The sequence below is a fragment of the Microcebus murinus genome, chromosome 3 (genome assembly GCF_040939455.1).
Source record: "Microcebus murinus isolate Inina chromosome 3, M.murinus_Inina_mat1.0, whole genome shotgun sequence".
NCBI lineage: Eukaryota > Metazoa > Chordata > Mammalia > Primates > Cheirogaleidae > Microcebus > Microcebus murinus.
The window spans coordinates 76,657,378-76,939,527 of NC_134106.1; the positions used below are offsets into that span (position 1 = coordinate 76,657,378).

The 282,150-nt window shown below is 48.5% G+C and overlaps 9 protein-coding genes and 1 long non-coding RNA gene across 20 annotated transcripts; 5 read left to right on the plus strand and 5 right to left on the minus strand.

Moving 5' to 3' along the window:
* The first annotated feature begins 8,579 nt into the window (after nt 1-8,579).
* Nucleotides 8,580-48,774, plus strand: CNNM4 (cyclin and CBS domain divalent metal cation transport mediator 4). 2 transcript variants are annotated; one of them, XM_012786946.3, is made up of 8 exons: nt 8,601-10,076; nt 37,426-37,569; nt 37,910-38,044; nt 39,332-39,501; nt 39,802-39,898; nt 41,255-41,317; nt 45,344-45,525; nt 46,168-48,774. In XM_012786946.3, exons 1-8 carry the CDS (start codon nt 8,675-8,677, stop codon nt 46,363-46,365), a joined length of 2,391 nt encoding a protein of 796 aa, XP_012642400.1. In that variant the 5' UTR covers nt 8,601-8,674; the 3' UTR covers nt 46,366-48,774. The 2 variants fall into 2 exon arrangements, with proteins under 2 accessions (XP_012642401.1, XP_012642400.1); XM_012786947.2 differs by lacking the exon at nt 41,255-41,317 and having other exon boundaries at nt 8,580-10,076.
* A 3,414-nt stretch (nt 48,775-52,188) lies between these two features.
* CNNM3 (cyclin and CBS domain divalent metal cation transport mediator 3) lies at nt 52,189-70,110 on the plus strand. 3 transcript variants are annotated; one of them, XR_001159855.3, is made up of 9 exons: nt 52,189-53,457; nt 60,795-60,938; nt 61,884-62,033; nt 62,402-62,571; nt 62,764-62,860; nt 63,149-63,282; nt 63,958-64,096; nt 67,209-67,308; nt 67,815-70,110. XR_001159855.3 is itself a non-coding variant. In XM_012786949.3 (8 exons), the coding sequence occupies exons 1-8, from the start codon at nt 52,221-52,223 to the stop codon at nt 67,256-67,258; spliced, it is 2,121 nt and encodes a 706-aa protein (XP_012642403.1). In that variant the 5' UTR covers nt 52,189-52,220; the 3' UTR covers nt 67,259-70,110. The 3 variants fall into 3 exon arrangements, 2 of the variants coding, with proteins under 2 accessions (XP_012642403.1, XP_012642402.1); XM_012786949.3 differs by having other exon boundaries at nt 67,209-70,110; XM_012786948.3 differs by lacking the exon at nt 67,209-67,308.
* Nucleotides 70,111-71,817: 1,707 nt separating this feature from the next.
* ANKRD23 (ankyrin repeat domain 23) lies at nt 71,818-79,449 on the minus strand. The gene is made up of 9 exons (XM_012786950.3): nt 77,488-79,449; nt 75,870-76,016; nt 75,603-75,731; nt 74,712-74,837; nt 74,363-74,461; nt 74,177-74,275; nt 73,921-74,019; nt 73,661-73,759; nt 71,818-73,571 (listed from the first exon to the last, which is right to left on the minus strand). Exons 1-9 carry the CDS (start codon nt 77,512-77,514, stop codon nt 73,476-73,478), a joined length of 921 nt encoding a protein of 306 aa, XP_012642404.1. The 5' UTR covers nt 77,515-79,449; the 3' UTR covers nt 71,818-73,475.
* A 554-nt stretch (nt 79,450-80,003) lies between these two features.
* ANKRD39 (ankyrin repeat domain 39) lies at nt 80,004-89,609 on the minus strand. The gene is made up of 4 exons (XM_012786951.2): nt 89,420-89,609; nt 84,280-84,383; nt 83,672-83,875; nt 80,004-80,410 (listed from the first exon to the last, which is right to left on the minus strand). Exons 1-4 carry the CDS (start codon nt 89,517-89,519, stop codon nt 80,267-80,269), a joined length of 552 nt encoding a protein of 183 aa, XP_012642405.2. The 5' UTR covers nt 89,520-89,609; the 3' UTR covers nt 80,004-80,266.
* A 1,372-nt stretch (nt 89,610-90,981) lies between these two features.
* SEMA4C (semaphorin 4C) lies at nt 90,982-100,744 on the minus strand. 2 transcript variants are annotated; one of them, XM_012786942.3, is made up of 15 exons: nt 100,444-100,744; nt 98,325-98,467; nt 96,711-96,859; nt 96,306-96,368; nt 96,102-96,200; nt 95,884-95,980; nt 95,673-95,789; nt 95,421-95,572; nt 95,162-95,337; nt 94,685-94,829; nt 94,371-94,593; nt 94,139-94,251; nt 92,951-93,108; nt 92,791-92,861; nt 90,982-92,691 (listed from the first exon to the last, which is right to left on the minus strand). In XM_012786942.3, the coding sequence occupies exons 2-15, from the start codon at nt 98,431-98,433 to the stop codon at nt 91,862-91,864; spliced, it is 2,502 nt and encodes an 833-aa protein (XP_012642396.1). In that variant the 5' UTR covers nt 98,434-98,467; nt 100,444-100,744; the 3' UTR covers nt 90,982-91,861. The 2 variants fall into 2 exon arrangements, with proteins under 2 accessions (XP_012642396.1, XP_012642392.1); XM_012786938.3 differs by having other exon boundaries at nt 98,325-98,470; nt 100,444-100,743.
* A 4,712-nt stretch (nt 100,745-105,456) lies between these two features.
* On the minus strand, nt 105,457-211,151 carry FAM178B (family with sequence similarity 178 member B). 6 transcript variants are annotated; one of them, XM_076001003.1, is made up of 18 exons: nt 210,857-211,151; nt 209,608-209,714; nt 197,591-197,678; nt 196,967-197,379; nt 195,905-195,969; nt 192,756-192,863; nt 187,213-187,365; nt 180,858-180,963; nt 177,333-177,417; nt 148,257-148,371; nt 142,849-142,942; nt 142,305-142,481; nt 142,015-142,112; nt 129,326-129,413; nt 121,821-121,946; nt 107,981-108,058; nt 107,489-107,641; nt 105,457-105,863 (listed from the first exon to the last, which is right to left on the minus strand). In XM_076001003.1, exons 2-18 carry the CDS (start codon nt 209,644-209,646, stop codon nt 105,831-105,833), a joined length of 2,019 nt encoding a protein of 672 aa, XP_075857118.1. In that variant the 5' UTR covers nt 209,647-209,714; nt 210,857-211,151; the 3' UTR covers nt 105,457-105,830. The 6 variants fall into 6 exon arrangements, with proteins under 6 accessions (XP_075857118.1, XP_020141852.1, XP_075857119.1 ...); XM_020286263.2 differs by lacking the exon at nt 209,608-209,714 and having other exon boundaries at nt 197,591-197,660; XM_076001004.1 differs by lacking the exon at nt 107,489-107,641.
* Nucleotides 211,152-211,204: 53 nt separating this feature from the next.
* LOC105883660 (uncharacterized) lies at nt 211,205-220,400 on the plus strand. The gene is made up of 5 exons (XR_012918503.1): nt 211,205-211,546; nt 212,014-212,146; nt 214,374-214,481; nt 218,003-218,130; nt 218,872-220,400. It is a non-coding gene; the product is annotated as an uncharacterized LOC105883660 (long non-coding RNA).
* Nucleotides 220,401-223,009: 2,609 nt separating this feature from the next.
* COX5B (cytochrome c oxidase subunit 5B) lies at nt 223,010-224,796 on the plus strand. Its single transcript, XM_012786958.3, has 4 exons — nt 223,010-223,175; nt 223,734-223,807; nt 223,970-224,069; nt 224,599-224,796. The coding sequence occupies exons 1-4, from the start codon at nt 223,073-223,075 to the stop codon at nt 224,709-224,711; spliced, it is 390 nt and encodes a 129-aa protein (XP_012642412.1). The 5' UTR covers nt 223,010-223,072; the 3' UTR covers nt 224,712-224,796.
* Nucleotides 224,797-231,854: 7,058 nt separating this feature from the next.
* On the minus strand, nt 231,855-240,050 carry ACTR1B (actin related protein 1B). The gene is made up of 11 exons (XM_012786956.3): nt 239,891-240,050; nt 237,837-237,901; nt 236,493-236,568; nt 235,286-235,411; nt 234,821-234,945; nt 234,366-234,582; nt 234,147-234,239; nt 233,866-234,040; nt 233,342-233,403; nt 233,081-233,121; nt 231,855-232,886 (listed from the first exon to the last, which is right to left on the minus strand). The coding sequence occupies exons 1-11, from the start codon at nt 239,936-239,938 to the stop codon at nt 232,784-232,786; spliced, it is 1,131 nt and encodes a 376-aa protein (XP_012642410.1). The 5' UTR covers nt 239,939-240,050; the 3' UTR covers nt 231,855-232,783.
* Nucleotides 240,051-247,184: 7,134 nt separating this feature from the next.
* C3H2orf92 (chromosome 3 C2orf92 homolog) lies at nt 247,185-277,944 on the plus strand. Of its 2 annotated transcripts, none has more exons than XM_076000486.1 (10): nt 247,185-247,321; nt 249,861-249,923; nt 253,691-253,792; nt 255,233-255,316; nt 263,699-263,803; nt 264,703-264,780; nt 273,178-273,255; nt 274,612-274,722; nt 276,135-276,285; nt 277,513-277,944. In XM_076000486.1, exons 1-10 carry the CDS (start codon nt 247,267-247,269, stop codon nt 277,646-277,648), a joined length of 963 nt encoding a protein of 320 aa, XP_075856601.1. In that variant the 5' UTR covers nt 247,185-247,266; the 3' UTR covers nt 277,649-277,944. The 2 variants fall into 2 exon arrangements, with proteins under 2 accessions (XP_075856601.1, XP_075856603.1); XM_076000488.1 differs by having other exon boundaries at nt 264,703-264,774.
* Nucleotides 277,945-282,150: the final 4,206 nt, after the last annotated feature.

A 282,150-nucleotide genomic window follows, 5' to 3' on the forward strand; every position in this document is an offset into this window, starting at 1 on the left:
ATATTGCTTTCCACAGAGGTTGAACTAGTTTGCAGTCCCACCAGCAGTGTAGGAGTGTTCCTCTCTCTCCGCAACCACGCCAGCATTTATTGTTTGGAGATTTTTTGATAAAGGCCATTCTCACTGGGGTTAAGTGATATCTCATTGTGGTTTTGATTTGCATTTCCCTGATGATTAGAGATGTTGAGCATTTCTTCATATGTTTGTTGGCCATTCTTCTGTCTTCTTTAGAAAAGTTTCTGTTCAAGTCCTTTGCCCACTTTTTAATGGGGTTATTTGATTCTGTCTCAAAAAAAAATTAGATTTCTCCCTATTCAGGAAGAGATGGCAGTTTTTAATGGATCTGCATGAGCTTTCAATACTAAAAGTCATACTAAAGCTATGAAATCTAATCTTTTTATTTTACTTTTTAAAATAATTCTTTCTTTTTACTTTTTTTTCCCCCAGCAGTTATTGAATAGGGAGAAATCTAATTTTTTTTGGAGACAGAGTCTTGCTCTGTTGTCCAGGCTACAGTGCCATGGCATCAGTCTAGCTCGCAGCAACCTCAAACCCCTGGGGCTCAAGGGATCCTCCTGCCTCAGCCTCCCAAGTAGCTGGGACTACAGTCATGCACCACCATGCCCGGCTAATTTTTTCTATTTTTAGTAGAGACAGCGTCTCACTCTTGCTCAGGCTGGTCTTGAACTCCTGACCTCAAACGGTCTTGCTCTTGCTCAGGCCAGTCTTGAACTCCAGACCTCAAGTGATCCTATCACCTTGGCCTCCCAGAGTGCTAGAGATTATAAGCATGAGCCACTGCACCCTGGCCATAAAGCTATGGAATCTATCCAAGACCTCAAGAAGAGAGGGGAAAGAGAAATTTGGCAGAAATTGGTTAAAATCCTTGAATGGAAAAGAAATAAGACCATGTCATGTTAAGGCGCCACTGAGTTGAGATTCTTCAATAAACTGGTTGCAATTCTGTTCCTTTAACCCGAGTCCTTAGAGGGGCAGCGCAGTGCAGGGGTTACAAAGGTTTAGAGTCAAGACAGGTTTGAATAGTATCGAAATCCATTTCTGTGTGATCCTGAAAAGGTTTCTTAACCTTTCCAAATCTTCATGTGGAAAATGAGACTACTAGTGGTACCCTTACTCTGCCCCTTACAGGGCTGTTGTGAAGCTGAACAGAAGTACAGCATTCAGCAGAGAGAGGGGACATAGCAGCAGACAGCTTGAGGTTTCTATAATCTCCATTTAGGGACCTTCCCCTTATATAAAAGCCCAGGTTAGACCTCTAATTGATGCTTCTTGGTCCCTTGCCCACCCTAGGTCGATTGCTGTGATCAGAGGTACTCTGATGGTCAGTGCCTGGTCAGTTGCCCATCCCCACCAGAACCCTTGGAAATGGAGCAGGGACAGGTCCCCAGAAAAAGGGGAGGTACCATTCCTTGTAAGAAAGAGGACAGGAAGCTGGACAGATCAAAACAACAGATGCCCCTACATCTGATTTTTTTTCTGATTTTGCCTTTACCTTAAAAAAATCAGTTGCAATTCTTTCCTTTGTCGCCCAGGAAGAATTATACATCCAAGAATTTAAATTGAGATAGAACCTGTTTATCTGATCTAGTCCTCTTATGTTAAAGATAAAGGCCCTGGGGCCCAGCAAGATGAGCTGGTCACTAGAGGTCTATAGGTATTTGGTGCCTTGGCAGTTGTTTAGGACAAGCCTGAGGAAATGTGGACCCTTGAGAATGGAGACCTCAAAGGCTATGTTGATATCTTGGTGGGTTGGGGCACAATGAAATTGAGGAGTCAGGAATGGAATGCCTCAGGTGATTTATGGCCACGTGTGGATTGTGCCATGTACTGTGGGTGTGGGTGCCACTCACACAGAGAGCATGCTAACTCCCACCAGTCCTTGCAGGCTGCCTCCAGGGGCATTCCACTGGGATGCTCACAGGTGACACATAAGACCGGTATTTTTCAAATAGTGGATCAGTCAAGAAATCATTTTAGTAGGATCAAGACTAGATTTTTAAAAAGTATCTATCTAACTATTTATTATTTTGAGGCACAGTCTCACTCTACTGCCCAGGCTGGAGTACAGTGACACAATCATAGCTCACTGTAGCCTTGAGCTCCTGAGCTCAGGTGATCTTCCTGCCTTAGCCTCCTGAGTAGCTGGGACTACAGGTGCCCTCCACCACACCTGGCTAATTTAGAAAATTTTTTGCAGAGATGAGGTTTCACTGTGTTCCCCAGGCTGATCTGGAACTCTTAGCCTCAACTGATCCTCCTGCCTTGGCCTCCCAAAGTGCTGAGATTATAGGTGTGAGCCACCATGCCCAGCCCAGATTTTTTTTTTAAATTTTATTTTTATTTTGAGACAGAGTCTTGCTCTGTGGCCCAGTAGAGTGCAGTGGTGTCAGCTTAGCTCACAGCAACCTCAAACTCCTGGGCTCAAGGGATCTTCCTGCTTAAGCCTCCCAAGTAGTTAGGACTACAGGTGTGCTGATCACTAGGCCCAGCTAATTTTTTATATTTTTAGTTGCCTAGCCAAATTTCTTTCTATTTTTTAGTAGAGACGGCATCTCACTCTTGCTCAGGCAGGTCTCAAACTCCTGAGCTCAAGCAATCCTCCCGCCTCGGCCTCCCAGAGTGCTAGGATTACAAGTATGAGCCACCATGCCTGGCTTTTTTTAAAAAAATGAATAGAATAGGATAGAAATGATATCAAGGGGTAAATATAGGCTGGGCATGGTGGCTCACACCTGTAATCCTAGCACTCTGGGAGGCCGAGGCGGGCGGATTGCTCCAGGTCAGAAGTTCGAAACCAGCCTGAGCAAGAGTGAGACCCCCTGTCTCTACTATAAATAGAAAGAAATTACTTGGCCAACTAATACATATAGAAAAAATTAGCTGGGCATGGTGGCTCATGCTTGTAGTCCCAGCTACTCAGGAGGCTGAGGCAGAAGGATTGCTTGAGCCCAGGAGTTTGAGGTTGCTGTGAGCTAGACTGACGCCCCAGCACTCACTCTAGCCTGGGCAACAAAGTGAGACTCTGTCTCAAAAAAAGGGGGGAGGGGGGTAAATACGGTCTCTGGAAAGAGAATTATAATTTTACATATGAAGCTTTCCCCTCATATCCTACCCCTGCCTCCCGCCACCACAGTATTATTCCTATCCCTTTTTAAGGAAAATCTGATTCATTCCATAAATGCATATGGAATACTGAGCACTCCAGATACAGAGATGACTATAACACAGTTTTTGCCCACTCAACTCTCAACCCAGTGGGAAATGGCATCTGGCCCAGAGTAGGGAAGAGAAGATAATGAAGAAGGCAGACGGTGGTGAAATACTTCACAGAAAAACAATCCCTGGACTCTAGGATGAGAGGGGAGGAGAGCTTATTTTTCTACTTTATACACTCTGTGTTATTTGAATTTGTTGCAATGAACATGTATAACTTTTGCAATTTTAGAAGCCCAGTAAAAATATAAAAATATCTGGGAGGCCGAGGCGGGCGGATTGCTCAAGGTCAGGAGTTCAAAACCAGCCTGAGCAAAAGCGAGACCCTGTCTCTACTAAAAATAGAAAGAAATTAATTGGCCAACTAAAAATATATAGAAAAAATTAGCCGGGCATGGTGGCGCATGCCTGTAGTCCCAGCTACTTGGGAGGCTGAGGCAGCAGGATTACTCGAGCCCAGGAGTTTGAGGTTGCTGTGAGCTAGGCTGACGCCAGGGCACTCACTCTAGCCTGGACAACAAAGCGAGACTCTGTCTCAAAAAAAAAAAAAAAAAAAATATATATATATATATATAAATGCACAAATGAATAAATGAATGAAATGTAATGTGAAAGGAACTAACATTAATGGAACAGTGCTCTATAAATCTGGCTCATGCAGTCCTTTCAATATGGTGAGGAGGGTCTCTAAAATGGAGAAACCAAAGCCCTAAGAAATGAAGCACCTTGCCCCAGTTCAACATCTAGCAAGGGACAGAGCCTGTGACATTTCTGCTATAGCCTTTTTCCATTTGCCAACTCAGAAAAAGGGTCAGACAATGTGACAACAACTTCAAGCACTTTGTTCTTAAGCCTTTGTAAATACTTAGTGTTTGTTATCTTGCTCTTTCTTGTTTTGTTCTAGTGATTAATAGTTAATCTCTTAAAATAAAAAAGGGTCTATAGAGGGTGTTTTTGTTTTCAGAGGCAGAAGGAAAAGCTTGCTTGGGTAGCCAGTCTTGGAGACAGAAGGCAGCATGAAAGAGTAACTTCTTACTGGGACTCTGGTTTGGGCAGGGGCTTCCCTGGCAGGCCTTGCCTTGAGGACCTGCCAGATCTCCAATGCTGAGTGAGAGGCTGCCTCTTTCCCTGACTTGTGCGGCCTGGCTTGATTCCTTTGTATTGTGAAAGCCTCTACCAGGCTCACTTCCCTGGCCTTCACCTCCACCCCAGCCTCCTTTCTTCCCTCTCCACGGAGGCCCAAGGGTCCAGATGTGGTCTTGGGTAGTCCTAGGTGTCTCCCTTCTTCCTCCAGCATCCTCTACTAATGTTCTCTCTCTGGAGGAAAGGGAAGGGAAAGAACAGGAAGACTGGCTGCAACTGGATGGAGAGACACATTGGTGCTAAGGAAATCTGCAAAATGTCCTCTAAAAATCCTGGCAGCAGCATTTCTGTCATCATCGTGGTTACCGAGCATGTTTATTTATTTATTTTTTATTTTTTATTTTTTTTTGAGACAGAGTCTCACTTTGTTGCCTAGGCTAGAGTGAGTGCCGTGGCGTCAGCCTAGCTCACAGCAACCTCAAACTCCTGGGCTCAAGCGATCCTTCTGCCTCAGCCTCCCAAGTGGCTGGGACTACAGGCATGCGCCACCATGCCCAGCTAATTTTTTCTATATATATTATTTGGCCAATTAATTTCTTTCTATTTATAGTAGAGACGGGGTCTCGCTCTTGCTCAGGCTGGTTTTGAACTCCTGACCTCGAGCAATCCGCCCACCTCGGCCTCCCAGAGAGCTAGGATTACAGGCGTGAGCCACCGCGCCCGGCCCCGAGCATGTTTATTGAGCTCTTCCCATGGTCCAGAAACTTATGAAGTACTTACCAGGCATCTTCTCTCTCAGCACTCAAGAATGTCCCAGAGTCCCAGGTCACACGTGCAATCAGTGTGCTGAACCCCCATGGTGGGGCATCCTGCCTCCCATAGTCTTGCCCCCAAAGGAGAACAATTTGTCCTTTGGCCAGGGGAGGCTTGAAATCCACATACTCAGTTAATAAAAAGCCCTCCTTTGTCTTTGTTGCTCTGGCATTCGACCTTCTGCCAGAGGTTCATCCTTTCAGTGGCCTGGATCCACTGCCCGGATACTCTTACCCCCTCCACTGGCTCAATGAAGGGTCTGTCTCAGGTAGAAATCATGATATCCTCTCATCCGTGTCCTCACATCCCTACGTGCTGGGATGACCTGAGTTGGGATTTGAGCCAAGGCACCACCCCAGCTAACTCTATGCTCACTCTGTCCCTCTGTAGAGGGGTGACTTCCCCTTCCTTCCTAAGACAATGGCATGGATGTATCCTGCAAATGTTCAAGTTTATGGACAGCTGATGAACAGGCCACTGCATGTATTGATGATGGTCTGTGGCTAACCCTGAAAAGTTGTCTCACTGCCCCAACCAGGCTCTCCAACCCTAGGGCCCAGGGTGCACCTGAGGTACTCTGCCCAGTGTGAGGCTAGGGCAGGCCTCAGGCTCTGAGCACCACAGCAGAAGTGCAGCTTCTCTGCTAGCAGCTCCCCATCTTGGAGACCCAGAGAGTGAAGAGGGCTAAGAAACCTGGGAGAATTAGATCCTGGGTTACTAACTCAGGATCCTTGTTCATCATCAGATCCCCAGTGTCAGCATGATGCCAGGTACAAGCGAACGGGCAATAAGCCTTTAAGCCTGTTTCCCTGCACAGGACCAGAAAGGAGTGGGCTCAATTACGGAAGGTGTGCATGTGCTGCCATAGGGCCTACACCTGGAAAAAACTGGTCAGGTCCAAGGACCTCATGAATGGAGTGCTGTTACATGCTCAGGGGTCACAGGGCAGGACCCTGAGAAACATGTTCACCTGCCTCCCAAAGGAGAGAGGCTTCTTGCTAGCAGGGTTGTTTTCTACCATTCTCACAGCATCGTCAACGGGGGAGCCACAGGCTTCCTGACCTTGCATGTTAGTGGAACCCTATCTCCATGTTGTCCCCACAATTCTGCAGGAGGGGTATTTCAACTTGGCAGATGTAGAAAGGGTAGCTGTCCTAAGCAGGGATGAGGCTGGCAGCAACTAAACCTGGACAGGTTTAGTCTGGGCCCCACGTGCCTCCTCGGACATCTCTTGAGTTATATTTTATTTATATTTTGCAGAGCAAGTCCCGTCATCCCAGCTAGATCACAGGCTCTGAGAGGGCAGAGACGAATTTCATTTCTTTACTTCCTCAAATCTGCTCTATTCACCTAATCATGCATGTGAATGCAGTCACGGATGGGTATGATTAACTGAACTTTAACCAAGAATATTTTTTTTTCCTAGCAGACCCTCACCATTGCTCCCACTTTTAACCCAAGTATCTCAAAGACTTATTTTTCCTTCCCTTTGTTGGCTTCTGCCATGAGACTTAATGCCTATGTACAGAGCTTCTGAGTGCAGACAGCATGAGAAGGGCAAAATAAAAATAGCCAATCAGTCGATAATAGAATGGGAAAGTTTCTAAGTGGTGGGGGAGGGCACTGGTGCTAAAGCTAGCTGGAAGAGTTGAGGAGGGCTGTGCAGAAGCCTTCCTGAGCTGTGCTTGTTTTGAGGCAGTGCAGGTGGCTCTTCCAGGTTGGTGGAAACAGTCGAAGGTTTCTACCTTTGTTCTGTCTTATCCAGTGCCCATCCTGGGACTCCTGTTCCCTGCAAAAGTGGCTTGCTGGACACTCACTATGAAGCAAGGCACTTACTTGCAAGGGACTTCTTCAGGCTGGTTTGCAGAACCCTTGGTCCCTGCTAACAGGGGCTTTCTTGAATCAGGCCTCTCCACCCCAACTCCTCCTCCCACAACACTGTATGACTGTTCCTTTCTGTTCAGGCTCTTTCCGGTTGGTACTGATTGTTGCTTTTATTAGCAGACAGTACACCAAAATAAAAATAAACACAGCATTGGTGCAGGAAGAGAGAGTAAAGTGGATTCTGTGTCTCCAGAGCTGGGAAAAATCTTGCTCCAAGACCCAGGGGTCAAACCCGTACCTGGTCCTCTCAGCACACCTCTGCAATTATTGTAAGAATGTTTGTCTGTCTGTCTCCTTCCCCCTCACAAGACGAGCAGCTGCGGTCTAACCCATATACCCTGAGTGCTTGGTGCCCAATTCATAGTTGTTGATTGACACCGGGGTGGTCCAGGAAGCAGTCATTTCAGGGCTAGGCCTGCTGCCACACCTGCCAGCTCCTTTCCACAAGCTGCTGCCCCAGCTGGCCAGTCACCACAATTTGGGGTTAGGGGTTTGGTCCTGGAAGGGCAGGTAGCAACAACGACTACTACTACATAGCCAAAGAATATTCACAAAGAGTTGTCCTGTCATGTTCAATGTCTAGGCCAACAGTTCCCACAAGCTTAGTGCAGTGGTGCTGTATAATCACTCTTACCCCCATTTACAGTTGAATAAACAGACTGAGAGATGACAATCTGGAGGGACCAGGATTTGTGCCTCAGCTCAATTTCTGCGACTGTAAAATGGAAATAATATACTCCCTACCTCTTAGGGTTGTTGGGAGGATTAAATAAATATTATTTATGTGATTACTTGTTTACCACCTGTTTTCTGTTCTAGACTGTAAACTCTAATGGGCAACAACTTTGGCTCATTCACTGCTATATTGTCAGAGCCTAGCACAAGAGCCTGGCACATATTAATAGTAAGTGCTCAATAAATATTGTGCCTAAATGGAAGTGACAGGGGATAAGCCTAGGCCAAAGCCTGGCCCTTCTGTATCCTTAGTTCCCCAGACTTGCCTTCCACAACAGGCAGCCACTGGCTGATGGAAGCATCGCTGGGCTGGGGCTGGGGGAACTTACTTCTGGCCTTGGGACAGGGTCACCAAAAACCCTAGGAGTGAGGAGGCCAGAAAAGTCTCCAAGAGGCAATGCCAGCCTCTTTTTCTCTCAGGTTCCCTTTTTCTTTTTCAAAATCAGGAAAAGCATTTTTCTCGCTGTGCCTGCAAAGAGGGCTCCAAGCTGAGCTGCAGACTGCTGGGGACAGGAAATGAGCCGAGCGTGTGAGACCCTGCAAGCCACGGAACAGGAACGGCGCGGCGAAGAGAGCAGGTTCCGGAGAAGATAGCCGGCCCCCGCGGGCACCCGGGAAACGCGGTGAAGGGCTCGGAGGTGGAGGGCTGGGCGGACACCCTGCGGCAGCCTCCGCGCTCGACGCCGCTCCACCTTAAGTGCCCGGACTCCCTTAAGGGTGGGCGCTCGAGCCGCGGCCCCGGGGCGGGGCTTCCCATGCAAATGAGGGGCGTGGGTCGGCGGGGCGGGGCGGGCGGGGCGCTGACCTGACGTCAGGCCCGCGGCCCAGGCAGTTGGCTCGGCGGCGGCGGAGCGGCCAGAGCTGCGGTGCCGAGCCGGGCCGCGCGGCAGGGCGCGGGGAGCGGCGGCGGCAGAGCCACAGCAACATGGCGCCTGTGGGCGGGGGCGGGCGCCCGGGCGGCGGGCCGGCCCGAGGGCGCCTCCTCCTGGCGGCGCTGGTGCTGCTGGTGCTGCTGTGGGCGCAGGGGGCCCGGGGCCAGGGCAGCCCCCAGCCGAGCGCGATCGTCGGCATGAGGCTGGCGAGCTGCAACAAGTCGTGTGGGACGAACCCGGATGGCATCATTTTCGTGTCCGAGGGCAGCACCGTGAACCTGAGGCTGTACGGCCAGAGCCTGGGCGACATCTCTAGCAACCTGATCTCCTTCACGGAGGTGGACGACGCGGAGACCGCCCACAAGTCCACCAACTGCCTGGAGCTCACCAAAGACCTGGTCATCCAGCAGCTGGTCAACGTGAGCCGCGGGAACACGTCCGGCGTGCTGGTGGTGCTCACCAAGTTCCTCCGGAGGAGCGAGAACATGAAGCTGTATGCATTGTGCACCCGGGCCCGGGCCAATGAGCCCTGGCTGAAGTGGACAGACAAGGACTCGCTGCTCGTCATGGTGGAAGAGGCTGGGAGGTTCCTGCCCCTCTGGCTGCACATCCTCATCATTATGGTGCTGCTAGTGCTGTCGGGCATATTCTCTGGCCTCAACCTGGGGCTTATGGCCTTGGACCCCATGGAACTGCGCATTGTTGCCAACTGTGGCACAGTGAAGGAAAGAAGGTATGCCCGCAAGATTGAGCCTATCCGGCGCAAGGGCAACTACTTGCTCTGCTCGCTGCTTCTGGGGAACGTGCTGGTCAACACCTCTCTCACCATCCTTCTGGACAACCTCATTGGCTCTGGCCTCATGGCGGTGGCCTCCTCCACCATTGGCATTGTCATCTTTGGGGAGATCGTACCTCAGGCCCTGTGCTCCCGACACGGGCTGGCTGTAGGTGCCAACACAATCGTTCTCACGAAATTCTTTATGCTACTCACCTTTCCCCTCAGTTATCCCATCAGCAAGCTCCTGGACTTTTGTCTGGGCCAGGAGATTCGCACTGTTTACAATCGGGAGAAGCTGATGGAGATGTTGAAGGTGACGGAGCCCTATAATGACCTCTTGAAAGAGGAGCTAAATATGATCCAGGGTGCGCTGGAACTACGGACCAAAACTGTGGAGGATATCATGACCCAGCTCCAAGACTGCTTCATGCTCCGGAGCGATGCCATCCTGGACTTCAACACAATGTCGGAGATAATGGAAAGCGGCTATACCCGCATCCCAGTGTTTGAAGATGAGCAATCCAATATTGTAGATATTCTCTATGTCAAAGACTTGGCCTTTGTGGACCCCGATGACTGCACCCCCCTCAAGACCATCACCCGCTTCTATAACCACCCAGTGCACTTTGTCTTCCATGACACCAAGTTGGATGCCATGTTGGAGGAGTTCAAGAAGGGTAAGGTCTGATGCAACTCCCCGGTTAAATTTCTTTGTGACACCTCTTATTCTCTGGTGTATTTTGTGTCTGCTGAGCTTAGTGTTCTGTTTGGTGACTCTTTGTGTTCCTTTGCCCATCACTTCCCATGCTCCTGAGATGAACTATATTCGGGGCAGTAGAAACAGTTTTTCAGCGTCTGCTGTCTGCCAGGTAGTGTGTTTTGTATTGCTGCTGAATCGAAGCTGAATAAGACATACTCGTTTATTTGGAGTGCTAGAGCAAGGCCTCTGGGAGCTATTGAAGCAGCGCAGAGTAGCAAATGCCTGAAAAGAAGCAAACTACAGGACGATGGAGGTTTAGAGTATGGGGTGGATGGGGAAGGGGCTGGGGAAGCTGTCACAGGGAAGGGAGCATTTGAGGGGAGCCTTAAAAGATAGAGAGGCTTGGTGCTTAAGGCAGGGGGAACCTCATAAGCAGAGAACTTGAGTAGGGAAGCAAAGGATGTGCTTGTGACCCAGCAGGTGGTCCTGTTTAGGTAGCTGGCACATTGGTTCTGCTAGTCAGTGGTCAGTGGGAGAGAGACTGGAGTAGTTTGGGGGCCCATGATGGACAATAAGTTTGCTCCAAGCTTGAAGCTGTGAAAGGTTTTTGAGCAGGGAAGTGACGTCATTGGATCTCCTAGCCCACAGAAACAGAACTGGGAGGTCTACATTTGGCTCTCCACTCAGAACAGTGCCAAGTAACACTTTCAGCTATTCAGCAGAAGCAAGCAGATTAAGTTTTGGTTTTTGTTCTGTCTTTCCCAGGCGCCAAAATATAAGCTTCCCTCCTGTGGTCCCTGGGAAGATTCCACTGGTCTTGCATTGCCTTGTGTTTTTTTCTCACCTGGGTTCTTGGCCAGTTCTCAGGTAGAGAGGCATTGGGAGCATTTACTCACCAGCCTCAAAGCTCAGGGCACAAACTCCTTTCCTTACTTCCCACAAAACTTTCCTTCTAGCTCTTCCACTCAGAAGCCCTCAGAGTGGCAGTAAACAAGCCAATTATGGAGTGGAACCCTCCTAGGCCAAAGGAAGTGAGGAGGCATAAAGGAATGGGGGGATCTCATCCTAAACCTGGGGACTTGGCTTTTCAAACACCCTCCCAGCTTCGTTTCTGAGGGGTAGAGCTCCTGCTGGCTGAGGCTGCTAGGAGCGACTTCAGGACCCTAGCTGGGAGGAGAGTGGAGTGCATCCTTGGAGTGGGAGAGGGAAGAGCTGGCCTTGCCAGGTTTGGTCTGAAAAGATGTGCGGTCAGGGTCAGGGTCAGGGTCAGGGTGGCTGGTTGGTACCCTCCCTGGTAAGTTTGACAGACTGAATCTCAGCATTGGAGTTGAGGCTGAGTATGACTTAAGGAATATAAGCCAGAGTGGGAGAGAGCCTCAGGGAAGCAGCCTCGCTGCAGAGACTAGACAGACATAGACACCTGGTAGCAGAGACTGTGGGGACTTGGGGATGTAGACCCAGGAACCTATTTCTCCCAGGTACCTGAGCTGGGGACAGAAGAGCAGTGAGGATCTGTGCCCCACCCTCACCCAAAGCCTCGGGCCTGAAGACTTCTCCCAGGGTGTGTGGTCAGGAACCCCATTAGGACTCTCCAGGGCACTTCCTCCTTGCCACTTCTATAGTCTTTAGGAATATTACTTGTGACACACCCAACAGCATGGTCCCATCAGTTCAGTTGGGATCTGGATCCAACCAGTATGGATTGAGCTAGCCAGGCTTCCCATCCCTGATCCGCGCAGGCCTGAGCTTTCTTGGGTAGGAGGCTTCTGGGCCATCTTGGGCTCAGTTTTGTTAAGAAATGCCCTTTTATTAAGCCAGTAAAACAGAGCGAGCATATCTTAGGCCAGAGCTCTCCTGACCTGAATTCTTTAGAGTCACGGTTGAGTCCACTGCACAGAGTCTGGTAGCCTGCGGCCAAGCTCTGGAGGGGGTGCTGGTGATCCTGTGGAAAAGCAGGCACGGTCTTCCTAGTGAAGCAGACTGCCCTGGACATGTGGATGTGATGTGACAGTCGCCCCTAACAAACAGGCCCTGGGGCTTTACACCATCACTTCCCCCAGTTCCCAAAGGTCTCCGAGAGCTGGTTGTAACTCATTGCACTCCGAGTTCCTCCTAGTGTGGCCTCTTCCAGATCTTTCCATCTGGCATCTGTGTTTTTAGTCAGAGGCTACCTGGGACATGGCAGACACCTAGTGTACATCTGCAACTTAAAAGAATTTTTCTACTAGTCTGGTGTTTGGAAGGCTTTTTTGACTAGGAAAGACAAATGAGCAAGGTTAGCACAGCCAGTGTTGTCAGCAGCACCGAAGCCAGGACTGGGGCAGCTGTCTGTCTGGCCCAGCATCTCTCTCTGAGGGTGTTTCTTGGACCCTCCTCCAGCCCAAGTTGTATGAAGGCCCTGAGCCTAGCTCTGCCAGAGTCCTTTGGCCCTGGTGTAATCCTCTTTTAGGGCCCTTTTATTTCCTGCAGCATTACAAGCTTCTTGAGGGTAAGGGGCTGTGCCTCTTGCATGTTTCTACCACTCGGTGTCTGGCAAAGAGGTGGGTCTTCAGTAGGTGTTTGTTGAACAACGAGTGAATGAACAGATGAGTGGATGACTATCTGGCAGGCCCCACTGGCGGTGTTTTTACTGTTCTTAAGCATACCAGGGTGCTCCCACCCTGGGGCCTTTGCCCTGGCTGTTCCCTTGCGCTGGAATGTTCTTCCCTAGAAGTTGGCACGGCTTACTCTCTTCCCTCATGTCAGTGAGGCGTTCCTGCCACCCTCTTTATTGTTTTTTTTTTTTTTTTTGAGACAGAGACTTGCTTTGTTGCCCAGGCTAGAGTGAGTGCTGTGGCGTCAGCCTAGCTCACAGCAACCTCAAACTCCTGGGCTCAAGCAATCCTCCTGCCTCACCCTCCCAAGTAGCTGGGACTACAGGCATGTGCCACCATGCCCGGATAATTTTTTGTATATATTTTTAGTTGGCCAATTAATTTCTTTCCATTTATAGTAGAGACGGGGTCTCGCTCTTGCTCAGGCTGGTTTCGAACTACTGAACTCGAGCAATCCGCCTGCCTCGGCTTCCCAGAGTGCTAGGATTACAGGCGTGAGCTACCGCGCCAGGCCTGCCACCCTCTTTAAATCTGCACCTCCATCCCACTGCATCTTCCTGATCTCCTCTACCCTGTGCTAATTTTCCTTTTTTTGTAGCTTGCATCACTCCAGCATGGGTGTAATTTGCTGATTACTCTGTTGATACAACAGTCTGTCTCTGCCACGGGAATATAAGTCCAAAGGGCAGGACTCTGTTGTGTTCACTGATGTACCTGTAGTCCCTAGAATGGCTCTCAGCAGGCACGTATTGAGGCCTCAGTGACATGTCATTGAGTGAATATGTGAGTGAACGAATACCTTTCAGGTTTGGGAATGAATGAATTCTGAGGCACTGGGGAGGGATAAAGAAAAATGAGTGTTGTACCATCATCTGGGCTTGGATTCCAGCTGTGCAGGATGGACAGAAGCTCCTGTGTTGACATGTGTATTGATGGTTTGGTGAGGGACCAAAGAGCAGAGTTTGGGGCCTCAGGTGTGATGCATGGTTCTCTACCCATTCCCCGTGTCTCAGTTTCCCTGCCAGTAAGCGGTTTTGGCCACCAGGAGTTTACACAGCTTCCTCATTAGGTGAGTCATGAATGTGGTCCTACATACTTGGAGACAGGCTTGGGGAGTCAGTGTAGGTGTGGGGGGCTGAGCCTCCCTAAAGGCAAGCCTCCCAGCTGCTTCTGCTTCCCAACTTGAGGTAGTTAGCATTAGATATTTTATTTTTTTATTATTTATTTATTTACTTTGAAACAGAGTCTTACTCTGTTGCCCGGGATAGAGTGCTGTGGTGTCAGCCTAGCTCACAGCAACCTCAAAATCCTGGGCTCAAGTGATCCTACTGCCTCAGCCTCCTGAGTAGCTGGGACTACAGGCATGCACCACCATGCCCGGCTCATTTTTCTATATATTTTTAGTTGTCCAATTAATTTCTTTCTATTTTTAGTAGAGATGGGGGTCTCACTCTTGCTCAGGCTGGTCTTGAACTCCTGACCTTGAGTGATCCTCCCGCCTCAGCCTCCCAGGGTGCTAGGATTATAGGCATGAGCCACCACGTCCAGCCTATTTTTTTATTTTTTTGAGAGGCAGGGTCTCACTCTGTCACCCAGGCTGGCATGCAGTGATCTCACCATAGCTCACTATAACCTTGAACTCCTGGTCTCAAGTGATCCTCCTGCCTCAGCCTCCCCAGTAGCTAGAACTACAGATGCCACCATCATGCCTGGCCAATTTTTTTTTTTTTCCTTTTTTGAGACAGAGTCTGGCTCTGTCAGCCTGGGTAGAGTGCAGTAGCATCATTGTAGCCCACTGCAACCTCAAATTCCTGAGCTCAAGCAATCCTCTTGCCTCAGCCTCCTGAGTAGCTGGGGCTACAGGTATGTGCCATGACATCTAGCTAATTTTTCTATTTTTAGTAGAGATGATCTCAAACTCTGAGCTCTGAGCTCAAGCAGTCCTCCCACCTCAGCCTCCCAGAGTACTAAGGATTATAGGCATGAGCCACCGTGCCCAGCCTGATTTTTTTATTTTTATTTTTTATTTTTTGTAGAGACCAAATCTTGATATGTTGCCCATGGCTGGTTTTGAACTCTAGGCCTCTGTGATCCTTCCCCCTTGGCCTTACAGGCCACCACACCCAGCCTCAGCATAGATATTTATAGAGCCCTGGCACTATGTACAAGGCCTGTAGGCTGGGTACTGCAGGACCTCAGGAGTAAGATCATTTAGTTGGTGAGACAAGCCCTTAGGCCTCTGAGGCTCTGGCTGTTTGAACCTTGGCCCTTCCTCTTAAACCTCGCCTAGAGCTGTTTGCTGAACTGGGTGTTATTGTGGGTGGCTTTGTCTATAGCTTGGAATCTTACAACAAAGGTGCCTGGAGCTAGGCCTTGCCCAGTTTGCATTTTGCCTTCACCACTGACCCTCTCCCAGTCCCTGAAGCAAAGTAATGAATTCTCCATGTGGAGGTTGAGCTCAAGCCCCACACTGAAACCCATCTTCCAGCGGCTGACTGTGCCCCTCCCTTTGGGACTCCTGCCCTTCCCAGGCACTTAGCTCATCTTTAGCCATCTTATCTTTCCCCACCCACCTTAAAACCACAGACACAGCTCTGCAAACCTGAGTGTAAACTCCACCCTGCTTGGTTACTCACCTATGGGTGACCTTGGACCTGTTAACTGCTCTTCTCAGCAAGTTAGTGGGGTATAAATTAGAGGGGTTTTTAAGAAAGCTAGAAATATTTTCATTAAAAACCCCTCCCATATTTCTATCATGTGCTATGTCAGATTTTCCCACCTACTTAATTTTATTCCTGGAACAACTTAAAGTCAAGAAAAAACATTGCATGATTTTTGCATTCACTTTTGGTTCCTGTCATCTGACACACCTTAAGTAATGTATCCTCCCTGCCCACCCCCTTCCGTCTGCCTATTCACTCATTCATTCAACAAACATTTAACTTTTTGAAGCCTGTGTGTCAGACACTGTGCTGGCTGTTGGGAATCAGAGATGAATAAAACAGCCCTATTCATAGCACTCATCGTCTTACCAGGGAGACAGACATGTAAACAAAGCTTGGCTGTGCATAGCTCACAGATAGGGTGCACTGGGGCCGAGTTAGGGCAGTCAGATGCTTCTGAAGTCAGAATAACAGGACTCAGTAATCGTTACAGAGATGTGAGAGTCAGGGCCAGGAAGTAGTTGTGACTGTCTAAGGTTTTTAGCTTGGGATTCTGGTTGATGATGGTGTCATTTAATTGCAATAGGGAGAGGAGGATGAAGAGGCAGGTTGGTGAGGGTGAAGGAAGGGGTGTGGTAATAGTGATATTACTTGTATCGGGCTCCTCTCACACTTGAACATGCACTCGGCTGCCTGGACTTTTTGTTAAAGTGCAGATTTCAAGTCAGTGGGTCTGGGACATGGGCTGCATTTCTGACAGGTTCTCAGATACTGCCTGAGATGCTGCACACTTGTGTGCAGTAACTTCTAGGCAGGCGTGCAGGTGAAAAGGCCCATGAGGGGCTCAGGAGTGAGACCAGCTGAGAGCACGCAGAATGTGAAAGAGTGTGTCAAGGACAGCCTGCCCAAAAGTGGCTCCTTGAAGGAGGCAAAAAAGGACCAAGGGGCAGACATGGTGTTTGGGAGCCTCCTCAGCAGGTCAGGCAAGGTGAGGGCCGAGCACAGACTGTGGGATGGCACGTTAGCTGCAAGGTACCCAGCTAGGGCAGCCTCAGATGGGTGGAGAGCCAAGGCCACTATCCACCTGGTCTCCACCAGCTCCACTTGGAAACAGTCTCAAGTCGGTGATTTGATCTGGAGAAGCTGCCCGGGGCTCAAGTGATCCTTGTATCTGAGAGTGACAGGAGCTGCCTGCTTGAGGTTGATACTCTGGGCATAGGGCAAGGGCAGCTGACAAAGCCAGCCAGTCTCCTTCTCACTTTCTGTCTTGTGCGTGCGATGCTATGGGCAGGGAGTATGGACATGTGCAGGGGCTGGTGCGTGCCAGCCAGTGGGCAGCTGCACCTCCTTCCTGGCTGGTCCCATGCAGCCCCACGGGATGGCTCCCACAGAGGAGCCAGAGCTGAGAGGAGCTTCATGCGTCTTCCATTACAGTTCTCGTCCTTTAGCCCTTGTTCATGCACTGGAAGGCACTGCCTTGCATCTAGGCCCTAGAAGAGCTTCTCAGCTCCTACTGATGCTTACTTATCAAGTCTTATATTTTGTTAAGAAACCCAGCTCCATTGTTTTCCTGTACATCTCTGGTCAGGATGGGAAGTACCGAACAGATGTTTAACCTGGAAAATAAATGAGTGCACAGGAACACAGAATCACAGAACTGCCCTATGGGAGTGGTGGATTGGAGGAGGGGGCCTTTGGGAAGGGGAGGGTTGTCTTGCCAGTAAAAGTCTGAGAAGATGTTCCAAATGAGATGACATTTCAGCTGAATCATCTAGGGTCGATAGACATGGCATTTTCCACTTTGATACCTCTTGCTCTGGGGGAACTTGGGCAAGAATTGTAGGATGAGAAATGAGCTGATGAGTCCTTTGCACCAGCTTTGGTGCCTCTTGTGACTGTTGTTCAGCCGTTTCTGGAGGGACTTCGAGGTGCAGATGACATGTGCCTCCTCTGCACCCCTCCCCCACATTCGTGCTGTCATCCGCTAAGCCTGGTTAATGGAATAGCAAGGGCATCTTTGAGGGGAAGAAAGCCTGGCCTCTCTGAAGGAGTCAAGCGTCGTGTACATTTATCTGTGGGCCTCTGTCTGCTTGAGGGCAGGGGCAGTGAACGCCCCGTGTGCTGGTTCCTGAAAGGCCGAACAGCCAGGGAGGGTGTGTGTCGCAGGGGCATGTGGGCCAGGCTTCTGTCGCTGTCTTGGTGACTGATTTTAGCAGAGCCTCTTGGTTCCTTCTGCCCAGCCTGTGGGGAGGGATGGGCTGCCTTGCTTGCCCTAGGGCTGGCTCCCAGTAAGCCTTCCTGTGGTTTTAGGGATTCTTTGACCCCCTCAGTAGGGCTTACCCTGAGGTGTGAGTGAGGGTTACAGAATTCCTCAGAGGTGTCCAAGGTGGCCCTCTTCTGAGAGAGTGGGGAGTGGCCTTCTGGCGCCCTGGCTGTCATTTCTTCCAACCCTTGTCTGAGCCCTTTTGTCTGCTGGGGGTGGGTGGTGCATAGCTAGCTTCAGGACCCGCCCCACTGTGCTCTGCTTCCTGCCTACCCCCTTCCTCAGTTACCCCTCTCTTCACACCGAGCATGCCAAGACACCTGTTTAAAGAGGCTTTGAGACTGCATCAAGGACTCCGGGCTTATTTTGTAGACTGTTGTCTGGGGTCCTTCTGTTCTTGTTCAATTTATAAGGTGATTGTCTTCTTTATTGTTGTTTATTATTTTTCCTCAGCCATGAAAGAGATATATCTCATTGGTCTGAACTTTAGAAAACACAAAAATCTAAACATGAGCCTGTGACCAAAACCACTATGAATATTTTGACATATGGTGATAATTTTTTTAGGAATTTACTTTCATTGTTTTAATTTTAAAAATCTTATGACAAACAAGATCAAAATCATATTCTTTTTCTAGCCACACTCTTTTCCCATGAGCTGCCCATATGTACTTTCACATTGAAATCATGGTCTACATACAATTTTGTGTCATGCTTTTTGGAACACAGTTTAGATTGGTTCTTGAGATTTCTCCTCTGATGAGAAATGAAATCCTTTTTTATCCCTGGCATCCTTGGGAGGAGCCTCTCAGAGGATTTGCACCAGGACAGAGCCATGGGGCTCTGCAGGAAGGTGAGCCCAGAGGCTGGCTGTGTAGTCACCAGCCTATTTTGCTGGGGGTTAAACCTGGTGTCACAGGAGCATTCCCCAGCGGTTATGGTTACACTCTGAGTTGCTTCCATGCTGCAGGGCTGATTTGCTGTGACCTGGGCAGGGTTCTCGCAAGACTGGTTTCCCGGGCTCTCTGGAACACCTGGACTCTGGCCAGCAGGCGGCTGGGAGCCTCAGTGGAAGGAGGGTCCCTACCCCCACTCCAGGCGGGCTGAGTCCTCCCCCTAGTACTCACACACGTCCACACCTGCACACTCCCACTCCCACAGGCACAGGCAGGTGCACACACAGACACACATCCCTACCTGTACACTCACACTCCCCACGTATGCGCAGGCAGGCTCTCTCTTTCTCGTACAAACACACAGCATGCACACAAAGAGGCAGGCTCACTCCCACACACCTACACCCCCATAGGCACAGGCAGGCTCACGTCTGTCCATCCATAGCTGTACACTCACACACCACTCGTATGCACAGGCAGGCTCTCTGTCACACAGACACACACACACACAGAGGCAGGCTCACTTCTCCCCCCATGCTCACATATGTCCACACTCACACTCACACCCTCCACAGGCATAGGCAGGCTCACAGACTCACGCCCACACACACACACACACACACACACACACACACACACACACACACGCACATGCACGCATCCATACCTGCACACTCACAACCCCCCTATGTGCACAGGCAGGCTCACCCACTCACACCCCACACAGACACACAGGCTTACTCCTGCACACAGCCATCAGGAAACTTTTCTAAGATTTAAAAGCAAGTTTAAAAAATGAGTAAATGCTTGTACAGTGCAGTTTTTTTCACGAAACACTCAAGATAGCGACTGACTCGGGCTCAGAAAAATTTCTCTTGAGCTGCTAGTGATTTGGTCATCCACTTGGATGACTGTGTCCCCCTCAGAGGTTGTGCTGAGAACTGACTCAGGTAAGGCATGTAAAGCACTTAGCTCGGTGCCCGGCACCGTGTAACCATGTGATAAATATTAGCGATTTTAAAAATTGTTATTATCCAAAAGGTGCCCTGCTTGGTACTGCCATCAACCCATGGGCATAGTGGTTCTCATATACCGGCTCAGTTGGCAGGTGGCCCCACTGTCCAAGGTGGTGCCTTTTTTTGAATTATAAACACATTGAGCTCACAAGAGCTCACTGTGTAATTATATGCTATTTTAGATGCCATCTTACCTGGCCCCTAGTGCGTATAGTAAGGGTGACAAAAGCCAGAGCTTAAGGGAAAAAACATGTATAGAAGAGACACTGAGGGAATTCTCATTTACTTCCTTTTATTCTCTCTGCAAATTGGGAAAAGTTAAGCCTGCTGTCCTGAGAGCCAGCACGTCTGTGTCCAGCTGCAGGAGCATCGTTGGAGGGTGGCTGCTCTGGGAGGTGGGAGGGGGAAGACCATGGCCTCGTTGACCAGTCACACATCTACTTGAGTTTTTCATTTCGGGACTCACCAGTCCTCTGCTCCCTCCTGGTGTCTCAGTTAGGGAGGGCAGAGGCCATGGCGGCAGAGATAAGAGAAGGATCCAAGGGAACAGAAACTCACCCTGAGGCCCAATCTCCCTGAAAATACCCCAGTGTAGAGAATGCTTTTCTTTCTTTCTTTTTTTTTTTTGAGACAGAGTCTCACTCTTTTGTCCTGGCTACTAGAGTGCTGTGGCATCAGCCTAAATCACAGCAAAGTCAAACTCCTAGGCTCAAGGGATCCTTCTGCCTCAGCCTTGTGAGTAGCTGGGACTACAGGCATGTGCCACCATGCCTGGCCAATTTTTTCCTATTTTTGGTAGAGATGGGGTCTTGCTCTTGCTCAGGCTGGTCTTGAATTCCTGAGCTCAAATGATCCGCCCACCTCAGTCTCCCAGAGTGCTAGGATTACAGGCGTGAGCCACGAAAATGCTTTTCTTAAAGGTGTTCAAGGCAAGAAGTATGAGGTCCTCCCCACTGAGGAGAAGGGGCTTCACTCTAGCAGCGAGGGAAAGCAGAGAGCATAAAGAAGGAAGAGCCTGCACTGATGGCTAATGTTGGTGGAATGCTTATTTAATCCTCCAAGTGCTGTAGCTGGGGAACTGAGGCTCCGAGAGGCTGAGGACCTTTCCCAGTTGGGTAACAGCTAAGTGACAACTCCAGTCTGTTTGGCTCCAGAAGCTATGCTCTTAGCACTATGCTGGGTCTCCTTACAGTGAGATTGTAGCTGTGAAGAAAGAGACCAGAAAAATGGGAGATTCTAATAACTAAAGGCTGAAAAATTTAGTTAGTTCTAGATTTTTTTTTAAGTAAACTTTTCAATGGAGCATAACATAGAGCAAAGTGCATAAGTTGTGACTGTACAGCCTGATGGTTTTTCACAAAATGAACACCTCTGTGTAACTACCACTGAGCTCAAGCAATAAAACATAACCAACGCCTTAGAGGCCCCTGCCCCATGTACCCCTCCCAGTCCCTGCCTTGCTTCCTGAGTCATCATGGGTTTTTTTCTGTTTCTCAACTATTATGAGTAAACCATACAGTATATATGCTTTTGTGTCTGCCTTCTTTTGCTCAACATTAAGGTTATGAACTTCATCCATGTTGCATGTAGCTGTAGTCATTGTTTTTTGTTGCCGTATAGTATTCCATTGTATAAATACACCATAGTGGTACTGGTGGTGGGCATTTGTGTATTGTTTCCAGGTTGGGACTATCACACATAATGCTGCTAAGAACACTCTTATAGATGTCTCTTGGTGAATATATACAGGCATTTCTGCTGGGACTGTGCCTGGGAATGGGATTGCTAAGGCATAGGACAAGTGTAGGTGAGACAGTTTTCCAAAGTGTACACTCCTGTCCCCACAAACTCTGGCATTGTCAGGTGTGTATTTTTATTGATATGTAATAGCTATATGTATTTTCATGGTACATGTGAATTTGATACATTCATGTAAATAAATCAGGGTAATTAGAATATCCATTACTTTAAATATTTCTTTTCTTTATGGTAGGAACATTCTCTTCTACTTATTTATTTATTTTTTTTGAGACAGAGTCTCACTCTGTTACCTGGGTTAGAGTGCCATGGTGTCAGCCTAGCTCACAGCAGCCTCAAACTCCTGGACTCAGTTGATCCTCCTGCTTTAGCCTCCCAAGTAGCTGGGACTACAGGCATGCGCCACCAAGCCCGGCTAATTTTTTCTATATACTTTTAGTTGGTCAGTTAATTTCTTTCTATTTTTAGTAGAGACTGGGTCTTGCTCTTGCTCAGGCTAGTTTCAAACTCCTGACTTTGAGTGATCCGCCCACCTCAGCCTCCCAGAGTGCTAGGATTACAGGCGTGAGTCACCTCGCCCGGCCAATATTTTGTAAGTCTTCTATATAGAAATCTTACACGTCTTTTCTTAGATTTATTCCCAGGTGTTTGGTGATTTTATTTTGTTTAAGACAGTCTTGTTCTCTTGTCCAGACTGGAGTGCAGTGGTCCAATCAAAGCTTACTACAGCCTCAAACTTCTGGGCTCAAGGGATCCTTTCTGCCTCAGCCTACCAAAGTGCTGGGATTACAGGTGTGAGCCACCTCGTCTAGTGGTAGTTGATGATTTTAAATGAGGTCTTTAAAATGTGATTTTCAGGCCAGGCTTGCACCTGTAATCCTAGCACTCTGGGAAGCCGAGGTAGGAACATCACTTGAGCTCAGGAGTTCAAGACCAGCCCGTGCAAGAGCAAGATCTCGTCTTTACTAAAAACAGAAAAAATTAACCAGGCATAGTGGCATGTGCTTGTAGTCCCAGGAGTTTGAGGTTGCTGTGAGCTAGGCTGACACCACTGCACTCTTTTACCCAAGGCGACAGAGTAAGACTCTGTCTCAAAAAAACAAAACAAGACAAACAACAAAAAAAACCTGCCCCCCTTTATAAATAAATAAGTTAATTAAATGAAATGTGTTTTTTCCAAATGTTTGTTGCAGGTTGTTGCATTTCTGTCTCAACTGGGGTGTACTGCAATGCAGTTCTGACTCCAGCCACCCCAGGTTAACATCAGACTCCACAGGTTTAAGGGCTCTGTCCTCTGCAAGACTACTCACTTGTGCACTTCTGATCAACTGGCTGAAAATTGGGGGTTCCCTTGAGCCTCCTCAGGTTCAGTAATTCCCTAGAACAACTCACAGAACTCAGGAAACTGCTACCGTTATGATTACAGTTTTATTTTGAAGGATACACGTATGAGGAGGTCTGGTTGGCCTGGAAGAGCCTTCTGCCCTCTGCCAGTGGAATCAGGGTGTGTCACTCGAGACATTAATGTATTCATCAACCAGCAAGTGCCACTGAGCTTTGGGGTGGAATTTTTATCTGGGCTTTACACAGGCACAATTGATTAAGTCTGTAGTCCTTAGCACCACACCCACCCCCCTACACACCAGCCTTGGACTGTTAGTGGCCAGTGGTCTGTTAGGGACCTGGCTGCAGAGTTCCGCTGCTGCCTCACCCTCTCCTGTACACCCCCCATCTGTGGGAAAAAATTGTCTTCCATGAAACTGAGGAAAGGTGTGTCTGGGGTGGGGTTGGGAGGCAAACAGCAGGAAGTAAGTGGGCAAGGCCAGCAAAGCATCTATCTGTACACACACACACACCCTGCCCTGCCATCCATGGAAAACTTGTCTTCCATGAAACTGGTCCCTGGTGCCAAAAAGGTTGGGGCCACTGTGTTAAACCATTGACCACAGGATTGAACTCAGCTCCAGTCCCACTCCCTCCCTGGAAGTAGGGCTGCTCAAAGCCCAAGCCCAGTAATCATGTGCTGGTTTCCTAGTGACCAGTTCTGCAGTTAACTAGGCGCCCACCCTTGTTAGCATAACAAAGATACTCCTTTCACTCAGAAAATTCCAACTTTGAGTTCTGTGCTGGGAAATGGGGTCAAAGACCAGATATATTCTTTTTTTTTTTTTTTTTGAGACAGAGTCTCACTCTGTTCCCCTGGCTAGAGTGCCATGGCATCAGCCTAGCTCACAGCAACCTCAAACTCCTGGGTTCAAGTGATCCTCCTGCCTTAGCCTCCTGAGTAGCTGGAACTACAGGCATGTGCCACCATGCCCGGCTCATTTTTTCTATATATTTTTAGTTGTCTAATTAATTTCTTTCTATTTTTAGTAGAGACAGGGTCTCACTCTTGATCAGGTTGGCCTTGAACTCCTGAGCTCAAATGATCCACCCGCCTCTGCCTCCCAGAGTGCTAGGATTACAGGCATGAGCCACCACCACGCCAGCCCCAGATATATTCTTTATTATATTCTTTATACAAGTGTAGAGATATAGAATTAATTTCTATATATTGACTTTTCTATAAATGAACTCTAATGATTCTTGTTTTAGATTCTTTTGGATTTTGTATATACTAATTCTGTTCCCTGTGAATGATGGCAATTTTATTTACTTATTGCTAAACCTTCTACATTTCATATCTTGTTCTTGCCTTATTTTTCTGGCTAGGACATGTAGGATCATGTTGAACTGGTGATAGTATACACGTCCTCATCTCATTCTTGGTCTCAGCGGAAGGCTTTCAAAGCTGACCATTTTGTATGAATTTACTGGGTTTTTTTTTTTTTGGTAGATTTTCTTTATCAGATCAGGGAAGTTCCCTTCTTTCTCTAGTTTGCTAAATTTTTGTAATTAATAGGTATGGAATTTTGCCAGATTCTTTTTTTGGTATCTGTTGATGATTGAATGATTTATCTCCTTCATTCTGAAATATATTGGTAGATTTTTTAATGTTAATCCAACATTTATTGCATGACTGGAGTAAACCTAACTTAGTGGTATCGTCCTTTTTACACATCACATGGTTTGATTTGCAAATATCTTTATTTAGAATTTTGGCGTCTGTGTTCATGAGATGGATAGGTCTATAATTGTTTTCGTGCTGTTGAAAAAAAAACCAAGGAAGACTTCATAAGATATTGTTAGGTTTTTTTTTTTTTTATGGCAGGAAAAACAATTGTTTAATAATTAAGTCTTTTCCCCTGTAATTAATATCCCAGTTTAGGTGAGCAAGTTTGAACATATCAAGTAATAGTCCTGTCCTCTTCCTACATCTAAGGACCAGTATGAGCCTCTGACATCAACTGTTGCTGTTGTTTTTCATCCTCTTTAGATTTTGATATCAAGGTCTAGAATGATTTTAATATTTGTAAACATTTGGAAACAGTGTATGATTACTGGGGACGGGTTCACTAAGGGGAAAATGTTCTTTTTCATTTCTTTTGTGTTTGTCGGGGAGGGGGTAAGGATTACTAGATTAGTTCAATGGAAAGCTAATCTCAGACTAAATGTATCTTGATGTCAGCAAAGTGTTTAGCAGAATTTCCTATTAAATCTTTATGACTAACATGGGACTTGTGGGCTCATTAATAACAATCCGAATTTTAGATTGTTTTGCCTATGGATTGTTAGCTGGTTGCACAGAAAAGGGGTGCCTCACAAGGCATTAAGTGAGCTGTGAGTCTCTATAAGCAATCAAGCAAAGGTGAGATGAGGAAGGGGCTCCGGGTCAGGGCTGCTGGGGCAGGAGGCCAGATGGCTGTGAGCCATGCTTCTAGCACTGCAGTTCCAGGAGAAAAGGCCCGAGGGCCTCCTAAGAAGAGAGGAGGAGGTGGAAAAGGAGAGGCAGTTTGCTGGAGGCGTCCAAACTCAAAAGAAGACTGGTGGTGCTAACCTCTTAGCTGAGCACCAGCCTGCGCCTTCCTTTGGAGAGATCCCACTTCCAGAGGCCAGCTTATCAGCCAGGTCAGCGTCAGGGCAGGACAGAATTCACTCTTCTCTCCACTTCATTTTCTTCTGCTGCATAAAATAGCTCAAGTTCTGTGTTTTTCTCCTGCCTTCTGACAGCCCTTGTTCTTAAACCTGCCATTTTTGGACTCTTGATCCCTGATGTCATGCCGAGCCCTTCTAACTGTCCTGGCTGTGTCCTACAGAATGCATTAGGTCTGAACTGACTCATTGGAGAACTTCGGAAACCAAAAAAAAAAAACAAAAACCTGTCCTTTGACTCCTATCTTAAGACCATGCAGATATAGTCAAATATATTTACACAAGAATTTTCATATGGAAAAAAGGGGAAGGAGGCACAATTTAAGAGCCTAATGGGAGTTGGGATCTGTTAACAGATAAAAATCTGGCCTTTGCTTCAAAATCAGCCAGTCGAGCAATTTGGAGTATAGAGGAAACAAATTTGGCCACAGGAGCTATTAATCGTTTAAATTAGGTGAGGGTATAATTATATTATTACATCTATTTTTGTGTTTGTTTGGCATTTAACATAATAAAAGCTTAAAAAATTAGGGACTACTGGCTAAATGAAAAATCAAAGGCATGAAGACCTGTGCCCAGGGTAAGGAACCAGTCTTAGGGTTCCCGTTGTCAGTTTGTCAACAGCTTCACCCACTGGGCACTTAGGTTACAAGAAGGCCATTTGGAGCAGAAATCCCATTTCTGTATCCCAGCCTGGTCACCCCCTTGCAGTGTGACCCTGGGTGTGACTTCTCTGAGCCCAGTTTCCTCCTGTGAAGAGTGGGGCAGGCAATAGTGTGGGGGCAGCTCCCAGGCCCCCTCCTGGGAACATGCTCACCCAGACAGGTTGGTGGCTGAGGGGAGGTGGACCCTGAGGGGAACACTCCAATGTCTCTTGTGCAAAGGCGCAGCTGAGGTATGGCCATCTTTACAGGGCTAGTCTAAAGGAGCTCTCCAAACTTTTGATTGTGCCCCTATTAGAAAAAACATTTTGTTTTAGTTTGTACTTCCATTTATTCAAAAATTATATACATGTAGTATTGTACTAGTACATATATTATAAAATAAACACATTTTTTAAAGAAACAAAAATGGAAGAACCTTTATTTTTAAATATGTTGCTAACAGTTATCTCTTTCTGTTATTTCTAGCACATATTATGTACTCTCTCAAGGCACAAAATACACTTACAATGGGACTCATCTTAATGGCAGTGGCTATCAGTCTGTTTCAGATAGTTTTCTTAACAATTTGGAACTATCTTGGCCAACCCTGGCTAGATGGTTATTGTTCCCCCATGCTGTGGTTGACAAAGCCTGGCTGAGGAGGAGAGGGTTGGCTCTGGGTGTATAGCAGGCTCTCTGCTTTATTCATGTTCTCTTTTTTTTTTTCAAGATAGAGTCTCACTCTGTTGCCTGGGCTAGAGTGCTGTGGCATCAGCCTAGCTCACAGCAACTTCAAACTCCTGGGCTCAAGTGATCCTTCTGCCTCAGCCTCCCGAGTAGCTGGGACTACAGGCATGTACCACCATGCCCGGCTAATTTTTTGTATATATTTTTAGTTGTCCAATTAATTTCTTTCTATTTTTAGAAGAGACGGGGTCTTGTTCTTGCTCAGGCTGGTTTCGAACTCCTGACCTTGAGTGATCCTCCCGCCTCGGCCTCCCAGAGTGCTAGGATTACAGGCGTGAGCCACCTCGCCTGGCCTATTCATATTCTCTTCAATCTGCTGTTTCCTTGCAGGGATCATGTTAAACCACTATCTATTTTGTGAGGATTTATTTGGTGAAAAGTACTGTCCTCACCTTAATCTGTAATCTACGTGATTGAGAGCACCTCATCTGAGGTTCCCCTGAGTTTCCTGGGAGGTGAATGAGTGCATGCGAGGGACCCTTTCCATGGTGACATGCAGAGCCACTCTGGGCCCACTGCCAGTCTACCTGAACAAAAGCTAAACTTGTTTATTTTGGGTTAGAAAGTGTTACCATAGCCTGGGGTGAGCACCCCTTTGGAGACTCCATTCTAAAAGGCTCCAGGCGGCCCCAGCGCTCTGGGAGTCTGTGCAGGTTATCTGGCTGTGCTGTGCCGTGTTGCTCCGGATGGCCAGGCAAGTCTTGGGGCATGTGGCTGTCTTCTATCACTTCTTCTCTTTTTTCTGCTTTCCTCTGTTGTTTTCCTTTTGTTTCTCTCATCTTCCATCTTCATTTCCTTCCTTTTAAAAATGTAACCAGCTGACATGGTGGCTCATGCATGTAGTCCCAACAACTCGGGAGGCTGAGGCAGGAGGATGAGGCAGGAGGATCAGCTGAGCCCAGGAATTTGAGGCTGCAGGGAGCTATGTTGACACCACTGCACTTCAGCCTGGGTGACAGACTGAGACTCCATATCTAAAACAGACAAACAAAAAACCTCATAACCAGCTATAATGCAATATTTTTTATTGATGGTGTTTATGGAACAGCTTATTTGTTAAGCACCTGTTGTATATTCAGTCTCATGCTAGGCATTGAGGAATGAATCGAAAACCATTGAATGTGATTTCTGCTGGTGCAAGTGTGAAGTGGGACCCCTGCTGGGGAATGCACTTTGGAAGGTTCTATAAAATTTGCCAATACACACTCTTGGACTCAGTAACTCCAGGTTTGTAAATGTGTCGTAATCTCATGTGGGTCAAATTATGGATATACAGGGATTACACTGCAGCATTGTTTGCAGTAAAAAAAATGATTGGCAACAATTTGTATGCCCATTGGCAGGAAGGAGTAGGTTTCATCCGTCCTGGCATGTCTAACCAGTGAAGCAAATGGAGCTCTGTGCTCTGGTGACATTGCAGAGCACAGAAACCAAGAGGCAGAAAGTGCAGATTTCATTTCTTAATTAATAAGTTTAAAAAATAGTAGTATGGGCCGGGGGCGGTGGCTCACACCTGTAATCCCATCTCTCTGGGAGGCCGAGGCGGGCAGATTGCTCAAGGTCAGGAGTTCAAAACCAGCCTGAGTGAGAGTGAGACCCGTCTCTACTATAAATAGAAAGAAATTAATTGGCCAACTAAAAATATATACAAAAAATTAGCCGGGCATGGTGGCGCATGCCTGTAGTCCTAGCTACTCGGGAGGCTGAGGCACCAGGATTGCTTGAGCCCAGGAGTTTGAGGTTGCTGTGAGCTAGGCTGACGCCATGGCACTCACTCTAGCCTGGACAACAAAGCGAGACTCTGTCTCAAAAAAAAAAAAAAAAAAAATAGTAGTATGTTGTAGAAACTTTTCTTTTCCCTTAGAGACGGAGTCTCACTCTGGTGTAGGCTGAAGTGCAGTGGTGTGATCATGGCTCCTTGCAGCCTTCAATTCCTGGGCTCAAGCGATCTTCTTGCCTGGGCCTCCCAAAGTACTAGGATTATGTGAGCCACAGTGCCGGATTGAAACTTTTAGAAAAATGGAAGATGATTAAGAAATGAAGGCCGGGCGTGGTGGTTCATGCCTGTAATCCTCGCACTCTGGGAGGCTGAGGCAGGCGAATTGCTCGAGGTCAGGAGTCCGAAACCACCCTGGGCGAGACCCATCTCTACTAAAAATAGAAAGAAATTAATTGACCAACTAAAAATATATATACAAAAAATTAGCCGGGCATGGTGGTGCATGCCTGTAGTCCCAGCTACTCGGGAGGCTGAGGCAGCAGGATTGCTTGAGCCCAGGAGATTGAGGTTGCTGTGAGCTAGGCTGATGCCACGGCACTCACTCTAGCCTGGGCACAAAGTGAGACTGTCTCAAAAAAAAAAAAAAAAAAAAAAAAAACAAGAAATGAAGCCAGGCACCATGGCTCAATGCCTGTAAGCCTAGCACTCTGGGAGGCCGAGGCGGGAGGACTGCTTGAGCTCCGGAGTTTGAGACCAGCCTGAGCAAGAGCAAAACCCTGTCTCTGCTAAAAATAGAAAAATTAACTGTGCATTACAGCTTGTACTTGTAGTCCCAGTTATTTGGGAGGCTGATGCACAAGGATGGCTTGAGCCCAGGAGTTTGAGGTTGCAGTGAGCTACTATGATGCCACTGTACTCTACCAGGGGCAACAGAGTAAAGACTCTGTCTCAAAAAAAAAGAAAGAAAAAGAAAAATGAAAACCACCCTTATCCCACCATCCAAAATATGAATATTTTGGTGTATTTTCTTCTAGGAAGTCAGCAATAAACTGTATTGCTTCCCCCCGACTCAAAATGAAAATATCATTCTTATTGTTTCTGATTATGACAGTAAAAATAAAAAAAATAGTACATGTTGTGTGTAAAATGCTTTAAGCAAAAGTGAAAGAAACCAGTACTTCCTCATACTGTACTGTTTTGGAACCTTTTGCTTTACAAAACTGTGAAACACCATCTCAGGTTTTTTTTGTTTTGTGTTTTTTGAGACAAAGTCTCACTCTATTGCCCGGGCTAAAATGCCTTGGCATCAGCCTAGCTCACAGCAACCTCAAACTCCAGGGCTCAAGCGATCCTCCTGCCTCAGCCTCCCGAGTAGCTGGGACTACAGGCATGCGCCACCATGTCTGGCTAATTTTTTTTAATATATATTTTTTAGTTGTCCAGCTAATTTCTTTCTGTTTTTTTTTAGTAGAGACGGGATCTCGCTCTTGCTCATGCTGGTTTCGAACTCCTGACCTTGAGTGATCCTCCCGCCTCGGCCTCCTAGAGTGCTAGGATTACAGGCGTGAGCCACCACACCTGGCCACACCATGTCATTAAATAAATTTATGTTTCAGCATTTTTGGTGACTGCGGTATTATGTTATAAAAAACAGTGGACACACCCTTCTGGACACAGTTTGCATGCTGGCCTGGCCATTTCCTTAGTATTAAGGTCACTTCCCAGGAATGGAAGAGATGGTTAGTCTAGGGTCTTGCACGTTTTACAATTTGACGCATACTGCCAAATTCTTGTAGAAAAAATTTAAATTCCCAACAGTAATGGGTAGTTCTCCTGCTAACACTGAGATTACCAATCTCATAAATCTTGGTGAATATGATGGGTAAAACATGATAGTTTATTTTTAAAATTTGAACAGTGACATTGGACCAGTTAGCTCAATACCTTTGATTGAATACTCTTTCTTTTTTCCATTGATTCGGAATTACAGATTTATCATACACAATATTCCCAACTTGCTGGGGTTTATTTCTGAACTCTCATTGTTTTCTCCATTAGTGTGCTGTTTTAATCACTATAATCTTATATTTTACTTTATATTAAAACGAAGCATTGCCTCGGTATTAAGTTGCATATTGGTTGAACAGCTCCCTTGCTGGGCCTCCCTGAGACAGCTACAGTGTTCTTTTCCATGTAAGTCTCCCAGCTTGTCTGATAGCCTCTGGGCGGTTGGGCAGCCAGGCTCTCAGTTTCCTCTCCAAGGTGGCACAGCCTTCTGGCTCTGCCTGCCAGGGTGGCTCTAGGGGACAGTGGTCTAGGATGATCACCTGTGCCTTTGGGGCCTTCCTTTGCTGCAGGTGCTCAGGCAGAACCTAATTTGCTTTCTTGGAGCCTTGGAACCCAGGTGTCTTGGAGTGAGTGTGTATGGCCTGCCTGCTGGGCCACTGCAGCCTTCTGGTCTCTGGCCTTTGCCCAGACTGTCCCTACTGCCGGCTGCTTCTCTGGGAGGAAGGGAGCAACATAGGTGAGCCCTGATAGGATTATAGGTGAACCCTCCTGAACTTCCCTGAGGCTGGAAGGCAAGGGGCTTGCTTCACTCTGGCTGGCTCCTCTCTTACCCTGGCCCTGCCTTCTTGCTGGGATGGCCACCACTCCTCCTGCTGGTTGAGGTCAGCACTATTAATAGCCAGCTTAATCCTGCCCGAGCTCCGGTGAATGGAGGAAAGAGGAGGGGATCGCCAGGAAATCAGGGTGCCCAGCCATCTGAGGGTGCAAGATCCATGGCCCAGCACTGTGGCTTCCAGTCAGCCGGGCCTGCGCCTCTCCCATGGGAGGGCCTGAGAGCTCAGGACCACCCTGGGCACCTAGGATCTCAGGCGCTGGAACTATGGGAAAACTCATCGAGGAAGACAAAGAGGGCTCCCTCATGGGTGGCGGAAGCCCTGGCCTGATCAGGGGCCTCTGATTCTTCCCCATGAGAAAAGGCAGCTGGAGCTGGTGAGTAGGGCCCTCTCAGGGTGCCTGTGGACTTTGTAATCCAGCACCTAGTACTGTTTTCCTAATGGCCTCTGAGAGGCTGTAAAGTCTTTTTTATGGTGGGGAGGAGGACACAGCACTTTGCTCAAATTGGGCATTGTGCAGGGCAGGGGACTGCCCTTTCTGTATCCAGCAAAGGGTGTGGAACACTGCAGTGGCCTGGCAGGGCTGGGAGGGGTCAAGTGGCATGGTGAGGAGCGTGGTGAAGGGAAGAAGCACTTTGGAGGCTAGGGCAGCGAGAACTGATGGGGGCACCCAGGGCTGATGGGGGAGCTCAGGGCGGAAGGATAAAGAAGTTGGGAGGGGCTGGGGGGAACTCAACGGCACCTGGTCCTGTCACTCCTTGACCCCTGGTTTGTGACCTGTGCCAGGTGGAAGGGGGCCATGAGGGAGGCTGAGGCTGGCTGCCTGCAGTCTGCCACCTGTCTGGGGCTCTGGAGGCCTCACATACTATCCCACTGCAGAGGGGAAGGTCCCACCTGGCTCTTGCTGGACAGAGGTCAGTGAAGGGCAGAGTGGGCAAGCATGTGCCAGGGAGGCCCAGAGGACACGTTGGGGACAGCCATGGCCAGGCACTTCCTTTCCCGGGTCCCCTTTAGTCAACTTGCCCCTTTCCAGCAGTGTTTGAATTTAGGAAGGCTTGGGAACCTGAGTCCCAGAGGAAGCAATATTATAATTTTTTTTTTTCTAAGGCACAGTCTCGCTTTCTCACCCTGGGTAGAGTACAGTGGCATCATCATAGCTCATGGCAACCTCAAACTCCTGGACTCAAGCAATCCTCCTGCCTCAGCCTCCTGAGTAGCTGGGACTACAGGAGCATGCCACAACGCCCTGCTGATTTTTCCATTTTTAGTAGAGACGGGATCTTGCTCTTGCTCAGGCTGGTCTTTTTTTTCCTTATTTTTTCTTCTTTTTTTTGAAGCTTCCCGAGGTTGAGTAAATTGCCAAGACCACTCAGCTCTTTCAGTATCCTACCCAGAGGGCACAGGCCTCCAGACCAGCACTAGAAATGTCACTGAGGAACCTCGCTCAGGCTGGTCTTGAACTTCTGAGCTCAAGCAATCCTCCAGACTCAGGCTGCCTCAGGCTGCTCAGAGTGCTAGGATTATAAGTGTGAGCCACCCCATGTCGTTCTAGAATTTTTTAAAAAGTTATTTTAATGATGTGTTTGTTTCTCTCTAATTATAAATTAATACTATTGATTATGAAAACTTGGAATTTTTTTTAAGACAGGGTCTAACTCTGTCACTTAGGCTGGAATGCAGTGGTGTCATCGTAGCTCACTGTAGCCTTGAATTCCTGGTCTCAAGGAATCCTCCTGCATCAGCTTCCTGAGTAGCTGGGACTACAAGCATGCCCAGCTAATTTTTCTTTTCTTGTTTTTGAGACAGAGTCTCACTGTTGCCCGGGCTAGAGTGCCGTGGCAGCAGCCTAGCTCACAGCAACCTTAAATTCTTGGCTCAAGTGATCCTCCTGCCTCAGTCTCCTGGGTAGCTGGGACTACAGGCACATGCCATCATGCCAGGCTAATTTTTTCTATTTTCAGTTTTTGGCTAATTTCTTTCCATTTTTAGTAGAGACAGGCGTCTCTCTCTTGCTCAGGCTGGCCTCAAACTCCTGAGCTCAAGCATTCCTCCCGCCTCGGCCTCCCAGAGTGCTAGGATTACAGGCGTGAGCTACCTCGCCCAGCCAATTTTTCTATTTTTTGTATAGACAGGGTCTTGCTGTGTTGCTCAGGCTGGTCTTGAACTCCTCTGCTCAAGCGATCCTCCCGACTTGGCCTCCCAAAGTGCTGAGATTACAGGCGTGAGCCACTGTTACTGCCTGGAATTTTTATACAGAAAAATAGTATAAAAAAACCATCCTGATTTCCCCATACTGAATTTAAACTATATGAAATTGCTGGTCAAAAATAGTTGAATATCAGCAATTTCATATGGCTCAACCAAATATTAACATTTGCTGTATTTCTTCAGTCGTTTTCTTTGAATAAGGACTACTTTGAAAAATGTGGAATTTTCAGCTGTAGATGTATTATTTAAACCGTCGTGCTTCATTTTTCACCCTAGCCACCTCCAAAATCTAATTACCTAGTTGAATGGACACCAATAATAAAATGAGGTAGCTAATTAAAATAAAATTTTTATTAGGTTCTGTATAATAAGAGTCATAAATATAAACCCTAAGTTGATCTGCTTATTTTATTTTATTTATTTATTTTTTTGAGACAGAGTCTCGCTTTGTTGTCCAGGCTAGAGTGAGTGCCGTGGCATCAGCCTACCTCAAACTCCTTGGCTCAAGCAATCCTACTGCCTCAGCCTCCCAGGTAGCTGGGACTACAGGCATGTGCCACCATGCCCGGCTAATTTTTTCTATATTTATCAGTTGGCCAATTAATTTATTCTATTTATGGTAGAGATGGGGTCTTGCTCTTGCTCAGGCTGGTTTCGAACTCCTGACCTCGAGCAATCCACCCGCCTAGGCCTCCCAGAGTGCTAGGATTACAGGCGTGAGCCACTGCGCCCGGCATGATCTACTTATTTTAAATGGTAAATCAACAGTAATTTCTGAAGTATGGAAATTCTTAATTTCTAAAATCCCAAATCTTTCCTAGTCTGCATCCCTTTCCTCTTCCCCTAATTGGTTACGTTTCTTCTCCTGTGGAATGGATGTGGGGGGTAAGGATGGAGAGGAGGTCAGGTTCGCTCCCCTGTGAGCTGGTAACTGGGATGGAGCTTGCCCTGGAGGGAGATGCTGAGGGCTGGGCAAGGAGCTCTGCTTTCAGTTGTGTTAAGTTCAAGGTGTTTGAACAGAGGAGCGTGGAGGGCACAGGAGAAGGGGGGGGCTGCAAGCGTTTATTTGGATCGCCTTGACATATAGCTGTATTTAAAGCCATGAAGCAAGGACTGAGCCCTGGACCCTCCAGCATTGAAGTGGTCATGGAGGAGTGACCCTGGAGGTCAGGAACACAGGAGAGCTGTCCTGGAAGCCAAGGGGAGGAAGGTTTTCCAGGAGAAGAGAGGGAGTGACCCTTGGTCAACAGTCATCTGAGAATAGGACCCCGCCTTGGAGGTTATCAGTGACCTTGACTGGATGTTCTCTGGCCTAGTGGGGACAGGAAGATTCTGCCAAAACAAAAAGTTGTCCCTCTGGGCAGAGAAATTAGAAAAAGGCAAACACAACCCAGGGACACATGGCTGGCCCAGCAGAGGGTGACTGGCCTCTTAGCCGGGAACCTTTATATGGGACCCCACCTGGCCAGCCATCAGTAACTCCAGTTCTTGAAGCTTTAGCTCACAGAGCAGGGGTGAACACCAGTGCCCTAGGGCTGCACACCTACAAGGTGCCTGTCATGCAGGTGGCTGCCACCGGGGGGCGCCCCCCACACGTGGATCCCACAAAGGGGCTTGGAGAGGAGGCAGGGGGCAAGAGTGGCACCAAGTTCCTGCTCAGAGCATCAGCTCATTTCATCGGTAGGAGGGCTGTTACTGCCCTTTAGAGAAGCCACCAGCCTTTCCCTGTGAGGCCCAGTACACCTAAGACATTTGTAGGTTGGGATTTGGTCTGAGCCTGTGGGGCAATTAGGGGTTTCAGTGGGGAAGGATGTTTTCTGACTTCTTAGAGTTGGAGCAAGATGCTGTTCACTGAACCATGTCCCAAGGCACAGCCCCATTCCCTGTGGCAGTGAGAGACATGGGGTCCCTACTCATTCTAGAGATTTTCACCACTTTCTCTTTGTCACCCTTAATTTTGTTTTCCCCTTAATTTCTTCTTGGTTTTCAAAAAATTATAAAAGTAAAACATGACCATCAAATGGAACAGAATAGAAGGGTATAGGGAAAGGAATAATAGGGCTCCTCCCCCAACTACACGTAGCCCCAAAGGTGACCACTGATGGTGTCCACATATTTGCAGGGCACTTCAAGCCCACACAGCCCCCTTCGATTTCTGCACAGGTGGATGGCACTGTGCATTGTGTCCTGTGCCTTGCTCTTCCACTAATAGTGTATCTTGGGTTTCGTTCCATGTTTCGTCCATCCAGCTCTGCCACGTTCCCCTGGGGCAGCCATGGCCACTGTTGAGTACCTGTGCCCCATCGCTGTTGATTCAGGTTGTTTCTGGTTAGGGGCTGTTGAAAATAACGTTGCCATGAACCCCCTTGCTTTTGTGGCTTTCTGCTTTTGTGAAGGTTGCATCTCCGTAGGGTAAATTCCTAGAAGTGGAACTTCTGAGGCCAAGGTTAGAGACCCTTAACTTTGAGACATCCTGCCCAGTTAGCCTGCTGTGATGTTGTGCCCTTTGACCTAGCCACCAACCAGAGTGTGTGTGAGGGTCTGTTTGTCCCCGCTCCCCAAACACTGGGCACTACCAGCTTTTTAGAGGGTGCCAGTCTGGAAGGTGTACAGGTTGAGCACCCCAAATTCAAAAACTCCAAATCTGAAATGCTCGAAAATGGTGCTCAAAGGAAATGTTCATTGGAATATTTTAGGTTTTGAATTTTTGGATATGGGGTGTTCAACCAGTTTGTATTCTGCAAATATTCCAAAATCTAAAGTAATACAAAACCAAAAACACTTCTGGTCTCAAGCATTTCAAAGAAGGGATACTTGACCTGTAAAAGCTATCTTGCTTTAATTCCCATCCCCGTTTGGTGACATAGTTTATCTGGGTGCCCAGGTGCAGGGGAAGGACCCCAGGGTCCTGGCCCAGCTGCTGCCCTGCTGGAGGACCTTGGCAGATCTTCTGCACTTGCTGGCTCCTCTCTAGGAAGATACTAGGGAATTTTGAATCCAGTCCAGCCGTAGTTCTGTCCAGCAACCTGTAGTGAGGAATGTGTATATCACAGTGACTGGCACGTGTGTGAAAACTGTCATAAAACAGGCCTCCCTGTCATCACATGGAATGTGCTGTGATAATTTTTACTTTATTCATGAAACCTAGCATTCTCTCTGTTCTCCCTAAGAGGCCCCTAGGAGTTCTAAAGAACCCATCTTGGGCCTGGGGCCTTAAAGATGTGGAAAAGATCCTCTAGCAACAGTATTTAGGATGTGTCCTTCAGCCCTTAGCACGAGGCCCTGTGGGTTGGGTTGTGAAGGGGAAGCCATTCAGGAGACCCTGGCTTGACCTCACAGATCTCCTGGGGCTTTTCCCCTTAGGCTGCTCTAAACCCCTGTCCCACGCGTGGGGCACACAGCTCCATAAAGCCTAGAGTGGGGGCCAAGCCCCTCTTGGCTGTCCCCCTGCTGTTATTCACTGGCACTGGGGCACGAGAGCAGCGTGGGCACCCCAAAAGAGGGCCTGGGAAGCCCCACCACCCCACATAGCTTCTGTGGAGGGTCCTGCCCTATTCCTCTGCCACCAGACTTTCTCTTGCTGTGGGTTGGGGGTGGGTGCCCTCTCTAATTATAGTCTCTGCCCGGCCTGAGGCAGAGGTAGGCTAATTGTCACGTGGCTTTGGGAACAAGAGCCTTTGCTCTGGGCAGTCCAACAGCCCTTGGTACCTGCAGGGAGGCTGCCCAGGAGAGCTGTGTGAGGAAGTGTGAGCGTGGTCCCTGCCACCCTGGGGGCATGGGCAGCCCGGACCCTCTGTCCATGGAGCCTGTGGCCCACTGGCACACTCCTGTCCCCAACTAAGGGCTCACTGGGCCCTTGTTAGTGTAGGCCTTTCCCCTCCCCCAGAGTCCACGGAGCCCCTGATAAACAGCACTAGGCAGGGCCTTGCCATTTTCACCCTATTTAAATAAGTGTCCTCTGAAATGCTTTTAAAAATACTTTCAGTTTTTCTTCTCATAAAAGCAGAATCTGTTTGCAGTTGAAACTTCAGAAAATATGGAAAAGGGAAAAACCAGCGTGACCCCACCCAGTGACTCATGACCCTAGATGTGTCCTCATTTTGGTGGAGGGAGTCTTGTGACTGGCGCCGTGTTCTGGTCTGACTCATTGCATTGTCCCCACAGGGAAGTCCCACCTGGCCATCGTGCAGAAGGTGAACAATGAGGGTGACGGGGACCCCTTCTACGAGGTCCTGGGCCTGGTCACCCTGGAGGACGTCATTGAGGAGATCATCAAGTCCGAGATCCTGGACGAGTCGGACATGTTCAGTGAGTTCAGCCCTCTCCACAGGCCTCCAAATCTCTTTCCTGCTTGGACCTGAAATCTGGTGTCCCGAGGTCGAAAGGCCACAGTGCAGGGACACGGGGGCCCCAGCACCCTCGGGCCAGTGACCAGGTGCCTGGTGCTGGCCAGGGTGAGAGGGAGCGTGTTGCTGCGCCTTCGCCCTGCCACGCAGCCCCAGCCTCCTGCCTTGGTGGCAGCCCCGGCCCCTGCCTGGCCAGAGCCCGCTGCTCCTGCGTGGGACAGGGGAGCAGGGCATGCCAGTCCCAGTCTCTTCCCAAGTCCTCAGGGGACAGTGTTCTCAGTTCCATGTTCTTCCTCTGGCAGTTGACAACCGAAGTCGGAAACGGGTGTCTGAGAAGAGCAAGCGCGACTTCTCAGCCTTCAAGGATGCTGACAATGAACTCAAAGTAAAGATTTCCCCTCAGCTCCTTCTGGCCGCTCATCGCTTCCTGTCCACGGGTAAGAGCGTGCGGAGGACCTTCCTGTGTGGGTGGAAGTACAGTCGTGGAGGGAGATGGCCTGGGCCTCTGGCTACTTCCCTGGGAGATGAGGGGCCAGGCGCCTCCTCCGTCGCTGGGGCTCTCCCTGTGAGTGTGCGCTGTTCGTGGACTGCCACCGTAAGCTTCTAAGAGGCATCAGAGTTAGTTTTGAAAATAACCACTGAGGTGGGCCCCTGGGCTTGCCACGCCCCTCAGGGCTTGTGGAATAGGAAGGAAAGGGGCCCTTCCGCTGGCCATGGGCCTGCATGCAGCACGCACTGCTCACCTGCTCTGTAGAACCTGGGTCCAGCTCTGTTCTCATGCCTCCTGCCCTCCCCTCTGCCTGTGTGCACTAGTTCCTGCAGGAATTCACCTCTAGATCAGTGACATTTCTCTCTTATCACCCCTGGGCTCCCTTGTGGGCTGAGGTGACAGATTGGAAAGCACCTGCCCACTCCATCCCCTCCCCAATTCCACTTCCTTCCCACCCCTCACTTGCTAAAGGTGCCATAATTTCTTCTTTATTTTTCCTGCAGGGATATTGATGTTGGTAATAATAATAATGATAATTATAATAGCATTTATTCAGCATTTTACATGTGGTGTCCCATTTACCACCCCTCTCCCCCAACCACCCTATGAAGTATTTGTTTCCTTTGACAGGGTCTCACTCTGTCACCCAGGCTAGAGTGAGGTGGCCTGATCATAGCTCACTGCAGCCTTGAATTCCTGGGCTTAAACAGGAATTTTAATTAATTTTAATCCTTCTACCTCAGCCTCCAGAGTGGCTGGGACTATAGGCCTATGCCACCACGCCCAGCTAATTTTTAAAAATTTTTTGTAGAGATGGAGTCTTGATGTGCTGTCCAGCCTGGTCTAAAACTCCTAGGCTTAAACAATCCTCTTACCTTGGCCTCCCAAAGTGCTAGGACTATAGACATGAGCCACTGTGCCTGTTTCCCATCCTATGATGTTTTCATCCCTATGTTACAGATGAGGAGACTGAGACACAGGTTAGGAAATTTGCCCAGGGTCATGCACTGTTCCTACAGGAGCCACCGTTCAAGCCCAGGCGGGCAGACAGACTTTAACCAGACCGAAGCCACTTGTGCCCCCTTCCCAGCGAGGAGCAGACCCTGCAGGCTCAAGCAGGGAGGGAGCCATCTCAGCACAGAGTGGCTGCTGCAGTTTGGGTGGATGCACAGCAGTGACCAAGCTGGAGGGCCACCTGGCCTGGCCCTGTGTTAATCTCCTCTCTCTCCTACAGAGGTCCCCCAGTTTAGCCCCTCTCTGATATCAGAGAAAATCCTGCTGCGGCTGCTCAAGTACCCAGACGTCATTCAAGAACTCAAGTTTGACGAGCACAACAAGTACCACCCCCTCCATTACCTGTACACCCGAAATAAGACGGCCGACTACTTCATCCTCATCCTGCAGGTGGGCACCATCGATGCTGGGCCCGGGTGGGCTGTGCCCCTGCCCCTCCCGCACCACATGGCCCCCTGTGCCCTCCCTCCCTGCCGCAGCAGAGATGCTGCTGTGCGGGCTTCCCCGCCCTCGAGCCTCTGCTTGCCCTTGGACCACCCTCTCCTGAGGCCGAGCCCGCTGGTCAGGGCCCAGAGCTCCTCCTGCACCACCTTCTCGTTCCTTCCTCACTTCCTCCTCCTGCCTTGTCCTTTGCTTTCCCCTGTGGTTGTTTCTCTTGTCACTCTGTAACGCTGAACTCTGTGATTCCAGGGCAAGGTGGAGGTGGAGGCAGGGAAGGAGAACATGAAGTTTGAGACGGGTGCCTTCTCCTACTACGGGACCATGGCCCTGACCTCTGTCTCCTGCGGTGAGTCGTTGGGCTGGGTCTGCGCCGCTTTTGGGGAGCCGGGGAGGCATCGATTGAAGGCAGTCCCATGGCTAGTAACCATGTGGCTTGGGCATGGGGGGGCTGGTGAGCCCGGAGGAAGTGGCCAGGAAGAGCAGAGTGACCTGCCGCTTTGGGTGGGTCCAGGGGTCCAGGGCCTAGAGGGGAAGAGACGAGTGGGGGATTTTGAGCAAAGACCTAGGGGCAGCAGAAGGTGTGTCCTGAGGTGGGGAGGACACCAGCCTGCTGTGGTGGAGGAGGACTGTGTGGAGGAAGAGGTGTGTTGGGAGCCCCAGAAAGGGATGAAGTTTGGAAGTGGTCAATGGCCTTGGAGCAGGGGGCAGCATGACAAGAGCAGAGCAGACCAGCAGGGCAAGCCAGCCCTGGGGCCCCTCACTGACACAGGTGGAGAGGAGGAGGCAGGTGGAGTGGGCTGCAGGGCCCTGCTTGTGAGGACTGGGACAGAGAATCTGGATGCCCGAAGTGCCCGTGGTTGGGAGCCAGGCCAGGGCCTGTGTGCCAGGGTGGGCTGCATATGGTTTTGTCTTTTCAGGGGGGTCGGCCACATCTTTTGCTTAGTGGTCAGCTATAATGGCACAAAGGCCTTGAGGACAAAGGCATAACTGGGCCCCCTCCCCGGGGATGTTATGGAAGATCCAGGCAAGGGCCACTCTGGCTGCCCTGGCACTCTCTGCAGTCCTGAGTGGCTTAGGCTTCTGTGGCCAGAGATGCCGTGTGGCTTCAGTATAAGGCCCAAGTCTCACCCAGCTTAGCCCCTCCCTCCATGAGAGCCCTCCGACCTCGGAAGGGGCCCAGGTTGCTTCAGGGCGGAGAGTGAAAGTCCACTTTGGTGCTGAGGAACAGGCCATGCTGGTGGGGTGGGTGCTGCAGCTCCTAGAGAACCTCTGTGCTGTGCCTGTCACTGAGCTTTGACAAAAAGGACCCCTGGGGGGGTGGGGCAAGGCAGCCATGAATATTGAAACTCAGCTCAGCTCATCCCCTGTGTCCTCTGTCCCTCCACCAGGGTCTCCCAGGCTCCAGAGCTGGGCTCTGGCAGGATCCTGGACTCTGTCCCTCGACCTGTAGGCCCCCAGTTCCTACTTTGAGTGTCCAGAAGGGAGGAGAGATGACTGGGCGTACTTGGCCAACTGCTGCCCACGCTCGGTGGTCTGCCCTAAGCACCCTTCCCATCAGAGCCATGTCCCTTTCTCAACTGCGTCCCCATCTCTGCCTGAAAGAGCCTGGCCCCTGTCATGCCTGCCTCTCCATCCTGTACCTGTGGTCAGTGTCCTGCCTCCTGAGCACAGATGTCACTGACCTTCTCCTCTTTTGCTCCAGTGCCTTCAACCCAGGTCGGGTTTCCGCCTGGCAGGCGGAACTCCCCACTCTCCTGGCTCACAGGTAACGTGGCATGGCTGAAGAAGTTCGCACTGCCACCTGTCGCCTGAGCCTGCACATTGCAGCTGCATTAACCGCTCTCAACAGCTTCTGGGGGCACCTCACCATGTCACACGTGTGGGCCAGCCTGACTTGGACTGGCTCTGCTTGGCCCAGGGCCCAGTTTCTGAGCAGCTTTGCCCAAGTCCTGGAAGGATCTGTCAGTCTTTGAGAACACACACCCATAGGTACAGATACACACACGGCACACAGGCTGGGAGTAGAGGGTCGCTCCTAGCCCCGCCAAGTGTGCGCTGGCCAGCCTGCTGCCCTCCATAGCCTGGAGGAGATGGAGCCCCGCTGGTCAGCAGCCTCCTGCTCCAGGCAGCCCACAAACCTTGGCTGGATGACTTGTCATCTCATCAGCTTTCTCTAGAAAACTACACAGGCTTTGCTCCCCTTTCAGGCTTTCCTCCCTGCTCTTGTCTGTGTGCCTGGGGCAGGAGCAGCACGGCAGTTAGGAGTGTGCCCGGGGACAGACCGTCCATTGGAAATGCTGTCTCTATAGTTAGTTGCTTACTAAATGATAGGTCTCTGTCTCGGTTTCCTCATCTGTGAAATGGGAACAATGTGTGTATCCACCTCATAGAGTTGTAGGAGACTGAGACAATTGATATGAAGTATTTAATTAGAGCTCAATTATTATTTCTGTTTTTTCTTGATTACAACTAAAATGTAGCATTCCAATCAGAAAGTCTTTCTGAAGAGGCCAGATGCCACATTCTCTTTCTGGCCTTGGATGTGTCACACCCTGAGACCTGTCCCGGGAATCCGTGGTGTGGAAACAGTGTGGCCAGACTCATGAGGTTTGACATTCACTGGGACTCTCACAGGCGCTGAGGCCGCGGGGGGCGCAGAGGTGCTGGCTATGCCATCACAGCCCACGGCCCAGGCTGGTGAGCCTCAGGCAGGTTAGCAGCCCTTGTGCCCCGGCAGCCCTCCAACTTCTGTCAGTTGTTTCCAATTTTATATTTTGCACAGTTGGGCTTTTTCCTTCTTCTTCTTTTTTTTTTTTTTGAGTCAGAGTCTCACTCTGTTGTCCAGGCTAGAGTGCCGTGGCGTCAGCCTAGCTCAGAGCAACCTCAAACTCCTGGGCTCAAGCAATCCTTCTGCCTCAGCCTCCAGAGTAGCTGGGACTACAAGCATGCGCCACCGTGCCTGGCTAATTTTTTTCTAAATATATTTTTAGTTGGCCAATTAATTTCTTTCTATTTTTAGTAGAGATGGGGTCTCGCTCTTGCTCAGGCTGGTTTCGAACTCCTGACCTTGAGCCATCCACTCATCTTGTCCTCCCAGAGTGCTAGGATTGCAAGTGTGAGCTACTGTGCCCACCTGGCTTTTTCCTTCTTAACTGTTCCAAAGCACACTTTGCTATTTTGACCCACTGTTTAAAAATAAATAAATAAATGAAAAGGTAACTTAGAAGAAATCACTCCCTGTCCCTTCCTAGTCTCACCAGTGTGACCTCAGCCTCCCTCCCCTGTTCAGCACTTGCTCCTGTCTCATGGGTGGCCAGGAGTTCATGCACCCATGGTTGAAATCCTGATGTTTTTATTTACTAGGAGAACAGAGACGCTTTGCCCTAAACTTCCTAGGCAGGGCCATGTGGTGTTCCACAGAGCGGGTGTGCCTTCATCTGTTAATCCTCCACGTTATCCACATTCACGGGGGTCTCTATTATAAATAACACCATGCTGTAAACCTCTTCATGCAAAAAACTTTTTCTGTGTTTAAGATTATGCCCTTAGGATATTCCTTCCGAAATAGAATTGCCAGGTCAAAACCCTCTATTTATATATATATATGTATATATATATATATACATATATATATATATATATTTTTTTTTTTTTTGAGACAGAGTCTCGCTTTGTTGCCCAGGCTAGAATGAGTACCGTGGCGTCAGCCTAGCTCACAGCAACCTCAAACTCCTGGGCTCAAGCAATCCTGCTGCCTCAGCCTCCCATGTAGCTGGGACCATAAGCATGCGCCACTATGCCCGGCTAATATTTTTTCTATATATATTAGTTGACCAATTAATTTCTTTCTATTTATAGTAGAGATGGGGTCTCGCTCTTGCTCAGGCTGGTTTTGAACTCCTGACCTCGAGCAACCTGCCTGCCTCGGCCTCCCAGAGTGCTAGGATTACAGGCATGAGCCACAGTGCCCAGCCTGTTGTTTTGTTTTAATCATAAGAATAACAGCTTATTTGGGAAATTGGGAAAATAGAAAAAAAATCTTGAGAAAATTAAAAAGCACCATAATTTCATTACTCACAGAAAAAAATTTTGGTATAAGAGATCATGTCACTAATTTGTGTTGGTTTTAAATTCATTTCCTGTTCCTGGGGTGTTAGTAAAGCATTAATTAAAACTATTCCATCATTCAAATTATTATTGTGAAATACTAAGTAATACCCCTAATATTTCTTTTTTGTTCTGGAACTTAATCAGAGATGTTACCTAAGTTAGGTGCTTGTACATAATCTTCTAGTGATCCTCTGAGCATTCTCTGTTCCTGTGTAGGGGATCACAACCAGTCACAGAGCAGCCACACTGTAATTTCCTAGTTTATAAATGAAAACCAAAAGCTTTACTTAAGCACGAGATAGAGTATTACTACTCAGTTCAGCTTCACTGAGTTAAAAGCTGTGTTGGTCGCTGAGTCACTTGATTCAGTATGCCTGCTCTCTTTATTTGGTGATTGGTTAGAAGAGCTAACTTAGTAGTTAACTAAGCAAGTCAGCTTAGTCCACTTCCTGTTTGTTTAAAATAAGCCTGCATGCCTTTACAATTAACTTCTTTGTGCATTTCATGGTTTTCTAAGTGTTCTCAAAAATAAGAGTTAATGACGTGCAATAACACGTGTGGTACCTTCAAAATAAGGAGCCCATTCCTTCCTCATTTGACATTGTGAGGACCCTTTCCTGGATAGGGAGGCCTGTGCTGCCTCTAGTGGCAGGAAATGGCACGCACCACATCCACCCAGACTCTGCTTCACATAAGGAAGACTCTGCTGTGTTTCCCTGAAAATAAGACCTATCCATAAAATAAGCCCTACCCCCAAAATAAGACCTAGTGATGGGCCTGGCTATGCAGCGTATCTGCACAACCCATGCATTTCGTCTTGGAGCAGTAAAGAAGACGAGCAGCCTCTCTCATCTGCCCCATCGTGACAGCTACTATTCCAGAGGTGACCAGAAAGGTCCAGGCAGCCCCACCAACAAGGTCGGCTCCCCCTGTCAGGTCCTGGCCATCCTGTGCGTGCTGCAAGCTGAGGCTTTGAGGAGAAAATAACACATCCCCTGAAAATAAGCCCTAGGGTGTTTTCTTGATGTAAAATAAATATAAGACCCTGTCTTATTTTTGGGGAAACACAGTCCTGTGAGAGGGACCTGATGCCCCCTCCCTCTGTCAGGTGCTGGGGTGCAGACGGAAGTGGGCAGGACTGTGTTCCACACTGAGCAGGTCACCTGAAGAACACTGTTTTGACCCCATAAGAGCATTTTAAGATATGACAGGGCACCACATGTCAGGGGTTATGTATTTGTAGTGAGAGAGTACAAATTATATATTCTTCCTTTTCATAAGGCATTTTTATTGAAAAGTATGCAGTTTATATCACTTGTCAAAAGCAGATATTGAAACAAGGATAACAGCTTGTCCTGTTGTTTGACTGATTAGCTGGAGAAACGAGGAGTCTTGTAGCCATAAACTTTCTGTGTCTTTGGTTTTTATTTTTTAGTTGGTTGTTTTGTTTTGGTAGACTTTTTAATACTTGTTGCACAACACTTCTTCTAAACAAACTAACTCATTTGCTTTACAAGGTCAGATCTTCTACAGTTAGAGCATCTACTTCTGCTTCTGTTTGTCCCTAAGAGCAATATCCTGTTCCTGGGCAGGGCGCCGCATCCCTGGGCTTTCAGGGGATGAGGGCAGACAAGAGGCCGCAGGTGGGCACCAGGCCTGACAGCCTCTGCTCTCCCTGCAGACCGCTCCCCAGCCCACCCCACTCAGCTTAGTCGCTCAGCCTCTCTCAGCTACCCGGACCGCACGGACGTCTCGCCTTCGACAGCCTTGGCAGGTGGCAGCAACCAGTTCGGCAGCTCCATCCTGGGCCAGTACATCTCCGACTTCAGCGTTCGTGCACTCACGGACCTGCAGTACATCAAGGTGAGTGCGTCCCTCGCCCTCGTCTGGGCAGCGCCATCTTCCTCAGCTCTGCTCAGGAATCAGCAACTTCTTTCTTTTATCCACCAAACCCGGCATGCAGGGCCCAAACCTGAGATGCTGCTGCTTCTTGCTTTGGCTCCTGGCTCTTTTTAAGGGTTTCTGGAGAACCTGCCTGGTCCTGTCCCCTCTTCTTTTTTATTTTTATTTATTTATTTTTTGAGACAGAGTCTCGCTTATTGCCCAGGCTAGAGTGAGTGCCGTGGCGTCAGCCTAGCTCAGCAACCTCAAACTCCTGGGCTCAAGCAATCCTCCTGCCTCAGCCTCCCGAGTAGTTGGGACTACAGGCATGTGCCACCATGCTCAGCTAATTTTTTTTCTAAATATATATATTAGTTGGCCAATTGATTTCTTTCTATTTATAGTAGAGACGGGGTCTCGCTCTTGCCCAGGCTGGTTTTGAACTCCTGACCTTGAGCAATCTGCCCGCCTCGGCTTCCCAGAGTGCTAGGATTACAGGCGTGAGCCACGGCGCCTGGCCTCCCCTCTTCTTAACTGGCAGCCTCAATCCTGGCCCCATTTCCCCAGGCCTGGCATAGGGTCTGCCTGTCAACCCGTCCATGAACCCATCGCTTCCTCCTGTAGGTCACTCGGCAGCAGTACCAGAATGGGCTGCTGGCCTCACGGATGGAGAGCAGCCCTCAGTTTCCCTTGGATGGGTGCGCCGTGTGCACAGAGAACTGTGCCGAGAAGTCTGAGCTGCCTGTGGTGGACGAGACCACAACTCTTCTCAACGAGCGTAACTCCTTGCTGCACAAAGCCTCCCATGAGAGCGCCATCTGACAGGAGGGCCCGGGGTCCCCCGCCCACCCTGCGGGGGCCTCCCCAGTGGGCCCACATGAAGAGAGGAAGCCTATTAGGCCAGAAATGATGCAGATAGATAGATAGCCTGTCAGACTGAGCAGCCAGATGGCCCCCGTCTGTGGGGATCTGGCCTCCAGCAGGGACCTATGAACTGCTCTGAGGTGGTGCCTGCCCAGCCCTGGATTGCTGGTGCGGCGGGCCAGCTACCATGAGCAAAGGCTGTTTTTTACTGAGAGAATTTCTAAACTAGGCTCATTGCTCCTCTTTTTAAATATTATTTTGGGAAGGGAAGACAGGGTTAAGGAACTTTATTTAAAAAAATTTTTTTTTCCAAAAAAACTTTAAAAGGGGAAGGGTCTCTCACCCTGGGAAGCAATAGCCATAATCTGCTCCCAACCATGACCTTCCAGCTTATGGCCCTGACTCAGGGAGCTCACCCTTCCTCCTCCTCCTCCTCCTCCAGAGGTGAGATCCCACAGCCTGCAGGAGGAGGGTTGTCTCCTGGGAGGAAGACAGCTCTTCCCAGGAAGCAAAGAACCAAATGGCGTTGAGTTCAGCTGCCTGGACACATATGCCACAGCTTATCTGACATCGCTGAGGCCGAGGGCTTCTGGGTAACTATGATCAGGGACACGATAATCCCAGCTACAGAGAGGAGCACATCTGCTGTCAACCGCCCGACACAGGAATCTCCCAGAACTCTGCTAGCGGCCTCTCCTGGTGAGTCAGGACTCTGCTGATCTGCTGAGGACTCTCCCCTCAGCCTCCCTTCTGCCCCTTTGGACAACTTCCCCCTGTAACGGGGCTGACTCAAGAGTGTTAGGCAGGGTCTCAGACTTTTGTGATTGCTTATCCCTGCTCCCCAGGCCCTGCCCTCACTTTTACCAAAGGTTTCCCCCCTGTGGGAGGGCGTCTGCATTAGAGGTGACTTGTCTGGGTTTTCGCTTTTGGTTCCAGGAGTGAATCTGGTCATCAGCGTCTGCGTTGTTAGCAGTTAATACCACCCCCGCCCCACGAGGAGTCAAGGCTCAGTTGTTGACCCATGAAGCCCTTCTTTCCAGACTTTTTATTTCTAATCCTAAAACCCCAGTCCCTCTTGGGAGTTGGAGACAAGAGGACAGGTTGGAAGCCACCCAAGCAAGTTCTTTATGCCCTTTCTTCTGTGGCTGGCTGAAGCCCACCTGACCTTGTGCACCTACTTATGGAACCCTGGGAAAGGAGGGTTCCACTAAAGGCATGCAGCTGGCAGCCCCATTTCCCCACAGCTGAGTGATCCTAGCATGAAAGGTCATACCAGCCTTTGCTAAAGCTAGTGGCACTGTGCCGAGAGCTCAACCCCCATGTGAAGTCCTGCCCCAGTGCCTCTTCCCTAGGGCTGAATCAGGTCCTGCAGCACAGCTCCAGGCTTCTCATCGTGGGGGAGGCTATAGGACCCAGGTCCACATTGGCCCTTCCCTCAGGGGCAACAGGAGCTGGGGCCCAAGATCCAGGTGAGTGACAGTTGGCAGGCTTCTGCCTGAGTATCGTTTATTCACTCCTTTCCTCACCAGTGGAGTCACCTGAAGTTTTCTGCTCTCCAGGTGCCTAGAGAATCCTAACTCTTGGGACCAGGGACTGTTTTGCACCAAGGATGCCTACCCCTGGCCAGTCTGAGGTCTTCCCTAGTCACAGGACTGACTCCTAGAAGTCTAGGGAGAAGGTGGTGATGCCTGTGGGTTCTTAGCTATAAGGAAAAGAGACACCAGACCTTTGTTCCTTGTTGAGGGAAAGCCCTTAGTTTAACCCAGGAGCATCTTGCTCCCGAGTCCTCATGGGAGCAGGCAGAGCTGTGTTCCCTAGAGGCCTGAGTGCCAGGTGGAGCAAAATGCATTGGCCCAAACCAAGTGGGTGTGTGTGAAGCAAATGGGGCAGGTGCACACACTTCCACAGCTACCTCTTTGCACACACGGTTACTACCAACAGACTGTCCCTCCTTCCCCTTCCTTATCGATAATCATTTCTTACAGAGGGTCATAATTATTTCCATATATTACCGGTTCAGTGACTTCCTCCTCCTAGTGCAATTTTTCACTTCCTATTTCCATGTTTGGTTCCTGGGATGAGCCATACCCTGGAACTGGCCTACCCCATGTGTCTTCCCATGAGGGAAGGCCTTTGCAAATGGCATCCAAATGGGTAGGCAGGTCACGGCCGTCATAGCAAGTAACTCATATTTATTTTGCATAAGGTTTTAATTTGTATATTTTTGTGATTTATTTTGGCATTGTTATGAGTTTGACTCTCGGGGAGTTTTGTTGTTATGACTCTTGTGTCTTTTGTCACAAAACAATGATAATATTTGCTAAACAATATATGGAATTTATTTTTGATTGGTAATAAAAAATGAAATATGTATAAATCTTGGCGAGTCTACAACCTGCCTGTTTGAGATCTATCAGTGTTCAGTATCTGTGTAGAGATATGCGTGGCTGTGGCTGGCTATCACTTGTGACAGGGCAAGGGGCAATAAAGGATTCTGGGACTAGTTAGTGGTGAAATACCAGCAGAATTTATAAAATATATATAATCAAGGCTATTGTCACAGGAGTTAGAGAGTGGTGGCTGCTGGTAGACATACAGGGCAAATGTGCCCAAGTGCCATAAGCATAAACTGGATACCATAGGGTCTTCTGCCTGCAGGTCCTGGGCGGGGCAGTTGGGATGAGCAAATTGCCCCCACTCCCTCCCCAGGGGACTGAAGGGCACTTGATCCAAAAGCATGACTGTATTGTTTTATAGCATGCAGTTGCCTTTTTGTTCACACTTACAGGCTGGTTATGGTTGCAAAGTTGGGGTGTTCATCCCCTGAAGAGCCCAACTGAGAGTGAGCTCACTCCTGAAGAGGCAGCTGTGCAGACTCCTCCTGTGGTGTGCATAGGTGCTACAGGCTGGCTCTTGTGAGTGAGCATGCTAGGGCTCAAACCAGCCAGGCTTGACGCAGTAGACAAACTGGGAGAGTGTTTGAAGAAAGGGAGGCACATGGGTAGGCCACAAAGGTGAGAGGATATTCCAGATAAAAGGAGTTGCACATGCAAAAGTTTGTGCATAAGTGGGCAAGAGGAAATTACCTTCATCCATCTATTCCACACATTTAAGCCCCTGCTACACACCGGGTGCTACTCAGTGTGTTTGGTGAGGAAGACCCCACCAAGGGAGCCCGTTACTCAGGGCCTTTTAACTTGCTATCTCCTCTGCCTGGGACATTCCTCCCAAGTTTTTGGTGAGGCTCCCCCTCATTTCATTTAAGCCTCTATTCAAATGTCTCCATGAAGAAGCCTTCCCTGACTACCCCATCTCAAATAGCATTGCCCCAATCCCTCTGTCTCTGTATCTTGCCTTGTTTTTCTCCATTGCACTTATTAGATATTAAAATATAAACTTGTGTATTTTCAGTTGTCCCTACACTAGAATCTAAGCTCCATAAAGGTAAGGACTTTATTTTACTCCCACTCTAGTTCCAGCATTAGAACAGTACCCAGTATTTTGCAGGCACTCAGTGCAGGAAATATTTGTTGAATGAATAAAGGAATGACTCTTACAACACATTAGTACTGGATGACGGGAGTGGGGGGGACACATAGTTCCTTAACTTAGTCAAAAGGGTCAAGGAAGATCACTTGGAGGAAGTAGCATTTGAGCTAAGACTTGAGAGATGAGCAGGAGTTAGCCAATGAGGTCACACCCAATAGCTAAGGGTTTAAAACTCAAGAATAAATATTTAGATAAAACACTGAAGTGTCTTGAATGTAATGGACCTGTGAGGAAAATAGCTTGGGATGGCCACTGAGGAACCTAAAGGTCAAGTGGCAGGTGTCTCCATTGATGTTGACTGGTCAGGGCTGGGGCAAAGAATGACAGAGTCAAAGGAGAAGCTGGTGAAGTACCTGAGGCCCCTACCACTCCACGAGCAGCTTTATTTGCCCTGTACTGGATTTCTTTGTATCTTTGATTATTGACAGTTTAAATGACCATTTGTGTTTTCTAAGTTTGATCCAATTTTTCTTCCACCTGAAGGTTGTCTTCCCCAAAATTAGTGATAGGCTGTTTTCCAGAGGAGCCAAGGAAACAGTAACTTGTCAAAATGAGGGCCCTGTCTCTAAATCCATAGGGAGTTTTCCCTGTCTTTCCTCTAGAACTGTTCTTTGCTAGTTAATGACTTTTCAGGCACATGATTCATTTCAAGCATGTCATCTGTTCTTTTTTAATTTCTGAAAAATGTTTTACTGTAGCTACCTTCGAAGACCTCAATGCTAACATTTTATCTTAACTTGGAGACAGAAGTTAGAACTAAAGGAGATGAATCTATTATAATGTCCCCACATTTTTTTTCCAAAGGAGACATGACGATCCAGTGGAAAGGCTCAGTAATGTCTTTATTGCTTCTGCTGGTGGCTTACTCTGTAATCTGCAAGAGTGAGGTAAACTACTCAAAGGGCACCAGCATCATCGGGATAATAAAAACTGAAGCATGTGGAGATGCTGCTGGCCTAGTCACAGTTCTGCAATGTAGAAGGTACACTATTACCATCTTTTTAAAAGAGTTTTTCACTAAATATTTTTTCCTAAATTTTTTCACTAAAAATGTTTTTTTTCCTATGGTCATTCACCATAGGCTTACTCCTTTTTACACATTACCTTTCACACAAACATGTTTTACTTTGTGGCCATAGTGTGCATACTTTTTTAGATTGTTATTTTCATGACATAGCAAATTGTTTATATAGAATCCTTATGATTATTTTTAAATGATATAAGGTCTTATCCAAGTCTAATTACACTAGGAAATTTGAAAAAACATGCAAGGGTAGAGAAAAATACAAAAATCACTTCATCTGGACACCTATAGAGAAAACTTGTTAGTAGCTGGTCTATTTCCTAATCAAAGATCATATGTAATGGATAAAGAACATTCCGATAGTGAGGATCATCTTGAATAGTTCTTGTTGATCCTAAGCAATTCTCCTCCCAAGGATGAACTGTGAGAAGTGGAATTACCATATCCAATAGTTCCTGACGGGGCTGCCACATCTTGTGTAGCTGGGAAGGTGACCAGGTATTAGGTCACGTTGGAACCCAACATCTATGCTGAGTCTTTCTGAGCTTCACTTTTCTCCTGTAAGAGATTAATTACATGAAGTAGCTGTCCGGATCCCGTGAGGCAGTAGTTTTGTGTGTTTACCAAGCTCCTTGAGAGCAAGGACGGTCTGAAGTCCCCAGACCTATGGCAGAGGGGCCCGCGATACACATCTTCTATAAACCTTAGCTTCCCGACGCCCAGTTCTCATTTCAGCCCTCAGTCCTGTAGGTCAGGGCGTTAAAATCCTTCCTTGTTCCCGGGCCCCTTTCCTAAGAAAACCGCACATCTCCCAACTGAAGGCGCGCCGGGACCCGCGGTTCATCCGAGCAGCCTCTCCTCTCCTTAGCCCGGGACGTCCCTGAGCACTAACTCGGCCTGCGTGCGCGCGGGAGTGACCTCGGAGGAGTGGTATTCCTGGCGCCGCGCGCAGGCCGACAGCAACCGGACACTGGAGGCCGGCCCGCCGCACCGCGTCCTCCCGGCGCCCGCCACCCAGCCATTGGAGCTGCGGCGGGGCCAAGAGCCCCACGCCCCCGGCCCGCCCCGCGCCGCCGCTTGTTTACTCCCCGGCGCAGCCTACTCCGACCCTGGGACCCGCCCTCGCCAGTCGCCTATTGGCTGGGGAGACGCGAAGGCCAGCGACGATTGGCCCGGGAGAGGCGGAGGTGCGGGGCGAGCGGGGTAGGCTGCGCGAGAGGCCGAGAGGGGGCAGCAGGCGATGGCGGCGGCGGTGGCGGGACGGCTAGGCTGGTTGCTCGCTGCGCTCTGCCTGGGCAACGCCGCGGGGGAGGCAGCGCCTTGTCCACGATTGCTGGGCTTCTGTCTGGAGGAGGACGGGGCTGCAGGCGCGGGGTGGGAGCGCGGAGGGGCGGCGCGGACCGGCCCGGAGGCCACCTTCCGCCTGCGCCTCTTCGGCCGGGGCTTCGCCAACAGCTCCTGGTCCTGGGTCACCCCCGAGGGGGCAGGCTGCCCTGAGGGCTGGCCGGCCGCCGTGCCCGAGGAGGCGGCAGCCCCCACGGGCGAGTGGCGCGCGCTGCTGCGCCTGCGCGGTGAGGCTGTGTGCCCGCACTCGGCGCTGCTGGCGGTGCGCGTGGAGCCAGGCGGCGGGGCTGCCGAGGAGGCGGCGCCGCCCTGGGCGCTGGGCCTGGGGGCGGCCGGGCTGCTGGCACTGGCGGCACTGGCGCGGGGCCTGCAGCTGACCGCGCTGGCGCTGGCGCCGGCCGAGGTGCAGGTGCTGCGCGAAAGCGGCTCGGAGGCGGAGCGTGCGGCGGCGCGGCGCCTGGAGCCCGCGCGGCGCTGGGCGGGCTGCGCCCTGGGCGCGCTGCTGCTGCTGGCCAGCCTGGCGCAGGCGGCGCTGGCTGTGCTGCTGTACCGCGCGGCCGGCCAGCGCTCCGTGCCCGCCGTGCTGGGCAGCGCGGGGCTCATATTCCTGGTAGGCGAGGTGGTGCCGGCCGCCGTGAGCGGGCGCTGGGCGCTGGCGCTGGCGCCGCGCGCGCTCAGCCTCAGCCGCCTGGCCGTGCTGCTCACCCTGCCGGTGGCGCTGCCCGTGGGGCAGCTGCTGGAGCTGGCGGCGCGGCCCGGGCGTCTGCGCGAGCGCGTGCTGGAGCTGGCGCGCGGCGGCGGCGACCCCTACAACGACCTCAGCAAAGGCGTGCTGCGCTGCCGGACCGTGGAGGACGTGCTCACGCCTCTGGAAGACTGCTTTATGCTGGACGCCAGCGCGGTGCTGGACTTCGGCGTCCTGGCCAATATCATGCAGAGCGGCTACACGCGCATTCCGGTGTACGAGGAGGAGCGCTCCAACATCGTGGATATGCTCTACCTCAAGGACTTGGCCTTCGTGGACCCCGAGGACTGCACGCCGCTTAGTACCATCACCCGCTTCTACAACCACCCACTCCACTTCGTCTTCAATGACACCAAGCTGGACGCCGTCCTGGAGGAGTTCAAACGAGGTGATAACCCGGGGCATCGCGGAGGGGACACCCATGCCAGTGCCCTCCCCTGGAAAAGGGTGGAGGTTTTGGAAGCTTGGTGGATAGGATCCCGCCCCTGTGGAGGGCAGTGAGACCTCTAAGGACCCTTTTCAAGAATGTGTTGGCCTTGCAGCTTGGAATGATGTTTTGAAATATTTAAAGGCTGTCGTTCAGATGGGAATGGAATGCCCTAAAAAGCAAACACTTTTAACTTCTTTTGGTATAGTTCCCCGCCCCGTTTGGGGGGGTGTGTCCACTTAGTTCTAACCTCTCAGCTTTTTGCCTCTCCCAGGCCGTTTCTGTGTGCTTGGCGTTGTAGCAGGTCCAAACTCTTGGATGGAAACTAAAAGAACATAGAAAAGAAAGTAGTCCCCAGATATCTGGGTGCTGTTATCGGCATACACATAATATCAAATTGGCTGGACCTGTGACATTTCCAGAGCATTGTTAAGGTCCCTGACCTTATTGCAGATAAGGGAATGACTCCTAAATTCTTTCCTACAGGTATGGAGGAAACTTTCGCTTTGTTTTCATAAAAAGCAGTTTCATGGATACTGATTTAATCTCCCCCTCTTCTGTCTTCCTTTTTTTCTTTTTAACCTCTTTTCTAATCTTAAGTATGTATCCTACGTTCTCCCTTGACTCTGAATTTTAACCCTACCTTTCTCCCTGGTTTATTTGAGCAGTTCTAATGTTGAAGGTAAAAACTTTGAGACCCTCCAGGTGTGATGATGTGGGTTCCTCTGCAGTCCTTTCCATTGTACACCTTGGAGGTGTGCCCCAGAGCTTGGCCACCAGCCATGGTTCTCACACCTGAACACCTGCAAGATGGGAGTAGGGGCAGGTTTAGGTTGAAATGGTGAAGGAGGGAAAAGTAGAGAGGGAAGGCCACAGTACAGGCTGCTCCTGTTCTGGGCTGGGTGGCCTCTGATCACCTCTGGAGAACTGATCAGGTTTCAAGCAGCCTGATGCCAGGGTGCTGGATGGTTTGACCCTAAAGACTGCCTGATATGAGGAGGAGAATTGGGAAAGCCCCCTGATATTCCTGGCAGCTGGGAAGTCTCCTGGCCCAGGACCACATGGGAGGTGCTCTCTGAGCCCCAGGAGAGTCAGTGCGGGAAGCCAGGCTTTGTGATAATGACCAGTCTCTCCTGCATGGGGCGCTGCCATGTGCCAGGCTCTAGTGGGCACTCTTCATGCATCATCTCTGTTAATCCTTGCAGGAGGCCTGGGGGCCACGTTTTCTGTTATTACTGTAGGTCAGGAATGCGTGGGAGACTTGGGTGGGCAGCTCCATAGATGATCTGGTGCTCTTGGCTGTTTCTCTAGAATATGGCCATGTAGCCCTGCTCTGGGGAGGGAACCTGGGGTGGGGTTCAGACAGAGCTTCCTGGTGGTAAGTACTCCGTGTGGGCCTCCAAAGCCCCTGAGGCACTGGTGGTTCTTCTGAAGGGGTGGCTGGCAGTGTGGCCATGGAATCCGTAGGATGGATTCCATCCCACCTCTGCCTGCACCTAGGCCCTGGGAAGGCTGCTCAGCTTCTCATGGCTCAAGGTCCTCAGCTGTTAGTGATAAGAGTAGGTAAAAGGATCTGGGGGAGGAGACCTTATATAGCACTTGCACTTCGGCCAGTGCACATGCTGAGTGTCTGTCAGGAAGGTGATTATCTATTGCTCCTGGGCAGGCTTGCTGATAGGTGGTGTTTGCTAGCTCAAGAGCAAGGGGCTGAAACTGGAAGTGCAGATGCTATTTCTTCTAGGCAGGTCACCAGACTTCCTTTTAGGGGAAGAGTCTTTTTATGGGAGATCTCTTTTAGGGGACTTTTATGGTATGCCATAGTTGTCCCTTTAGCATCATAAGCATTCACGTTTTTAGGTTCCTTAAGAAAATGCTCACTCTCCTGATTGGCTTCAGTTGACTTGTGCATTCTACAGCCATGAGTAGTCACCAGGTACAGATTTGGGGCATGGAGGTGGAGGGGGGTTGCCCTGTCTGGAACTAATCTTAAGGGAGAAGCTTCAGGAGTTGGTCATGATGCTCAGGCTGAGGTCAGTGAAAGCTGTTTTTCATTTTCCAGACCCTTAGCGTCAGGATCTTCACTGCCATCTGTGGTCTTGCCCTTCAGATGTGACAGTTGAGCTTGACCCAGGGCTGTTGGCGATCCCAGTTGGGGAGAATTAAAGAGTTCCATTCACATTGATCAGGAAAGATCCTAGAGGCAGGGTGGGCCCACAGGGGCTCGTGTGCTGTGTGAGGGACTTGGACTTGATCACCAGGGCTGTGAGCAGGGAGTGGCACCATCTGGATTGTTTTTACTGATCAGTGACTGGTGTGGACACCAGGATGGGGAGACCTGTAAGTGGGATCCAGATGAGGGGTGACACAGTGGGTCTAGAGAAGAGACCTCAGGGGGCATCAGAAGGTGGGATTGGGGAAGTTTGGTGGTTTGCTGAGGGGCTGTGGAGGGAGAGGGAGGAGCTGAGGATGAGTCCAGATTTCTGGCTGCCCTTCCCTAAAGGCTGAGGGTGGAGAGCAGGTAAGTCTGTTTTGGATGTTGGAATCTGTGTCTGTCTAGTGTCCCAAGAGGCAGACTCCTAGCAGGCAGTTGATGTGAAATGTGCATGTTGCCTCAAGCCACAGGGGTGGAGCACAGAGCCTAAACCCCAGGGGAAGGGGGAAGAGGAGGAGAAATTGTCAAAAGGGAAGACCTTTGAGGGAGAAGAGCAGAGGTGCAGAATGTCCTAGAAGCTAAGGAAAGACAACATTTTCCAAGGGGAGGTGAGTGATCAGAAGAGGCCAGCAACCAAGATGCCCTTAACCTTTGCAAGAGCACATTGGTGCCATGGCTGGAGCAATTTGGGGAACGAATGAGACATGAAGACAGACCTTCTGCAAAGTGTGGCTGCAAAGCAGGAGCCAGAGAGCAGTGGCTAGCAGAGGATGTGGAACAGGGGAGGAGGCCTTCTGTTCTTTGGTGTTAAGATGGGCAAGTCGAGCAGGTTTAGGTTGAAATGATGAAGGAGGGAAAAGTAGAGAGGGAAGGCCACAGTACAGGCTGCTCCTGTTCTGGGCTGGGTGGCCTCTGATCACCTCTGGAGAACTGACCAGGTTCCAAGCAGCCTGATGCCAGAGGATTTGGGGATTGAGTGCCTTTCTGCTTTAATCAGACTGTTCTAGAAGCTGCCAGGCAACATGCTGAAAAGCCTCTTCCTAGAAACCAGTGGAGGAGATTTCTGGAACCTGAAGGTTGAATGGGGAGCCTTTAGCCCCCTTGACTTCCTTGCTCCTGTGGCAAGTACACCCCATTCTGGACTACTCCAGAATGACTGTGTCTTTCCAGGGACATCTGGAGCTTTCTCTGCTTCTCTAGTTTAGTGCAATCCTTTGGCGGGTATCTTTATTTTTATTTGTTAAAGTCCTTATCTTAACCTTCTTAGGCATTCCTGTGCCTATGAACAAAGGGCATGTTGCAGTCTTCATGCGCGTGAGGTTTTAAAAATCAATTCCCTTCCCCGTCTCTGCCAAGTGTATGTAGTGGTGGTACCTCTGAATTTCTGGAGCTGGAGTCCCTGGCATCTTGGCAGCTGCCATTCCAGGCCCTGTTCTTTTGCTGCATCTCTTTGGGAACTTTGTAACCTGGTCACCCCTTAGTTAGTGCAGACTTGAGATGAAACCAATTATTTTGTGCAGATAATCCCCAGGAAGAGTGAGTGCTTTGGAGCTGTAGTAAATAACTTGTGCAGCTGCTCCTTCATTTACAATAGGGTTGGGTCCTGATAAACCCGTTGTAAATTGAAAGTGCGTTTAATACACCTAATTTAACATCATAGCTTAGCCTAGCCTACCTTAAATGTGCGCAGAATGCTCACATTAGACCACATTTGAACAAAAGCATCTAACACAAAGCCTATTTTATAATGAAATGTTGAATATCTCATGTAATTTATTGAACGCTATACTGAAAGTGAAAAATAGTAGTTGTATGGATACTTGAAGTATAGTTTCTACTGAATGTGTATGGCTTTCACACCATCGTAAAGTCAAAAAAAATTGTAAGCTGAACTGTCTTAAGTCAGGGACTGTAAAGCCATTAACCCCTGTCTTCTCTGTCAACCCAAGTGAGACTATTCAAGGGCATTCTTCCAAGGAAAGGATTAGGCTGAATGAGCTTTTCAAAGTCTGTGCTTTAAACCAGCTGAGTTCTGGTTTACTGTCAGAAGGAAGCCAGATGATTGCCACAATTCGGAATGAGTTCCTGCACATTACCTTTCTCTTTCTGTTAGTACTCATTCACCCGTTGCTTTAGGAAAAAAGAGGGGGGGAGATTAAACTCCAACTGCATTGTTAGAATATCCTCAAAATTAGGCATTATGAAATGATTGGAGTACCCTTGAGACTGATAATGAAAGTTAAAATTCAGCTGGGTGCAGTGGTTCACACCTGTAATCCCATCATTTCAGGAGGCCAAGGTGGAAGGATTGTTTGAGGCTAGGAGTTTGAGACCAGGCTGGGCAACATCGTGAGACCCCTTCTCTACAAAAAATTTAAAAATTAGCCCTGCATTTTTTAATGCAGCTACTCAACGATTTTAAATCACACACATGGCTTGCATTCTGTTTCTTTCAGACAAGTCTAAAGATTTGTGGATGAAAAGCACTTACCAGATGCAGAGTAAATTCCTGAAGCTTCCCGAAAATTGCCCAATACTCTGAGACTTCAGTTTTTGGTTTTTTTGCAAGTCCCAGATACTCAGGAGGGTAAGGCAGGAACATTACTTGAGCCCTGGAGTTCCTGGCTACAGTGAGCTATGATAGTGCCACTGCACTCCAGCCTGTATGACAAAGTGAGACGCTGTCTCAAAAAAATAAAACAACAAAATTAAAACTCTATACAGCTTTTCCAGAACTTTCTGGTTGATGTCAGCAAGACATACCATTGCACCTGCCTGTGACTCTAGAGCTCACTCAGTAGAGTACGTGTGCACCTATGCTAGTAGTTCCATCCAGTCGGTCGGCTGGGCCTCTGTGCTGTCAGGGCTGTTTGTCCTCTCCACGGAGAAGTGAACTTTAATCCCCCCAGCTACCCTGTTGTGTGCCTGCTCCTTGCTTTGGTTGCCTCTGGACCGCTCAAGACATTGTGTCTTCACATTAAATCACATGGCCACTGTTCTGGGGAATCTTCAGGCCCTGCATTTTTCTGTTTATTATTGAATCATCCCAGTGTGTCAGGTCACGGAGAAACGTGTGTCTATTTTATGGAAGTTTGAAAGCAAAGGAGAAGTTAATCCAGTCTTGTCAGTAACCTGCTGAAGGGAGCAGCTTCCTGGAAGAAGGGGCTGAGAAGAGGCCTGTCTGCTCTGAGGCGGCCATGTAGAACCTGGGCTTTGGTTCCCATACTGCTGGCCAGAACTGTGTGTTGCACCCTTGGCCTTCCTGGTCTGGCCTTGGCCAGACAGGTTTGTATTCTGTGGCAGGGTAGCCATGGCCCTTATAGAAATGGTACCCAACGCAAACACGGAGGGGTAGAAGGCATCTGGGGCCGCCACGCTCCTGGGTCAGTGCCTCTGGCTCAGCAGCACTGAGTAGAGTTCTTGAGGGCCCCTGGCCTTTCCTCCTGTGAAGGGGGAGATGACGTAATATGGTCATTTCCACCTTTAATTTTTGTCCAAGGGTACTCGAGCATCCTGAAGGATGATGCTTTATTTAACTAAGCCCATGGTATGCAAAATATGATTCAGACAAAGATGTGAACTTGATTTTTTAATTTCTCAAAAGATTCTTTTTTGTTGTTGTTGTTGAGACAAAGTCTCACTCTGCTGTCTGGGCTAGAGTGCCATGGCGTCAGCCTAGCTCACAGCAACCTCAATCTCCTGGGCTCAAGCAATCCTCCTGCCTCAGCCTCCTGAGTAGCTGGGGCTACAGGCATGCGCCACCATGCCCGGCTAATTTTTTTTTTTTTATTTTTTTTTATGTAACCAAGATGTTTGTATCGGCTAATTTTTTTCTATATATTTTTAGTTGGCCAATTAATTTCTTTCTATTTTTAGTAGAGACTGGGTCTTGCTCTTGCACGGGCTGGTTTTGAACTCCTGACCTTGAGTGATCCTCCTGCCTCAGCCTCCCAGAGTGCGAGGATTACAGGCGTGAGACACCATGCCCGGCCCTCAAAAGATTCTTGAGGCAAATACCCCCTCACATGCAAGTTCAGGCCAACTTTTGCCCTCAGCTTCTTTCACTAGTGACAAAGAAGGGCATAGTTGAGATTCCCTATCTCAGCCTGTGGCTGTGAGCACCCGAAAAGTGCCAAGTCAGAATTGAGATGTGCTGTACGTGCAGAACACACACCGATTTCAGAGACTTGGTGCAAAAGAAAGGTGAAAGAGGTTTTTTTAGGAATATATAGATTACATATTAAAATTATATTTTGACTATATTGGGTTACTTACAATATACTATTAAACCAATTTTACCTGTTTCTCTCGAATTTTTTAATGCAGCTACTCAACGATTTAAAACCACACACATGGCTTGCATCCTGTTTATTTCAGACAAGTCTAAAGATTTATGGATGAAAAGCACTTACCAGATGCAGAGTAAATTCCTGAAGCTTCCCCGACGTTGCCCAATACTCTGAGACTTCGGTTTTTGGCTTTTTTTTTGCAAGCTTATGCTTCCTCACTAAACATACCAAATAGGAAACTAGCACGAGAAAGATGTAGGAGCAAGGTGGAAATTTCTAGAAGAACAAAGTTTTTGTTCTTCTTCCCTGCAGTTTGGCCTCCGAAGGGCCATTTATCTTCATCCCCTGGATGAGACCCCTCTAAAGGGCAGCTTCTAGAACCAGAGAGACCTCTCACAGTGTCCGGTTGGGTGGCTCTGCTCCGCTCCCCTGTTTAGACTGTCCCAGGGAGCCTGTGTTTCTCAGGGTGCTGCCCTGTTAGCTCGTGCCTGCAGTCTGGTTGCTGCATGAACATTAGTGCTCTCAGCTGGACGCATCCTTATCTAAACCACATCATGGCTGGGAGTTGCACAGACCGGGGGCTGGATCCCAGCTCTGCCCTTCTCTGCCTGGGGGCCTTACGCACAAGAGCATGATCCTCTGAGATTTCCTTTTTCTATTGGTAAAATGAGCCTAATCCTCATAAGCATATTGAGAGTCTTAAGTAAAAACCTAGGAAAGAGTCTGGCCTAGTGCCCGGCACACTTTAGAAGCATGAACAGTTTAGCTTTTGTCCTTTTGGTGGGTTTGTCCCAGGGGAGACTAAGAAAAATGGGAGGTCCCCAGCAGGCTTTTACATGAGTGTCCTCCCCAAACAGGAAAGTCCCACCTGGCCATCGTGCAGAAGGTGAACAATGAGGGCGAGGGTGACCCCTTTTACGAGGTCCTGGGCCTGGTCACCCTAGAGGATGTTATCGAAGAGATCATCAAGTCCGAGATCCTGGACGAGTCTGAAGACTATCGTGAGTTTTGGCTCCTAGCTTTGGTTTTGTGTCTCGACTGGTCCTTAAGCTTCCTGAGGTACATATGTGCCAGAGGCCAGCGGGTCTGTGCTGATGGAAGCCAGCTGGGTCCCCAGCCAGGCCCCATTCTTAGCCCTGTGAGAGCCAGCATTGCCCCCTCTCGGGAGGGCTCACTCCTGCACTTCGATGCAAGCCATGGTGGTGGTCCATCCCAGCGGAGGCCTTGTGATCCTGGTGCTTGCCTGGGCTCTGTGGGCAGCTGTTTCCTCTACCACTGAGGGAAGGCCCTGCCCTTCATGGGCCTTTTCCATTCTTCCGTCTTCCCTGGTGCTTTTGTTTGCACCGGTTCTTTACCACCAAGAGTCTCCCCAAAGCAGACGATCCTGGGGCCCTTGGTGGCATCTTAGTAGTATCTCTTTTATAGGGTGACACAGGGCAGACACAGAGCCTGTGTTTGATGGCTGGGGCTACCCACCCCTATGAGCTTTCACGTATGTCACTTTGCCCATGCGTCTATCGCCAACACAGCATCTTTAATTTGGTCCCCGAGATGGCCATGTGGTCTCCAGGTTAGCTGCTGCCGTCTGGTACCAGTAATCCTCAAATGCCCACCTCCCAGCCACAGGTCTCTTGATGGCCGGGGAGGCCTGTTATTTTATATAAGCTGCGTTGCTACTGTATCGGCATTCAGGGAGCAGTCTCTTCTGCACTTCTTGGGACGCATCTGGAATGTGGGCTGCTGCCCCTCCGTCCTGGGCCCTGGGATTGCCGTGTGGTGGGAATGGCAGCCGGTGCCATGGACGGGTCCCTGGGGCTCTGCAGAATGCCATCTACTTTGACACTGCCTGGCCTAGGGAAGAAGGAGTGGGCAGCATGGCCCCTTGGTTTGGTCACGTTGGTCAGATGGGTTGCTGTGCCTAATTGTGCCATCTTCTTCCACCTCAGGAGACGGTGTGGTGAGGAAGAAACCCGCCTCTCTCATCGCCCCTCTCAAGCGGAAGGAGGAATTCTCCTTGTTCAAGGTGTCTGATGATGAATATAAAGTAAAAATCTCACCTCAGCTGCTCTTGGCCACCCAGCGCTTCCTTTCCCGAGGTGAGGGGGTAGGGTGGTCCTTGCCCCCTGCTCTCGCTCACTGCTGGGTCCGGAGACCACCCAGGGCCTGCACTGACTCTGCTCCCCATGCCTAGTCAGCAGAAGAGTCTCGAGGAGAACTTCTGTGCTTCTCTCTGCAACCCTGCCAGCATCTTGGGTCACCTGAGAGGCGGCTCCTCTCTACCAGGTGGTCGAGAGTGGGGGCAGGTGTGTGCCCTGCCCCACTCTCTTGTGTGGTGTGGAGGCACGGAGGCACGGCATCTCACAGGCTGTCCAGGGAGAGCCTGGTGGGCAACCGGAGTAGGGTGTGGCTACGCATGCCACTGTGGCCATCGTGGACACTGTCCCTTTTTTCTACCATGGGGCAGAAGTGGATGTATTCAGCCCCCTGAGAATCTCCGAGAAGGTCCTGCTGCACCTGCTAAAGCATCCCAGTGTCAATCAGGAGGTGAAGTTTGACGAGAGTGACCGCCTCGCCGCACACCATTACCTGTACCAGCGCAGCCAGCCAGTGGATTACTTCATTCTCATCTTGCAGGTGACTGGGATCCCAGGCCTGGAGCCTCCTGCTTCCTCAGAGACTAGGGAGGGTCTGTGAGAAGAGGCGGGGAGCAGGGAGATGCCCCCGCCTCCAAGTAATCGGGGTTGTTGGTTCCTCCTTTTGCTTTCTTCTCTTGGGAAAGGTAATCTGTCACATCTGTTTTTCTCCCTTGCCCGCCCGCCTGCCCAGGGCAGGGTTGAGGTGGAGATCGGGAAAGAGGGCCTGAAGTTCGAGAATGGGGCCTTCACCTACTATGGAGTGTCTGCCCTGACAGTGCCGTCCTCCGGTAAGCACAGCCTCCCCTTCCCGCCGGAGCCCACACCCCCCACGAGGCGGTCCGTTGTCTCTGGGCTGCCTGGAGGGAGGGGACAGCATTTCTTCATTGCTCATCTGTGTTGAAGATGAGCAATCCCGTCCCTGAAAAACATCCTCTTCCAAATTCCTACCCACGTTCCTTTTCAAATCAAGGGTGATTTGTGGGGTGGATCTTCCAGGCTGTGTGCTTGTCCTCACCAGGGTGGGGGTGGGCTGCCCAGCTCCAGCTTCAGCCGTCACTGATTGTTCCTTTTGATAGTTCACCAGTCGCCAGTGTCCTCACTCCAGCCCATCCGCCATGACCTGCAGCCCGAGCCAGCCGATGGCACCCGCTCTTCTGCGTATTGTCCTGACTACACCGTGAGAGCACTCTCCGACCTGCAGCTCATTAAGGTGACAACAATAGGGCTGCTCACGAGTGCTAGCTTTGGCCAGCTTTGTGTCCCCAAGGGGCTAGACCGGCTAGTCCCAGACTGCCCAGAACAAGGCCATGCATTTGCCTTCAGGACAGAGGCTTGGGCTCCCTGGAGGTCCCACTTGACTACTGGTGGTCTGGTCCCGTCTCCAGGCCTCTCCACTCACTTTCTTACAAACACTGCTCAGTTGCTTTTTTCTGCACTTAACTAGCTTAAAGTTCTTCCTTTGTAGGCCGAGCATGGTGGCTCACGCCTGTAATCCTAGCACTCTGGGAGCCCAAGGCGGTGGATCGCTCAAGATCGGGATTTTGAGACCAGCCTGAGCAAGAGCGAGACCACGTCTCTACTAAAAATAGAAAGAAATTAATTGGCCATAAAAATATATAGAAAAAATTAGCTGAGCATGGTGGCGCATGCCTGTAGTCCCAACTACTCGGAAGGTTGAGGCGGAAGGATTGTTTGAGCCCAGGAGTTTGAGGTAGCTGTGAGCGAGGCTGACGCCACGCACTCTAGCCCGGGCAACAGAGTGAGACTCTATCTCAAAAAAAAGTTCTTCCTTTGTCCTTTTCTGGCATGGTGTGACCTCTTGAGCCTATCTTTTGCATCTCGCTTCACAAATTGCATCTACTGGGTAATGCTTCCCATCCTCCAGGTTACTCGGCTGCAGTACCTCAATGCACTCCTGGCGACGCGAGCCCAGAACCTGCCGCAGTCCCCTGAGAACACTGACCTCCAGATCATCCCAGGCAGCCAGACCAGGCTCCTCAGTGAGAAGACCACTGCCGCAGCAGGTGAGTGCCAAACACCATGCCCTGTGGTGTGTCTGGACCCTGTGGCCAGGAGCTCTTGGCCAGTCCTTGCTGCTCATACACACAGGTTTGCTCTGCCCTGCCCTGTGTTCTTGTCTCTCTGTTTTTTTCCCCGTTCTTTTCCCTTTTGGCTGTTTTTTTGTTTTTGTTTTTGTTTTTTGAGACAGAGTCTTCCTTTGTTGCCCGGGCTAGAGTGCTGTGGTACAGCCTAGCTCACAGCGACCTCAAACTCCTGGGCTCAAACAATCCTTCCGCCTCAGCCTCCCCAGTAGCTGAGACTACAGGCATGTGCCACCATGCCTAGCTAATTTTTTGTTTATGTATTTTTAGTTGTCCAGCTAATTTCTTTCTATTTTTAGTAGAGACGGGGTCTCGCTCTTGCTCAGGCTGGTCTCTAACTCCCGAGCTCCAACGATCCGCCCGCTTCGGCCTCCCAGAGTGCTAGGATTACAGGCTGAGCCACCACGCCCAGGCCCTTCTTGCTGTTTTTGGTAGCTTGAATGACACTGAGCTATAGACCAATTGGTAGTTAGTCTATTAAGTCAACATTCTCCCTCAAGGACCTCTTAGAATGGAATTACTTAATTAGATAATTGTTGGTAATAAGATCTAATTCAGACACTTGGCCATTTAGGATTAGGTTACGTGGAAAATGAAGATTTGGGTCAGCAGAACGCCGGCTCGGAGGGTAGGAGTGTGGTAGACACCATCCCAGAAGCTGGAGGGCACTTGCTGAGGAGCTTGGTCAGTCCTTGCTGACGTGGAAAGCACATCCCATCCAAGGGTTCCATTGTGAGCAGGAAGATCATGTTGAAAGAAATAGACTTTGCAAATAAGAATGAGGGGCTGTGGGATGGAGGGAAATTCAAAAGGAGCCTGAGGTGTGGGCTGTGGATTAGAGTGTGAAAAGTCAGGGGCTTTCTTGTTCTTGGGTTTGAAGAAGATACTTTTCTCTTTTTTTTGGTGAGACAGAGTCTCACTCTGTGGCCCAGGCTGGAGTGCAGTGGCTTCGTCATAGCTCACTGCAGCCTTGAACTCCTGGTCTCAAGTGGTCCTCCTGCCTCAGCCTCCTGAGTAGCTGGGACTACAGGCACCTGCCACCATGCTTGGCTAATTTTTCTATTTTTTGTAGAGACAGGGTTTTGTTCTTGCTCAGACTTGTCTCAAACTCCTGGCCTCAAGGGATCCTCCTGTCTCAGCCTCCCAAAGTGCTAGGATTACAAGCATGAGCCACCCTGCTTGGCTGCAAATGTGCTTTTATAAAAGTCCCTTCTGAATTGTGAGGTGACATGCAACTATAAGGGACAGAAAACCCCACTCTGGGCCACACTGATGGCTCAGCCCTGTGGGCTTCACCTCTGAGTGTTGGTAAAAGGGCAGGGGAGGCTGTGCTTAACTCCTAGATCTGGGCATGGGACGTTCCCTTTCTAAAGGAATCTCTAAAGATGCTGCTTTATTTTATATATATATGTGTGTGTGTGTGTGTGTATGTGATATATATGTATATATTTAGAGACGGTCTTGCTATGCTGCCTGGCCTGACCTTATACTCCTGGGCTCAAGCAATCCTCCTACTTCAGCCTCCTGAATAGCTGGGACTATAGGCATGCACCTCCATGCACAGCTGGTGCTGCTCCTTTTAGGGTTGACTAAGCTCCTGTGTTTACCCACTGTAATGTTACTTTATGGGTACCCCTTGTAAAGAATTTCACACTGTCACTTTAGAGTTGGGTCTCGGGGGCCAATATATTGTGTTCTTTAAAATGTGAGCCTTTGGTTTTGGTTTTTCCACTGGCTCTACCTGCTACTCAGACTGCACGCATTATATTGAAGTACAGACCTAACCCAGGAACGATGGTTCTCCCATTGTTGCATCTTTTATCATATACCCAGAGAGTCTTAAAAATACTCTTGGCTTTAGCTGCTCATTGGGCTGGCCTCTAAGAGAATAATATATAGTAGCTATCTGGGTCCTTTTCTCTTTGTAACTGATTATCTACTATTCTGTAGACGTACTGTTGACCTAAGTACAACCTGGCAGTTGCCCCCATTGAAGCTGGCCTACTGTCTTTCGGCTCCATGCCTAAACTCTCTGGGGTCTTCCTGTAGATTGTTTCTGTTAGCTTGACATGTCACTGCCCAGAAAAACTTAATGCTGGTACACACATGGAGATTTCAGTGGGGGCTCTGCTTAAATAGTGCAGGTGAAAACCATGTTCTGGAGACTTTGGCACTAGATCCCGGGGAGAAAAATACCTTTATTGAGATCCTTGGAAGGCCTAATAATTTTAACCACTTCAGGACCGCGCTCACTGGCCACGAAACCTTGCTCACAGCTGGCACTCATAGTCCGCACGATAGTTTGTGCTGTGCATTGATGACAAATCTGTTTTGCTCTTGTATGATGAGGAAAGCTTGAAAGCACTGAGAGCTTGTTTTACTTTACAGGCAGCTTTACTTGTAATGTAAATATCAGAATAGACAACATATACATATATGTTTTCATTACGTTATTTTTAAATGTTCACAATTTTATTTTGATAAATGAAAAATTAGAAAAGTTATATCACGGCTGTCGGCTAAAGTAGCTGTGTGCGTTCATCTGTAGCTGTCGACTACAGTCGACGCTGGTCCCAAAGTGGTTTTTTTTTTTTCCCAAAGTGGTTAAATTGGCAACAGCAGGGCTTGGCAAAGGGCCAGAATCTGGCCAGCAGCCTGTTTTTGTAAATAAAGTTTTATTGGAATCTGCCCATCTGTTCATGGATTGTATGTGGCTGCCTTTGAGTTACAGCAATGGAGTTGAGTATACCATATGGCCTACAAAACCTAAAAATACTGGTCCTTTTCTGTCCCCTATCCTGCCATTTCAACTTCTAAGTCCTCCACATCAGTCATTCATGGAACTGTTTTTCCAAGGGAAAGTCAGCGCTCAGCGCTGTGCTTCCCAACTTCCCTCTGCCATCCGGAGCAACAGCTGTAGCACTGTCCCCCTGGCTGGGGAGTTGGTCCCCTTCATGGTGCTGCCTGGAGCCGAGAGGCGCTGCGGCTTCAGCTCAATGGCTTCTCTCCTTTTCTTTCTCTCTGCTCTCTTTAGCCTTCCCAGTAGACCTTTCCCTCTTTGGCACACTTGGAAACTGCAGTTGATAAGTGACTGTGGACTAGTGAGCATTTTTTGTTTTAAGAGAACACCTGAGGTAAATATCTTCCCTTTCCCTTTCTCCCTGCCTTCCTTTCCCAGCCCTTTAGCTGTGGGGCGAGCGGTGCAGACAGCTCCCCACACTGGGAGGCATTTCCCTGCAGTGGGGAGTGGGTGCTACATTTTATCTTTCTGGAAAACAGGAGGGATCATGAAACACTGCAGCCTTGGAAAATAAAGCCTCCTTCTAGCAGAGGGTGCTGTATTGTCCCAGGCAGGTTCCTCTAGCATAATGTCCTGGGCCCCTTGGGGTCAGAAACCCAGGGGCCCTGCATTCCAGGTCTCTCAGGGGTGGCATGTGTCCTCAGTGGTTTTCTCTTGTGAGGCTGGATTAGGCTGTTTCCTAACTGATCACTCCCAACCCTGCCTTGATTCCTCTAAGATGTCCTGAGGCCCTTCTGCCTTACCTGCCCCTTCCTGTCCTAAAGAGGAGTTGGCACTTGGTTTGGGTAGGACTCTCCTGCTACTGGCTTTGATACTAATTTGCCTTTCCCTCTCCTTTAGGGTCCAACCACGGCAGGCCTGGCGTCCCCATGGAGGAGAGCCCTGGGCGGAACCCAGGAGTTTAACTGCTTGCCAGGCAGCCCCAGATGTGGGGAGCGGACAAGCACGTGGGGAGCTGGAGGGGACCGAGCAGAAGCTTTGTGCCAGCCTGCCCCCACTCCTCCAGGCCACGTTTTAGATGGCCCTTGTAGATGTGGGTCCTGGGCATCCTCAGAATCAGGCATCAATGCCTAGCACCTTCAGCAGGCCATACCCGCCTTTAGGAGGTGGGGTCAGCAAGGCATAGCCCTCCAGGCCTGCGTCTTCTGGAAGGAACAAAAGGAATATCATCATCTCTAGTCCCCAGGGCCCAGCCTTCCCTGCTCCCCTGAGGCTGTGACAGTGCAGTGTATTTATACCTCTTCAGGCCAAGCCACCAGAGTGAGTGCACAATTACTGCCTTTATGTGGCCGTGACCTATACTCACTTTGCTTTTTGCCAATCTTCTGCTGCAGGCAGCACTTTCTGAACAAACAGAGTACACCAGTTTTGGCTGGGAGTTCAAATCCATGGTCTCATCCATGGTGTGCTTTCTGGTTTCCCTGACAATCCCATGTTTCAGAGCACGCACCCCAGCCTCTCCCCTGTGCTAGGCCAGAAGCACAGTTACCCCACTATTCTGTCCCTCTGGTCCTGCTCCCTCCTGTGGAGGTTGCTTTTTTGACCCCTTCCAGGGCCCCTGAGCAAGCCGGCCCTGGTGGCGCTGAGGGGGCCTGCTCCCTAACCTGCCATGCCAAGTTGCCACTAGCAGTGTTGTCGGTTTCTGTGTTCTAAGAGGTCATGCTTGGGAGGAAAGGGCCTTCTTTTTGCATCTAATCCTTTCTTCCTTGTGTGATCCCAGAGGAGAGTAGTGCCTGTTAGATCTGCTTCATGCCTTTCCCACAGGCCTCATGGAGGTGTTGTGTGGCTGTATCGTGCAGAGCAGCAGGGAGGGGGAACTGTTAATGAACCAGGTGGACCCTCATTACCTTTCTTTAAAAAAATAAGTTTTTCTTATATCTCTAAAACACTTCAAGTTCTTTGCTTTTTTCTGTTCCTAGCTACTGGGATTTAGAGAAGTGGGAACGAGAAGGCATTTATCTTTTTCTTCAAATTCATCTATATTTTCCTTCCTCAGTTCTTCAGCCGTGTGGAAACTGGGGTATCACAGGAGCATAGGATCATAGATGGGGAGGGAGGAGGATTTCTGGAACTTTTCTCAAAGGAATTTGGGCCCTTATAAATGGGACCGAAGGCCACAGGAACAGTGGTGTGCCTGTTCCAAAATTGTTCTCAAGGAGTGCACTCAAAGAGCAAACCCAGGTGGGAGACAAATAATTTGAAATCATCTCTCTAGAACAGTGGTTCTTAACCTTGGCTGCACATCGCAATCACCTGGCAAATTAAAATATTGATGCCTAGGCCTGTCCCCGGGCATCTGATTCAATCAGCCTGGGCATAAGGGTTTTTTATATTTTCAAAATGTCTTTAGATTTCACTGAAGGGTTTCATATACCTTTCACTCAGCTTCCCCTAATGTTAACATAACCTCGGTATATTTATCAAAACTAAAAAATTAACATTGGTGCAATGATACATGATACTGTTAACTAAACTACAGACTTAATTTGGATTTTACCATTTTTTTCCAGTAATGTCCTTTTGTAGGATCCAATCCAGGATATCAAGTTGCACTTATAGCTATTGCTTTTTTTCCCTAACTTTATATTTTGAAATAATTAGATTCATAGGAAGTTGCAAAGATAGAGAGGTCCCATGCACCCTTCATTCAGTCTCCCTCAGTGATTATATCTTAATTAGAATACAGTATCAGAACCCAAACTTTGACCCCTATGCAATGCAGGTGTATAGTTGTACATCATTTTGTCACGTGCACATTTATGTAATTACTGCAACAATCGATACAGAACTGTCTCATCACCCCTGAGATCTCCCCTGGACTACCCCTTTAGACCCCTCCCGCCCACCATCCCTTACCCTTGGAAACCACTGATCTGATCATCTCCATTATTTTGACATTTTAAGAATGTTGTATAAATGGAATCATAACAGTATGTAACCATTTGGAATTGGCTTTTTTTTTTTTCACTCAGCATAATTCTCTGGCGATTCATCCAGGTTTGTTTCACGTCTCAGTAGATCATTCCTCTTTATTGCCAAGTGGTATTCCATGGTATGCCTGTCCCATTGAAGGACGTCTGGATTGTTTCCAGTTTTTGGTTATTTCAAATAAAGCTGCTGTGAACATTTGTGTACAGGTTTTTGCGTAAAGATTAGTTTTTTCTCTGGGATAAATGCCAGGAGTGCAATTTCTAGATAATACGGTTGTATGTTTTTCGTTTTTTAAAGAAACTGCCAAACTTTGTCAGTGTGTCTGTAGTTTTTGTTCTCACCAGCAGTGTAGGATGCTTGTTTCTCCTAGTGCTCACCAGCATTTGGTGGTATCTGTTTTTCTCCAGCTGAATGTTCTGATAACTGTGCAGTGATACCTTGTGGTTTCCATTTTCCTTTCCCTAGTGGCTAATGTTATACATCTTTTCGTGGGTTTTCTCTTGGGTGGAATATGTCCATTTCTTTCACCCATTTTCTAATGGGATTGTTTGTCTTTTACTATTGAGTTTTGAGAGTTCTTTATTCTATTTGAGAGTCCTTTGTTGGATTTTTGGTTTGCAAATATTTTTTTCCCAGTCTTTAGCTTATATTTTTATCCTCTTGACAGGGCCTTGTATAGAGCAAAAGTTTTTGATTTTGATGACGTCCATTTTATCAATGTTTTTAGTGGATAGTGCTTTTAGTGTCACAGCTGAGAACTCTACCTAATCTTAGATCCCAAAAGTGGTCTGTTTTTTTTCTACAAGTTTTATAGTTTTACATTTAAGTTCCTAATCCATTTTGAGTTCATTTTTGTATAAGACATAGGACTCAGATCAAGGTTCTTTTTTTGTTTTTTGCCTATCGATGTCCAATTACTCTGGCACCGTTTGTTGAAAAGGCTCTCTTTTCTCCATTGAATAGTTTTGCACCTTTGTAAAAAAGTCAGTTGAGCATATGTGTTGGTCCTATGGGTTGTGTTCTCTGTTCCCTTGATCTATGTGTCTGTCCTTCTGCCGACACTCTTGGTTATTGTAGCTATATAATAAGTCTTAAAATCAGGTAGACTGATTCCTCCTTTCACTTTATTCTTTCTAAAACTTGTTTTAGCTGTAAACTTTCCTATGAATTTTAGAATAATCTTATCTATGCCTACAAAACATCTTGCTGGGATTTTGGTTGGAACTGTGTTAAACCCGCATATTAATTTGGGGGAGAAATGACAGCTTTACTATGTTGCGTATGTCTGTTTATTCAAATCTTTGATTTCATTCATCAGTGTTTTGTAATTTTCTGCATGCAAGTCCTTGCATGTTTTGTTAGATTTAAAACTGTCTCATTTTTTTAAGAAATTGTAAACAGTATTTTATTTTTAATTTTTGTGTTCACATGTTTAATTGCTAGTAGGTAGAAAGAGGTTTTTGTATGTTTATCTTGTAGCCTGAGATCTTGCAGGACTCCCTTATTCTAGGTGGGTGTCTTTGTTTTCTGTAGATTCCTTAGGATTTCCTACATAGATAAGCATATCATCTGCATGATAGTACCAGTACCTAGGTCCTACCCTCCAGGCTTCTTCTGACTTAATCAGTCTGGACTTTAGGACTTTTAAATTTGGTGATTCTGATAAACAGCTGAGGCTGAGAACCATTGCTCTTTGAACTTGTCCGTCAATGAGCAGAGATGCCTTGAGTACAAGAGCCAAATGCTAGGAACCCACATACTGCCCACTTCTCACTTGGTGGCCTGTCTTGCTGTCAGCCAGCATGGTTAACACGCTGGGGCTTTGCTGCTGAGGACAAGGCCTGGGACTCTGCCAGGCGGTCCCTGGTGCCCAATGACTGGCTCCTCCAGCCCAGAAGAAACAAATAAGCTGTGATGGATAATCAGCCAGTTTTAATGAACAAAAAATACTGATCCGTATAAAAAGGTGTTTTTGTCTGTCACTTAAGTGTCCTCATTTTATAGATGAGGAATTGTCTTCGAGGTCTTGCATTCCTGTTTCACCCGTGGCGCCAGTGTCTGAGTGCAAGCTGGCTCTGTCACCGTAGGGCAGGGGCTGCCCGTGGAAAGGGTGTGTGGAGCGCTTGTCAGCTTTCTCACATAGTAACAGTGGCTTTGGTCTTGGCCTGAGAAGGCCACCAAAGTTAGACTCAAAATAACTGCTGCAAAATTGGTTTCACCAAGGTACCTTTTGTAACCCAGAACTCATGTGAGGGAGGCTAAACCTTCATCCTTTAGCCCTTCTCTTAGCCTATGGTTCTTGGTTTAGAGCAGAGCTCTTTAAAATTCACTCTGGCATTTCAGGACCCAGCCCTGCCAGTAGTATAGGTCTACACCAGTGAAATTTGAAACGTAAAGAATGATGCAAGAAGATGGAGCCTTTAGGGAGCTGTTGTGAGGGTGAGTCATCACTATACCCCAGTTAGCAGATGAGGGGCAGGAAGACATGCCCCTGCCTTCCCCTGCATCCCCATGGGCTAAGCTCAGAGCTCCCCAGTGTCCTGTCCTTTGGGTGGGATAAAGCAGAGTGGATATGGCTGCAGGGTTCCAGGCAAGAGCTCAAACTCCAGTACCAGGGGGACATCAGTGCCTTAGGCAAACTAAGGTTACGGGCCACCGCCCCAAGAGTTGGGTGGGCCACAAGCAATCCTCAGCACCCAGGCACTTTACCCCTACAGGGAGCACTACCAGCCGAGCCCAACAACAGTGTGGCAGGCAGGCCTGACCAAAGCCTTTGGACAAGTGGGCACAAGGTTCCCCTCAAGTATCAGCTCCAGCTCATTAGTCTTGGGGCTTCTGGGGCAACCAGGTGGGTCCCAGACTTCTGGTGCTGTGGGACCTCAATCCTGTTGAACAGCCCCCTCCAGACTGTCAGAACCCACCTCCAGTGTCCTCAAGACCAAAATTGTCTAGAGCCATTCCAGACACTATCAGGGTTGCTGCTGATAGGAATGGAGTTCTCTGGAGAAACCCCTGCCCAAGGGCATTGGCCAGCTGCAGAAACACCTGGCATCTGTGTGGCCCACTTTGGTTGCTCTTGTATGTCCTGGATGGCAGCTGCTGGCCACAGGCTCAGTCACCACCTGCAGGAAACTGGCCCTTGTGCAGAGCAAGGGCAAAACCTCCCAGACTCAGGATTAGTGGACACTGAGAAAGTCTAACATCCAGCCCTGGGTAGCTCGGGCCTGGGACTGCTCACTTCTGCTCCAGCTTGGCTCCCGCTCCTCTCCCTGGCCCTCATCTGGACCCACTTTGCTTTCTGCTGCCCCATGGTTCTCTGCTTCAGCCCTTTTAGCTTCAGCCCCAGCAGGGAACGCAGCACCCCTTGACGTGCAAAGCCAGGGAGGCCTGCGCTTTCTACCTGCCGGGGTCGCCGCTGCTCCTCAGTTCTGACGAGGCTGCCTTAGAGGCCTGAGGAAGCAAAGGCCTGAGAGAGGAATAAGATGGGCAAGAACCACAGAGGGTGCAGATGCAGGGGAGGGGAGGGGATGGAATGGTGGCTGTGGGTGACCCGCAGGCCCGCTGTTGTCATCAGCACCGGGTGCGGGGATGCGCAACATGAGCCTGCAGTGCTTCCTGGATGCCCCGCTGCCAGTCTCGGGCCAGCTGCACTGGAGTCATGGAGGCCTGGGAACAAGGATGATGGTCAGTCGTTTCCTCCCAGGACCTCTATCCAACCTCCTTGGCACAGGGGCCTGGGCCCTGCTCACACTCACCACATTCTGCACACCCAGCTTGGCTCCATAGAGCAGCAGCAGCTTCATGGCTTTGAAACGACCATGCCGCACAGCCTCATGTAGAGCTGTGTCCCCTTCCTGTTGAGAAAGGGAGAAGTCATGCTCCTACCCTCATCATGCAGGAAGGTCGGGTTGGCTGGGGCTGTCACTGAGCAGACAGCACCTTTGGTCCTATACCTTTGGCTTGGGCTTCTCAGTCACTGTCCCCTTTGCCCACAGCTGGAAAACCACATGCTTACCTTATCCTGTGCGTTGATATGGGCTCCACACTCAATGAGGTGCTCCAAGCAGTCAGAGTGGCCAGTGCGCACTGCCACGTGTAGGGGGGTGCTCCAGATCTAAAAGCACATGGGGATTAGTGTTGGGTCTGGACTGGCAAGGCTGCCTCCCAGTCCCACAGGGCCACACTTTCTCTTCTCTAGGAATAGCACCTACTCTCCTGTGTACTGCTCAACCGAGTCCCCTAATAGACACCCAAAGTGGTGTGCCCCTTACCTTGTCCCGGGCGTTGACCCGGGCTCCCTGGTTAAGCAGCTGTTTGAGGATGTCCAGGTGTCCTCCACGGCAGGCCCAGAACATGGGTGTCCTGTCCAGCTGCAAATCAAAAGCACCAAAGCACTCTGACCTGCTGGGACGCTAGGTGGGGCACTGGCCACAGGATGGGCCATCCCCAGTTCTCACCAAGTCCCGAGGGTCCACAGTGGCACCTGCTGCCAGCAGCTTGTTCACCAGCTGGCTGTGACCCTTCAGACAGGCCCAGTGCAAGGCTGTACGGTGGAGCTGGAGGCAGAGACAGGTGATTAGGCAGAAGGAACCCAGACTCCTCTTAGAGGCCCCACCCATTCCCGTTGTTAATGGCCAGGTCCCTGAACAGAGTTGCCTATTCCCCCATCATGCAAAGGGCTTCTCCTTCCCCTCCCCCTGGAGGCACCACTGGATTCATGCCTGTAAGACTGGAAATCACCGCAGCTTCCCAGCACAGGACCAGAACACACTGAAGACAGCACTTCTGCAGCCCCGCCTGTGCTACCTTGTCATGGGCATTGGGGTTCCCTCCGTCTGCCAGGTACTTGTCAATCAGGGCCTCCTGGTTCTCAGCAGCTGCCTTCAGGAACATCTCCAGGTCCACAGACTCCACCTGGGCCTGGGGCTGCAGCTGGGTAAGTTGAGGGACAAGACCAAATCATTCCCCAAGACTGGGTACCCGTGACAACACAGCCTGGCCCAGTGGTTCCCAAGCAGCTGATTGAGGACCACCACACTGTTGGCATGTGCAAATATAGTTTTGAGTTTTAATCCATCCCCAGGAGATTCTTACTGAATAGACATTGTGTGTGTATGTGTGTGTGTGTCTGTGTGGGTTATGGATGGCTTGTGTACCCTGACGGATCATACGAAGGCATAACCCCCAGTGCCTCAGCACAAGACCTTATTTGGAAATAGAGTCACTGTGGATATAATTAGGTACGATGAGGTCATACTAGAGTAGAGTAGGCCCCTATCCAACATGGCTTGTGTTAAAGTGGGCCCTAATCCAGTTCTGGCGTCCTTATAAAAAGGGGACGCTTAGACACGGACACGCATGCAGGGAGAACACCACGTGAACATGAAGGCAGAGATGGGGTGATGGATCTACAAGCTGAGGGATGCCAATGATGGCCAACAAACTACCACAACCTGGAAAGAAGCATAAAAGGTTCTCCCTCACAGCCCTCAGAGATAAGCAACCCTGCTGACACCTTGATCTCAGACGTCTAGCCTCCATGACTATGAGACAATACATTTCTGCTGTTGAAGCCATCTAGTCTGCGGCACTTTGTTATAGCAGCTCAAGCAGACAGTCCGCCACAGGGCAGAAACCCTTCCTCTGGGACTTGAGCCCTGGCCACTTATGTTCCCTCCGTCCAGACTTCCCACTCACCTTAACCACGGGCTCACTTTCCCTGGGGGGGACCCTACGTCTCAGTCGCTTTTCTCTCCGTCTTTGAACCAAGTTTTCCAAGTCAGCCAGAGTCTCTAGATTAAGTCTGGAACTGTTAAATCTTTCGAGCTGGGGCAGAAAGTGGGCAGAAGACAAGACCATACCAGCTGTCAGCCACTGGCCGCGGTTAGTCAGGCTGTTGGCTCCAGAGCCAGAGCCTGCCCATGGCACACCAGCCACCCCGCCCTGCCCCCGCAGCACTCTCACTTTCTTCTTCTTCTCCTCTTCCAATTTCAGCTTCTCCCTGGCCAAAGCCTCTTGGGGTGCCATCCTCCCATCACTAGGCCAGCCTCCAGGATCAGGAACTCCATGTCCAAATCCCAACACTTTCCTTTCCATTCTTTCTCCACATACCTGTAGGAACAGGATGTGGATAAAAAATTAGGAAAATTGGAGGAACCTTAGAAGATAGAGTTGTACAGTACCAGGGAGCTCTCTGACAAGAGCTGAAGTACAGAGCTCAGTGCTCTGGATTTGAGGGTCGGCCTTTCCCTCCCTTCTGGAAACTCTGTGGTGGTCTGAGTGTTGGCAAGCTCTTGGACCCCATGGCTGCTGCTGGCTCCACCAACTGTGGTGTCAGCCGAGGCCCAGGGGGACATCTGATCACTGCCTACCCTGCTCCTGTCAGCAGGATGACACCACATCTATTTATACCACTGGACTTGTGCCCAAGTAGCCTCGGGGCAGGTGACACCTTAGTTTCCCTCATGGGCTGTTGTCCTTAGATTCCTACCAGATCACGCCATCATACTACCTGACTCCAAGCTCAGAGGGACAGAGGAGATGCCTCCTGGGTAAACTTCTAAATTCCTGAGTTCAATTCTGGGCTCTTTCTGAAGCTCAAACTAGCATTTATCTAAAGCAATTGGGAAGACTGAGTTACTGCGACACGGAGCAGAGCCTACCACATCAAACATCCGTTCTTCCCCGCACCTCCATGCGCCAGCCCCGTGAGTTCAGGAGCTGGGAGCACTGAGGACTAAGCATACTGCGGGCAGAGGAAAGCTTGGTATGACAGGGTAATAGAGGGCTTCCAGTCATATGCCCTTCTAGAGCAACTCTGGCAACCTAACACTCCCCTGCAATTGGCCTCCTGGCAGAAGCTGTAACAGGCTAGGGCCGGCTGGCGTCAGTGGCCACAGTGGTGCTTGCTGGGCAATGCAACATCCTGGGCCTCAAACCTCCATGCCCCACCTCCCCAAAACTGACAGCCCAAGCGTTACTGTTCCTCTCATGGCCCAGGGAATGCCAGTGCGCCCCCTCTGCCTCCCTGACCAGGGCTGCCAGACCCTCTGGACTTCCAGAACAGCAGCAATCATGGTGCTTGAGCTAAACAAACACCACAGCTACACCCTCATCTTCCAAGGTAACCTGCCATTTCCTGTTTCTCTTTCACCATCACAGTCCAGGGCAAAATTCGCTAAACTCAAAAGAGTTTTCACATCTTTCTCATTCAACTTCCTTCTCTTGCTCCCTAACCCCCTCAAGCAGCTCATGTGAGAATCGGGCACACAGATCAGAAAACTGCATGCTCAGCTGGGCATGGTGGTACACACCTGAAGTCCCAGCTACTCAGGGGACCAAGGGGGGAGGATTGCTTGAGCCAGCAGTTTGAGTCCAGCTTGGGCAGCATAACGAGACCCTGTCCCAAAAAATTTCTTAACTAAGTAAAAAAAAAAAAAAAAAAAAAGAAGTACATGCTCCCTTGTTCCTAAAATTCGACCCTCAGACCACAGAAAGAAGCTGGCAGCCCTCCTCTAGCCAAATGGCATCACTCTGCCAGGCTGGTCTCAGGGTGCCTCCCGCCTCTGCCCCACGTCCTTACCAATTGCTGAATGCTGATGAAGTCCATGGTCCCCCCCCTGCTCTCCACAACCCCCAGTGAGAGGAGCTGAGTTGCTCAGCCCTTTTATAAGAGAGTCTGTCAGGGGCAGGGGCAGAAAGGGAAGGACAGAGGCTTGTGCCTGAGCCAGATGACTCTGTGGCTCTGTCATACTAACAAAAATACCAGTCTGGGAATGTAGCCCACTGGGGACAGGAAAAGGAACTGTTTGGAGATGTGTCTGCTACATCCTCAGACACCTCCTAGTCTGCACCTCTGCCATACCCCATATTTGCTTAGGAGTCACATAACCAATATATATGTCCTGGAGTGACTGGACAACCAGCCCAGATTCAGGGGGAAAAATGTTTCCCATGCTCCTAAGTTAAGACCCTACTCATGAAAAAAGTCCAGCTTGAGCTCCCATGGTGTGGGTCTGGCTGCCTGAGAAACCTCAAAGCCCCTGCCTGGCTCCCATAGCACAAGGAAGGCAGAAACCAAAGGAGGGCCCAGGCAAGGACAGAAGCAGCTTGGCCCACTGCCTCAGGGATCCTCATGGCATCTACAGGAGGAAACCAGGCTTCACCTGGTCTCCCAACTCGCCTGTTTCAAGGCTGCCCTCCCTGTGTTTGATGGTCTCGGTCTCCCTTCCTGGGGTCCCTCACCCTCTGGGAGCCAACAAGTTACGCTGCCCCAGCATCAGGAGCCAGGCCTACTCTGTTGGTACTCCTACCTCTGGAAAAGTCTTCCACGCCCCTTTTCACGTCACTATCAGATGCTTTCCAGGCAGGGAGTGTGCCCTGACCCAGGGAAAAGGAGACTGAGACCCTCTCCTGGTCCCCATATGTAACGATAACCAAGAAATCCAGCCAAGGAGCAATCTGTCTCAAGACACCAACATCAAGTCTCCTAATTCTCCTTAGGAAGCTATGCATGCCCTTCACCCAGCTGTACCTTGAACTCTACCTTGACCTTTGAAAGGAAATCAGATAGCCTGTAAATAAGACTCCAGAACCAGAATAATATGAGCAGAGATGACCAGAAAGAGAGGGAGGGACAACTGTGGGTCGAGAATGACCAAAGGCCCCAAAGGGCTGCCAATGGTCCCACCCACAGGACTGGCTTCTTGGAAGTGCTTCCAAGTTTCGAGAGAACTTAGGGAAGTGCAGAGCTTTTCAAAGAAACTCAGTTCTTATGCTTGAGGGTACTTTTTTCAGACAAAGGTAATTTCTTGCTTTGGTTATGAGGAAGGAAAGTTACCTAAAATGGGGGCAAACAGACAAGAAAAAGTAAAACTTTAGCTCTGGACTCTACTGTCCACTCCTGACTCTAAAATTCCCCTTCTTCAACATTTGAGGAAGAGGGTATTTTGCATTAATAGGCTTCATCTGAAATTCTCAGCAGAAAACCAGCCTGTCCCACATGAAACTAACTGACTTAAAAAAAAAAAAGATTCCTTATTTAAAAAATCAAACATAAATATAATGCTCGAGACGTCTTGCCTCCATGGCCTGGGAAAATCCATGGGTACCAGGGAACATCCTCCCCCCTTTCCCTCTGTATATTTTGTGTATGTACATCCACACATTTCTGCACTTGATCTGTTTCTATAGATGTGTTTTGTTTGGAGAAGCATCATATTGCAGACACACTCTGCCCTTGTTCTACCTGCACACGTCCCGCTCAGCTGCACTATACGCCAGTGATGTGCTTGCTTTCAGGACTCAACCTTTCCCTGTTGGGAAGCAGGTGGCTTGTCCCCATGGTTTTTTTACTTTACATCCCATGCTCCAATGCCCATCTCTGTAAATGCCCCTGTGAATAAATATCTATGTAACCATGGAAGAACATTTCTCCAGGAAGCTACAGAGAAATCAGATTATCAGCCCTGCTCATTTAAATAGATATTGCCAAACTGCCATCTACAGTGGCTATACCAACTTCCACGAACAGATACCAGCAAGTTAAGACAAGTGACAGCATGAAAGAAAAAGAGAAAAAAGATTTTTAAATGTATATAAATATATGTATATATAAAAAAAACAATCAATATCCAGAATATAAACTCCTATGAATCAATAAAAGGGAAAACATTTTTAAAATAGGCATGGGCAGGAAGTTCACAGAAAATAGGTAATTAGGATTAATGATTAGCAACTCGAACTAAAGCAATAGCACTGTCCTACCTACCAGACTGCTGGCAGTAATGGAATCACGCATGAAAGCCCATGCGGGTACAGTGCCAAGGAGCAGGCCCACCTCTGCTTGCCACATGCCAGGCTCTCTCTCAAGCGCTCCCCTGACATTCGCTCATTTAGTCTCCACAATGACTGAGGCAGGCTCTATTACGGTCATTTTCATCTTACAGATGAGAAAACTGAGGGACAGACAGGTAAAGTGACTTGTGCCAAGATCATTCAGCTAGAAAGCAGCTTTTGTCAAATATTCCATATTTTCTTCTAATACATAGTTTTTATATTTAGATCTTTACTCTTGTGATTTTTTTTTTGCATGTGGGATGAGATAAGGATATAACTTTATTTTTTCCAAATGGATAGATGTCTCACATGAACTCATTTAGAATATGATCATCTGTCTAGGCTTAAACACTTCCAGCCCCACCAAGCCTACTCCCTCGCCTCCACAGTAGCCAAACTGGGGCTCTTCCTGTGTCTTCTAGCCACAGCTTCCTGCCCTGCAGCACGGATGCTGACCAAGGCAGGGGCTTGGAGAGCTGGTCTGTGTACCCTTCAAGGGCAGCCCAAGACAGGAGAGTGGTGACTCAGCTGGCCAGAAGGTCCCGCAGGTCACTGTTGCAGGGCAGCAGGTCACATGCTAGCCGTGCCTTCCGATCCCGGACGGCCTTCAGGGCTGGGCTGTGTTGCAACAGGAGGGAGCAAATGTCCACGTGTCCCTTCTCAGCAGCCTGTGGAGAGAGTCCCAAATCAAAAGGCATGCCCCCCATTGGGCTCTGCTCTTTCCTGCTCCTATTCTGGGGACCTCTTGCTCCTAAAAAAGAGGTTTTGTGGAAATAGAGACACTGGCTGTTTGAGTATATTTCTACCAAATCCCACTGACTTTATGCAGATTGGTGGAATACTCTAGTGCCATCCGGTAATTAGCCTGAGTTTTTCTTTCTTGTGTCCTTTGCCCAGTGGCCATTCTTGTCTTTGGTCTGACTTACATGTTAAAGACAAGCACAGAACCTTGGATCTCTAAGCGTCTTTCACAAACATTCACATGTCATCCACAAGGCGCTGGGCACAATATACACCAGACACAGCCCTGCCCTTTGGCAACTTTTAGATGAGCAGGGAAAGACCGGGGCCCAGGTTCCCAGCTTTCTCCTCTTCTTCTTTAAGACAGATGACCCCCTCCCCCTTGACCAGCCGCAGTGGCTCACGCCTATAATCCTAGCACTTTGGGAGGCCGAGATGGGCAGATAGCTCAAGATCAGGAGTTTGAAACCAGCTTGAGCAAGAGCGAGATCCCATCTCTACTAAAAATAGAAAGAAATTAATTGGCCAACTAAAAATATATAGAAAAACTTAGCTGGGCATGGTGGTGCATGCCTGTAGTCCCAGCTACTTGAGAGGCTGAGGCAGGAGGATCACTTGAGTCCAGCAGTTTGAGGTTGCTGTGAGCTAGGCTGACGCCACGGCACTCTAGCCCTGGCAAGCAGTGAGACTCTATCTCAAAAAAAAAAGACAGATGACCTCAGTCTGGACATCAATTTATAACCGCCCCCTCCAAACAGATTATCTTATTTAACTTTCACAATAAAACTCTGAGGTAAGAACCATCATTGCTCTCATTTTACAGATGAAGAAGTTTAGGCTTATATAAGTTAAGTAACTTGCCCAAGGACATAAAGCTAGTGTGGCAGCCTAGGATTCTAAACCAGGTTTGTCTGACTTCAAAGTCTAACCTCTTAATAACTTTGATAACCACTGTATTCCCTATTCCTCCCAACAGACAAATTGATGGACTACAGGGGCTTTTGAGAAGTATCAAAATTAATACTAGTAGCAATTACTATACCAAATTTGAACCCAAATCTTTATTTATTTATTTTTTTAATTTTTTTTGAGACAGATTTAATTTTTTTTTCGCTCACAGCAACCTCAAACTCCTGGGCTCAGCGATCCTACTGCCTTAGCCTCCCGAGTAGCTGGGACTACAGGCATGAGCCACCATGCCCAGCTAATTTTTTGTATATATATTTTTAGTTGTCAATTAATTTCTTTCTATTTTTGGTAGAGACGGGGTCTCGCTCAGGCTGGTTTCGAACTCCTGACCTTGAGCAATCCGCCCGCCTCAGCCTCCCAGAGTGCTAGGATTACAGGCGTGAGCCACTGCGCCCGGCTCCAAATCTTTATTTAATGAATTTTCTTTTTTTTTAGAGACAAGGTCTCGCTGTGTCACCCACAATGGAGTGCAGTGATGCAGTTGTAGCTCACTGCAACCTCAAGATTCTGGGCTCAAGCAATCCTCTTGCTTTAGCCTTCTGAGTAGCTACAGGCCTGTGCCACCTCACCCAGCTAACTTTTTCTGTAGAGACAGGGTCTTGCTATATTGCCCAGGCTGGTCTTGAATTCCTGCCCTCAAGCAATCTTCCCACCTCGGCCTCTCAAAGCACTGGGATTACAAGCATGAGCCACTGCACCTACTGAGCAGGTCCTCTTGGTGACTACAGACCCAAGGTTCTGAATTTCAGTGCCTCAATTCAGGCAGTGATAATGTTGTAAGCAGTTATGAGATGTACTCCAAATATACTTTTACAAAAAGTAAAGTACCAAATAGTGTATTTAAAAACACACACACATACACACAAAAGAACAATTCATATCCCTCACACATTTTCATTCTCTGAATGAGAGAAAAATAGATGGAGATGCATCTAAAATGCTACAAGTTGTGGGTTACACCAGCCAGGTATACCCACAGCAGCAACCTGCCTGTAAATATCCACCATGTGAACTGTAGCGGTAAAGAGTCTGAGCAACACCAGTGTAGACCATTAAGAAACAAACAATCCGCCTATCCAATTGGCAAGGATTAAAAAACAACCTAATATCCAGCTGTTCACTCAGCACAAATCCATTGAGCACCTGTACTAAGTGCTAAGGCTATAACAGTAAACAAAGTCCCAGCTGTCTCTAATGAGAGAGACAGACCTCAAATAGGGGATTGTAAAGTAGAGAGGAGTTAAGAACAGTTGAGCCCAGGGTGCACACAGCTAGGCACACATCTGGGAGAGCTACCATGTTTGGGGATCAGAGAAGGATATCTGGGGGTGTGATGTGTAAATTGAGATCCAGAAGGAAGGGTAGAAACAAGCCAGCTGAAAAATGGGAGGGGAAAGGCATCCAGATAGGAGAAGAGTTTGTAATGCATGCCCCTTGGGTGACAGAACAATAGGTTCAAGAAAATAAAAATGACTAGCAGGGCCTGAGTATAAGGTACAAGGGGATGACAGCTCAGGATAAAACTGGAGAGGAAGGCAGGAGCTGCCCCCATCTTGTAAATTGGCTTATGGACTTGGGAAAAGAAAGCCTCTGAAGGGTTCCAAGTGGGAGAATGGCATGATCAGAACTGCTTTCTAAAATACTGCTCTGAGAGAAGATCCCCAGGAGGGCAAGAGAGGACTATATTTACACACATATTGTTAAATATGCAGAGACCACCTCTCAAAGATGCATAAGAAATCAGTAAAGTGAATGCCTCAAAGGAGACGGTCTAGAAGACTGAGGGATGAGGGGTCAGGTGGAAGGGAAACTCATTTTCATGGCATATCCTTTTGTACTCCTCATATTTTTTACTGCATATCAGTATTTCCAGTTAGAAAGAGTTTAATTAAATGATTACTCTGGCTATACCACAGAAGGTGTTCCACAGGGACAGGCAAGAGTAGGTCCAAGTTTCAGAAAACTAACTACATGGAAAAGTCTTCATGACTTATCACTAAGGGAAAGAACAATAAAATGGCACTGTACATTTTAATTTTAATTTGCACACACAGGAAAAAAGCTGGAAAATCACACATTAATCCTAAAGTGATGACAGGTGAGCACTGAGATTACAAATGATTTTATTTTCTTCTCCATGTGTTTTTGTTCTCACCATGTTTTCTACAGGAACATGTTACAACTTTTAGAATAAGAAAAGAAGGGGGAAAAGAGCATACCTTATGTAGACTGGTCATGCCATCGTCGTCTACCAGCCTGGGGTTGGACCCGTGTGCAAGCAGCAGCCGTGCGATTTCAGTGTGCCCACAGTAGCTGGCACGGTGCAGAGCAGTGGCACCCCCATGGGTTTGGGCATCACATTTGGCTCCACTTTCCAGCAGGAACTGGCACACAGCATAGTGCCCATTGCGGCTGGCGTAGTGCTGCAGGGAATGGAGACCCAGGTCAGACAGCAGAAGCCAGGCAGGCCACGAGGGTGCTGGAGTGGTGAGGGCACAGCCCTGTAGTGAGGGGTCTGGAGTTATCCCAGGTGCCACCTCCAGCAGCCGAGTGGCCTGGGCAAGCTTCTTCATTTCTAACCTCAGCTTCTTCAACTGGAAAACGGGGAAAATTTTCCAGGATTGTTAAATTAAATAATTGATGTAATAGTGTAATGCTCTTACACTAATTAAAACAACCCAGGTTCACATGATGTTTAAAAGAGACTCTTTGCTGGAAGAAAGGCAGGGAGAAGACAAAAGGTAAACATCACTCTCCCCTTCTCAGAGAGGAGGCATCCCCGACTTAAAGCTTCTCTCTCTTCTGACTACCTTCCTCCCCAGCTCACCAGAGCAGTGTAGCCAGCGGAGTCAGGCTGACTAGGGTCCGTTGCCTTCTGGATTAAATACTTCACTCGGCCCAGGTCTCCATTCAGGGCTGCAGACCAGATCCCTGCAGAAAGCATTCAAAGTAATGGATAACGCCGGATGAATGGGGACTTTTAATGCTTCCTTTACCTCTTGACCTCAGTTTTCTGAGCGTCAGCTAGCCTATAAAATGGAGGATATCCGTCCTTTAACAAATATTAATTGAGCACCTCCTCTGTGCCAAGGACTATTCTAGGTGCTGGTGACATAGCTGTGAACAAGACAGATAGGGGGCTTGTCTAATCAGAACAGTAGGATTAGGCAGACAAATAAATCCCTTCCTCCCCTCTTCAAACACAGAAATGTTGGATAAAATAATTTGGGGCCAGGCATGGTGGCTAATACCTGTAATCCCAGCACTTTGGGAGGCCAAGGCAGGAGGATTGCTTGAAACCAAGCAACATAGTGAGACCCTGTTTCCATAAGAAAAAATTTAAAAATCAGCTGGGCATGGTGGCATAGGTTTGTAGCCCCGGATACTCAGGAGGCTAAGGCAGGAGGATCACTTGAGCCTAGGAGTTCAAGATTACAATGAGCTATGATCAGGCCACTGCACTCCAGCCTGGGCAACAGAGCGAGATCCTGTCTCGAAGGAAAAAAAAAAAGTTTGAATATAGAGTCAAATTCAAAGGAAATTTCACAAAGTGGAAACCACAGCCAAAGTGGTGAGCAGATACTGAAGCTATAGAATCCAAAGGACACTTGGAACTGGACACACACCTCAGGGGCTTTGGTACAAATGCTTGAGCAGGGTCCAGAGTGAAAGCTGTAGGCCACGTGCATGGCAGGGAGCTAGAGCAAGGCTCTGTGCACCACAAGTTAGGAGGCAGGAAGTGCCATAGCACAGAGGAACTGGGACTGGAGAATCTCTACTCTCCTGCCCTGCAGAGCAGCAAGAAGAAAGCTGGCATGCCTAGGGAATTCATTTATTTAGCAAATATTTACTGAATACTTACTATGTATGTGGCACTAGGGATCTTCTATGTTCTACTACCAGAACTGCTATGTTCTAGGCACCAGGGATTAGCCAAGTATAAAAGATTGCCCCCCAGAATTTGGCCTTATAGAGCTTACATTCCAATTAAAGGAGAAGGACAAGAAGTGTGTGTATATATATATATATATATATATATTTGTTTATATATTATCTAAATAGAAATACATATATATTATATATTTATGCATACTGTATAAATATTTTATATATAATTATATATATATAAAATTTAGGGGGGGTGAGGGGACAGGGTCTCTCTCGTTGTCTGGGCTAGAGTGCAGTGGCATCACCATAGCTCACTGCAACCTCAAACTCCTGGACTCAAGTGATACTCTTGCCTCAGCTTCCTGAGTGGCTGGGACTACATGTATGTGCTACCATGCCCTGCTAATTTTTTATTTTTTGTAAAGACAGGGTCTCACTATTGCTCAGGCCAGTCTCTAACTCCTGGCCTCAAACAATCCTCTTGAGTTAGCTTCCCAAAGTGCTAGGATTATAGGAGTGAGCCACCATGCCTGGCCTAATTACACATATAATTTTATATACATATTCTATATATTTTATAAAATAAATAAGTTGGTGCTAAGTGCTCTAAAGAAAAAGCAGGGGTGTCAGGGATAGCCTCTCTGATGAGGTAACATCTGAACAGAAACCTAAAGAAAATTAGAGAAAGCACCATTTAAATAGGTTGAAAAGATAGCAAAAGCAGAGAAAAACCTAAAAAATGAGATACCGTGACCTATGCAACTGGAGGTATGGGGCATATTAACTGTACCTTTGGGAAACAAAAACCCCAAGCTAAGAATCTGTTATTGTCTGGGCTGATCCAGACAAATGAATGGCCGAGGCAACTCAGAAAAAACCCATAAAGATACCTCCAGAAGTCAGCCAAAGCAGTGTGAGAATCTCCCACAAAACAGGATCCCCTCATCAGCTCAAAGACTAAAAATTACAAAATAAGAAGTAATCTACTGCCCTAAGGTGACAGCAAAAATACAAATGGGAAAATGCATGCCTCATAAATTAGCCATTATAGCACAACCTAAAAAAGACTTTAAAACAACAATATTTAATGTATTCACAAAGACAAAGGAATAGACTTCACAAATCAACAGAACATTAGGGGGGAAAAACAGGCAGATCTGAAACAGAAAAGTCAATAAATTAAAAAGTAGAATCTTTGAGCTGGGGGTGGTAGCTTGCACTTATAATCCCAGCTACTCGGGAGGCTGAGGTGGGAGGATTACTTGAGGGCAGGAGTTTGAGGCTGCAGTGAACTGTGATTGTGCCACTGTTCTCCAGCCTGGGTGACAGAGCAAGACTTTACTTCTGAAAAAAAAAAAAGAGTAGAATCACTGAAATAAAATAACAATAGATGGGTTGAACGGTATTGCAGACCCAGTTGAAGAGAGAGTTATTAGGAATTCAGAATGCAGCACAAAACGATAAAGAAAAAAATATTATGGTGACTAATCTTTTAAATGTGCTGTTAATTTAGTTTGTTAGTATCTTGTTGATGATTTTTGGATCTATGTTCATCACAGATATTCTTTTTGTGTTAGAGAAAAATATTAAAGAGCAGCAAAGAAACATGGAAGACAGAATGTATCAACATTTGCCTAAGGGGAGGAGAGAGAGAGAGAGAGAGAGAGAAACTGGATACAATGGGAGAGAAGTAATGTTTGACAAGGTAACAACTAAGAATTATCCAGAATTAAAGACAACCTTGAGTCCTCAGATGAAAAACCACACTAAAACCCAAGGAATAATTATAACAAATCTAGCATGGTGAAATGACTGAATATCAAAAATAAGAGAATGTTTTAACACATTTAACTGCCATAGGAGTTGTATTTAATTCACACTAGTTTTGAGCCTGGGGCCTCTCGAAGCATAGGTAACTCTCCCGGGCTCTTTATTTACCTTGAGAGTCACGTGGTATGCAGGCAACTCAAACTGCCATGCTGTAGCATACATGCTATGTGATGGGTGGCCCCCTGGGCAAAACCCTGCAGTTGATTCATGAAAATCTTACTTGTTGATGTTCTTATTGTTACTCTTAATATCGACAATTTTAATTGTACAGAAAATAAAAAATAACAATTTTTTCCTTAAATTAGAAAGGATCATTTTGTTTTCAAAGTTTTTATTCTATTTTTGTAATAAAACACCGTGGCCCCAAGATGTAAAAAAAAAATTTTTTTTCTAGTGTGGCAGTCAATGTGTTAATGTTACCAAAAAGAAAAGATCATTATCCACCAAACACCAACAATCAGATTATCAACAGATTTAACAGCAATAGCAAATACAAGAAGATAAAGGAAAAATATTTCCAGAAAATTGAGGGGAAAAAACCCTTTCAACCTAGAATTTTATAATTTTATACTCAGCTAAGCTATCACAAGTGCATGTGTGGTGGGGGTTGGCAGGCAAAGAGAAGCATCTTCACTGAAAAAACTATTAAACAATGTACTTTTGGAAAAAGGGAAAATGAACCCAGAAGGAAGACATAATTTGAACAAAAAAAGTCCACATAACAAAATAGATAATGATCTCTTCTATGTGTGGGAAATAATAAATGAGTAAGCAAACAAAATAATGTCAGATTATAAAAATTGTTTTGATGAAAGCAAGATGATAGATACATCAGAGTAACCTAGAGTGGAAGAGGCCTAACTTTGGATAGGGCAAAATTTCTTTCTCAACAGCAGCGTACAACTGACATGTTGGGCCAGATAATTCTTATTGTGGAGAGCTGTCTTGTGCATTGTAGGATGTATATAACATCCCTTGACTTTACCTAATAGATACTTGTAGCACTCTCTCCAGCTGTGACAACCAAAAATGTCTCTAGACATTGCCAAAGCCCCTCGAATGGCAGAATTGCCTCCAATTGAGAACAACTAGAATGGGGTGTTTAGAGAAAGTCTCTCTGAGATGACATTTGAGCTGAGATCTGAAGGGAAAGCATCAGCTAGCCTAATGGTTGCAGGAAGTTTATTCTAAGGAGATGGGACAAGTGCAATGGCCTTAAAACAGGAAAAGGTCTTGCCTACTTGAGAAACCCAAACAAGACCTGTATGGCTGTAGCATAGTGATTGGGATGAAGGAAAGGATGAGAAATAAAATGAGAGTAGAAAAGCGGAGTAGGCAGGGGTTAGATCCAAAGAGCTTTGTAGGCCACAATAGGGAATGCTCTGATTTCATATTTTCAAAAAGCCACTCTGGCTGCTGTGTGGAGAGTACAAAACACTGCAGGAGGGCAAGAGTGGAAAGGCTCACTGAGGGAACCACTACACAGTAGCACAGAGGAGGGTAGTAGGAGAGGCAGAAGGAGTAGGCAGATGCGGGAACAATTGTCTAGTAATAGTTAAATATAAAGCAGTAGCATCTACCCAGCAATTGATGGCCGTGTTATTATTACTGAGTAAGCTGCCTGTGCACGGAGAGGTGATGGAACATGTCAGCACAGTGGTTCCCAACGCGGAGAAGAGGAACCTTGGTTTCCTGCTTCCATCAGTTCCTACTAGCAGCACAATCTCAGTATAATCTGGGGCAAAAGGGTTGCCTCTCTGGGCCCCATAGTCAGGGATACCATTTCTGCCTCGAGGGCTGTCTGTGAGAAGCTCTTTGCCCTATCTAAAGCTTGTCCACTGCCTGACACACCGCGGCTCTGCAAGGCCTGGTCAACTCCACTGAAGCTCTATGCCCTCAGAGCGCGTGCAATACAGATTCTGCTCCCCTGGCCCTCTCTAACACCTGAGCTGGCTTGTGTCTCCCAGGTAAGGTGAGGAGTCAGGCCCTGCCCCCACCGCTTGGGAAAGTTACCGAAACCAATGCCTCAGTTTCCCCGCCTGCACACGAGACGAGGTGTCTCATGGCCAAGAGCTCGTGCCAGGTCGCCGGCAGGCTCTCGGTAACGAGGGAGCTCAGGCCCCCGCCCATCCTCCCGCGCCAGGCTCGGGGTCCCGTTCACGGCCCCCTCCTTTGCCCACGTCGGTGAGGGCCCCGAAGGTCCGGCCGCGGGCCTGGGGAGAGCCGGCAGGGCCGCGCGACCGCCTCACCCCTCTCGAAGTCCATCTCCTCCAGTGTCTGCTGCACGCTGGATACCGCACTGAGATGGGAGCAACAGGGACCGTCCGCACAAGGCCGCGGCGCCGCCATCCCGGCCTTGGCGCCAGCCGACCCGCTGTGGGTAGCCAGCTCGGCCTCGGAGGGCGGGGCGGACGGACGCAGTGTCCGCCCCGCAGCCCCGGATCTGACCATTCGGCGTCCTCGGCTGGCCCTCCTAGTCCCGCCACCTCACCGGAGTCCGCCAACCAAACATCCAGGCCTTAGCTCGAGAACCAATCGCGGCGACGGGGCGGGACTTGCTGCGCCGGGCTGCGTCCCGAGGCCGCCACGCGAGGGCGTCCTAGGCTAAGCGCAGGGCGGCGGCGCTGCGGCCCTGGGTCCTGGGAGCCGCACACTGCAGAGGGCGGGCGAGACCTTGTAGGGTGTGGGACGAGGCAGCGAGGCGCGGCCTGAGCGTTTACGTTACCTTCGCCAGAACCCAGCCCTCGAGAGGCCTCTCGGGCTCTTCCCGTTACCAACCTCGTCCCCCCGGGCCTCCCAAGGCAGGGGGTCCTTCACCCCCTCTTCCCTGCAGCCCAGGCCCGGGCCGACTGCCCAGGGCGGTGGTGCGGGCCTCCCTTCTCCCCAACTCCTTAAATATCCAGTAAGGGGCAGGTGGCCACAACTTGTCCTGCCACTAGAATCAACTCCATATAAGCCCCAAGGGCAGGGAGAGGGCTTTGGTTTGTGAGAAGCCTCCACCCCCGCAGTGGGCTGAGTTTACCAAATTAATCTTGTATTATCAAAACATCCTCTGGGCTGACGCCTGCAAACCATGCCCTAAGCGTAGCGTGCTCAAATCGATCGCGGCCTTCTCAATCCACAGTTGAGGGGACCCAGGGCATTAGCCCTCCCAGCCACAATCCAGCATACTGGGGAGATTTCATCTCCACCGCCTCTATAGGTGGGCATGGGTTAGACCAATGTATCTAAAGTCATCAGAGGTATTCAGAAATGGCGCATGGACAGAATCCAGCCTGGGTTCTGTTTCTCTCACAAACAGCTGGGCCCAGCACCACTCCCGGTGGAGCATTCAAGACTCTGGCATTCCTGGAAGGTTGAAGGCAGGAAGTAATCTTTCCTCCTCTAAGCTGGTCCGGGCCCCAATTTCATCCTAGCAACTACCCATCTGTATCACCTTTGGCTGCTTCTAGGAAGTTCTCCTCCAGCCCCCTCACTTCTACTAGTGGGCCCTGGAGTTCTGGGAAGGCAGGCCCCTCCTCTTCTCCCTGTCTGACTCCCAGTGCCCTGACTTGTTCATTTGGCCAGAAGCCACGCTGGCTCCCAAGGGGCTGTGGCCATGGTCTAGTTCCCAGCCTAATCGGCCACCACTGTGGGAAAACACTGAAGCTAGGTTATCCCCCCTGCTGAGAAGGGCACAGACAGGCGGGACCACAGAAGCGGGTGGCTGTTCTGAGACTGGGCCCAGCCCAGCCTTGCTCAACCCACAATGAGTCTTCCCTCCTGGCACCCGGAAGGGTTTTGGTCCAGAAGTCTTATCCCCATAGCAGTAATAGTTTCATTTTCTCCATTTTATTTGTCAATATAAAAATACTCAAATATTTACAACAAATAAATATGTGGGACACAATAAGTTACACTGTTAGGAGCCCTCCTCCTAGGGCTGGGAGAGGATATGCTAATATCCACAGCATGCCCACCCTCTCTCCCTTCCCTCCCCCAACACAACCTTTCCAACCCCTGTACTGGAAGAGGACAAGTATAAAATACCACAGAACCCAGGGGCCAAGTGGGAGGCCCCACCCACCCTTCCCCCTAAACACACAGGAGGCTCCATCTCCCTCCCCCCACCCTGAAAACATTCACAGCCCTTGGGGCAGGACTAGGCCCACCCTGAGCCCTGCACTCCCCCTAAAGGGGTACAGCACCCTGCCCGCCCCACCCCCATATGTACATCACTGCCCCACACTGGGACAGATGGGGGCAGGAGAGGCAACGTGATACAACCCTTTCCCCTTCATAGCTCCAATGACTCACCAGGAGGACCCCAGGCCTAGGGAAGACTGGACAGAAACAGGAAGGCTATGCCACACACACATACATACATACACACACGTGCAAACACTTATGAACACAAACACACCCACATCTTCAAACTTCTGCCTTCAAAGGTTTTGGCTGCTGGGGTCCCATGTGTCCGTGCTTCACAGAGGAGGAAGATGCCTTCTGCGAGGCTGGTGCCCTGGTGAGCCACACCAAGTGGCAGTGCCCATGCTGAGCAGAGCAGGTCCTCATAGCTGGGCGGGTGCTGGGCAGAGTCTGTCCCAGGCAGAGCAGGTGCCCATGCCATGTCCCTGAGGTAGCTGGTGCCTGTGCAAAAGTAGGAGCTGCACCTCCCACACTCCTCCCGCCGATGCGGTGGGGGGTTCTCCTCATACTGACGACTCCTCGGGGTTGGAGTCGGGCAGTGGCTGGCGCTGCTGCAGTTTGCGTCTCAGATCATCCGCAAGCTCAGGCAGGGGGTGCCCGAGCCCTCCTCGGTCCTCCCCTCCTAGTTGTAAGCGCACATAACCGTTGGCATTTGAGTTCCTCCCGCCCCCCAGGTGAAGCCGAGTTGGAGAAGGCAGGGGCTGGCCAGGGATCCCAGGAGGTGGAGAAGGGGGGCCGCCCCCAGGCTGGCACCGGGCGTGTCCAGGTACAATCTTAAGGGAGCCATCGGAGTAGTAGTAGCCAACAGGGTCCCAAAGTTTCTCATCTGTTTCGGGGCCGGGCCGGAAGGGAGGACTGGTGGGTTCCTTGGGCAGCTCCAGAGGGTACACCAGGGTTCTCTCAGCTGCCTTGGCTCCTTTCTCCAGCTCTTCCCGCAGCCGCCGGCGCAGGGACAAAACAAGCAGCAGCAGCACCAGGCACACAGCCCCCAGGGCCACCACAGCCAACCACACCAGCCCCAGGTTTTCCAGGGGGGCCCGGGCCTCCAGGGTCACTGATGGTCCCGCCACTACAGCCACAAGGTAGCCTTCGGCAGCCAGCCGTGCCCCCTGCTCCTCTGAAAAGCAGTGGTAGGCCCCAGCATGGCGGGGCTGGGCGGCCATCACAACCAGGGCCTGAAGCCGGGCGTCATAGAGGAAGGAGCCAGGCTGTTCTGCAGGCAGGTCCCGGCCCCCAAAGGTCCAGCGGGCATGGGCCAGGTTGGAGGAGAGTCGGCAGGGCAGCACCAGGTCTGTGCCTGCCACCACTGTGATGTTTTTAGGAGTGGGCCTGACTGCAGCAGCAAAGAAAGAAAGAGCAGAGTTAGTACAGGAAGCCCAGGACTGGGCCCAGGGCTCATCTCAATGGGAGGGGGACAAAACAGACAGCTCACCTTTCTTACTGCCACGGAAGTTACAAATGCCCGATGGGTCTGAGATTGTCACATGCTGGATCAACAGGGATCTAATAGGGGACGCAGGGGATGTCAGCAGCCCAGCTCCAATCTCCCTGCCCTCCCCTCCTGGTCCTGGCCCATGCAGAGCCCAACTCACCCAGGGTGGCCACCCACAGCCACACATCGGCTGGTGTTGACGTTCCAGGCACAGTAGGGGTCCCGGGCGAGGATACAGTCTGCACAGGAGCGGTACTTCATGCAATCTGCCAGCGGCAGTTGCACCAGCTGAGAGCGGGAGCCAGCAAAGAGCAGCTTCTGCGAGAGAATTAGGGCCCAGAAGGGTCAGCCAGGGCCACATCTGTGGGTGGCAGCCAGGTCAGGACACAGCACAGGGGGCTCCTGGACTCCTGTAGGGCACACAAGGACAAAGGAGCCAGCAGGAGGAAGACAGCAGGCTGTAGTCCTGAAGAGGGAAATCTAAGAGCCAGAGAACTCACTGAGGACTTATACAAGCCAGACACAATCCTAAGTAGCTCACAGATATGACCTTATTAGAAAGGGACGACAGAAGTGTGAGGCTGGATGTGTAATCACAGTCACACACACAGTGCAGAAAGTATGTTCTCTTCAAGGGCCATCAACCCTCACAATAGCATCAGCGTAAAATAAGGTGTTTTCTTCTGTTTGAATGGTGAATGCTAATCTTTGTGTTTATTTAACCACACGCTTTCTTTCTGCCATTATTCTATGTTCTGGGGAATAATTTTGAGTCACCATCGCTGGTAAAAGGCAAACAAATCAAAGCTCAGGGGGTGCTGCAAACATTCCAGAAAACAGTATTGCATAAGGTAAAATGCAAGCACTCTGGGAAGCGGTCAAGGAAATGAAACACAGGGTTGGGACCAGAGAGCAACTGGGGGCTGACAGGAAACCGACATGGTGTGGGCATCGACATGGTGTGGGCATCGTTAACATGTCACAGCCTGGGTGGTCAGGCCAGCGGGGGCGTGGCCAGGGAAGAGCTATAGCCACAGCTACAGCACAGCTTGGAGGGGTCTGAAGAAAACTCGAGAGCAGTTGCTAAGGCCTGCCTCTGGGAACACAGCCCCACGACCCAGCTATATGTAACAGTCCTTTGGAGCGCAGATTACGCCACTTCAGCGTGCTCATTTCCAGGAACCCACCCCAAGCTACACAAGGTGTAAGTGGGTTGGCATGCACATGTCCCCACCTCTTTAATGGCCAAGTGTGTAAGCTCGACTGGGAAAGGCAGACAGAGGGAGTAAGACAGGATGGTGCTGAGGACAGTGGCGACTGGGGGGTGGGGGTGGGGCTGACTTACTACCTTGCTCTGAGACAGCACCAGGCTTTCCACTGGCTCCTGGTCAAACACCTGCAGCTCCTCAATCAGGTGGACCCAGGGCCCCAGGCTCACAGCTTTGAGCAGCCAGCCGTCTCCTGCAGAGAGGAGGGGCAAGGTGTAAATGGGGGCACCAGGCCCCGGAGCATCTCCAGATCTCCTGGCTCTGGGCACAGGGCCTTCCCCCAGCCTCCAGCAACTGTGCCCGCATGCCTACCTGTGCCAATGAACAGCACTGTATAGGTGGTTCCATCAAGCCCTGTAACCTGGTCAGCCACCAAGTGAGTGAAGTTGGTGTCCTTCTTCACAAGCAGGGGGTGGCCCCACCGAGGGCCCACCTGCTCCTCCATCAGCGGGTGCTTCTTGATGAAGTTGAGGGTGTTGTCGGGCAGCTCCAGAGAACTGGTGTAGCCATGGCGTCGGTGCCAGTTGTTGATGCACTGGAGTAGGGAGGTGGGGAGGCGAGCCATCAGCCAGGCGGGAATGGCACTGGAGCTGAGGGTGGGAACACATCCCTGCCCCAGGACTCACCGAGCCAGGCCGAGGGCTGGGTACTGGGTCGGTATAGCGGCCCCACTTCTGGGCTTGCTCACGGTACTCCTTGTAGGGACCCTCGAACACCCGCTGGATCTCTTCCAGCTGGTACTCGCATACTGCCGACAGATCCACATCACCCCTGACAGACAGGGAGGGACCCCAGGGGTCAGGTACCCATCTTATCCCATCTTACCCCAGCTCCAGGCAAGTAGCATGATGGCGGGGCCCAGCACAATGCAAGCTTGAGCACAAGAATGCACTGGCAGTTCTAAAGTGCCACCCCAGAGCAAGACCTTGCCCACCTCCACGGGGAGCTTTGGAGGGGGCAACTGCCCAGGAGTCTCCTTGGCTTCACAACAACTGACCACCTGAACCTCCTGCAGAGGCCCTGTCCAGGCCCTCACCTCCACACACCATCCCTAACAAGAACACCTGCTCCTCCCCACCCCCAAGGCTCTGTGGCCAACTCACCATCTCACCCGAAAAACTCCAAAGAAGGTGGTGTTGTGCCAGGAGGCGCCCTGCAGGGTGTGCACCGCCTGCAGCTGGTTGAAGTAGAGCTGCCAGTCGGGGGCAGAGCACACCAGCCTCGCCTTTAGGAACGTGGTCCACTTCCTCTGCAGGGTCCGTGCGCCCCCCATGTCGCCCTGGCAGATGGCAAGAAGACAATGCCGGTCAGTCTCACCAGGCTGGCAGGGCTCCCAGGGCCCCCTGCTGCGGGACTCGGTACCTTGCAAACACGGGCCACACGAGCCACCACCTGCTCGGCATAGCAGTCGTACTCCACTGCCCGCTCACTGAAGAAGAAGTAGATCTTATCATCGTCCCCCGTGAAGCTCCCCACACTCTCAGGTATGTAGGCAGAGCCTACAAAATGAGGTTCTGTGGGAAGGGGGGGATGGCAAGCAGTGAGGTGCTGGGCCCCTCACGGGCCTCCCCGCCACAGCTGCCTCAGGGCCTGTGCTAGTGCCTCGGGACTCACCGTTGAGCCAAAAGGCAAGGTACTCTGTCTTCATGGAGTGGTGGGGCCCCATGTTACGCAGGATAACAGGCTCTGTGCCCAGGAAGTTGTTGAGTGTGGCTGAATACAGCTCGCCGTCTACAGGAGAGAGGGCCAGCCAGGCCAGAAGTGAGGTGGAGACACACTCAAGCCCCGGGGGCTTGCCCAGCCTATGTCAGGAGCAGCCACTCACCCACAAGAAGGCCAGTGTGGCCCTTAGCTGGGTCATAGGGACACTTCCCCTTTCCATCCTCAAACTCTCCACGCTCCAAAGTGAAGGTGACCATGTCCTAGGGGCAGGGAGAGAGGGGATGAGAAGGAGCTGCCCAAGGGCAGGGGCCCTCGGGGCTGGAGCCCAGAGCAGGTGAGGGTGGAGGTAGGGGCTAGCAAGGGGGGAGGCACAGCACTCACAATGTAGGTGCACTTGGGCTGGAAGGCGTAGGTGCCACAGACGTACAGGTGCGAGGCGTTGTAGGGCTGCAGGAAGCGTATGAAGTTGAAGCACTCCGTCTGGGGCAGAAAGGCATCCAGTTAGTGAGAGTATGGGAGGCAGCCCCAGGAGAGCGTGCACCTGCATTGCAAGGCCCTGCAAGTGATCAGGACCTGAGCACCCACCTGGTTACTCTTCCCTTTCTGAATACACTCAGTCTTCTTCTCCACTGGGGCCTCCCAGGAGATCTGAAGATAGGGAGGAGGACATCAGCAATGTCACAAGTATGTACCATGCATGTGTCATAAACACTGCCTGTGGCAGCAATCCAGTGCAAAGATATTGTCCCCATTCTCTGGGGGCTTCTTTCAGTAGAATACAGAAGCCTCACACTGCCCCCCTACACAGAATCCAGTAAATGCTACAGGAGAGGACAGAGCTAGCTAATCCTAATGAGTGCTCGGGCCTTGGAAGTCGAGCAAGACTTCCATAAGGGCAGCTGGGCAGAGGTACAGCCTGCCCAAGCGAAGCCCCTCTGGGCCCTGCTCTCTCTCCCAGGCCTGTGTGCCACCCGCTGCCCAACCTCTCACCACTCCTTGCAGCTCCAGAGCCTCCACGCTGAAGGCAAATAGGGCCTCTCGGGCCCCCACATACAGAAGCCCAGTCTGCTCCGTCAGGGTCAGCGTCAGGAAGTCCTGGATGCCCGTTTGGGAAAACCGCCGTACCACTGTGGCCAGCTCTGCAGGGACAAGGGCAAGGTAAAGTGAGCAGGCACCTCTCAGAGTCAGTCTTCCTCTATCCACTGGTCTGCTGGGCCTAATCCCCCCAGTTCCCCACACTGGAGCCAGGACCCCACAGCAGTGCCAGCCAAGCCCCCTGACTGGCAATAGAGGGCATTTTCGGAATGGCCTTTTGGCTCTGACAGCTCCACCCAGGCCTCCTTAGCCTTCCCTTGTCTGGGAGGAGGCAGATCCGGGCTGCTGAAAAGGAAGGACGGATCTCTCAGCCACAGCTTCCGGCCAGAGGAAGCCATCAGACTGATGGCTCTCGCTCTCAGGGTCAGTGGCACCTCCGGCTGCAGGGCTGGGCTGAGCACCCCCACCTTCCCCACCCCCTGCTTCCTTGGCTGCTGCTTCCTTCTTTGCTCTGCTGCTCACGGTCCACATTAGGGGCCAGCCAGGCCCTGGCAACCCACCCAGCAGGGAAGGAGGTACAGAACAGTTGTGAGCAATCTTTGCCTCAGGAAAGCCTTTACCCCAACAGGACCCAAATCCAGGCTGCCAGAGATGGAAGCACAGCTGGCCACCAGGACAGGCAGGGATGGCAGGAGGGGAAGGCATCGAGGCTGGGAGGCCAGGCCAGAGAAGTGGGGGAAACCAGAGGCTCTGGGGCCAGAGATGGGGCTGAAGCCTGCTGGGGCTTGGGAAGCCAGGACACTATGCCATTCATATAGTCATGTGATTTCTATGTCAGCCCCCAAACCAGCGGCCCACCTCTCCTCAGGGGCCCCCCAAACCAGCTTCAGTCTTTGGAGGCAAGGATGGACCCAGACACAGGCTGGCATGGGAGGGCTTCATTAGCACCCGAGTGCAGCCTGTGGGAGGTGAGCTCATCCCAGGTCCCCAGAGCGCACAGATGATACAAACACCTGACATCACCTCTCCATACAGGTGTGTGTGCACTAGGAGGGTTGCCAGGTCCACTCTGTCCCTCAGTACAAGCATGCGCACATACACCCATCCAGGGCCACCAGATGGCATGAGTATTGGGGTGGTATTAGGGTGGTATTAGGATAAAGGGAGTTCTGGGGACAGACAGCTAGAAAGACTAAAGGGAACAGGGGACAGAGCTTTGGTTTATACCATCCTGGTTTGGGTTTCTCTCTCTAGGCTCTCAGCGATAGTGACAATTCAAGAAATGAGGCGTGCAGAATGGCCTCTCTCCCTTGCATACCTGGGCAGCCAGTCTGGGGCGAGGAGTTGGTAAGAGCTCCCCCAGAGCCATCCTAAGTGTCAGAAGGAGGCAAATCCCAGGTCCTGACCTGTACTACCCATTCTGGATCCACACACATCAGACTAAAGTGGGCACGTTATTGGGGACGATTCCTTAGCAGCCTGCCCCTGCACTTCCTGAGTACCCTTCCTCCCCTGGTGTCCCTCCTGCCTCCCACATGGCTTGTTACCCCCAAGACTCCAGGCACTCACCCCCAGAAGATACTGTCTTCCGGGGCACAAGGTTCCACCACACCTCAGCCCCGATGCCCAGGCCCCACAGCCCCACTGCCAGCAGCCAGACAGCCCAGTGTGGGGCCATGGCACACGCCGGCTCTATGCTCCAAGCCAGCTGCCTGCTGAGGGAAAAGAAATGGTCAGAATCATACCCAGAGAAAACAAACCGGAAGGGGGCCCACACCAAGGGGCTACTGGACACCTGATCAGGCCTCTCCAGGAGCCCCTGGAAGCCCCCCTGGCCACTCCCTCTGGAGGAGGACCTGGCACCTCACACCTGACCTCAACCCCCAAAAGACATGGGGTCTCCCCTGGCAACTCGGAGGAGCTGAGTCAGCTGGAGGCATGGACAGACTCCAAGAAGCCCTCACTGGCCGCTAGGCCTCTCCCACTCGCTCCCAACAGGAAGTTGTTTAAAAAAATAAAGAGGACACCTCCCTCCCCAACTCACGACTAAAAGGTTTTTAGAGTTCCTTAAAAGAAAAAACCTCAGGAAGCAGGACTTGCATCCACTCGGGCTCCAACCAGCCCCACGACCCAATTCTGGGAGGCAAACCCCTCCGCGGGGTGAGGAGGCGTGCGGTGGGGCAGGCGGTGGCGAGAACCCGCACAGAGGGACTTAGTGCAGCATGCTGCGTGCGAAGTCCCAGCCCCAGCCCGTCCCTTCCCCCTGCACAGACAATGGCCGGGCAGAGCCCAGAACCCCGTTCCACAGCAGCAGGGCAGGGGTGGGAGTGGGGCCGGGAGCCGAAGGGGCCCTGCTTCCCGAGGCCCCTTTGTTGCCCAAGAGGGAGGCAGGAAGTGGGTGGGATGGGCGTGGAAATGACCAGGGCCTCATCCTGTTCCTCGCACAGCCTTCTAGGAGACACTAGCCCTCCGGCTGAGAGGCGGCGGGATAACAGAGCAGGCTCGGGTCTAATCAGGGATCTCCCGGCGGCGCTGGCAGGCGGGGGCGTGGGGGATGAGCTAGGGGAGCACGAGGGGGGTTCCTCTTGGACCGCATGGCGGGCGCCCGCTGCGCTTTCGCTTCCCCGGGTTTGACGAACCTTCCCAACTCAGGGATTACGCCTCAGGGACCCTGGCCTAAGCAGGCCATCGGGTTTGGTTTCCACTGCTTCAGTCCTCCCATGCCGGGCACAGAGACACAGGATCTGGGGACTTGGTCACCCCAAAACAAAGGGTACCTGCCAAGGCCCCGTCCGGGGTCCCCCGGGGTCCTCCCCTCCCCCAGCTCCAGGGATTTGAATGCAAACAAAGCGGTGGCGCTGGGAGCGTGGCGGAGCCCGGCCTGCGGACGCCCCCTGTCGGCCTAGAACCTCAGCGCGGGAAGAGCGGGGGCCTGGGGCAGTGTTCGCCCGCGACCGGCCCCAAATACACCCCCAGCTCTCCCTCAGCTCCTTACCCCAGACTCAGGCCAAACCCGGAGGCGCGCTCCGAGGATCCGCCCGTGCAGCAGTGCCCCCACCCCCAGCTCCTCCCAGCTCGGGGGAAACGGGCAGCCAGGGGCGTGGGGGCCGAGGGGTGCGGGGTCCAGGTGGAGCCCCTGCACCCTTGCTCACCCCGAGCGGCCGGCAGTGGACGGCGGCGCTCCCGCGGCTGCACGGCGAGCGCTCCAGCCGGGTCAGGGCGCCCGGCTCGGGCCGGGGGCCTGGCTTTCCGGGACAACCCGCCTCCCCGGCGTAACGGGGAGGGGCGGGGGGCCGCGGCAGGGAAATCCGATCCCACAACATCGGCCTCTGTCCAAGCCCGCCCCAAACTTTCCGTCGGCAGTGGGGGAGCCGAGAACAGTTCAGGAGCCTGGCGAGGATCCCCACCGTAGACCGGACAGCACGAGGAACCCCGGAGCCCCTCACCAGCCCGCCCCTCCAGTCCCGGGGGCCGCAGGCACTGCACGCCCCTCTCCCGAGCCCCCGCGAGGCAGCCCGCGGGGTCGCAGGAAGGATTTCGGGCGGACAGCTGTCTCCGCCGCCGCCGCTCCCTGCTCCCCTAGACCCCGTGCCTCGCGCGTGCGGCAGCCCCTGCCCAAGCAAAGGGACAAAGCGGTGGCTCCGGAGCTCCGCGGTCCTGGCCACACGCAAGCCCGGCCTCCACTCACCTCTTGCGCGCAGCTCGGATCCCTGGGCGCCGCCCTCGCGTTCGCCACCGACCGCGGTCCGCCCCTGTGCCCGACCGCGCGCGCCCACCAGCGCTCCACCACTGCCCCTCTGCCACCAACCCTCGGTCCTGGCTCGGCGCCCCTGGGCTCGGGCTCCCCGCGCCACCGCGGCGGGCGCCGGCTCTTTCTCCAGCGCTGCCGCGGCTCTCCGCCCCCTCCCCCCTGACGTCAGGCGGGGGGGTCGAGCGGAGGCCGGGGGCGGGACGCGAAGGCCAGCTCAGGAGGGGGCTGCGACCCGCCACGACCCGCGGGCCCGCCCGCTCTCCGCAGGGGGGGCTCGGGCCTCTGTCCCTCCTGGTGCCCAGCCGCCCCGCGTCTCGGAGTCGCGGTCTGCGCCACAGCGCCTGGAGGGAGGTGGGGCGGGGAAGGGACTCCTGGCATTGCCATGGCTGAATCGGACTCACCCGTTCTTTCCAAAGTGTTCCTGGTAGACCTAGGGCGGGCTCGGGAATCGGGCTTGACGCTCCAGTTACTGCAACGAACGTGGGCCAGCCACCTCGGGGCGATTATCCGGGGGAGGAACGCTGGGGAAACCGAGGCTTCTCTTCTGGGCAGACGAGAGAAGTCTGTCTTGTGGCCCCAAATTCTGCCTTCTTTCTTGGCCCCAACGCCACTGATTCCTGCCCTCAGACTAGCCTTACCAGCCAGGAAGACCCTCAAGTCTCCGGAGACAATCTGAGCCTGTTTCTCACGCTCCGGGCAGAGCCTACCCCCAGAAAATGACTCCTTCTGGTGCCACTGGAAGGCTGATTAACAAGCGGCACGAGCCCTAATGTTCAGATGAAAGGGGCTGGGGAGAGCCACGCGGGAGCACCGGCTCCTTCAGAACCTCCAGCCTCCGCCCACAGCGGCTCCTAGAAGTAACTTGTAGCTCATGCCTTATGGGCGGTGCTGGGGTGTCCTCCTTCCTGCCAGCTGGTCTTGGGAGCTGGGGAGGTGGACAGAAAGCCTCAGGGAAGACACCCCAACGGGCACTTGAGGACAAATGCCACCTCCTGGCTAGGCGCAAAGGGCAGGGGTGAAGGGACTTGAGGCCCTGAGGCTTGGATGGTACTTTAAGCCAGGGTGCAGTCCTGGAGGGGAGGAACACTTTAGGCCCTGTCAGCAGATCTGGACTGATTTATAAATCAGTCCCGACAGCAGCTTTTGTTCTGGTTTAAAACTTGGCATCTGAAAAGTGGAGACCAGAAGAGTAGTGGAGATAATTGAGAAAAGCAGCCCATTTTGGTTTCAGTAACAATTGGGTCTTTGCTGGTACACATAAAGGCCCCTTCTCCTTTGCTGGCCAAAGCCACATTTCCCAGCTCCTTTCTGCTAGAAAAAAAGCTGTGGCCTTGGAGATGCTGGAGATAACAGTCACCACGGGTGGGCAGGGAAGGCCGTGCTTCAGCTGACAGGGAGGGAGAGAGAAGATGGGCGGACTCTGACCCTGTGTCTAAGTGGGGCAAACTGGCATGCAAATACCTTCACTTTATTTTTTTTTTGAGACAAGGTCTTGCTCTGTCACCCCAGTTAGAGTGTAGTGGCATCATCATAGCTCACAGCAGCCTCAAACTCCTGGGCTCAAGCAATGCACACAGTCTACCATGGCCAGCTAATATTTCCATTTTTGGTAGAGACGTGGTCTCACTCTTGCTCAGGCTGAGCTCAAACTCTTGATCTCAAGCGACCCTCCCACCTTGGCCTCCCAAAGTGCTAGGATTACAGGTTTGAGCCACTGAGCCTGGCCTGTGCCCCTCACATTTGTTCTGGGCTATAGACTTTGTAACCTGCCTTCACATACATTTTCTCACTCTACCCTCATGACCACCCTTTAAAAAATAGATATTGTTTTTTCACCTTTTATAGATGAGTCTCAGAAAGTTTAAGCAGCTGGCCCTAAGTCTCCTAGATAATAAGGAAAGTCAGAATTTTAACTCATGTCTTGGGACTCCCAATTCTGTCTTTTTTTCCATGCAGTCACTACATATCCTAACAGTGCCCAATTCTGTCTTTCCATGAAGTCACCATATATCCTGACAGCACTCTGTTTCCTGCTGTTTTTCTTCACCTTCAAGACTTAGCCCCAGCCTCTAGGTGTGAGGGTTAGCAGGCAGAGACCTGAGCTCCCTGGCTTTACCTCCAACGTGGCCCCAGTGGAAAGTTTCAAAAGGCGGTTTGGTTTCGCTGGCAGGCACAGTCTTCTTGTGCACCTCAGTGGCAGGCTTCGGTTCCGGTTCCAGAGGGCCAGTTATGTAGAACCGTAGAACCCCCCCAGCTGACAGACTGCAGAGCAATCCCTCCCAATCGCTCCTCAGAGATAAGGTTGCAGGTCCCCCTCCCCTTTTCCACCTTCCTGCATTTCTCTATTCTGTTCATTCTCAGCACTGGCCTTTTCCATGGGTGGGTGGGCAGAGGATAAAGTTTCCTGCATGACTACTTGCTCATGATTCATACTTTTAAATAAAAGCACAACTGGCAGAAAAATGAGTATTCCCGGGTCTTCAATTGAGAAAAAAATTACTACTACAGGCGCAGGGTGGGGGTTGAGGGAGAAAGGCTCGTGTACCGGGCTAGTCTCCCTGGGCCTGCCTGGCATATCCTATGGGAGGTGCCCACCCTTCAGGACTCCGGTCTTCACAGACCCTCCATTTGCTCAACTGCTTGTGGCCAGGTCAAGGAAAGACAGAGACATGCTAGATGCTTCCCAAGGCTCTCCAGGGATCCACCGGCAGCTTAGGCTGGCGCAGAGAGATGGCCCAGGAGTCTCACTTGAAAAGCAAGTCTCCTCTCTCTCTTACACATTGGTCATGGGCCACAGTGCCCTTCATTTGAGCTACTCGCCTGCCAGCTCTCTTGAAGCAACTTTCTGGCAGGAGGAGGGCCTGGGCTGCCATTGGGTTCTACGGGCAATGCTGCCTCATTGATTTCCAAGGCAGCAGGAGCTGCTGTCAACCCACAGGTAGGGGAGTGAGAATGCTTGGGTCAGCCACCCTTCAGGGGTCTGAGGGCCGGAGGTGGGGTGGGGGTGACTGGGGACATAGGAAAAGGACTCTCCCTCTCTACTTCCTCCAAAAGGAGAGCTATCAAAGCCGTCCACCTGGGAAGCCTTTCCCTTCCCAGCCCCTCCCTGCCACCATGGCCAAAAGGAAACAGGAAAACATCCGTCATCACAGCCCCGGATGCCGCTTTTCCAGTGGCTCCTATCAGGATATCCCCAGCCTTTCCCCAGGGGTTAGGGATCTATCTGGAAAGGTCACAGACCTGGAGGGCATGTGGTAAAACTGCCAGCACCACTGTGGAATTCATGTCCCTGAGGAGGCTGAGTCTCTAACTGACCATAGACTAGTTTTAGGAGATCTGGTCAGCTCCCAGCCAGTCCCAGAGAGGGCCCATTACATGTCCCAGCGGATATCGTATGCCCTTGGATGACCTCACAGTGCACACCTCTGCTCAGGTTACAGCCGGGTCTCTTGAGGGACTGAGTTGTCACGGACACCTCCTCTCCTGGTGTCTATTTCTCTCATGGGGATGAGTATGTTAGGGAGCAGGGCAGGAGGGGGCAGTGTACAAGAGTCAGGACTGGGCAGGAAGGCTCCAGATGCCTATGCTGATGGACAGCTCGGGCGATCCCTTTCTCAGAGCCAGGTAGGGCCAGCTCGCCACCTGGAAACTCCCTGGTTCAGCCTCCAGGGTCTCCCTATTCCCTTCTTGCCCTTGGCAGTAAGAACAAAGAAGGGAAATTTCAAAGGTGATTTCCAGGTTTGGAGAGCAAACTGAATAGCTGAAGATTAACTGTCAGGATGTTCAGTGTCAGAAGCAGGGGCACCCTGAGGGAGGGTGAAGAAGCCTGGCTCACTAGACCCACGCTCTTTTATCGGATGATCTGAGGCTGAGCTGATGCTGCTGCAGCTCCAGTGGTGTGCCGGCCAAGTGGGCATGTGACATAGCCAGGAACAGAAACTGGAACTCTCAGTTAAGTTGCCTGGGCATCCAAGTCACCCTGGCCCACGGTTTCTTCCACCGCTCATTTGGCAAAGGCTGTGAGGCAGAAAGGTGTCCTGGGTGGTACCCAGCACTGTGTCGTGCATGTGCCCATGCCCTCTGAATAATAGATGCCCCCTACTCCTCGCATCTGAGGACCCAGGGAAGGAGGCAGCTGTGTCTGAGGCAGGCCCAGGAAGTAATGAGCTCCACTGTGGCACCTTGAGCCACTCAGTCTGAAGGTTCTTTATTTTGGGGAGGTCTCTCTCCTACTAAGTGGACACCTAGGAATGAGGAGTGGGTGTAGGCCAATTTGTCAGGGATAATTCTCTGCCACTTCCAAGCTACCATTTGTGTCCCCTGCAAAACCCCATTCCAACTCAGAAAGTCAGGAGGGGCCTGAGACTAACCATGGATTCTCAGGGTTGGGGGAGTAGGCAAAGTTGAGATCCAGGAGTCTCCTGGGGTACAGAGGGCCCACTCATTTCTCAAGGGGTTCAGGTCAAAGATACTCAGTACCCCATTAGGGATTGGGTCCCATGAACTGATCTGGGCAAGTCCGAGTGGAAGCAAAAGCAGATCCGGAACTGTCTTTTGTACCCGCCCACACTCACGAGTCTGGGGAGTTGATTTCAGAGCTCAGCAATAAATTGAATTAAGGGTAATTACAGGCCTGATCCACCATCTTGCTCTATGTATTCTCCCCAGCAGGGATGGGGAGGGGAGAGTGGTCCCAGACTGGGTCCAAACAAATGTTCCCCATCCCTGAGTTTCTGACAGCTCTCAGGCCACAGCCAGGCCACAGGGATAACTGCTCCTCCCTGGAGATTTGCAAACAGCCCTCTGTTGCAGGGGGCGGAGCCTGGGCCCTAGTCACGTAAGTAACTGTCAGAGGTGAGAACTCAGCAGAACTCTAGCAGAGATGCCAGGAGATTGGATGCTGGGCACAGCCCTCAGGACAGGGTTTGAAGGAAGTCTTCTTAACCACTGATGCTGAAATAAGACTTTAATGTGCACAAAGAAACCTCACATTAGTGACAGAGCGAGGGAGGAAGGAGGGTGGGGAGGACTGAGGCCCAGGAGGGCCCAGGAGGCCCAGGGAAACCAGAGCTATGGAGACAAAGGCCTTAGGGAAGAGGAGATGGCTGGGAGGGGAGGAGAGCTGAGGGTGGGCCAGGCAGGGAGAGGCATCCCTGGCAGGGGGCGGGCAGGGGCAGGGGCAGGGGCGGAGCAGGCTCTTGCTTCATCAGGCTGGTCAGCATCTGGCTCTCCTCTGGCCTTGATTTTTCGCTTCTTCCAGTTCCCTGAGCGCTGGTCACCGCCTGCTGAAGCCCAGAGCCCTGGGCTGTCCCAACCCTGCTCCTTTAGGTGTCTTTCCAGGGGCTAAAGTACTGGGCCTGTGGCAAGGAGAAAAATGGGCTGTGATGGTCTGGGCCCCACGGCTGCCCACTGCCCTGAAACTCCCTGGACTCGTGGCTTCCATCAACATCCATCACAGGCTCCCTCACTGAGTGAGCAGGACTCCTGGGGCTCGCAGCCCAGGAGAGGAGTGGCAGGTCAACAGGCCTGAACGGTCTGCCAGGGCCCCTTTACTCGCTGCCTGCAGGTGCAGGAAGTGTGAAAGGTGGTACCTGCCCCCACCAGGCTACGAATCACTTTTCCTTCTTTTCATGACAAACACACTGCTTCCCACCAGAGACTAGTGTGATCTAGTTCCCTGGGAATTGAGGGTGAGGTTTGCTCTCCAGCTTTCTCAGAGACTTGCGAAATCTGAGACCCAAGCCACAGCCTGTGGCCAATGTGTCAGCCCCAAGTCAGAGGTTACAGGGGAGGGACCAGAGAAGTCAGAGGAGAAGCAAGTTGACAGCTGAGGAGCACTGGGGCTGGGGAAGTGGCCCTGCTCATCTGTATCAAGGGCTGGGGGCTCAGGAAGGGAAGAGTCTCTAAGCCAGCCCAGCTGGTGCGGCTTGTTGGAGAGACTGAGGCAGAAGGGAGGATGCCAGAGCAGGGGCTGGACTGTGGCTAGGTCAGCGGGCTTGGGAGTCAGCTGGCTCTGGGCCTGATTCTGACATCTCTGCAAGCTGCCTTTGTGATGGGGCAAGCCATTTTTTTTTTTTTTTTTTTTTTTGAGACAGAGTCTCACTTTGTTGCCCAGGCTAGAGTGAGTGCCGTGGCGTCAGCCTGGCTCACAGCAACCTCAATCTCCGGGGCTCAGCGATCCTACTGCCTCAGCCTCCCAAGTAGCTGGGACTACAGGCATGCGCCACCATGCCCGGCTAATTTTTTTTTTTTGTATATATATTTTTAGTTGGTCAATTAATTTATTTCTATTTTTGGTAGAGACGGGGTCTCACTCAGGCTGGTTTCGAACTCCTGACCTTGAGCGATCCGCCCGCCTCAGCCTCCCAAAGTGCTAGGATTACAGGCGTGAGCCACCACGCCCGGCTGGGGCAAGCCATTTTTATCCTCTCAGGGCCTCTGGTTAGTTTGCTCATCTATAAAATGGACTCCTAACAACCTGCCTCATGGGGGTTTATCTGGGTTCAAATAGAAAGGAGTCTTCATACAATAAATGTTAGCTATGAATAGTATTACCTTGGGGGGAGGGGCAGGGAAGCCTGGGAGCTTCCTCCTAACAGAGTAGGAGGCCAGCCTCAGGCCTGCAGCACAAGTGGGCAGAGGGTGGACAGCTGGTGCCTCTGGCGCCCCTTTCTGGCACCATTCATGACAAACTGGTACTCCTGGCCCAGGCTCTTCCCTTTATGGGGCTGCTTTTCCTTGCATTTGCTCAGGAGTAGACTTCTCTGTGTCCCCCAGACCCCACCCCAGCCTGCACACTGGCTTCTAGGTAAGAACGGTGAAGGTTCCCAGGCATCCTCACCCTGCCCCCACATCACCCTCTCCACCCGTGTGTTGGCCAGGAGCTCAGCAGCTGCAGTGGGGGTGGACACACTGCTGGCTTGGCCAGCCCTGCCTGACCACTTCCCTCTCCTCCCAGGTCTGGGGGCTGCAGGGGCACCACCTGGGGCTGGCAGTGGGCCAGCAGCTCCTGCCAACGGATGTAGGTCTGGGCAGCCAAGTCCTTGAGTCTGGTGCGGTGCATGGCCCGGGGGCTCTCCCTGATATGGGTGCTGATGTGGCGGTCCAGCTGCATGCACAGCAGCTGCAGCTCGCCCTGTGGAGGGAGAGGCCCAGGCTGTGGGGGAGGGTGCGGCATGCTGGGCACCGCCAAGGGGGGTCAGGAGCAAAAAGTCAGATTAGAAGAGGGGCATATTTGGGTGACTGCTCAGCAGCTGGGCAGGGAAACGAGGAGAGAGCCAGCACAACTGCTGGGGCATGGGTCAGTGTCCTTGGGGAATGGCCCATGGGACACTGTGGGGAGGAAGAGGCCATGGCTTCCTAGACTGGGTCCCTTCTCAGCCTCCCACTCTTTGCAGCTCCTGACAGTGGGTTGGGCTCCATCCCAGCCAACCGTACCCCACCTGACCCCACCCTAGCCTCTTGGGAGACTCACCCACTGGTCTGGAGTAATGTCCTGGCAGCTGACCACCACCCCGGCCAGTGTCAGGAGGCTGTGGCACAGGTAGCAGGCCTGGAGAGAGAGCACAGCAACGGCTGAGAGCCACTTCCCTAACTCCGCCCCAGGGCAGCACAGTGTCTACTCCTTCACCTGCAGATCCCGCTTTCAGCCCAGTGGCCCCCAGGCAGGGACAAAGCCCATCGCTCCACCTCCATCTTCAGGGAGGCCTGGGAGAGAAGGGCTCCAGGCCCACTCACTCAGCGCTGGGAATCCCCCCAGCAGGCTTTCCCAGCTTTCCCTCTGACGAAGTACTGTCCCTTCTTCAGTACTGCCATCTGGAAACCCACACTATCCTCCAACCTTGTCCTGGGGCTCCAGCAGAGAGAGCCCTCTGGGGAAGGGGCCACCCCCTCTGACCTCTGGGCAGTCTCTGTTCCCTGAGGCGCCCACACCCATGGACACTGCAACCAGGGCACCACTATCCCCCCAGCACCTCTGTGCAGACAGCAAAGGGAGCCCCTCTGGGGGGATGTGGCCCATGGGTACACAGTTCCTGCATTCTGCTTGCCCCCAGCGGAATGCCGCCCGCACAGCCACAGGCGCAGCCTGGCTGGACAGTCAGACCTGTCAACAGGAGGAGGCAGGTGAGGAGAGAGGAGTGGATGGGCGATGGTTTGGGTTAAGCATTGCACACCCTACCCACCAACGCCACCCTCATTCTTGCCCACCAGACACTCTCAGAGGTGAAAACAGGACACAGACCAACTCCATTTGATCACAGATGGTTTGATCCCAGGGTACCCAGATGCTGTTGTGTCATTTATGAGACATTTGCCTGCTGTTCAGAGAAAATGAGATACAGGTAGCATCCCAAAGGCAGATGAGGCTCCTGAGGAGAAGACAGTCTCCCCCTGGCACCCTAACTGCTGTCTGTGGGCAACCCTTCCCTCACTAAGAGGCCCCTGCTGCCTGTCCCCTTCGAATTCTTTACATCCAAGATCAGGGGGGTGGCAGCCCAAGGATAAGCAGAGGTGGGAGATGCAGGCTCTAGAGATGGCTGGCTGGTGAGAATAGGGCCAGAGCTCAGAACCAGCCCAGGGACCCTGTGCCCCGGCTTCCCTGCCTTGTCATCTCACCCTCTCAGAGTGCCGGGTGGGCCCAAGAAGCAGCAGCAACCTCTTTGCACAGACCCAGAAGCCTGCTTAGGACAGAAGTCAGAACTGTTTCTGAGGGCACTAGACTTGGCACTATCAACTGACTTCTTGGGCCCAAACACTACGGTGCAAATTCCCGAGGACAGAGGCCATCTGGGGTCCCCACCAGCTGCACCTGCCCTGCCTAGGCCCCAGCCTGCTCTGCAACACAACAGCAAAGGCCCACAGGTTACTTGACTCCATGGGCTGACCAGACCCAGTGGCCTTGCGCAAGGCAGGCACAGAGGAGACACAGTGCGGGTAGCCAGGTGGCTGCTGGGGGTGCCTCCAGGAGGGCTGCCCTGGGGTAGGGAAGACCCAGCCTCTCTGAGGCCCCGCTCCACCTGCTGGGGCCCTGCAGCTGCCTATGCACTGGGGGCCCGAGTCACCCGGCCAGGCTGGCTTGCTGGTGAGCCACTGCTTGTCCTGGGCATGGTGCTCGGTGCCTCCTTGGGCTTCCCTTCCCTCTAGCCTGTCCTTGCTCTAGGGAGGGTCCACAGCCTTTGGGACTCCTTCCAGCCTTTGCAGTCCTGGCAACAGTTCATTGGCCCCCTTCTTATAAAGCAGGCTCAGGCCTGTGTGCTAGACACTGCCATGACTAAGACACAAGGGCACACACAAGGGCATCAGAGGGAGAAAGAAGGCAATCATTTGGTGGTCAAAAAATACCGAACTTCAGCTTCCCCACTGACTGGAAGGAGAAAGAGTCTTTCTAGGGTTTGTTTGTGCTTTTTTTTTTTTTTCTTTTTGAGGTGGGAAATAAAACTTAGAGGCTGCAGGGAAGAAGTGACTAAGCTAAAGGGGGCCTCAGAGGAACAGTAGGATTTGAGGCAGAGATGGCCCTGTGGGGGTGGAGGCAGGAGATTACACCACCAGATGGATGGATCCCGAGGACTGATGCAAGAAACAGAGGCAGGGCACACTGGGGACCAGAGGCCAGGTGGGCGGGAGCAGGGGTGGGCGAGGGGCCACCTGGAGACAGGGTTGGCAGCAGAGAGTGTCGTGGGTGATGGAATGTGGCCATATCCCATATTGGTGGGGTGGAATATACCAGCGTGAAAACCAGGCTTGCTCTGGAAGAAAGAATTGCAGGATGTCCTATATCTTTCTTTTTATTTCTCTACAATGTGTGTGCTTTACTCGTATAATGAGAATACAATGAAAGTCAGTTTTTAAGGGAAATTTTAACAAGACACTGCCAATTATAACTGAATGAACCTAACTGGGTTTGGGGTGGGTGTGGGGCAAGGAAGAGGGACATGACCTTGAAGAGAAGCTGAGGCCCTTCCTTGAGAGGGTAAAGTGCCTGGCGCTGAGCAAGCTAATGGTGAGATGTGGCAGGGGATGCTGAAGACAATATCTAAGGGCCATGGGTCAGGTATTGAGGGGGGCTGGGGGAGGCACCCCAGGGCTGTCTGCAGGGAGGATGTGCTGGCCTGGGAGGGGAGAAGGGGGACTGGCACCTTCCAGACCTTTCACTGAGGGGCCCGGTTCACCAGTGGATGTCTCTGTATTACAGAGGCCTGGCTGTAGAACTTATCTTCCCAGGAGGAGGAGGAGGAGGAAGAGGTGGCAGTGGGGACGCAGCATCCTTGAGGTGGGGAGGGTGGATCTTAGGGTGGAGGCGAGCCCTGAGGAATACAGGGAGGAAAGCCTGTCAGCAGAATTTACCCCATGCAGTGGGGATTCACTGGTTTCACAACTTGGTTCTTATGCTGATTCCCATAATTGAATCTGCAGGGAAAATCCCAGGAAAACTACTCCAATGTGTTATTTTGGAAGGGGGGAGGGGCTGGGGATAGCAAGTAGGAAATGGTAGTCCTGAAGAAAAGCCCCGTTAACCACACTTAATAAGCTGCCTTTCCCAAAGGGAAAAAAATAAACCTGCCACTGCCTGGAGGCTGGGTGTATATTTTCCTCCCATTTGAGGGCGCTCCCTGTAGTTGGGCCTAGGTGAGGGGAGGCCCTTTAAAGAAGTCTTTGACCCAATTTAAAGGAATAATTTTCCACCTGTGGCCAGAAATCATGACAAAGCCTGCAGCTGTGCAGATCCTCTTCCTTGGAGCACCTCTGGGGGCTTGGCCAGAGCTGGGCATTCAGTGGAACTTTTGAAAAAAGGCTTCATTATTGGCATAGGAAGCTCCAGACTTCTATCTCCTTCTCTCGCCTTCCAGACAGAGGATGAAGACATCCCCACCACCTTCCCCCTACTCCTCCTCCGTTTGTGTGAAGGTCACAGGCACAAAACACCAGCAGAAACTGGGGGCTCTGTGGCCAGGAGCAGGCAGAAATGCCAGAGCAGGCCTGGAGCGCAGTTTGTGCAGCGGTGGGCCAGCGAGGGGCTGTTCCCAGCAGGAGGAGAAGTAAACAGCCAGGTGTGAGCTGTGCTTTCTGCTCCCTCCCTCTCTCCCTCCCTCCCTCCCTAGTATGACCAGCCCCTGAACTTAGCAAGCCCGCTCCTGTCCTGGCTGGCACTGCAGAGACTGGTTGGGGTTCCTCATCTTGCCTTTCAAGACACAGGGAGGAGAGGCTGAGCAGAGGCCGAGTTCCTGCCCACTCGCCTGCCTTGCCCATTCCTTCACCGCTGGGAATGCCACGTGCCTGAGGGAGGCCCTTCCAGGTCTCTCAGGACTGCCTGGTGTGGGGGAGATGTCAGTGTGGCTTCAGAGTTAGCCCTCTGTGGGGCGTAGGACCTTGTCTGAGGATGGACCCTGATCAGCTAGGGCAGCCCAGCTCCCCGCCCTCCCCTCCCCTCCTCCTGGAGGTAAGTGGAGGCTGGGAAGCCCCCGACAGGAAATGAGATCCAGGAAACCTCAGTCAATAACATGGGGAGAGGCAGAGTCTGAGGGTGAGGAATGGGACATGCCTGAACCCAATACTGACAAGATGGGACCATCCCTTGCTGCCGCTGCCAGTAACTCCTACGGCTTCCATCTTCTGGGTCTCTCCCCAGAGTCTGGCGGGCTGGCTCTTCCCAGAAGTTCTGCACAGGATGCTTCATTCCTGGATCTAGAGCCTAAAGTGGGCCATACCCTCCCCCGGGGAAGGATGACAAGGATGAGTGATAGTAGACAGCCTACTGGGACTGTCACCAGAGGAGGGAAAGGTCAACATCTCCATGTTCTGGTTTAGATGGTTCTGACCCCAGGAACCCCCAGCTAAGACTCCCAGGTCATAGCAGCACTTTTGTCATAAGACAAAAGGAAAAAAAGGGTGGATGTTTCCCAGGAACTTCATCCTTTAGAAAATTCCCCTCTAGCTAATGCCAAGGGGAGAGGCTATGGCCTGGGTAATTTATGCTGAAAAAGGCAGGAAAGGGGGAGGGAGAGGCTCTCCCGGGAAGCCACTTGCTCTGGCCAGAACATCATGGTTTCTCCCACCTCAGGTCATGACCAAGAATCCAGCCTTGCCCTGGGCAAGTCTTCAAACCAAGCCCTTTTCCTGGAGGCTGCCAGAGAGGGTGGGGATGGCAGATCTTGCCATTGGCAGGAGGACCCTGTGGGAGCAGGTCCAGCCAGGCTTTGGGGCAGCTGTTGTGGTGGGGAAGAACCAAGGCTGACCGAGGAACACCTGCTGGGAAGGACCAAGACAAATTCAAAGGACATGGCTCAACCAGCCAGGCTCCTGGGGCCCAGAGGCTCCCCTAACAGGTGTCCTTGCCTCTCACTTAGGAAGCTGGCCCTGAATGCCTGCTGCTGGGCTTCCTGCCTGGCACCCCAAGACCCCAGAGCAGCCTCTTTTGTTTTTGCCTCTCCATGCTCACAGGCTCTGGGTGGTGCCACCCTGGACACATGCATTCAGCTCCAATCTGCCTGGGCTGCTGTCAGCCCAGTCTTAAGAGCCTGGAGGTCCAGCTCAGTCAGACGACTGACCCCAGGAGAAGAATTCTGTCCTAGATGCCATCATTGCCACATGTGGGTCCTCTCAGGAACTTAGATGCAAGCACATGTACTGAAGATCAACTCAGAAACAATCTAGCATGGGAAAGACTGAAGCTGTGCTGGTCTACATTGGGCCATTTCAGACCCAAGGCTAGAGCTGGGCACGATGCTTCTTTTGCCTTCTTTAATAAATGTAAACCTATATAGCCCTACTTCACAGCTTCCTGACCCAAGGGGGCATGTAGAAAGGGCCTAGTGATCCCCACTTCTCAGATGTGGAGGCTGAAGCTGGAAGAGGTCCCTTATGCACATGGCCCCATGTTCAGTCGGGGTGTGGGTCTGGTCCAGAAGCACATGTCTTGGCTCTCACCCTTCAGCAGGACAAGCTCCCTGTGTGTGTGTGTGTGTGTGGGGGGGGAATCTAAAGGGGATTGACACTGTGGACATCCAAGAGCAAGGCCCTTCTATACCCTGAAGCAAGGGTCAAGGCCTCCTAGAGGCAGGACAGGGCAAGGCCGAGGCTACTCCCCCCAGGGAGTGGAATGTCCTGTGCAGCCTGAGCCCCAAGGGCATGATTCAGGTACTTCACCACAGGTTGGGCATACAACAACAATAATTAGTCATGAGCAATCCTGAGGTAGGGCTACTTGGAGGCCTCAAGCCAAGAGCCTCAGTCTGGGGAGAGAGCCAGAGCTTGTCCACTAGAACACCAGATGAGAGCAGATGCATTTTTCTCAGTACACCCCATCTGAACCTGTCTGGGAGTGTGGCACCAGTCATCATTGCTAGGCTGTCATTTCTTCCCTGCATGAGCAACCTGCATGACCTCCCCTTGCCCAGGCAGCTCTCCTTCCAAAGTTACACCTCCTGACCTTGGCTTTGGCAAGCACTAAAGAAGCAAGCAGAGGGCTGCATCCAAAGTTCTGTTCCCAAAGGAAAGCTGACTTGGGAAGTGATTCTGACCAGGACAGATCACTGGTCATAAGCTACAGTGAGAAGGAAATGACAAGGACACATGAGCAACCGTTAGGAACTGGGGCGGGTGACACAACACCTCTTCCTGATCCAGGGTTCCTGAAGACAGAAGGCCGAGAGGCCAGAGAGCAGACGTCATATGTGAAGCTTGCCAGACTCACCATGGGCTTTGACAGGCAGGACACCCAGTTCTGTACATGAAAATGCTTGTTGGGTGTGGGGGTGGGTGGAGCCCTAAACATGAAGCAGGGATGAAGCCAATTTAGGGTGATGGGAGACAGGCTGGTAGCATCTGGACAGGAACAGGACTTCCGGCTCAGCTGCTGGGAACGGCCACTGCATGGAAAGTTGCTCTCAGGGCCCCACTGGGCAGAGAGGTGGGATGTCTCTTCCCAGGCTGTGGAGGACTCAGAAGCCCAGCATGTGTTCACACCCTCCATTTCCTCAGGTCGGGAGCCTCACCTGCACCTCTAGCTTCCCAGAGAGTGAGTTCACAGACCTGAGACCCCCTCTTTTAAGCTCTATCCCAAACTTGCAATTGGACTCTGAGCAGCTCTGGCTCCTGCTCTCGGTACTGAGGACAGGGAGGGGACGAGGAGGCCGTGGCACAGTGGGGCTGGGGTGGAAAAGAGAAGGGGGCTGGGACAACAGCAGGAAGGCTGAGGGCCCAGTATTCCTGTGGATCTGCTGCAGGGAGGTTATCTCAGAGTGTCTGACCTGTTCCTCTGTGGCTAGTGGAAGGAACCACGGTGCTGGGGCAGATCCTTGCTAGAGTGCTCCCACCCAGCCCACCCTTCCTCTCTGGCTTCCTGCTGGTGGTGGGGGCTGGGGAGACGACACGCAGGGATTGGCAGGCTCTTCCTGCTCCTCTAGCTGGGACCCAAGACCCTGACCCCAGGGGGATCTAGACCGGAAAACCCAGCTCTGATGGCTTCCCAGGGAGGGACAAGATTCTCAGTGCATACGTGTGAGAGTCTATGCCTGTATGCATGTGCACAAGCACATCAGTGCATGGGTGTGAGTGCTCAGTGAGTGCATGGGGTTATAGGAGGGAGCCACTGATACCAGCTGGTGAGCTTGCATGGCCATCCTCATGGAGCAATGGCTTCCCCAAAAGCCATTTCCATGAAAGCCATGGCTTCCCCTTCCCTTTTTATCTTCCTCCTTCACTGAATTGTCTCCTGGGGTGTTGACACGGCCAGAGCCTGGGAATCACTGCCCTCCCACACTTCCTGGGGATACCAGAGCCTAAGCCACTGCCCATGACTGAGCAGCAGGGGGATGCTGTGGACATCCGATGTTTATGAGCACCCAGGATCTGTTTCCTTCCTTTATATGAGGGTCCCAGCCTTGTATGCCCTACACTCAGGCCAACTTGTTCCACGGTGGTGATGTCAACCCTGACTTGAAGGGCAGACATGCGTCCTAGGCTGACCAGTCACTGTATGCCAGCCTGGCTATGTGACTGGCTTAGAGATGGGCACATGACCCAACCCAAGCCAACAAGGCTCAATTCTGGGACTTTCATTAGTTCTCTAGGACAGAAGTTCTTCTAAACCCCCACCCACCAGCTAAGGCTACTGAGGGTAGGAGGCAAGCCTGGAGTTTCTCTCGATCTGGGAATGCACTAGGTGGCAGAGGTGAGAGGTAGAAAGAGCAACACTGAAGTTTCATGACACGGTTTAGCCACCGGATCTGGCTAAGCCCGAGCTGTCCCAGGGCTTTTCAGGATTTGTGTTTGTGTTTCCATCACTATAGAGGCCTGGCAAAGACAGGGAAGAAGGTACAGCAAACATGGTGAGTAGAGAGCAGTTGAAAAGGCTGTGGTCTGCTTAGCGATTGCTCATACAGACTGAGGATGGTGTGTGGGACCTTCCCCACTCATTCCAGATCTTCCTGAGCTGGGAGCTGTGGCTAAGCTGCTTAGATTCAGCGCCTGGAAAGTCTTGCTTCTGCACCTGCTCTCTGGGCTGGCTCAGGCCTGGAAGGCAGCTGGGTGGGGCTGGATGCAGAGGAGGTGGGGAAGGGTCCCTCAAATAGGCTGCACCTGCTCAGGGCCAGGCATTTCAGTGGGGATAGTGAGGGGTGCAGCTGGGATAAGACTCTGGACCAGCCCTCACAGGCGACTCTGTTTAGGTCCATGAAGCAACATGTGGACCAGCCACAGACTGAGTAATGCCCACAGGAATCTAAGGACCGGAGACAGAGGTTGGACATTGCAGGAAGAGGAACAACAGGAGCAAAGACATGGGCACAAACATGGAGGGTTTCTGGGAGAGAAAGTCATGCTTGGAGTCAAACGTCATGGTTTGACATACAGGGGTAAAGCCACGTGGAGGAAGTAGGGCCAGCTGCCGGAGGCTCTGGGTGGCAGGGTTTGAGTTAATGTGACAAGTACTAGCATCTATCTTTCCTCAGTTTGAATGGGAGGAAGACAATCCACAAAGTTGTCCAGGAGGACTTAAAGGATGAAGACACACAGGCAGGCAGAATGTTAGGTCAGAAGCTGATGAACCACCTGCCTAGGGTAGGGACCCCAAAGAGTCCCCAGGAGGACTGGGCCTGGGTGGGGCAGACCCAGAGGCTGTCTGAAGAATCCAAGTCTGCCCTCCCCAGCTTAACTCTGTCACTTCAAGCCTGCTCAGACACTTGCAAAGAAGCCAGAATTCCTGGGGCCCAAACAAAGTTGGCCAGGGCCCTGCCTGGTGTGGGATGCTCAGAAGTACCAGCCCATCTCCAGACCCGCAGACATCTCCCCTCTCCCAGCAAAGTCAGCTTCCCAGAGGCCACCTCTTTGAGGTTTATTTTAGAAGATGTCTGATGCTTCTCACTGGAGGAAGTAAGATAGAACCAACCACAGACTAGCCAGGGGAGGAACTCAAGAGTCCTGAATATCCATTTTCTGTTCCTCAAAAGCAGTTTCCTTCTAACCCTTCTGACCTTGGCCTGACCGTGGGGCAGTGTACTCCCTGAAAGGCAGGCAGGAAAGCACAGGCACTTCCAGGTTAGACGGCAGAGAGCATGGTGGTGGGGAGCAGAGGCTCCACCTGCCTTTCAGCGTGACACAGGGAAAGTGGCCTGTGCCTGAGGGAACACATGTCCCTTGCTGGGGCTAAGAGTGCCAGTGAGAGAGGGCAGAGGCAAGTGCAGAGCTGCCAGAGGGCACTGGCACCCTCCCTGCCCTGCCCCTACAGCAGGAGCCAGGCCTCTCCCTACCACAACCTCTATTAAGGCAGCTCTTGGCAGGGTTACTGGGCACAGGGACAGACAGCTGCAATCCCAGCAGCCAGAGCAAAAGCAGTAAAACTTGTTTGCCAACTCTATGGACACACTCGGCACACCACAGGATATACGGGAGATGCACATGATGCACCTGCACACAAACACATGGCACAAGATGAGCAGAGACACTCAGAGTGACCTCAGTGGAGTCGGCGCAGTTGGGCTGAGTTCACCCCAGAGTATTACCCAAACTCAGGAGCACACACCCTCCCCCAGCAAAATCAACTCTTTGCAAATTCACTTCTCCAGTAAACAAGCCATCCCCAGGCTGCAGGAGCACAGAGCCCCTCCAGGAAGCTGGCTGGAGCCACCTGCAGTCAGCTCCAGCTTGGTCTGGGTGGTGCTCCCTCCAGGAAAGCCATAGAAGCAGAACCCTCAGAAAGCCCCAGGTTGTTTCTTAAGAACATCACCAGGCTGGGAGGAGGACACGGCCAGGAGGCATGTGGGGAGCTAGGAACCAGGCCGCTGGTCCGTGAATTCTGCCTCAACTTTGGGACTTCCTCCTTTGTGGTCCTTAGTTTTCTTTACAGACAATGGGAGACAGTTAATTTCCTCGCAGTTCCCACATTTAACCAACTAAGGAAAAAATTCCATCCCACCTTAAAGATACTAGTTCTAAGGCCGAGCGCTGTGGCTCACGCCTGTAATCCTAGCTCTTGGGAGGCCGAGGCAGGCGGATTGCTCAAGGTCAGGAGTTCAAAACCAGCCTGAGCAAGAGCGAGACCCCGTCTCTACTATAAACAGAAAGAAATTAATTGGCCAACTGATATATATATATATAAAAAAAATTAGCCGGGCATAGTGGCGCATGCCTGTAGTCCCAGCTACTCGGGAGGCTGAGGCAGAAGGATCACTCGAGCCCAGGAGTTTGAGGTTGCTGTGAGCTAGGCTGACGCCACGGCACTCACTCTAGCCTGGGCAACAAAGCGAGACTCTGTATAAAAAAAAAAAAAAAAGATACTAGTTCTATATACTTTATAAATCTCTAAGAAGAAAAACAGAATTTAAAAACTTCCATCAATATAGCACTGGTATAGTAAAAGGCCTGGGGAAAGCAAGAAACAACAGGAAAACATGGTAAGTATGAGTACCATGTGCGATGGCAGGTTTGGGAAGACCCAGATGTCAATAATCTCAATACAAGTGAATGGGCATGACCAAGACTGGACAGAACACAACTAGATAACATCTGGCCGGATATGGTTTATGCAAGTCAGCTGAAAGAAAACAAAATGCCCAGGAAGCCCCTGGTTCTGGGTTGGAGGGCTGAGCTGGTAGTTTTGAGGAGATAGTGGCAAGCTGAATTAAGTTATGCAACATTTGTCTGCCTGGGCCCAGAAGGACAGTCTGACAAAGAGAGGCCTTGGAAGGCAGTCAAGACAATGGCTCTTGCAGGATGGGTGAGTATCCATAGGCCCAAGGGAGGCCAACTCTGAGCATTAGACCCTCCTGTATGAAAACACCCTCTTCCACCTCGCCCTGCCAAACAGGGCACCTGCTCCTTGCTGTGCTGTACCAGACCCCCAACCATCACTCGAACCCAGATGTTTATCCTTCTCTGGGAGAGTGCAGCTCAAACCAGGCATGCACAGGGTGGTCCATAGCTACCAAGGCACTGGGCAACCATTTTCTTTATCCAAAAGCTCTTTAAACTGCTGAAAGTAGTCTATTAAAACTTAGCTTGTTAAGCAGGATATCATAAGAAGCTCTTATATTCCACGTGAACTCTGCCATGATTTGCTAAGCTAGGACTTTGACCAAGCTGGGACAAACAGCTTCCTCTCCAGCTGCCCCCCCCCCCACCTGCAGTGCTGTAGCAGGAGCTTGTTGCTTCTTTTGTTAAAGTTTTTGGTGCTTAGCTTTCTCAGCAGGAACCTCACTAGCTTATAATTACAAACAATGTGCTGGGATTGACTCTCTCACACACAGGTAACACTTATGAAGTCCAGGGCCTCCAACAGCAGAAGCCCAGGGGGCTGTCACTCAGAGGCTGGTCAGATGACTTGCAGGGAGAGGGAGGTTTCCAGAATGGGGACAGGAGAGTGGATGGCCAGAACAGGGTGGAAGAAGGGAGTTCAGAGAGGGAGAGAGGAATTTAAAATGGGATGCATTCATTTGTTCATCTAGTGCCAAAGATATGCTGCAGTGCTGAGAAATACCAGCTGTGCCCACGGTCTAGCTGGACAGCCAGGCAAGTAAAGGGAAGATTGTGAAGCCATGGAATTGGTGAAGAGGAAAATTCTGTCCTGGGTACCAGGGAGCGGCTCTCCCAGCCACTAAGAAGGAAGGAGAAGCCTGGGCCAAGGCATGAGGCAGAGACAGGAGGAGGGGGGTGAGGACAGAGGAGCCTGGCAGAAGTGTTTGTCTGCAGGGCTGGAGGAGGGCTGTGACCCTGCAGTGCAGGGCAGGAAATCTCCCAGACGGCAGTGAGCTGGGCCTGGGGGATGGGCAGGCGTCAAAAGGCTTTGCACAAGTAGCCCTGAGGGCTGGGAAAGTAGCCATTTCCTCCAGGTTGGGTCACCCCAGGCCAACCTTACTTTGGCCTCAGTTTCCCCACTGCACTGGAGGGGGAAAAAGGCGAAGACTTTGAGCTCTGGGGATGAAAGGCTCAGCCAGGGTCCAGACCACCGCTCCCTGTAAAACAGGGTGGATGACGCCGCTGCTCTTTCTGGCTGGTGAGTAGCCCAGCCATCCTCTTTGAAGATGAAACATGCTCAGGCCTAACGAGGAGTCAGTCGGTTGGGGTGAGGAGGGAGCGAGGCCCAGTCACCTGCCCCGCCTGACCCCTCCCAGTCAGAACAGTACTCAGCCCAGGGGACATAATGAGGCCATTTCACACTTTTCTGCACCTGTGCAGCCTCCTCTGCCCTTGGGCACCTCACTGGAGGGAGGCTGAGGTCAGGGGGAGCCCCAGGCTGCAGGAAAGGTGTTCTGAAAGCTGCCTTGGCCTCGCTTGCCCCCCTATACCTCCCAGGACTGTCACACCCAACACTTTTGGGTCACTCTGCTGGGACGTGCTGGCCCCTCCATGTTTTCAGGCCAAACAGTCATTTCCAATATGGCAGCTGTCCAAGGGCTGCTTTTAACCTTCCTTTATGTGTATGGGGACAGTCCTCAAAATAAAGGATACCCTCAGCCCACTCATTCGTCCTCCTCCCTGGCCGTAGAACGCACATTTTCTGCGGCCAGAAGACTCTAAAACCTGGTGAGCCTGGCATGACCACACCTCTGCTAGGTGAGGTCGAGGACTGTCCCCCAAGGCGCCGAGAAGCCTCCCTCTTCAAGGCCAGACCAGACATATGCCTCTTCTTTTCTCTCTTACCACCACAGACCTGCTCAGACACCCCAAGGGGCTGCCCCATGTCAACTCCAGAGCACACCCCCCACCAGCTCCAGTTTCCTGGGAAATACTTGGCAGAGAAGAAGGAGCTGCAGATAGTTCACACTCTCCCGGGAGGCAGCAGCCTCATAAATGCACTAATATTAGGCACAACTGAAAGATAACCTTCACTACATGTTCCAGAAGAGGAGCAGGCACCTGGGGGTTAGCATATCTTCTTAATGGTTCATTTGTGTTCATTAAGTAATTAATTCATTTATCTGATTTGCAGAGTGGTGCCCACAGGTTGGACTCCCGGATTATCAACGTCCAACCTCTGAAGGAAGTGTTGGAATTACCACCCTCCTAAATTAGGATGATCTCTATCGCCATTCTTCATCCCCGAGTCCCCAGGGATAGGAGAGCTCACTGAGAGCTACCCCCTGCTCCCCAGGGAGCTGGGCCTGTGATACTACTCTGAAGCCCCCATACCCACCACCACCCCTGCTCTGACATTCGCTCCAGGGACCCCACAGGCCTCACTGTTCTAAATCCCACAACCTCCAGGCTGTGGGTACCTCTTTGCCCCTGACTCTGGCCAAAGCTTGGCTTTCAGGAAAGAAGGGCAATGTCTGGAAAGTCAATTAGGAAGAACTGGGGACAGGCCAAGGACTCAGCCTCAGTGACAACCATAGTGAAAAAGAACAGGACAGCTGGGCCTAGCTCTGTCTCCCAGGAGAAAGGACACCCCTCACATCCAGACATCCCCTGCACTTCTCCTCTGAATGCTCCCCTCCGCCTTCCCCGTGCCAGTATTTCAGCTCTGCACCCTCCCGAAACTGTGCTGTCAGAATAACAGCGAGCCCCAGAGAACCCCACAGCTCACAAAGCCATGCCAAGCTATGAAGGCTGCAGTGGGCGCACGGGCAGGGCCAGACAGCCGTCCTGCCCGCACGCCCATGCACACAGCAGCCCCCGGAACCTGTGTGGGCGGTCCGTGCAAGGGCACTAATTATAGGCCATGGGAGATGAAAAGCACCTCCTCTCAACATGGAGAGACAGCCTGGAGGTCTCTGTCCCGGCAGCCATAAGGACCCACAGGCTGTGCAGTGTGGACGGTCCTGCCTTCCCCCGCTGCCTGTGGTGGCAACGCCCTGGGGAGGTAGGCAGTGCTGGGTGCTCACCTTGTAGTCTAGCTCGGCATTGGCCTTTGGCTGTTGTTTCTGGCAGGGTGGCAGGGAATCAGAGCCCAGGTACTGCCCGAGGGATGATGGCCTCATGAGGCTCAGGAGCTGGCTGAGTGAGGACAGCTAGGGAGAAGAAGGAAGGCTGTCACTCACAGGGGGTGGCAGCTGAGAGCTCAGGGTGCTCCGGGGACTCTCAGCCCAGACACCTCAGCTGGTGGCAGTGGGTCAGAGCAATTGCCTCTAAGACCTGGATCCACCTCACTTATGAGCTGTGTGGGCCGGGCGCGGTGGCTCACGCCTGTAATCCTAGCACTCTGGGAGGCCGAGGTGGGAGGATTGCTTGAGCTCAGGAGTTTGAGACCAGCCTGAGAGCAAGAGCGAGACAGCATCTCTACTAAAAAAAAAAAAAAAAAAAAAAAAAAAATAGAAAGAAATTAGCCAAACAACTAAAAATAGAAGAAATTAGCTGGGCATGGTGGCGCATGCCTGTAGTCCCGGCTACTCGGGAGGCTGAGGCAGGAGGATCGCTTGAGCCTAGGAGTTTGAGGTTGCTGTGAGCTAGGCTGACACCATGGCACTCTAGCCCTGGGTGACAGAGCAAAATTCTTGTCTCAAAATAAATACTACTAATAGAATGAAATAAAAAATGAGCAGTGTGATCTCCCAGAGCCTGAGTTCTCATCTGTAAAATGGACCACATGCCCACTTCCCAGAAGAGAAGGGTCTCACACGCAGAGGACCCTGCCCATCTGAGCTGCCACTATGCCTGCAGCCTGCTCTCCCCTGTGTGTCTCTCCTCTCATTAACTCTTCACTGTGGAGACATTCAACATACATGAAGAGGACAGACCATGTGCTAAGTACCCCCTTGCCCATCATTATGAGCGATGACCACACCATCATCATTTGGCCTTGCCTGTTTCATCACTCACCTCCTCTCTACCCCTTCCCTGCCCTTTTTCCTTCCAGAGAATTTTAAAGCAGGTACAAACATCGTATCATTTTACCCATAAAGAGCTTCTAACAGAAAAGGATAAGGATTTTTCCCCCCAACATATTCACAATACCATTTCTTGCCCAACAAAATTACTAAGAATCTCTTATCACTATCCAACACCTGTGTTCAGTTTGTTCTGTCTCAAAAATGTCCTTTTCCAGTTGGTCTGTGCAGATGCAGATGCCCCACAAGGCCCGCACACTGCATGTGCTTGACATGTCACTTCATCCACTAGCTGCCCCACCCTCCCGTTTAGTTTTTGAAGAAATTGCCCAACCCCACTGAACAAATAGGCTTGGGAGGGAACGTGACCTGCATAAGTCCAGGTGTCTACAGCTAGCCACTCCCTCAGGCCCAGCCCATGTGATCAATTTGAGCCCCGGCAAGGGCTGCCCAGCTGCACGGGGCGGTCAGGGAAGATACGAGGTAGCTCGCAGAGGCACCATCTTTTAAGATCTCGCGGGTGCAGGGTGGCCATGGGCTAGGGGCCCCAGTCCCCTGGCTCAGATCCCTGCTTGAGCCTAGCCTGGCTGGCACACCTGGCTTCCTCCCGTGACTCACCCGCCGCTAACACCTGCTCGGCACCTCAGCCGGCCACGAGCTTAGCCCACAAGAGCAGCTGGGCTAGGGGTAGGAGTCAGACCTGGGGCCTTGGCTTCTGGAAGGAAGCCAGGGCTTCTTGGCCTACTGTCTGATCCCTTTGGAAGGGGAGAGGAGATGGAGAAAGAGGAGGAAGGTTCTGGGTGAAGAGAGGCATCATTTGGGGCTTTAGCAAAACCATAGCTGTGCTGCCTTGCTCAGGCTTCACAATGGAGATTGTTTCCAAAAAGCCCTGCCTGCTCAGGGCTCACAGCTGTGCAAGCACAGGGGCCAGGCCCTGCAGCCCACACCCCTAGAGTGGCCCTGGGGCGGCCTTGCCTGGCTGGGACCCTCCCTGCTACAGGAGGCCTGGGCGGGGCTGGGCTGGGCAGGGTTGCCCACAACAGCCGCTTGCTGCTCACTTGCTCTTGTGTTTCTCCTCTCCACAAAAACAGCTTTGCTGTACTTAGTGCAGCAAGTGGCTGCCCCTGTGACCTGCCTCTGCCATTGTGCCTTCTGATTGCTTATTTTCTTTTGTTTCCAGCCCAGGACACTCCAGCTAGCATCTCTATCACAGACAAATCCCTCTCCAGGATAAGGGTTTGCTTGGGCCTCGTGGGTCCCAGTGAGGCTGAGGCCAGTCCAGCACCCTCCCCACCCCCACACCATTGCTGGGAGCCGGCACTGCAAACCCTCAGCCCATTAGGGCAGACACCTAAGGCAAGAAGCAAATCATCACCCAGCAAGACAGGTCAGCCCTGTCAGAGGCCCACAAGCAGTGGCTGAGGCTGATTTCCAGAAAGACACCTGTCCACACAGCATGTAGCTCCTGTGCTCAAATCCTGGCAGCAGCTCCTATTCACCCAGGGGAGGAAGCCAAGATCTTAAGTGTCTGCGAGGCCCCAAGTGGTCCTAGTGACCTTTCTGCTACTTCCTGGAGCTGGTGCCCTGACTGGGCCTTCTGACCAGACACTGCAAGGCTGCTCCTCTCCTCCTTCCATTCCAGCCTTGCTCCAGGCCCATCTGAGCTCCCTGTCTCCACCTGCAGCCCGCACTTGCCAATGCCCGTACCCTGCACTTCTTTCCATGGCATTTATCACCTTCTAACTGCCTTTGCAATTTACTCCATGCTTATTTATCAGCTGTGCCCCTTCCCTCACTGGATGTGTGCTCTCTGAGGGCAGTTCTGGCCACTGCAATGTTCCATAAGCTGGCACCGTGCCCAGCAATGGTGTATATTAATAAGCGTGTGTTAAATGAGTGAGTAAATGAATAGCCAGGACTGCAGCTACCTTTTCCTAGTAGATGCAAACCTTTATCCCCCTTGATTTCAGCCACTTGAAGCCTGTGTTTTCCAAACCCCAAAGGGAGACATGGTTTGACAAAAGAGGTTTGCTGTGTTGCAAGAGGTGGCCTGGGATAAGAAACAAACTCCTGATTTCCTCCCCAAACCTGCTCCACTTGTGTCTTGCCTCGCTCGGTAAAGGGCGTCTCCATCTGCCAGTCGCACAGACCTTGGAGTCCTTGTCTCCTCTTTCTCCCATGCACGTCCCACTGGCTGTACTTGGGAAATGCACCTACAGTCTGACCACGTCTCACCGCCTACGCTGCTGTCTCCCCAGGCCAAACTGCCATTGTCTCTCGCCAGGATTACTGCAATTGCCTCCTTCCTCTCCATTCTCCATGGTCTATTCTCAACACAGCAGCCAGAGTCATTTTTAAAATGTTTACAAATCAGGTTTTGCTTCTCCTCTGCTCGAAACCTTCCAGTGGCTTTCCACTTCAGCATAAAAGTCAAAATCTTCACTACGGCCTTGAGGCTCTGGCTGACTAAGGCTCCACTTACCCTTCTGACCTCAACTCCTACTATTTCATTCTCAGCCCTCTGCTCCAGCCACACTGGCCTCTGTTTTCCCTCCAACCTAAAAGGCCTTTGCATGCCCCAGGGCCTTTGCACTTGCTATTCCCTCTACCTGGAATGTTCTTTGCCAAGAAACCTACCTGACTCCTTCAGGTCTATGCTTAACTGTCCCATTCTCAGTTCACCCTTATTTTCTCCTTTCATCAGCTTTATTCTTCTCCACAGCACTTATCACTATTAGGTATTCAAAAAAGTGACTTTCTCCTTGATGCCTGTGTCTGCCTCACTCTGGGCTGTGAATTTCCAGAGGAGGAAGTCAGTTTTGTTCTGCATTATCTTCAGTGCCCACTGGGACATGGGGCCACTAGGATTCCCAGGAATACCAGGACACACTGCCTGCCCCCGGGGCTCTCCTGGAAAATGCAAGCTTTGGCATTGTAGCATCCTGACCACCTGCAGAAGTTCAGTTCCCCAGTGTCTGCTCCTACTCCTGGGGCTTCAGACTACCACTTGTGGGAGAGGCAGAGCCAAGCAATTTGGCCATTGGAATGCCTCTTGCCCATGGTGCCTTGCTAATTGCTCTGCCCTGAGCTAACTCCAAGTCCTCTGCTCCTACACAAGTAGATTCTTAACCCTTGCACCCCTCTTCACAGTGAATCAACTGATAAGATTTATCGAGCACTTGTGCATCAATCAGGGAGAGGAAGGGACAGCCTTTGTCCTCCTGTCTGTGATCTAGGACTAAGTTCCAAGGGCCAGCAGGGCATCTTCACTGTGACATGGCAGGTGTGGTCCAGGTTGCCAAGAGCCAAGCAAGGGGCTGGAGAGGCTGAGACAGCACACTGCAGTGGTCAAGGGCAAGACTTGACTCCCAGCTTCACTACTTACTGGCTAGGTGACCCTGAGAAGTGCCCTTGCCTCAGTTTCCCCATCTGTAAAGTATGGATGATAGCAACAGTCCTGACAGCCTAGGGCTGCTACAAGGGGCAAAGACAAGAACAGAATCTGGGACATAGTGAGTGCTGTGCTCGTGGTAGCCACCACTATTGCAGGTGGGTGTGACAGGTGGAAAGGAAGAGAAGGCCAGTGCACAGCAGGGCTGCGTGCAGAGGGCAGGCTGGGCTGGCCTGCAAGGAGGGCAAGGAGGGCAGGCAGCACTGGGCAGGTGTGTTGAGAAGTTGGGAAGGGGGCATGTGGGCTGAGCTGGCCCTGTGGGGCCGAGGTGGCCCTTTGAAGGCGTGTTTCAGGATCAGTCTGACAGGCCAGACCGGAAAGGGGAGTGCCTGGCAGCCCAGAGACCTGGGAGGAGGCTGCGAGCAGCCCTGGGCTTGCAGTGAGATGGGGAAGTACATCAGGAAGGCCACGGGCAGGCCCCTGCTGGTCCTTCCTATCCCTCCAGCCGCCATGCACCTCTCACTCCCTCTCTGCTTTCTGCAGAACAAGCACTGACTCATCCTCCAAGGCCTGGCTCAGGTCGTCTTCTCTAGAAGCCGCCTTACTGTCCCCGGGCAGCGTTAGTCACTGTGGCTGTGGCCAGCTTGCTCACCCCTCTCTTCTGAGGTCGTCTGGGTGCTGTCTCCCCAGTGTCTGTCGGCGCCTGGTGCAGAGCCTGGTACACAGGCTACTCAGCTAGTGCCTAACGCACACGCAGCACATGGGTGTGAGGCGAGGGGGCCTAATGGGGTGTGTAAGAGCCTTCAGGGGCTGGGAACTGCAAAGGCTGGGCTGGAGCTGGTCCAGGAGGTCCCAGCCCCTTGGGAGGTGGGGGAGGTGGTGCCACCAACATGCCCTTTTCACTTGTCTCCTTGCAGTTCCCTCCAGGCCCACACGACCCAGCCTGTACTCCTGACACTTCCCCTCGGCCACTCTGGCCTCCAGCAGGAACACAGCCCTGCCATGCTCCCCTCGTTCTCCCTGCAGGGGCTCTGGCCTGGTGTAAACAAATCAAAGCAAACCCCCAAGCCTTGAATTGGCCCCAATACTCAAGGAACTCTCTCTCTTTCAGGTCACTGCCAATGCTGCTCCTGGGGGACTGCCCCACTGCCACTGCTTCCCATCCTCCCTCTCACCCCCCACTGTGCACTGTGCTGTGCTCCTCAGAGCTCAGCACCCCTCTGGCCAACACCAATGCCTGCCTTCCAGAGCCCTCAGGGTCCCTCTGTCTTGTGCTCCCAATATTGCATCTCTGCTGCCCTGCCTTTAACTGCTGGGTGTCCCTCATGACATCATTTGGTCCTTTTGCTCTCCCTTCCTCACAGGGACCATCTGTAAAGTGACCTCAGTGCAGGCCACTGCCTCACCACCCCTCCCAAGGGCTTGGCTTGTGGTGCATTCTCCCCCATGTGTCCCAACAATCCACCTTCGGTGTCTGTTCCTTCCACAAGCGTGTACTGCCTTCCTGCTGGTGCCGGGCACTGCTCGGCGCTGAAAGGCAGTGGGGAGCAGAAAGCATCTGCGCCCTGTTCTCCAGGGCTATGTTCTTCTGGGGGAGAAGGGTGAAGGGTGGAGAACACAGATGCTGAACAAATAGGAAAACACCAGGAGGTGACTGCCATGTGCAATTTAAGATGGAGTGATAGTGCTGGGGCACTTCAGGTTGGGTGGTCAGGACGGCCTCCTTGAAGAGGTGACATTTCAGCTGGAGTTGGAATGACAGGAAGCTCCAGCCATGCTAAGTCCTAGGGGGAAAGCATTCAAGGCAAACGGGGCCACTGGAGCAAAAGCAAGGCCAAAGCCACTCTGACAACTTAATTGGTCACCTCTCTGAGCTCTCGCCCTCCAGTCATTGTCCGACCTCTCCTAGGTATGTGCCAGAACATTCTCCCAGCATTCTGGGCAAGGGGCTATGCAGGCTCACCTTGCATACCTCCAGCGACTAGAGATGCACACTGCCTTCCGCCCAGGGCACCTTGCCCCTCTAGTGTTGCTGAGCTGGAGAGTTCGGCTCTCTAGGATTCCCAGAGAGATTCCCCAGAGGAATTCCCAGAGCAACTCTCTGGGATTCCAGGGAGATTTCTCAGGAGGTAAGGACATCCCCAGCATCCATCCTCGGGCTGGCAGTGACCCGCATTGCCCACAGGGCCCCTGAAGTGATGGCCTCTGAGCTGCCAAGGGGTTGCAGTCAGAGCTTTTTGGAGAGAAGAGGAATAGAGAAGGAAGACAGAACTCCAACATCCCTGCTGCCCCAAGGATGCCTAACTCTGGGACCAAAGGGACACTGGAGGGAGTAGTTTTAATTTAATAGTATTTGTTTTCATCTTTATTGTTTTTGCACGTATAAAAAGCAATATAACCAGGGACTGGGAGGGAGTGAAGAGTGGAGAGTTAGTGTTTAATGGGTATGCAGTCTCATCTTGGGAAGAAAATAAAGTTCTGGAGATGGATGGAGGTGATGGCTGCACAACAATGTGAATGTACTTAAGGCCCCTGAATTATACACTTAAAAATGATTGGAACTCTACACCTAAAAATAGTTAAGGGCCAGGAGTGGTGGCTCACACCTGTAATCGCAGCACTTTAGGAGGTGGAGGCAGGAAGATGGCTTCAGGCCAGGAGTTTGAGAACAGACTGGGCAACATAGTGAGATCCTGTCACTACAAAAAATTTAACAACTAGCCAAGCATGGCTAGTCCCAGTTGTTTGGGAGGCTGAGGTGGGAGGATCACTTGAGCCCAGGAATTTGAGGCTGCAGTGAGCTATGATAATGCCACTGCACTCCAGCCTGGGTGACAGAGCAAGACTGTCTCTAAAAACAACAACAACAAAAATAACCCACAAAAAAGTTAAGATGGTTAAAAAGGAAGTTGAAATAGTAAATTTTATGTTATATGTATTTTACAATTTTTTAAAAAGTACTAAAGGCTCCCAGCACGCTGCTCCTAGCTCATGGTCAGCATGCAGACAGTAACTAATAAATGAAAGAGCATATGTAGAAAACTCAAACCCAGCTTAGCTCTCCAGGCCCGAGACTCCTACGCTTCAGGAGAGCCTCAGGGGTGAGCAGGCTATGGGGAGGGAGCTTTGCCCACCCACAGGCCTCCCTGCCCCAGCTAAGGCAAAGACTCACCTGGGTCTTCTCTTGCCAGAGAGGGAGCGTCTCTTGCTGGCCCAACATTCGCGCAATGACCACAAGGCTGAGCTGGCTCCGAAGCTGCCTGAGAGAGGAGTGACAAAGCCTGAGAGGGCATGACAATCTGACAGAGAGGTGGGCTTGAAGGTGGGAGCAGTCCTAACTGACTCAGGATGTGGCAGATCTCTCTGCTTCAGGGATGAACACCTCCACTGGGTTTCACAGCTCACTGCAACTTCAGACTCCTGGGCTGAAGCGATCCTCCGGCCTTAACCTCCCAGAGTGCTGGGATTGCAGGTGTGAGCCACCAAGTCCTCTCCCTTTAGTCTTGACGACTCTCTGCAGAGGGCTACCGTGTGCCCACTCAGCCTTCCCCAGTGCCCTGGACTAGGGTGCTGAGGAGAGGCAATCCCCCATCTGGACTGAACCATGTGACAGCAAGCAGAAGCCCCTCATCCTCCGCTCTCCCTGACTCATAGCCCCCACACCAGACCCCATGGGTACAGGCCACACCTTTGCCCCAACCTTCAGTTTTCTCCCCATTCCCCTCCAGCCAGGCCTCTGCCGACTGGCTTTCCAGCTGTTTGCAGGAGCCCAACAACAGCTGGCCAGGAGCACTGTGGGAGGTAAACAGCCCCTCTGAGCTGGGCTGCTCCACAGCCAGAGTCAGAAGTCCTGCATCTGGGCTTCATTAATCCAAACTGAGGCCTGCACCGGGAGCTCCTCTACGCACAGCAGGCAGGGAGGGGCCGAGCTGGGGGTGCAGGGAGCCAACAGAGCAGTGCTGGGGGTAGTTCCAGAAGGGAAGAGGCAGGCAGGGTGGGTCAGGACGGGGCTGTAATCCAGAAACAGAAAAGCACCAGAAAAAGCAGCAAGGGGGTGAATGGATGAAAAGAAACCCACATCTGAGAGTGGCAAGCCCCCTCCCTGCCCACGGCCTTTCATCCTGTCGGCCCTCCCTGCCTTTTAAACACAGTCCTGCATTCTCAGTTCCAGCTGGGGTGCAGTGGGGGTGGTGGCACCACTTTTTTATTTTACAGACTGAGGACATACTCCTCAAAGGGGAAAAAGCAAAGCCTCCCCCCAAACCCCAGCCCAACTGCAGAGGGCAAGCAGAGGAGCCCACTGCGGCTGGCTGTGGGCTCTCCGTCCCCCAGAAGAGGCCTAACCCCACCTGGCAAAGTCTCCTCAGAACTCAAACCAGGCAGGCAAAGGAGGATTGGGAAGCCACTGGAGCCATCTCAGCCACTGTCATATAAGGCAGCAGGCTCCAGTCCTGGCGCTCACACCAGGCCAGGCCAGGCCAGGCCAGCCTCCGCCTCCGCCCCCTCCACCCCACCAGGGCCTCTGTAAGACCAGGACACTGGATTAGCACTCAAAGGAGCCTAAGGCACTGGGAAATTTGGAAATGACTTTTCCAAACCCATCGCACAGAGGCGGGAAGAGGAATGCAGGCTCTGCCTCCCAGCCCCCTCCAAGTGCAGCTGGGCAGGCACCCTGCAGGGGCACCCAGGGAGGCAGGCAAAGGCAAAGGCCATGTGGGCTGCTGGGATGTCATGGTGATGACACGGGTCAGTGCAGCCCCTCTGGATCCCCGTGTCTTCGCTCCCTTGGAGGGGAACTGGGCCCTGCCAAGGCTGCACTGCCCTAAAAGGCTGTTAGGCATCTGGCCAAAGGCATGAGCTGCCTTTTCCACGTCTCTAGGGCAGCTCAGGAAGCAACAGAAGTGGTCTGTTCCGCTGGGGAAATGCTGCCTGACACCCTGCCCAGGGCTCTGCCCGGCTTGCATCCCTGGGGCTGTCCACGGCCCCTCTCATCCATCCACTGCCTGTCACACCACCCGCTCCTCAGTCCTTCACTTGGACTCCTCTATCTCACACATAAGTGCTACCCAGGCAGGAAGGGCCAGGGCCTGAGCTTGGAAGCTGGTGTGACCTCCCTGGTGACAAGCCCATGGCCACCAGACTGGTCATTCACATACATGTTTGGCGTACAGCGTGCACAGGGGGAGGCAGCGGGATGTACCAGCCACAGAGTCACCACGCAAGGGGACTGTCCACAACCACTCACATCAACAGGGAGGAATCCCACAAACCAAACGCTGTGCTAAGGAAGCTATTAATATTAATATACAAATGTGCAGACAGGCAAGTGAGTGCTTATGATGAAAGTCACGGAAGCCGCTGCCTCTGCAGAGGGTCTTCCAGGGAGCCACTGACACTCTGTTCCATGGTCAAGGGGTACACAGATGGTGTCTGCAAAGTACCGAGTGTCCATCTATGATATGTGTCCTTTCTTGCATGTTTAAGTAAATAAAAAGGTACATGTAGACAATCATAACCCACCTTGCATTCTTATCTTTCTTCTTCTTTTTTTCTTTTGTTCTTACAAAGCTGCAGACCTGCCTAATATCTCTTTCTTTGTATTATAGGATCGCACAACCTCAGGCTTAGAAAACACCTAAGTCACCAAATGTCTGCATAGTTATCCATTTAATTCCCTTTGCCACACCCCTAACAAGTGTTCATTTCAGCAAAGGAAGTGCAGTATCTCTGCCAAGACGCCCAGTTCAATTATTGGAACTAACCAAAGGAAGCTGTTCCCACATTTTGCCAAAATCTGTTCTTCTGGGACTTCCACCCAAAGCTTCTGGATCCTGTACTCTGGGGGCCCCAGGAGGGAGCCTTCTGACCAGTGAAGGAAGCTGCTGCCTTCCCCTGGCTGCCCCTTCTGCTGGAACAACCATGTTCCCATCTTTTAGAATTGAATTGCCATTTTGGTTCGGGTCCTCTGAAGGCCCAGGGTTGTCAATGTTCCCTGTCAAGTGAGATGCTCGGAGCTGAGGCTGATGCTCATTTTCTTGGCAGCCCCACAACTCGACGCAGTTAACAGATTGAGCCCAAAGTCTTTTTTTTCACACGTCTTGCTGTCAAATCCCATTTCCCAGATCCTGTTCTTAATTGTGCAGCTGGGCTTCTCTTTTCTCTCAGCCCATCATTACGGTCTGTTGAGATCTTCTGGGATCTTCAGTCTGCTGTCAGTTGTATTCATGTCATCTGTGAATTTGAGCATTGTTCCATTAATGGCCTCATCCAAAACACTGGTTCTGCCCTGGCCAACCTGTCAGTGAAGACGGAACTCCAGTGCCACAGGGGCCTGCCCTCCGGGTGCACTCTGATAGCCAGATCACCTCATTCTACCATCATTCAGCCCACGTTCCTTCACATTGTCCCTAGGATGAGATGACAGCCTCTACCAAATGCCCTACTAAAGCCTAGATACATGTACTCCACAATGCTCTCCAGAGAGTAGTTCTGGTTGACCTGTCAAAAAATAAATGAGGCCAACCTGTTATTATTTATTTATTTATAAGAGGTAAGGTCTTGCTGTGTTGCCTAGGATAGAGTGCCATGGCATGATCATAACTCACTGCAGCCTCAAACTCCTGGGCTCAAGCAATCTTCCTCCTTCGGAGTCACAAATAGCTAGGATGACAGGCATACACCACCATGCCTAATTATTTTATTCTATTTTTTGTAGAGATGGGGTCTCACTATGTTGCCCAGCTGGTCTGGAGCTCCTGGCCTGAAGTGATCTTCCCTTCTCAGCCTCCAAGGTGCTGGGATTACAGGCGTGAGCCACCGCACCTGGCCTAATTTAGTCTTAGGACTCCTAGAAACCAGTGCTTCCTTTTCTAAATATGTGCTCACAAACCATGCCCTGGGGGATTAAGGGACACATCAAGCACCATCACCCCATCTCCCAAAAACCCTCCACCTCCACAGGTCCCCATGGAGTCAAGGCACCCATATGCATGTTTCTCAGCAGGGGTGGGACATACTCCTACCCCTGGGGTGGGGCATTGAACCTCATCTGCACAGTGAGGTGCCGTCACATGGCCTCCTGCACTACCTTAGGCTTTAACTCCCTCTGACCAATATTGGATTTCAGGTGAAAACTATTCCCAGCAAGAAGACAGACGCAAAATAGAAATCATGTGGTGCTGCTCTCACTTCTTCAGTGTTAACATTATACTGTCAGCCCAAAACAGCACTTCTTGCTTCGAAAATAACTACACAGAAGCCCCTTTTATGGCTCTTAGCATTTCCCAGCCATATTAGCATTGATCCATGCCACTCGTCCACTTGCCTTGCTTTGGTACCCTTCTGTCTTCCATGTCTTTCAAAACCTGAGATCATGCACGAGCTCCAGGTGTAGCCTCTGCAGCCTTTAGACACTTTCCCCCTTTTCTTCACTGGGTTCACCTGCAATCCATACTCCAAGTTTTAGTGCAGGGTCTCCCAGCCCACCTGAGCCTGCCCTCTTTTTAGAATCTGCTATTAAAAAGAAATTTTAAAAACTCCTATCTCTTTCCCTACACTTTTTTGAAATCTGCCCTCCAGAAGCAACTGCACATGCATGCTCCCCAATCCGCTCCTCTGTGCTGGGCTCCAGAGGACCCAGAGAACAAAGCCACAACCCTGTCCCTATGATGCTCACAGCCCAGGGGCAGTGAAGGGAGACAGCCAGTTGGGCCCTATGTCCACAAAAAAATAAAAAAAGTTATCTGGGTGTGGTGGTGCTGCAGTTGTCATCTTAGCTACTTGGAAGGCTGAGGTGAGAAGATTGCTTGAGCCCAGGGGCTCAAGGATGCAGAGAGCTAGGAGCTGCACTCCAGCCTCACCGAACTATGAAAGACAAGAGCAAGGTGGTCCTCCTTGGAACGTTGTGGCTTTGTTTCCCACACTGAATCTGAAATACTCGTCCGCATCTGGTGCTTAGCAGAAGTCGGGACAAAGATATTGATCTGGGAGCTGCTAGCATGTGCTTGGAGTGGAGTCCTCAGACGTGGATGAGGTGGTGTCTCAGGTTGGCTTCCCCAGGAAGTGGACTCTGACATGGATATCAGCATGCCAGAAATGTACGGAGGGCAGGAGGGAGGGGCGTGCCCTTAGGACCAGCTCCTGTAGGGGAGCAAAGGAAGTAGGTCTGGGCAGCAGGGAAAGCTGGGCTGCCACACGATCACAGTGAAGGCCTCAGCTGGCCCTGTGAGGGGCTATGGAGCTGGCAAGGTCCTTCAGAGACTCCTTGAACTGAGGCAATGGGGCAGACCTTTGTGGCCCGCACTGGGCTGCTCTCAAGGAAGGGGCCCGACCCCAAGTAAGGTGACCTTCTTTTGCAGAGGCGATTCCTGCAGCAGGCGAGCAGGGCAACACTCCCAGCAGCTGGGAGTGAGCGCCTCAGTCCCAAAGTGAGGAAATCTGGGTGGAGCACCCAGCACAGCTGGCTTTGTGGGCCTGAGCCATGGCAGAATAGGGGCTGGGACAGAATCCTGAGGCACACCAAGACTCGAGGGCTAGTGGAAGAAGGTCCATTGGTGATGGCAACTGAGGCTGCCAGAGAGAGAGAGAGAGGAGGTCAGGAGAGTGGTACTGCACAGACCAAGGAAGAAGGTGATGACTATTCATCAGGAAAGGCCTTAGGAGGTCACTGGTGACAGAGCAGTGTTCCATTGCTGTCTTCCTCCCAGCCTCTTGCTCCAGATTTGGTGCCTTTCTGAAATCTTCAGGTTGATTGAACCTTGGCTGCCTCCTTCCAGAATGTTCTGGCCTTGTCCACCTCTAGAGGCCTGAATGTCTGTCTTCTCCTGTGAGAACTCTTTATTCCACAGCTCTGAAGAATCCAACGTGTCAGGGTGGGCAGGATTCAGACATGGGGAAGTGGGGAAAGCAAGCCTGGGGCTGGCAGGAGCTGCAGGCAGCTGTGGGTGGAGGCAGAATTGCCGTCTCAAGGTGAGAGACATGAGTGTCTCTATTTGCTGTGGAGAGTGAGCCAGCAGAGGATGGAAAGCCAACAGCACAGGAGCACGGAAGGGTGACTGCAGAAGACAGGTTCTAGAAGAGCAGAACTGCTGGGATCCGGAACTGTGGGTCCAGTGGAAAGCAAGGCGGAGTGCACTGGGTTTGCAGAGCAGAGGTGTCAGGGACAACACTGTCTGCAGGAATACAGAGGCATCAGCGGGAAGCAGGATGGAGTCTGGAATCGGCTGAGGGCCCGAGGAGACTAACCAGGAACTCACAGAGTGGCTTCTGGCAGCCCAAAGGGGACAGGGACCAAGGATCTTCATGCCGCACCACTCCACATGGCCGCGCAGGTTCAGGGCAGGCAGATTTAAAGAACAAGGGAGGGAGTGTGCGGTGGAGCATGGGCTCAGGAACTGACCCCAGGCCGTGACACAGTGGTGAGCTTGGAGAAGGAAGGGTGGGGCCCTCTCATCCCACAGTGAGGAAAGTGAGCAGGGACAGGGAGGAGCCAGGAGGGCTTTGAGGGAAGCTCCGGGGCAGCTGCACATGTCCTACTCTAGTCTGCTGCAGACCTGAGGACTGCGAGGGCTGCTCTCTGCCCGGCTGGCTGCACCCCCAGGGCTCCACTGGCAAGTTCCTCCTCGGTGCTCAGGTACAACCTCCCCAGCTGGCTGCTCCAGCTAGAAAAGGCGCTGAGAGGATACTGGAGCTCCGGAATTCACGGGAAGGTGGAGAAGCTGGCCACGGGGCCCTGGGCAGCACTGGCCGGGACAAGGCCCCTGCCCAGGAAGAGCCTGGTGAGGGCTGCTGTCCCTGGGTCCTTGCCTAGGAACAGTAATTCAGTTAAGCTGCATCTAGCTCCCAGGGGGTGGAACTAGGGAAAATTTGGCTCTGAGCTTCCATGTAAAGAGAGGCACAATGAGGAATTTTCCCCAACATGGGAAGGATGGCCAATTCTGGGAACACTCCCCCCTTGGAAAAAACCTCAATATATTTCCATCACAGAAACTGAGTTAAGAAGAGAGTCCAATGTTGGCATTTACGTATCAAATATTTACTAAGCACCCATGATAGCCTAGTCACTGTTCTAGGTGCTGGGGATACAGCCGTGAAGGAGACACAGGCATGGCCCTCAGGGAGCTTATACTATGACCGGCAAGAGGTCAGATAACACACAAATGAAGAAATTTCTGATACTGGTAAGTCGGTGAAGAAAAACAGAGAAAAGTGAGGTTCTAGAGAGCCCAGAGGTGGGAGCTAATCTGGAAGGGACGATCAGCTGAGATGTCTACGGTGATGACTGTGAAAGTGGGCGTCTCCGGCCAGTTTCGGGGGGGACATCAAGATGCAAGTGTCCACTGTGCCCCAAGGCCAGCGAGGGGAAGAGCCCAGGTGAGTCAGAGGGGCCTTATGGGCCATCTTCAAGACTCTAGGCTTCTTTGTAAGAGGAGGAAGCTTGGAAGAGGGGAGCCTGGAGCAGGGAAGTGATTCAGTTGCTTATGGTACTTCATTTATTGCTATATGTTTTAGGTTTGAGAATAATGTTGTAATTATGTTTTCAAAACCTTATCTTTTGGAGATACCTACTGAATGAGATGATAAGAAGTCTGGGATTAGTCTCACCATGATCTGGGGCGGGGGTGGGGAGTAGCTGAAGGCAAGAGGAGTTGCCATGGCCATAGTGAGTATCTGCTGAGATGGAACATGGGTGCATGGAGTCCACTCTCCTCTCTACTTCTGTACGTGTTCTGAAATTTTCTATAACAAAACTTAAAAGACCTTATGCTCCCTCACCCATCAGAGTGTAAGTTCCCTGAGGGTGAGGCCAGTGTCTTCTTCACGGCTGTGTCCCCAGCACCTAGAACGGTGACTAAGATATCATGGGTGCTCAGCAAATATTTGGTAAATAAAATTGGTTCTCACTACATGGTAAGAACTGGCTGTAAGGGTGAGAGCCGAAGCTAGGAGGCCAATAGGGTATTTAGAAAGGAAAAACAAGCCCACAGATAGTCAATTCACTTGTATTGATCTCAACACCCACAGATTATATTTTTGTTATTTGAGACAGGGTCTTGCTCTGTTGCCTGGGCTACAACACAGTAGTGTCACCATAGAGCACTGCAACTTCAAATTCCTGGGCTCAAGTGATTCTTCTGCCTCACCCTCCCAAGTAGCTAGGACTATAGGAGTGTGCCCCCATGCCTGCTTAATCTTTAAGAAGAAAATTTTCTGTAGAGATGCAGTGTTGCTATGTTTGTTGGTCAGGTTGGTCTCCAACTCCTGACTTCAAGCAATCCTCTGGCCTTAGCCTCCCAAAGTGCTAGGATTATAGGTGTGAGCCACCATATCCAGCAAACTTACCCTTTCTTTTTCCCTCAGACAAAACTGGCATCACACTTTACATATGGTTTTAAAGTCTTTTTTTCTTTTTCTTTTCTTTTCTTTTTTTTTTTCTTGAGACAGAGTCTTACTCTGTTGCCCGGGCTAGAGTGCCGTGGCATCAGCTTAGCTCTCAGCAACCTCAAACTCCTGGGCTCAAGCAATCCTCCTGCCTCACCCGCCCAAGTGGCTGGGACTATAGGCATGCACCACCATGCCCGGCTAATTTTTTTTCTATATATTTTTAGGTGGCCAATTAATTTATTTCTATTTTTAGTAGAGACGGGGTCTTGCTCTTGCTCAGGCTGGTCTCAAACTCCTGACCTTGAGCAATCCTCCTGCCTCGGCCCCCCAGAGTGCTAGAATTACAGGTGTGAGCCACTGAACCCCACCAGTCTTTTTTCATTGAGCATTATTTCATTCACTTTTCCTTCTGTGATGTCAATTTAAGTACTATTAAATATTCCATAGTATGGGCAGAACTTAATTTATCATGGGGTTGAGGCTGCTTCCAATTCTTGACTATTATGAACATCACTATGCTAAACATCCTTGTTAATTAATCTTTGCTCACAATCTAGTACCCTCAGGTTAAATTGTTTGTGGAAGGGTTTGCACAGTCAGTTATTTGCTTGGTTTTGCCAAACTGGCCTCCAGAGCGATTGCGGGCAGGCGCCTCGTGAGCAGAGAAGCATATGCCTCTTCCTCACACCCTGCCAACCCTGGCAGCACTGTCCTTTCAGATCCATGCCGATCTGCGGGGTGAGGGACTCTACGTCAGTGTCAGGGCCAGTCTTTTTTTTTTTCTTTTTACCGCGACATAATTCAGGAAAGGGCCAGTCTTGTGAACCGTTTTTGGAAGCCTTGGTCTACTCCTCCGTCTGACCAGGCAGTCTGCATAAGCTGGTTTCATCGTCCCTTCTACTCTGAAGCAGCATGCACAGGATGTTTAATAAACAGCCACAGATGGTGAAGGAGGCAGGTCCCCAGGGCCTGGGAACATCAGCTTTTGGTGGAGGGCGAGCAGCCTCCCTCTTCCTCCTGGCAGGGCTCCTGCGTGGAGAGGCTGCACAACAGGAGCTAGGATGGGAGCTGCCCTTCCCAGCAGCTCCCCAGAGCTACCCCAGCAAGGCCACCTTCCCAAGGCAGGCTTCCCTCCAAGGACTTCCTCATCCCATTGGCCCCATTTCAGGTGGTTTGCCCTAGTATTTACTTTCATTTTTCGTGGTGAAGCTCAAATCTTAAATTTGCAGCAAATTCCATGAAGCCTTGATCAGCAAGCGGTGGTGGTGGTGGTGAATGTGCAATTGTCAGTGGGGGTTCTTGCTTTGTGCTTAACCAGTCAGTCGAGCAGACCAGGAGTGTGACAGGCCCTGTGCAACAATCCGCCCTTCCTCCTGGGGTCAGTCTGGGCACTGAGCCCAGTGGGGCTGCCATCAGCAGGGACAGAGCTTGCAGCCAGCCTGCCTCTCCACCACCGCCACAGGCAGCACCGTGGGGCAGCGGCTAACTAAAGACCCACAGTGAATACAGCACAGTTGGAAAAAAGAATTAGAGACTTTTACCACCCAATTTGGAACGACTCCCAAAATATACCTTGAAGTAAAAAGAAGGCGTGGGAGAACATGCACGCACACACTCATGCATACAAAGGCTGGGGACCAGCCAGGTGGCTCTGGCACAGGGCCAGCGGCCCGTTTGCAATATCCACTCCTTGGCACCTTTTGAACTTTATACTATTTGAATGCTCTATCTATTTAGAAAAAGAAATAAATAAAAATATATAAGAAATAACACTGATTACGACAAGGAACCCTCTTCCCTAGCAAAGCTCTTAGCACAAGGTACTATCCCGTCGAAGTGTCTGTCTGAAAGCCAGGGGAAGGGCAGTAGGTTTCATTCACTCCTCGGCATTTAATGGGCACTTACCACAGGCCCTGCAGCTACAAACAGACCCTGCAAAAGACACTGATTTCTGAAATCAGTTTAACATGGATAGCAGATGAACCAGCAAAGTCATATACTTAGGATATGAAGAAGACAGCTTCAAATCTGTTGCAAAAGGATGAACTATTTAATACTAAAACAAAAACACTGGTATTGGGTCCACTGGCCTTTTTGAGGTAGAAAAATATCAAGTTAGATCCTTGTCTCATACCTAGGAAAAATAGATTACAGATGGTATTACGAGCTGATAGAAACATAGTTATGTAAGTACCAAAAGAAAATAGAACATGCTATTTTTATGGTCTTGGGGTGGGGAAGGCCTTCCTATTCAAGACAGAAAGTTTCAATTACACAAAAATCCCAATCGAAACTCTGTATTATCCATGAAACTTTCCTATAAGTCTAAATCTATTCTGAAATTTGAAATCTATTGAAAAAGTAAAAAATAAAACCAAAATAAATTCTAGCTCACTGAAAGACACAACACAGAAAGATTTAAAAAGGACAATTTACAACCTTAGGAGAAAATATATTGTGACGTATATAATAAGCAACATGTAGATCAATATAGTTAATCAGATAAATTATCTGATAGAAAAGTAGGTAAGAAATATCAAAAGATAATCTATAGTAAGAGAAACACAAAAGACCAATAAACATGAAAAGAAACTCAATTTCACTGGCAATTGGGAAAATTAGAACCACAAGACATTTTCCACTCACCAGATTGACTAAAACTTAAAAAGAAAACTGAGAATATGTAGTATTAATGAAAATGTGGAAAAACAGGCATTTTCATATCCATTTGGTGGTATTATTAATAGGTTCAGCTTTTTTAGCTGAAATGGAGGCCAAATTTTAAATGTATATACGTTAAGACTGCAAGTTTGCATTAAAGAATTCATCTCACAGGAATACTTGCACAGATGCCCAAAGCTCAGATACCTGGATGGTCATTGGATGAACGTCCAGAGTTAGAGGACTGGTTGCACACATACTAGGGAATATTATGCAGCTATGAAAAAGAATGAGGTTCATCGTGTGTATGTGTGTGTGTGTGTGATAAACAACTACAAACAACATGGCCTTGCTGGAGCAAATGGGAAATTAGGCTGGATGACATAGCCTTGGGGGTCAGACTAAGGTGTCTAGACCCGATCCTGCAGGCAAGGGGGAGCAAGGCAAGGCGGATAGACTTTGGGGTGCGGGAGGAAGAGACAGAATGTGTCTACCATCCTCCAGGGGATTTGGTGAGAGAGCAGGACAGGGAGGGAAGGAGATGACTGATTAGAAGTGACCCAACTTGACATGGAGAGGTAGCCATAAGTAAGGATTTAGGATTCAGAAGGCAGAAGGGACAAGATTTAGGGATGAAAGGGATAATAACAAGGCAAGGATGGGAGAAACCTCTAGGACTGCAACTTCCAGCCTGGCCAAGGGAGTGGGTGAGTGGTCTGTGGGACGCCAGGGTACCATGAGGCAGGGGTTAGCCTCTCCAGATCACGTGGAAAGAAATCTGAGGTGTCTGAGCTGAATGAAGGCCACAACCACTGAGACCCCTGGAGGCCTGGGACAGAGCTAACCAGAAACCCAGTTCTTTCAAATACAGAGTAAAATCTTCACTCTCAGGACTGTGGAAAGGCAGGCTCTCTTCCAACCAGATTCACGGGAAAGACATGGAGCTCCCCATCTCAGGATTGAAGTTGAGCCCAGGGTGGCTGGACCTGATTTACTCCTTTGGTCAGTGAGCAAAGCTCTTATGTGGCTGGGCCCTGGGGCTGTGAGGGGAATTCAAACTCCAAGCCTGCTCCCAGAGGCCACCTCCAGAGAGTCCAGGGGAATAGGGGCCCAGTGGAAGGTGGCTGCAGAGGTCCCTGCTGAAGGCTGGGGCTGAGAAGGAGCATCGTGCCAGACAGAGGAGCTGCAAAGGGACAGGCCCAGAAAGAGGAAAGGATAGTGGGAGAAGGAAGGTGGAGAGATGAGGAGAGACAGGGCCAGATCCAGCCAATGCATCTTATCTTTATAAAGTGCCCACAGCATGCCAGGCACTGTTCTAGATCTGGGGCAATATGGCAGTGCCCCTGATCAGAGACCTGCTCTGGTGCAGATGACTTGAAGGAGAGGCAGCCATAAACAAGGATACAAAGAGTAAGATAATTTCTTGCAGAGATAGACGCTGTGCACACAGTAAAACAGAACGATGGATTGAGAGTTTGGGAGGGGCGGGAGGCGAGTGATCAGGGGATGTAATTCAGCTGAGGACTGAAGGCAAGAAGGAACAGCAGCCAGACTGGGGAGGGAGCCCCAGAGAAAGGAGGGCGGGGCACTGCAGGCAGGAGCTAATTGTACAAGGCAATTGTTTTGCTAATAAGACCATGTTAAGAAAATTAGGCTTTTTTTCATTTCTAAAGAACTCATTAGTAAGTTGTATTTTTAGTTCTTCCTCCCTGGGGTTTAGAAGTTGGGCGGGAGGTTTGTTGGGGCTGCTGGGGAGGATCCTGGATCCAGGCAGACCCATGGGGAGAGTGTTGAGGGAAGAGGTGGAGCGGCACCCACCTGCTGCGGGAGGTCACGTCCAGGAAGAGCTGCACGAGTGCCAGCAGGTTGTGGTGGTGGTCTGACGCCTGGCTCAGGGTGCGGCACAGCTGCTGGAGCTGCAGAGAAGAAGGCACCGGGTAGGCTGCCTTCCACTCCGACCTCGCCACCCAGCCCGCTCAGGGAGCAATGGGGACAGTCACAAAGGCCAGGCACATTCTGATGACCTCTGAGCAGTGCTGTCCCCATCCAGGACACTCAGAGGCCGCCTCAGTCCCCAGTGCATGGGTCAGGCTCAGGGTACGCAGTACCTTCCCCGGCCACTCCCGGATGTTCTCCAGGAGCAGGAGCAGGAGCTGCTGGAGGTCGGCCTTAGGCAGCAGTCGGAGCCCCACATCCAGGCCTGCACGACACAGCAGCTCAATCAGGCCCACGAGGCTCCCGTCAGTGTAGGCCCCCGGCTGGGCCAGGGCACACAGTGCGAGGAACTGGACAGAGAGGGAGAAAATGAGGGCAGTGTTGGCCATGTGGTGAGGGGTCAGGGAGAGGATTTTAAGGACCGTCTCCCTGGGAGACAGTCGGCACCGCCAGCCCCTTGACCAAACTGGGTAGGAGCTGAGAAAACAAGCAGTGAGGCCTGGATTCGAGGCCCCTCTGGGGTCCCCGGTGGCAGGCACAGGCACAGGCACGCGGAGGGTGTGCTTTCTGCAGCATCCGTCAGGCCTTGCAGCCAGCACAGTGCCCACGATGGTGCTGAGCTCACCACAGATGCTCGATGACACTGAATGAAACTGCTGAATGGGTCTGGATTTCAAGCCAAGAGCGCTCCAGGGAGAGGCAGGCAGCCTGACTCACCTTATAGATGTAGCTCAGACTAATGTCCAAGGCAGCCTCCTGGGGAGTGTCCTGCTGCTCATTTCCGCTAAGGCCAGCCTCACTTCTAAGCATTCTAGGGTAAGACAACGGAGATGACAATGAAATAGGAGGAGGGCACAAGGGGAGAACTGAGGCGGAAGGAGGCCTCTGCTTGCTCAGGTGCAGAGAACTCAGATGACTCATTCAGCAAGGACATGGCTGCCCTGTGTATTGGTCATCTACTGCAGCATAACAAATTACAAAACCTTGTGGCTCAAAAACACCATTTGGTATCTCATGCAGTTTCTGGAGCCAAGTATGTGGGGGCAGCTAAGTGGGGTGGTTCCGGCTCAGGGTCTCAGAAGGTTGTCCTTGAGATATTGGTCAGGGCTGCAACCGTCTCAGCTTGACCAGGCTGCAGGACCTGCCTCCAAGCTAACTCGCATGGTCACTGAGCAGCAGGCCCCAGTTCCTTGCTACATGGGCCTCACCATAGGTGAGGTTTTGTGACATGGCAGCTGGTTTCCCTAAAGCTAGCTATCTGGGCGGCCAGGAGGCAGAATATATGGGGGAGACAGAGCTGCAGCCTTTTATAACCTAATCTTGGGGTGACATCCCATCTCTTCTACTGATTCCTACTGGTCACACAGGCTGGCCTGACTTGGTGTGGGAGGGGTGCCACGGGGTGTGAACACCAGGAGGTGGGCATCCATATGGGCCCTTTGGGGGTGGCTCCTGTCTGCTGCCATTTCTGTGAAGGCCTCCAGCTTCAATTTTCTGGGGCTTGGAAACCAGAAAATCATACCTCCAGTACCCCCAAAGGGTCTTCCTCAAAAGAGTCTTCTCTGTCCACTCGATGGTGGAGTCTATGTGCACTGCAAGGCATAGCATGTGCTAACTGACGCGGGGATTACTTTCTGAAGTCAGCAAGGTGAAAGTCAGAATGAAAGCGGTTCCTTGCAAACCCCCCTCCAAAAGTGTTGCCTTGAGCTGAGTGTTGTCTTCTGACAAGCCCAGTGTGGCCAGTTTTCCCAGCGATGACATGTATCTGGCTAAGCCCCGGATGAGGTTAGAGGCCAGGGCTGTGTACAAAAACAACCCCCCATAAAGACTAGAGCCACACTCAGGGTGGCAAGAGGCTCACCGTAGTAGACGGCACAGTCCCACCACCAATGTAGCGAGGGGGGCCTGCAGCTTCCCAGGCCCCCCTCGCTACATTGTCCACTCTCCGGTGAATGTGCACTGCTGATTTCAGATATGTTGGGCGAGCTTACCATGAGGCTCCCTTTTGCTGTCTCAATTATTGCTCAGCTCTCTTGAGCTCGCTTAGTGTTCCTGGGAACAGCAGGCTCGCAGTCAACGCAGTTAGTGCTGATGACGACAATGGGCTCCCAGGTGACCACCCTGCCATGGGCACGGGAAGAGCGTGAAGTCTCTGCTTTTCTTTACTCCCTGGCACTGGTGCTGCCGCTCAGAGGGAAAGGAGGAGAGCTCCGTCTCCTAGGCAGTGGGAAGTTGGCACCAACCAACAAACCAACGTTGGTGTAGGGGTCTGGGCTCAGCCCTCCTTCCAGATTGTGGCATTTATTAGGGCTGGATAATGGGTGAGGCATTTGCACATGTGGGCACACACTGGGCCTGTATGAGCCAGTATGTCAGGGGGGGTCCTGGTTTGTAGCAGCCTGCGAGCGTGCACCAAATACACGAGCGTAGGTGGGCATGCTTTTACATTTACCAAAGGGCAGGGCAGCCAGAGTCAACTCCGGAAGTCTGAAGAGAAATGGGCTTTCAGAAAGGGAGGAGTACAGAAAGTGTGAGATGGTAACACGTCTTCCTGGAGCTGCGGAGGGGCAGTGTGGCTGTGACAAGGGCCCTCTCCTCCGTGGGAAGGAATGTCAGCCCTCCCAAGTGAGAGGGTGGATGGCCTCCTGGTGTGAGCTCCACGGTTTCCACCTGCTTCTCCTCGGGAACAGCACCTTGGGAACAGCAGGCTGACAGGCAATGCAATGGGGGTCCTCTGTTCCTTGCCTAAGGACTCACTTGACTGAAGAGCTGGCCTCTGGGACTGCTACTCTGAGACAGCATCAGCTGATCCCCAGGACTCCACCACTGCCCCCAGCAAGAGGCCACGCAGCACATTACAGGGAAGTCACAGCCTGTCATTCCTGCTCCCCTCCTGGACTCAGCAGGTGAGATGAGGGCCCCACCACTGGACTCCACAAGCAGAGTGGCCTCATTGGTACCATCCCTGTTCCCCACTCCAGCTGCCTATGCTAATTGGGGCTCCTAGCCTGTGTGTGGCCAGCATCTAAGAGCTGGTACTTGGGTCTCAGTCGTGCTGCTCTACACTCATTAAGTAATTTCACGAGGGGCACATCACTGACCTATACCTGGGTTTCTACTTCTTCTTTCCCCAAAAGTTGAATAATAAAGTGACCATGCATATAGCATTCCCATGTCCTCAGAGGGAAAATAGTAAACAAAGTGTCTTCACACCATGACCACTATAACCGAGAGACATCTGAAGGTGCCCAGTGGCTGGGGCACCAGCATGCTGGCAGTGTGCTGGCAGTTGGCAGGGTGCTGTCCCACACGCCTGCACTGCTAAACCAAAGCTCATCTGCCATCTCAGCTCAATGCAAGGGAAAGGAATTGATGCTGAGCTGATGGGAGAGGGGAGACATGTGAATTTTACCTGGATTGAAATACACTGTTCCAAGATGGCCAGTTACCAATCGCCTCCACACTTAATAGGGTACCCTATCAATGTATTAATTGTCATTTATTTACCCATTTGACCTCTGCAAGGGGCTGCTCTTTGGAGAACCAAGTACACAAAGGCTTTACACACCAGGCAGCACCTCTAGGCTGCAGGTCTTCAGTGGCCAGGCCTGGGTGTCTGAGCAGGCTCTTCAGCTGGCCTTTGTATGGAGAAGCAGCCTTGCAGGAGCAGCCACAGCTACTTAAGGACCTTCCCTGTGTTCCCAGGTGAGACCGGAGGGAGCGCCTGCCACGGCTCATCCCCTTCCCCTGCTGAGGTTGCTGACACCCCTCTTCTGGCTTCCTCCTTCTTCACACGCACACTCTGGTCCCTCCTCTCCTCCCTTCCACACTCGATGTCCTCCCATGTTCCCCTCCCCAGCCTTATCACTGAGCAGAGCCATTCTGTTTTCAACAAGGTGGACACTAGATGATCTGCTGCAGAAGGACTGTACGTTTTTGAAAGGAAATCTTAAAGCAGTAGATGGGAGATGGCGATGGCTTTGCAGAAAATCTGAGATGAGGAACAAAAGGTGAAAGACTTGTCTTTCTCATAGCAGCTGGACAGCCCAGTCATGGGGCCACACACAGACATCCCAGCCCCTCGGTTCCTGCCTCAGTTAGTACGAAGCTCTGTGGGTGTCCCCAGAGGAGTCCCAGAGGCATCTGTTCTGCCAGGGGAGCCCTTGATGAAACCATCCCTAGAAGTTAACAGAAAAGAGATGCCCGACATGGAACCAGCTGGCACGAGACAAACCTCTCAGTTTGGCCAGGAACGAGGATGAGGAGAACCATGAGGAGAAAGTGCTGGCCGTGAGGTTTCCCTTGTGGGCTGAAGGATGTTGTCCCCTTGGTGGATGATGCCAGAACCTTCTTGGTGCTTCCTGAATACTCTGGATAAGCTGTCCTCCAACCCCATGGCCCCCAGAGCTTCCCAGTGCGGCAGCCAGGCAGCAATCCAGGAAACCTCCTAGAGCATCTTCGCCATCCACACAGCCCAGGGAAGACCTGGGAGGGGTCTCCAGGCAGGAAAACCTTCCAGCCTGCTCTTACAGAGCTTCAAGCAGGGAATTCACCCCTGCGGCCATCAGTCAGATCTTCCAGGGCAGTTGTGAATCCTCTTGAGGGAAGCAGTGTCAACAGCCAGGCCAAGGTCTTTCCCCAGGAAAGGAGGCAGGGTGTCAAAATGGCCCGTCCGGGAATGCAGTGTGAGACGCTGGCAGCTCTCTGGGCCCTGCTTGGGACAACATGGCTCTGCTTCCTCCCACACAGAGCTTAGCTACGCCTGGGAAAGCTGAAGTCTGCATGCTGGGGTTTGTGTTCCAAAGTACTTGAGGTGATGTGTTTAAAGGACCACAGTTCTCATGCCCACCCCACAGTCCCCCACCTTCCACCCCAGAGATGGAGACAGATTTGTCCTGTAACTTGAAGGATGGACAACAAACAGTCAAATCCTGGGGGAGCTGGGAGGAAAGGGGGACAGGGAGTGGCTCTTTGCAGAGTGAAGTACAACCCAGGAGGATATAAGTCTCCAGGGTCATCTCCCACTTCCCAGGTGTACAGACACACTGGGTGCTCATCAGAGCAGTCAGAATTGGCTCTTCTGAACCCCACAGCACCCCCAGGCCCTCCCCATGACATGCATTTGTTTTTCTGAGTGTAGTTCTTTCCCCCACTCATCGAAGACGGTGGTGTGATTGAAGTTCCGTGTTAGGAAGAGGCAAGTAGCTTATGACAACAGATATAGGGCTCACAGTGAGAGAGGGAGAGGGGCAGGAGCATGGCAGGCTGGCACATGAATGGAGTATTTATAGCAGAGCCAAATGTGCTTTGGTTTGGCAGATAATTATTAAACATAGTCATGGAACAGGTTATTAAGGAAGCTCTGCTTTCCCTGCAGAGGAACTTCTGCCTGTCAAGGCAAAGGAAAGGGTCCTGGCACCTCCTGGGCCTGTGATCATGGGCAGGATGCACGGGAGGGGGTCCTACATAACAACCCTTCAGGTTCTAAACACTCTCTCAAACCAACTTCTCAAAGGATTCTCAAGAAGGAGCTTAGTTAGATGTACTATCATTTGTGGAACAAGATTATTGATATATAACGCTTTTACAGCCTTGACCTAGTCACCATCCACTGACAATAGTTGTTTACACGCTGTGTGGCTCTGTTCCTAGAGGGCAGGGACAATGCATATGCAAATTGACATCATTGTTCACCACCAACCAGACCCAATCTAGGGCACAAAGGGGGCACTCACAAAACAAAACCCAGCATCTCGGAAATGTAAACCAGTGCTCTGCTGTTCATGAGTTGATATTAAGTAATTGGCCAAACAAGAGGCCTGAAGACAGACAAAAGAGATGGGAACGTGTCTAGGAAGATACTAACTAGGCTGGGAAGTCTGGGTTTCTCCAGAGGCGGAGCAGGAAGGCTCTGAGTCAGTAAGTGGCAGAATCAGGTGTGAGACAAAGCGGCCAGGCTCACCCACTCCTGGATGCTGGGAGCGTGGCAACTCACATGCCATTCATAGGCAGGTGTGTTGTATGTGGTTGTTCTGTGCTTCCCCGCTGCTGCCGTGTGGGCCACAGCCCTAGCCCAGCAACTTTCAAACAAAGGAAAAAAGGCAGGATGAAGGGGAAGTGCTCACCTGCTGCCATGCTGAAAGGGCCCCAGGGGGCACAGAGCAGGGATGTGGGCTCCCAGGCTGTGAAATGCCTCCATGACCTCCTGCAGCGAGGGGCACCACAGGCGCATGTCTTCCTCTGTCAGGTGGGCAAAGGAGGGCAGAGAGTTAGAGGAGGAGAGAGGGGGCAGGCTCTGACAACCCCTGGCCCAGGTAACCGGTTTCTGCATTCTGTGGCAGCATAGGTGTTAATCTGCAGAAATGAAGCAACCAGGAGTTTTCAAGTATCACTTGGAGCTTTGGGAACCTGGACATTCATCCTTATCCAGTCCTCAAGGTGTGGCTGCACTACAGTTCAAGGGCCCAAGGACAACAGCACCCTGACCATCTGGTCACCCACAGCAAGCAGAGGGCAGGGTGCTCAGCTGCTCATGGCTAAGCGACAAGAGAGGCCCTGTCACTGCAAGGCTCAGAAGACACCAGTCTCAGCACCTGTAGGCTCTCTGTGCCGAGGCCAGGATGGAGCCCACTGCTGACTCACCATCACTCTTCTGCAACATCTGGGTGTCGTCTGGTCCACTGTCCCTGCTGGGAGCACACCTTGCCTCCCCCTTCCACAGCCTGGGACATTTCCTCTCAGTAAGGGTGGGCTATGGTACCAGACTCTCTCGACCAATTTAACAAAACATGAACAATAATCTGATCACACCAACCAACAGGAGAAACCTTACATCCTCAGGTCCTTTCCTCTGTTAGACAATTTAAGGACATTTTCACAATGGGGAGAGTAGAAAAATAAAAAGCATTTCTGTGCATCTTTTCCAAAGACGGCTGCACAAGCTCTCCCATCCCCTGTGCTCTGCGTTGTGACCTCCCACACTCCATGGACAGGCAGCATCTACGTCTCCACCCCATTGTCATTCCTCCACAGTATCTTACTCATCAATGCACTTGCTTCTTGTCTGTCTCTTCCTGTTAGATGAGGGCAGGGCCTACACCTGTGTTCATCTCCACATGCCCCATGCCTAAAAAAAGTGGCTGGTGCATAGAAGAATTAGAATGAATGAATGAATGAATGAATGAAGAGAATCCAAAGCAAATCTGAATAATACACAGCTAAAAGGATGCTATGTTCTGAGTGCCTGTGTCCCCACAAGGTTCACACATTGAGACTTAATCCCCCAATGTGACAGTATCAAGCAGTGGAGATTTTGAGAGACAATTATATCATGAGGGGGAGCACCTCCTGAATGGGATTAGCACCCTTATAAAAGAAGCCTGAGCAAGCTTGTGAGGACACAGCCACAGGGTGTCATCTTTGAGGCGAAGACTGAGCCCTCACCAGACATCAGATCTGCTGGCACCACAATCTTGGACTTCCCAGCCTCCAGAACTATAATAAATTTTTATTATTTGTGCATTACCCAGTCTAAGGTACTTTGTTATAGCAGCTCAAATGGACTAAGACAGAGGGAAACTGATAACAAGTCCCAAGATGGGCTGGCAGCATCAAGAACACACACGTTGAATTTGACAATGGGTGAGGCATTGGGATCAAGGACTTGGAGGCTGGTTTAGGGATGCATTAGGAGCACATGCTTGAACCTTCACCATCCTGGAGGGTTAGTGTTCCATCCTAAGGACCCACTTCAGTGCATCCCACCATGTGCAGGAACTACCCAGGTGTGAAAAGATAAAAAGGTGACCTAGTGGAGATCTTGACCTAAGGAAGCACACAGTCTAGGAGGGAGAAGAGCCTGGCAGATAAATAAATACGAGGCACAGAGTCTGCTCAGAGGAGGGGGAATTAAGTAGGTGTGGGGAGGGGCAAGGCAGGGAACATGCCACAAGTAACGGGAAGGGAAGTGGATGCCCATCACAGGGACAGAGATGGTAGAGGCAGGGCAGCAGGAAAGAACATGACATGTTGAGACCAGAGGCAAGAATAGGGCACAGAAAAGGGAAGGCTAGAGCGAGCTGGACACTTCTGCAAGGCCAACTACAAGAAACAGTTTCCTAAAGTCATCGAGAAGTTTCAGCAACAGTCTTGCACGGCTGCAGTGCCTGCAGACAGTGGAATGGCAAGCAGAGGGTCTCTGAAACCCAGCCAAGGACATTTCTTCAGCAGGCATTGAGTGTCTTTCTCTTCGGAAATGTATATGGGTCGGGACTCACCCAACAAGTAATTAGACTCTTGGAGGAGGAAAAACTTTCTTGTTTGTTTTTTTTCCCTCTTGGGCAACTTAACAAGGTAGAGAGCGATAATGATACCCCTTGCCCACTTCACAAACAAGGTGGGAAGAATGAAGTCTGCAAAACACAATAAGATTCCACTCGCAAGAGAGAACTGTTTACCAGAGCCTTTGGGGGACTGTGCACGTACGTGCACGCATCTGTGGGTGGGTGGATGAACTTTTCTGGGAGGAAAAGACAACTGACCCAGAGCGAGGCCCTGGGAGGCCCAGCTAAGCTGGACCCTCTTGCTGGGAGCCCCCAAAGGGGGCTGTGTCCGGCCATCCCTCTCGAGCCTCCCCGCAGCCCACACACGTGCATTTTTGCTGTGAAACCCCTCGATGGGTGGTAGTGCTGACCCCACCAGCCCCAAGCCTGGAGCCTGGCATCGTCCCCTCTCTCCCCACAGCATGACCACAGCATGACCCAGGCTGAGGTATCAGGAGCAGTGTCCGAGGAGGGGCCCCGGAGGTCTCAGGACAAATCAGTCCCCATCAACAGCCCTGACAGTTGGTTACGTGACGACAGGAAAATACCACTCCAAAACCCATAATTAACACTGCCTATAAGTAGGCCACGCGCTCAGCTTTTCCTGAGCGCTGTTTGTCCCAAATGAGGGATTTCTGGAGAGCTGACACAGAGGAAAACTCAGACACGAAGCTGCCAGGCTCCAGCTCGCTAACTCAGTTCCTTCATGCACAGAACAGGCGTTTTAGGTGATTCCCAGGGGGGCCCCAGGGAACCGTGCCTTTTATAATGCCAGCGCTAACAGAGCTGCACCCGGGCTCTGTGCAGAGGCTGTGAGTCTGGAGGCATCCCTTTAGGACTTTCTCCTGGGACGGAACTGATGCTTCCAGGGATAGGCAGGGGAAGAAAATGGCAAGCCTAAAATAAAAGTGACTTTTCCATCTGGGCTCTGGAAGAAGCTGTTAATCCCCCACTGTCCTCCTGACACCGTTTACATGGAATGGGAAAACTGTGCACATCCCAAGAACCTCCTTGGTGCCCGAGTGCCAGTCCCCACAGCCCTAAGGCCTGGCTCCGGACCCCTCCCTGGACCTTCACCTTCCCCCTGTTCTCATCTTATGTCTCAGGGGCATGACAGCAGGGGACAGGGGTCCCAGGCTGCAGCCTCTGTTCTTATTCTCCCCCAACACAATCAAACAGTTGGGGATGGGGGGCTGCACCAGGAGCACCTGCTGCCTGGGTCCGGGTTCTCTGACCCTGCAGTGACACAGCAGGAGGGGAGGTTCCCATCAGCCCTATTGGGGGACTGGTTCCTAAAGGAAAGCAAGGTACCCGCCAGACTGAACCCCGATCCTAACTGGAGTGCAGGGCTCGCAATGTTTACGGGAGGCCTAAAATTTGATCATTTTGTATCCTCCCAACTCTAATTACTTAACTTCCCTCACCACCTTTGTACTTAAGTTTAGACTTGTTTCAATATCGCTCGCTTTAGTCAATTAGCTTTAGCTTTAGTCATTTAAACTGTTTATTCACTCAGCAAATGTTAATCGAACATCAGGCACTTTTCTAAAATCTGAGGACCCAGCAGTGAGCACAGTAGACAGAAGTCCTGCTCTCCTGGCGGATGGTCTGGTGGGGGGACCACACAACGCAAATAAACGAACATGCAGATCTTGAACTCCTGAGCTCAAGGGATCCTTGAGCCACGGCCTCCCAGAGTGCCAGGATTACAGGCATGAGCCATCGGTGCCCAGCCTAAGTATATGAACATACAACATGACAATCATATAAAATGACACCGAGTGGCAAAAATGGCTTGGAGGAAGGGTTGTCGGGGGACGTTGGAGCGCCCCCAAGCAACTCAGGGGACGACGTTGCAGACAGAAGGAAGAGCCTCATGGAGACCTGAGGCCAGGGTGTGTTTCCTTGTTTTAGGTTGAGTGAAGAGCCTGAGGAGCTGGAAGGACACAAGGCTAGGAGTGGGATGAAGATGGAGAGGCAGAGTGGGGGCGAGTGGGGGCAAGTGAAGGGCAGACAAGGCAGGCCTTGTAGCCAGGGGCACGGCCAAAATCCTGTGTCACGTGGTATTTTAAAAATGTGCACATTCTGTCACCCCAACTGCAGCCTAAGCACAGGACACAGGCTGAGGTCTCCCTTAGACTGACGCTGCCTCTCCCCACAGAGAACCACGTGCCCAAGAGACCTTGATAAATTCTTGCCACTTGCTGTTCTTGGCCTCTCCCCCAACACTGGCTTTTTTCCAGAGCTGTACCCACTTGCTTTTGGAACCCTCTTTTGGTTTCTTCTCCATTCTGCAACCAGCTCCATGGGCATGTTCATTTCCCCTCTTCTCCCAGCTCTCCCCTAGCCTGAGGCCCCTCCTTTGGTGTCCCCGACAACCTCCCTGCCTTGCTGTAACCCGCCCTGCACACACGCACCCCCAACACCAACTCTGCAGGCCCCTGGCCTGTTTACTCATGGAGTGTGTGTGCAGGGTAGGTGGTGCTGTCCCCAAGCCACCTCTCCTCTCTCCTGCCCTCTGTAACTCACACTGCCTGGTATCACCTAACACCGCCGAGCATTTGAGGCCCCTGGTGTGCAGGACAGAGTTGCATTGTGCCAAACCACAGAACCACTCAAATCTGCTAGAATTAGGTTCAGCTGCAAAGAACAAAACCCAATTGAAAAACAAAAACAACAAAAGCCCCTCCTGGGCTTCAATAAGCTAGAATTTTATTCTCTGATTAAAAAGAAGTCTAGAGGTGAGCAGATCACAGCTGGTACAGAGACCTCACTACCCGTGTAGGCTCTCAGGTGCCTGTTTTCCTGGTCTGCCATCCTCCACATGTGCCTCTCATGCTCAAGGCTACCTCATGATCCAGGATGGCTGCTGGAGGCCCAGCTATTATGTTTCAACTACAGGCAATCACTTTCTCATGTTGCCACCTAAGTATGTATTCTTGGGTTGTTTTTAAAGATGCAGGGCTCCCTCAGTGTGACTCAGGAAGGTAGTAGCAAACCACCCTCCCAAGTGTAACATGTGTGTTTATAGAAGCATCATTTGTAACTGTCAAAAACTGGAAGCAACCAAGATGGCCTTCAACAAGTGAACAGATAAGGTACGGTGCATCCATAGAATGGAATATTATTCAGCAATAAAAATGAAATGAGCTATTGAACCATAAAAAGACATAGAAAAACCCTAAGTGCTTATTGCTGAGTGGAAGATGTCAATGTGAAAAGACTATGTACTGTATGATTCCAGCTATATGACATTCTGGAAAAGGCAAGACTAGAGAGACAGTAAAAATACCAGTGGTTGCCAGGGACTAGAGGCTAGGGGGAGAATAGAAGGGGTGAGCAGGTGAAACATAGTGCATTTTTAGGGAATGAAACCCTTCTGTATGCTAGAGTAATGATGGACACATCCATGCATTTATTAAAACCCACAGAACTGTACAACACAACCCTAATTTAAACAATGGACTTCAATGAATATTGTATCACTACTGGCTCATCAATTGTAACAAATGTACACACGAATGCAAGATGTAAGTAAAGGGCGATATCAGCGGCTGGGAGCAGAGAAGGGAGGACATGGGAACTCTTTGTACTTACTGATCAATTTTTCTGTAGCCTAAAACTGTTCTGAAAAATGAAGGCTGGTAAAAATATGACAAAAGCACTCTGAAAGAAAGAAAGAAACAGAAGGAGAGGTCTCCACACACAGCACCGTGGGCAGCACAGAGGACCCTGCAGTGTAAGGGGTGGTGGTGTGTGCTCCCTGGTTCTCAGACTTCAATGCACATTTTGGAATCACTTAGGGAGCTTCAAAAATTACTGCCACCTGTGCCCCAGTCCCAGCAATTGCGGTTTAATTAGTTTGGGGTGTGGCCTGGGCTTTGGAATTTTTTAAAATTCCCAAGTGATTCTAATATGCAGCCAAGTTTGGGTTCCACTGAGCTAATGAAAGCCACGGCCCTCATTCCGGAACAGCACCAGGGTCACCCTCACATAGGCAGATGATAAGGGGGTGCAGGTGGGCAGGACCAGTGGACACGAGCCCTGGCTCACCCTCACGCTCAAAACTCTTGGCCTTGCAGCTGACACCAACTGCCCGTGGCCCAGTAGCCCGGGGGTTCTCAGCTCCATTTGCTTGCTGAAGTCACAGGGGAGGTTTCAAAACACCCATGCTCAGACTGCACCTCCAACTGATCTCAGAAGGCAGGACCTGGGCATCAGTACTTTTTAAAGCTCAGCTACAGTTGAAAATTGCCACGTCTGAGGCTGAGTCCTGGTGGAGCCACAGACACCCTCTGATCAGGGTGTAAAAGTCAAACATTAAGAAGTTCTCTCCAAATTCAAATCATTTACATTTATTTTGTCCCTTTAAAAATTTATTTTAAAAAGCAGGTTGAGAGTCTTGAGCTAAAGAGGCGTGCTAGGCCTCTGTGATTGCCTGGCCACTCTCTCCTCCTCCGAGAGGTTCGTGTATTTAGCCAAAGTCTTCATAAACCTGGAGTGTCTCAGCCCCAGCTACATGTTAGAATCACCTGGGAGCTTTAAAAAATCCTGGTGACAGGTACTATCCTAAGTGCAGTATAGGAATGAACTCACCTGAGCCTCGCCAGCACCTGATGGAGCAGCACCACTGCATCCCGCTGTGCAGGTGGCGGATGCAGTGGCGGGGACAAGGTCCAAACACTCCACAAGGCAGGGAGATGGTGGAGATGCCGCTGAGCTGGGGTAAACCATTCGTGCCTGTCCCCACAGGGCAGTACCCTCGTCCTGACCCTGGAGGATCAGATTGCATATCACAGTTTGGCTGACCACACAGGATTAGAACAGCCGTCTGGAGAAGATGCTGATGACCACTGCAGGTAATGCGGGTGTTCCTCAAGACTCGTCTACTCATTCAATAAAAACTACCTTCGTCCCACTGTGTACCTGGCTCATGTAGCTGCCAGGAACCCAAGAGATGACTAAAACTAAAAACAAAACAAATACATGGTCCCCACAATCTGGAGCTCAGAGCCTACCAGGGGAGACAATATTAATGTACCATCAACTAAGACTAAAGCCACAAAGAGTGGAAGAGGGACCTGAGCGTAGAAGGAAGGGGGTCTGGACCTGGAGGCAGGGCAGGCCTTCCTGTGCAGCTAATGCCAGAGGAGCCGAGTAACTGAGAGGAAGAGATGGAGGTAAGGAGGCAGTCAGGGGCCTGCTGGGGGAGAGAGGAGAGCATCCCAGGTGGAGAGACTGGCACATGCAAAGGCCCTGTGGCAGGAGGGAAGATGGAAGAAAATGAGGGCAGTAAGGCTGGAGTGCAGAGAATGAGATCAAACGAGCTGGGTGGGGTTGGCTACCCATGCAGGAGGTGGCGTGCGTCACGCAAACAGTGTGAAGCTCGGGCGAGCATTCTTTATGTTTTCCAGGCCCCTGATTATTTGCAATGAGGAAAATAATAGTATCTACTTGTTGGGTAGTTGTGGCAATTAAATGAGATAGGCCAAGCCCTGGGCTTGGTGCCTGGCACAAATTAAGCTCTCTAGACATGTTAGCTATTATTTTTAGTTAAATTACTTTTATTATCATATCCAACAATAATATATTTTAAAAACAAGGATCAATTATGCAGTTGAATTACTGTTATTATCTAATTCTAATTGGAGACTTTGAAGGAGCCATGCCAGGCAAATGATGGCTCCGAGGGAGCTGGGCCATGGGGCCTCCTGGGTGGTCCTCCGTGTTTTCCTGCCTGTTTGGGTCTACACATTCTCACAGCACCAGTGTGGGGACTGAGTGCAGCTGGGGTGGCAGGTCTGGATCCCAGCCCGCTTTCCCGGGCCTGGGGACAATGGGACCAGCCCTGTGGAATTAAGGAGTGAAGGGCACCCTGCACACGAACAGTGTTGGGCCCAAGGCCCAGTCACAAAAGTGCCCCACGTATGTGGGCAGCTGCCAGGGCCACCACAGGAGTTGTGATCCGCTGATGACAGGGTTGTGGAGCCCCAGCAGGCAGCTGTCCACAAGTGGCACCTCCACTATGGCGAGCTCCAGGAGGTTCTGATTGGCTCACTTCCTGCCACCCACCGGGAGAGGCAGATCAGGTGAAGTGAGGACACCTCCTAATAAGATAGCAAAGAGCCAGATGTGTCAACCAGATGGACAGCCTCAAAGACTTTTGACTGCTTAAAAACCATCTGAGAAAACAAAAAGAAAAAAAAGCCAATCATCTGAGAATAAGTTGCAATAGAAATGGCCAAAATAGAACTACAGAAATTAGGAGGTGTAGATGGTACTTAGAACATTTGCGTTACTCAGTCCCTTCAGTTTATCTAATAATCTCTGATTCATACAGAAATAGATTTTTGTTTTGATAATAGCTATCACTTTTTGAGTGGCCACTATGCACCAGGGGTTTCGCATACATTATTACCTTTAACCCTTAAAGCAATCCTGACGACACAGTGCTGGCAGCTCAGGTGAGAACTTGTCAGTCCAAGCTCCACCTGTGCCCTCGCACTACTCCACGCCACTTGAGGGTTTTGCCCGAGGGATTGACTGTAGGGCATCCTGTCTCCACTCCAGCCACCACACCCTACATTGCCCCCAGTCATGCATCCTCATGTTCCCATCCATGTCTCAGAATTTACAATGAGGAGTCAGCCTAGAGCTCCAATCAAAGATTGCTTTGGCTGATCCCTAAACCTTTTTTTTTGATGGTGCATACGCATCATTTAAAAATGTTTAATTTGGGCTGGGCATGGTGGCTCACGCCTGTAATCCTAGCACTTTGGGAGGCCGAGGTGGGCGGATTGCTCAAGGTCAGGAGTTCGAAACCAGCCTGAGCGAGACCCCGTCTCTACCAAAAATAGAAAGAAATTAATTGACCAACTAAAAATATATATATACAAAAAATTAGCCGGGCATGGTGGTGCATGCCTGTAGTCCCAGCTACTCGGGAGGCTGAGGCAGTAGGATCGCTGAGCCCCGGAGATTGAGGTTGCTGTGAGCCAGGCTGACGCCACGGCACTCACTCTAGCCTGAGCAACAAAGTGAGACTCTGTCTCAAAAAAAAAAAAAAAAAATGTTTAATTTATACCTCCAACAAATATACATTTGTAAACTATATAAATGTAATATGATACTAACATGCTATATATACATTATAACTTATACTCAAAAAAGAATTTAAAAAAAGGTGAGCTACTGTGGTCTTGGTTTTCACCTTAAGAAACTGGAGAAAAAAGGGCCAAGTAAGCAGAAGAAAGGAAACAATAAAGATAACACAAATCAATAAACCAAAAACAGGAAGACAATAAAGAAAGTCAATGAAATCAAAAGCTGGTTCTTTGAGAAGATCAATAAAGTTGATAGACTTTGAACCTGATTGATCAGAAAGAAGAAAAAAACACAAATGACCAATATCAGAACAAAAAAAAGATCATCATTACTGACCCAACAAACATTAAAAGGATAATAAACAAATACTATGAACAAATCTAGGCCAATAAATTTGACAGATGAAATGAACACAAACTAGCATAGCCTACCCAGGAAGAAACAGATAATATAAATAGCCTTAAATCTATTAAAGAAATCAGATTTATAGTTAAAAACTTTTCCACATAGAAGACTAAGAGCCCATATGACTTCACTGGCTGATTTTACCAAACATTTAAGGAAAAAATAATACTACTTCTACACAAACTGTCAGAAAACTGAAGAGGAAAGAATACTTCCCAACATGTCTATGAAGCCAGCATTATTATGAAAACACAATTAGAAAGAGAACACTATAGACTAATAGCTTCATTAACATAAATGCAAAAGATCTTAACAAAAATTTACCAAATTGAATACATAAAAAATTAATACACACGACCAACTGGAATTTATTCCAGAATGCAAGAATGAATGGACATTCAAAAATCAATGTAATTTACCATACTGAGAGACTAAAAAAGGAAAACCATTTGATTATCTCAAAAATCCAACATCCAGGCCAGGCACAGTGGCTCACACCATAATCCTAGCACTTTGGGAGGCTGAAGAGGGAGGATTGCTTGAGGTCAGGAATTCAGGACTAGCCTGAGCAATGTAGTGAGACCCAGTCTCTACAAAAAATAGAAAAATTAGCCAGGCATGGTGGCACAGGCTTGGCGTTCCAGCTACTCAGGAGGCTGAGGCAGGAGGATCACTTGAGGTCAGAAGTTTGAGGCTGCAGTGAGCTATGATCATGCCACTGCCCTCATGCCTGGGCAACAAAGTGAGACCTTATTTAAAAAAAAATCCAACATCCATTTCTGATAAAAATTCTCAGCAAAGTAGGAGTTTATTAAGGTTATATTATAGGATAAAAGGTCAATATACAAAAATCAGTTATATTTCAATATACTAGCAACGAACAATCTAAAAATGAAATTAAGAAAACAATTCCACTTATAATACATCAAAAAGAATAAAATGGCCAGGTGAGGTGGCTCATACTTGTAATCCTACCACTTTGGGAAGCTGAGGTGTGAGGATTGCTTGAAGCCAGGAGTTAGAGACCAGCCTAGGCAACATAGCAGACCCTATCTCTATAAAAAAATTTAAAAATTATCCAGGTGTGGTGGTGCACACCTGTAATCCTACCTACTTGAGAGGTTGAGGCAGGAGGATCATTTGAGCTCAGGAGTTCAAGGCTGTGGTGAGCTGATGGTGCCACTGCCCTCATGCCTGGGTAACAGAGCAAGACTCTGTCACACACACACACAAAAAAGAATAAAATATTTGGGCATAAATTTAGCAAAAGAATTATGAGAGTTGTACACTGAAATGTTGAAAGAAACTAAAGAAGATCTAAATAAATGAAAAGATATCCCATGTTCGTGGATTAGAAAGTGAATATTGTTAATATGGGTAACATGTTAATTTTGCTTCAAATTGATCAATAGATTCAATGCAATACCAATAAAAACTCTAGCAGGATTTTTTTTTTTTGGTAGAAAACCACAAGCTCATTCTAAAATTTATATGAAAATGCAAAGGTTCAAAAGGAGCCAAAACAATTTTGAAGAAGAAGAACAAAGTTAAAGGACTTAAACTATCTGATTTCAACATTCACAAACAGAGACACTTACAATGAAGACAGTGGGGTAAGCTTAGACATATAAATCAAGGAAATAGAATGGAGTCCAGAAATAGACCCCCATACACATGATCAACTGATTTTTGATAAAGGTGCTGATTCAGTGGGGAAAGAATAATCTTTTCAACAAATGGTGCTGGAACAAGTGGATAGCCATATGTAAAAAAATTGACCTTACCTAATATCAGAAACAAAAATTAACCCAAAATGGATCACAGACTTAAATGTAAGAGCTAAAATTATAAAACTAGAAGAAAATAGGGAAAGACCTCAATGACCCATTTCACAAATATTCCTTAAATATGATACAGAAAGCACAAACTATAAAATATCAATATATTGGACTTTATTAAAGTATAAAAACTTTTGTTTTTCAAAAGATAATGTCATTCTAATGAAAAGAGAAGCCACATATTGGGAGAGAATACTGGCAAAACATGTATCTAATAAAGGATTGTAACTAGATTATATAAAGAATTCTTACAATTCAATAAGAAGACAAACAACCCAGTAAGAACATGGGCAAAACAACAGAATAGACACTTTGCCAAGGAAAATAATACAGATGGCAGATAAGTCCACAAGAAGATTACCAGTCTTTAAGTAAATGTAAAATAAAACCCAAATGAGCTACCACCTATTAAAAAGACGGAGCATAACAAGTGCTGGCAAGGATATGGAGCACTGGAAGTCTTATACAATGTTGGTGGAAAATAATACAACCACTTTGGAAACATTTAGCAATTTCTTAAAGGCGTAAACATACATTTACTGTATGACCTAGCCATTCCACTCCTAGACATTTACCCAATAGGAATGAAAACAAATGTCCAAAGACTCGTATAAGAATATTCACAGCAGCTTCATTTTAAATAGCCTCAAAACTGGAAACAACCAAAATGTCTGTCAACAAGTGAGTGGATAAACAAACCATGTTACATCCACACAATGAAATACTACTCAGCAATGAAAAGAAATAAACTACGGACACATGCAATGACATGGATAAATTTTAAGACAATTATGCTATGTGAAAGAAGGCAGACCAACAACAACAAAAAAGAGTACATACATATGATCCCATTTATATAAAATTCTAGAAAATACAGACTAATCTAAAAGTGAAAGAAAGTAGGTCAGTAGTTTCCTACAGACAAGAGTGGGGGGAGAGATTAATTATGAAGAGGCACAAGGAAACTTTTGGGGGCAATGGATACATTTATTAGCTTGATTGTGGTAAGGTTTTATGGGTTTATACATATGCTGTACAAGTACAAATGCATACAAATTAATAGATGTCAATTGTACCTCAATAAAGCTGTTTTTAAAGGAAGGATGAGCTATCATATTAACCACTTCAGTACGATGCTCACGGGCCGCGAAACCTTGCCCACAGCCGGCACTCATAGTCCACACGATAGCTTGTGCTGTGCATTGACAACGAATCCATTTTGCTCTTGTGATGAGGAAAGCTTTAAAGCACTGAAAGCTTGTTTGACTTTACAGGCAGCTTTAGGAAAATGACTATAATAACTCCTACTAAGGACTTGTTAAAAGGTCACAGATTCATAGTAACTTATTAGTGGAACATACACACTGCAACTGCAGAGCTAAAAGCTGTAAAAGTAAAAGCTTTTGGCTGTCGGCTAAAGTTGACGCTCAGCTGTGCGCATTCATCTATGGCTATCGACTATAGTCGACGCTCGTACTGAAGTGGTTAATATAAATGTTAAGGTTTTCTTTCTGCACCCCAGTGGCTATCCCACCTCCGAGACCCCCACTTAATGAGCCTTGTGCAGGCTGTGGCCTCTCCAGAGACCCACAAGAGAGAATTGGGACATTTCTAGAAGAATAACTCTCCACGGGAGGTAATTTCAGATTAATACTGATATGGGAAAAGAAATACAGTATAGATACATATATGACCATAAAAATATATATAAATTGTGGATTGTGCATTAATTGTGTTCCTGGAAATAATCACAAGAAACTGTTACTAAGGAGTACTTAGGGGGAAGAAGTAGTTGTGGGAGGGGCTGATGAGGGAGGCTTTCAGTTTTTATTCTGCACCTTACTCTAGGATTTGAATTTGCTAAACCTGGTACATAGAGTACTTTAAAAAATTATAATAGGGGTTACTTGGGTGGTGAGATTATTGGCCATCTTATTTTTGTTTTATTCTTTTTATAAGAAGCAACTTTACTGTTAGAGGCAAGGACCCTCAAAGACCCTCAACTCCCCTATGACTCGTCCTACGCACGGACTTCGCCCTGGAAAATTCCAGCTATAGCTCCGAGAAGAATGCATTCCATGACGTGCTGACCACGGGATGCTCCAGGGAGTGCTGACTGCAATTGTTCCCAACCACCTGCCAGGTTGGAGATGAGTAACCAGTCAAAAACAGGATACTGATAAGACGCTGATTGGGGCTGATTAACCCAGACCCAAGCCTCATCGTCGCCCCACTCTATTTTTTGTTTCTACTTCCTTGTTTCTGTATGCTTATAAAACCTACTAAGAATCTAAGTAAAGCAGACCTTGACAACCATTTGCTTGGTCTCGTTCCTTTCTCTTGCCCATCTCTTTCAGGCAAGGTCCCCCTTGACCCCTGCGAGTAACAGAAGGTCCCGTGGGTCGGGACAAGTGGCGCCCAACGTGGGGCCCGAGGTACGGACCTTTGTCGGATGACGCTGCGTTCTTCGGCCGAAGGAAACCCTACAGAGACCCTCGTTCTGCCGCTCACAGAGTCGACGGTCTGGTGAGTAAATTTTTACATTGTCATCCCATTGAGATGGGCCATTCATTGTCTAAAGAGGCCGTTTTTATTAAGGATCTCAAGGCCTCGCTCAGAGAGAGAGGAATGAGAGTTAAGAAAAAGGATCTAGTAAAGTTTTTTGTGTTCATTGATCGTGCTTGTCCTTGGTTTATTGTTAGTGGACCTGAGATTCACCCACGCAAATGGCAGAAGGTAGGCAGAGAGTTAAACAATTTACTTCTGAATCAAGGCCCAGATGCCGTCCCTGTATATGTTTTCTCGTACTGGGGGACTAATCAGAGATATTGTTGAAGGGGCAGATTCAGACCCCAATAAGAAGCAGCTACTCTCCGTAGCGGAATTTTGCCTCCGACCCGTGTCACGGTCTGCTTCGAGAACGTCGTTAGAGGCGGCCAAAGGGTCAACTTCCCCTAATAATCCTGAGGGACCAACATGCCCTTCCCCTTGCCCCTTGGTTTGTATTAATATGCCCCCTCAGGACCCCTCGGCTGAGCTCCAGACATCTAGGGACGAGCCCCCGATTAGTAAGCCAGACACCAAGACCCTCTATCCTCCCTTACCCGAAGGTACAGCCCCTCATGCATTTAATTACCTGGTATTCAAGAAACAACCCCTCCAAGAGTCCCTCGACCCCGCAGAAGAGGCAACCCTCAAAAAGGAAGCGGCCCGATATCACAATCCCGAATGGCCTCCTCCTTACGCACCCCAAATTTGCGCACCTTCGTTAATGCCTCCCCTTACTTTTGCGTGCCCTTACTTCTGCGTGCCAAAGAAGACTTAAGTCAAAGGGTTATGCAATTAAAGGATGTCTTACAACTTCAAAAAGAGTTTGCCCAGCTTTCCAAAGACTTGTCCTCCCTCCAAGATACACTTAAAGATTTGGTCTTCATTAGCCACCCACATCATGAGACCGCCCAGTCATACGCCACCTTAAATAAAAAATCCTTAAAGTCCTCCCATAAAGCCCTAGCATTCCCGGTAGTTACCAGCTCTAATAGGCAAGGAGACCTTGCCGCCCCTTCTTCTAGCCAGTCCCCGCCCCAAGATTCAGATAATGAGGATACAGAAGAGAGAGAAAGGGAAAGTGAAGGTGATGACCCCCCGGAGGAGGCAGTCCCGGGGGCCCACTGCAGAGCCCACTGAGTTCCGCAGACTAAAACTTAAGACTTTAAAAGAATTAAATTCTGCTATTAGGACGTATGGGCCCAATGCACCCTTTACCTATTCCCTCCTAGAGGCAGCCTCAGGGGGCGGCTACCTGCTCCCCGGAGAATGGGTCAAACTAGCACAGGCGGTCCTTTCTCGCGGGAAGTTCCTCTCTTGGAAGGCCGACTTTCTCGACCGCTGTCATACCACGGCTGCTAATAATTTAAAAAACCCCAATTCTGCATCTTGGACCCTTGAAAAACTTAGCGGACAAGGAAAGTTTGCCACTGAACAGCGCCAAAGGGGACTCCCGATCGGGCTTTTGTCTCAGACCGCCGCAGCCGCCTTTGGCGCCTAGCGAGCACTTCCCTCTACGGGATCTGTCCTTACTCCCCTGACAAAAATCACCCAGGGAGCTCAAGAGGGTTTTAGTGAATTTGTGGGCAGGCTTTTAGAGTCTGCTGAACGAGCCCTCGGACACGAAGATGAGAATAATAGGCTCATTAAACAATTGGCCTATGAAAATGCCAACAGCACCTGTAGGGCCATCCTCAGGGGCAAACTCAAAAATAAAGACCTTAATGACATGATTAGAATGTGTAATGATGTTGACCCCTTCGCCCATAAGGTATCGCAGGCCGTGCAGCTTGTGGTTGGGGCCACCATCCAAGGGACCGCGGCACAGAGGGACTGCTTTAAATGCGATCAGCCAGGGCACTTTGCGAGACAGTGTCCTTTAGCCACCTCCTCTGCTGCCCCTAACCTCAGTGGACCACCAGGCAGGCCAACTCGGCCCCCCTCCCTCTGTCCTCGCTGCAAGAGGGGATACCATTGGGCTAGTGAATGCCGCTCTAAGACCGATGCCCTTAGAAATCCCTTGCCCCCCCTTTCGGGAAACAGCCTGAGGGGCCAGCCCCGGGCCCCTCGCCCTATTCAATTTCAGTCGGCCTCGGGGAACAGCCGACAAGAGGATCCCCAGCCCCTAGACTCCTCCGAGCAATCACAGGGAGCGCAGGAGTGGACTTGTGTGCCTCCTCCGACACAATATTAAGACCTGAGGATGGTGTTCAAATTTTGCCCACTGGCTCCTTTGGACCCCCCCCCCCCCCCCCCCGCTAACATGTTCTTTTTTATTCTGGGCTGAGCCTCCTCCACTCTTGCAGGGCTCATAGTCCACCCCTCCATAGTAGATAGTGACTTCACCGGGGAAATTAACATCTTAGCCAGTGCGCTTACAGGCCCTGTGTATGTCTCTAAGGGACAGCGCTTAGCTCAGGCATTACCCTTGCCCCTTAATACATCCTTCCCAGCCATCGCCTCTAACTGAGGTGCTTCCTGCCCTGGCTCTTCTGATCTCTATTGGGTCCAAGCTATCACCAAAGAATGGCCCACCCTGCGGCTAAAATTAGATGGTAAACTTTTTGAAGGCCTTCTTGATTCAGGCGCCGATTCCACGGTTATTGCCCAAGATGCCTGGCCCGATTCATGGCCACTGCAGCCCTCCCTTACGCACTTACAAGGTATAGGACAGTCTAGAGATACTCTCCAGAGCTCAAAAACTTTGACATGGGAAGACTCTGAGGGAAACAGAGGTACTACTCAACCCTTTGTAGTCCCAAACCTACCTGTTAACTTATGGGGGCGTGATATCCTTGCACAAATGAATGTCATTATGTGTAGCCCCAATGAAGTTGTAGCCAGCCAAATGCTTAAACAGGGATTCCTCCCATGACAGGGTTTAGGCAAAGAGGGTCAGGGACTAAGAGCACCCCTAACCACCATCCCTAAGTCAGACAGATCAGGACTAGGGTTCAAAGACCATTTTTCGTAAGGGCCATTAATCCCCCTGCACTTCAGGCAGATAAAATCACTTGGAAGAGTGACTCACCTGTCTGGATCGATCAGTGGCCCCTCCCATCTAACAAGCTAGCCGCAGCTATAGCGTTAGTGCAGGAACAATTAGCTGCCGGACACATAGAGCCCTCTACTTCACCATGGAACACCCCTATTTTCGTCATCCAAAACAGGACTGGCAAGTGGCGGCTGCTACAAGACTTACGGGCTGTTAACCAAACAATGGTTCCCATGGGGGCACTCCAGCTTGGTTTGCCTTCGCCCATAGCCATCCCCAAAGGCTACTATAAAATAGTCATTGACCTGAAAGACTGCTTCTTCTCCATACCATTGCACCCAGATGACTGCTAACGCTTCGCTTTCAGTCTCCCGGTAGTAAACTGTATAGGACCCTCTCCGCGCTTTCAATGGCGAGTATTGCCTCAAGGCATGGCCAACAGCCCTACCCTTTGCCAAAAATATGTAGCTCAGACAATTGATTCTTTTAGAATTCAACATCCTCAGCTATATATAATTCATTATATGGATGACATTCTTTTTGCCGGAGCCAACGAGGCAACCTTACTTCAAGTTACCATGCAGGTTGTCTCGGCCTTACAGGTTCGAGGCCTCCGCTTGTCCCCCGAAAAGATTCAGGTCTGCCCCCCTCCTCTGCAGAACTAATTCTCACCTTAGTCAACGCCTCTGTCAGGACCATCCGAGAGGCCAATAATTCAGAATATCAAGAGTGTTGGGTATGCTACTCCCCCCGGCCTCCCTTCTATGAGGGCGTTGCTACATTTGGTAAACTATTATTTACTAACGACACCAGCAAACTCAGATGGGGCCTGGAGACCCATGATGGCCTGACACTCAGCCAAGTCACAGGCCTAGGCCTTTGCCTTCTTAGCCCAAGAATGCTTCCCCCCCGCACCCTTAGAAAAAATATGTAATCAGTCAATTACTGTCGACTCCACCTTTCAGTATATTCAGGCATCTAACACCTCTTATTTTGCTTGTTCTTCCGGTCTTACCCCGTATGTAGTCACTGCAACGTTTCTTGAGCATAGAAAATATTGTGTGTTAGTCATGCTTTTCCCCAGACTCACTGTACATCCTGCTGACGAACTGCTCAAATTTTGGGAGCGCGGCACCACAATGCCCCGGGAAAAAAAGGAGCCCATCACGGCCATAACACTCGCAGTTGTTCTAGGCCTTGGTGCCACAGGGGCTGGAACAGGCATAGCCTCTCTAGTCACCTCCAACCAGCAATACCTGCAGCTCTTTGCTGCCATCGATAACGATCTCCGAGAGCTACAGCAGGGCCTAAAATATCTCAAAGAATCCCTTGCTTCACTTTCTGAGGTAGTGTTGCAAAATAGAAGAGGTCTAGACGTAGTGTTCCTCCAAGAGGGAGGTTTGTGCGCAGCACTTAAAGAGGAATGTTGCTTTTACGCAGACAAAACAGGTCTGGTAGAAGATAGCATTGAGAGAGTTAGACAGAGCCCAGAAGATAGAAAAAAACAGAGAAAACAAAGTGAGGCAAGGTATCAAAATTGATTTTCTACATCCCCCACATTGCTTCCCAGTGTCTTAGGGCCGCTTGTAGGCTTTCTGTTGCTCCTCACCTTTGGGCCTTGGGCTTTCAAAAAACTAACTAATTTTGTCAAGTCACAGGTAGACGCAGCCACACAAAAATTGGTCTCCGTGTTTTACCAACGGCTAGAACAAAGAGGCTCCAGAGAAGACCTCCGTGGAGAGTCTCCCAATACACCCACTGAAGGTCTAAATTTCTCAGACCTTGCCTCAGACACGGAACGCAGTTGGTTCCAAAGGCTGTGGAGACGCCCATGACGGGATTATCGCGATGCCGTGTACCAGATGCACACCCCGCCAGCAGTGAGGTAACTCCATGATGGGAATATTGTAGGTCCATGCCCGGGGGCACACTTCATAATCAGAAGTGCCGGAGCAGGATGCCACCTACATAGCCTAAGACAGAGGCCTCACCTTCACATTAATCCCCAGATCTTATATTAGGGGTGCTGGTCGCGGAAGCACATCGAGTAGCCTAAGACAGGCTCTCCACCAACTTATATAAACCTCCCTCATATTAATAAAGAGAGGGGGAGATGTTAGAGGCAAGGACCCTCAAAGACCCTCAACTCCCCTATGACTCGTCCTATGCACGGACTTCACCCTGGAAAATTCCAGCTATAGCTCCGAGAAGAATGCATTCCATGACGTGCTGACCACGGGATGCTCCAGGGAGTGCTGACTGCAATTGTTCCCAACCACCTGCCAGGTTGAAGATGAGTAACCAGTCAAAAACAGGATACTGATAAGACGCTGATTGGGGCTGATTAACCCAGACCCAAGCCTCATTGTCACCCCACTCTATTTTTTGTTTCTACTTCCTTGTTTCTGTATGCTTATAAAACCTACTAAGAATCTAAGTAAAGCAGACCTTGACAACCATTTGCTTGGTCTCGTTCCTTTCTCTTGCCCATCTCTTTCAGGCAAGGTTCCCCCTTGACCCCTGCGAGTAACAGAAGGTCCCGCGGGTCGGGACACTTTACGAATGTTATCTGGGAAAGAAGGAAGGTGGGAGGAAGAAAGGAAGGAAGAAAGAGAAGGAGGAAAACAATGCAAGCAAGCAAAAAGAAAGTGGCCAGCGGGGCCCGGTGGCTCACTCCTGTAATCCTACCACTCTGGGAGGCTGAGGTGGGAGGACTGCTTGAGGTCAGGAGTTCAAGACCAGCCTGAGCAAGAGGGAGACCCTGTCTCTACTAAAAAACTGGAAAAAATTAGCCAAGCAACTAAAAACAGAAACAAAAATTAGCTGGGTGTGATGGCAAGCACCTATAGTCCCAGCTACTCGGGAGGCTGACACAGCAGGATTGCTTGAGCCCAGGAGTCTGAGGTTGCTCTGAGTTAGGCTGATGTCATGGCACTCTAGCCTGGGCAGAGCAAGACTTTGTCCAAAAAACAAAAAAAGTGACCCACAAAATGGGGGCCTGTGTAAGAGAGCCCCAAAGCCCCAGTGTCTATGATACCAAAGCTCCAAGAACAAAGGGAAAAGCGTGGTGACCAAGCGATGAAGAAGAAAGGGTCCAAAGACCCTGCTCATGAAAATGAAACTTATTTTGTTCTTAGAGCTGAACATCTCGCCCACTTTCAAAATATCCAAAGAATGTACTGGCCAGGGTCATTCTATTTTATTATATCCCCCTCCTCCTACACAAATATTACAGAAGCTGATAGAGAATGGAATGAGTAGGTAAAAATGAACAACATTGTCTTGGAAGCTAATGGGAAATAACCTACGCATGCTTTGCTCCTTTTCTAAAGTGTTTTAATCTTGCTGATGGCGCTCCTTTTCTTGAGGCACTGCTTCGAGACTGGTACTGGGTTAATGGCCAGTCCTACACTGGCTCAGCCAAAACATTTTTGTTAAAGAAACATGAGGTCATTTCTCTCAAGCAATTAGTTGCACAAGAATATGTTTGCTTTCAAAACCAAATTCTACCACACACACACACACACACAAACTATTAGAGCTAATAAATGGGTATAGCAAGATTGTAGGATACAAGGTCAATATACAAAAATCTGTTGTATTTCTATACACTAGCAATGAACAATCCGAAAAGGAAATTAAGAAAACAATTCCATTTATAAGAGCATCAAAAAGAATTAAATATTTATGAATAAATTTAACAAAAGAGGTATAAGACACATATACTGAAAACTGTAACACATTGTTGAAAGAAATTAAAGAAGATCTAAATAAATGGAAAGATATCCCATGTTCATGGATTGGAAGACTTATTATTATTAAGATGGCAATACTATCCAAAGCTATATATAGAATCAAAACAATCACTCTCAAAATCCCCATTGCCATTTTTGCAGAAATTGACAAGCTGATCCTAAAATTCATACGGAAATGCAAGGAACCCAGAATAGCCAAAATAATTTTTAAGAGTATAATACTTGGAAGACTCACACTTCTCAATTTTAAAACTTACTATAAGCTACAGTAATCAAGAATTTATACACAGCAGAAGGCGAGGAAAAAAGAAAAAAAAAAAAAAAAAAAAAAAGAATTTAGAGTACTGGAGTAATGATTGACAATAGAATAAAATTGAGAGACCAGAAATAAGCCCTTACATTTATGGTCAATTGATTTTCAATAAAGATATCAAGACAATTCAATGGGAAAAGAACAGTCTTTTCAACAAACAGTGCTGGGACAACTGATATCCATATATAAAAGAATGAAGTTGGATTCCTATTTCACATCATATACAAAAATAAACTCAAAATAGATCAAAGACCTAAATTTATGAGCTGAATTATAAAACTCTTAGAAGAAAACGTACATGAAAATTTTCATGACCTTAGATTAGGCAATGGTGTCTTTAGGTGTAACACCAAAGGCACAGGCCACAAAGGAAAAAAATAAAGTGGATTTCATCAAAATTAAAAACTTTTATGCATTAAACGACACTATCAAGAGAGTAAAAAGACAACCCACAGAATGAGAGAAAATATTTGCCCACATCACATAACTAGTAAGGGTCTAGTACCAAGAATGTATAAAGAACTCCTGCAACTCAACAAAAAAAAAGACAAACAATCCAATTGAAAAGTGAAGAAACATCCTTTGGTAAATGAAAACATTAACCCACGTGAAAGAACAAATTGTGTTTTAGAAAGAAATTGTAAAATCCTCAAATCTTTAATTGGTGATCAATCTGTTACTCCTTCCAAACACAGAAAAACTTTGCCTACAGCAAAGAGAAAGGGAATACAAACCTTACATTTTGAAGTGGGCCACAGAATTGTGGATGATACACTAAGGAAGAAAACCAATAAGCAATCATTAGAAAACAGATCTGGGAATACATTCTATAATTTTTCACAGAATTTTTCTAGCCTGACCAAAAAATTTTGCCTTGATAAAACTGCTATTCAAGAAATGAACACTAAAACTGGAAAATTTGAAAGAATGTTTTCTACAGTAAAACCAAGGAACACATACAAATCCAGTGACTCAACTGTCAAATATTACCCAAAGCATTTTAAAAATATGCGTGAACTAAGTAATGTAACACCATTGGATGGTTTGTTAAACTTGTCAGGTGAAAAATGCCTCACAAATCATCACTTACCCAGCAATGTTTGGGTAACAAGAAGCAAATAACCAAGTTCCAGGATCATTGAAGAAATTATTATCCAATTAGTAATGTCCTAATGGATGGCATCAGAAAGCAAGGCATAGAAATTGGAGTTACAAATCAGCAGTGATCTATTCAAGAACAATGAATATTTTTGGTACATAATAGGACAAAATTAGGAAATAATTGACAACAAGAGGAACAAGTTCATGACTTTCTATTATCTCAATTTGTTAATCAGTCATCAGCATTTCTACAGAAAGTCTGATTTGGGACCAAGAATGTCATAGACTGCCTCTGGAAATTTGCTGTTGGAAGTCAAATAACATCAATAACCTTGTTATTTAACTGAATATCAAATAAGACAAATGTAACATTAATTTAGTGAATGTGAAATTAATCATATATTGGCAATTCAGATAATCATGGAATTAGCAATTTATGCAATTAAAAAGGCTTTGTAATAAAAAAAAGTGAGGAAAGTATTTGACTAGACATTTTCTCAGAGAAAATATAAAAATGGTCAATAAGAACATGAAAAGATGCTCAACAAGCCTAGTCATCAGGGAAATGCAAACCACAATGAGATATTACTTCACACCCTAGGATGACTACTATCAAAAAGATAGACAACAACAAATGTTTGTAAAGATGTGGAAAAATTTGAACCCTCATATATTGCTAATGGAAATGTAAAATGATGTAGCCACTTCAGAAAACAGTTTGGCAGGCCAGGGGCCTGGCTCACGCCTGTAATCCTAGCACTCTGGGAGGCTGAGGTGGGAGGATTACTCAAGGTCAGAAGTTCAAGACCAGCCTGAGCAAGAGTAAGATCCTATCTCTACTAAAAATAGAAAGAAATTAGCTGGACAACTAAAAATATATAGTAAAAATTAGCTGGGCATGGTGGTGTGTACCTGTAGTCCCAGCTACTTGGGAAGCTGAGGCAGAAGGATTGCTTGAGCCCAGGAGTTTGAGGCTGCTATGAGCTAGGCTGACCCCACGGCACTCTAGCCCGGGTAACAGAGTGAGACTCTGTCTCAAAAGAAAAAAAAAAAAAGAAAACGGTTTGGCAGTTCCAAAAGGTTAAACATAGAGCTACCATCTGACCCAGTAATTCTACTCTTAAGTATATTAATATTGGGTAATTAATATATACTCAAGAGAATTGAAAACATATGGCCACATGAACACTTGTATGTAAATGTTCATAACAGTATTATTCATAATGGTCAAAAGATAGAAACAATCTAAGTGTGCACCAATTGATGAACAGATAAATAAAAAGAAATGATGACTGATATATGCTATAACATACATGAACCCTTGAAAATACTGCTAAGAAAAGAAGCCATAAAAAAAGGTCATATAGTATATGATTCCATTTATATGAAATGTCCAGAATAGGCAAATCCATAGAGACAGAAAGTAGATTAATGATTGCCAGGGGTTGGGAGAAGGAAGAATGGGGAGTGACTGCTGTCAGGCAAGAGATTTCTTTTTGGTGATGAAAATGTTCCAGAATTAGACAGTGGTAATGGTTGAACAACTGTAAATATACTAAAAAACACTGAATCATACACTTTAGAAGGGTGAACTGTATGGTATGTGACTTATATATTTAAAAAACCAACAATTTCATCCTGACCTTGCCAAATATTAATAAAGCTTCACTGTGCCTGCAATGCCCCCTCCCTCTCCCGCCCCGTCCTCCAAGATCTGGCCCCAAATTTTTCAGTTTCATCTCCTACTCTTCCTACTTTAAGGAAGCCCCCCTTTTCCTCGTCTGTTCCCACTGTTCTTTGCTTCCCTTACATCTCTGCACACCCAAATCCTATTCCCAAGGCTGCAAATCAGTGGTCTATAGTTGAATAATGTCTGCCAGATGGGTTCATGGTGGTTTTTTAAATTGTCATTGTTAACTGAATTAGTTATCAAGAGGAGATTTCAAGTAAATATTCATATTCTGGCTGTGGCAGATTCTGCTGGCTGCCTATCCAAGAGCCCTTATCCCCTTCTTCTCTGCTAAGGGAACTCTGGTTTTGTTCTGGTGTCAGCTCAGGAGGTGAGTCCACCCCAGCAAAAAAGCCATGTCATTCCCCTCACCTTTGCAGAGGCTGGCCTACGGGTGGCTACTTGAGCAGTCAGAGCTCTGAGCTGCAGGCAACAGTAGCTCTGGCTACTTCAGCAGAAAACAGGTTTATTATATGCCGGAAGACAGTCTACTACATAGCCAAGTAAGCTTAGGCTCCAGGGTCCCTCACTTGCATGAGCCCCTGTGAGTGTTCTAAGGGTGGGTAGGGAAGCCAGGTTGCAATCAGCAAGGATTACTATAAGCACATTTCTGGAAACTATCCCAGAGAGATATGGCAGAAAGAGACTTCAACCTCTAAAGGTCTAGCATTTGGTATAATTTCTTTACTCATGCTAAATAGATGTTCACGTTCATATTGAATTTTCCATGTAATGAATTAGATGCCCCAGGCTGGGAGAGGTGGCTCATACCTGTAATCCTAGCACTCTGGGAGGCCAAGGCGGGCGGATTGCTCAAGGTCAGGAGTTCGAAACCAGCCTGAGCAAGAGCGAGACCCCGTCTCTACTATAAATAGAAAGAAATTAATTGGCCAACTAATATATATAGAAAAAATTAGCCGGGCATGGTGGCACATGCCTGTAGTCCCAGCTACTTGGGAGGCTGAGACAGAAGGATCGCTTGAGCCCAGGAGTTTGAGGTTGCTGTGAGCTAAGCTGATGCCACGACACTCACTCTAGCCTGGGCAACAAAGTGAGACTCTGTCTCAAAAAAAAAAAAAAAAAAAAAAAAAAAATTAGATGCCCCATATGTTAGAATTACAGATAAGGATTTTAAAGCAGCTATTGTAAAGAAAATAAGCTCATAATGAACAAACAGGAAATCCAGTAGAGAACTAGAAACTATAAAAATATTAAAGAACTAAATGGAAATTCCAAAACTAAAAATTCAAATATCTAAAAAGAGGCTGGAAAAGCAAGTCTCCTGGGTTCTACCTTAAAGGGGTAGGATTCATGAGGCTGGAAATTTTCCAGGTATAGCCAGGGTGTTCAAAAGGCACTGAGCAGACAGAAAACTTGGCAAGTATCCTCTAAAGCCTGTGACCCAATTGTGTCTAATGAAACAAAATGGAAATAATGTCCTGATAAAAAGAGAGGAAAGTATGAGTGGTGATGACCTCTTATGCCCCATCCTTTCCCTTCTGCCTTGAACACTGTTGTCTCACGAGAACATGATGTCTGGAGCTATGGCAGCCATTTTGCAATCTTGAGGGAAAGTATTGAGAAGGGCAGACACAGAATCCAGAGCCCTGATACTGTAGATCTGCTGAACATATCACAGAATCACCTACCTCTGGATTTCTTGTCATGTGTGATAACAAACTGCTCTTAATTAGGGATTTGTTACTAATAGTCAAAATATATCCTAATTGAAATGTGGCTTCTCTTGAAAATGGAATGATCTGGCAATACTGGACCTGCATTTACCTATACCAAAACTGGTGCAGACAGCCCCTTCAGACAAGGCAGGAGCTCTTATCTCTGAGCTCCCTTGGTCCCTACAGGCAACTGAGTTTGCAATGCCTGCCCTATATATCTTTCCTGAGATGGCTCAACTGCCCTCTCTTCTACAAAGCACTTTCTGATTCCTGCCTCCCCACACCCCAGCCCCACCAAGCTAGAAGTAATTTACTCTCTCCTTTGCCTCCTTTCTCTCTCCTACTGTACTTGCGTATTTCCTTCCCTCCTCCCTGGCTATTAGCCTTCTGAGGACAGGGACTATGCCTTGTCCATCCCTGTATCTTCTCCCTTTGCTATCTAGCGAGGTGCCTGAATACTGAATGCATCTTTCTTTTTTTTTTTTTTTTGAGACAGAGTTTCACTGTTGCCCAAGCTAGACTCCCGTGGCATCAGCCTAGCTCACAACAACCTCAAACTCCTGGGCTCAAGCAATCCTTCTACCTCAGCCTCCCAAGTAGCTGGGACTACAGGCATGTGCCATCATGCCCGGCTAATTTTCTCTATATATTTTTAGTTGGCTAATTAATTTCTTTCTATTTTTAGTAGAGATGGGATCTCGCTCTTGCTCAGGCTAGTTTTGAACTTCTGACCTTGAGCAATCCACCCGCCTCGATCTCCCAGAGTGCTAGGATTACAGGTGTGAGCCACCGCGCCCGGCCTCAATACATCTTTCTTGAATAAATAAATACTCCCTGCAATGAAGAGCGGCAATGTTCCAGAACATCCCTTCCTCACCAAGAACTTTGCACAGGTGTGTGTGCTGTTTCTCAAGAATATAATTCCCCATCACACCCTCATACCAATGTACCCTGGGCTGCTCAGCCCTCAGCCCCAGTCACCGGAGCATGCCGGAAACAGCCAATGCTCTGAAGTCCAGGTCCCAGGCCCTGTCCTGGGCCCCTCTGCCCTCCCTTTACTCAGGAAGTGGGTTGGGATAAAGACGATTGCATAAGACCCTTCCTACATACTCTGGAAAGAGCTATCAGTCACCACAAAGTCCAGAAAAGACAGAAATTTACATGCACACAAATCTCCCATTTTACATATGAGAAAGGACCGGCCACTTGAAAACACACACACGCAATCATGGATACAGAAAGGAAGGGAGTCAGCCTTCTGCCCCGAGCTCTGTACCTTAGAGCCCTGCAGTCCTCTCAGACACACTCAGAGCACTCAGGTTGTCAGTGAAGCCTGAGGAGCATGACTTCCTTTTGCATCAATCCTGGATCTAATCTACACTTAGAAATGAACTGGTAGTTGATTTTAGTTCTAGCTTTTGGCAGAAAAGTTGGCACCTGGCACCTGGCTCTTTGCTCTCTACCAGCCTTTTGTTTTTGTTTTTCCAATTGTAGTAAAATACACATAACATAAAATTTACCATCTTTACCATTTCTACGTGTGCGATTCAGTGGCATTAAGTACATTCACATTGTTATGCAACCATCACCACCATCCACCTCCAGAACTTTTTCATCTTCCCAAACTGAAACTCTAGATCCATTAAACAACAACTCCCCATTCTCCCTCCTCCCAGCCCCTGGCAAACTCCTTTCCACTTTCTGTCTCTATGAATTTGACTACTTTGGGTACCTCATGTAAGTTCAATCATACAGTATTGTTCTTTTGTGTTTTATTTCACTTAGCATAATGTTTTCAAGGTTACATGTTGTAGCAGTGTCAGAATTTCCATTTTTTTTTTTTATAATATATCATGACATTCAAAGAAATGCCTTCCTTTTAAGGCTAAATAATATTCTGCCATTATGTCTATACCACATTTTGTTTATCCATTTCTCATTGGACACCTGGGTTGCCTCCACCTCTTGGCTATTGTAAATAATGCTGTTAAGAACCTAGGTATGCAAATATCTATTCAAGTCTCTACTTTCAATGCTCTTATGGTCCCAGCCTCTGACTTTCCCCTCATCAGTAGAGATCCTCTAGATCAATTTCTATTCCACTAAGCAGAGAAACAGAATTCCAGATTGGCTCTCACGTAATGTCTATGGGAGATGCTCTGGAGTCGGGAGAGCCAGAGCCGAGCTGACCAATAACCCGGGTCACCCGGGAACTGGTTTCTGGCCCCTGTGATAGAGGGTGAATCAGAAACAATTTGGCAAGAAGCAAAGGAGGGTAGGACATCCCTGCTGCCTCTGCGGAGGAGACACATACCACTGCACGGAGGAGAAGAGCAGGACAAGGGAGGCCTCTGTTCCCAAAAGGGCAGGCATGCCGCAGAGACGGCCCCCGGGGCTCCAAAGGGCAGCTGGGGCTGCAGGGGCAGAGGTTACAGAAAGGGAGAGGGTGCTGAGACTGGTGCTATTCAGAAGACCTCAGTTAGTGGGGTCTGTGGTGGGGTGGGGGTGGGGAGTCTGGAATGCTCTAATTTGACAGATGGCTCCCAGCTTAGTCAACCCCTAAAGCAGAAGAGGCACAAAAGCAAAAACTCAAAGGGCTAAGGGGTAAATGGTGCATCACAGGTCTATAACCTTGGCCTTCAGAGCTTCCGTGCTTTGGCGGGCAGGAGAGCAGACTACAGCTGGGCAAAGGCGGAGTCTGGGCACCTGTGAATCCCTCTCACCGTATGCTGTCAGCAACTTTCAACTGGTTACGTGATAGTTTTTGGTGCCAAAGTGTGTGGGTTCAGGTATTGAATGACAGCCTGGAAAGGGCACAGCCATTGTGGAACTCTGTACATCTTAAAGTATTATAAACACGAATTGAATACACCTCCTAAATGCCATGATCAAGGAACGGACTTGAGGCTCTCATTCCAGCCCAGACCAAACTTAGGGGTACCGCTGATACCCTATCAGCCAGAGGGCTGTCAGTCGGGGGACAGCTTTAGGAACCTCCCCCTTGGTGACCCCAACTCAAGGAGCTGCCCTGATTTATGCAGATGTTCCCGGAACACTCCCAAGCAAACTGGGGCTCTAGAGAAGAACCCGGAGGCAAGAAGTCCCTCAGCCCCAGACACTGCCTCAGTCTGAGCCCAGTTCCTGGACTGCTCCGGGATCCCGAGAGTCTGTGAGGTCAGCCTGGACTTGGCTGCGTGACCTGGATCAAGGTGCCAAGGAGCCTGTCACCTCAGCTTTTTACTAAGACTGGAGCCAGAGCCAAAGATGCCCTGATGTCTCCAATCCTGGTGACGCAATGTCCCCACCAGCACCTGCCCTGCACGCTGGGCTCCAGGAACACTGAGGGTCATGTATCCTACAGGCTTGAGAGTCTGGGCACTCAGAACTGCAGTCTCCAACCCACACCTCAGTACTGACCAGACTGACAGAAGAGCCCATCCACGCTGAGATCCCACAGGAGACCAAAGGCTCCTGAAGAAGTTTCTGGAGGCCATGTCAGCAGCTAGGTAGAAAAAAACAAAAGTTAGCTGGGTCATTCCCATGGAGTAATGGTAGCAAAATTCTACTACTCCATGTTAAACAAATGCCATTTAATCTTCACAAGTCCACATAGGAGGAGGATACTGTCATTATTGCCACTTTACATATGAGGAAACCAAGCTCAGAGAGATCAAGCAATTCCCCCAGGATCACATAGCTAGTAAACAGCAAAGCCAGGATTCAAGTCCAGGTTTGTGTCACTTGAAACCTACTCTGGCCACCTTCCTGTGTGGGAGTCTTGGTTCTCCTGGTCACAGCCATGCCCCTCCAGGGCAGGGGCCAGTATAGAGGAGAGAAGGAGCTTGCAGGCACTGGCCACAGTCAGCTGGACAAAGAGAGGGGCAGCCCCTCTCTGTGACCCTTGAATTATTTCCAGGTCAACACGTTAACCTATCATCTGAGACCACTGGCCTGGAAGGTCCTTGGTACTGAGCACAGGTACTCAAACAATGGTTGACAGGGGAATCACCCACCTGACTCAGACTCCCTGGGGTCTTTATCTGAATGCTCTTTCAGTCTGAGGGGCATAAGCTGGGGATCTGGAACATGGAGATGAGCAGTGGGACAGGACCTACCCACGAGTGCCATCTGGTCTCTGCAGACACTCAGAGGCAGGGTTTCTCCGTGGCTGGCCACGCTGCCCATTCCACTGCTTCTCCTGAGAATGCTGAGACAAGCCTGCTGTGGTGGCACTGTGGGCACATCCACTTTCAGGATGAGGCTGTTTGTCTTCCCAGGGATTGGGCACTGTTGCTGGGGGACCCTGAGCCCAAGCGCTCTCTGGGTATTAACCTTGGAGGGATTACCTGGCCCAAGGTTGTGTCCCTCAACAAATGCAACCCACATCTGACCAGGGGCTGGTGCTGGGTCCAAGGGCCTGGACCCCTTGCCTCCATCGGGACAACTCTAAAAGGTCATGGAGTTGCAGAGTCCCAAGGGGACTGCTCTCCCTCCCTCACATGTGTGGTTGAGAGTGCTCCCCAGTAAACCTGCACAGAAAACACCAGCTCAGAGTCTAAAACTGTGCCTTTCTCCTCCTTTTGTACCTTCTGGTAATTTTTTCATAGTTGAACCCTTGACTATCTCCTAACAAGAATATACATTCACTGAGGACATATGCTACCTGCTTTTATCCACCTACCCCAATAAGGCTTACCTGCAGGTATGCACGAGGGCTCCAGGACAAGCCACAGAGATCTTCAGCACTGGGGCCATAACCTGTTCGGCCAATGCCCAAGTGCCCACTGCACACCCCACTGAAGCCCCTGGGAGAGGGGAGGAGGGTGGGTAGCAGGACCAAGTCCCTGAGAGAACTCAGGATGGCTTTTCAAAGAAAGTCAAACAAACAGAGTTGGAGAGGTCTGCCATCCTCACCTACCCCTGGCTCTCAGAATGGGCCCCAGGTACACATGTGGCCCCTGTCAGCCCTGGGACTCCACTTACCTAGCTGTCTTTGATCAGACTGGGGAACCACTTAATCCCTCTTAGCCTAACCAGATTCTCCTTCCTGGGGAATGAGATGTGGGAACAGGGTCTGGCCTTACTTGGCCATGGAGCCTGGGGAGGGGAGAGAAGCAGAGGCCTGTCTTAGGATCCCAGCCTTTACTCATCCCTGGTTCCAGCCCTTCCTGCGGCCCAGCAAATCTCCCATGAACCACCCCTGCACCTTTTTAAGAATCCCCCTGGAGACTTCAGGGAGCCCCCATGGATTTCTGCCTCCAGCAACCAGAGTCCTGCAAGAGGTTCTGCAGCGCACCAAGTATACTGCCCAGAAGGCTCCCAAAGCCAAGTGCATGCCTTTCATGGACCTGCCTTCAGCTGTGTGAGAGGCGGGTGCATTTGTTTCTCCTTCCTGCAGAGTGTAACCGGAAGCTCTACAGTAACATCATTCTTTGCAGACGATGGCCAGGCCCTGAGCAGAGGTGTGGGGGACCATAAGGACAAGGCAGGTCACAGGATTCCCTCACCTAACCTTCACATGCACCATGGGCCCCAGCATCCTGAGGCACAGAGCTCAGCTCGCTCTGTGACTCAACTCGCCCAAGGTGACACGGTGGCAAGAGGCAGAGCCAGAACTCACGCCTAGTTTGTCTGACCCCAGGGCTGGCTCCCTGACTCCTCTCCTCTGTGCCTCCTAGCGTGACAGAGATGGGGGAAGAGCTGGGGAGGGCCGGCCTGTGCCTCCCGGGGCTGGGGTCGCAGAACCTTGTGGAGACCGATGCACCAACAGGGAAGGCATGCCACACCGTGTCAGGGTCACACAAGGACCCTCTGTGGGCACTGTCTCAGATGGGCTCTTTGTGCCTCCCAATGCCCGATTGTACATTTTGTCATATACTGTGCAAGGCGCAGAGAGGCTGCGCTGACTAGGGAAGAGAAGAATGGCCCCACTGTTCCTGTTACTCACCACGGCTCCTTCTGGGCCTTAGGGTAGGGGGCAATAGCTACACACAAGGACCCCAGGAGCCAGTGTCTCCTTTTCCTCTAGGGCAGGGATGAACAAATGTGAAAGTCCCCAGAGGAAGAAGAGAGAGCTGGAGGGCTCCTTCTGGACGGCGGCCAGCCTGCTGAGCTGAGGAGTTCCTGGAATAATCCACCCTACATAGTGGCTCTGATTTACAGCTGGGGTCCAGGCTCTAACTGGCAGGAATGGGACCAGCTGGAACTTGTGACCTGCCTGTCCCCGAACAGGGATGGTCCTGGGCGGTGGCCAAGGCCAGGCCGGCATCCTCATGCCGTGCATTCAGATCACAGCAGTTGGGTCCTGGGCTGTCCTGCCGGCTTCTCTCGATCTTCCTCCGTGCAAAGGTTTCAAGCCCCAGGCAGAACGCATGTCCCCCAGGGCAAAATGTTCTAGCAGCAACCGTGAGGGAAGAAATGGGGTGGTATGGACACAGCTATTCTAGGCTTTTCCAGCTAACCTACAACTGCACAGAGGGAAGCAAATGCTCAAACACCCGAGCACCCTCAGCTCCAGATTTATGAGGGCCCCACACTTCAAGGGGTGCTGCAGGGCTGCGGTGGGCCCTGAGATGATCTTTGTCACAACAGAAGCACTTGTTGAGTGGCATGGACTGAATCCCCGAGAGGCTAGACCTGAAGTTCACTTGGAACACCAGGCCCCTCAGGAAAGGCACAGGCAGCAGCCTGAGACACACACTCTGAGGTGGGAGGCAGAGGTCCCCAGGCGGTCGCCAGCTCTGTGGGCCCACAGGCGAGTCCTGGCACCTCCCTGACCTTGGCATCCTTAGCATTATGGTGAGGATTAATGTCTGATCAACCTCCCTCCCTCCACTCGTCCTGAGCCCAGTCCAGCAGCACCCAAGGCAAGAAGAGGTTAAGTGTCCAGGGCTACCAGGCCGCAACGCTCCCGCCACCTAGTGGCAGGTCCATGGTTCTCACCTGGAACAGCCACTGGAGCAGGGGCACCGGGCAGTCGGGCGCGTGCAGGTAGAGTGTGCTCAAGAGGCCGCTGCGCAGAAGGGAGAGCTGCTGGGCCAGCGGGGAGCTGCGGGCAGAGAGGCGAGGTTAGGAGAGGCCCCACGGCGGCCTCACAGCACGCCTGCCTCAGTAACACTGCGGGAGACCGTCACCGCTCAGCTTCACCGGGATGCTGGGAAGCACTTCCCCGATGCCACAGACAAACATGCTTTTTGAGCCCTGGATGTGAAGAGCTTGGAAGGAAAAGCAACCCATGCCATCATCAGAATTATTTGCTTTTTTGAGTGCTTTCCATGAACATATCACACAGTGTTTAAAACATAGGGCTGGGGATCACATTTTGTCCTTTCCATTTGACAGATGGGGAGGCCAAGGTATTTGCCAGGGGTGTGAAGAGGATGTGGCAAGGTGAGGAGGGAGCCCAGGAATCAGGGGTCTTAGTGTTGGGCTCCAGGCTGCGCAGGGTGGGCAGGATTACCCCCAGACATGGCCAGAGGCTGGGGATCTGGCTTCACGGGGTGTTTCTGCCGTGCTTCTCTAACACAAAGGGGACACCTAAGAAGATAGGAAAATAACAGAAAGGAGCCCAGGTCAGGGAAATTCTGGGAAGGAAATCTCAATCCACAGAGGATTCTTTAGAAAGCATGTGAGCAGCAGCTGTCTGAGAGTCCGGGGAAAGGCACTCAGACTGGCCCCATGGCTGTGGTCATAACCTACGTGTCCACCCGTGCCATCCCACTGGGCCTCTGCCTTCTAACAGGAGCTCTGAAAGTCAGACCACTGGCATGCAGAGGAGCCCTGCCTTGAGTATGTCATTGCTTTGCACATCACCTTGACCTACAAGATCCCAGGTCTCTGTAAAACGAGGAGTTCAAATGTTTCTTGTGGTTGTAGGGCCTCTGGTGGAAGGTGCTTTGGAGGTCATTTTAATGAAGAGTCAGCTGGACTTTGTCATCCTTCCTGAACTCCTGGTCATCCCCAGAGAGACTGGGTTTGGGGTAGGATTCTCCTACTCCCTACTCCCTGTGCATTTTGTGACTCTTCCTTTGTGCTCTCTCTCTCTAGACAATGCCTCAATGACAATTAATATGGCTCCAGGAAATAAAAAAGTAATTTCATGTTTGTTCTTCTTTTTAATGGCCCAAATCCATGGAAAGAACATTTCAGATAGTATTTAATGTCACGACCCTAGATTAAAAGTTCCTCAGTCAGCCCAACCTCCTCCTCTTCCTCCTTTTCCTTTTTTCAAAAGGACATTATACTTTAATCTGCCAGGAACAGAACGCTACAAAACAAAGATTCTCCTCTGAGAAGCTGCTGTCTCCCTGAGTATGTCCAGGCAATTTATAAATTGTATGTTTTTTTTTTTTAAGTCATTTAAGTTCAGAGGAGAAAGCAGCTTTGTTCCCATGGTTGTGAAGTTTACCACTCTGAAATAGACCTTTATTTGTACATACAAACACGTGTGCACCCGAGGGCTGCTGGCACACTCTGCTCTACTCCACGTGCCTGGTCACACAGAGACTTTCATGGGCTGACCCCCAAGATGCATGGTTCAAGTACATGCACAGCACCCTGAATGTGGACAATACCCAGGCAGACCTTGCAAATTGGCAGGGCCCCACCAGAGACCATGTGGTGAGAAGGCTGGCACTTCAGGGACTCCGAGAACAGAGACTCTGGCTCTGGCATTCCACTGGGGGGGGGGCACCCTGCCGGTTTCCCAGCAGGGGAATTGATTGTACAAGCCCCTGTTGGCTCAGATCAACACATTACTAACTGGTGCTCTGAGGGGGAGACCTCGTGGGTCGCAACATCTCCCTTCTGCTGTGCTGGCCTTGCTGTGCAGTTTCTGCCAGAGAAATCAATGATCGGTCGGTCGGGTTTTCAAGTTCATTGCTGCTGAGCTGGGTTTCTTCTGTAAGACCAGGAGTGAGAGCAAGCCAGGAAGGACATAGTCCTGCTCTGCCCTGGAGTGAATGGCTTTCAAGGAATTCTGTGTTTAGGGCTAGATGAGATGTCAGGATTCCCTCTGCAGGCTGGGTGCACACTTGGCAGGAGGGAAGTGCTGCATCCCCTTGGCTCAGCCATAAACCCTTCTACGCAGTTTGCGATGGCACAGGTGACCTCGAGCTTGGCCGCAGGGCAGGGAATGGGCCTCGTGTGCATACACCGTCCTGACTCTGGGGCAGGAAGGAGGGTCCCCGCCCAGGCACCCAGTTAGGGAAGCCTGGAAGAAAAAGAAACAGGGGTCAGGGGAGGTGTGCAGTGAAAGCTAAATATCCTTGGGTGATAGAATCAGCTGTTGTCAGGGTCACATCCCCACATTAAGAATGTCGATGCTGGGTCCACGTGCATGCCACTGCCCAGGGCCAAGCCAATGCTGAGATCAGAAGTCATCCTGAGAATGTCAGAGGACTCTGGGGGGAGAAGGGGAGGGACAGAGCCTCCCTGGGCAGCGGATGCCACTCACACTCAGGCCTGGCTGAGCATGAAGACCCCAGCTGTCAGGCCCGAGGATCCCAGCGAAGGGAGGTTCCGACCGGGCCCTCACCAGTGAGTGGGAATGAGAGAGGCACGAGGTGCAGCCACGGTCAGAACTCTGCTAATCCCCAGCAATGACAGCGGGCAGGTGTCTGCTTCCACACTCGCTGCCCACTGAAACAGAAGGAAGGAAGGGGAGGAAATGAACCAAAAAGGAGAAACACATAAAACAAGTAACAACAAACAGGGGCCCAGCGCGGCTGAACGTGTTGGGCTTCTGGAGCAGAGCTCTGACCTTCTCCTCGGAATTTCCATCAAGGAAAGATTCTCCAGCCTCTACCTCCTCATCTGTTTTACAGGCAGCAGTCCCAGAGGGCAAAGTCTTCAAATGCCTGGGAATCCCAAGTGACAGCGGAAGGATAAACACCCAGTGTAGTTATTTATACAGTATCGGTTTCTGGGCCTTTGCCAAGTTACTCAAACCAACAGCTAAATAAAATCCCTAAATACAACAGAAACACATAATGGCCAAAGCTTTCGCCTGTGCCCCTCTTCTCCTTCTTCCTTTCCTCTGCTTAAAGATAAGCAGGCACAGCGCAGGCAGAAGCCCAGGGGTCCCCGCAGCAGCCCCGCGCTACCCCCTGCTTGCTCCTTACTTTCAGGGCCAGATGCAGCCAGTTGGACGGCTCAGCCCTGTCCACACTCCATAACTACTGGATTTATGTCACCTGGGTTTCAACCCTGGCATCTTCCTCTAGGAAGGGGAGGAGCTTGTGGCAAAACAAGAGCCGAGGCTGCGGGGCCTCTGGGAGATGCCAAGCTCAACCTCACCCACCCCCTGCACCGCACAGCCTACTGGCGTGTTCACGGGGAGCGCCAGGGCACTGGGCTTCCGGAGGCCCACCAGTCCTCACACCACAGTGGCAGATGCACCCAGAGGACAAACGTGGACCCTGACACCCTTGCAAACACCATAAGCGGGCCTGTGAGTAATCCAGCAGGGCCGGCCCCTTCCACCCTCTGACGGAGCCTACTTCCGCCCCTCAGCTGTACACGGTTCCTGTCCTGATGCTTTTCCACTCAGGAGGACCAGATTTCCTTTTGAAATGCTGTCAAGGGAGGAGGAAAAGGTTCAGCTCCTGGAAATGGCCGGTACCAGCTTCCATCACAAAGGCATGTGATTTTGGTCCCAGGGACTGACCCCAGGTCAGATTGAGAGAGGGTCATCCGGGCCTTCTGCAATTGCACGGCAGGGGCGCGGGCGGGGTGGAGGGACATTCTCACACATAACCCTGCGCCATCCGACCGACCGGGAGGCTGTGGCGTTCAGACACCAGGTCTGTGTGCCTGTACTTGCCCTGCGATCTGAAACAAACTGCTTGCTTAATTTGTGCTGGCATTTCCCATTTTGTTCACAGGGAAGAAAGATATTTTCCCCTCTTCACAGAAGGGCAGAAGAAGTGAATGCATTTCAAGAGGTGATTTCTAAAAAATGGCATTCACTTTTCCCGCCTCTGATAAAAATGATGCACATTCATTGTAGAGAATTTGGAATATACAGAGGAGTAAAATGAGGAAAATAAAAAATTACCTATCAGCTCACAGTGTTAACTTTCTGTATGGCAAGAAATTGGACTGACTGCTTCTTAAGAGATCCAGTGACCTTGTTGTCCTCCTCATAGCCATGCTTCTGGCTGAATATGGTGGGGCATTATTGAACGACTAGTATTTCCCACTTGGCACAAACAGGAAATGAAAGATGACCCCGGGCTAAATGGTGACCTCCAGGAAGTGACCCTTACCACTGCCCAGCAGGAGTCCTGGGACCCAGTCACAGAGTCACACAGCTGGCATTCCTCCAGAAAGCCACACTCAGATTCCCAAAGCCACAGATCTGAGGCGCCGGCAACACCATCTCCACCGTCCTTCATTAGCATATCTGAGGGAGGAGGGCCTGGATCCCGCACTCCAGGGAAGCTGGGCAGCCACCTGGCCCCATTTGGCAGGGCTGCTCTGATCCCAGGTCACCACTCCACAGGCCATCTCATCTGTCAAACACTTCCTGCCCGCCACCCGTCTGGGACAGAAAACCTGCTGTTGGCACAAACCCTAAGGCCAAAGCAGCCCAGGAAGACGCCGTCCTGTGTGTCCACTGCAGTCCCTGCCCAGCCTCTTCTTTGTCCCTCTCCTTTCTCCGGCTCCACCCTTTCTTCTTTTTCCTTTGTTCTCTTGTTTTATCTTTTCATCTCTTTATTAGATATCATGTCAATATGACAGTGTGAACCTTTACTAATGTTTTAACACTTAGGATAATCTCACACTGCAGCTAGGAATATAGTCTAGACCTCTGGGCAAATATTTATGTATAAGAATATCCTCCACCTCATTGTTTATAACAGAGGAAAGCTGGAAATAATGTATATGACAAAAAAAATGATAAAAATGGTTAAATACGTTACAGCATCGATGTAATGCTACATTATTTCATCAACATTATATTGTCTAATTGCAATGTTTGAACCTTGTTCAGATTCTGATTTGAGCAACCTATAAAAAACATTTATAAAACAATTGAAATAACACTAACATATTGATGCTATTAAGAAATAACTATTTCTTTAGGTATAATAATGGTGTTGAGGTTACACCTAAAAATAGTCTCACATATTAATATTGGAGACACATCTGAAATATTTACAGATTAAATTATACATGAGATTTCCTTAAAAGTAGTCCTGGGGAGATGGTGTTACTGGGCAGGGGTTGAGAGCAAACAAGATTGGCTTTGAGTTGGTCCTTGCTGAAACCGAGTGGTGGCTATGCAGAAGTACATTATTACTGGTCTCTCTACATTTATAGGCGCTTGCAACTTCCTGTGACAAGAACTTTTAAAGGAAGCATATCAAAATGTTAAGAGTAATCTTCATGTTATAAAATATGATGGATTTAATTAGATTAATTTAACTTAATGAAATAAATATAAGAAAGCCCTGAGCAGCTGGAAAAGAGGGCAAGAGTCCTGTGTTCAAGTCCTAAGGTGACTGACAGCACTACAGAAGCAGCCTGACCTCTATGCTCCTTCCCGGGTGGGCCAGGGTGTCCCCTCATTAGCCCCCCCAACCCAGCAGGGTGCCAGCCTGCATGAGCACCCAGCGGATGGCCATTGCAATGAATCCTGTGGGCTTTTTCTTTTTCTTATTCTTGGATATATTAGCTCACAACTGCAAGTGTTGGATATGATTTTGGTAAATTTTTTAAAAATCCTCCTAAACAGCAACATAGTCAGTGGTTATATGATAATGTCCATGAATTTACTTTCCAAAAGAAGAGGAACAAAGCAGCTGTCCTAGTGTTATAGAGTGTACTTGTGGCTGGCGACAAACCTTTCAGTGTCAGTACCATATACCGACTGGAGAAGTGCAGTGTCCCTAAAAAGTAGATGGAAGAGACCATCATGCACTGCATGGCCCAGAAAGTGGCCTAGGGGCTGACAGAGACATAACCCCAAAGGCATGTATGATGAGTCTGACTCAAACTATTCTGTGAAACTGGGGTGTGGGGGAAGAGAAAGCAACATGAACATGTAAATGCACAACTATATATTTGCTATAATGAAGAATTTTTTTAAGTATATGTATCAAAATTAGTAAATTAAATACTATAAATAGTTATGTGTGAGTATGTCACTTATATCCCTAAAAGCTGACATACCCAAATAGGCCAAAATATTGCTTTGGGTCTCCTCCTTTGAGGAGGCTCTAACCCTGGGCTCCAGGAGGGAGGAGACTTGTCCAGGATGCGCCGCCCCTTCCGCTCCCTCACACACACTTACCTGAGAAACAGCCCTTCCAGGTGGTTTCGTGGTTTTAGGCGTGAAGAGTCCAGGATGCAAGGCAGGGCAAGACTTCTGGGCAGAAACACAGTCTCGCCTGGATGTACTGGCGGGATGACCTGCTTTGGCAAGGAGAACCTCTCCACCAGCATCCTGGCAAAGCAAGGGCAGAAGAGCCAGGGTGAGCAGGTGCACCTGGGTCTACAGCATGGCAGGAGGCCCAGGGAAGGCCAGGTGCTCTTTGCCCTGCAGTACCCCCCACAGGTCAGGAGGACAGCGCCACCTGTTGATGCAGGAAGAGCCCATCAGGGGCAGACGAAGGAACCCTTCGCTTTCCGCTGTCAAGACACTCCTCCCTCAGCACGCTACTCCAGGAGCCAAAAGAGCTGGTCACAGCCCCAGCCCCAGCCCCACCCAGTGGCTCTCTTAGGTCAAACTTTCACTCTGTGTTTATGATGCCAGGTGCTGAAGGATGAGTCAGGCGTGGGCAGCCAGGAAAAGTGTAAACAAATCACTGCAACACCCTTGGCGAGTAGAACAACTGACAAAGCAGACTGCTGGGTGGCTCTGCAAAGGTAGAGGCGGCTAGGGTCAGGGAGGGTCCTGCAGTGCAGATCCTGGCCCTGCCCTGTCCTGAGAGTCTGATTTAGCAGGTCAGAGCCAGGCCCACGGACAGGGAAGGAACAAGGAGAAGGAGGGGAGTCACATTTCGACTATATTAGGGAGAGGTAAAAACTGTCCAGACTTAAGGACCCACTGACATGCAGAAGGGGAAAAGAGAGGCAGCTCCTAAGAACGTGCTAAAATCTCTACACGATGAAGGACTGGTGTGGGCACCTGGCCCTGTATGCTGGTGGGTGAAAACAGCAAGCTGCAGAAGGGGTGTCTGTGTGTGTAGATGTGCATGTGTCTACACACATATGCACACACAGACATACTTAGACACACACGGCACCCCACATACATAGGCTACACCCAACTACTATCTAGAGACATTGCTAGGGAACAGAATTGGGAAAGGGGAGAGAAAGAGGAGACACTTCTTGTTTACTTCATATAGCTGTCTTCTGCTGGACTTTGTAGCAATGTAACACACACTTAACAAACAATAACAACAAAACAAGCTGTGGACACTGCTTCCCCTTCTCTTACCAGAAGACGGCCCATACCCAGGTTTCCAGCCGGACCCACTGTCTGAGACAGAAAACACAGGGGAGGCCCCCTTAGCATCTGGACACGAGTGGCTGGTGCTGGAGGTGGAGTGGCCTACTCAGTGGCCTGCCGGCTGGCCCCACAAAATCTGTCTCACTTTCCAGTCAAGTGACCCAAAGTAAGGCCCCAATCCACAGGGCAGGGCCATCTTGAGAATGAAATGGCCCCCAAAATGGAAATTATGTTGGAAAACCGAGAGGATTCTGACCCTGCAGGCTTTGGAAGCAGTCTCAGCAAACTGCAACACAAATGGTAAAATAATTTTCTATTTTGTTCGTGTTTTTGCCATTAAAGTTTTGTATCTATTGCTTTTACAGTTAGAAAAAAATGTACAAATTATTAAAAGTTTCTAAGAACTAGGCTAATCCGTAATGGGGTCCTAGCTGTCCCAAACTATCATTCAAAGGGACTTCTGTGATATTAACTATAATGTATGTGCATTATTAAGAGTTCTGAGATGATGCACACATCTAATTGAGGATTTCCTGTATAGCCGAGAGCTGAGGATAAAGGATGATGTGGTGGTTTAAGTGTCCGCCTCTTCCCCAGCCTCAGCACACACACACGAGGTCTTTCAACTTTAAGAAATGGAGTATTTAGGATGTCATCCACCCAAGATGCAAGCCCCCAGTCTTAGAGCATGCTCAGGTGGTCTGCTCAGGATGATTGGGGGTCCTTTCTGTGACAGGCAGTTGTGGCAATCATAGGAGGCCTTGTCTGGCAGATGGTGGCTACCCCCCACAACCCTCAGCCTCACCCCTTCTTGACCCCCAGCCCCTTCCCTGGCCCCCAACACTTCCTCTGGCCCCATTCAGGGATAGAAGAGGCTGCTGGCTTTGTATATCGGTGAGTGATTTCTTTAAAGCAGAAAGTTGAACAGTCCCATCAAAATGATCCCACATCAAAACAACCACCTCAAAGTGGCTGTTGTCAAAAAGGCTTTGTCAAAGCACCACTGGGAAATTCACATGCCTGGAAAATTAGAAGCAATTTCAAAGTCAGGAATATCTTCTGCCTTAAGTTGGTCACACAGACAGCTTCCTTTCAAAACATCCAAGCCATGACTTCTGGAATCCTGGATACACTCGGTAGGAAGGTAAAGAGCTAGGAGAATTGTTCTTACTACAGCGATTTTAAAAAGGGTTTAAAAGGTTTAATTTCAAGGCTATCTATCTAGTGAGCAGAAAACCTAGAAACCAAATCCACAAGTCTCAGCTCAGAGAGAAAATTGCTTTTGCCTCATATAATACCCACCAAGGCACTCTTGTCAAAGGAGGCCTTTGGCCCTTAACACAATGATTAAATTCAGTCTTCATGCTCTACCATATCTATGCAGATGGTTCCTGAGACATCAGAAAGGACCCAGCACCTGCCCTTTTGGGAAGCAACTGTCTGTGCAGTGTGCAGGGAGCTCTCTTTGCCTACGTGGGATGCTGTTCAAATCTGAACACACTCCCAGATTTTCATGGTGAAATCTGGTACCAGCCAGGAGGCAGGGGTCCTCCTAGTCTAGACCAAGCAAACGATGGCCTACAGCCCAGCCCTGCCCACAGCCCGTTTCTATAAACAAGGTCTTACTGCAACATAGCCACGCTCATTCATGTACCTATTGTGTGTGGGAGCATTCATGCTCCAACACCAGAGTGGAGTAGTTACGGTGGAGACCACGGGCCCTCAGAGCCCCAAATATTTACTATCTATTTACCAATGATTTAGAAAAAGTTTGCTGATCCCTGACCTAGTCAAGAGATGATTATCAGAAAAACTGAGGATTGAGGCAAGTGGCAACCTAGGCATGGCCTTTGGGCGACCATACAGCGTAAATCACTCGAGGATCTGAGAGGCAGGGCCCCTGGAGCAAGTCTGCATATTATCTATCACTCAATAGTCCCACAAGGAGTGGATGCGGAATGCTAAAGTGTGTACCAAAACTTCACCCATCACCGCTTGGACCAGTGCTAAATAACACAACTCAGGCTCACAGAAGCAGAAAGGCCTGGACGGCAGGCCAGCGAGGTGTGCCGACCGGCCTGCCCTGGTCACACAGCCGAGGCTGCCCCGTCCCCTCTTGGGCACTCAGCTCCTAAAGATCCCCCTCTGGCCCTCTCCACATGAATTCCCCCTTTCCTGGGTCATTCCTGTTAGCCTACATTCTGTTACTTCCTCCATGAAAGAAAGAGAAACAGAGACAGACAGACAGAAAGAAACCAACCTGTCCTGATCCCATTGCCCTCTTCAGCTACTGCTCATTTCTCTCTTTCATGCTCTCCTCCTGTTCTCTTATGAACCTCCCACTCCAGTCAGGCCCGTCCCCACCAGCCCACTAGTGCTGCTCTTGTCTAGGTCACTGTGACCTCTACGTTGCTAAATGCAATGGTCATTTCTCAGTCATCCCACACTGTAGCTACCAGCAGCCCAGCATTCTGGCACCTGGTTTCCCTCCAACCTGCTCAGCATCCTTTGCTGCCTCCTCCTCTGGCCCCCAATTGCCATCGGCCCTGTGCCCTGGGGGCTTGCTCTGCTCCCTCTTCTTACCCCCCAGTGATCTCATCTGGTTTCATGGCTTTAAATGTCATCTGTACATGGGGACTCCCCAAGCTTGCCTCTGCATGCACATCTGAACTACCTACCGGACCTCCCCAGGGATGTCCCAAATGAACTTGTGATCCTGTGCCCAGCCCTCATCACAGCCTGTGGTCACTTGGTCTCCCCCATTTTAATTAAAGATAATTCCAGCCTTTCAGTTGCACAGGCCCAACTCCTGGGGTCTCATTTGATTCCTCTTTCTCCCACACCTTCCATTCAGTTTGTCAGCAAATCCCATCACTTCTACCCTGAATATAACTCCAGAACTGGCCCACCCCTCACCACCCACCTCACCCAGGCACCATCACTGCTCCTGGGTTGTTGCTTCATCTGTCCCTGGCCCCCTCTGGCCCTCGCCCCCATACCTCGCTGGTCTTTCCTCAACACCACAGCCAGAGAGGCCTGTGAAAATGTTTTGACAATGTTTGAGATTGACAGTGGCCGGCTCAGTGGCAAAGCTCTGAGATCCAGCACCTGCCCTTGGCCTCCTTGCCCTCCTGTCCCCTCCTCGCTGCTCCCCAACACACCAGGTGCACTCCCACAGCAGGGATGCCCAGAGCTGGCTCTCACCTCCTTCAGGCTTGGCTTACAAGTCACCTGCTCATGGAGGCATTCCTTGACCCCTTGTCCAATATCTCATCCCCACCCACCACTGCTTTATCTTTTCTCACGAGCACTTGTCATGAAGCTTCATTTATCTTGTTTATTGTTTGTTTCCCCAACCTGAAAGCGAGCACCACGAGGGCAGAGATCTGTCTGGTTTTGTTTCTGCTATATCCTCAGAGGTGTAACAGAGCCTGGTGCATGGCAGGCACTCAATACACATTTGTTGGATACATGAATGGATGGATGGACAGATAGACAAATGGATAGTGTTATAGACTGTTCATGTCCCCCCCAAATGCATATGTTGAATCCTCACCCCAAGGTGATGGTGTTAGGAGGTGGGGCTTTGGGGAGGTCATGAAGGCGGAGCCCTCATGAATGGCATTACTGTCCTTATAAAAGAGCCCACAGAGCCTTTCTACTGCTTTCCATCACATGAAGACACAACAAGAAGGTGGCAGTCTACAACCCGGAAGAGGGCCCTCGCCAGAACCCAACCATGCTGGCACCTGGTCTTGGACTTCTAGCCTCCAGAACTGTAAGAAATAGATCTTAGTTGTCTATGAGCCACCCAGTCTATGGCACTTTGTTCTAGCAGCCCAAACAGACTAAGCCAGATGTGCCCTGAAGATGGATTCAACTGTGGCCCCTGGCGTCTCTGAGACTCTGTGGTACAGATGAAACCAGCCCTCCCTCCAGCCAATGGCCCAATTAAATCAGAGCAGCAGAGCCCCCACCCAGATGACAGCACAGACAGAGCCACTTTCTTTTCCCCACACAAGGGAAGATGAAAAATATCCTGTGGCTGTAATCTCCCCTTGAAAGGCATTTTTCATTTGGATTGTGGTTTTGTGTAGCTATTTTCCCAAGAGAGCTGGTTCTATTATATAAATTTGGGCAGATAATGGGGGCAGAGCAGGCTGTGTTTTATGATCCTTGTATCCTCAAAGGCTCAGACTAGATCTTGATGCATAGCAGGTGTTCAGATATGTCTCAAGTCAATGAATGAATGTGGTTTTAAAAGAAGGAGGTAGCTTTAGAAGTTTGAGAGCCCATACACAAATTGCTAGTCAAACTCTGTCCAAAACCACAGCGGGTGGACACTTAAGTCCCTCCCCTTCAGGGCCCTGGCCTCTCACCTATGCTCAGGTGTGAGAGATACTTCATCTTCATCAAAATGCAACGAGTTGAGATTGAGACAGTCCCGCAGAAGCAGCTTCTCTCGCTCCTGCTCCAGGGTCTGTTGCCTGCGGGGGGATAAGAGCCAAAGCCAGAGGTCAATGCTGTTCCTGGTTGTCCAGCCCCAGCACCAGGCTGCAGGGACCCCCACCTAGAGCCAATGAACCAGAGGGCTGCACTGGCCCGGTCTACCTTCAGAAAGGCTCTCAAATTTAGATTTTTTGAAGAGGAGGGAGGGGTTGCATTGCATAGATTGTGCTGTTTTCAAATGCACAGAGATGAACAGACAGCTCCTGAAAGAAGATGTTTCTCACCATACAATTTCAAATGTATCTTTATTTCTGTACTTTGTTCTGGCTTTCATTTACTTTTCTTTCTTTTTGTTAAAGATAGGGTCTCACTATGTTGCCCAGGCTGGTCTCAAACTCCTGGGCTCAAGTGATCCTCCTGCCTCAGTTTCCTGAGTAGCTGGGACTAGAGGTGTGCACCACTGCACCCAACTTTGTTCACTTTAATACACCAAGGTCTGGGCCTGGCCCTTTTGCTCCTTCCGGGCCCCAGGTACACGACTGGGAGAGGACTGGGCCCCCATGCCTCAGTATCCCTAAAACATGGCCCAACTCTGTGGCCATGCACGGCAGCCCTCTAGCTCCTGTCATTCCCTCTCTGCCCCTTTGACCCACAGTGGTCTGGAGCCCTCTGTGCCCACAGGTCCTTAGGTCTCAAACATTTTCTTTCTAGCCCATCCTGAGCTCAGATCCTCCAAGCTAGCCAGTAACTGGATGATTGCCAGGTGAATGTGACCAGGACCCTCCAGCAGCATGTGTCCACAACCCTGGCCATCAGATGCCGCACTGGCCTCCTCCCAGGGACCTCCCAGGGTAAGCCCCTCCCCAGGTCCCCACATCCCCCATCACTGGCCCTCTCTCGCCCTTCCCATCCATCCTCCAAAGGCCGAATATGAGATCTTTCTTACCCACTGGGAAAGCATATCTGCCTGCTTAAAGTTCTCCCATCACCCAGCCTTGTGTGCACAGGGCCCTCGTGATGTAGCCCCAAGCACACCTAGGCTGAGCCTCCTGCCACGCCCCTCCACCCCTCAGCACTGAGGATGCAGGTCCTTACCAGCACGTTCTGTCCTACCCATCTTTACATGTGAGGACACCCCCCTCACAAACTCAAAACTTCATATTCTGCAAGGTTCAAGGACAAAGACACCTCTGGGGAGCACATTCTGACCTCCGGGTTCAGGGTCACTCTTCTGGGCCCCCGCACAGCAATTTTATAGCATGGGGAATTCTGTGATCATGATGTTCGATTTCCAGGTGAACAGGGGCTACACCAATGGCTATTATCCATCGCCTGGCATGGGGCCCAGCACATAGCGTGCTATGGAGTGAATGTTTGTGTCCCCAAAATTCATATGTTGAAGTGCCAACCCCCCAGTGTAGCTGTATTTGGAGTAAGGAAGTGATTAAGGTTAAATTAGGTCATAGAGTGGGGCCCCTGACCAGATAGGATTAGTGTCCTAGTAAGAAGAGACTCCAGAAAGTTCACACACTCTCTGCTGCAGGAGGACACAGCAAGACGCCAGAAAAAGAGCCTTCAAGGGAAACCAATCAGCCAGAACTTTGATCTCCAGAACTTGATCAGAACTTCCAGCCTTGAGAACCATGAGAAATAATAATCTGTTGTTTGGACCCCATTCTGCAGTATTCTGTTACAGCAGCCCAAGGTGACTAACAGCAAGACCCTCCAATGCCAGGCACAGTGAGAGCCCAGCATGAGGAGTCCCCACCATTGCTCGCTGTCAACATTTTCAAGCATCTATTAAATTTATAGCATAGTGGGCACTGTGGAAATATATAGACAAGGTCCCTTCCTCCATTCAGTCTAATTGGGAGAAAATATACTCAGGTGAAGGAGTTAAACGATGAATGTGTCAGGACAGTAAGCAAGCCTAGAGGAGCTGCACGGAGGAGGGAGATGAGATGACTGTGGGGTGGGCCGCAGGGCCAGGAATGAACAAAGGCAGAGAAAACAATAATTCATCCCACGTGTGTTTCACTCCCTCCTCCTGCAGAAAAGAACATGGGGCTGGAACTCTGGGAAGAGCAGAGACGAGTGAGGCATCAGCCCTCCCAGCAGGAGAGGTGAGTCAGGACCCAAAGTGCTGAACGGTGGCATCGCCCCACCTACACGTGACTTCTGCAAATGTAATGTACACGCACTGTGAAAAACAACACAACCGAGAGAAAACACAAGAATTAGGTAGCGTGGGCAACCTGCCCACGTGCCAGCAAAGGGCATGCCCCAGTGGTGACGATCTGAATAGATGAGCAGCCCATTCCCAGCCAGCCTCGGTCCTCTTGAGCCTGGGCTTCTCACAGTGAGAGGAGCCACTGGGTGCTGCAGGGGTCTAGTATTTTCCCCCAAAATAGCCCCTCCATGCAAGTTGAAGACATCATCAGCCACTCGACAGAACAAAGAACTACAGGTTGTGGCCTATAACACCACTTGTACCTCCCTGGGATTTCCAATCCCGATCAGGCTCAGATTTTGCCTTTAGTGCTGCCTTTAGAAACTGCTTAGGGTAGAGAGTGGAAAAGCTAGTTAGAAGTTAGTTCAGAAACTAACTTTTACAGGAGACATGGCTCCACTGTAACACCAGGAAGGAAGCAGGTGTGAAATAGATAAAGTCTATGGAAAATGGGAAGAGCACACCCACGTGCTAGGACAGGGCAGCGGAAGCTCCCGTGTGCCCAGCGCAGTCAGGCTGTGCCTCAGCAGCAAGAACTGCCTGCTTTTCCACTTGCCTCTGAGAGAACACGGGGTGGGAGTCGTGACATTCCCAACTGGCGTGCGTGAGTGGAACGAGGTGAGGTGGAGAGAGGACCTGGGACGTGGGCTTTGGGGGTCTGGGAGCTCTCTGCCTTGGGGATGCCGCTGTCTGACCTAGCTACCGCACCAAGTGCCCGTTGCTAATCAGAGCGCACAGTGTCTCTCGGGGGCAGGCTGCTTTATTCTGACCGGAGTTTGCTCTGAGTCCTGGACTGCTGCCAACGCCATAGACACAAACACCCCACGATGGGCTGTTTCTCATACTCACCTCTTCTCTTGCAGTAAGTAATCCAAACTGTTGACATAGCTCGCCTCTGAGCCCCCAGAGGCGAACTGGAGAAACGAGACATGAGAACGAGGAAGAAAGAAAGACAAAGATAGAGGGAAACAAAGAAAAAAAATCTAAATGAAGCCCTTTATATTGTTTACTTTTCTGATTAAGGTTAGGTAACACATTTATATGACTAAACCCCTCACCCCAGCCTCCTAGTTCCCCCCAACAGGGTAGGCATTCCTTGTGTGCTTTTGGAGATATTTTATGGAGACAGTACTGTGTCATAGCTTCCCCCTCTGACACAAATGGTAGCATACACCTCATTCCACACTTTCTCTTTTCTATTCACAATGTCTTGAGGATCATTCTCTAACAATACCAAAGGGATTCTCACATTTTCAGTCTCTCTCTCTCTCTCTTTCTCTTTAAACAACATTTTCAGGGTATTCTGATGTATGACTAAAACATAATTTATTAATTCCTTAGTGGTAGACATTTAGGTTATTGATAATCTTGAGCTACTACCAACAATTGAAGCCCTATTCTTAGAATAAATTAACTGAATCTATGGGTCCTTAAATGTTTCCACGGTCTACCTAGCAACAGTAGTCTATTCCCTACTGGAAGTTCATCACTGAAATCTCACTTAGGAATCCTGATCCATTGGACCAGAGTCAGCACTAGTCTTTGTGCCCTATCAGGCCCTGACCCCGGCACCAAGGCCCCCCCCTGTGCTCCAGGGCCATAATCCTCACCTTAGCCACAAAAGCCTTGATGGCCCCATGCAGAAGTGGCATGGATTTGGTGCTACCCCCAAGTCATCCATTAGCAGCCTGGCTTTAGGGGCCTATGCTTCCAGACACGAGGGCCCAAGGGCTGAGGAGAGGTTGGGCATGTGTGGCTGAGAAGGGATAGCCAAGGGGAGGTGGCTCAGGAAGGGCAGCTAGGGCATGGCTGAGGAGGAGTGGCCAAAAGTGGTGGCCTAAGGGGACTGTGAAAGGGTGGCTGAAGAGGGAGAGCCAAGGAGGGGAGGCAAAGCGGTGGACACTGGCTTACCGGGGCATGGACATCCACCTTTGGGGCCACAGCCTGCTGGCACAGACCTGCCATGTTGCAGAACAGCTCCTTCAGTGAGTCCGGGCGTTCCTGCTCCAACTCTTTGGACGGCTGGCGGGCCAGTCTCCTCGGGCCCTGGGGGCCCACTGCCACCCACCTCTGGGCTGGGGCCTCCTGGCCAGCCTGCAGTACCCTCGGGTTTAGGAACTCTATAGGTGGTGGGCTCCAGTCGGTAGGGAACATGTCCCCAGGCACCTGCATCTTGGGCTTCTTTGGCTGACTGGGTGTCAGAGCCGAGGAGGGACTGTAGGGCCGCCGGACAGGGCAGAGGAGCCCCCGGTTCATGGGATGGTCGAAGAAGCTGCACTTCAGGTTAGGCAAGAGGATGGGCACGGTGGTGGCTGCCTGGACCCCTGCAGATGGTACAGAGAACTGTGGTGCCCCTGCCTACCACTGTCCCAGACATCAAGCCATGCCGGGTGATGAGAGGGGAAACTGGGTGAGGGGGCAACATGGGATTTGTGTGGGCAGTATACGAGGGAAATCCCTCAACTGTGGGTTTTCCATTCCCTCTTGGCCCCAAACTTCATGTGGGCTCTACCTGTGCAGGTGAGGGATGCCTACCTTCTCTCCGAGGGAGGGGCAGCAGAGTCTTCTGGGGCCTGGCCATCTGCAAACCATGGGACGTTCTGTCCTGGAAAGAACTGCCTGCCTGTCAGGTGGATGAACCTCCAGAAGAAAGCTAAAGGCTCTGAACCCCAAAGTATCCCAGAGAGAAGGGCCTGGGCCAGACAGTGTCCAGGAGGGATTCTTTCTCCAGGTCCACCTCAAGGACCAAGCACCGTGGTACCACCAAGGTCAAGCTGCAGAGGTGAAGGGGACACAATCTGACATCTCATTTCAAGGACGTGATAAGCAACGTAAGGACATTGACATTTTTTTAAAAATCCACACAAAATTAAAACCAGTACAGCTTAGCAGAAAAGCTGTGTTCTAATATGTCCCTCATGTCTTGCTTACCCTGTAAGAAAGGCTGTTTGCTCACAGGGGTGGGGCGGGGCTGTCTGGTCCCCAAGTGCCAGCACAGATCTGGCCCACGGTAGGGATCTGTGCATTTCTGTTGAATGAGTGAGTGCTTTAAAGAGACCCTGGGGCTGGCTCAGCAAGCCTCCTCCAGCATGAGGAGCAGCCCATCTCCAGCCAAGAGGGGCCATGGCACATACACAGATGTCTCCCACTGGATCGGGCTCAGGCTCAGATAAGCTGCAATGCAGATGAAAGGCTAATAGCTAATGAAAGGGTAAAGAGGCTAATGATCAAAGGAAACGGAAGCTTATGAAAAATGAACACTAACTCAATAAGGGTTCAAACCCAACAACAGTGAAATAAATTAAAATCAGTGTGACTGTGACATATTATTCAATAATAATTAAATAATCAAAAATTAAAAATCTATAACAATGTTGACACAGTTGTGAGAAAATGCATCGCTGTTAGCTCTGAAAATGGTTTATTATTTTTAGACAGCAATCTATCAATACAAAAATAACTGCCAAAATGTCTGTATCTGGGAACGACGTCAATGAAAATGGAGGAGCAGGGAGTCCCAGAAATCTGCCCCTCCACAAACCCAACAAGTAAGCAGGGAAAAACTGTCAGAACAAATACTTAGGGAACTCTGAGTTCTAATAAAAAACTAATGAAAGCCACAAAGCCTGAAAAGGAAGAGGATAGCAAAGGAGATATGTGGGGGAAAATAAAGGCTTTGAAAAGCTCTCATGTAAACCAGAGAATCTAGAAGGCCACAGGTGTGCCCAAGGCTAGAATCATGATGAGGAAAGACCTGACAAGACCCTCAACTTTCACCTCTGGCTCATCTTTTGGCTCCATATCACCAGAAAGGGAAGGCTAAGGTAGAGTTGCAGAAGGTCTGGCTAAGCATTGAAGAAGTGCCCCAACACAGCCAATCTGCAAGGACTGGGGGGATTTTCTTTTCTTTTTATCTTTTTGGCTTTATATGTTTAATATCTATCAAATCATCAGTTGACCACTAAAGCTAAAAGAACAGAGACCAATGACCACACTCAATAAAACAGTCTTTAAAAACTAGTTTAGAAAAGTCACTAAACAACCAAGTACAACCCACAACAAGTAGGGGCAGCAGAAGAATCTGATTTCCTGAGTTACTGTATTATAATAGTCAAAATGTCCAGTTTTCAGCAAAAAATGACAAGGCATGCAAAGAAACAAGAGAATATGGCTCATTCACAGGAAAAAAAAAAAAAGGAAATTAATAGCAACTGTCCCTGAGGATGCCCAGACATTGAACTCACTAGACAAAACTTTAAATCAACTGTGTTAAATATGCTCAGAATTATAGTAAAGATGGGTGCAGTGGATCATGCCTGTAATTGTAGCATTTTTGGAGGCAGAAGTGGGAGAGTGCTTGAGGCCAGGAGTTTGAGCAAGAGTGAGACCCCATCTCAAAGAAAGAAAAGAAAAGAAAAGAAAAGAAAAGAAAAGAAAAGAAAAGAAAAGAAAAGAAAAGAAAAGAAAAGAAAAGAAAAGAAAGGAAAAGAAAAGAAAAGAAAAGTTAGCCAGGCATGGTAGCCCCACCAGCTACTCAGGAGGCTGAGGCAGGAGGATCACTTGAGCCCAGGAGTTTGAGGTTGCAGTGAGCTATGATGATACCACTGCACTCTAGCCTGGTTTGAGACCCTGTCTCAAACAAACAAACAAAAAATCCTCAACAATATAAAGGAAACCATGGACAAAGAACTGACAAAAACCAGGAGAATGATTTCTTACCAAGTAGAGAATACCAATAAAAAGGTAGAAATTATAAAAAGGAACCAAATGGATATTCTGGACTTGAACCAAACTGAAATGAAAAACTCAATAAAGGGTATGAACACCCTATTTGTGCAGGCAGAAGAAAGAATCCATGAACTTATCGAAAGATCAATTGAGATTATCCAGTCTGAGAACAAAACCAAAAAAAAGTGTTGAAAATGAACAGAGCCTCAAAGACCAGTGGCACACCATTAAGCATATCAACATGTACATAGTGGGAGTCCCACAAAGAGAGAAGAGAGAGATAAAAAGGCAGAAAGAACATTTGAAGAAATAGTGGCTGAAACCTTCCTATATTTGACAAAAACATGAATTTACAATTTCAAGAAGCTCACTGACCTACATGTAGGTCAAACTTAAAGAAATACACAACTAAATATATCATAATCATATTGTCAAAAGCCAAAGACAGAGAGAATCTTAACAGCAGGAAGAGGAAAGTGACTTATCAGATATAAAGAATTTTCAACAAGATTAACAGCCAGTTTCTCATCAGAAACCATGGAGGGCAGATAGTAGTGGGATGAAATATTCAAAGTACTGGGGAAAAAAAAACAAAACTTCTAACCAAGAATACTATATCCAACACAGAAGAAATTAAGACAATCTTGATAAATAAAAGCTGAGAAAATGTATTGATATTAAACCTGTCTTACTAGAAATACCCGTCAGGATGAAATCAAAGGATATTAGAGAGTAACTTGAATCCACATAAAAATATAAAGGATACCAATAAAGATATTATAATTATACAGATAAACATAGTACAGTATAAATGCATTTTTCTTTGTAACTCTTTATTCTCCTATCTGATTTAAAGCAATAACTAAAAATCTGTTTTGATGGATACAAAACCATATAAAGCCATATAAAGGTATAATTTATATGAGAATAACAGCACAGAAGTGGGGGGGAGAGAACAGAGCTAGGTGTGAAAGTTCCACATACTACTGAAATTAAGTTGGTATTAATCCAAACTAGATTGTGAACAACTATTTATAGGAAAATAAGAAGTATAATTGTATTTTGGTTTGTAACTCTTCTTTTTTTCCCCTACATGATTTAAAAGACAAATACATAAAACAATAGCTATACATCTATGTTAATACACATGTAATGCATGAAGATGCAATTTGTGATAATAAAAACATAAAGAGGTGGGAATTGTAAAAAAGCTGGGGTTTTGTATGCCTTGAAGCTAAACTGGTATGAATTCAAACAGTTTGTTTTAAATTTAAGATATGAAATATAATCTGCAAGGTAACCACTAAGAAAATGACTTAAAAATATACAGAAAAAGAAATGAAGAGGCATTCAAAACAGTTCACTACAAGAAAATCAATTAAACACAAAAGAAGGCAATAATGGAGGAACAAAAAAGGTATAAGACATACAGAAAACAAAGAGCAAAATGGCAGAAGTCTTTTCTTATAAGCAATTAGTTTAAATGTAAAGAGATTAAATTCTTTAATCAAAAGGCAGAGATTGGCAAAATGAATTTAAGAAAACATGATCTAATTACATGGTGTCTATAAAAGACTCAGTTTGGATCCAAAGACACAAACAGGTTGAAAATGCAAGGATGGAAAAGCAAAATTGGACAAATGGGATCACACCAATCTAAAAAGTTTCTGTACAACAAAGGAAACAACCAGGTGAAGAGACAATCCACAGAATGGGAAAAAATATTTTCAAACTACCAATCTGACAAGGGATTAATAATCAGAATATATAAGGAGCTGCAATATCTCAATAGGAAAAAAATCAAATAATCTGATTTTAAAATGGGCAAAGGATCTGAATAGACATTTCTCAAAATAAGACATATAGATGGCCAATAGGTATATGAAAAAATGTTCAGTATCATTAGTCATTAGAGAAATGCAAATCAAAACTACAATGAGATGTCACCTCACCCCAGTTAAAATGGCTTTTATCAAAAAGACAGGCAATAACGAATGAGGATGTAGACAAAGGGGAATCCTCATATGCTGTTGGTGGGAATATAAATTAGCACAACCACTATGGAGAACAGTATGGAAGTTCCTCAAAAAACTAAAAATAGATTTATTCATTTTCAAATTCAGAAAAAAAGATAAAAAGGCCTGTAATAGAATTACCATATAATCCAGCAATCTCACTACTGAGTATATATTCAAAGGAGGGGAATTCATTATATCAAAAACGTATTTGGGCCGGGCGCGGTGGCTCACGCCTGTAATCCTAGCACTCTGAGAGGCCGAGGTGGGTGGATTGCTCAAGGTCAGGAGTTCGAAACCAGCCTGAGCAAGAGCGAGACTCCGTCTCTACTATAAATAGAAAGAAATTAATTGGCCAACTAATACATATAGAAAAAATTAGCCGGGCATGGTGGTGCATGCCTGTAGTCCCAGCTACTCAGGATGCTGAGGCAGCAGGATCGCTTGAGCCCAGGAGTTTGAGGTTGCTGTGAGCTAGGCTGACGCCACGGCACTCACTCTAGCACTCACAAAGCGAGACTCTGTCTCAAAAACAAAACAAAACAAAACAAACAAAAAAACAAACAAAAACGTATCTGCACACCCATGTTTATTGCAGTGCTATTCACGATAGCCAAGATTTGGAATCAACCTAAGTGTCCATCAACAGATGAATGGACAAAGAAACTGTGGTACATATACATCATGGAATATTATATATCCACAAAAAGAATGAAATCCTGCCACTTGCAACAACATGGCTAGAGCTGGAAAACATTATGTTAAGTGAAATAAGCCAAGCAGAGAAAGATAAATCTCACATGTTCTCATTCATACGTAGGAGCTAAATATGAAAAACAATTGATCTCATGGAGACAGAGATGGTTAGAATGATGGTTACCAGAGTCTGAGAAGTGTAGTGGGGGTGGGGACAGATAAAATGGGGATGGTTAATGGGTGCAAAAATATAGTTAGACAGAATGAACAATATTTGGTAGCACAACAAAGTGACTATAATCAACCAGGTGCACTGTAGAATAACTAAAAGAGTGGAATAGGAATGTTCCTAACACAAAGAAATGATAAATGCCTGAAGTGATGGATGCCCCGATAACCCTGATTTGATTAATTCACATAGTATGTCTGTATCAAAACATCACATATACCCTATAAACATATACAAATATTATGTACCATAATAATTAAAAGTAAAAAAAATATTAAATACTAGGATGCAAATAGTAACCATTCCATGCAAAGAGTAACCAAAGAGAGCTGTGGTAGTTACTAGAATCAGATAAAATAGACTTTAAGTCAAAAATTACAAAAGACAAAAAAAGACATTATATGTTGATATAAGGATCAATCATCAAGAAGCTATAACAGAGATGTTGGTCAAAGGACACAAATTTCAGTTAGATAGGAGGAATGAGTTCAAGAGCTCTATTGTACAACATGGTACAATTAAAGACAATGTATAGTATTCTTGAAAGTTACTAAGAGAGTAGATTTTAAGTGTTCTCCCCAGGAAAAAAAGGTATGTGAAGTAATACATATGTTAATTAGCTTAATATAGCCATTTCACAATGTATACATACTTATTTTTATTAAAAATTGTAAACTGATACATAATAGATGTATATATTTTTGGGAGTACGTGTGATAATTTATTACATTCATGTAATTTGTAAAGATCAAATTAGTGTAATTGAGATATCTACCACCTTAAATATTTGTCTTTTCTTTATGCTAGAAACAAATTATTTTCTTCTAGTTATTTGGAAATATACAATAGATTACTGTAAACTATAGTTACCCTACTGAGCTATCAAATACTAGGTCTTATTTCATCTATCAAACTGTATATTTGCATCCATTAATCAACCTCTCTTCATTCCCTCTCCTCCTGCCCCCATATACTTATTTCAAAACAACAGGTTGTCATGATAGACAGTAATCCATCCTTGGTTTTGCTGTCTGCAATTTCAGTTACCTGCAGTCAGTCATGGTCCAAAAATACTAAATGGAAAATTCCAGAAATAAACAATTTGTAAGTTTTAAATTGTACGCTATTCTGAGTAGCATGATGAAATCTCATGCCATCCTGCTCCATCCTGCCCAGGACATGAATCATCCCTTTGTCCAGCATATCCCCACTCTATATGCTATCCACCCATTAGTCACTTATTAGCTGCCTAATTTATCAGATTGTCATCGTATAAGAGTACTTGTGTTCAAGTAATGCTTATTTTACTTACTAATGGCCCCAAAGTGCAATAGTAGTAATGATGGCAAATTGGATATGTCAAAGAGAAACCACAGAGTGCTTCCTTTAAATAAGAAGATGAAAGTTTCCAACTTACTAAGGAACAAAATTGTATGCTGAAGTTACTAAAATGTATAGTGAGGAATCTTCTGTTAAATTGTAAATAAGGAAAAATAAATTCATGGTAGTTTTGCTGTTGCACCTCAAATTGCACCAGTTATAGCCACAGTGTGTAGTAACTTTATGACAGTATACTGTTATAAATCTTCTATTTTATTATTAGTGTTAACCCCTTACTGTTCCTAATTTATAGATTAAACTTTATCATAGGTATGTAGGTATAGGAAAAATCATAGTATATATAGGGTTCGGTACTATCAGAGGTTTGGGGCATCTATTGGGAATCTTAGAATGTATCCCTCACAGATAAGGAGGGGCTATTACATACAATTTATATTTGTCAATAAAATAATTAATTTTAAAAGAAGTTATAACAATTATAATTATATATGTCCCTAAAAACAGAGTCCCAAAACATATGAAGCAAACTGAGAGATCTGAAGGGAGAAACAGAGTTATAAAATAATAGTTGAGGCTTTAATACCCTACTTCAATAATGCAACAACTAGACAGAATGACAAAAGAAAATAGAGGACAGCACTATAAACCACTGGACCTGACGGACATATATAGAACACTTCATGCTATGGCAGTAGAATACACATTCTTCTTAAGTACACATAGAACATTCTTCAGGATAGATCAGCTGTTAGGCCACCAAACAAGTCTTAAAAAACTTAAAAAGATTAAAATCATAGAAAGTATCTTCTGATCACAATGAAAAATCCAAGAGAGTTGAAAACAAATGCTCACACAAAATCTTGTATGCAAATATCTACAGCAGCATTATTAACAAAAGTCAAAAAGTAGAAACAGCCCAGATGCCCATCAACTGCAGAGTATATAAACAAAATGTGGTATATCTATACAATGGAATATTATTCAGCCATAAAAAGGAATGAAATGCTGATATATGCCACATGGGTGAACCTTAAAAACATTATGCTAAGTGAAAGAAACCAGTCACAAAAGACCATATATTGAATGGATCTATTTACATAAAATGTCTAGAATATGCAAATCCATAGAGATAGAAAACAGATTATTAGTTGCCTAGATCTGGGAGAGAGGAGAGAAATTGGGAAGTGACAGCTAAGAGATGTGAGTATCCCTTTTTGAGGGTGATGAAAATGTTCTAAAATTATAGTAAAGGTAGAACAACTCTATGAACTGTATATTTTAAATGGGTAAATTGTATGGTATATGAATTATATCTCAATAAAACTGTTTTTGGTTTTTTAAAAAGTAAGTATAGGGCCAGGTGCGGTGGCTCACACCTGTAATCCTAGCACTCTGGGAGGCTGAGGCATCAAGATGGCATGAGCTCAGGAGTTTGAGACCAGCCTGAGCAACAGCAAGAGCAAGACCTCATCTCTACCAAAAACAGAAAAAATTAGCTGGGTGTGGTAGCTCACACCTATAGTTCCAGCTACTCTGAGGCTGAGGCAGGAAGATTGCTTGAGCCCAGGAGTTTGGGGCTGCAGTGAACTATAATGACACCACTGCACTCTACCCAGGGAAAGAGTGAGAACCTGTGTTGAAAAAACAAACAAAGTAAGTATAAGGAAAATAAAATTAAAGATCACTGCTGACGATGCAGTTGGACCTTCCAAAAGGATGAAGGAAACAGCAACAAAACACTGGAAAACATGCTAAAAATGGCTCACACTGAGCTGCTGATCAACAAGCAACAAGGAAACGAAAAGCAAAGAATAAAAAGTAAAGCCAAAACCTAGAAAAACTTGATATGAATAATTATGCTTTTTGAGAATTTATGGTGAGGGTGGGAATTAAAACTGCTCTTTAAAAAATTTTTATTTGGGGATCTTAATGAATTTGGAACATTTGCCAAAAATAAGAAAAACTTTACCAACTACACCAAGCAAACATTTTAGTGTTCAGAATCCATAGAGATGATAAGATAAAATATAAAAAGAAGCAGAAACTGCTGATGCACCCATGAGGCCAATGCCATGCAGCAAAAATGGCATGCAATGGGGATGGGGGGTGGGGGGACTGGGAGGAAAGGATATTTTCTCCTTTTTAGATCAGTTTCTTTTCTGAGCACAAGTGCTTTCTGTGTCATCCTAACAACGTAGAGCCAACTAAGTTTAGGAAACATAATACCAGTCTTTGTTCCGCTCCAGAGTTGACGGTTTTTGCTGTTCCAGTTTTGGCTGCTGCTCAAGATCATGAAGCCTAGTGTGTTCTGCTTTCTGTAAGTTCAGCAGTTTATGCTCCAGGGGGAGCACAGAGGGAGGGGGCACTTTAAAGTCCACCATAGGAGAAAATGTGTCATTGCTGACTGAAAAAAATGATGTAATTTCTCAGCACCCCCACCTTTTCATCTTCCCATGAATCTTTACCACACTGATAAGCGAGTTCTCTTCTTGTATCACGAGAGTGCACAGAAGTCTTGTCTCTGTGCCCCAGAGCCCAGCCTGGGGGCTGGCTCAGAATGGATTCTCAGAAAATCAGGTAGTTGGTGCTACCATTCATTAGTTAACATGCACTATACCAAACATTTACACTAGGTGCAAATCAAGTTAATCAACTTGAAATTAAAGTACAATACACGTACACAAATGTGTACCAGATAAGAATATAGCTCAATGAATTTTCACAACGTCAATGCACCTAGGTAACCATTGCCCAAAATAGCACATGATCAGTCCTCAGTGTGCTCCCTTCCAATTGGTACTCCCACCTGCTGCCCCAAAGGTAGGACCTTAACTCCATAGATTCATTTTGCCGGTTTTTAAAATATTGTGTAAATGGAATCATGCAGTAGGATTCTTTTGTCTGGTTTCTTTTGTTCAGTGTTACTTTTGTGAGTGTTCGTTTTCATTGCTGTATAGTATTCCACTGTACAAATATCAACTTAGTTGTTCTACTAATGATGGATATCTCTATTTCTAGTTTTTTACTGCTAAGAATAATGTTTCTATGAACATTGTTTTCCTTGTCTTTTACATACACACACACATACACACAATCACATGCATTTCTGTTGGGAATATAACTAGGTGTCAAACTGAAGGGCCACAGGGACTAGGTATGTTCATTTATGGTAGATAAGGCCAAACAGTTGCAAAGTGATAGAATGAATTTGTCCTCCTACCAGCCATATACCAGAGTTCTCGCTGTTCTGTCCTTTTCAACACTTGAGCTTGTCAGTCTTAAATGTTTACCATTCTAGTAGGTGTGTAGTGGTTTCTCCTTATGATTTTTAATTTGCATTTCCCAGATTCTATTATAATGAGGCTTAGCACTTTTTCATATGGTATCTCCACCTAGATACCTTCTTTTATAGAGTGCCTGTTCAGGTCTATTGCACCCATTATTCTATTGAGTTGCCCTTTTTAAAATTTTGATCTGTGGGTTTTCTTTACATAGTCTCAAAATGAGCCCTCTGTCAGGTATGTGTTGCAAATAATGTATCCCATTGAATGGCTTGTCTTTCCCTCTCTTAATGGTATGATTTGATAAACAGTTCTTAACTTTAATGTAATCCAATTTATCAACTTTTCCCCCCTACAGTTAGAGCTTTCTGTATCCTATGTAAGAAGTCTTCCCTTATTCCCAAACCATAAACATATTCTCATGTCATCTTTGAGAATTTTATTATTTTGTATGTCACATTTGGATCTATAATCCATCCAACATACATTTTTACTTTATTTTTTATTGATATATAACTTAAATAAGCTACACAAATCTTAAATGTTCAGCTTGATGAATTTTTACATACATGTGTATATTTAGTATAAAATGTGTGTGTGTATATATATATATACACACACACACATATACATACATACTTATAGTAGCCATTACCCAGATCAAGATATTGAACATTTCTTATACCCTAGAAAGATCTCTTCCAGTCAAAAACCCCCAAAGGGAACACTACTCTGCCCCATTACCATCAATTATTTTGTCTGTTCTTGAACTTCATACACATACAATCATGCATTTTATATTCTTTTTGTGTCTGATTATATTCTGCTCAACATTATGCATGTGAGACTCATCCATGTTGTTGCATGTAGCAGTAGTTCAATAATTTTCATTACTATATGGTATTTTCTCATATGAATATACCACAACTTATCCATTCTCCTGTTGGACATTTGGGTTGTTTCTTGTTTCAGGGTATTATGAATAAATCTGCTATGAATAATCCTACACTGTCTTTAGGAGAACATAAGCACTAGTTTCTGTTGGGTATCTATCAGGATACACAAGGTTTTGGTGTTACCATACCATAAAAATAATATAGATTTGTCAAGCTATCTTTGCCAAATACATGTAACTTATTGTATCCATTCTCACATTTATAATTTTCATAGTGAAAACCATTTTTTCTATTGTGAAATTTTCATTGTGAAAACCATTTTTTTCTATTTTGTTATTTTGAAGTAATTTTAGACTCACTAAAACTTGCAAAAGTAATATGAAGAATTTCTATATGTCCTTCATCCAAATTCCTCAAATGTTAACATTTTACTATACTTACTTTATCATTAATTCTCTTTAGAGTGAGTGTGTGTGTGTGTGTGTGTAAATATATGAGATTGATGCTGTTGAGATCATATATTGTGTAGATTCTATTATTAGGTCTGATGCAGGGTAAACAGGTGGCAAGGGGCAGAGAGTAGGAAACAAACTGTAGTTAGGAACCAAATTGAGGCTAGGAGCTGTTCCCTGCTGGGAACATATATGGTAGAAAAAGTTCCTAGTAACTGTTAACTGACTTAGAGCTCATTACCATCTAATTAGCATAACATGGGTGAGCTTGTGGAAAATTCTAGAAAAGACCCATGTGCAGGAAGGGAAACCCTTATATAACCTACCCCATTATATAACCTGTCATGTGATCTGTTATATAACACCAACCTGTCAATCAACCCAAATGGCAACCAATCCTGCAAGTGAAAGGCGGGACAAACTAGTGGGCTTATTATAGAAGGCAGCATGTGCTCAGCCTCTAGTGTCTTTCTCCACTGGTGGGGACTGACTCACTCCACTCTCTCTGGAATGTATTTTCCTTTTGTGTAGCTTCCTTTACTTTCATTCTTTCTATTATGTGATAAATTGTTTGTATTAAGTTGTTCTGTGTTTGTGATTACTGTCATCAGGTTGACTCAGTACCAGTACTCATTCTTGACACTGGGAACCAGGGGACCAGGGAACATCCACACAGATGAACCTAACACTATCAATTTGGGTTTGTGTGTTGTTTACTCATGATTAGATCAGGTCTCCAATTCTGAAACCTGCAGTTACTGGACCAAGTCCAGTAACTTCATCTGCCCTACTTCATCAGAGCTGAGATGCTGCTGATCTTAAAGGCACTGTGACTCTCTGTGCCACTAAGACAGACAAAAAGCTGTCAAGTGAATGATGACACAAAGAAAGACACTATCAGTTGTGGGACTTACCCCAACTTCAGAGCTGTAAAAATGTGAACAAAAATGCATCCTAGAATCAATGAAAAATGATCATTTGGGTTAGTCTGACATGCTCCAAATGCTGTACACTAGGTGTCCTGGAAGAAATATGGGAGGAGACAAAAGTGACAATGTCAAGGCCCCCTTACAGTCAATGGGAGACAGACTTAACATCTAAATTTTACTCCTTCTTTTCCCCTCTCCTTTCTGAGCCCCCAGTGCCCACTCAGCCAGGACCTGTTCCTCCTCCATTTCATTCATATTCTTTCCAGGTTAAGGACTGAAACCGTCTTGGAGCTTGGTTCTTTAGCTTAGCCAGACTCACTCTACAATCCAGCCCAAGGACTGTGGCTCCATCTGCCTACCACATCCCTCTGCCTGGGTTAGTGCCTCTCCAAATCCTGCAAACCCAGGCCCACAGCCTTTAGCATTCAGCCTCCCTCCCCATCCTCCCCTAATCTCCATCACATGATTTCAACATACGTCATTTTACTTTTTTGTTCTTTTACTTTCCTGATTACAAGAAAAAAAAAATTTGTTTTAAAATGTAGCTAGGAGGCCAGATAATTATGGACTCAAAAATGCTTTGAGTCTTGATTTCAGAAGAGTCAAGATTAATTCAGAATATTACAACAGTCTCGTTTTTGTGAGATGGCTTACTCCTAACACCATGTTTCATATCTGTCCATTAAACTAGTATTTAATAGCCTAGGAATGCTAGCGAGAGCAGGCTCCAGTCAGCAAGGCCTGAGCTCACAATTTGAAACATGAAAGAAGATGAATTTTATCCACAAAGAAAAGTAAAACGGTCTCCACTATCATAAACTCTACATTCATCAAACTGGGCAGGGACTAAGAACAGAAAGCCTTTCTGGAAAGAAAAACACAAGCTACCCTTTGTGCCCTGGGGAACGTTGAAAACAAAACAAAACAAAACACTCCAAATCAACCAAAATATAAACCAGTTCCCAAATTAGTTTGAGGAAAGTACCACCCCAGCAAAGCCAGCCACGCCTTAGTAGCTGGAGAGGAGGGCCCGTCTTTCCCCGCGCCCACATAGTGCCTGGCTGGGGAGAACCACAAACACAAGGGTCAGCCAAGGATCCACGAAAGGTGAAAGAGGAGCCTGGCAGCTGCGCTGGCGAGGCCGGGCTCGGACAGACAGGAGTCCACTTTGGGCCGTTTACTATCTGTGTGCCCCCCACAGTCCCTCCAAGGTCCTCAGCCTCGGTTTCCTCACCTGTGGAATGGAGCTGGTGATCCTACCACCTGAGCTGCGGGTCGAGGCCCAAATCTGGTACCTTCCACACGGAGGGCAGAAGGTGGCAGGGGTCAGAAGGTCAGGAGGTCAGGAGCCAGGGAGGCGGCCGGCAGCATGGGCGCAGGCCTCGGAGGAGGAGGAGGCCAGCTAGCTGGGACAGGAAGCGGGAGCAGGCTCCCACCGCCGTGGAGCGGAAGGCCTGGGGAGAGCCGCCGGGCCTCCCTGAGCCGCCGACGTGGCACCTGCGCGGCCAACAGACGTCCAGGCCGGGGCTGGGGGCGGGGGGAGGGGCGCCTGCGCACCGCAGCGCCGAGCCACGTTCCACGCGCGCAGGCCGCTCCTGGCCATCGCTGGCGTTTACTGAGCCTGCGCCCTGTCCGACCTTTTTGTGTATTAAGTCACTAAACCCTCACCTGCGGACGAGGACTTTTTAATGAGGAGGACGCTGAGGCACAGAGGGAAAGGGCCACTTGTCAAGGGTACACGGACAGAAGGGGGTGGCGTCAAGATTTGAACTCAGAACAGACTGCGGCCGCTCCACGGTCAGACCATTCGGATCTTTACAAAGATGAAACGGTAACAGGCGTGTGTGTTGAGAGTACTATGCTCACGACCACCATCCACGATGATTATTCACCACGTTTTGTTCTGAAGAGAGATCTGTCCTGGGTGTGTATCTGTGTGTGTGTGTGTGTGTGTGTGTGTGTCTGTCTGTCTGTCTGTGCGCTTTAGGGTATTTCAGCCCTCAGATTCATGCTCAACAAGTACTGGTTGAGCCCGGGCCCTGAGCCTGGCATTGAGCTGGACCGTTTTCACACATTGTTTTGCCTTACCCTAGCAGCCCTGTAATCAATGCAAACCCGTGCCCTATACTTCTGGGTGGGGAAGTGATTTTTAATTAGGCATCATGAATAACTAATGATTCTCCTGTGTGGTTCCCCAGGCAAGAGGGCAGTAGAGCTGAGCTGAGCTTTGCCAGGGAGCAGCTGGGACTCTGGCCAAGTCGGTCCTCTGAGCAAGCCCCTTCTTTGGGGGCCAGTATGATGGGTGGGAAGGCAGCTGCCCTGGTGTATTGGCAGCATCTTCCCAGCAACAATTAGTACTTGACCTTTACTTTTTTTGATTAATTCCTCTAGGAGTTTGGGCCCATTCATTCATCTAATTTCCAGTTGTCAAAAAGAATATTGAAGAGGTTGAAAGGATCCCCTCCAAACTCCTTCCTGGTCTTTGGAGAACTACTGCCATTTAAAATGTTTTAAACATATATAGGTAGGTCCATTTTAATGAGCACCATTTGAAAGTTTAATATAAAGAGACAGAGCCAGCTCCAGGCAAAATTGAGCATAATAACCTACACAATAATAACCCTCTTTTGGTGTACAAATTGCTTCCAGAAACATTACCTCATTTGATCTTCACAGCAGGCTGGAGGAAGCTATTACTAGTCTCATTTTTCAGATGAAGAAACTGAGGCTTGGAGGCCACCTGCTGGGCTCAGGGCCATACACCGGGTTATGAGAGCTGGGATTCAAGCCCAGGGCTCTTGTTGCTGCAGGCCAATCTTTCCTCACATCTCCCAGCGTTTTGCCCTCACTTTAGGGACCCACTGCCCTAGCTTCTTCGTCTGTGTTCAGGCTCTGTATCCTTGAGGCTCTCTACATTCCTCCCAGAGGACTCTGGAAGGAGCAGAAAAGGAAATTTTTGGCAAATAGGGGTGCTTCAGGCAGCTCAGCCACCCCAGTATAGAGGACCCTTGCAGGGCCTGGCCATGCCCAGCTGAGAATCTACCCTATCTCTTCCTCTTCCTCCTCCTCCTCCTCCTTCTCTTCCTTCTTCCTTCTGTTAGGATCTCTGTTTCCTCACTCCTAGTAGGTTGATCTCTTAACCCAGTTAAAAAGGTATCTTTTCAAGAGTCCTTTGAATAGTGATCCCAGTAATGGGACTGACTCAGGGGAGATGGGTTTTAGGCAAGTTAGCCTTGCTCCTTCCCAAGTCATCTCATATGACTGGCTGCTTATTCTTCCAAAGGCCAGCCTAGAGTGATACTTCCAATTGTTTTATTCATTTATAGCCTTCACTTCATATAATTATCATTTATTGATCCTCTAGTGTGTGTATATACACTATGTGCATTGTAACTTAATCCTTACAATAACCCTATAAAAGGGAAATTGGAGGTTCAGAGAGGTTAAATTGCCCAAACTACATAGCCACAAGGTTCAGAGCTATTAGAACTCATGTTTCTCCAGAGCCTATACCTTTTTTTTTTTTTTTTTTTTTTTTGAGACAGAGTCTCACTTTGTTGCCCAGGCTAGAGTGAGTGCCGTGGCGTCAGCCTGGCTCACAGCAACCTCAATCTCCTGGGATCAGTGATCCTACTGCCTCAGCCTCCCGAGTAGCTGGGACTACAGGCATGCGCCACCATGCCTGGCTAATTTTTTGTATATATATTTTTAGTTGGTCAATTAATTTCTTTCTATTTTTGGTAGAGATGGGGTCTCGCTCAGGCTGGTTTCGAACTCCTGACCTTGAGTAATCCGCCCGCCTTGGCCTCCCAAAGTGCTAGGATTTCAGGTGTGAGCCACCGCTCCCGGCTCCAGAGCCTATACCTTTTCCTCCATATTCCACTGCCTGAGAAAAGATAGAAAATCAAAACCACAAAGAAGAGGAAGAGCCAAATTTTGTTCAGAAAGGCTAATGTTATTATTCCCAGTGGACATTAAATCTGGCTCTGAGCTTCTTGGAAGTAAGAAAAAAAAAGTGGAGAGACACGAAGGGCTCCATGCTTCTCTCTATAATATAGAGTCTCCATGGTAGAAGGAAATAACCCTTTTTTCCTTATTTTCAATTTCAAAAGTAATTTCTCATGTATGATCTTATACAAGGATGTTATATAACAAAATAAACAAAGTTTTGAATAACCAAGTATATCAAAAGATGGATAAACAAACAATTATCTTATGTAATACATTCATCCATTCTATAGTCATTCAACAAGTGCTGAGCACCTACTATGTTGCCTAGACTCAAAACATATGCAAAAAGATAATACCCCTGCAATGTAACCAGCCTTATAATGGAGGTGTGCCCAGAGTGTTCCAGAGGCACACAGAAGTGAGATGACAGCTCTGCCTGGGGGAGTCTGTGACCTCAGGCACGGTAACATTTTGCCCAAAGTCTTGAAATTTGAGTTGGAATTTGCAATTTATCTCCAAAAGGAGGAAAAGCATCCAAGAAAAAGGGAACATAATGTGCGAGGGCATGAATGCAAATGGAGTACTTGAGGACTGGGATGTCAGTTATCAATGGGGAATTGCAGGATTCCTAGGTGTCAGCCAGCCTGAGGAAGACCTCACAGAGAGGAGCAGAATCCAGTTCTGTTCAGTACTGAAGGAACAGGGCCCAAACAGAAACAGGACGGTTGGAAACAGGAAGTCCCAAAGGAGGTGGTTTAAGAGTGCTTTTGGGAGTGGATAGCAAGGCCCTTCCTTAATAGGGGCCACTCTCGGGATTATTGCTGAGGAAGAACCAAGAGACTGACACGAGGGAGAGATGGGTGGGGTACTCCACTGTGCCAGCTCAGAGGACAGACGCCATTAACAAGGTCAGTAGACTCCAGGTGAGTTCGTTTGGAAGCCGTGCCAATTTTAAGAGCCCACAGAGGATTCAGGGGCTGAGGTCTAATGAGAAGTTATTCTTATAGATTTGAATATATGATATCAGACAAAAGCCAGTGAAGTTGACACTGTTCAAGACTCCACCAATGGGCCCTGGATTCCTCTGGGGGGTAACATGCCTCCCCTAAGGACAGAACTGAGATTCCAGGATGAGGGATGAATAAAAGGCCCGTATCTTCATTATCTTCCATTAACGTCACTTTTCCTTTTTTTTCTTAAACCATGTAGGTAGAAAATGATTTGAGCTCATGCTCTGTTATGTCATTGTGGAAGAGGAACCTTCTTGAAGCTTCCTGTACTGAATCTTCAGCTCACTCTGATCTGGACTGTTGTTTGAGACAAGAGTCCAGTTCAGATGAATTGTCACAATATCCCTGCAGACTCATTCACTTATTTCTTGAATCTACTACACCCATACATGTGTGCTTACCTATAATGTCTTCTTCTGGCTTACAAAAACCAGCAGAATTCTCTTCCACACATCAGTCAGGATTTATTGAATATTGTGCTGGGCCCTGTGCAAGGCACTTGGATAAGGAGATGGATATGTTCTGGGGAGCTCTTGAGGAGCCCACACTCTAGTAGGAGAGAAAGGTGGATATGCAGACCCCCACCATGAGCACCAGAGCATTTCACATGCTGCTCACTAAAATCCTGTGAGGTGCGCCTTGCTTGCTTTCTTGATGCTTGATTTTTAAAAATTGAGACATAATCCATATGCCATAAAACTCACCCTTTTAAAGTATACAATTCAGTGGTTTTTAGTATATGCACAAGGTTTTGCAATCATTATCACTATCTAATTTTGCAACATTCTCAAAAGAGAAACTCAGGACCCATTAGCAGCCACTCCCCATTCCCCCTTTCCCCCAGGCCCTGGGAACCGCTAATCTACTTTCTGTCTCTATGAATTTGCCTAATCTGAACATTTAATATAAATAGAATAATTCTGTGTCCAGCTTCTATTTAGTATAATGTTTTCAGGGCTCATCCATATCAGAACACATAGTAGCATATATCAGAAGTAGCACATATCAGGTAATATCAATACTTCATTCCTTTTTATGACTGCATAATACTCCATTGCGTGGATGTAGCACATTATGTTTATCCATTCATCCATTGATGGACATTTGGTTGTTTCTACCTTTTGGCTGTTATGAATAAGGCTGCTATAAATGCTTACATACAAGTTTCTCTGCCAACACACGTTTTCAATTCTGTTGGGGATATGCCTCAGAGTGGAATTGCTGGGACAATGGTAACGCTGTGTTGAACTTTTTGGAGAACTGCCAAACTGTTTTTCAAAGCAGCTACACAATTTTATATTTCTGTCTGTAGTGTGTGAGTGTCTGATTTCTCCACATCTTTGCTAACATTTGTTATTATCTGTCATTTTTATTTTTGTCATACTAGTAGTATAAAATGGTATCTCCTTGTGGCTTTGATTTACATTTCTCTGGTAACTAGTGATATTGACCATATTTCCATGTGCTTATGGCCCATTTGTATGTCTTTGGAAAATCATCTATTCAAATTCTTTGCCCACTTTTTAATTGGGGTTTTTAAAATTGAGTTGTAAGAGGTTTTGTCTTTTTAATTAAATATACCATGGATACCAGACCCTTATCAAATATATGATTTACAGATATTTTCTCTTATTCTATGGGTTCTTTTCACATTTTTGATATTGTCCTTTGAAGCACAAAACTTTTAGTTTTGATGAAATCCAGTTTATTTATTTTCTCTTTTGTTGCTTGTTCATTAGATGTCATATTTAAGAAACCATTGCCTAATCCAAAGTCACTAAGATTTATAGCTATGCTTTCTTTTAGCTTCAATTTAGGTCTTTGATTGCTTTTGAATTAACTTTTGTATGTGATGTGGAAAGGTCCACATTCTTTTGCATGTGGATTTGAAGTGGTCCCAACACCATTCGTTGAAAAGACTATTCATTCCCCTATTGAAATGTCTTGGCACCCTTGTTGAAAATCAATTGACCATAAATGTATGGGGTTATTTCTGGACTGATGTGGGCATTTCTGTCACCATTTTATAGAGGTTCAGAGAGGTTAAACTACCTGGCCAAGGTCATAGAGCTAATAAAAAGGGGACACTGGATCCAAACCCAACTCCATAAATCTGTGCAAAGTGCTATGAGAAAACAGATGAGGAATGATTAACTCCCTGTCCCAGGAGGCAGGTGTCAGGACTGGTCTTGAAATCTCCTACAGAAAAAGCATTTGGAAAAACGGCAAAGAATATGTTATGGTTGGAATGCCAAGGACAAGGGCAGCAGGAGGCAGAATTTAGCCTTGCCAGGATATTTGGCTTTGATTCTCTGGAACAGGAGGAGTCACTGAAGGTTTGTAAGCAGGGAAGAGATGGATGGGGGAGGAAGAGGTAGAGGAAGCTCAGAGGGTGAATTCTGGGTAAATTGACTTTTCAGTCTCTTAAGAACCACGAGGTGGAGAAGAGGGTAGGCAGCTTAGCTGGGAGAGTGGGTTGTGAGTGACCACAGGGCTCTGATGGGGCCTGACAGGACAATGACTGCTGGGTACCAACTCCTGACAGAGGAAGAAGAGCCACCAAGAGAGGCTGAAAAGCCATGGGGAAGGAAGCTTAGTTTTGAGAACAGTAAGGAGGAGGTGGTTAAGATGGAAGGTGGCTAAGAGAATGAGGTTGTAAACAGAGCCTGGGGTTTGGCAAATAAGAAGCCAAGGGTGACCTAAGTGATAGAATTTTCAGGGCACAGTGGGGCCAGAAGGCAGGTGGGTGAGACCACCTGTAAGTGGTCACTGAAGGGGTATTGACAGGGAGGGAGCAGCTCTTCCAGGAAGTCTAGCAGTAAATGGAAGGAGAAGACAGGTGAATGATGAAAGAGGCGCTGCACTGCTGACAGGCTCCTGTCTCAGCGTTCTTGACGGCTGAAGGAAGGTGCCCAATGCAGAGAGAGGACTGCGCCAGACTCCTATTGTTTCCTAAAATTAAAAATAATGCTTTAAATAAGGAGCCTCCTCTGACCCCTCTGAGCCAAGCTTCAGCCAGGCCCCATGCTGACAGCTGTCCAGGTGACCCATTTTGGGTTTGTGGCATCTGCATAAAGATGGTTTGTTCTGACCTGGCTTTTGGCTGGAAAAGTCCCAGGTTCCAGCAGCCCACCAGAGGCTCAGCCACTTTGTCTCATCTTCCTCAGGCCTCCAGAAGGGGCCCTGGGTTTGGGCTGTCCCAGGCTGTAGCAGTCTCCTTCGCCCAGTTATAACGAAAAACTGGCTCAACACATGCCTTCTTGAATGCTTGGGGCTTTGTGGTCCAATCACAGCTCAGAGCTGCTCCTCAGGCAATAGAAATGCAGAATAAGTCTTTTTTTTTTTTGACCCCATTACTTCAAGCTTGTGTGGATTCTGCCCAAAGAACAATCCTCATTCTTTTCTCTTTCTTGCAGTAGATATAAGGCAGAAACCACGTTTTACTTACTCTTGAAAAGTGAAAAAGCCTTGGCCCACGGAAAGGACTCAATATAATCTCCCTAATGTTCAGAGTCCCGGCAAATCAATAAGATAAACAACCTTCAAAGTAAGAATATGTTCAGGTGGGGTAGTTCATATCTATAATCCCACTTTGGGAGGCTGAGGTGGGAGGATTGTTGAGTCCAGGAGTTCAAGACCAGCCTGGAAAACAGAGCAAGACCCCATCTCTACAAAAAATAAAAAGATTAGCTGGGTGTGGTGGCGTGCACCTGTAGTCCCAGCTACATAGGAGGCTGAGACAGGAGAATAGTTGAGCCTAGGAGTTCAAGGTTTCATTGAGCTATGATCACACCACTGCACTTCAGCCTGGGTGATGGAATGAGACTATCTAAAAAAAAAAAAGTAAGAATATGAATAGCCACTTCAAGAAATGTTTATTTCTGAATAGTATAGGGGTGGGGGAAATGGCTTCCTTCTACCCATCTAGGTTCTTTGGCTGGGCTAGGAATAGAATTGACATAAGATAGATTAACATAAAGAAAAACCATATTTAATTACATGCATACACAGGGGAGTCCCACAGAACATGCGACTCTAAGAAGGACCAGATGATTGAAGTTTATATAGCATCCTGAGCTACAGAAAGGAATAGGGGCTTGGGCTTTTGTGGGATGGTGGTCACACAAGTTATAAGAGGGTGAAGGGAGTAAGTATATGGTGAATAAAGATGATCTTGTCATGCAGATAAATCTCTCAGGTAATAAAAGTTGTCTGGAGGAGCCCTCTTGCAGATACAGATACTTTTACTGATGTAGACTCCCCTTATAGTTGTAAATTTCTTTTACAGAAGGACAGCTGTTGGGAGCTACTCCTGTGCCTGCAGTTTCTCAGAATAACCAGCTCAAAATATGCCAAAAAAAGTATTATTTGGGGGTGCCATATTCTGATTTCCTACAGTAATACTGTGGGGTGGTAAGTCCTGAACCCCAACAGTAGGTGATACACTCACATAGTTAAAACAAAAAATTCAAAGTAAAGTAAGAGGTTCACAGTGAAAAGTCTCACTCCCACCACTGCCTTTATGGGCCTAGTTCCCTCCACCAATCCCCAGTGTGCCTACACAGGTAATGACTTGCATCAGTATCCTATGCATCCTTCCAGAGTTCCTTTAGGTAAACAGAAGCAACTACAAATATATTGAGTAGACAATTTTAAGCTGACATTTTTCTGAGCACTTACAACATCTTAAGCACTGTTCTGAGCACTTTACAAATGTTAACTCTCTCCCCACCACAGCCTGGAGAGGTAGGTGCTATGCCCATTTTAAAGAAAATGAAACTAAGGCAAAAAGAGGTTAAGTAGTTTGCCTGAGTGGTTGAGTCCAGCAATTCACAGCCCTGAGGAAATGCAGATGATCAGTCAACATCTGAAAAGATGCTCAGCTGCCTTAGAGGTCAGGGAACTGGAAATGTAAACACCAACAGCACTCACAGCATCTCAGTTTTCATTCATCCAGCGAGCACACTTCAAAAAAGGCCTGTAACTCTCAGGCTTGGAGGTGGGGGACTGACTGACACTCACATGTCCTACCAGTGGAGGCATGAATTGCTTCAAATTTGGGGGAAAGCAGTCTGGTAGAATGTATTAAAATGTTTAACACACACAGACCTTTTGACCCCATTCCTCAGAAGCAAACACTCTAGAATATAAGGTTGTATGTACACAGACGTGCACTGCAGCATTGTTTGAGAGGCAAAACACTAGAAGCCATCTGCATACTCATCAAGAGGGAATGGCCGGGTAAATTACAGTACATTCATAGAAGACAATGTTTACAGCAATTATATAAGTTAGATCTCTATATATTGATCTGGAGGGATGTTTGCAAAATATTTTAAGTGAAAAAAGTAATTTAATAATATTTGTATAGTAGTACAAATTAAAAAGTAATTTAATAATATTTGTATAGTAGTTATATGTTTTTATGTTTCACATTCATATTTACAGTATTTTTCAGAAACTTCCTATGTGTGTGTATTTGTTTGAATATGTTCATATAAGCATAGGGCAGTGATGCTCCACTGGGGACAATTTTGTCCCCCCTGGGGACACGTGGCAATGGCTGAAGACATTTTTAGTTGTCATGACTGAATGACATAGACATATAATGAACACAACACAGGCACCCCCACCCCATCCCACAAGTAATTATCAGCCCAAAATGTCAGTTGTGCTGAGGCCGAGAAACCCTGGTGTAGAGAAAAGAAAAAAAGCAAACACCAAACTGTTAACTTTTTACTTACACATCTGTGCTGTTTGACTTATTACAATGTGCATTTATTTTGACAATTAAAAATTATCCTATAAAGTAAAAGATAATATTCAATAAAAGTTTATTGTTCTGGCAAAGACAATGATGGAGCAGGAGTGGCAGTCTGTTCGCCAAGTCAAACTGTGTCCCAAGGAGACCTGAGTGGGCAGGGGCGTGAGAGGAGAGTGGTGGATGCCGGAGGCAGCAGGGGATGGGTGGGGGGCCTGGTCCTGACCTTGGAGCTCACCCACACAATCTGAATAATCCCAGGGTGTGGCTGAGGTTTTCCTGAACTGGACAAGGGCCTGCAAAAATTTCCTATTATGAGGCAAGCCTACCATGAGAGTGAGAAACAAGATGAAACTCAATTTCCTTTTTCTAGCCTGGACTAAACCACCTATGGTCAGGAAGCAGGGAATCATCACACATCAGCTGTTCCTTAGGAAAGGGTTGTGCGGTCAATTAAGGTGGGAAAACTCTGTCTTAAACCACAGGTAGGCTGGGCGTGGTGGCTCACATGTGTAATGCTAGCACTCTGGGAGGCCGAGGTAGGAGGATTACTTGAGCTCAGGAGTTCGAGACCACCCTGAGCAAAAGCAAGACCCCATCTCTACTAAAAATAGAAAAAAATTACCTGGGCAACTAAAAATAGAAACAAATTAGCCAGGCATGGGGTACATGCCTGTAGTCCCAGCTACTCAGGAGGCTGAGGCAGTAGGATCACTTGAGCCAGGAGTTTGAGGTTACAGTGCCGAGGCAATACAGCAAGACTCTGTCTCAAAAAAAAAAAAAAAAAAAAACAACCCAAAAAACAAACAAACAAAAAACCCCCACAGGTAAATTAAATGATTCTTTGCTGCAGGCCTTATCAGAGCCTTTAATATGCTAGTGTGCATCCCCAAGAGGGTGGTCATTAAATGTGTGACTTCCCTGTCTTAACAACTTTTTCTTGAGAACATATCTAGAGACCTGGATTCTAGTGAAATACTAACCTAGTCTAACTATAGTTTTACTGCTGAGGAAATGGCCAAAAGGAGAAAAAGTCACTGGCTGAACTAGCTGGTGGGCCTAGCTGTTTTAGTGATGTTATGACCAATACTTTTTCCCCCACCAAACTTCTTACCACAGGCACTAATAAATTATAGATCCTGGGGAACATGCCTCAGAATTTTTTTCCAATTTAATTTGGAGGGGATGCAGTGGAGGTAAGGGAGAAGGGAGTAACCGTTGGAAGCCATTCAAAGCAAAACTCACTTTTAAGGAGGATCAAGACATTTTTGGCCTCAGAGGAGACTATTTTTTTCTTTGTGTAGGGGGCACCCAGGAAGATCAGATATGATCCTATGAAGCAATACTCTACCAGGTCCTTTGGAAAATATTATAACCTGGAGCAGGGCCTGGTGGTTCATGCCTGTAGTTCCAGCTACTTGGGAAGCTGAGGCTGGAGGATTGCTTTAGCCCAGGAGTTCAAGGCTGTAGTGAGCTATGACCACCCTGTAGACAACGTGGTGCTTTGAAAAAAGAAAAAAAAAATCGTAACCTGCATGGGTCAGGTGGGAACACCTGGGACTTCAGCCCTCCCCAATTTACCTCAAATTGACATCATTGGACCATAAGTCCTATAAACTGCTTTTTGTATATTCTGTTCGAGTACTAAATTTTCTGAAAATTACTGGATGCTATTATATCCCATGCCTCTGCAGTGCAGTGGGGATTCAATGATGAATAGAGCATAATTCCCACAACAAAGGGATTTTCCATCTGGTAGGGCAATACAGACACTGCATGCAGCTAGAATGCTACACTATACTGACAATGTGAATTAAGTGTTAAGAGCAGATGGAGGGCATACCGTATCTGAAGGCTCTTGAATGCCCACCTTGCTAAGAAACTTGCAAACCTTAGCCTCTGGGCAATGGAGAGCTATGCAAGGCATTTTCTGTTTTAAACACAGAACTCTAGTAAACAGGCAGCCACAGTAAGTTCTGTGACTCCATTTCCCATTGTTAACTCCCCTTCCTGCTCCTCCTCCTCTAAAAACCTCGAGGAATAGCAACCTCCTCACCCCACGTCACCCCAAATAACGCTCTGGTCCTGGGAGGGGTCCAACGTCTGGCCCTAACTTTCTCCTGTCACCAGCTCTGCTCAGGCCTGGACCCTGTCACCTCCTGCAGTACCAATGTAACAGGAAAACGATGCTACGACTGCAGGCAGGTCCTGTTCAAGTTCTGGCCCATGCAACAAATTCGCAATGGCTCACGCATGCCAGGTGAACCAGCGTCGTCATTAATTAACTAGCCTATCAATGAACACAGTGGTCTTTAGGAGCAGCCCAGTCCTAAATTGAGGTCATTTAGGGTTCAGCAGGTCTCTGGACAGACCAGAACTTAATGTCGCCCAGCAGCAGCCTCCACGTTCGCTGAACAGAACTATCAGGCAAGACACCCAGGAACTCCAGTGGGGTTGGGACACTGAGTTCCAGGGATGCAAAATAACTCGCCTACACCCTACGCGTTACTAAGAGCAAAGCCTGACCATACCACGATTGAGACCCATTCCCCACGAGCCTCCGAGGCTGCCAGGCCGAGCTGGGCATGCGCACTCCCTGGCCCGCGTCCCGTGAGTGGGCGGGGCGAAAGTGGAAGGCTGAGCGGGAGGAGGAAAGAGGCCCGCCCCCGGAAATCCCGCCTGTCTCTGCAGCCTAGTCCCGGAAGTGTTGCTGCTTGTCGCGGGTGTGATGGCTTCAAGGTTACTTCGCGGAGCTGGAGCGCTGGCCGCGCAGGGCCTGAGAGCCCGCGGTCCCAATGCGCCGGCTGCGGTGCGCTCCATGGCGTCTAGAGGTACTCGGCTCGCCGGGCGCGCCAGGGGCCGGCGCCGTTGCGCTCCGGGGGTAGTCCTGGGGCAGCAACACGGGGCGGGCCGGCCCGTGCGGCTCCTCAGGGCCTCAGTGACCACCTTACCGCCCGGGGTGCCTCGGGCTCCTTGGGCGTCTCTCTGTAATTCCGGGCTGCGGCTCGCCGAATTGAGCCCGCAGTGAAAGTATCCTAAACAGAGATCGGGGGTGACCTTGGAGGGCAGAGGCTGGCAGCCGGGATGGGGAGGGGCCCGGCCGTCCTTCGATACTACGCCTACCTCAAGACAGATGGGCTCTGACCTGCTTTTGGAAAAATTGGCCTCTGGCTGGAGCAAGAAAAGCTTCCGCTAGTTGCCACTTTGGGGTATCGTGACTTGGTGGTCCTTAAGGGAACTATGGCTATGGGTAGCCTTTAGGAGCTTGTGAGCCCATTAAAATTTAGGCAGAAATTTAAGTTTGGCTTTTCCTGTTTTGATCATTTCCATGTGTATTTTTCTATCTTGATCATTTCAGTCAATATTGTAATTTACTTATCTTCCTTTAGGTGGTATTCCTACTGATGATGAGCAGGCGACTGGGCTGGAGAGGGAGATCATGCTAGCTGCACGGAAGGGACTGGTGAGAAACTCCCTTCTGTGGAGCTTATGGTATTGGATGGGATCAGAGTAGTCTCCTCTCCGGAAGCATTTGATCCAGGAAACATGGCTTGCAGAAACAATCCCCAGGCTTCTGGAGGGCAGGGGTTATTTGGCATAATGGCTCAATTCTTGTCTTTTTCAGGACCCATACAATACGCTACCCCCAAAGGGAGCTTCAGGCACTAAGGAAGATCCTAATTTAGTCCCTTCCATTACTAACAAGCGAATAGTGGGCTGTATCTGTAAGTACCTCAGCTTTATTTTCTTATCCATTTGTTTAATGTATCCTACTATACAGGTGTCTGTAAACTGCTTCACATCTTTCGTGTGTGTGAGTAATGTTTGTAAGTAACTCGTTCTAAGAGTCCTGGCCCTTTTAAGCATCATTGTGCCTGAGTAGGTCATCCTTACAGGAAGGAAAACAACAAGACTGGCTTACTGGAAGTGCATCGTGAAAGAGAAGTATTTGTACAGAAAATACTTATTGTTGTATTGCTTCTGTGCCAGGCACTGTTTTAGGCACTAGGGATACATGCCAGAGTGGACCCTGCTTTGGGAGTCTACATAGGCATGGGAATTGTTATCATTTCGAATGAACCAAGCATAAGGTCAGTTTACTCACAGGTAAACTCAGGGCCTCAATTTCATCTGAAAAATGAGAAGAGCTTGAACTGATGTCTTAAGATGCCAGCTGTAGTTTGAAAAAGAAATCAATGTTGAAATTCTCCCTTTCTACGCTGTATGACCTTCAACCACCTCTTTTCCTTTTAGGTGAAGAGGACAACAGTGTCGTCTTCTGGTTCTGGGTGCACAAAGGCGAGGCCCAGCGATGCCCTAATTGTGGAGCCCATTACAAACTGGTGCCCCACCAGTTGGCAAACTGAGCACCTGCACTAATTTACTCAAAATGTGCTATAAAGTTTCTTCTTTCCATTAAAGACTAGTCATTGTTTGGCTCCTTCTCCCGTAGGTGGCTGGTCTTATTTTCTTCCTGTATTTTTGGGTAGGCTTAGAATATTCTTATTTTGGGAGTAGCTTTCTGTTAATACTAGCTTGCCATCCACTTAAAGTGTACAACCAGTGTATAGTGATTAGGTTAATAATAAAAATAGGTTGGCAACCCATAATGCAATGATTGGGACCACCTGGTACAAGGGAAAAGGATGGGTTGTGGAATTAAGCTGCTTGGATTTACAATATTGGCTGTGTCCGTCATTTGGCTGTGTCACTGTGGGCATGTTCTCTGAGGGTCAGTTACATTTAAAAAAGATAAATACCTTGTGATATAGCAGAAGTAATGATAATATATGTAAAGAGCCCTGGCAGATAGTAGGTCTTTATAGTATCACTTTAGAGACAGGGTGGCCATGTGAGAAGAGTTTTAGGGACTTTGAAGTCTTGAGGGACCCAGGTTCAAATGAGTTCATGGGGATACCAGCAGAAAAATTCAGAATATGGGACAATTCCAGAAACCAATGACCATGTTTCTTTAAATAAATTGCAAGGAGTTGGGGGGGAAAAGGTAGGAAAAACCTATAGAGTAAAACAGATAGGGAGATACACCAAACAACAACGTATAGACCTTGTTTGAATCTTTAAAAATATTTATTTTTATTTTTTTCCTTATATATACACCATGGAGTACTAGGAATTTTGATTTCAAGAAAACGATTATAAAGGTAAAAAATAATTTGAACTTTTATATAACTGAATAATTGATCTTTAGGTATTTATTAAATTTTTAGGTGTATTTATAGAGTTAGGTGTTCCTATGGAAATATTAGTTGGGAGAAACACCAAAACCCACTTCAGCTACTTTTGACACCTTGGAACAAGTTCTCAGAAACTTATCTATAAAATGGAAATACCTTTTCATTTTGTGTGGAGATTAGCCAGAGGTGGCTTCAGTTACTATCTCCACAAAATTGGTTCAAACTAGACCTTTTCATGTGAACGGATGATAGAAGAGTCAGTGAAAAAAGCCCTTTCCCCTATCTTGGCTCACCCTGTCTAGAAGGTATAATCAAGAGCTATTGCTTCCATTCCTTGCTGTCATTAGCTCTGTTTCCAGGAAATGCCCAAACATTTATCTGTCCTATGAGGCCCTTCCCTCTTGGAAGGAGAGTCCCCAGGTGGCCATCTATTAAATCTAACCCCGGCACTGGCACTCCCACCTTAAATGGTTTGGTTTAGAACCAAAACTTGTTCTAAACAAGTTTTCCAGTAACTTACCTTTAAGACTGGTCTGGTGCTGCCACTAAGCCCTCCTGTCTGGCTGGCCTGCACTTCCCTTTCCCTTCCCCCTCTCTTCTAACCCAAACTGTTTAGGGGGTGATTTTGACTCCCCACATCGTTGATCCAGTCTTTTTTCTCTGTCATTTCCAAGACCTTGCCTTTTTTTTTTAATTTAAATTTTAACCAGTTCACTCCTAAAGAAAAATCTCTAGGACATTTCCAGACAGTGATAGGCAGACTAATGATCCCCCAAAGATGTCTGTGTCCCAATCCCCAGAACCTGTGAATATGTTAGGTCACATAGCAAAAAGGAATTAAGACTGCAGATGGAGTTAAGGTTGCTAATCAGCTGGCCTTAAAATAGGAAGATTATCCTGGATTACCTAGGTGGGTTCCAAAAACACAAGGGAGGCAGAAGAGAGATGTGACTGTTAGAATGGCCAGAGAGATGCAACGTTGCTGGATGAAGGGGGCCGGGAGACAAGGAAAGCAAGTAGCCTCTAAAAGCTGAAAAGCAAGGAAATGATTCTCCCCTACAATCTCCGGAAAGGAACGAATTCCTGCTGACACTTTGATTTTAGCCCAGTGAGACCCACGTTGGACCTATGCAGAACTATATATTTGTGTTCTTTTAAGCCACTAAGTTTGGGATAGTTTTTTTTATGGTAGTAATAGGAAACTAATACACAGACCAGTAAATTTGACACCCACCTCCTAGGTAAGTGGGTCTCATATTTAGCTGCACATCAGAATCACCTGGGGATCGGGCTGGGCCTGGTGGCTCATGCCTGTAATCCTAGCACTCTGGGAGGCCAAGGCGGGAGGATTACTAGATCTCAAGAGTTTGAGACCACCCTGAGCAAGAGCAAGACCCCATCTCCACTAAAAATAGAGATTAGCTGGACAACTAAAAAAAAAAATATAAAAAATTAGCCGGCCATGGTGGCAAATGCTTGTAGTCCCAGTTGCTCGGGAGGCTGAGGCAGAAGGATTGCTTGAACCCAAGAGTTAGAGGTTGCTGTGAGCTAAGCTGATGCCATGGCATGCTAGCCCAGACAACAGAGTGAGACTCTGTCTCCAAAAAAAAAAAAAAAAAAAATCACCTGGGGATCTTCTATAAATCCCAGTTCCCAAACCACACAAGACCATTAAAGCAGAGTATCTTGGGGTGGAACCCGGGCATCAGAACTTTAAACAGGAAGGCTGAGAACCTCTGCTTTGGGCTAACCATGTAAGCATGAATAGCTCATTTCCTTGCCTCTTGGTAACGGGAAGCCCTAGAGGCCAAGAGGAAATATGATGTCCCCCACTAGGAGGACCAAACCTTTGCTCCTGAGTAAAGTGGGCTCCATCTTAGAAATTGGATGCCATCTCCCCTCACCAAGGAAGAATATAAGCCTCGTTCTAATGGTATTTATTAAACTATCTGCAAGTACAGAATGAAGAACATTTTTCCAGGACTATTTGAGAGTAAGTTGCTGATCTGATGTCCTATCACATTTATTAATAAGTGTGTATTTATTACAAAGACATTCTCTTAATACCCACAATATGATCATTAAAATCAGGAAGTATGATTTATATATTTCTACCATCTAATCCTCAGATTCTATTCAAGTTTTGCTAAAAGTTCCAATAATGTCTGCTATAGCAAAAGGATCCAGTTCAGGATCATGTGTTGCCTTTGGTTCGCCTGTCTGGAACAGTTTCTCAATATTTTCTTGACTCTCTTCACCTTGACCTTTTGAGAATTATACCAACAACTTGAGTTTGTTTCCTTGTGATTAGATTCAGGTTATGCATCTGGGGTAAGTGATGTACTCTTCTTGGAGGCGCATGATGCTGACTTGTCCCCTTGCTGATGAGCTTTACTTTGGTCACTTTATTAAGCTAGTGTCTGCTAAACTTCTCCACTGTGAAGTTGCTCCTTAGTAAGTATCTTACAGGGCAATACTTTGTAATCTCAATACCTTGTTCCTCATCAAACTTTCAATTTATTTATATCAGTATAGATTCATGCTTTCTTATTCAGTGGATTATAATCCATGTCTATTATTGTTTTTTGATGTTTAATTTGTTCCAAATTTGGCCAGTGGGAACCTCTTCAAGCTCCTGTGGCCTTCTGACATGCCCCTATCATTCTTTGAGCACTTCTTTTATTTTCTAGCATAAAATGTTCCTGGCTCATCTTCCAGGCTGTTAATAAACCCATGAGGCAGGCGCTATTATTATCACCCCCATGATAGAGATGGGGAAACCTAGGAACAGCTCAGGACTATGTAACTAGCAATTTTTAGTAGCAGGACTGTGAACCCAGACCATTTAGCTCCAGAGCCTGAGCTCCTTTCCCCCCAATTTTTTATTTTAAAATAATTTTAGACTTAGAGAAAAGTTGCAAAAATAGTAGAGTTCCTATTTACCTTCCACTCAATTTTCCCTAATGTTAACACCTGCCATTACTATAGTACAACCATGGAGACAAGGAAAGTAATACTGATGCAGTACTATTAACTAATCAATAGGATTAATCTGGATTTTGCAGGGCAAAGCTCAGTAAGATCTTTCCCAACCCAGGATCTCACATCATACTTGGTCTTGTCTTCATGACCTGTCACTTTTGAACGAGAGAACTGAGCCATAATTTGTTTTATTTATTTATTTAGAGGCAGAGTCTCAGTCTGTTGCCTGGGCTAGAGTGCCGTGGCATCAACTTAGCTCACAACAACCTCAAACTCCTGGGCTCAAGCAATCCTCCTGCCTCAGCCTCCCGAGTAGCTGGGACTACAGGCATGCACCACCATGCCCAGCTAATTTTCTCTATATATTTTTAGTTGGCCAATTAATTTCTTTCTATTTTTACAAGAGATGGGGTCTCAATCTTGTTTAGGCTGGACTCCTGACCTTGAGTGATCCTCCCGCCTCAGCCTCCCAGAGTGCTAGGATTACAGGTGTGAGCCACCTCGCTCGGCTGAGCCATAATTTATAGACTGCCTCTGGGTTTGCCTGCTGCTTGCTCCTGGGTAGACTAAGGTGATGCATGAATATCACAGGTGAAACTGGGCCAGCTTAGAGCATCATCAAGAGACACTGACTGAAAAAAAAAAAAGAGACACTGACTGATTACTTAAGATGTAAACTTTGACTATTTGGCTAAGGTGGTGTTTACTGGGTTTCTCTACCATAAAGCTACTATTTTTTTCTTCTGTAATCAATAAGCATCTTGTAGGGAGATACTCTGAGACAATGCAAATAATCCTTATTTTTGCCCAGTGATTTTTGCATCCTTTCTTGCCTACAACAATTATCACTGTGGTGTTTGCTCAACGGTGATTTTTTTCCATTATTCCTTTGACATTCGTTGGAATTCTACCATAAGGGAGAGCTGTTCCCTCTCCCCATGTATATATTTACTCGTTTATTTGTATGAGTCACAAATATTTTATGCTATGGCTTACCATCCATTACAGATCTGAGCATTGGGCACTCCAAGTTGTTCCTGTGTCTCTGACACAGGCCCCTTCTTTTTAAAAGTGCTTCCTTATTTTATGGTATCACAAGATATTCCAGGCTCACCTTGCATCCCTGTCTCGGGGGAAATGTAATTGCCCTACTAGAAGGACCAAACCTTCGCTCTTGGATAGAAATGGGCTCCATCTGAGCCTATGGTCACTTATCAGCTTAACTGGATCCTGGTCTCCTCACCAAGGAAAAACATAGTCCTCATTCTAATGGTATTTATTAAACTGTCTACAAGTACAGAATGAACTTTTTCCCAGAATGGTATTTAGAAACCAAGATCTGGACATTCTATGTGCTTATTGCTACCCCAATGTCACTGCTTCTAGGCCTTCCCAGCAGATAGGGCTAGAAAATGTGTGTATATAGTCTAACCTTGGCACTCACATATACATGCATTTACTTCCGTGTCTATCGGTATGTATATCAAAACCATGAGTTCATACTACCTCCAACTGTAGTCCATCCAACCCAAGGTTCATTCCTGCCATACTATCTTCCTTATCTGTAGCTTTTCTCCAACAGTGAGAATCCCAGCAGAGCCTGAGCTGTCTAACCATGCTATCCCTGCCAGAAGAGGGGGCAGGGAGGATGCTGCACTGTGCTTTGCCTTGAAGAATGGGATTCTGATGGACATAAAGTCCATTCCTATGGAGAGAACAGCATGAGCAGAGGCTAGCAGGCAAAGGATATGACGATGGGTAAGCCTACCACAGGGGAGAAGCATCTCAAGGGGCTTGAACCAAATGCAACAATGGGTGGTTCATGAAGGTGATTTTACCAGCATCATATCAATTTGGCTTAATTTCCCCAGGCAGAGGAGGGCAGAACTGCTTGACATTCTGGAGTAGGAAGTGTCAGAACCAAAGTTATCTGGCCTTTAGGTCTGAGAGCAAATGGATCAGGTGGGCAGGAGAATGGAGCTGTGGTCATGAACTAGAGTGGTGGTGGCCATAGTGGAAAAGAAAGGATGGTGGGAAAGGTACCGCAGAACCATGGGCCTTGGTAACTGGCTGAGCAAGGAGAAGATAAGGAAGAGGCAGGAGTCAAGTGACAAGGCTCCAGGCCAGGGGGCCAATGGAACCATGAACAAAACCCTGTGGGAGGAGTCGGTTGGGAAGAAATCATAACAGACTTAGCACAAATTGCTTTCCCCTTGAGGGCACGTGCCAATGTAACTGCCCTGTGACCACAAAGCCTCACAAAATGTTCTGTGCAGATATGTCTCTGTGCAGATAGGTCTGACACAGTGCTCTCCCCCCTCCTGCCTGATCTCAATTCTGGGCCTCCCTGTCCCCCACAACCTCAACTGCCTTCAACACACAGGTCTGGTCACCAACATTCCATGGCTGGCAGCCCACCACCCAAAACACAGCCAACAACCCCCGCAAGGCCCTCCACATGCCAGCCTGACCCATCAAACCTTTTTGGTTTGTGTCACAATATAGCCATAGGAGATCACTTACCCTTCCCCGCCAAGGCATAGGCATCCCTGCATGCTCTTCTCTCCAGCCCCGCTAGTCCGAGGTGCTTCTTTGAGCTCTTACCTCTGCCTGGAATGCCTTTCCCTCTCCTGGCTAACACCTGGGCCCTTGTGAGTCAGCCTGCCCCACCTGTTGGGTTAGATGCCTGGCCTCTTTGTCCCCACAACTCTGTACTGAAATGACCTGTTTCTCTTACTCTGGACCTGCATGTTTGTTGGGGCAAGGATGTCTACCATTTGCCCAAATACATGGAACCCTCCCAGACACACAGTAGGTGCTCAAATACTTAATCAAGGAAGAAAAGAGCAGACACTTATTTCCTCACTGCTCCCTTGGGCTTCTGTGCCCTTCCTCCCCCTGCTTCTTAGCCTCTTCCTGCCCCTCTCCCTTCCCTACCCCAACCTGTCTGAACTGATGAGCCTGCATCATTGCTGGTGTCTGCCAGCCTTAGCCCTGGCTGAATGGGGCACACAGAGGCATCCAACAGAACAGGTGATGTCTCCATGCTCCTAGGTCCTGTCCAGGAATAAGGCAGATGAAGGCAGCCTTGTTCTCTGCTTCCCCTGGTGGACTGTAGCAAGCAGGTAACGAGGCTCTGGAATTATGTTCCAGGGTGAGAGCCCAGCCTCCTGGGGCCTCCTGTGCCATGTTGCCCTGCCAACCACTGAAACACTCAAGCTTCTGAGCTAGAGCCGGAGCCACACTGCATTCTCTCTGGTCCTTTCTCCGAAAGTCCCCAGGGATGGATGAGCAAAGAATAGCACAAAGAACCAAAGAAAACAGAGCCACACATTGTGCCTTGTCCATAATTATTACTATAATGATTTTTAAAAAAAGGTTTTTTTTTCAGGCAACTGTGATAAATTATTGTACATATCTGGAAGAGGGCGGTGGGGTCCTGTCCACAGCGAAAGTGATGATCTTTCTTAGGGGAGGTAGAGAAGGAAATGTCCCCTACCTCCTCAGGTCTGATTCCTGATTAAGTGGCTTCCCCTCAACAAATGAAGACCATTAATCCTTTCCCATCCAGGGAATTGGGGGTAAAGGAGAGGGAGCAGCAAGTCAATGAAGTGCTTTGAAGGGGAGAGTGTGACAACTGCCCATCGTCTGTCCTGGCTCTGGAGGGTCTGACCCGGGCCACCCCCCCATCGCTGGGGACAGAAGACTACCCAGTACTCTGCCCTACACCAGGGCTCTGCCCAGGAAGACAGCATGTGAAAGGGTCTAGGCTGCCCTTTCAGGTCAGGAAGAGGAGGTGGCAATGGACGCAATGACACACCAGTAGACCTGTTGGCCACCCCGGTCCACCTGCTCCCCAAGGCTAGTTACACAGGCATCCAGGCACTCTGGCCCTGCGAGCTCTGGGAAACAGCCCTGAGACTCAGAGCAAGGAACCACAGGCCTAAATGGCTCTGCAGAAGGGACACCCAGAACAACGCAACACTGGACTCCTCAATTCCTACGTTCCAGCTCAAGACTCCCATCCACACAGCTAAACATTACCGTGTGTGTGTGTGTGTGTGTGTGTGTGTGTGTGTGTGTGTGTGTGGCGGGGGGAGGGGGGGCGAGGGCTGCAGGGGAGCACTGCTGCACCACCTGCCTGCGGGTTCAGGGCATGCAGGGGACCCTAAGCCTAGTAGGTGAGCCCAGACCAAAAAGGGTTAAGGGCTCTGGCTCCCCCTTCCTCCCATTCTCCCAACATGCTCCACCCTCCTGGGGCACTAGAAGGTTTTGCGATGAATAGCACGGGAGCCATCCTCTTCATACTCCTTTTTGGATACCCACATCTTCTTAAAAGTGTCCAGCGAGGCCAGGATGGAGCCACTGTTAGGATGGAGGGATAGTATTCTTGTGGACCCGTGGGCTGAGCCAACCGCCCTCCCTGGGCACTCAGAATTCCCTTTCCCTTACCTGGGAGGGAAATCCACCCACCTCCACCTGGCCTGGGCCAACCCTGGGAAAAGCGTCCAGGGCAAAATGGTCTCCTCCCAGAGCCCTCCCCTTGAGCCCCGCCTCACCCGATCCATGTGGAGTACAGCCGTTCCTGAGGGGCTGAGATCTAGAGGAGATAAGTGGCCACGTAAATGCCTGGCACCCACACAACAGCCACCCTCCCAGCCTAGGGGGCATCTCCCCAGGGCCGATGCCATGCAGCCAGGAGAAGCAGGGCTGGGTGAGCATGGATGGGAGAGGGCACCTGGAGGGGGCATGTGCCATTCCTCCCAGGCCAAGGTTGCCCAGCACTCCTGGTGCCCCAGGGGAACTCTTGGGAACCTCACCTTGATTTTGACATCCTTTGGGGCAAGCTTCTTCACTTCGCTTAGTAATCGGTCACCAAAGCCTGTGAACACAAGGCTGGTAGAGCCTGGGACCCATGTCCGACGTCCTTGCTACAAGCTTCCCTCATCCAACCTCTAGCCCCTTCCCCACCAGTTGCTGCTGTCCCTCTTGGCAGTTCTCCCCAGAATTAAGGGCAGGGTGAGCCCCTCCTCCCAGGGAGAAAAGATCAAGCTCCATGGCTGCAGGTGGGCCCAGCTTCCACAGAGAGGCCACATGAGATGAAACCCCAAGTCACACTGCTCCACTTGACCCCACATGCTTTCTCAATTGATACCCCACAATACATTCAGAGGAAATAAAATTTAATTTTAAATCTCGGTCTTTAAAAAAAAAATGCTCACTGAGCACTACCAAAAAGCTAATAGAAAATGTTCGTGTCCATGCCCCAGAGGGGGGCACAGTCTGTGAGAGTCCAGCTGCCCTTGGCCTTGTTTTACCACTTCCACCTCCTAAACCACAGTACCTTTGAAAAGCGTTGAGCCACCCGAGAGCACGATGTTGGCAAATAGTGTCCGGCGCAGGTCCATGTCGGACTTGTGGATGGCGAAGGCCAGCACCTCGTGGAGCCCCTCACTCTCCTCCCCCACCAGGTCCGGCTGGAACAGCAGCTCGGGAGCCCGGAATCGTGCAGGCCCCACCTTTGGAGCACAAGGTTGAGGCAGACAGGTACCCCAGGAAGCCAGGCCTCCCCTTCCTCCAGGCCTAACACCGCTGCCCCTCCCAGCGCCAGGCCTGGCCACTTACATCGAGCGTGCTGCCGTCTGGCAAGGTGTACTGCACCTTCTCTGTCTCCAGAGCCTCGTCCTTCTGCGGGTTGATGGACAGGTAGCAGGCTCGCTGTGGGGGCAGGGATGCAACCCTCAGAGGGCTACAGCCAGAATACCCACAGCCCAGGGCTCAACCTTGGTCCCACCCCGCTTTCCCCACCCAAGGTTGTGTCCACGCCCTCCTGCCCCTCGTCACCTCTTTGATGGTCCGGACAACCTCAAATTCAGCTGAGGTGTGAAAGTCGACCCCTTCCTTACGCAGCAGCAGCCGGAGATAGCGGGAGACATCACGGCCAGCAATGTCCACCCGCATGATGGAGTGTGGCATGGCAAAGCCCTCATAGATGGGGACTGCATGAGTGACCCCGTCCCCAGAGTCTAAAACCACTCCTGTCGTGCGTCCTGTTGCGTACCTGTCACCAGGTCAGCATCTCTCACCTCAGCCACTGAGGCACAGGGACCTCCTCACCCCGAAAGGGACCCTGGGACATTTGCATTAGCTAGTCTGAAAAAGGGACATGAGGAACTCCCTACAGGGACAGTCATCAAAGGGCTGTTTCTCCAAGGAAGTCAGATGCCTGGTCATCACAAGTAGGAGGACAGCATGGGGAGGATGGAGATTCGGGAGCCCAGGGTTTAGGGAGCACTCACAGACTGAGCACGGCTTGCATGGAGATGAACAGGGCCGGCACGTTGAAGGTCTCAAAGAACACCTCTGCTGCCTTCTCCCGGTTCTTACTTGGGTTGAGCGGGGCCTCCGTTAGAAGAACAGGATGCTACAGGAGATGGGAGAGTAACAGGCATGTACAAAGGCAAGATGCTAGGCCCTAAAAGGATCTTTCCAGAAAGCCAAGGCGCCTGCTATGAGCACAGGTAGTTGTAGCCTCCTTTCTTTCCTTAGGGCACCATCCTGTTATTTGCCAGCAGTTACTCTTCCAAAGATCTAGCTCTTTCTGGAAAATTTTGCCTGGCAGCTGCTGGCTATATATATACATCCAGACACACAGTGAAAAGGCATGTTCCCCGTGCAACATGCAGAGAGGAAATGTGGGAGCCCGACCAGGAAGGAAGCAGAGGAGGGAGTTCAGAGCCTGGTGGGAGGGCCAGCTGCCACACCTCCTCGGAGAAGGTCTGCAGCTGATCCTTGGAGTAGACATACTGCCAGATGCGCTCCATGTCGTTCCAGTCTCGCACCACGCCATGCTCCATGGGGTAGCGGATGGCCAGCAGCCCCCGGTGTTCCTGGGGACGGGGTGGGATGGCCAGATGTGGCACCAGAGCCCTCGCCCAACAGTTGCTGCCCACCCTCCCAGAAGCTGCCCCCCACCTGCCCTGACTAGAACCACCCCGCTCACTAGGTGTCCTCAGGCTCAGCACAGCTGCATCTATCCAGCAGCTTCTCCAGCTTTCAGAGCCCAGCTAGCTTCTGCTGGCTGGGACCAGAGAGGGTGGCAAAGTGCCCCTCCCATCCCACAGCCCACGGCCATGCTTCATACTCCTCCACTCTCACTGGTGCGTGCTCCCCATCCTCTCCTCGCACACTGCCAGCTTCCCTCCCCACCACTTCCTGTCAGCACCAGAGCAGCCTCTTGGCTGATCCAACACTGCCCCTCCTGCGCCCATCCCCCCACCCCCAGTCAGCCCTTCATCAGGTTCTCGATGGCCCCCTGCACCCACATGCTGCCTCCGCCTGCCCTATGATGTCACCCCATGTGTACCCCTTCCTGCTGAGCACTACCAAGCTCCTTCTCATCCACCTCAGCTCCTACTGACCCTATCTCCTGAGAGCCCCACATCTGCACCCTCGGCTCAGGCCTCCCCTCTCCAGGCCCAGAACCATGCCCCATGCATGCCCCAGCACCCCAGGCTGTGTTCGTTCCCCAAATGCCTAAACCGCGTGTGCCCAATTCTCCCCACACCCTTGTCTGCTCCTCCTGAGGCTCTGATCTGGCCCTGCAGCCCCTAGGCAGGTTGCCCCAGACAGCATAAGAGGCAGCCCCCACGGCCCTGGTCAGAGCAGTCAGCAAGTCTGGGTGATTCTGACTCTTAAGTCCCTTTTGAATCAGTTCTTTCCTCTGTAGCTTCCAAATAGCTTCTAGAAGACAGGATATGACGAAGTCTACCCATGCTCCCTAGAACACAAACTGTCACTCCATCTCACAGAGGGGAGGTGCACAGTGCAGCAATCTACAGCTGGTATATGATTGAGGAAGGGACCAAGAGGGCACCTACAAAAGCCCGAGAACAGAGCCCTCTGACCACTGGCCAGTGCCCCTGTGACTGAAGACCCAAACCGAAGGAAAGGCAGACTCCACGGTGTTACCTCTGCTTTTGGTCCGATGAAGAGGTCCCCTTCCAGGGCTCCAGCCATCACCCGCATGTGCTTAGGCCGCCCGACACTGTGAGGACATAAAATCAGTGAGGTGGGCAGGGGCCACGGCTGAGCATGTGTCCAGAAAACCAAAGTCCAACTCCAATGGTCCAGAGGGTAACTGTCCTCCTCTAAAGCACTAGGATTTGGCCATGCAGCACAGGTCGGAACTAGGGCCTGTGGGATAGGGATACCGGCCTACAGAGTGGGCCTCGGCAAGACAGGAAGCTCAGGCCCAGAAGGAACGGTATGGTATCCCTCCCACAGAGGGCTGAAATCCCAGCTTCCATGGCCCAGATCTGGCAGAGGGTCAGCCTTCTGCAGCCACGATGACTCAGCCCACGCTCTTGACTTCCGGGGGGCAGACTGAACTCACTGGCAGCAGACAGGGGGAGGGTAGCCCCAGGAAGCCAGGTCGGGGCTTCCTTGCACAGCCCTCTCTCACTCAGAGGATGCTGCCCCTTCCCACTGTGAGAGCTGCCAGAACAGAGTCAGTTCTCAGAAACTGTAAGATCTGATGAACTACCCATTCCAAAATTTGATCCAAGCTCCCCACACCTCAACAGGAACCTTTAATTACACCCACATAGAGTTCAGAGAGGAAAGTGGAACTAAGGTGTTCCATGCTGGCTCTGTCCACAAACCAGGCCTGGGACCTATGGCAAGCCATTTTGGGGGCCTTAGGCTCTTCCTCTGTCCCCTGCCTTTAGGACAATAATTCTAAAGCCTCCAGGATTTGGGAAGAGGCACTCCTGAGGGAAACTTGCCTGATGGGCTAGGGTGGCCTAAGGAGCACTGCAGGCTTTCTCTGGGTTTACACTTCCCTCTTATTCCTGCCACCACCAGCACCATCCAGGGAAAGACCTCCCTTGACTGAAACAAAACATTTTCTAGAGTCTGAAAGTAAATAAGCCCTGAAGAAAAACATTACTAGAGAGGAAGGGGTGGCTGGGAGTTATAATTCCCTATTCATTCTGCTCCAAGCTTAGGCCTCCCTTTGGAGATATCTCCCTTTTATTCTGCGGCTGCTACCACACCCCACCCCAGGGGAATGCTGGCTGCCTCTCCTCACTGGCTCAAGGAGAGACCAAATGAGACTCCAAAGAGGAAGAGGAAACCCCCAGCACCTGCCTTACCCTTTCAGAGCTCTCTGGGTAGTGTCAACCCTCACAAATTTCGTGTTTTTCCTTACAGGTAGGGGCAAGAGTTGTCCTCAAAGACAGCTGTGACACAAGGCCAATGTTCTCAAGGGAAGCAAACAAAAGGGTTAAGGCTGCTGCCTGAGCCAACACTTACTAGTTTGGGAAACAGTACTTGGGAATCTGGTCTCCTGCAAAGCCAGCCTTGATCACCCCTGAACCCTGCAAGGAAAAACAATGTTTAGCTCCTGACATTCACCTCCGGATGAAGATAGTGCCTGCAGTGGAGAGAGCTTGCTGCCCCTTCAAGGCAGGCAGGGCAGGAGGCCAAAGACCCTGCCAGAGGACAAGATCATTTACAAGCATACCAGTGGTTTAAAACTGGGGGCAATTTTGTATCCCCCAGCCCTGGGAACACTTGGCAATGTCTGGCAACTGGGGAGGGAGGCATGTGAGGCGGGGTGCTGGTATCTAGTGGTAGAAGCCAAGGATGCTGCTAAATAAACATCCTACAACGCACAGGCCAGACTCCACTAACAATAATTATCCAGCCCAGAATGTCAATAGCACAGAGATTGAGAAATCACTAAGTACATTCTCCTCTGCACACTCAAGCACCAGCTTTAGGCAGGAGGATTCCATAGCACAAGCTACTCTCAAAAGACAGTGACAAGAAACCTCTCAGCATGTTTTTTTTTTTTTTTTTCCCCCAGCAGCTCCCCAAATCCCCAGCAGACATGGACCACATACAAGGCTTGCTGGGGAAGACCACCGGGTGCATGGGACAACTGGCACCTTTCCTTCAGTGGCTTCCTTAGAGACTATAAGTAGAATGTCTTGGTCCTGCCACTGCTCCCACCTGGAAGATGGACTTAGGATTCCCAAAATAACCTGGTATTTTAGAAACCTTTCACCCAGAGAAGGAACCAGCTTCTCAAACCCCCTTCCCACCAATCTTCATCACAACCCTCCAGGTCTAGCAGAAATAAACACCTACAAGTTACAGACTAGGGGCTAGAAGCTCAGAAGGGCCAAGCAGCTGCCTTCTGAACTCATAAGCTTGTTGATTAGCTTACATGAATTATTTGCCCAACAAGAAACGAAGTAGCCTGGTCCTTCCTATAGCCTCCTGGAGAGCTGGTGTGATAGCACATCCCCAAGCCCAGTTCTAGGATCCTTATTAAACATCCCCTGCTGTGACTCAGGTGAGCCCACTTTTTGGGGAGTCTTTTTTACTCCCAAAAAAGACAGCCATTGAGGAACCCCACAGGGTCATGTGGGAGGGAGACAGTTCTCAGAGAGAGCAAAAGTGAGTCATAATCAAAAAACTTCAAGGTCCATACTCCAGAGGCAGGTACCCAGCTAGAGGCAGATCCATAGACCCCAGACCTTATTTTCTTCCCGTGTCAGGGTTCTGAGGCCAGAAATTCCCCCAGGGCAGCTGAAAACAAGCTGAGCCCCAGTGCTGAAGGACAAGGCCACAGGAAGCCAGACATCTTTCCTCTGAAGCTTCCAGACAATTACCCCAAACTGCTTGTTGGGCCTGGGAACAGTGGCCCTTAAATTCTCCACTGTCCTGCTGTCAGTGGAATTTCTGCTCAGCCCAGGGAGCCCCTCAGAAGAGCGTCAAAGTAGCCAAAAGGCCAACCAAGTGGTGGTGGACATGTGGCTGGTAGACAGTAACTTGCATTTTTTTGCCTTGGGGTGCAGCCCACCGGGGATGTGCTGTTGTTGAGATCACCTGGCCAACCCTCTCCAAAAGATGAGGCCAGCAATGTGCAAAAGGGCAAATGCAAATCCCATTTCCGCCAGGCAGCCAGAGCCAGGGCCAAAGGATGGGTAAAGGGGCTGAGGTCGAAACCTGCCCAGTGACTCCATTCTCAACAGAGAAGGGTCTGAAGCGCGTTGTCGCCAGCCTGACGGCACAGGTGCACCGGTTGGCCTCCCGGCTGTCACTCTAGGTCTCCTGGACTTCCCCGCCCGGATCGGGTAAAGGGCTCCGGGATGTTGGCGAGGGGGCTGGCCCCAAGGCCAGGGCTACAGGGCCGTATGGCTGCGCGAGGCCCTGGGGCGAACCGAGCGGGCACGCCGTGCGCAGCGGACTGGCAGAGAGCGGAGGACGAGCCGAGACGGGCAGGGGTCCCTCCCCGCGCCGCCGCGTGCGCCCCCGGGGGCAGGGCGCCCGCCCTCCCCCTGGCTGCCGGGCCTCACATTGTCGATGACCACGGGCTGGTTGGCGATGATGTCGTAGGACTCCATGGCCGGGCCGGGCCGGCCCTGCCCAGCAGGCGGGCTGCAGGAGCGACCGGCGGGCGGGTGGACAGGGACGGCGGCCGCGGCTCCCGACGCGGCGCCGCGCCCCTCCCACCCCCAGCGCGCAGCCTACGCGAGCCCGGCGCGGCTTTCTGGAGGGCGGGCCCCGTGGCCAATCACCGCTCCCACCCGGCCCGATTGACAGCGGACGCCGGGGGCCGACTGCGGGGCAGGGGGCGGGGCCTCCTGGGGTTGGCCAGCCAATTGAGGCAGTCCAGAAGAACGGCCGGGGCGTTGTCAAGGTAGGCTGCGCCGCGTCGGGGATGATGTCAGGGCTCCATTTTTAAAGGGGACGCGGGCGGTAGAAGGTGGAGCTGGGCTGGTGCGCCGTTGCTGCCAGAGCCCGGCGCATCGCCCGTCCAGGAAGACGTCTTTCCCGCGCTCCAGCACCTGAGACCATGCTCTTTTGTGAGCCTACCTCTTCCGAGGAGGCCGGCCCTGCATATTTCACCCAAAGTATTTCTTTACTGAGCATTGAGGATGATTTTTTTTCTTGTAAAAATTGCTGTTTTGTGGTCAATTGGTCCTGGCGTTGATGGAGCACCTGCTAAGTGCCTGCGGGGCCCTTCTACCCACTTTACATAGATTACATTCAATCCCTGCTGCTGTATTGTTATTCCCATTTTACAGGTAAGGAAACCGAAGAGCCTCACACTTAGGTAACCGGCCCGGGGTAACTGAGCCAGGATTAGCAGGCGGGCAGCCGGGCAGCGCTGGGCTCAGCCGCTACGAGAGTGTGAGATAGTTGAGCCCTAAATTCATTTGCTAAACAGATAGTTATTTCTCTCTACATATACCTCTCCCGCTAGACTGTGAGCTTAAACTTTGTCATATGGAAGCACAGCATCATGCGGAAATGTGCAGAAATGTGGTTGCACGCCTGTGATCTCTGCTGCTTGGGAGGCTGAGGCGGGAATGCAGCTTGAGCCCAGGAGTTCAAGGTTACAGTGAGCTGTCATCGTCCCTCTGCACTCCGGCCTGGGCAACAGAGTCAGACCCCCTCTCAAGGAGCGGGGGAGGGGAGGGGGAATGGCCAGCACACCAGAAGCCCCCACCCCTCTCAGTCACCGGCCTGTTCCTCGTCAGAGGTGACTTCTATCTTGAATTCTAAAAACATGTTAGTATTGCCTATTTCTGAACTTTATGCAAACAGATTATTGGTGCGTATTCCTTTGCATTTGGGATCTATACATTCATAAAATAGATCACTGTGCTGACATTAAAAATAATGAGAGAGTTCTACATAGTCCTATATGACACACTTGAGGATATGTTGCTGAGTAGAAGTAAAGAAAGAGCCAGAGTGTAGAATGTAATATGCATCAATGTCTCCAAAGAGTATATGAGGCACCTTTCTTTGGGTCTCTTTTAATATGGAGAAGGGAACATTGGTAAATGTGAGTGAATGAAAGGAGAATTAGTTTTTACTATGTAAAATGTTGTATGGAGTTGTCTCAAATGGATACAATGTGTCTGCAGTGGATACAATGCAAATGGATACAATGTATGTTATTCAGGTGATGGATACACTGAAAGCCCTGACTTTACTACTACACAATATATCCATGTGGCAAAATTATACTTGTACCCCATGAATGTATACAAATTTAAAAAATTAAAAATTAATTATGTGCATACCCAGATTTTTAAAATGAAATTTTAAAAAACTGAAGTGAAAAGGTACCTGTGTGACAAACACATGAGCATTTACAAAGAAGTGCTGGGGGCCCGGTGTAATGGCTCACACCTGTAATCCTAGCACTCTGGGAGGCTGAGGCTGGAGGATCGCTCAAGGTCAGGAGTTTGAAACTAGCCTGAGCAAGAGTGAGACCCCTTCTCCACTAAAAATAGAAAGAAATTAATTGGCCAACTAAAAGTCTATAGAAAAAAATTAGCCGGGCATGGTGGTGCATGCCTGTATTCCCAGCTATTCAGGAGGCTGAGGCAGGAGGACTGCTTGAGCCCAGGAGTTTGAGGTTGCTGTGAGCTAGGCTGATGCTGTGGCACTCTAGCCCGGGCAACAGAGTGAGACTCTGTCTCAAAAAAAAAAAAAAAAAAGAAGTGCTGGGGTCCTGCTTGTGAACAATCTCCAAGAGCACGGGGCAGTGGGGCAACAGCTCTGGGATGGGGAGCGGCTGAGACATATGCTGGAAAAGGGCCCCCAGAGTACACGTTGTTGAGGGCTATGGAGCAAAGTGAGCTACAGTGGCAGGAGGGCAGGCTCCTCAATTGTCCCCTGAGATAAATCTCAAGAGGAAGGAGCTCAGAAACCTTTCTTTGGAGGAAGACAGAAACAGAGAGGAAAAAAAGAGAGAGAAAGGGAGGGAGGTGACAGAGAATCCCTTAAAACCCCAGGGGCAGCCACTCCGTGCCTGCTCCCTCCACCCATCCCTATAGCAGCCCCCAGACAGCACCTTCTTTCCTAACCTGCATGTTACCCCTAACCCTTGGGTGCCTTTGATGCTGTCAATTTCAGGAACTTGCATTCCTGAAATAAACCTTACTTGATTATGATGCATTATCCTTTTAAATATATTATTGGATTTGGTTTGCTGAAATTTTAAGAATTTTTGTCTATGTTTATTAAAGATATTGATCTATAGTTTTCTTTTCCTATAATATCTTTGTCTAGTTTAGTATCAAGGTAGTGCTGGTTTCTACTGTAGCCGGGGCAACAGAGCAAGACCCTGTTTCAAAAAAAAAAAAAAAAAAGATAATACTGGTCTCATAGAATGAGTTGGGAAGTATTCCCTCATCTTCAATTTTTCTAGAAGACTTTGAATAGAATTGGTGATATTTCTTCCTTAAATATTGACAGAGTTTACCAGTGAAGCCATCTAGGCTTTGAATTTTCTTTGTGGGAATGTTATTACCCACAAATTCAGTGTTTAACATAGATGTGGAGCTATTCTAGTTAATTACTTCTTCTTAAGTAAGCTTTGTTAGTTTGTGCTTGTCATGAAATTTGTCCATTTTACTTAACTTGTCAAGTTTATTGGCAACAAGTTGTGCATATTGTACATTTATTTTCATTTTAATGTTGGTGGTATGTATAATGATGTCTATTCTCATTTCTGATATTGGCAATGTATGCTTTCTGTCTTTTTGCCTGATCAATCTGTCCAGACATTTTTATATTTTATTGATTTTCTCAAAGAACCAGCTTTTGGTTTCATTGTTTTTCTTTCAATGATTTTTACATTTTTAAAGAGTTATAATAGCAACAACAACAAAGAATATGTTATAGAGACATATGTGGCCTGCAAAGCCTAAAATATTTTCTGTCTGGTCTTTACAAAAAAAATTTTTGTTGACTCTCCCTCTAGACCTGGGTGACAGCATAAAAATAGATGTTTTTCTCTCATGTCTAGATCCTCTACAGAGCTGCCTGGAAATGACAGAAATCAGGCAAAGGAAGCCTGATGAGCAGGTAAAGGCATTTAATAAATCACCCACATGCCCCATGGTGCACTTAGGTTGCAAAGCAGCTCATTTTCTCTTCCTCTGGTGATGGGAGGAGGTGGGAGAGAAGGGAAGGGGTGAGTGGGAGAGGAGGTGGTGAGGATTTGGTAATGGGATTCGTTGGAATTCAACAGTGACCAGGAATGTTCAGGGGACTTTGTTGGCCTTTCATTTCATTGCCAATAAAATGAGGACGACTCTGGCCTGGTTTCACTGGGGGAGTGGAGGTGGGGAAGGTGGCAGATTTGGAGATTAATGTGAAAACAGAACTGAGAGGACTTGCTTAGGGATGGGTTAGGGGGTGGCGAGAAAGAAAGGAGTCTGGAATGGAACCCCTGAGTTCAGCCTGAGCAAGTGGAAGGATGGATTTGCCGCTGTGAAAATTGTCAGAGTCAAAATGGAGTCACTGTGTCAAACTCTGACAAACAGAGTGAGAGAAGACCAAAAAGGGAAGGTTTTTAATGAAAATCTGCCTGAGAACAAGAATGATCACCAAAGAACCTGCAGAGGCCACAGCCTTGCACAGAGGCCACCACAACTTTACATAAAACATACTTCTGTGAGGACGGCTGCCCAGCGACTGCCTGTGCAGCCTTGGACTGATGCCACCTTGTTATTGATCCTTATAGCCAAGGATAATTGTCTTAAAACAACTTATATAACCCTCTTCATTTTTCCTTTAAAAACCTTTGTCTTCCTTTATCACCCTGAATCTATCCACGTGTATTCCCATTGCAATGTCCATGCCTGAATAAATACCATTTTCTTTTCTTTTTTCTTTTTTCTTTTTTTTTTTTTGTGACAGAGTCTCGCTTTGTTGCCCAGACTAGAGTGAGTGCCGTGGTGTCAGCCTACCTCACAGTAACCTCAAACTCCTGGGCTCAAGCGATCCTGCTGCCTCAGCCTCCCAAGTAGCTGGGACTACAGGCATGCGCCACCATGCCCGGCCAATTTTTTCTATATATATTAGTTGGCCAGTTAATTTCTTTCTATTTACAGTATAGACAGGGTCTCGCTCTTGCTCAGGTTGGTTTCGAACTTCTGAACTCAAAGGATCCACCTGCCTTGGCCCCCCAGAGAGCTAGGATTACAGGCATGAGCCACCGGGCTGGCCAATACCATTTTCTTTTAAAGAATCCTTCTTTGTTATTTAGGTTTGACACCCCTGAGATGAGGAAGATGGGGGAAGTTGCAGGAGTGTGCTGTGGGGATCAAAAGTTAGGGGGGCTGGGCATGGTGGTACATACCTGTAGTCCCAGCTACTTGGGAGGCTGAGGCAGGAAGATCGCTTGAGCCCAGGAGTTTGAGGCTGCAGTGAGCTATGATGATGCCACTGGCCTCTAGCCTGGGTGAGAGAGTGAGACTTTTCCCCTTAAAGTTAGGGGGTTGTGCATCTTGAATTTGGTGCTAGCCTATTTCCTCTACTTTGGTTTCTATTCACCCTCAGTGTTATATGAAATCTTCTTGGTAAACGGCTTCCAAACAGCCCACACGCAGCCCCACTAAGGGTCTTGCTCTACTGTAATCTTACCAACCTCCTTTCCCGGCCTTCCCCACTGCTGGGTGTAAGTTCTGATCTACCAGGACACATTTTCAGCACTTCCAAATGGAGGGCGGAGATTTTAGACCATCTTGGGCTGCCGAGTTTCCTCTTTACAAAGACCAGTAGCAGAAACGAAAGAGACAGAGCTGCGTTAGCATTTATTTTTCTATTTACTGGTTGCTTGAATTTGGACATTTTCTGTCTTTTGGTTATGCTGAGGGTGTTGGCTTTTGTGTTGTTTTATATAATCTTTCTGTTACTTTTTGTTACAGTTTTATTTTTTGAAGGTCTTTTAAAGAAATAAGCTTTCTGCTGCTGCCATTACTTGATGTTATGGATTGAATACTGTTCCCCCCACATTCGTATCTTGAGGTGCTAACCCCCACCCCCGTGCCTCAAAGTGTGACTGTGTCTGGAGATAGGGTCTTCACAGAGGCAATCAAGTTAAAATGAGTTTCTCAGGGTGACCCCTAATCCTATGTGTCCTTATAAGAGGAAATTTGGTTCTCAAGGAGAAGATGGCCACCTACAGGCCAAGTCCCGGAAGAGATCCTCTGTCATGACCCTCATAAAAAGAACTAACCCTGTTGACATTCTTGGTATCAGACTTCCAGCCTCCAGAACTGTGAGACAGTACAGTGGAATTCTTTTTTTTTTTTTTTCCAGACAGTGTCTTGCTCTGTCGCCCCAGGTAGAGTGCAGTGGCATCCCCACAGCTCACTGCAACCCCAAACTCCTGAGCTCAAACAATCCTCCTGCCTCAGCCTCCTGAGCAGCTGGGACTACAGCCACCCACCACCACATCCTTATAATATTTCTATTTTTAGTAGAGTTGTGGTCTCGCTCTTGCTCAGGCTGGTTTCAAACTCCCGAGCTCAAGCAATCCTCCTGCCTCGGCCTCCCAAAGTGCTAGGATTGCAGGTGTGAGCCACCATGCCTGGCCCATTGGAATCTTGAACAACACGGATTTGAACTGCACAGGTCCACTTATACATGGATGTTTTTCAGCAAAAGTGACACGGAGTGTGCCTGCCTTTCCTGCCTCCCCTTCCACCTCCTCCACCTCTTGTACCTCTGCCCTGAGACAGAAAGACCAACCCCCTTCCCCCTCCTCCTCAGCCTACTCAACATAAAGAAGATGAGGATGAAGACCTTTATGATAATCCACTTCCACTTGATGAATAATAAATACATTTCCTCATCTTTGGGATTTTCTTAATAACATTTTCTCTAGCTACTTTATTGTGAGAATACAGTATATAATGCATGTACTATACAAAATATGTGTTAACTGATGGTTTTGTTATTGGTAAGGCCTTTGGCCAACAGTAGGCTCTTAGTCATTATTAATGACTTTAGTAATTACAAAAATTACTAAAGTTTTTTGGGGGAGTCAGAAGTTACATGTGGATTTTTGACCGTGTGGGGCATCAGCACCCCTAACCGTTGCTGAGAGGTCAGCTGGGACATTTCTTTTGTTTAAGCCACTTATTTTGTGGGACTTTGTTATGGCAGCCTTAGCAAACTAATACACCTGCGCTGCCCAGAATACTGCTGTTTAACTTTTTGTGTAACTTTCTGCCCACAAAAGATGTCCTCCATCCCAGCTTCTGCACACAATGTGAGAATATGAGCGCTCAAGGGCAGGGCCAGCTACATAATTTGTGGGACACAGCACAGAATAAAAATGCAGAAAAAAACGAGGGGAAAAGTGCAATTAAATGTGCTAAAATGTAAATATTTTTCATTTGAAACCAGTTTAACACTTATAAAATGCGATGGGGAAACAGCAATGCATGAGTAACCACATGGACATTATCAATTGGTCTACGCTACTTTGGGTGTTATAAATTTATATAACACAATAAATAACACCACTTTATTCGTGTGATATCTTGATTGATTTCACACTTTTTCTGGCTACTCTAGCTACTTCCAATTCGCTAAAGCTGATTTAGTTGAGTTTTTGTCACTTGCAACCTAAGAGTCCTGGTTAATATTCTACTGCCTCAGACTGCAGAACATGCAGGCTTGAGGAAGGCACTAGAGAGCTAAGGGCAGAGCTCTTATGTGGGCAGAGAGGCTGTTAGTTTGGGGCCACCAGCATGCCCCTCCGTCCCTTCCTCCTTGCCACTGTAGAGCAGCCCCACCCCCCACCCTGCTTCTGGGTATGACTTCACAGACTGCCAAGGTTCTACAGCATCCTGGAGTCCTGGTGTTGAGTCCGAAGGCTCCTCAGAAGACTGGCTCCCCCTGATGTACACAGACTATGGCAAAGATCAGTGGAGCTGTGACCCTCTCCTTTGTTCTCCACCTGGTCCAAGGTACTGTCACAAGTATGTTGTGGCAGCTAGAGAGAAACGTGAGACTAACGTGAGTCTAAATCAGCCAGGGGATGGTGTACCCCTCCCGCAGGTGTGGTGAATATAGGCTTTCGCCCTACCCAGCCTTCCTCACCACCCCAAATGTACCATTCATGTGTCGGAACCCCCAATGTACCATGAGGGATTTGTTACTTGGGAGAAGGGAGTAACTTACAAGTTTTCCCAACTTTGAAGCTTTCTCAAAATCCAGAGCTCCATGACAGGGTAGTGACCATGTAGATTTCAACTTTTTATTATACAAATTTTCAAACATATGCAAAAGTAGAAAGATTGGTATCAAGAAACACCATCCTGAATTTATCTATACACACACACAAGTTTTTAAAATAACAGCTTTATGGAGATGTAATTCATGTACCATAAAATTCACCCTTTCAAAAGTGTGTAATTCGGCAAAAGTCACCTTGTACTGCTTACTAGTAGTCACTCCCCATTCCCTGTCTCTCCCGGCCCCTGGCAACCACTAGTCTACTGTGTGCTCTATGGATGTCCCTGTTCTAGACATGCCATGTAAGTGCAATCATATAATATGTGGACTTGGGTGACCAGCTTCTTTCACTTACTACGTTTTCAAGGTTCATCCGCGTTGTAGCATGTGTCAGCACTTCATTCCTTTCCATGGCTGAGTAAGATTCCATCGAATGCATATGCTACATTTTGTTTACCCATTCATTGTTTGATGGACATTTGGTTGTTTCCACCATTTGGCTATTATGAATAGTGCTTTTATGAACATAGCACTTCAAAGTGAACGTTAGGTTTCCTTCCTCTATTTTTAGGGTCTTACTGCATTTTGGACCACTTTTGCTGTTTACTAATTGGCTGACCACATTCCATGAAATTGTCTCAGAGTAAAGATGTCAGAGCTGCAGAGAAAAGTAAAAGCAGTAGACACAGTTCTGATGGAGGAGGCTCCAGTACTGTTCTCCAATAATTAAGTATACCAAAATCGCAAAACTGAATAGTGCCCTCTGCCATGGAGGACAGCAGGTGCCTTATGCAAACATTAAGTGTCATACAGCCTAGGGGATGCATCACTTTAAATGGTGAGACTGTCAGTCAGGGTGACAGCAGGAAAAGGGAGAAAAGAACCAGTATGTCAGGATGTTGTAAAACCCAAAGGGTTTTTGTGTCGTTTTGCTGCACGGGCTTGCCAGAAGACATAAACTGGCATTGTATCAATTCTTAACGATTCACAAATATCTCAGCAAAAGAAAACTTTTTGGTTCTTTCATTTGCCAAAAAGCTATCACACGTGAAGCAATATCCAATGCACCATTAGACCTGATGACCAGTTTTCCTGTAGAGTTGAAAGCTGTCATGTGCCCAAACGGCTCAATTGCTCAATCTAGAGACTAAGTTTATCGGTCAGGAAACCATGTGAAAATGAGCTTTGCCACTGGTTTTGTGTGTTGGAACTTCAGATTCTTGCAGATACTTCAGGAATGCCCTGTGACACTTAGAACAGGCGGGTGGTGTGACCCTGCCAATTCCTTTCTTAGGGGACAGGTTTCTCCCTCCTGATGGATTTGCACACTCCCCTGGGGCCAGAAAAAAGAACTAGCTTTGAGCTTGAATCAAGAAAGTGTGTCGGACATCAGGACACTGAGATACCGCCCCCTCAATAAAGAAAAGCCTGATGAAGTGGGTTTCACTTGAAGAAAAAAAAAAATAAAGAAAAAAGCCTGAAATTATAGCTCAAAATCTCCATAGGTTGCTACAATCTTTTAGCACAATTCGTTCACATCCATGAGGTAGCACGTGAGTAACCGCAGAAGTCTTGACATAAGTCTTTGAGGCCCCCCGGGGGTTTCTTGACCCAGTCCACTTCCTTTGCCACCTTCCTTTTTTTTTCATTCATCAATAACAACATCAGGAATTCCTTGTGCTTAACAAACAGGTCAAGTAGGGACAGCTCAGGCCCTCTGAGCCCCTCCAAATAGAGACCTGGGGTGTGGATTTGTGCAGAGTTTGCAATAGCATTTTGCCCTCTTCTCTGAACCAAGAAAACAATGCATTTCCAAAGTGATCAGTCACTTCTTATCAGCATCATTCCTTAGGGAGGGGAAAGTTTCTCATTAAAAAACCTGAAATGTGTGATCCTTTGCCATTCTCCCCCCAAAACTGAGTGCTGAGCATCACCATCCTTGGAATCAGCATCAGGTACAGCATCAGTTCATGAGGAATAACAACACTGAGTGATGGTAGGAATGCGACAGTTTTCAGTCTGCAGATCATGTTGGCAAATTTTATGTGCATTCCCACCATCCTGTGACCTGTTGTGGGTTGTCCAGACCTCAGGCTAGAGAACCAAATCTGCAGAACTGTACTGGCCAAGACCACGTGGCACTCACAGGGTAGACCGGGTCATCAGCCCAAGCCCCTCTTAAACTACCATGAAAGAAAGAGTATGACTTAAAGAGAACTCATGCAGATCCAGTGGCAGGTTTAATCACAGCTCAGTCTATTTTCCCCACAGGTTCAAATAATGACTTTTCCTCAAATTCGAAAAATCTAGATGAAGGTTTGTCCAAAATATTTGGTAAGTAACCTCTCCATGTGAAACCTTTAGGCTATATTTGGAGAGTCACATGCTTGTCTCTGGTGGTCTCCCAGGTAACCCCTTCCTGCTGCTTTGAGAGGAAGGCAGTGCTTTGCCTTGAGGCTTGAATCTGTTCCTCTAAGCCTCAAAGTCCCCCAAATTAGGCAAAACATTGTAGATAAACACTTGGAAGGGACCCTATCCAACAAGGGTAGGGTCCCACATAGCAGAGCAGGCCATCTGGGAGCTCCCTGCAACTGCCATGTCAGACTCAACCTCAGCCCAGCTGTGCCACATGTGCTGGGCAGTTTCTGCAGAGTTAGGGATGGCAAGGCCCTGAGGCTGAGCTGAGCTTCTCCCGGGGTTCTCAGCCCTAATTGCGCATGGAAATGCCCTGGGAGAATTCTCCTTTTAATAGTGGAGACAGAGACAGTGAGGATTCTATGGTGTGGAGAGAGAGCTTTGCATTACTAGTTTTTAAAACCCTCCAGGGGACTCCAGGCTAAGACTCATTGATCCCCTTTAAGCCTTTCATTTAACATCTGAGAAAAACTAAGGCCCAGGCAATTCCTCTGTAGCAGAGAGCTGAGATTGAGAATTCGGGTCTGAACCACAGCCATCTGCTGTCCCGATGCCATGCGGTCTCCTCCCTGGCACCTGTGTGCAGGTCAGGCGTGGAGACTGAGGGGGCCTCAGGTGTGAGAAGGTGCTCCCGGGAGAGTGAGCCTGATGCCTCCTTCTGGGTCAGGAGCTGCCGGAGCAGAGGTGTTGTGACCACAGAGCGGTGCCTGCTGATTCCTGCTTGCGAGGGGGACATCTCTTGACACCTGGTGGATCCTTTGTTTGGGAGCCACCCCATGTCAGGAGCCCTGGGTTTGCTCCACTCCACGTGTGCCATCACAGAGGCTCAGGCAATCTGCATTGATGGCCGACTGGCAGGTGACCAGGACGGAATGAATGAACAGTGGTAGGCAGCACTTGGAGTCCCACTCGCTGTGCTTTAGCACCTGCTGTCTAGGAGGCAGGAGGCTTGTTTTTGTCCTTGTAGGTGACCCAGTGTCTCTGTATCCAGTCCCACATATGTGGGAGGGGAGCCGGTGCATCTGAAGGCAGGAGTCTGATTCAGGGTTTGGGAAGATCCTGTCACCCCCCCCCCCAAAGGCCTGCTGACCTGCCCAGCATGAGCCAGTGTGGGGCCTGGCATTGCATTCTCAACCCACCAGGTTTTCTCTGAGTAGCATTTTCAGGAACTTGCAGGTCAGCACATTCATCAAGGAGAGGGTGGTGAGGAGAACTCATCATCTTCCTGGTGACTCTGACAGTTATTTTCCAGTGTCTCTATCCTGTCTCTGTCCTAAGCAACTAGTCCAGCAAGTGAGAAGAACCCCCACCAAAATACCAAGAGCCATTGAACATGGCCTGGGGATATGTACAAAATGAATGGGATTTTTGAGCATTGTTTTCTGTGTCTTAGCAAGAAAATCTAGAAGGGAAAGTAGAAGCCTAAAATCTTGAAAAGGGAAGGAGAACTTAATATATTTCAAAAAATATAACCCTGAAAAATTAGCAGCAGTTTTATGACCAAAGAGCTGTGTGAGCTTATAGAATCTGTTCTATTTCTACCCCACAGCCTCCGCCCCATTTTTATGGGTGTAATTTTCATAAACAACATTTGTAAATAAGTTTTAAAGCTGAGGGCAGCCTTTCCCTTTGGGTTTATCGGGTCCTGGGCAGTCCTAATGTTATGGAAGTGTTGGGGTCAGGCCCTTCTCACTCCAGGTCCTTCCCTGATGTCCCAGGGGATGGGAGGTGTCACCTGTGATCTTGGCATGGTCTGTGTCGGTCTGTGGCCACCTCTCGATGACTGCTTGGAGGACTTTTCATGATGCTTGTAGCTCATTGGTTAGTGTCCCCAAGAGGCTGTTTCCAGGTGTCTTGCATGTCACACACTGGCCCACCAGGGCTGCCGTGAGACCATGAGCACCAGATTGTTGGTGAAGAGAGTTGACAGGGGCATTCAACAGCTGTGAACAGGAGGGACCTTGGGGTCTCAGTAAATACCATGATCCAGTGGATCCAGAACTCAGCCTCACCCAGCAGGGCCCGCTTCTCCCTCCTGAAGTCTGCTCGGCCAAGTGCCTGTCTTCTAGAAGGCCGCCATGGCCCAGTTGGATTTCTTCTCTCCTCTCTGCCCCTGGCCCTTGCTTTGCTGCTCTGTGTGGCTTTGTCAGTGTGTCTGGTCGTCTGTGTACTTGCGTGCCTCTTCCATGTGTCTAGGTGGCTCAGGGATGCAGAGCACAGAGCAGGTCACCCTCCTTTGAGAACCCCAGCACCTCAATGGTTTCTTTGCAGAGCTAGGACTCGGTAAAAGCTTGTCGTATGAATGATATGTAGTCTTCTACTCTATCCCAATCTACACGAGCATTATGATCTTTAAGAACTTAGGCTTGGTTCCTCCGAACAATAATGGGTCATAACAACGGAGCAGCCAAGATCATCTCAGCGAGGGGAGTCCACGTGTTGCCATAGTCACATGTGCCAGTTAGAAATGCACTTGGCTGCAATTACCCCAAAACCCGACTTACAGTGGATTAAATAGGGAGTGGTTTATTTTCCATCTGTCACAAGCAATCTGAGGGAGGCAACATGGCTTTGATATAGTAGCTCAGGTAGGGCCAGTTTCTCTGAGATGATAGGATCTTCCCTGTGCTTGTGTCTCTTAGTGGTAAGATGGCTTCCGCAGCCCCAGCCATCACGTCTGCTTTCAAGGCAGGAGGAAAAGGGGATGGGAAAGCACAGCCCCAGTACTTCTATCTCTTCTATCCAGAGGAGCAACACTCTTCCTGGGTCCCAGGAGCCTTCTGAGGACCTCTGCATGTCCCATGCCCCTGCCCTGGCTGCCAGGGAGCATGGGTATGGAAGAGTGGGGATGGAAGTGCCATAGAATCTGCAGCAGGCTCCTCTTTTTCCTGTCATATATTAGTGACATCTTTGTTTCCTTTGTATTGTGTTTTTTTATATTCTTGACTTACATATTCCACTTGTGCAGCAGCATTTATTAGCTGCTCTGGGGGTTATTGTTATAAAAAAGATGGTGATGGATACTTTCCAGATATTTTGCCTCCAGCATGATCCTTACACTGTCATTGTGCTTAACACTTTTACAGACATTGTTTTATCCAATTTTCACAAAAGTCCCATGAGTTGAATAATAGTATCCCCATCCTAATGGTGTGGGAACCGAAGATCAAAGAGGTGAAGTTACTTGCTCATATTTTGGTAAAGAGTAAAATCAGGGTTTGGGTCTAGGTCTGTCTGCCACAAAATCAGGATTTTCATTGTGTGAAGTGTCTTAGGAAAGGGAATAAAATCTTAAAGGAAGAAAATGATGTGTATCTTGTAGAAACAGGAAAGCCATTTGTTCATATACAAGGGTGGCTTGGGGATACTCTCAGTGGTGGGTCAGAGTGACAACAGGAACAAGAAGGAAAATTATAGTACTAAATATCATGATATTTGGGGCCATATACTTAGTGGACAGTGTTTACTGTCCAGGATATCTCATGCAATTACAATTTTCCAGGAATAATTTAGGTAGTTGGAGTTTCCCTTCCTAAGACAAGCCATTTTAGGGCGTAATGCCCCATATTGATTGATTTTTGTATCATTTATTCACTGTATTCATAAACCACCTTAGGTACTTAGAGAGCAAAATATATTAATCCTGCATTGCCAGTATTAACATGCCTTTGTTTGCTTTGCTTGAGATGAAATTCTACTGCAAGTATTTTCCAAAGTTCCATATGAATCACCATTTGATGGAACAAGAACATCAGTTGAATCAATTACAAGGAGAAGCATGAAAGAAAGCAAGTATACATTGTTACAATAAGTGCTGATACTTCGATAGGCCTATGTATTGTATGATTTATACTACCTTACCATTTTAGCATTCTTTAAGCCAACTACTTGTAGAGAAAAAACAAATTGAGATGAGAAAGAAGGAGTTGTCTGAAATCCTCTCTATAACCTTCCACCAACTGTGGGAGTCTATGGTCTAAGGTGTGACCATCCCTGTATTTTGGGGTGATACCTGATGCGTAGAGTTAGGCAGGTTCTGCCACTCTGGAGGCTGTTCGGAGGATAGGAAACCGATTTGCAATTGGCTTCACCATTCCTTGCATCATGAGCTGTGAGTAGTGTGATAACTTTCTACTCATCAGCACTTTATAGTTCACTGCCTGGCCACGAGTGCCCCAGTCACTGGCTTGGGAGAGCAAAGCCTTCTCATATCTCTCCCTATCACCTCCACCCCGACCCCAGTCTCTGTACAATATTTTCCCACTGCAGCAGAGCTGATTTAGTACTGATGTTCAAATGCCAAAGCCCAGAGGAAGCAGCTGGCCTCACATGGAAAAACAAACAAACAAACAAACAAACAAGAAACTCCCACATATTAGCCCCAAATAACATAAATAACAGAGAAACCCTTTAAGACAGACAATATCTACATCAGGAAGAAAACTAAAAATGGCTAATCAGTTATCAGAATAAGCCAGGCATGTGTGCTGTGAATTATAAGACTATCAGTAAACCAATTTTACAACTAATGTCAATGCATAAGCCACACAATTAAGAAAAAGTGTGAATATTTTACTGCATAATCTTGTTAGCTTGCCCTGCACCACATTTTATTATGCCCTTGGCTGACACAATATGATGAACACATTTTTAGCAAAGTGCTTGCATGATTAAGTGTACCTATTTCTGATATACCAATGTCTCACTAACAGAGAACTGTGTATTTGCCATGTACTGGATGAAAGTAGCCATACTTGAAATCATTTGGCATATGCCATGCAGGCCTCTCTACCAACTTTCTTATAGAATTAAAGCTGCCATGTGTACAAATTGCTCAATTGCTGTGCATATTATCTGTCAAGAACCTTGTGGGCCAGGTGTGATAGCTCATGCCTGTAATCCCAGCACTGTGGGAGGCCAAGGTAGGAGGATCACTTGAGGCTGAGAGTTCGAGAATAGCTAGGCAACAGAGCGAGACCCTTTCTCTTAAAAAAAAATTTTTTTTTAAAAAAGAAACCTTGTGAAAATGAGCTTAGTTCCTGGTTTTGTGCTGGAACTTCAGATGATTACAGATAGTTCATGGATGCTCTGTGACATTCAGAATAGGTGAGTGTAGGCCAGCTGTATCATGCTCCTCTCCTAATACTATGCAGAAGAGTATTCATTTAAAGAGAATACACACAGATCCAACAAAAGGTTTAATCTCAGCTAAGGTTTATTTGCCACAGGTTATTCCCAAGAAAAGAGCTTGAACAATTCTGAATTTTCATCAAATTCAACTAAGCGAGAGGAACACTTGGCAAAAATATTTGGTAAGTAACCTCCTCATGTTAAACCTTTCGGCTGTATTTGAAGAGTTACAGGTTTCTCCTTGTGGTTGTCTCCCAGGTGACCTGCTCCTGCTGCACTGAAAGGAAAGCAAGTGCTTTGCCTTGAGGCTTGAATTTGTTCCTCTAAGTGTCAAAGTGCCAAGGAATTAAGCGAAAGATAGGAAGTAAACACTTGGAAAGGACCCTGCTGCTCAAAGAGTAATCTATGTAGCAGGAGCAGGGCCATCTTCTGGGAGCAGGAGAATCCCATATCCATATGGTAAAAAGAGACATTTCACTCCAATCCCAGCAATCAGATTCTGTGGTGTGGGGTGAGACCTTTGCATCAGTAGTTTTTAAATCCCTGCTGGTGATTCTAGGCTGCGACTCACTGAGCTATTCCAAGCCTCTCATTTACCAATTATCTCAATTCCTAGGTTCATTTGAGATAACTAAGGCCTGGGTGGAAGACAGTGGGGTGAGAAGCTCCAGGAATCTGTACCTTTACCAAAACAACAATGGTGCTGGCAAGAACTGACTTAAGTAGCGGTTATAGAGCATTGGTGTCTAGTTGAACACATGCAATGTCCAGCAGTGAGCTTGATAAAAAGGCTTATAAATTTTGGTGAATTTCACCATTTCATGTAGTGCTACTATTCTCCAAGCCCTGTGGCAGGCAGCTATTATGTGAATAGCAGTCTGTATACCTGGTAAGGCTTGCTGGTGCCAGGGTGGAAATAGGGACCTGGTCCTCCAAAACTTGGGGTGTGTGTTTTGATTGCTGATTGCTACTTTAGATTACCAAGGGGCTGGCACTGAGAGTGACCATTGTTTAAATGTTAAACATCTATTTAAAAACCCAATGGGCTGTTGAGGGGATTTGAAGAGACCATTTTTGTTTTGTTCTCCTTTGGGAGATAGACACTTAAGGAAGCCTTTATCAGGTCACTGGCCTCAGAGATAACAAAACAGGAAATTCAGTACCCTCACATAACAAGGAATATACACTTTACAAAAATGGTTTGAAAAAGTCACACATGGATGGTGTCAGACCTTGACAAGAAAAAACAGCACTAGCTCTCTGGGAGGCCGAGGCGGGCGGATTGCTCGAGGTCAGGAGTTCGAAACCAGCCTGAGCAAGAGCGAGACCCCGTCTCTACTATAAATAGAAAGAAATTAATTGGCCAACTGATATATATATAAAAAATTAGCCGGGCATGGTGGTGCATGCCTGTAGTCCCAGCTACTCGGGAGGCTGAGGCAGAAGGATCACTCAAGCCCAGGAGTCTGAGGTTGCTGTGAGCTAGGCTGACGCCACGGCACTCACTCTAGCCTAGACAACAAAGCGAGACTCTGTCTCAAAAAAAAAAAAAAAAAAAGGCAAATGCATAAAATAACAATGAAAAAAATCTATGTTAATGGATGTACAATGTATAAAGATGTAATCTGTGACAATAAAAATAACAATACAAAGGGGAAAGGGAATGAGGGAATGACAATATATAGGAGCAGAGTGTATACTATTGAAACTAAGCTGGTACTATTCAAACTAGGTTGTTGTAAGTTTATAATTTTTTTTAATTTCTATTTTTAGAGGGTGGGGTCTTGCTCTGTTGCTCAGGCTGAAAGTATAGTGCCCAACCATAGCTCATCATAACCTTAAATTCCTGGGTTCAAGCAATGTTCCTGCCTTGGCCTCTTATGTTGCTGGGACTACAGGCACATGCCATCATGTCTGGCTAAGTTTTTAAAAACAGTTTTGTAGAGATTGAGTCTTGTTTTGTTGCCCAGGCTGGTCTCAAACTCCTGGTATCAAGTGATCCTCTGGCCTTGGCCTCCCCAGATGCTGGGATTACAGGCATGAGTCACCTTGCTCAGCCAGTTGTTATAAGTTTAAGATAACTAGATGTTTAAATTTAACTAGGTGTTCTTAATGTAACCATAAGAAAATAACTAAAAAATATATAGTAAAAGAATAAAGAAGGGAAATCAAAATGGAACATTATAAAAAGCCAACTAAAAACAGTAATGGAAAATTGAGGAAAAAAAATACAACACACAAAACAATTAGCTAAATGTCAGCTTAGGCTGGGCCCGGTGGCTCAAGCCTGTAATACTAGCACTCTGGGAGGCTGAGGCGGGAGGATCACTCAAGGTCAGGAGTTTGAGACCAGCCTGAGCAAGAGCAAGACCCCCGTCTCTACTAAAAATAGAAAGAAATTAATTGACCAACTAAAAATATATATAGAAAAAATTAGCCAGGCATGGTGGTGCATACCTATAGTCCCAGCTACTTGAGAGGCTGAGGCAGTAGGATTGCTTGAGCCTAGGAGTTTGAGGTTGCTGTGAGCTAGGCTGACGCCATGGCACTCTAGTCCGGGCTACAGAGTGAGACTCTGACTGAAAAAAAAAAAATTAATGTCAGCTTGAATACTTCTTTGTCAGTAATCACATTAATGTAAATTGATTAAACCATTAAAAAGAAGAGATTAAGAGATTGGATTTAAAAAATCCTCATCTATGTGTATATTGTCTACAAGGGATTTACTTAGGGTATAAGAACACAAGAGATTGAAAGTAAAATGATGGAATATGTATACGTGCAAAAAATAGCCAAAAGAGAGCTGGGTGGCTATATTATTTTCAGACAAAACAGGGTTAAAACAAAAGGTTTACTAAAGACGAGAATAGTTGGAGATTTCAATATCTTACTTTCAATAAGGGACAGAGCAACTAGACAGAACACTAAAGAAATAGATGACCTGAACAATACTATAAACCAATGATATCTAATAGACCTATACAGAAAAATTCACCCAACAACAGCAGAATATACATTCTTCTGAAGCACGTGGAATATTCCCCAGGATTGTCCCTATGTTAGGACACAAAACAAGTTCAACAAAATGAACAAGATAGAAATTGTACAAGGTATCTTTTCAGATAACAATGGAATGAAAGTAGAAATCTACAACAAAATGAAAACTGGAATATTTACAAATATGTGAAAATTAAGCAACACACTCTCAAATAAATAATGGGTAAAAGAAGAGATCAAAAGGAAAATTAGAAATTACTCTGAGATGAATGAGAATCACACACAACATACCAAAACTTGTGGGATGCAGCAAAAGCAATGCCAAGAGGGAAATTGCAGCTATATAAATACATTCATTACAAAAGAATAAAGACTTCAAGTAATTAACTATATACCTGAAGGAACTAGCAAAAGAACAGCATATCAAATTGAAAGCTAGCAGAAAGAAGGAAATAGTAAAGTATATAGTAGAAAGAAATGAAATAGAGAATAGAAAAACTATAGAAGAAAATCAATGAAACCAAAAGTTGGTTACTCAAAAGATCAACAAAATTGACAGACCTCTACCTAGATTAACCAAAAAAAAAAAAAAAAAAAAAAAAAAACCCAAAAAAGATAACTCATTAATTCAGAAATGAAAAGTGGAACATTACTACTACTTTTCCAGAAACAAAAAGGATTATAGGAGAATAATATGAACATTTTGCATGCCAATAAATTGGATAACCTAGATGAAATTAAACAATTCCTGAAAGCACACAAACTATCAAAATTGACTCCAGAAGAAATAGAAAATCTGAATAGATATATAATGAGTACAGAGACTGAATTAGGAATTAAAACTTTTAAACAAAGAAAGCTCAGGATCAGGTGGGTTCACTGGCAAAATCTACAAAACATAAATAAGAATGCATGTCAACCCTCCTCAAACTCTTCCAAAAAATTGAAGAATAGGAAACACTTCCTAACTCATTCTGAGAGCTCAGTATTACCCTGATGCCAAAGGCAGATAAAGACACTATGAAGAAAACTACACACCAACATCCCTTATAAATATAAATGCAAAAATCCTCAATAAAATATTAGCAAACCAAATCCAGCAGCACACACACACACACATATATTTCAGTGTGTTATGGGGGTACAGACAGTTTGGTTACATATAATGCCCTTGTCTCACCCAAGCCAGAGCTACAAGTGTACCCATCCCCCATACAGTGTGCTCCGCACCCATTAATTGTGCGTTTACCCATCTCCACCACGTCAGTCCCCTCCTCCTGGCACTTGGTGAATATTCCATCCAGCTGCATATTAAAAAGATTATGCACCAGACCAAGTGGGATTTGTTTCTGGAATGTAAAGAAGGTTTAACATACAGAATCAGTCAATGTAATGCACTACATTAACAGAATGAAGAAAAAAACATATGATCATCTCAATTGATGCAGATATAGCGTTTAACCAAATTCAACATCCTTTCATGATAAAAAAACAAAAAAAACAAAACACTCCACAAACCAGAAATAGAAAGAAACGACCTTAGCATAATAAAAATCTATTTGAAAAACCCACAGATAACATTATACTCAATGATGAAAGACTGAAAGCTTTCTTCTAAGATCTAGGATCAGGAAGTGGTGAGAGGATGCCTGTTCTCACCACTTCTACTTAATATAGTACTGGAAGTCTTAGCCAAAGTAATCAGGCAAGAAAAAGAAAGTATCTAAATTGGTAAGGAAGAGGTAAAATCATCTCTGTCTGGAGTTGACTTTATCTTAAATGTTGAAGACTCTATAGACTCCACAAAAACTGTTATAACTAATAAATGAATTTCATAAAGTTGCAGGATACAAGTTCAACACACAAAAATCAGTTGTGTTTCTATATATTAAAAATGAACAACCCAAAATGGAAATTAAGAAAAAGATTCCATTTATAATGGTATCAAAAAGAATAAAATACTTAGGAGTAAACTCAGCCAAGGAAGTGAAAGACTTATACCAACTGAAAACTATAAAATATTGCTGAAAGAAATTAGAGATGCAAATAAAGACATCTCATGTTCATGGATTGAAAGACTTACTATTGTTAAGATTTCAGAACTGCCCAAAGTGATCTGCAGATTCAATGCAATTTCTATCAAAATCCCAATGGCTTTTTTTCTATAAACATTAATAGAAAAATCCATCCTAAGATTCATGTGGAATCTCAGGTGACTCTGAATAGCCAAAACAGTCCTTAAAAGAAGAACAAAGTTGGAAGAATTCCACTTTCTCATTTTAAAACTTAACTACAAATCACAGTTATCAAAACAGTGTGCTATATGGTACATCTATTATGCACCAATTAAAGGAAACAGTGTGTACTGGCTTAAGGCTAGACATACAGACCAATGGAAAAGAATAAAAGTCCAGAAAGAAATGCATATTTCTATGGTAATTGATTTTCAACAAGGGTGCTAAGGCCATTGGAGGGGAAATAACAATCTCTTGAATAAATGGTCTGGGAAAACTGGATATTCACTTGCAAAAGAATGAAGTTGGATCCTTACTTTACACCATATACAAAAATTAAAACTTAAAGTGGATCAAAGATCTCAATTTATGAGCTAAAACTATTAAACTCTTACAAGTAAACATAAGTGAAAATCTTCATGACCTTGGATTAAGCAAGTCTGAAGTTTGGTCTGAAGTTTGATACCAAAAGCACAGGCAGTAAAGAGAAAAAACAGGTAAATTGTACATCATTAAAATTAAAACTTTTTGTGCATAAAAGGCATTTCTCACACAGAATCAGAGAAAGTATTTGCAAATCACATATTCGATAAGGGATTAATATCCAGAATACATAATGAACTCCTACAACTCGACAATGACAAAACAAGCAATCTAATTCAAAAATGGGCAAAGTGAATGTTTTCCAAAGAGAATATACAAATGGTCAATAAGCACATGAGATCTTCAACTTCATTCGTCATTAGGGGAATGCAAAATGCGATGAATTCACACCTATTAGAATGGCTATTATAAAAAAAGGAAAATAACAAATTGTGAGGATAAAGGACATATACACTGAAGGAATCCTCCTGCATTGCCAGTGGGAATATAAAATGGTGCAACTGTTGTAGAAAACAGTTAGGCAACTCCTCAAAAGGTTAAACATAGAATTACCATATGATCCAGCAATTCCACTTCTAGGTATATACCCACTAGAAATTAAGAATGGAAGTTCAAACAGGTACTTGTACACCAGTGTTCATAGCAGTATTACTCAAAATAGGAAAGGGTGGAAATAACCCAGGTTCATTGACAGATGAATGGATAAACAATACTTGTTATAGACACACTATAGAATATTATTCACTCACGAAAAGGAATGAAATTCTGATATATGCTATACCATAGATGAACCTGAAGACATGCAAAGTGAAGTAAGCAAGACTCCCAAGCACAACTACTGTATGATCCTACTTATATCCCAAATAGGCAAATTTATAAGGACATAAAGTAGTACAGAGGTTGCCAGAGCTGGGGGTGGGGAGAATGGGAGTTATTGCTAAATGAGTGTTAGTCTATTTTGTGCTGCTATAATAGAATACCACAGATTGGGTGATTTATAATGAACAGAAATGTATTGGGTCACTATTCTGGAGGTAGGAAGTCCAAGACTGAGGGGCTGGCATCTGGGGAGGGCCTTCTTGCTGCACTGTCCCCATGGCAGAAGGTGTAGGTGCAAGAGTGGGTAAGAGAGAGCAAATGGGCCCGAATTTGTCCTTTTGTCAGGAACCCACTCCTACGATAACAAACCCACTCCTGCAGTATTAACCCACTCGTGAGTGCAGAGCCCCTGTGACAAAAACACTTCCCACTGGGCTCCACCATCCAACACCACTGCATTGGGGATCAAGTTTTCAGTGATGAACTTTGGGGGACAAGTTCAAACCACAGCAGTGAGAACAGAGTTTCTGTTTGGGATGACAGAAAGTTCTGGGAATAAGTAGGTATAATGTTCACAGTACACAGCACTGTGAATGCTCTTGAGTTGTACACTTAAAAATAGTTAAAATGGCAATTTTCTGTTATGTATATTTTACCACAATAAAAAAAATGAAAAAAATTAATAAACAATAATAAAACTAAGGCCCAGGCAAGTCCTCTGTAGTAGAGAGCTGAGACTGAGAATTTGGGTCTGAACCACAGCCATCTGCTGTCCCGATGCCATGCGGTCTCTCCTCCCTGGCACCTGTGTGCAGGTCAGGCGTGGAGACTGAGGGGGCCTCAGGTGTGAGAAGGTGCTCCCGGGAGAGTGAGCCTGATGCCTCCTTCTGGGTCAGGAGCTGCCGGAGCAGAGGTGTTGTGACCACAGAGCGGTGCCTGTTGATTCCTGCTTGCGAGGGGGACATCTCTTGACACCTGGTGGATCCTTTGTTTGGGAGCCGCCCCATGTCAGGAGCCCTGGGTTTGCTCCACTCCACGTGTGCCATCACAGAGGCTCAGGCAATCTGCATTGATGGCCGACTGGCAGGTGACCAGGACAGAATGAATGAACAGTGGTAGGCAGCACTTGGAGTCCCACTCGCTGTGCTTTAGCACCTGCTGTCTAGGAGGCAGGAGGCTTGTTTTTGTCCTTGCAGGTGACCCAGTGTCTCTGCATCCAGTCCCACATGTGCGGGAGGGGAGCCGGTGCATCTGAAGGCAGGAGTCTGGTTCAGGGTTTGGGAAGATCCTGTCAGCGTCTAAAGGCCTGCTGACCTGCCCAGCGTGAGCCAGTGTGGGCCCTGGCATTGGAGGGCCACCCTCAACCCACCAGGTTCTCTCTGAGCAGCATTTTCGGGAACTTGCAGGTCAGCACATTGATCAAGGAGGGGCTGGTGAGGAGAACTCATCATCTTCCTGGTGACTCTGACAGTTATTTTCCAGGGTCTCCATCCTAAGCACCTAGTCCATCAAGTGAGAAGAACCCACACCAAAGTACCAAGAGCCCTTGAACATGACCTGGGGATGTGTACAAAACGAATGGGATTTTTGAGCATTGTTTTCTGTGTCTTAGCAAGAAAATCTAGAAGGGAAAGTAAAACTGCTACTTTCCCTCTTAAAGTAGAAGCCTGAAATCTTTAACAGGGAAGGAGAACTTAATATATTTAAAAAAATATAACCCTGAAAAATTAGCAACAGTTTCATGACCAAAGAGCTTTCTGAGCTTATAGAATCTGTTCTATTTCTACCCCATAGCCTCTGCGCCATTTTTATGGGTAATTTTGGAGACACTCTCGGAGGTGGGTCAGAGTGACAACTTGAACAAGAAGGAAAATTGTGGCATGAGATTTGGGGCCATATCTTTAGTGGGCCTTGTTTACTGCCTAGTATATCTTGCACAAACACAAGTTTTCCAGAAATGGTTTAGATAGTTGGAGTTTCCCTTCCCAAGACAAAGTATTTTAGGGCATAACGTTCCACATGTACTGAGTTTGTGTCATTTATTCACAGTATTCATAAACTGTTTTAGGAACTTAGAGAGCAAAATATTGCATTGCCTATATTAACATGCCTTCGTTTGCTTCACTTGAGATGAAATTTTACTGCAAGTGCTTTCCAAAGTTCCGTATTACGATTCACCGTTTGATGAAACAAGAACAGCAGTCAAATCAATCACAAAGAGAGACGTGAGAGAAAGCAAGTATATGGCACTAACACTATAAATGTACATAGTTCTATAGCCCTGTGTATTATCTTAAATGTGCTGTGCTATCAGTATTCTTTTAACCCACTACTGGTGGGGCAAAACCAAACTGAGACACGAAAGAAAGAATGTCTGAAATCATCTCTATAACCTTCTACCGACTATGGACTCTACGGTCTCAAGTGTGAACATCTGTGTGTTTTGGGGTGATCCCTGATGTGCAGCATCAGCAGGCTGTTCAGGGGACAGGAACCCAATTTGCAAGTGGGGTTCCCCATTCTTCATAACAGGAGCCCTTAGTAGCATGATAACTTTCCACTCAACACATTTTGTAATCTCAAGTGTGTGATGTGGTTTGAGAGGGTCAATGTCATTAATACCCCATTCAATGGATGTTAGGAGCAGAAAAATGACTTGCCTTATGCACACCTATAGAGATGACAAAACTGAAGAACATGCTCTTTCCCCAAAGCAGCTTCATATGGTGGGGAAAAAGTAGCACTTTGGGGATTAAGATAGGTATTTGATCACAGGTCATAAGGATAGAACTGTGTATCAGAAATCTGCCAGTGTCGCATGCAATGGCCAGGGCAGGGAGGAGGAATGAAGACCGTGTTGGCATTATGCGCACAGATGTGCATTTCAAGTCCCATTCCAGATGTGCATTCCACTTCCTGAGGGTGGTTTCCTGGGCTCCTCTGCAATCAGCAGTCAGATGACACCTCTCTCTACATTGGTGTATTAACTTTCAAACACGTTTCCACATACAAGTTGAATTCTATTGTAGCATTTCAGCTTAAAAGTGTAAAACAAAAGGGGCCCAAGCTGCTTTTAAGTGTGTACAGAAGAAAACCTTTTCTCTTATTATTTCTTCTCACGCATTTCACCAAAGGACCCAGTGTTACCTGGAATTCACCTGGACCAGAATATTACCATGGCAGTGAGGACAAGATTCCTGCGAATGGTAAAGGCACGTGGATGAAATGGGAGCGGGGGTCGTTAAGTGGTGCGAATGTGAGCGAGCCGAGCGCCCGGCAGAGGGCGCTCTCGCTCCCTCGTAGAGAAATACCTGTGCTTGCCGGGGTGACACGGGCGCTTCACCCCGAGTTAGGAAGAGCGCCCCAATCACTGGTAAGGTTAGGGTGCCAGTGATTTCCCACCCCGCACCCCGTGAGAGCCTGCTTCTGTAAAACAGACTGCGCAGAGGAGGTCAGAGTGTTGCTCTCTGCAGGCAGGTGGGCGCCGGAAGGAGGGAGGGAAAGCTGGCTGCAGGCAGCGGGCTCCTCCTCCCCCGGCGCGTGGGGGCAGGCGGGGGCCGAGCGCATTCTCGAGGCGACGCCCGGGAGGAATTCTCTCCCTCCGCGTCCGGAGCGTGGGTGGGCGCCTCCGCCAGCCCCCGAGCGGAGGCCGACCCCACGGATCCCACGACGGCAGAGGCAGGTTGGCTCCGAAGACAGGATGAGCAGCTAGCATCCCACGAAGCATTTCTTCCCTCGGAAGACTTAGAGATTTAAAAGCAAAAACCAGGCCAAATATATCACCGGCACCCATGTGGTCTTTCCTGGGTGCAGGCACAGGAACTGAGCAAGTGGTTCCTAAGCCTGACCATGCGCCAGCCTGGGGTGGGGGCGGGGAACGGGAAGAGCTTATTAAAAATCATCATTTCTTGGGCGTTTTATTCAATCTACCAAAAAAAAAAAAAAAAAAAAAAGAAAAAAGAAAGAAAAAGAAAAGAACAAGAAAGATTAAAAAAAAAAAAGAAAAGAAAAATGCCCCTTATGGAGTCAGCCAGGTACTAGCCCCCTGGCAATTAGAACCATTGACTCTGATGATTTTTGGTGATTAATTTACCACAGACCATCCTTTAAAACGAATACTGTTAATATCATTGAATTAGCCCTGTTTCCTTTTGCAAATTGCATGATAATCATAAGTATAGCTGGACATACACTGGGAGAGGTGAGGGGATGGTTTTGTACTGAAGACCACATGTGGGCTAGAATGGTCTCGTCCACGCAATCAGTCTGTATGGCTCCGTTCTTCCATCGCGTGGCTACCCAGTTGTCCCAACACCGCCAATCTTTGCTCCGGTGATCTGAGATGCCCCCTTTATCATTTCCTAAATTCCCATATATACTGGGTCTATTCCTGGGCTTTCTATTTTGACCCATTGGTCTATTCGTCTCTGTGTTCAACAATACCACAGTGTTTTAGTTAGAGGCTGAAATAGTATGTTTTAATGTCTTGTAGGACTAGTCCCCCTTTTGTAGTTTTTGTTTTTTAAATATTTTCCTGGTTATTGTTGCATGTTTGTTTTTCCATATGAACTTCGATATCAACTTGTCTAACTTCAATAAAAGCCTATTGGTGTTCTTATTGGTATTGCATTAAGTTTATAATGCAATATTCACTTTGGGAAAACTGATACTGAATCATCCTATGCCAGAAAAGGGAATGTCTTTTCAGTTCTTCAAGTTTACTTACAGTGTATGTTAAAGTTTTCCTTATACAGATATTTTTCCACATATATTGTTAAGTTTATTCCTAAGTAATTTAATTTTCTGTGTTGCTAACATTGGGGGGGGGGTTCTGTCATTATATCCTTTACCTACTTAATGTTTGGATATAGGAAGGCTTGATTTTTGTATGTTAATTTTATGTCCTACTACTTTATTCAGTTCTACATATACTGTATATAATCTGCAAGTAGAGATAGTTTCACTTCTTGACCAATTATTGTGCCTCTAACTGATTTATTTATCATGTTTATTGCATTGCTAGTATCTCTATGACAATCTTGAGTAGTTGTTGGAGATATAGGGGGCATCTGCTTTGTTCCTGCTCTTAGAGGAAATGCTTCTAGGTTTTCCTGATGAAGATACTGGATATAGGGCTAGTATGAGTAAGAGATTATCTATCTATCTATCTATCTATCCATCCATCCGCACATATACATATACATATATACATATATTCATATTGAGAATGTGTGTGTTCATTTCTGTTTGATTATTTTTTTCTGTTTCTATGAGTTTATTTTAAAAAATCATATACATTTAAGGAGCACAGGTATAATTTTGTTACATGGATATACTGTGTAATGGTGAAGTCTGGACTTTTAGTGTATTCATCACCCAAATAACATACGTTATACCCATTAAGTAATTTCCCATCATCCACCTCCCTCCCAGGTCCCTTTCTGAGTCTTCATTGCCTGTCACTCCACACTCTATGTGTACACATTATTTAGTTTACATTTCTAAGTGAGAACATGCAGTATTTGTTTTTCTGTTTCTGAGTTGTTTCACTTAAGATAATGGCCTCCAGCTCCATCCATGTTCCTGCAAAAGACGACATGACTTCATTCTTTTTTATGGCTGAATAGTATTCCATTGTCTATACCACAATGATTGGATTTTCTTTAGTTAGTCATCTGTTGATGGACACTTAGGTTGATTCTGTATCTTTGCTATTGTGAATAGTGCTTTGATAAACGTATGAGTGCAGGTATCTTTTTGATATCATGGTTTCTTTTCCTTTGTACCCAAAGTGGGATTGTTGGATCCAATGGTAGTTTTATTTTTAGTTCTTTGAGAACTCTCTGTACTGTTTTCCATAAGCTTACTTTTAATAACTGAATCATACAGTATTTGTCTTTTCGTGATTGGCTTAGTTCACATAACATAATGTCCTCAAGGTTAATCTATATTGTAGCATATGATAGGATTTCCTTCCTTTTTAAGGCTGAGTAATATTCCATTGTGGTATGTTCCACATTTCTTTATCCATTTATCTATTGATGGACACTTGGGTTGCTTCCACATATTGGCTATTATGAATATGGGTGTGCAAATATCTCTCCAATATCCTGTTTTCAATTCTTTAGGAGATATACCCAGAAGTGGGATTGTGGGGTAGATCTATTTTTATTTTTTGAGAAATTTCCATACTGTTTTCTATAGCGGGTACACCATTTTATAATCCCAGCAGCAGTGTACAAGGGTGGTGATTTTTCCATGTCCTCAGGAACACTTGTTATATTTGCTTGAGTATTTTTAAAATCGGGAATGAGTGTTGAATTTCGTGAAAGGTTATTTAAAGCATCCATGGAATTAATAATGTAATTTTTTTCATTAAATCGATTAAGAGTGTATATGATACTAATTTCCTAATGTTGAACCAACCTTGTATTCCTGGAATAAATTCCACTTGGTCCCAGTGAGTTTGGTGAGTCCAGTCACTGCTCAGGAGTCTTGGGGCCTGGGCCCAGCTTTTGTCCTGTTGCAGCATATCCATGCTATCACTCATACTGTCAGGGGGACTGAGAAGGAGACTTGGGGCTCCTTTAACCACCAAGGAAGCAGCAGGTCTTTGTTTAGATATGTAGACTGAGCCATAATTTATAATTTTTAATTATTGATACATAAGCGTTACTCCAGTTGTACTCTTTTTTCAAGTTTTAAATTGTGGCAAAATATCTCTAACATAAAATTTATCATCTTAACTGTTTTTAAATGTACAGTTCAGTGTTATTAAACACATTCATAATGTTGTGCAACCATCACTACCATCCATCTCCATAACTCATTTTATAAAACAGAAACTCTGTATGCATTAAGTAATAACTCTCATTCCCCCTTCTCTGTATCCCCTTCCAACCAATATTCTACTTTCTGTATGATTTTGACTACTCTAAGTATCTCTAATAAATGCAGCCATACAGTATTCAGTATTTGTCTTTTTGTGACTGACATTTCATTTTGCATAATATTCTCAAGATTCATCCATGTTGTAGCATATGTCAGAATATTCCTTCCTTTTAAAAGTTGAACAATATTCTCTTGTATGTGTATACCACATTTTGCTTATCCACTCATCCCTTGATGAATACTTTGGTTGCTTCCACATTTTAGCTATTGTGAAAAATGCTACTATGAACATAGGTGTACAAATAACTGCTTTCAATTCTTTTGGGTATATACCCAGAAGTAGAATTGCTGGATTCTATGGAATTCTATTTTTAACTTTCTGAAGAACATCCACGCTGTTTTCCACAGTGGCTATACCATTTTATATTCCCCAACACAGTGTGCAAGTGTTCCAGTTTCTCCATATCTTTGCCAACACTTGATATTTTCTGTTTTTTTTTTTTTTTAGTAGCTATCCTAATGGCTACGAGGTAGTATTTCACTGTCGTTTTGATTTGCATTTCCCTAATGATTAGTGATATTGAGCATCTTTTGATGTGCTATTGACCATTTGTATATCTTCTTTGGAAAAATGTCTATTCAAGTCCTTTGCCAATTTTTGGATTTTTTTTTAATTGTTGGGTTTTAGGAGTTCTCTATGTATTCTAGATATTAATCCCTTATCAGATATATGATTTACAAATATTTTCTCCCATTCTGTGAGGTGGCTTTTCACTCTGTTGATATTGTCTTTTAAAAATTTCATAAACTCCATTTTGTCTATTTATCTTTGCTTGCCTGTGCCTTTGGTGTCATATCCAAGAAATCATTCCCAAATCCAATGTCATGAAGCTTCTGCCTTATGTTTTCTTCTAAGAGTTTTATGGTTTTAGGTCTTACATTTAGGTCTCTGGTCCATTTCGAGTTAATTTTTGTATATGGTGTTGGCTAAGTGTACAGCTTAATTCTTTTGCATGTGGATATCTGGTTTTCCCAGCACCATTTGTTGATCCATTTGCACTCTTGTGCTGGTGCCTGCAAATGTTGGTTGTGGCCTGCTCAGGAGTGTACCCTGTAGCACTAGGACTCCTCAGCCCCTGAATGATATTGTACCTTAGCCCCTGGATAATAACATGCAATTGCTCATTCTTTAAGTATAATTAAATGATACACTCAGGGGATAGAAAGCTTACTATTTAGCTTGATCCTTTGATTTGTAAAATTATTTCTTCATTCAGTTGCTTCCAGAAAGTTTACTTTCAAATCTTTATTTTTCCTTTGGGAGGAACTAGAACAAAGTTTTCTTTTAACACTAGAATTAATTTGTAATCTCCCTCTTTTCTTTGCAAACATTGTGTTCTAATTAACACAATGTTTAAGGGCTTCCATTTCTCCTTTTAAATTTACTGGTAATATTGTTTTAGTACATACACTGAAATAACCGAAAGACAAGTCATAACACTTTTTGGTGTGGTCACTAGACTGTGTGTCCCCAGGGATGAGGAGTTAGCGCCTGGCACATAGTAGGTGCTTTGTAATATTTGCCAAAGGAATGATGTGTGAATGAATGAACAACACATTTCTCTGTGACCATAATAATCACTATTATAATGGTAAAATTACCACTTACTGAGCACTTACTGTGTGCAAGATGTGGGAGTTTTCAGCTACATGATCTCATTTAATTCCTGCAGCAGTCCTATGTAGGTAGCAGCATTATTATGCCCCCACTTAATGTACATGAAAACTGAAGTTAAGTTACTTCCCACAGGTCAAGCCCCTTGTAGGAGACAGTGCTGGTCTTTGAACTCAGGATGCCTGTAAGACACACCAGTTGTCCTGCATAGTTTGTGTCTATTTTAAGGACACATGAAAGAACATTGAGGGGCTGGGCTTGGTGGCTCACGGCCATAATTCTAGCACTCTGGGTAGGCTGAGGCAGGAGGATCACTTGAGGTCAGGAGTTTGGGACCAGCCTCAGCAAGAGTGAGACCCACTCTCTACTAAAAAAATAGAAAGAAATTAGCCAGCAACTGAAAAATTAGCTGGGCATGGTGGCACATGCCTGTAGTTCCAGCTACGTGGGAGGCTGAGGCAGGAGAATGGCTTGAGCCCAGGAGTTTGAGGTTGCTATGAGCGAGGCTGATGCGACAACATTCTAGCTCGGGTGACAGAATGAGATAATGTCTAAAAAAAAAAAAAGTTGAGGCAGAAAGTTTCACAGTCATCACATAAAGCAATATTTCCCATTATTGCTTAAGACAAGTCCTCAGATTTTTGAACCAGACTAGTAGCTCAAGTAGCCCAGTGTCCCCAAGGTTGGAAAAAAAATCTGCCTTTAGCCATTCTGCCTTGTGCTGAGTGTATTCCACTTGTGCCATTGGAGAGCAATGAGGGTAGTGTTTTCCCTTTCAAGTATTCACTGTATAAAATACTTTTTCAAATACAGAAGCTGACTGTGAGCACTTTCTGCACCACTGTTGTAACACTAGAGGGGACCAGGTACCCTGCTGAGCTCAGCTTCCCTGGAACTAGCGTGACTCACCTCCCAGACCTTTGTGGCAGGTCTCAACCTCCTGTTTTGATCGATTTTTTTCTAGAACTTTTGCACAGTACCAAAGATGACATCACCTTTGATATTTTTCTCCCTTATAGGAGCTAGACTCAATGCTCAATCACTTTCTAAGTACAAAGTGGGCTTATCTTCCTCTATCTTCCCAGCCCTCAAGGTATGCAGTGATCAATATAAACTAGGCTTGAAGTCAATTACATACTATAATTTTTTTCATAAGAAAGGATCACATTACAAATTCATCGTCACATTTGTCTTGATAATCAGTGATTTGGGGTTTCTAGGAACCTCAAAATTAGAAGAAATATTTAGATTAGAAAACTTCCCTTGGGACTCTGAGTCATTCGAACTTATTGTTTATATAGGTCAAAAGTGGTCAAATATCAACAATCTCGTATGGCTCAACTTACTATTAATATCTTGGAAGCTATTCATGGATCTCTGCTTAATGGACAGGCCACATACCCTAGTCCAGGCTTCTTGCACAGTGTAAATGCCTCAGAAAGGGAGTCGCTTCTCTCCATCCACAATTCTTGCAGAAAGCCAGAGGTAGCAAGATTTAAATCCGTATGTTCATATGGACACAAGCACATGTTTCCTTTGCTCAACAATGTCTTTTGGAATTCCAGTCTTATCATGGTTTTAAAATATGTCCACAAATTTCTTTGCTACCTCTCCCTTCAAAAGATGGAACTCCCCATGGCTTGGACTTAGTGACTTGTCTCTAATGACTAGAATGTGGCAGAAGTGATGGTGTGCTACTTCATAAATTAGATCATAAAAGACATTGTGGTTTCTGCCTTGCTGTGTCTTGGATCACTCACTCTGGCGAAAGTCAGCTGCTATGCTGTGAGGACAGTCAAGCCGTCGTCCTAAGGAGAGGTCCTTGTGGTGAGGAACTGAACCCTCCTGCCTGCAGCCAGCGAGGAGGTGAGGCCTTCTGCCAACTGCTGTATGAGTGATCTTGGAAACAGACCTTCCAGCGCTGGTCAGCCTTCAGATGACAGCAGTCTTGGCTCCTGAGACAGGTTTAGTGAGGTGGTTCTGCCTCAGAGACTCTCATGAGGCTGCAGTCAAGATTCTTCAAGACTCTTTCTCTCACTCAAGATCTCGCTACTGACCTCTCCTACCGTGTTTCCCCGAAAATAAGATCTACCCATAAAATAAGCCCTAGCAGGATTTCTAAGCATTTGCGCAATATAAGCCCTACCCCGAAAATAAGACCTAGTGATGGGCCTGGCTACGCAGCGTATCTGCACAACCCATACATTTCGTGGCAGAGCGGTAAAGAAGACAGCAGCCCTTCTCATCTGCCCCATGGTAGCAGCTACTATCCCAGAGGTGACCAGAAAGGTGCGGGCAGCCCCACCACCAAGGTCCCCCCCCCCCCCGGGCCGTCAGGTCCCGGCCATCCTGTGCGTGCTGCAAGCTGAGGCTTTGAGGGGAAAATAACACATCCCCTGAAAATAAGCCCTAGGGTGTCTTCTTGAGGAAAAATAAACATAAGACCCTGTCTTATTTTCAGGGAAACATGGTACCCGGTCACGGGTACTGTGCCGGAAGCTAGACAGCTAAATGAGGCATTCTTGTCCTCCCAGAGCTCATAGCTCATAGAGGCATCAACCTAGTCAATAAATAATTATTAGATATACACATGGTTAAATGGAAGGTCTTTAAAAAGTGCTAGATTGTATTTGCATGGACCTCTGGAAGAACAAAAGAGGGGCTGACCTGCTTGAGAAGGATTTTCTGAGTAGAGAGAGTGAGGAAAGAAGAGGGCTGAGCAGACCCTGAGGGCAGTGGTGAGGGTCACACCCCCCAGGTAAGGGGGCTGACCACACCCATGCTCAGAGGTAGGGAGCTGAGCTGAGGCCACTCTACCGGGAATTCCAGACTACACTGACCGCACCTCCTCCTTGGCAGTAGTGATCATTCAAAAAAAAACAAAACAAAAAAAACCCCAATCAGTCAAAAAGGGCTGGATGGGAAGAGGGCTGGGGAATTACCCTTTGAGAAGTGGAATGCCTTGTAAAAGGTGTGCCTGGGTCTGTGGACAGCAGCTCAAACTAGAAGAAAACTTGATAATTGTGCTTATTTTTCCCCACAGGAAACAATCCAACAAATGGTCAAAATCGCAGCCCATCACACATGACAAACATCCTTCAAACTGTCCAAAGAACCTTAGGTAAATGAAAACTTGCAACTGTATTGATGATAAGCACAGACAGTGGCTCTTAATTCTGTCTCTGCCCCCAGTCCTCCCCCGGGTATAGAGACAAGGAAAGTAAAGATGTACGTTCCAGTGTCAGGTCTGTTCTTTCTTACAGCTCCGTGAGAGAGCAAAGCAGGCACAACTCCTTCACGGGCAACTCCGTACTATCCAGAGTTTTCTGTCTGTGGTTGTTCATTTCTTGACTCTGATTTGACAAGTTGTTATTTCAAAAGTCAAGTTAAGTATGAGTCATATTAAATTGGGAGTTTTCTCTCTTTTCTAAGACAAGTTGAATAAGGAACAAATTCCTTAATAATCAGAACTTCATGAGGCTGTTATCACACACCCACATAATAATCCTAATCACATTTTGATAATTCTGTGTCTCTTTATGAACCTGGCCAAGGAAGATGTACCAAACTCACCCAGAGCTGCCCCTCTGGCTCTCAGAGTTCTCCCATCTGGGCGTGGGGGCTCCAGCCGGCCTGGAAGTCTTCTGGGGCCGTGGGAGTCATTACTTCTCATCTTCTCCTATTCCCTTTTTCATAGCTCTACTTTCTAATTGCTAAACAGTCCAAACAGATTTCTCTGGAGCGCCTACCCATTGGTTCTTATCTGCTCCGTGGAACTTCTCAGAACATCTCTCAGCCTCTCCCCGGGCCACTGCACATCCGGGAGAGACAGCCGTCCTGGCCTCCTCATTTTCTCCAAGCTGAACTCACTCAGGCCTTTCCGCAGGTCCCTGTGGCAGAGCTAGGATGCAAATATTTCTCATTTCAACGGTGTATTCTTCCTACTATTCTGCAGTCCTTCTACTAATAAATGCATACTTCAGTGTAGTTTTCCTGTCTTGTCCTTGCAATGCAAGAAACATTTTTTACAGTACTTGGTGGTTTAAAAATTATTTTCATGAACAGTTTGCCATCTGTGGGGTAGGTCTTATCTCTATTTTATGCAAGTGGAGATGGAGGCTGGGGCTCAGGGAGGCTCGGCAACTGGCTGAGAGGTTCTTTCTCGAGTCCTGTAAGCGGAATCAGAACCCCTGGGGTGGGGCCCAGCAATCTGGGTTTTAGTAAGGCCTCTCGGCGATTCGGGTGCACACTCGAGTGGGAGAAACACCGCCTCAGCTATGGGTGGTTTACCTCGGAATTTAGATTTAAAAAAATAGAGAAAACCGAAATGTTGATGTGCTGTGTCACATTTAGACTCTTCCCTTGAACCCTCCCTGACTCCTCACTTTGACTTTAGAAGCAGGCACTTTCATCATAAAAGCAGAACTGATCACAGGCCAATGACTGTTTATAGCTAAACACATTTTATGTTTTGTAGATCACATTTCAGAGGAGAAGAGGGACAGAGAATCCTTTCTATTCAACAGGGATTTAAGTGAGCAATTAACTACTGTAAATCAAGAAACACTTCAAGGAGCAGCTACAATGGGTAATAATCTAAATAGCATGAACTTAAGTACTTAGGATACTTAAGTACAGAAGGCTCCAGAATGTCTCTTTTGCCTTTCATGGTATTTTAACTGACACCTTTAATTTACCACAAAAGCATAGGATCTGCAGTTAAAATTAGAATTAAAGTAACTCCAGAAGTTGGACCACCCTTTCAAGAAGGTGCCACTTTAAAGTTGTTTCTACACAGCCAGGGTCATTCATAACATGAGCATCATCTGCCAAGCCCTGGCCAGTGCTGGGCACGGAGGCTTTGAACAAACAGGAGGGATTAAAGGCTGAATGTTGACCTAGTCCCTGAAGTGGCTGGCGTCCTCATCCTTGTTCACACCTGAGCCCAGGCCTGTTCAGAGTAGGTAGAAACTCACCCATGCTGGCACCACGCCTTGTACACTGCCCCCTCCCCCCATGCAGCCACCCACTGTCAAAATTACAGCTGGTTGTCACTTCTAACTCACAAATCAAATGCTGAATTATTGCACAGAGCTCTTAGAGCTGCTTGGTACGCTGCCTCTTGACATAGCACGGATGAAGGCGGAAGCTGGACATGCCCAATTTTCTCCCCATAGCCCAGGAAGGCCCTTGGCCAGCCCTCTCCTGCCTGGGTCATTGGCTGTCCTCACAGCTCTCCATGTGAAACCAGCAGGTTCCTGTGGTCATACTTCTATGCCCCATGTCCCTGATTTCTTTTTCTTTATGGGTCACACCACAAATGGGGTGACAGAAGCTCTAGGAGACCCCGATGTCAGCTGAGATCTCCCTTCTTTGAGCTCTAGCAAAGGTTGCCTTGGACTCCCAAGCTGGTGCTTGGGGTATTCCAAATCCACCCTCAAGATTTCTGTTAAGTCCTTAGAGGGCCGTACAAGCTCGAGATCACCTCTGGCATTATGTTGGCCTCATGTTGGTGCAGTCATGAACCCCCCAAACATACATCCACATATAAGGCAGATGGCGTATACAGCAGAATTGCCTGAAGCTGGGGGGCAGGGAGAAGGCAGCAGAGAAGAGGTTATGTCACTGCCCTGTGGAAGTGTTTGCCTCCATTGTTCTTAAAAGCCTTTACTGCAGGACTTCTCTACCTCCTGTGATGCCCCTGCCCCCTGCCTCTGAACACCTCCTACAGACTGGTTTGTTGAACCCTCTTTTTGGTCCCTTTGTTGCATGCCAGCCCATACCCTAGCATCTCATCCTACCACCACACAGCTTATGAATGTATTTCCCTAAAAAAAGCCAGTTCCTTTCCCCAAGAGAATTTCCGGAACCAGTGGCTGAGATCCAAGGTTTCCATTTCTGCTGTGAGCAGAACTAATGGTTGTCCTTGCAGTTTCGGTCCTGGTCTGGGTAACTCCGCCAGGATCTGTCCTGGTCACTTTGCCCTGTCTTGTCCTTTAGATGTTCGCGATGGGAATATGCCCTGCGGGCAGCTTCTGCACTTCCTGCAGAGGAACATCATCATCGCTGCTTTCTCGGTGTCAGCCATCCTCGCGGCCATCGTGCTGTTGCTGCTGGGGTTGACCAAACGCATCAGGAGGAAACAGCCATTGTGAGTGGCTCCTAGCACCGACCTTCCTTCCAAGCACTCGAGCGTGTTTGAAGCAGCGTTGCCCCGGAACTTCTGCTGATCCTGGATGTAGGAGGAAGGGAGGGACCGCTAAGCCTGGTTGTGCTTCAGCGTCACTGGCACGCTCCGTAAAAGTTCATGTGACCTGGGCTATTGGTTTCAGGCACAGCCTGGGTGATTCTGAAGCACAGCCAGGTTTTGGGGTCCCTGGTTTGGGCCATGCTGTCCTCTCAAGGCCACTGCAATGTAGGCCACGCCTGTCCCATATGGAGGGCTACTGAAAGAAAAGGGGACATAGCCTCTGGCTGAAAGATTGGAAAATAGAATATGGATGTAGAAAAGAAAGGAAAAATGCAACTATATGAGGGTGGGGAGGGATGAGGCCATTGGGGAGAGGTGAGAGCAGGGCTGATATTCAGCTGGTTCACACTGGCAGCGGCGCACTGCCTGTTAGAGTACTGAAAGCCACTTCCCAGAACCTCCCACTGACTTCCCCAGGATCCTGCAAATGAAGGGGTAACGGCTGGCACAGCAGCGGCCCTCCAGGGCTCTGCTCCAGTGGTCACTGTGTTTGGTTAGGCCCCTGGGTGCGAGGGCTCCAGCACAGAGGTGCTGACTGTGAGCGGGCGCCACAAAGCAAATAGTCTGCACTTCCCAATTTTGTGCCGTGTGCTGCATCCCTGGGGACACACGTTCCCGATCACAGAAGGAAGAGCAGCTTCCCAAGGGCCCCCCAGGTCCTGCCCAACCCTGGGTTGGGCGCTCAGCTTGCCCCAGAGAAAGGGGGCGGAGGCGTGTGATGGGGGATGTAGTGTCTTCTGACCCAGGAGTGGCATTGCTTTCCCTAGGCCAAGGCTCCTGGGACTGGCAGCCCATGCAGGCCGGCCACCTCCCCCTAGAGTCCACCTTCCTTCACTGACCAGGGCTCATCCGTCAGACTCATCATGTTTCCTCCCTGCCCCTCGAGGTACCAAAGGAAGTGGTCAGGACTGTAGCTTCCTCCTACAGAGAGGAGTCAAAGCTGCGTGCGGGTGGCCCGAGTTCCCTGGGGAAGTGGGGGAAGGGGGCTTCCCGGAGGCTCTGTGCCGTCAGGGAAGCAGAATCCTCGCCTTTCAGAGACATTAGTCCCTATCGCTGCCCAACGAGTAGACCCTCAGAATTCCTATGTATTTCGTTGAGCAGTATGGTTTTGGTTGTGTTTTGTTTTAGATCTTCTCCGGCACCCATGACATATAATATTTTTATAATGAATGGAAAGACTTGGTGGCAAAAATCTGAAGAAAAGAAATCTCTCAGAAAATTTGTGAGACCACAGAAACAGCTGAAGCACAAATCCCCTGTCTAAGCTGGGTGGCGGGGCCAGCCAAAGCAGGACTTGAAGCTACTGTGATGTGGGGACATTCTCCATCCAAACACCACGGACAGGACATTGCATTTCTGGCTGCGAGGTGTATTCTGTGAAAACGTTTACCTCCCTGTCCCCATCTTGAACGGGCAAGACCAAGCGCTTTAACCACAGGATGCTTAGGGGGACAGGACATTGATGGCCAGAGCAGGAGACTCAGCACATTCACCCAAGGACAAGCCTGACAAGCTATGGATTTACTCATTTAATAAAGTATCGATGCACTGAACACCTCATATGTAGACAATGCAAAAATGCAATGAGGGAGCCACAGACCAATCAGGCACGGATTCTGCCCTGAGCAAGATCGCAGTCTAGGGTGGGATGAGAACGTTGCCGTACTAAATATCTTTCCCGGGAGGTGGAATATGGCACTATTGTACAAGGAGACTGGTAAGAATCGTGGAGAGGTGATTTTCTGCTTGAGTGACCAGGACAGAGAAATGGGGTAATTGAGAGTGTGAGGAAGGGTGGTTATTTTTAGAGCTGTGAGCAGGGTTAAGGGGTTCTTCACAACAAAGAACGGTGAAGCCCCCTGGCATGAGCAAGGGGAAGCTGTTACCATTAAGGGAGTGGGATCCTAGTCACCCCAGGTGACCTGCCAACCACAGTACTTGGTCAGGGGGCTCTCAACGAGGGGGGGGGCGGCCTCTGTGATCTACCCCTTCACTGTGAGGTGGGCACGACCATTCCCATCTCACAGATAGGGAAACTGAAGCCGGGGGCATGGGGGAGGGGGATGGGAAGACTACTACACTTCATGAGAGTGGGGTCCTAGTTACCCCAGGTGACCTGCCAGCCACAGTACTTGGCCAGGGCAGGTGCCCCAAGAGAGGACAGGTGGCAGCTGAAGTGTGACCAGCCCCACCTGGTGTCTGTCTGCGCTGGACCTCACAAGCCAGGCATTTTGCAGGCATGGCCCCCTGGGGAGCTAGGCTCAGCTGGACTCGGGTACTGGTCCTATCTTGGCCTTCTCCAAGCCTTGGCTTCCTCACTTTGGCAATGGGGTTAATGATTTGCCCCTTTACAGTGCTGTCAGGTGATCTGCTCAGCAGCAAACACTTACTGAGCACCTGCTGCATGCAGGCCCCGTGCTGGGCTGGGTGCTGGGGCCGAGGTAGGAAGCAGGCGGTGTGGCCTTCCCGACAGCAGGTTGCTGGGGTCTCCTGAGACTGGAATGAGATGCAGCTGCCAGGGGATGGGCATACAGCAGGCGCACCACAAATGCCATTCTTCCTTAAACTCTCAGAGGCTTGAATGCACACCCTCACCCCCTCCTCATCATAACGTCTGGGTTCCCTGGTCCTGAGAGGCAGCCCCGCCCCATTGGCCGCCTAACCCTGGGCCTCCACTGAGGAACAAGCCGGGTCAGCCACCTGTGGCCTCTGCCGCAGTCCCCCCCCCCCTGCCGCCCCATTATCCGCCCGCCTACTGGGAGCCAGTCTGGCGCTATCGTTTTCATTTCTCTTTCTCCATTACGGAGGTGGTTGCCTTGGTGTTGTCAGTTGCCCTCACGCTAAGCCCTCCCACCTTCAGCCCAGTGGCTGGTCCAGCCTACTTGCCCCTAGCTTGGTGAGGGCGGCCACAGGACAGCACAGGGGACTTCAGGGTTCAGCCCTGGGGCACCTCCGTGCTCCCTTTGAGCTGGGAGATTCCAGGCTCCACCACTTCCTGGCTGTGAAATCTCAACCTCAGTTTCCTCTTGGCCTCAGTTTTTATGTCTGTAAAATGAGGCTAACCTGCTACTTGGTGGGGCTATTATAAATATTAAATGTGCTTTACCTGGGGCCAGCACAGTGTAGTGTTTAATATAAATGAATAAATGAATTTTAGCTGCTATTATTCTGCAAGACTTTGGCTCTTTGCCTGCCCAGCCTCCTTTCTCCTTCTTCCAGCCACTCCTGCCTTCCAGAGGGTGCTGGGGGTCGGGTGGGGAATGTGACCTCATTCTTAGCCACTTCCCCATCCCATTGGCTTCAGGGCCTTTGAGGGGAGGGACATGCAGCCAATGAGCTGTGTTGGGACTTTTGCTGGGAACACTGAGAGGCAGATTCTTGCTCCCTGAGTGGGATTCGAAGCTGAGTCGCTGTCTTGGACCTAAGGGGAAAACTTATGGGAGCAGGAGGCCAACAGGTGAAGGAAGTAACAACACTGGGGCCATCTCTTGAGCCCTGAGCAAGCTGTTCCTGCAGCACGTATGTGGGGTTCTCATCCATCCATGCAATATTTATTGAGCACTATTATGTGCCGTGGCAGTTTGAAGGATTCAGAAGGAGCCAGCCATCTGAGAAGCCCCTCGGGGAGGGCACAACATCTGGCCAAGCAATTCTCTTCTGACTTAAAACAGCTTGGACTAACTTGCTATTTCAGGGGAGGGCAGTGTTCGCTTTCAACCTTCAGAGACGCCTGAGTTGTGCTCGGCAGAGTGCAATACTCGAGAACTGCCATTGGAGGGCGCAGGGAGCCCCGTTGCTGCACTTGGACTTGCCGTCAGTCGCTTGCACGCTGCGGAGACCGGGAAAATCGAAAGATGATGATGATGATGATGAAGGCAACAATGGAGCATTTGCTTTCAGGCCTATTTTAGTTTTCACAAGAGCGCTATAAGGTAGGTGCCAGATAATGTTGTAAGCACTTTACGATTAACAACCCACTTAATCCATTTTCCAGGTGAGGTAAGTGAAGCCCAGAGAGGTTAAGTAACACAGCAGTCCCCAACCTTTTTGGCATCAGGAACCAGTTTCATGGAAGACAGTTTTCCCATGGACTGGGGAAAATCACCTGCATTTCCCAAATGAGGAAATTAAGGCACAGAGAGGCGGAGGAACTTGCTTTAGGTTCCTCAGTGATAAGCGGCAGAACCAGAAAAGGACAAGGAGATAAAAGTGACCGTTTGTCCACCCCGAGGGAAGGCAGTGGGGCTGCACACAGTTGTGTGGGAGGGACTGCAGGAGGGCCCTGGGTGGTGGGGGCTGTCCTTCTTTGGGGGTCACCGTGCTGAGGTGTAGCCCCGACCCTCGACCCTCGCAGGCTGGAACCTCCACCCCCAGTCTACCTGCTGGTGTTTCCCAGCAGTGGCCCGGCGGCGTCTGCTTAGCCTTGGGGCCAAACCTGGCCTGCTCTCCTTGGGTGGAATGGAAAGCCCCACCTCTGCCCAGTCTCAGCATGGGAAAACCTGGGAGGAAGCCACATTTAATGGGAGACCTGAAAGAGGATTGAGAGTCAGGCAGTTGAGGCTGGGGGAGAGAGTTCAGCCCGGGACACAGCGTGGGCAAAGACCCGGGGAGCGGAGGCGAGTGATCAGTTTCTTCCGAGGCCCTCTTGGTGTCTGGAGTGAACATTTACCTGAACCCAACGGGGCAAACGCACCGCAACTTTCCCAGCCCATGTTTCCATCCGTTCACCCTTTTCTGTAAACATTCAGAAATGGAATCCACCTCCTTCCACTCTGGCAGAACAGACACCTTATCTTTAGGCCAATCTAGATTATCTGCAGCCCAATCTCAGAACCGGCTTTCCTTTGCAGTTTCCTTTGCAGTTTCGGGACCAGCCTCTGGGACAGGAAGAGGCACGGTGGTAGGGCAGGCTGGAAGTTCCGCTCCTCAGGGCCTGGAGACCCTGAGACTGGAGGCCCCCCACCCACACAGAGGCCCCTCATCCAGTGGGCTCCAAATGCTGCCTCCATGGTGCCCCAAGTGCTGGCTCAGCCTCCAGCTCCCTGGAGTCCTGGCCCCCCACAGGGAGAATATTTTGCAACCAAAGTTGTCTTCTTTTATGTCTCCCAGTGTGGGCTGGGGCCAGACTGCCTGGCCACTGGCATCTGTTAGTTCTGAGGTCCCCAACCCCTTGGCCTGTTAGGAACTGGGCTGCACAGCAGAACGTGAGCAGCGGGCAAGAGAGGGAAACTGCATCTGTATTTATAGCCGCTTCCCGTCACTCGCATCACCGCATAAACTGCCTCCTATGAGATCACTGTAACTGCCAGTGCGAGGGATCTAGGTTGTGTGCTCTTTATGGGATTCTCATGCCTGACGATCTGAGGTGGTGGAGCTGAGGCGGTGGTGCTAGCGCTCAGGAGCTCCTGCAAATACAGATTATCATTAACAGAGAGGTTTGACCGCACAATGAATGTAATGCACTTGAATCGTTCCAAAACCTTTCCCCAGTCCATGGAAAAATTGTCTTCCATGAAACTGGTCCCTGATCCTAAAAAGATTGGGGACTGCTGTGTCACTTAACCTCTCTGGGCTTCACTTACCTCATCTGGAAAATGAATTAAGTGGATTGTTAATTGTAAAGGGCTTACAACATTGTGTGGCACATGATAAGTGCTACTGTTATTATTGCTATATTTATATGATTCTGATGATGTAGTTTCTCCTCTCTTCAGTGTTCTGGAGTCTTCTCTCAATACTCCAAGAAAAGAGTATGGAGCAGTGATA

Bases quoted from the DNA above. Each gene is read 5' to 3' on its own strand.
- CNNM4 (XM_012786946.3), top strand. From the start codon at position 8,675: ATGGCGCCTGTGGGCGGGGGCGGGCGCCCGGGCGGCGGGCCGGCCCGA. The intron at 38,045-39,331 runs GTAAGAGCGTGC...TCTCTCCTACAG, and splicing joins TCATCGCTTCCTGTCCACGG to AGGTCCCCCAGTTTAGCCCC. The intron at 45,526-46,167 runs GTGAGTGCGTCC...TTCCTCCTGTAG, and splicing joins CGGACCTGCAGTACATCAAG to GTCACTCGGCAGCAGTACCA.
- SEMA4C (XM_012786942.3), bottom strand. From the start codon at position 98,433: ATGGCCCCACACTGGGCTGTCTGGCTGCTGGCAGTGGGGCTGTGGGGC. The intron at 95,981-96,101 runs GTGAGTGCTGTG...CCCTGCCCCTAG, and splicing joins AGCCCAAGTGCACCTACATT to GACATGGTCACCTTCACTTT. The intron at 93,109-94,138 runs GTAGTAAGTCAG...ATTCTCTCGCAG, and splicing joins TGGTGCTGTCTCAGAGCAAG to AAGCTGCTCTTTGCTGGCTC.
- FAM178B (XM_076001003.1), bottom strand. From the start codon at position 209,646: ATGCATTTTTGTTCACATTTTTACAGCTCTGAAGTTGGG. The intron at 180,964-187,212 runs GTAAGTGTGTGT...CTCTGCCCGCAG, and splicing joins CTGGAAGGGCTGTTTCTCAG to CTCCCCGCTGGCCCAGCAGC. The intron at 148,372-177,332 runs GTCAGTACTGAG...CCCACCTGACAG, and splicing joins TGGGCTCTTCTGTCAGTCTG to AGGAAGACATGCGCCTGTGG.
- ANKRD39 (XM_012786951.2), bottom strand. From the start codon at position 89,519: ATGGCGGCGCCGCGGCCTTGTGCGGACGGTCCCTGTTGCTCCCATCTC. The intron at 83,876-84,279 runs GTGAGCTGGGGA...CATTCCCTGCAG, and splicing joins CCGCTGGCTACACTGCTCTG to CACTACGCCAGCCGCAATGG. The intron at 80,411-83,671 runs GTATGCTCTTTT...CTCTCTCCACAG, and splicing joins GCATGACCAGTCTACATAAG to GCTGCTGAGAAGGGACACGT.
- ACTR1B (XM_012786956.3), bottom strand. From the start codon at position 239,938: ATGGAGTCCTACGACATCATCGCCAACCAGCCCGTGGTCATCGACAAT. The intron at 235,412-236,492 runs GTAACACCGTGG...CCCCGTCCCCAG, and splicing joins TCATCGGACCAAAAGCAGAG to GAACACCGGGGGCTGCTGGC. The intron at 234,240-234,365 runs GTGACGAGGGGC...CTGCCCCCACAG, and splicing joins TTGTCCGGACCATCAAAGAG to CGAGCCTGCTACCTGTCCAT.
- C3H2orf92 (XM_076000486.1), top strand. From the start codon at position 247,267: ATGGCAAAGATCAGTGGAGCTGTGACCCTCTCCTTTGTTCTCCACCTG. The intron at 249,924-253,690 runs GTAAGTAACCTC...GCTTTGCTTGAG, and splicing joins AGGTTTGTCCAAAATATTTG to ATGAAATTCTACTGCAAGTA. The intron at 255,317-263,698 runs GTAAGTAACCTC...GCTTCACTTGAG, and splicing joins ACACTTGGCAAAAATATTTG to ATGAAATTTTACTGCAAGTG.
- COX5B (XM_012786958.3), top strand. From the start codon at position 223,073: ATGGCTTCAAGGTTACTTCGCGGAGCTGGAGCGCTGGCCGCGCAGGGC. The intron at 223,808-223,969 runs GTGAGAAACTCC...TGTCTTTTTCAG, and splicing joins TAGCTGCACGGAAGGGACTG to GACCCATACAATACGCTACC. The intron at 224,070-224,598 runs GTAAGTACCTCA...TTTTCCTTTTAG, and splicing joins GCGAATAGTGGGCTGTATCT to GTGAAGAGGACAACAGTGTC.
- CNNM3 (XM_012786948.3), top strand. From the start codon at position 52,221: ATGGCGGCGGCGGTGGCGGGACGGCTAGGCTGGTTGCTCGCTGCGCTC. The intron at 60,939-61,883 runs GTGAGTTTTGGC...CTTCCACCTCAG, and splicing joins GGACGAGTCTGAAGACTATC to GAGACGGTGTGGTGAGGAAG. The intron at 63,283-63,957 runs GTGACAACAATA...CCCATCCTCCAG, and splicing joins CCGACCTGCAGCTCATTAAG to GTTACTCGGCTGCAGTACCT.
- ANKRD23 (XM_012786950.3), bottom strand. From the start codon at position 77,514: ATGGACTTCATCAGCATTCAGCAATTG. The intron at 74,838-75,602 runs GTGAGTGGGAAG...CAACTTACCCAG, and splicing joins AAAGTGAGCCCGTGGTTAAG to CTGCAGCCCCAGGCCCAGGT. The intron at 73,760-73,920 runs GTAAGCATGTGG...CTTTCTCAACAG, and splicing joins ATATCAACGCACAGGATAAG to GAAGGGGACACAGCTCTACA.